The following is a 283,320-nucleotide window of genomic DNA, read 5'->3' on the forward strand; positions in this document are numbered from 1 at the left end:
CTGGAGATCTAATGCATAACATGGTGACTATAGTTAGCAATAATGTATTATATAATTGCAGGTGCTAAGAATAAATCTGAAATGGTCTCATCATATAAAAAAAGTAATTATGTGAGGTGATGTATCAGTAACCTTATTGTGGTAATTATTTCACATGTATACATGTATTAAATCAGCATGTACTACACACTAAACTTTATAGATCACTTAAACTACCCTATATAATAAAGACGGAATATGTAAATTGACCGTAACTCCATGACAAAGATGATGGTGCCCACAGCCAATAAGGAGGGAATATGCAAATTGAAGCAACAAGGCGAGAGGCAGAAGGTGGCTCTGGTCAGAGTGAAGGTGAAAAGGAGGCTCCAGGCCTGAGTGAAGGTGGTGTGAGCAGTCAGGGGAAGGAAGGCCTATTCTTGTGCGAATCTGTGTGCATTGGGCCTCTAGTTAGCTATAAATGGCTTTAAGTGGGTTATCTGTAGACAGTTAATTTTAAGCAAATTGGCCTATAATAGAATTACTTTGAATGGGTTGTATTTAATATGTAATTATATTTCATGTTTAATTACTTAAATAGTTGGTAAATTAAGAAATATTGATTTATTGACAGTTACGTAAATTGATTAAAAAAAAATCACAAACACCAAATGCTTTAAGAGTCCATTGGTAATAGCTGATAACTTCATAAGGTTGGGGGTAATGAGTGAGGATCAGGAAGCTTGTGAGGTTCAGGAGAATGCTTTTGAATTCAGTAAATAAACATTGTGGTAGACCAACAAAACAAGTCTAAGGCCAGATTGGCCTGTTGGATTCCAGTATTTGACCTTTGATTTTTGTGAATTGGCTTTATACCTGCTAATTATAACTAGTTTACTGTAAGGTGACACTTATTCTATCTCAGTATGTTTAGCCATTATGATAGCAACTTAATAAAAAATTTAAGCATATATATATATATATATATATATATATATATATATATATTTAATATATTTTATTGATTTTAGAGAGGAAGGGAGAGGGAGAAAAAGATAGAAACATCAATGATGAGAATCATTGACCAGCTGCCTCCTGCATGCCCCACACTGGGGATTTAGCCCACACTCAGGCATGTGCCCTGACTGGGAATCCAACTGTGATCTCCTATTTCAGAGGTTTAATGCTCAACCACTGATTTATGTCTGGCTGGGCTATATCCTATATAATACAGTAAAAGGCTAATATGCAAATCAACCGAATGGTCAAGGGCATGTACCTGGGTTTCAGGTCCAATCCCTGCCCCTAGTCAGGGCGACTGTGGGAGGCAACCAATCAGTGTGTCTCTACCATCTAATCAATTGATGTTTCTTTTTCTTATCTCTCTCTCCCTCTCCCCGCACCTTTCCACTGTCTCTAAAAATCAATGGAAAAAATATCCTCTTTGGTGAGGGTTAAAAAAAATAGAAAGGTCTTATTTGCAGGGGACATAAAAGTTCAGTAATTATCATAATTACCTGATTTAAGTTGGCACTCTGGAGTAATAGTCTTCTTCAAATTATATTAGTACTAGAGGCCGGGTGCATGAAATTTGTGCATTGATAAGTCCCTAGGCCTGGCCGGCGATTGAAGTGGGAGCGTCTGGCATGGAAGGCAAGTCCCAGCTGACCTCTGGGCCCTGGGCAGCACGTGGGCCCCAGACCCCCACTCATCCCCGCCACTGAGTCATGGCGCCTGAGTTCCCGTGTGGAGATGTGGTGAGCACGGCCAGGCACTGAGGGCCGGGGCTCAGCATGGGGCCTTTGGGCTGCCCAATGGGGCCCCTGTGGTTCTGATGCCCTTGACAAGAAATCAAAACCAAGACCTTCTGGTGTTCTGGCCAACACTCTAACCAATGAGCAATGCCAGCCAGCAAGCCCTTCGTATTTTTGCAGAATGTTGGCATGGAGATAATTCACACTAAGTGAAATACCTTGTTAAGACACCCTGTCCACATATTCTCAACAGTACTCTTCCTGGTCATCCTAAGGCTTTATTTACGTGGTCTACTTCCAAGCTCAGTGCTGCAGAAGCACCTTTTTCTAGTATGTAGCAGTTTGCCAGGATTATCTGAACAACAGGGAGTGCCATTGGTTGAGGCACACTAAGGGACTGGAAACATTTAAAATATTTATCATTAAATATTTTAATCACTAAACCCCTATCTCTGTTCTCTTGAACTTGACCAGCAACATGCCACAGGGTTATAAAGAAACTACAAAAAAACTGCACTTCTCAAAAGACTGGGAACCACAATCTGGGCATAGGGCACTTCCTTTCAAAGAAATCAAGTCAATTTCCAGAAGACCTATCTAATTAGCATGAAATTTATCTCTTTTTTTCCCCTCAAATATATTTTATTGATTTTTTACAGAGAGGAAGAGAGAGGGATAGAGTTAGAAACATCGATGAGAGAGAATCATTGATCAGCTGTCTCTTGCACACCTCCTACTGGGGATGTGGCTGCAACCAAGGTACATACCCTTGACCGGAATCGAACCTGGGACCCTTGAGTCCGCAGGCTGATGCTCTATACACTGAGCCAAACCGGTTTTGGCAGCATGAAATTTATCTTAAAATAATAATACTTCAATAAAAGTAGTTGAAAAATAATATTTTCAGTGAACTTTGGAATCACTCTCCACATACCAAAGAGATGTAACTTCATATTATATCAGATATGTCTTCTCTAATCCCAATCCCAGCCTCACCCCTGTGTAAAACTCGCTTTGCTCCCATGTTTCTTTTTGCTCTCTCATAATACTTATGACATTGGATGTGTTGGGGTTTTTCTCCAGACCAACCAATTCTCTGTGACACCAGTTGGGTGTCCTAAAATACAATTCAATTCTTTCCATAAGAGAAGTTAGCACAAACCCCACAGGTTAAGGGCTCAATCCTATAAGACTGCCCCCACTGAGATGCCAATTGCAAATAAGATAGGCCCCCAGGTTATCCACAACTTCTGTTCGACTCAGCTACAAATTGAATGTTTCCACACTCTTCCCACTCCCCCACCCTTCCTTTGATTATTTGCTAGAACAGCTCACAGAACTAATAGAATCACTTACTAATGTTTCCAAGTTTATTATAATGATAAAGGGCATGATAAAGGATACAGGTGAACCGCCCGATGAAGAGATTCATAGGGAGAGGCCCAGAAGGGTCCTGAGCTCAGGAGATTCCCCTGTGGAGTTGAGGTGTGTCACGTTCCTGGAGTGACCGTGTTCATTGGCCCAAAAGCTCTCTGAATACCATACTACTGGGATTTTATGGAGTCTTCATCCCACAGGTACGATCAACCATTAACTCCATTCCCAGCCCCTCTCCAGTCTCTGGAGAATGGGGGTGGTGCTGAGAATTCTAAACTTCTAGTCACAGCTTGGTCTTTCTGGTGACCAGTCCCCACCCAGAGTTGCAGTAGAACAAAAGATGCTCCTAATGCTCTTATTACTGGGGAAATCACCAGGCTTTTAAGAGCTCTATGTCAGGAAATGGGAGCAGAGACCAGTGTGTATATCTTATACCTACATAGCTACATACCTACATACCAACATACCTACATACCTACTTACCTACATATCTACATATCTATATACATACCTTTATATCTATATCTATATCTGTATCTGTATCTATATCTGTATCTATATCTATATCTATATATCTATTAAGGCCCAATGGCACAAAGATTTGTGCAAGAATGGGCCTTCCTTCTCCTGGCTGCTGGCACTGCCTTTGCTCAGCTCGGAGCCACCTTTCCACCTTCCTGGCTTCCCACACCGCCCAGAGGCCTGCAGCAGCTGGGGTGGTGAGGAAAACCTGCATTGTTGCCATGGCGATGACACAAGCATCGTGCCCCACCCTCCCCCACTGCTCGGCACCTGCATATACAAATTAATCCACCATCTTTGTTGGGTTAATTTGCATGTCCACTCCTGATTGGCTCATGGGCATTGTGAAGGTACAGTCAATTTGCATCTTTCTCTTTAGTTAGTGTAGATATACATATATATAATTTCATACTCTTCTAAGCAATACGAGCATGATATTAAAAATAACTCAGATTATTTTATTATTCTAGATTATTATTCCAACTTCTCATTTACATTGCTTTTTTCCTGGTTACTAAACTTTAATCTCACACACTAATTCAGACTAATTAGTGTGTGAGGAGAATAATTTTGAACCAGAGCAAAATTAGTATTATGCCTTTATGGTAGGTCTTGTGCTAAAAGTGGTAGATTTCTCTCTCTCTCTCTCTCTCTCTCTCTCTCTCTCTCTCTCTCTCTCTCTCTCTCCCTTTTTTTTTTTTTTAAAGAAAGGGTTGAGGAAAGAGCAAACATAGGGAATATATAAAATAATGTCAGTACATGAATTGATCTGTGAGTGTGGGTATGGCAAAATCAACAAAAACGAGTTGCCCTGACAGATAACACATTGATTGCTTGATCCTTTGGTAAATATGGCACAACCTGCATGGAGGATCTGATTTCATGAGATCCCTACTGTTGGCAGCAACACTTCAAAGTACTGTTCAAAGAAGTAACAACTTCCTGTGACCCTTCAAGTTACCTTCTCCACAAAAAGCAGAGAAGAAAAAGACCACCCAATTTGCAGAAGGTGGAGATGCCGGTCACAGGGAAGACCAGACCCACAGGCTTATTAGGAGAATGAACTAAGTTCTCTACCATGGTGACTTTTTGTAATCTGGTCAGTTAATAAACAGTGAGTGCTTTAAAAAATAGTGAGTGGGAAAAAAATCTGTTTTTAACTGAGCTCTGTTTGTTTCTTTGTTTGTTTGTTTATTTTGAGTAAAGTGAGATTGGGCACTGAACACGCCATCCTCTTTTCTCCCCACTAGTCCAGCAAACCTTTGGTGCGCTTGACCTGGGGGGTAGGGGTGACAGCGTTCATGGATGGGCTTGAAAGAGTTCACGAGCTCCAGAAAACTGAATGCAGAAGAAAACGTACCCACACATGTGCATATATATGGGATGTCCCAAAACAATGTAGAGACACTGAACAGCTGATATCTAGCTCAATGGATGTTTCTTTCTTTTCAAATTTCACCCATTGGAATTAATCATTATTCAAAGGGTGACATTTTTTGGGGACATCCTGTATTGTGGGGAGAAGGTGGGGTCCATAACTTTCATCAATTCCTTAAAGTAATAAATATAGGAAAGCAAGGACTTTTGTAAGTCATGATGGGGAGGTAGCCACAGACATTGAGGAAGCATGAGGGTCATGTCAGAAGAAACTGCTTTGAATGAGATGGGAGGCCTAGTGGCAGTACTCTTAATATCAACCCAGCATGCTCGTGGTTGTGTTAGATGGGACAAGGGTCTCCAGATCTGGACCATGCTTACTAACTGCTATTCTTACTGAAGCGGTTACAATGTAGCACAGACCAACTGTAAATAGGACAAATTTGACAGGAACCCAACCTGATAAGTGTAGTCAACTGCAGAGAAGAAATCAACAGAGCTATAGATAGAATCTCCTGTCTCCTTTACTTGTTACAAATAAATAAGACTATACCTTGTGACAACCACATCTCGTTTTTTTGACAGAGCGCCCCACGCAGCCAACTCCTTGAATTTAGTAACAATTGTGATCCATGAACCTGGTCACGCCCTGGGTCTGCATGTCTTCATCACTAAGTAGTATTTGAGATGGGTAATAGTTGGGTAACTAGGCTTAAGGTCAGAATTCAATGTAATCATCACTTTTTAGGGTGAATTAGGAGGATGCTAGTGTGATGAAAGCAGCCTTTGTTTTACATTAAACTCTTAGAATTTTATAGCAGGAAGGAATTTTAATTTTATAGTAGGAAGACCTTTAATTCAGCTTCAAGTGAAAAAAACAAACCAACCAACAGGATTAAAGGGGTGAAGTAATTTTCTCAAAGTTCATAGATCTCTTGGTTCTCAGTCTATAGCACTATTGTCTCGCTTGATATGCAGTAGATTAACTCTTGAATAAAAAAAGTAATTCTGATACAAAATCATCTGATTCTGGTAAAAAGTCAGGTAGCTCAGTCTTTCGTGAAGAATGTCTGTGTGAACTAGATTACTGATTTGTTCCAGTCTAAAAAAATCGCCTCCCACACGTGGAGGTATTCAGATGCTAGATGTTCCAGAAGTCCAGCTGTGACTAAGAGCTGAATAGAAGCTGCTTCCTCTGAAAAATGAGGTCACATCAAGCTGGGCTAGCCTACGCACTAGCGAAAGCATTGAACCTTCCTAAATGTCAAAATTGTTAAGGTATTCTTAAAATGTTAAGATGTTTATTAACAGCTGATATAGGAATGAAAGCATGGAAAAACCTGAAGAAATTTGTAGTTTAGATACATTTTTCCTGTTTGGGAAGTTTTTGTCCAATGTTGAATTGCCCTAGTTCTGCATGTGTAATGGGGTGAATTGTGCTCCCATCCCCAATTCCTATGTTGAGATCCTAACCTCCAGTTTCTTAGAATGACTATATTTAGAGATAAGGTCTTTTAAAAAGTTAAAATGAGGTCATGAGGATGGGCTATAATCCAATATAACTGGTGTTCTTGTAAGTAGAGGAAATAAGGACACAGACACACACAGAGGGAAGACCATGTGATGACAGGGAGAAGACAGCTCTCTACATGCTAAGGAAAGAGGCCTCAGAAGAAAATGACCCTACTGACACCTTGATCTTGGACTTCTAACCTCTGGAGTGTGAGGAAATAAATTCTGTTGTTTATGCCACCTGGCCTGTGGAACTTTGTTATGGAGCCCTGACTAATACAATAGGCAGAAGTCATTTTTCAGGAGAAACACTTCTTTTTATAACTCTACAGAAACATTCTTTATGGCCTCCATTTTTTGAGTACATGCGCTGACTGGGGATTGAACCCTCAACCAAGGTATATGCTCTAACCTGGAACTGAACCTGCAACCTTTTGGTGTACAGGATGATGCTCCAACCAGGCTCTGGGAGATTATACCCAGAAAGGTCTGGAAATTAATTACTCTGACATTCCAGAGTAATATTATTATAGATGCAAAAAGACAATAGACAGGCGCAGATAAGGTAAAGATTGACTTTTGTCAAGGAAGATATGGCCAAGGATATGACTAATTGCCATGACTTGCTTTTAGTCAAGAAGTTTTAATTTTAGCCTATGCTATGTGGTTGCTTTAGGTCTTGAGTTTGTAAGGCCCACCATGCAGGCCTCCCCTGAGCTTGTCAGATTGTTGTGGTCCCTTTTTCATCAGCAACTATGAGTTCTTCTTTTTTTACTTTTATTCCACATTTAGGTGAGATCATACAGTATGTGTCTTTTTTTGTCTGACTTATTTCACTTAACATAGTTTCCTCAAAGTCCATAGTTTCCTCAAAGTCCACCAATGTCACAAATAGTAGGAATTCCGTCTTTTTGTGGCTGAATAATATTCCATTGTATGCAGTATATATAGACCACATTTTCTTTATCCATTCATTCTTTGATGTACACTTAGGTTGTTTCCATTTGTTGGCTATTGCCAATAATGCTGTAATAAACATGGGAGTAGAGATATATTTTTGAGTTAGTGTTTTTGTTTCCTTCAAATAAATACCCAGAAGTGGGATTACTGAATCATATGGTAGTACTAGTTTTAATATTTTGAAGAGCCTCCATACTGTTTTACATAGTGGCTACACCAATTTATTTTTATTTTATTTATTTTTTAAAATATATTTTATTGACTTTTTTATAGAGGGGAAGAGAGAGGGATAGAGAGTTAGAAACATCGATGAGAGAGAATCATCTATCAGCTGCCTCTTGCACACTCCCTACTGGGGATGTGCCCACAACCAAGGTACATGCCCTTGACCGGAATCGAACCTGGGACCCTTCAGTCCGCAGGTTGAGGCTCTATCCACTGAGCCAAACCGGTTTCGGCAATGGCTACACCAATTTAGAATCCCACCACCAATGCACAACGATTGCCTTTCCTCCCCAACACTTATCTCTTATCTTTTTGGTGATAGCCATTCTTTTTTTTTATTTTTTATTTATTTTTTTTTTTATAATAATATTCTTAGGGTGGATTTGAGAATTACAGACTTCTTTTTTTTTTAAATATATTTTATTGATTTTTCACAGAGAGGAAGGGAGAGAGATAGAGAGCTAGAAACGTCGATGAGAGAGAAACATTGACCAGCTGCCTCTTGCACACCCCCTACTGGGGATGTGCCCGCAACCCAGGTACATGCCCTTGACCGGAATCGAACCTGGGACCCTTCAGTCCGCAGACCGACGCTCTACCACTGAGCCAAACCGGTTTCGGCGGTGATAGCCATTCTAATAGATGTGAGGTAATAAGTATCTCATTGTGGTTTGATTTTCATTTCACCGATGATTAGTGATATTGAGTACCTTTTCATGTACATGTTAGCCATTTGTATATTTTAATTATAGTGCTTGGGTTTTGGTGTTTTTTTTTTTTTTTTTTTTTTCTATTGAGTTGTATGGATTCTTTATGCATTTTCTTTTTTTAAAAGATAATTTAAAATAAAATTTTTACTGATTTCAGAGAAGAAGAGAGAGGGAGAGATAGAAACACCAATTCTAATGAGAGAATCACTGACCAGCTGCTTCCTGGACGCCCCATACTGGTGACTGAGTCCACAACCCAAGCATATGCCTTGACCGGGAATCGAACTGTGACCTCCTTGTTCATAGGTCGATGCTCAAACACTGAGCAATGCTGGCTAGGCTCTTTATGTATTTTCAATATTAACTCCTTATCAGATATATGATTTGCAAATATTTTCTCTCATTTTATAGGTTACCTTTCCATTTTATTTATGGTGTCCTTTGCCGTACAGAACCTTTTTTGTTTGACTAGTCCTACTTGTTTGTGCTTTTGTTGCCTTTGTTTTTAGTGTGTAAACACATTTTTTAAAATTGATTTTAGAGAGAAAAACATCGATGTGAGAAAGAAACATCCATCAGCTGCCTGCTACATATGCCCTGACCAAGGATTGAACCTAAAACCTAGGTATGTATCCTGCCAGAATGGAACCCATGACCTTTCTGTCTATGGGACAACACTCCAATCAATTGAGTCACATGGCCAGAGGTAAATGAACTCTTAAAATTGCTTTTGCCTTGAAGGTATTTACCGATTCAGCAGGAAACTGTTACGAAACTGAGTTGCCGTTTTGCTCATTTGTTTCCAGGCTTGAGAGAACAGAAGTGACACTAAGGGAACACCTAAGCGAGAGGTCAGAAAAAAACAATCCCCACCACCCACCACCCAAAACACACACAGAAGGTTCGGGTTGACCAGTGTAAACCTTGGTGCAAAAAAAAAGATTCCTGTGAGGTCATAAAACAAGCCCAGGCTTTCTGAGGAATGGTAGACTAAATTTGCATTTCAGAGGAGGTACAAAAAAACTCAAGCAGGGAATTTAAATGAAGTAGTTCTGGTATTGATAGTGGCCCAGACATGTGGCCCAAGCAAATGTCCCATTGGAAATGTGTGAGAGATCCAATTTCTTTGCACTCTGCCAGTGTTTTTCATTTTAGCCATTCTAAGAAATGTTTAGTGATATCTCCTCAATTTGCATTTCCCTAAAGACTAATGATGTTGAACATTTTATATCTTATATATAAAATGGCTGTTGATATATTTTACCCATATTCTAATTGTTTTTCGGGATTTTGTTTGCTTTTTACTACTGACTTTTTAAAAATATATTCTAGTTATACCTCCCACTTTAATATTTTTCAAAGTTGTTTTGGCTATTCTAGTTCATTTGCCTTTCCATCCTATAAAATAAAAGCCTAATATGCTAAGGGTCCAACCATTTGTTTGACCATTTGACCAATTGCTATGACGTGCACTGACCACCAGGGGGCAGATGCTCCAACCAGTAGGTTAGCTTGCTGCTGGGGCCGATGATTGGACTAGGCAAGATGGGCTGGACATGCCCTAGAGCCCTCCCACGGTCCTTCCCCAGCCCAGTCGTGTACTGGCGGGGTCCCTTGGCCTGGTTTGTGCCTTCTTGCAATCCGAAACCCCTTGGGGGATGTCCAAGAGCCAGTTTCAGCCCCATCCCCGCAGGCCAGGCCAAGGGACCACAATGGTGCACAAATCCATGCATCAGGCACCTAGTATATGTATATTATAGAATAAGTTTGCCAATATCAACAAAATATCTTGCTAAGATTTTGATAGAAATTACATCAAATCTATAGATTTGGGAAAAGTTGACATCTTTACTTCATTAAGTCTTTCAGTACATGAGTATGATGTATCTCTCCATTTATTTATATATTTTTTATTAGCATTTTATAGTTTTCAGTACACAAATCCTGTTGGATTTATACTTTATATCTACATATTTAATGTTTTGAATGCTTGTAAATGTTATGTTTTAAATTTCAGTTTCCAAATGTTCATTATAGCATGTTAAAATATAATTTTTATACGTTATCTTGTATCATGAGAACGTGTTGAGCTCATTTATTAGTTTTAGGTTTTTTATTTAATTGTTGATTTTTTAGAGTCTTTTTGTAGACAATCATGTCATCTGAAAATAGGAATGTTTTATTTCTTCCAATCTGTTTTCTTTCTCTTTCCTTTTCTTTCCTTGTTGCACTGGTTAGGACTTCCAGTACTATATTGAACAGAGTGGTGAGAGCAGAAATCTTTGCCTTGTGCTCACTCTGCCTTTCACCAGTAAGCAGATATTTTACTTATCTATAGTAAATAATATAGATAATTTTTTTTTATCTATAAAAAAAATAGCTGTAGATATTTTGTAGGTGCTCTTTACTGAGTTGAAGAAGATCCTATGTATGCCAAGTTTGATGAGAGTTTTTATCATGAATGTGTGTTGAATTCTGGCAAATGGTTTTCTATGTTGGATGATAAGATCATATGGATTTTCTTCTTCAGCCTGTTAATATAGTGGATTATACTGTTAGATTTTCTTAATATGAAAGGACCCTTAAAATTTTGGAATTAACCCTACTTGGTTAGAGTGCAAAATTGTTTTTATGTAGCTGGATTCAATTTGCTACTATTTTGCATCTGTGTTTATGAGGAATATTGGTCTCTAGTCTTTGTCTGATTTTGGTGTCGTGGTAATACTGGCCTCAAAATATATGGTAGGAAGTGCTCCTTCTATTTTCTGAAGATTGTGTATAATTGGTATTAATATTTCTTTAAATATGAGTAGAATTCTCTAGTGGAACTATCTTGGTCTAGAGATTTTTTTAAGAGTGTGAAGTAAGAGTGGACAAAGCAGGTCTGTTTCCCTTATTTTTCATTTATCTCTGTGTCCATGGCGATGACCCTTGGTCAAACTCTGAGAACTAAACTTTTTGGAATATTCACATAGCAACGGGTAAGATGTTATTTTCTATGCCCAAAGCAGTGGGTCAAGATAAACCAGGTTGTCAGCATGTCTAAAGTAAACAAAGATTCATGATGTGCATCTGGTGCCTGGTTTGGGGCCAGGCTTGGTCACCAGCTGGTATGTAGTCAGCTCTCTCTAAAAACTTTGGACTCCAAGACTCAAGTAGGATTTCCTGGAAAGGACATCTCACATATGTCCATGCAGTTTGCATGTGGAGAAGATGTATCTGTGCTCTCCCTGAAGAGAGATAAGAAAATGTACATTTGACCCTTCCTACCTTTGCCCATGAATATCCTTCTCCTGCTCTTCCTGCATTGAGTGCTTGATGTAATAAATCTTAAGTGTAACTTTATGTGGAGTCCTATGAGTCCTTCCAGTGAATGTGGGCCACTGAAACAAGACATTTTTATTTTTTGTTTTTTATGTATTGGTTAGAGAGAGAGAGAGAGAGAGAGAGAGAGAGAGAGAGAGAGAGAGAGAGAGAGAGGGGTATCAATTTGTTTTTCCACTTATTTGTGCTTTCATTGGTTGATTCTTGTATTTGCCCTGACCAGGGATCAAATCTACAACCTTGGCATTACAGGACAACACTCTTACCAATTGAGCTACCTGGCCAGGAAGTCGTTTTTTAAACGATAAATGTAAGCCTTGGATGGCTGGCTTAGTTGGTTGGCACATCATATAATGCACCAAAAGGTGGTAGGTTCAATTCCTGGTCAGTGTACTTACAAGAATCAACCAATGAAAAGAAATAGAAAAAAGAATCAACCAATGAAATGGACAAGAGTGTAGTGATTGCAGGGGTGGAGGGGAATGGGTGGAGGTGAAAGAGGGCATAGAGAGGATAAAAGGTGATGGAACAAATTAAATTAAAAAAAATAATCAAGCAATGAAGGCATAAATAAGTGGAACAACCTCTCTCTCTCTCTCTCTCTCTCTCTCTCTCTCTCTCTCTCTCTCTCTCTCTCTCTCGTTGTTGTCAAATCTTCTCAGGCTCCTCTTGGATGTGACAGTTTCTCAGATTGTCCTTGTTTTTGATGACCCTTGCAGTTTTAAGAAGTCAGGTATTTTGTAGCATTTCTCTCGATTGGTATTTGTCTGATGTTTTCCTCATGATTAGACTGGAGTTACAGGTTTTGGGGACAAAGACCACAGAGGTAAAGTGCCACTGTCGTCATATCATATCAAGGGTACATACTATCAACATGACTTATGGTTATTGATGTTGACCTTGATCACCGGGCTGAGGCAGTGCTTTTCAGGCTTCTCCTTTATCAAGTCCCTCTTCTCCCTCACCTCCCCCCAATTCTATACTACAGACTTTGGAAGTTACTATGCACAGTCAAATAACCCTTTTAACACATCAGATCTTGCTTTTCTTTTACAAATTTTGACATATTGGAGGCATTAATTATTACTGGGTTCATATTTTCATTTTAACAGACATTTCATTTTAAAGCTCATTATGCCAACATAAAGCATCTACACAGCAAAGAAAAGATGAACAAAAGACATGATTGAGAGACTAGTTCTCATAATACTTTCATGCACTCAAAACTAATGTCTTAATAAGATCTAAATACCAAAATAGTTATTTTTAGGAAAAACCTAGAGTCAGATACAGTAACAATATCAAGGGAAATACTCTGATTCAAGAAAATTTCTCAGAAAAAAATAGGATCATTTCAGTTTTCTTTGAAAAGCATATTTTAAAAAAGAGACTTGGTTCTTATGCATATTTCCTCATGACTCTCCTAAATTCCAAAAGGAAAGCACAACTGTTAATGTTATATTTGTCTCTTGTCATAGACTGGGCTATTTTCAGACTAGACAGAACTACAGAATGGTTTGTGCTTTGTATAGATTTAACAGTACAAGGATATCTGTAAAATACTCATCTTGAGTACACATATATCAGCGCAATAGAACTTGAAGCATAATGTTAACCTTTTATATGACTATATAAAGATCACCAGAAATTTTGTTTTTGCTCTTATGATGTGTTTATTAATTTGTTTGATGCTGAATTTATGGATAAGAGGCAAAACAAGTTTTTATAAAATAGTTCCCGAAATACATTGTAGAGAAAAGGGATGACTGTTTAAAAATGAAGATATTGTTATAATGCTATTTATGTTAAGGAACCTTTGTGGAACCCCTGACATCACAGTAAACATGATACCTTGTGATGAGGTTACATTATTCTCCTTTCATCCTTTTTCACTTTATTGAATGTGTTGATCATACACATAGCTGATCACAGTGACCTAACTCCTCTCAAAGATGGTTCAGTCTCTGAGGCATTCTCAGCAGCTCCAACTTATCCACCTTCTTCTCACCATGAGCACTCTGAAAAGGAAGAGTAACGAAAGGAGTAACCTTACCAGATATTAAAACAACTCATAAAAAAGTTAGTAATTATGTATTGGAGAAGATATAGATAAGTGGACTAGTAATTTAAAAAAAAAAAAAAAGACCCAAATTCAAATGGGAACTTAACACATGATAAAGGCAGCATTTCAAAATAGTTGGGAAAAGATAGTAACTCACTAGGTAGTGGCCAGAGATGATGGGACGGGGAGGCTAGATCTATTTACATCATATTAAGTTCCACTGGGATCCAAGATCTTAACATACAGAAATGAAACCGTGAAAATGCTGTTAGAAAGGATTCACATTTTAACAGTTCTGGGATAGAAAAAGTATAAATATGATACAAAATTAAGAAGCCATAAAATAGAAACATACTAACCTCGTTTTAAAACACACCAAAATAAATAAACCACAGAGAATTTAACAATTATCTACCAAAAACCTACAAATAAAATAAACACACACACACACACACACACACAAATTCAAGAGACAAATGACAAACTTGGAAGGCTATCTGTAACACATTGGACACACAAAGGGCAGATATCTTCAATAAACACAGAAATGCTGTTTATTCTGTATTACAGTAGTCATATTGGAGAGAACATCTTTGTTATGAATACAGGCAACTTTCCTTGGGGCTCCCATCCTAACATTCATCTTGGAGAGAATCCCCGTTTGTGGGAGGCATCCGTTAGCAACAGCACCACATGCCATCAGCTGATTCACATGTAATAGACACTCCTCAAACGCAATAAATGCAAACGCTTTCACGAAAGTAAAGCTCATTGAATGTCAGAGAATTCACACTGGAGAAAAACCATATGCCCATAATGGAAGTAAAAATACTTTTAGATAGTGCTCAGCACTAATAAGACATCTGGGATTTCATGGCAGAGAGGGACCCTGGGAGCATAATGGATAAGGAAGAGCCTTCAATCAGAGTTCCATCCTTAGACAATGTCAGCTGGTTCACTTTGGACTTAAAGCAGTTGTATGTGATGAATATGGAACACTGTCTAGGGGAGGCATGGAATGCATTGAACATCAGATCACTCGTCCTAGAGAGAAGTCTGTGAGCATAATCAATGTGGAAAATCATTTGGGGACAACATAGCCCTCTCTCATCTTTGGAGAATTCACAGGAAACACACACTCATAAAGACTGTAGGAGGGTGTTGAGTCAGTAATCAGGAGAATTCATTCTGGAGAAAAAGCTTGATTATGGAGAATGAGGAAAAGCCTTTAATTCTTTCCTTTACTGATTTTCAGAGAAACTGTAGTGATATATGGGGAAACTTGGGGGGAATTCAGGGTTTATTAAGTATCACATGAAAGCATTAATTGCAGTAAGTAGGGATTTAAACTTTTTGCTTCCTCCACCCCAACCAAAGCTTTCATTCCTTTCTCAGATGATCTCATAGGATTTGACTTTAATGTCTTATCAACTGACTGCTTTCTCTCCTCCCACCTTAATTCCTTATGTCAGACTAGGATTTTAAGGTTTCCAAAAGAGAGAGAGGGGCGGATGAGAAAAAAGGAGGAGGAGGAGGAGAGGGAGGAAGAGGAGGAGGAGGGGGAAGAGGAGGAGAAAGGGGAAGAGGAGGGGGGGGAGGAGGAGACAAAGAATAAAGAATGTGGGGGGAAAATGTGGGGAGTACCCATACATAGATGGCTACCATTCAGAGCACCTTATTCCTAAGAGGATCTAAAATGTCATTAAGGCCAAAACCACTTTGGCTCAGTGAATAGAGCGTTGGCCTGCAGACTGAAAGGCCCCAGGTTCGATTTTGGTCAAGGGCATGTACCTTGGTTGCGGGCACATCCCCAGTGGGGGTGTGTGCAGGAGGCAGCTGGTTGATGTTTCTCTCTCATTGATGTTTCTAGTTCTCGATCCCTCTCCCTTCCTCTCTGTATTAAAAAAAAAAATCAATAAAATATATTTTTTTAAAAAATGTCATTAAGGGTGGCTGGAAATAACTAAAAGGCCTAGTATTCCACCAGTTTAGTTCCAGCTGTTGTAAACTACTTGGAGCTCATAAAATCCTGCTGTGGACACTAGCCTCCTTCTCCAGAAGTTATCCAATCCACCCACCATTTGCCCACATCAGCTTACTGCCTGGATGGAGCATTGTGCTACTGCCAATTCACCTGTGCCTCCAGTCCCTTCCTCCTACAGTCACCTGTGCCTCCAGTCCCTTCCTCCTTTAACAGCCTTCCCTTCACTATCCATTTCAATCTCCTGTGCCTGTTTCCACAATTTCTTAGTCAATTTGGTCTTACCATAGTCATTAGAAGAGTGATTTGAGAGAGTGTCCTGGAGACTCCCTGCAAATGACATTCCAAGACCAGAGCACAAAACCCAGGGACCTGCTGTCCACCTGTCCATGAACGTGTAAGCCTTGGTAAGCAGATGCAGAGGCAGCTGGCAAGGACCCTCCCTTTCTTTCTCTTCTTAATTCTCAACGACGGGCTCACAGCTTCACCAGGTTCAAAGTCCAGCTGCCCAGAAGCAGCCTTGAGTCCCTAGGAGATGCAGTTTCACAGGCAGTGCTGGCACTGGGAAGCAGCTCTGATGTTCCACCAAGAACATTCTAATTTACTGGCTCTTAAAGAATGGAAGAAGAGCCCTGGCTGGGGTTTCTCAGTGGCCAATGCACTGAAGGGTCGAGGGTTCCATTCTTGGTCAAGGGCATGTACCAGGGCTGCGGGTTCACTCTCTGCCTCCAGTTGTGGCAGGTATGGGAGGCAATTAGCCATTGTTCAAGGAATCAGCACAGAAGTTTCTCAGAGATGGGGGCAAAGGGGTGTGGGGGGGGAAAGCTTGTGACAGTCTCATTTCCTATGGTGTTATCACAGTGTGAAGCCAGGATCAAGGGTGTGCTGTCAATGCAAACCTCAGCTTCCTGCCAGAGTAGGACTGTGGGGTCATCCTGGGAGGACTGCTTCTCTTCAGAGGCCAGGATCTGGGGACTTAATGCTGAGAAAGACGTCATCTTGGGAAACCAGACTTTAAGCCCAAATCTGGCTCTGCTGGCACAATGCATGTGGCCAAACATGTGGACGGAATTCTGGCAGAATATCAAAGAGCTCATAGAGCAGAGAAAATCTTTGAATATTATGAATAGAGAAAATTTCCATTCATCTCCTAATTCACACTAGAGAGACAGCCTATGAATAGCAGCAGTGCAGGAAAATCCTCGGAGGGAGGGAGGGAGGGAGCAGCTGTCGGAGAGGGTACAATCACAGGGCCGGCTGCAGCACAGATGGAGCAGGACCCACGTCAGAGTCCCATCTTTAGCGTCTCAGATAGGAGAAAACTCCTCAATGAGCGGAGTGACGCACCAAGAAAGCACAGCCGCACCCCACAGCACATTAGCCATTCTGGAGCTACGGCTTTCCGATGGAATGAATTGGGGGGTGGTGATAATCTGAGGCGAAATCAGCCCTTATTCATCACCGGAAGAGTCTGTTATGAACGATGAGGGTTATGAATGACGGAGCTCAGGAAACACGGGAGACCACGCAGGGCCCAAAGAGAAAACACGATGCAAGGGCAAATCTAGAACACGATTTTATTGGAACTTGTACTTTCAGTACCAGACATGACAGAGAGACTTTGGCCACAGGGAAAGCAGACATCCCAAGGATGACACAGCAGTGCACATGTAACTGTGGGCTCCACACGCGGGGGACTACTCTGTGCAGGAGAGAAGCTGGGCTCTGTAATTCTTAGCAGTTTCCTTTCCATGGGGCTACCATGCCTCTTTCTTCTCTTTCTTCAGCAAAGTCTTGGCCTTGGGTCTGCACATGTGCGTAATCTCTTACTGGTGGTGTCAGGTGGGCCGGAGACCACTTGCCCAGCAACAGGCTGGTGACTACCCTTACGTTCTGGCCACTGGCAAGCATGCCCCAGGGGAATGCCGCTGTGACTGGCTGGCCCATTCATTTATTCGTTCATTTTCAAGTACCTTTTAAGTACCTGCTCTGATCTCCACCTGGCACTATTATCTATGCCAAAGAACAAGGACAGGGAAGGAGGTCTCAGCAGCAAATGGCGTGGCAACTTCAGGGAAAAAAGAGGGGAATCAGGAAAATAGTAGCACCTTTGAGTGTCTGTATCCCAAGGTTTCAGGTTGGAGGGGGCTTAGGAGAGAGCACTGGGGAGGGAGGGAGAAGGCACTCTGATCTGTCTGCCACGTGTCAGGCCCAAATATGATTTCTCAGAGCAATCCTGCAAGCCTGGCACCCATAACCTCTCTTTGTAAATAAGGAAGGTAAGGCACACGCACAGCCAGAAAGTGGCAGAGCTTTCCTTGAAGCTAGATCTGTTCACTCCAAACCCCACTGTCTCCCAACCATCACCAGGGAGAGAACTGGTCCTTCAGCACCACTGTTCTCCGGGGATGTTTCCAGAGACTCCGGGGCCAATAAGAGGCCCGTGGTGAACTGGGAGGGTGAGGGGATGGAAAGAGAGAAGCAGGCTGGCTTTTTTTTTTTTAATGTCTTATTTATTTTAATCTTTGCCCGAGGATGTTTTTCCATTGATTTTTAGAGAGAGTGGAAGAGAAAGGGAAAGGCAGAGAGATCAATGTCAGAGAAACACAGTGATTGGTTGCCTCCTGCACATGCTCAACCAGGGCCCAGGCCTGGGAGGAGCCTTCAACCATGGTATGTGCCCTTGACCGGAATTGAACCCAGGACCCTTTGGTGTATAAACCGATGCTCTATCCACTGAGCCAAACTAGCTAGGGTTGGGCTGACTTTTGAAGACTTTACTTCAAGGAATTGGGAAAGGCACACTCATTCACTCCTCCATCCATTTCCTAAATCTTTGTTGAGCCCTATGGAGTGCCAGGCACTGTGCTCCGGTGCTGGCAATGTGAGTGAATAAGCCTGGCATGGTCCCTGCCCTCATGGAACTTCCGTTCTCGGAGGCAGCCGTCTAGCATGCCATGCTATGGACAGCCTCTCCTGCCCATGGCCTTGGCAGGCCCTGCCCTTCTGCCTTTCTCTCAGGTGCTCATCTTTTTCATCACAGTAACAGCCTGCTGACCTGGCCACACGGGTGGGCCTGTTAGGCACTTGGAGAGCTGTCTCTGTTCCACATGCTAAGCACAGGGGAGAATCACATACCCCAGGTCCACAGGCTGAGAGTGACTTCTGGGAGGAAGATGTCACTAAGACCTGGAAGAATAAGTTCCAGCCGGGTGTGTGCTGAGAAGCACCTTCCAGAGAGAAACACGCTAGGAGGTGTGCTAGGGACGGAGCAGAGTGAAAGGGGCTGGAGGACAGCCAGGGCCATGTTTGTAAGGAGCACAGAATTGGGGGTGGAGTGAGGAGAAGAGGGACCCAGTCAACAATGGCCCTTAGACTGGGCCCTAAGAACAATGAGGACCGTGAAAAATGTTGGGTTTGGAAGATGACCTCATCAGGTTTGTAGTTTATCTCCTCATTCAGAAGCCCAAGGCTGCAACAGTGAGGAGAGAGCTGATCAAGGATCCGTTAAATTGGTGCAGATGTGGTTATAGAGTGAGAATGTGAGTTCTGTCTTTTTTTCCTCATGAACCAAGGTTACCAAGAGATGCAGTGAACAGAATTACTATAGGTGGCCTCAATAGGAGCTGAAGGAGAGTTCATGGTTCCCCAGAAATTTTGGGATAGTTGTGCATGAGCAAACATCCCCCTCTTGTGGCCGAAAGAAGTATTGCTGTTGTGTTCACAAACAGACCTGCAGGAACCTTGGTTCTCCCTGTGAAAGCCAGGTGAGAAAGGAAGTTGGGGCTGCAAGTAGCTGTGGGACCAGGGGGTTCCCATTTTTTATTTTTTTTTTTTAGAAATGTGAATATATATATGTACATACACACACAGAATACACACACACACACACACACACACACACACACACAGAGTGGCCAGATTATTATGATCTGGCCTCTCAGCGTATGTGTATGTTGGTGTGTGTGTACACGTACATTTTTTTTTCATCCATATTTTTAAAGTTTCTGTTATACACATGGATTACCTTTGTTAAAAAAAAAAAGAGAGAGAGAGGAAAGGTATCACGTCACAAACCTGGTTGGTTACAAAGCCACAAAGAGAGGGTCTGTTTTGGGGGACCAGACTTCCTGAAGGATGCCTTACCCACTCTCTTGAGCCATGTCCTTCTTTCCCTTTCAGATCACACCCAGCCTCTCCTGCCCATGGTCTTGGCGGTCCCTTTTTCTCATGTGTTTACCTTTCACTCATGACAGTAACACCTTCCTGACCTAGTCACGGTTCTGGGAGATCTGGAAGTCTGTTCTACACTGGAGGGCTCTAGCCTGTGTGGCTCTCATGCTGAACCAGGGCCGGGCCTGCCGCATGTGCTGCATCTTTGGGGCCTTTGCCTGGACAGCTTTTCTGATTTTGAACAAGGGGCTCACCTGGCCTGCAGGTTTGGTCACTCTCGTCACCTTCACAGATTGTGTTTCTCCTGCTTGAAACTCTTCAAACTCTTCTCATGAGTGGGGAAGTGCTTGACCTGCCCTCTGGAAAGTTCCCTGATGCTGGTCTAATGTACTGGAACATTCTGAGCTGTATTCCAGCACTGGTGCCTGCAAAATTTCACTGAATCTGCAAGAGCTACTGGCGGGAACTTCTTCCAGCAAGTTCCTGGTCTGAGCTGAACTCCTTGCCCTCAGTCCTGAGGTCACCAACTGAAATGATACACAGAGCAAAGTAAAAAGCTATTGAAATAAAATCCATGCCCATCATAGGGGATCGATTACATAAATAATGGCATATGATATAGCAATAAAAATGAGGTTGTAAAATAATAAATGATCCTCCATTTTTAAAAAAGATATACATAATATGCATGTAGTAAGATTATAAATTGCTTTTATTTTCTTTTAAAAAATATATTTTTATTGATTTCAAAGAGAAAGGGAGGGGGGAGAGAGATAGAAACATCAATGATGAGAGAGAATCATTGATTGGTTGCCTCCTGCATGCCCTGTGGATCGAGTCCAAAAGCCAGGCATATGCCCTGACCAGGAATTGAACCATGACCTCCTGGTTCACTGAACCACACCGGCTGGGCTACTTTCATTTTCTATTTAGCCATATTTGTATTTCCTATAATGAGCGTGTATTACTTTTATAAGAAAATGTCTCAAATTATTATTTTACAAACTTGGAGAGTGGATGAGGAAGGAGCAGGGGACCAAAATGGTAGTGGTGTGACAGGAGGGGAAATCTGAGAAGTCTGGAAGAGTAAGTTGAGTTCTCCCGGCCACACAGGAGAGGGTGTTGCTAAGGAAGGTAGCTAAAAAGGTTGCTCCAAGGTGCCAAGACTAATGACCTCCAGAGTGAAGTCCTGGGTATCCCTTGGGGGGTGGCAGAGGATTGAGGCTTGAGGTAAACTCCAGAAGAAGTAAAAAGGAAGGGGCCCAGGCAGAGGGAAGAAAGCAGGATTGAAGGTGTGATCCTGTGTTGAATAAAGAACTCATACACATCTTAAACAATAATTTAAAAATAATTTTATACGTAAGCACTTTGTAGGTTACACTTCTCATGTGCTTTCTCCTCTATTACTTTGATGCTCGCAGATGAGGAAACGGAGGTTCGGAGAAGTTAAAGGACTTGCCCAAGGTCACACAGTACACAGTGGAGCCAGGACCTAAATCCAGTTGGTTCCAGTGTTCATTTTGCTGAGCTACGATATTCAGCTTTCCTTCATGACCATGGGCAGTGACGGTGAATAAGGGCGTGAGGCCAAGGGGGCCATTACATCGAACACTGACTGATTAGAACAGATGCTGGTCTCATGTGCAGATCCAGAGGCCTGGATCCTCCTATAGGACCCAGTGAGAAGCATTAGATGCTGGACCTCAGAGAGGTCCTGAGGGTTGGGGGAGGGGCAGGTAGTAGGAGGGGAGTAACTGGGGTGGCCAAGGTGGCTATTAGGGGACACAGCAGAAACCTGATTAACAACTAGTCCAGAAGCATTTCAGTACTTTAACAACCCATCCATCTGTTCTGGTGGGCACCAGGTAAGTGTCATCCCTGCCTCTGGCCTCCCCTGGTTTTGAGTCCCAGAGATCCAACAGAGACAGGAGACAGAGGCTCCAGAAGCTGTCAAACGTGTTGCTTATTTCAGTGGGGGGAGCTGAAATAAGGACACAGAACAGGAAGAGACTGATGTTCTCCCTGAGGTAGGAGTCCATGGGACCTACAAATTTGTGAAGTCAACTCTTTTTTTTTAAACTATTAATTTTTATTCAAATTCATCATATCATTGATTGGCTCTTTCTGAGAAAACTTTTATCCCCACAGGTTGGATCAGGGCACTTCCTCTGGGGACCTAGTCCTCTTCTCCAGGCTGGGAGCCCCAGGGCATCTGCTGCCCCTCTGGGTCTCTGGCCCAGCCCTGTGGGCACACAGTCCTCAAGGACACAGTCAAGCAGTGCTTGGGAGAAATGAGCCGTTTGGGCATTGCTCTGAGGAGGGGAAAGTGTGCACCTGCCCCATGAGTGCCTGCTGGCTGGTGGCTTTCAGCACGCCCACTCCCATAAATGCTTTGTGCTTTGCCACTGCAGGTCCCTAGCACAACCCACGGGGTCCTTAAAAGTCATCATCATCACAGATGTCAAGGTACACGTCGAAAGCCTCTCTGTTGCAGTTCCCATCAGGAGTGAAGACATATTTGTGAAAGGTCCCGTCTACACAGATGGCAATGACAGAGTTGACATTCTTAGAAGTGTTGCGACCGAAGGCGCAGATGCAGGCCGACTCAGCGGGCACTGTGAAACTCGCCAGGCTCCACTGAGAGTCCACGTACTGTCCAATCATAGGCCCGACCCTGCCCACCCGAGCGAGCGCCGAGCGGCGGTTGAGGCGGGGATCCTTGAGGGCAAAGATGTGGACCGTGCCCTTGTCACTGGAGGCACACAGGAAGGAGGAGTCATGGCTGAAGCTGATGCAGTAGAGGGTGGCAGGGTCGGTGCCTCGGCGCAGTTCCACCAGTTTCTCCTTGGATTGCGTGTCAATAAGGCGGATAAGGGTGCCCTTCTGGGAGGCCGAGGCCACCACAGTGCCCGGCTGGTTCAGGGACACACAGGCCACGTCGCTCTGATGGGCATTGATGGTAAATGGCGCGGACGAAGTGCCTGGCTTTGCGCTCGCCAGGTCCACGAGCTGCAGACTCCCGCGCTTGTGTCCTGGGAACACCAGCAGCTGTCTCTCCAGGCTGGGGCAGAGGTCGCAGAGCCCCTTCGGGTTGTCCCGGGTGTCGAACTCAAACAGCTTCCGGGGACTGCCAGGGAAGGAGTAAACGTAGATGCGGTTCCTCAGCACAACCACAATTTTGTCGTGTCGCATGCGCACAGCCAGCACTGCCTTGGGGAAGGCGAACTCCAGCACCAGCTTATCCTTGGGGTCCTTGCCCTCCCGGGCATCATCCCAGACCAGCACTGACATCTCGGAGAACTTGGGACTGCCGCCGCCGCCCACCAGGGCCAGCAGGTTGGAGCGGTTCAGCATCTCCACCAGGCCCACGCTGCCCACCTGCTCGTGGTCCAGGTGTCCCTTCTCCATCAACGGCTCCACGTTGTAGATGCGGACGCCTGTCTCCATGGCACAGCTAAAGCAGCTTTGGTCTTGGTTGAAACGCAGGCTGGTCACCCCTCGAAGCGGTGGCTGAGTCATGACTCAGGATTGCTTCCCTGACCTCCGCTCCCGCCTCCCAATCCTAGGCCCCGGTCTGGGTGCCGCTTGGCACAGCTTTCTGACCTCGTGAAGTCAACTCTTGGTTCCTTGTGCTTATGCCAAGATCCGAGGACACCACCGATCTAAAGCAGCAGCCTCCTAGTGGTGTTTCTTGGCTTTGCAATGAGCGTGCATTGTCCTGCTACAAAGGCGTGCTAAGTTCTGAGAACTTAGAGCAAACAGAACAGTGAGGCACTGACTCCTCTCACTTGTGCAGGGGAAGATTAAGTTTCAGGTAAACTTCTCATGAGCTTCTTTATGTTTAGGCACTTTCTGAAAACCATAAAATCCATTAAAAAATTAAAATCCTGATTATAGAAAATTTGAGTCCCATTAAAGAGGATACAATAATACAATGAACTGTCACATATCCATCACACAGTTTCCATAGCTCAAGGCCCCTTATTTCCTGCCATTCTTGTTTCTTCCACGCCCCATCACACTCTCTGTGTGTGTGTAGTACTTTAAAGCAAACCCCACACAGTATACAAAGTGTATCTTTTTTTTCTGACAGATAACTCAGTATGTAGCTCTAGGAGTTAAGAAAACTACACTTGAAAAAAAAATATTGTTTTGGTTCTCACCTGAGGATATTTTTCCATTGATTTTTTTAAAGAACAAGTGGAAGGGAGAGGCAGAGGCAGAGGCAGAGAGAGAGAGAGAGAAACATCTATTGATTGTCTCCTGCACGTGCCCTGAGCAAGGGCCAGGGATCAAGTCTGCAAGGGAGGTAGTGCCCTTGACCAGAACAGAACCTGGGACCCGTTAGTAAGAGGACTGAGGCTCTATCCACTGAGTCAAACTGGCCAGGGCTACACTTGAACTTTTTTTTTAAAAAAAAAATGTATGATAGTATAGTGATCTCCCCGTACCTATTTCCACCTCCAGTAATTATTGACAGCTGACTAATCTCCTTACATCTACCCCTTCCTCCCGGGTATTTTTCAAGCAAATCTCAAAACATCAAAACCATATAGTCTGCAAGTATGTGTTCCTAAAACGATTTTCCTTTTTAAAGTGCAAACCCATATCATTACCCCAACTAAAAATTTAAAACAAATCCTTAATATCATCAATGTTCACATTTTCCTCATTTTTAAAAAATTCACAATTTTATGGTTGTTAGAATCATGATTCAAATAAGGTCTACACATTGCATTTGGTTGATTAGTCTCTTAGTCTACAGGTCCACTTCTCCTTAAATTACTTTTGTCTTGAAACTTGAACTATTTCAGTTGTTTGTTCTTAGAACAAAAAGACACTTCAATGCTCGAGCGCCTGTTCTGTGATCCACACTGTGCTTTGTGCTGGAAATACAGGCGTGAGCGGACAACCAGGGTCTGACTCTCTCTGGGCAATTCCTCCCTCTCTCTGGGCCTAGTGCCGCCATGTAACAGGTGGATTGGGGCTGGATGCTCTCTACTAATGGCCCCTCTCTGACCCACCTGGGCCCCCTCTCATCACTGTGATCCACGCCGAGCATATTCCCTGGAACTCTCCCCTGGACCCATCATCCGAGCGGGCCAGCGCACGAACGACACTCCGCCTCTCCGGGAGGCCGGCCACCTGCCTAGGTGCTCGGAAGCCCAGGTAACGGCAGCGGAGCGTGCCCCAAAGGCCGGGAAATCTCACCACCCGCTGGGCGAGGAGGCTGCGGTCCGCTCCGACCGCGGAGGCGAGCGGTAACGGTAGCGGCTCGGACCTCCGGGGCGCGGGCCCGACCCCGCCCAACCGCTATCCCCGGAGTCCCCTGCGGAGGGCCGTTAGCCACGGGCTCGCGGCTCTGTGCCCTGGGCCAGCAGGTGACCGTGCGCAGGAAGCACCCCCTCTTTCTATCCCCCCTCCCCAAAAGAAACACTCAGCTGGGCGGGGGCTCCGGACTACATTTCCAGGAGACTCCGGACACAGCACACTTCCGGTCGTGCGGCAAAAATAAAAATAAAAAAGGTAACTTGGAATTGCCACAGAGACAAATCCCCGGGTATTTGGGCTTCTGAAGCCCTTGAACGGAGGGGCGAAGACAGAGAAGAGGGATGAAGTAGGGAAGGAGAATGGGAAGTTCGGCTGTAAAGCAACATTAAAGAGCACAACCCCTTCTGTTTACCTTGTTTCCACGGACGCTCTCGGTTCGCACGAACATCGCACAGGCCTCTGGGTAATGCAGGCGGCGTTGCCTTAAGGACTATGGGAAATGTAGTCACTGATTAACTGTCACATTGTACTACCATTATGGAGACTTACAGCTGAACTTTGAAATATATTGCGGAATTCTCTTTTTAAATACCACAATTTTATTTCTATTTCCCTTTAGAAAAGAAATCCTTGTGGTTTTCACAATATCCAAACTAAATCCATTGTGCTCACTTAGGCCTGAGTATTTATTTGCAGGTAACTGACACATCTGACTATGGCTTTGCACCAGGCCCGCATTCTGTCCTGAGCGGCAGCGCAAAGTCACTGCTACGATACAGGTGAAATTCTTTCACTAGCACAGTCCGTATAACGCCCAGGTCTGTATTAATCACGAGGGGTAACCTCTTTACCAGGATATTACTAGAATCTGTTGCCAAGGGAGTAACAGGAAAATGCACCTGCGATAAGCCAGGTTTGCTGAGCAAAGGGGATAAAATCCTTTCGTCTTGTCCACCCTAACAAGTTTTACCTTCCTGACATTTACGGAATCCGTGCCTTTCTCTTCATGCCAACACCCCGTGCTGTATTTCAGACACTGCATTTCCTGATCAACCTGCTCTCAGTTTTGTTCCCTTAAGTTTGTTCTCCACTCTGCCACCAAAGTAATTGTCACTGCTCTGCTTAAGGCTCTTCATTGGCTAACATAATCAAGTTCACACTCCTTGGTTGGCATGTGTATTTGACCTTAACTACTGTCTCCTGTTTGTCTTCGTATACATAAGAACCATCCTTTAGGTCAGCGTTTTTTCAACTGGTGTGCTGCAAGAATTTTTAAAACATGCATTACCTATCTAGTCAGAGGCATTGACCTCTTTTCCCTTAAATTGTAAAAAAAGAAAAATACAACAGCCAATACATCAATAGCCATCCACTGTGAATGAATTAAAACTACACTACTTTTTTTTTTTTTTTTTTTTGTCAGATCAGCAAAAAGTATACTTTGGTGTGCCACATAATTTTAGTAATTAATTTATGTGTCTCATGAGATGAAAAAGATTGAAAATGGCTGTTCTACAGCATGAATGGACCTGGAGAGCATTATGTTAAGTGAAATAAGCCAGGCATTGACAGAAAAATACCACACGATCTCACTCATTTATGGAAAATAAAGAACATTATAACCTGATGAACAAAAAGATAGATACAGAGGAAGTAAAGCACCGAAGAGACTATCAAATTACAGCAGGAAGGCTGGGGTGTGTTGGGGAGCGGGAAAAGAGATCAACCAAAGGATTTGTATGCATGCATATAAGCACAATCAATGGACACAAGACACTGAGGGGGGTGGGATGAGGGCAGGCAACAGGGGGTAGGGGAGGCTGGGGGAAGATCAATGAGGGGAAAAAGGAGATATATGTACTACTATATGTAATAATTTAAACAATTAAAAAAATCACTGCTCTAGATGGTTCTTCATCTCATGTAATTGATGCTTTAAAGCTATTGTCACTATTTTTGAAAAATTCAGGGCACAAATACCTGCCTTTAACAGATGCACCCAAAAAAGGGTAATAAATTCCAAATGTAGTTAGATTTGCAAAGTATTCTCTAAAAGTACTCGAAATAGGTTTCTATAAGTAGAGACCAAGTTCCTCATACTCTGATAAAATTAGAACTTCATTCCGCTCAACAAAATATTTTATTACATGATAAGGTTAACTCACACCTAGTATTTTCTAGGCCTTGTAAAGTCACACACAAGATTAAAAATGATAGTTATTGTATAAAGTACTTATTACAAAACTCCAGTAAGACTATAAATGTAAAATAGATGAGTGATTTTAACACAATATTTGAAATGTCTATGATCTATAATTATGATCCAAAGAGCAGTAAATGTTGAATCATACTGAGGCTTTAGAGAAGGGAGGCATTCTCCTCTTCCTCCTCATTTTATTTTTTTGCTGGCTGCTTGTTGTTTATTTTCCCTTGGTGCAGGACACATGTTTACAGGGTGTTAGGAAGGCTCACGTGTGGCTTAAATAGTAAAGAGCAGGGCTCTGTCAACTTCCTTTTTGGTGTTTTGCTATTTTGATACTAAAGAACCCAATTGCTTCTGTTTGCTGCAGCCTGCCTTGTCTGTGGGGTGGGGTTAGAATAGAGGAAGAGGGTGGTGAGAGGAGCTCAAAGGAGCCTAGAGCCTCTGGAAGTCTGGTGGCTGGTGGCAGCCACTCAGGGTGGGGGCCCAGCACTGGCTTTGTCAGACTGGCCGTCAGGCTGCTTCCTCGTGGCTTTCCCGAGCCACGCCAAAGGTGATCATGCTGCGTGAGGCCGGAGGAGATCCTGCACGTTCTGGGGACTCCAACGCTGTGGCTGTGAACGGGAGTGGGGGCGTACTTTTAAAGCTATCAAAAAGCCTAGATAGGAATGAACTGCAGAGAGCAGAAAGATAGATGAGGTGTGCACACATCAAAGCATTAAAAACTTTCCCTTTGAAGTGGGAATACTTGGAATACACACAATTTCCACTGGCTTTTAACTTAGGTAGGAAGAATGGCCGGTATCATAAATGTAGAAAATGTAAATGATAAAGCAGTTACGAAGTCATATAAGAAATATGTTATCTATTCTTAACATTCAAAAGCAGAATTTCCTCCCTCTTATTTATTTAATTTCTTTGGTTTTGGTGTTTAAAATGTGAAATCATTCATTTCTTGCTCAAGGAGAGAGTTCATTTGTTGAGAAAGCATCAGCCAAGGCCAGAATATGTAATTCTCATTAATCAAGTAAGGGAGGCTGAAGTCAAGATTGAGTAGAGCCACAGTGCAGAGTATTTTGTTTTTAAAAAAAATAATTTTTAAATTGTTCTGCTGAATATTTTATTTTTTAATTACTTATTTATTTTATTTTTATTTTGGAGAGGGAGAGATAGAATCATCAATGATGAGACTCATTGATCATCTGCCTTCTGCATGCGCGCGCCCCCCGCTCCCCACACACACACACTGAGCACTGAGCCTGCAACCTGGGCAAGCACTCTTGAATGGAGTCAAACCTGGGACCCTTCAGTCCACAGGCCAATGCTCTATCCACTGAGCCAAACCAGCTAGGGCCAGAATAATTTTCTTAAGGTACAAACGCAATCATCTTTTCAATAGGTATCAGGAATACTGTTTTTGTATTAACTCGTGTCCTCAGTTACTACAAAGCTTTACTCTTTGTTATAACAATTTAGCATACCCTACTGATGTAAGATATCCTACTGACATAACCTACCCTGCTGATATTAATGTCTTCTGGTGTTCCCCAGAAAGTATAACGATCTCTAGGAGCTTTCCTGAACAATTTTGAGATATGAGCATTCAAGTTGCAATGTAAGTGAATAAGTCATGCTTGACTTAACTACAGATAGAATTCCAGAATACTACTTGGTCATTTGATTGGTTCCAAGAAATATGTCATCCCATGCACCAAAAGGCCACTGGTTAAATTCCTGGTCAGGGCATATGCCCAGGTCATGGGTTCCATTCCCTGTTGGGTATGTGCCAGAGGCAACCGATTGATGTTGATGTTTCTCTCTTTAAAAAAATTTTTTTATTGGCTTCAGAGAGGAAGGGAGAGGGAGAGAGAGAGATAGAAACACCAATGATGAGAGAGAATCATTGATCAGCTGCCTCCTGCATACCCCACACTGGGGATTGAGCCTGCAACCTGGCATGTGCCCTGACTGGAAATGTAACCATGACCTCCTGGTTCATAGGCTGATGTTTAACCACTGAGCCACGCAGGCTGGATGTTACTCTCTTATATTGATGTTTCTCTCTCCCTTCCTTTCTAAAAATCAATAAAAACATTCTAAAAAATAATAAAATAAAATAAACTTTTTTCTCAATTCAGGGTTGTACTCTGGCCATTATCAGCAATGGAAGCTGTTGGGTTAATTTTTCTATTGAGCTCTGGAGTAATCATTAAAGATCAGATAAAAATAATTTATTTTTCTTTCTGAGTTTGTATTTACAGTAAGCTGAGCGTGGAGAATGAATTGGACAGGTTAGCAATGCCAAGAGATGAAATGCCATAGATATACAAAGGAAGCTGGGATGGATGGAGGACACAGATGGCTTTCAGAAATGTGCACGGCCAGCCCCAGTGGGAATGAGGCCAACTCAGCCTGGGGATGACTGGTTCCATGGGTCCCATGCTACAAGCCTTACCAAGTCTTACAGTTGGCTGGAGACGGCCAGTAGGGTGCCCATTGACATCTTGACAGAGATCAGGGAGGGAACCCAAGGACCTGCCCTTAGAACAGCTGCCCCACCCCAACAAGGGCACACACACTGTCCAGACACTCTAATACCACATTAGGGAGAACGTAGAGGAAGTGGATTGTAATATCTTGAATAAATTAAATATTTATTAGAGACTGAGCTAACCCGAAAACCTTTAAATCGCAAGAGATGGAGATACAGTGGATTCTTACTATATTCTATAAAGTCATCACGAACACTGGAATAGCAAATACCAAAGCATTGCTCCTGGGGGGATACTGGGTTAGGTTAAGACAGAGAACAGATGGAATGATTCAACTCCTTGGGTGCCTGGTACCTTCGGGCAGGTGAGGAATATTTCTTAGAGGGCCACAGGGAGGAAGTATCAGCGGCCAGGTAAGATTTCAGATCTGAATGGGGAAAGAAGCTGACCTCACTCGGGATGTGGAAGAGTCCAAAGGAAGGCTAGTTAGGTAATAATTGACATCTCCTCCCGGTCTCTGCTCTCAGACACTGAGTTGATTATGCTTTTTAAATACTTTATGAATTCCATCCGGATCTCTTCAGGGTCATCCTCTAGATTCGAGTGCACCAGCTTCAGCTTGTTCAAGGGTGGTGCTTAAAAAGAAAATAAGGTAAATTAGGCAGGAACTTTTACTGAGGGCCATTTCTTGTTCCAAATGACCTGAGTCTCACAGAAGCCAACTTGTTTAACTTTCTCAAGTCCAAAAATAAAGTGTATTGCTTGACATAATTTAACACAAGAAGGTTTCGCCACACTGCCACTGACAACAGGACGACAATTCTACAAGCCACTGCCAGGTCCTCTTTGTTCCTATACCAGAAAGGAAGACACTGCTGAGTACTGGCAGTCATTTTCTATGGTCACAATGTCACTTCTGTAATGGTATGTGTCACATGCAAATTGGAGTTTTTCTTGAGAAAAGGCCAGCCAGGAAAAAGTGACAGGTGAGTGGCTAAAGCCAGGTGTTTCCACGCTTGTTAACTACCTGCTTTTATTTATTTAAAAAAAAAATGTATTTTTATTGATTTCAGAGAGGAAGGGAGAGGGAGAAAGAGATTGAAAAACATCAATGATGAGATAGAATCATTGATCGGCTGCCTCCTGCACGCCCCACACTGGGGATCGAGTCTACAACCCGCAAGTGCCCTGACCGGGAATCGAAGTGTGACCTCCTGGTTCATAGGCTGATGCTCAACCACTGAGCTATGCCAGCCGGGCTCTATCTGCTTTTAAAGTGTCTATATCCTGGCCTGGATGGTATGGCAGATCTTCCAATCTGGTCATTCTTGTTTACCTGATGAGGAAAACAAACACCTAGGACAGCTGTCACTCACCATCCGGACCTCACGGACCACCAGTGTTGGCGACGCCCCAGGTGCTCACTAACACACACAGCTGCTGCTTTCAAACACACAGAGCAATATACAGACGCCCAATACACGGAAGACAAAAGCAGAAAGGAGAACTGCAGTCTTCTTACATAAAGACAGGCTTCCTTTATCACTTCCAGAACCTGGTTTGTGATGTGCAATTAACAGACACTGAGTGTCCTGTAAGAACTGCTGCTGAACAAAACAGGAATACCACATCTCGATTTCCTTCAGGTGGCTCGGGATGTCCGCGTTGAAGATGATCACCACGCCGTGAGAGTCCTTCATCAGGGCTGGCCAGCAGGACTCGAACCTGCAAGGCAGCAAAGGGTGACAGTGAATGTTAGGTAGTTCTGGTTTCTAAGAAGGGACTTTAAAAATAATATCTTACTATTGATAATTGATGGAAGACTTCCTTACTACTGACAATTAATAGATGACTTCTCATTGTATTAAAACCTAATCACTTAAATTTTAAGAGCAATGCATGTCACCAAACAACTGACCAAGCCCCTAATACATGCTAGGAAGTGTGCTAGGCCAAGGTGCCTGGCTGGCAGGTGATTTTTGAACCCTCTTAAAGGAGACGTACTTTGGATCGCCGCCACAATCCCATAGCTCAAATTCACACGCTGTGCCTTTGTTGTTGCTGGTGACGTGTGGATTCTCAAACTCCAGGATCCTAGAAGCAGAAACAGCAGCAGCATCTCTACTTAGGAAATATTATACTTTTGGAATGCCACCAGCACCCCGAGTAGAGAGTGGGTGATGGACAGGGTCTCTCTGGGACACAGATACCTCAGGGCTCACCTCACTCCTTGAGTTGGGTTGTATTCCGTGATGTCAGAAGATTCTGTCAGGAAGTTGGCCAAAACGGTTTTTCCACTCTGTGAAAATGAAGATGATAAAAAAATCTTTTCTGAAGATCAGGAAAGCAAACTATAAATGAGCCCTCCATTAGCTGGCTTGGAACCAGGTGAGATGGCGTGTAGGCCACAGCCACTCTGGGACCGCCAGGGTAGAGGGCTCTCACTAACTTGCTGTGCGTGGTGGGCACAGTGCTCTGGGACCCGGGGCTCTGCCACTGGGTGGCTTTACCCACATGGATGTCCCCAGCTGGTTCTCAGTGAACTTATTTAAACACAGAAGCAAAATCATTAATGTGAACTTCTCCTCACTTGCCCCTCCCCACATCTTCAAGAAAAACCACAGTCTGTCAGCGCTCATTATGGAGCCACAAGGGCCAAGAAAGGGGAAGAGAGTCCCTCAAGGTCACTGAGAAGTTCCAAGGCAGAGCTGGGCCTGGCTGGCCATGCCACCCTCCCAGGTAGGACTGTTTCTAGTTCTAGATAATACATTTTTATTTAAAAATATACAAATATACTTTTATGATGTTTTATATATCAGTGTAGCTATATACATATTTAAAGGTACATTAAGTTATATGTTAACTTAGAAATACTGTTTTATTCCATTCTTGCATTTCATGAGTTTATGGGGATGGGTTCTTACGGGAAAATGAAGAAATTGCCTGTTAGGCCCATAAGGTGTTTTTCAGTGTCTACCTTGTATCAGGAGCTGTTGAATAAATTAGAAAAAGATGAGCCCTGGGAAGTGTGGCTCAGTTGGTTGAAGCATCGTTCTGAACACCAGAAGATGGTAGGTTTGATTCCTGGTTAGGGCACAAACCGAGATTGTGGCTTGATCCCTGGTCAGGGTGCATCTGGGAGGCAATCAGTTGATGTTTCTCTCTCATATCGATGTTTGAAGGGAAAGAGAAATGTATATGCAGAAATATATTCAGTTGTTGAAGCTGGGTGATGGGTACTAGGAGTTCATAGTTCTTTCTCCCTTTTATAAATTTGAGAATTTCCATTAAAATATAACTGTGCTTGTTTTGCTTTTCATAAATCTCTGCATATCATTGTTACTTGTCGATTTCACTTAATAATTTATGTCCTGGAGAGTTCTCCACATCAGGACACACAGACTTGCCTTGTTTAGTTTAACTGCTGCAGACTTCCAGAGTAAGAATGTGCTTTAGTTTATTTAGACATTCTCTTACTGGTGGCGCCTAGGATGTTTCCAGCTTTTCAATACTGAACATGACCCATGGGGAACATGGACAAGTATTCAGCTACTGTAGAATCTGAGAAATGTAAATGCAGCTCTAAAAGGCACATTTTAAATTTTAATAATTTTATCATCAAAAAAGCTGTTTTATCAATTTATTGCTCCATCAACAGAATCCTAGAGCATTCATATTCCTGCAAGCATCTGAACCCTGGGTGCTATCCATCTTCTAAACTTTTCTCATCCAATCTGACTGGTAAATGAATGTCTTCTTTTTGTTTTAAATTGTGTTCCTGTGACTGTGAAGTTGGGCATCTTCTCACACTTATTAGTCAGTTGTATTTCTTGTGTACAGAGCTTTTGCTCAGATTTCTATTGAGTTTTCTTTCTCTCTCTCTCTCTCTAGTCAGTTGTATTTCTTGTGTACAGAGCTTTTGCTCAGATTTCTATTGAGTTTTCTCTCTCTCTCTCTCTCTCTCTCTCTCTCTCTCTCTTACTGTTATTTACTTTCCTTGTGAACTACCTATTAATTCTTTTTTTTTTTGGATTTATTTTGCAAATACTTAAGTACAGAATGTCTGTTGTACAGAATGTACTTAAGAAGACTTTCCCTATCTGAAGATTTAAAACGTATCTATTCATCTACAACAGTGTTTTCCAAGTGTTGTCCCTGGGCCAACAGCATCAATAAAATTCCCATTTATTTATATTCCCACATTGGTTTGTTTCCCCCCCCCCCCACGTTAAGCTTTAGTCCATTTGAATTTTACTTTTTGTGTAAAGTGTGAAGTACACACATAGATTTAATCCCCACTATCACCACCAAGCATATATTAATAGCTAATTGTTCCAAAACCATGTCATAGTCCAATCTCTCCACCTAGTTTTATCTCGTCCCACAGTCATATTCATTAGGGACAGCCTGGAATGCAAAGTGGGACCTAGGTTCTGGTCCCATAACGCCCCTCACTGAGCTTGGGCCTTCAGGCCTCAGTGACACAGGGTCAGCGTCTGGAGACGCAGAGTTTCCGGTGAGGCCAGCGGCGCACACCAGGGTGGGCGCGGTGGGACCGGGTTCCCATTCTTGGGGGCCCCCGCTCCCGGCGCCCCCCCGCCTCCGCTCGCCGCCCCCGAAGCTGCCTCCGGCCCCGGCCTCACCTCGCAGGGCCCCACGAAAAGGATCTTGGCCTTCAGCATCCCGGCCTGCCGACAGCAGGCCCACCCGAGCCCACTCCAGCGATGTCTGAGACCGCGACCGCACTGTTGTCAGAACGGAGCGGAAGTCGCCGCGCTGATTGGCTGCCTTCGTCTCCATGGAGACGGGGAGCGGCCCGCAGGGGCCGACGGGAGTGGGCGGGTTGCGGCAGCGGAGGCACCGGGAGAGGGAAAGAGGGAGACAAAAACCCGGATTCCAGACTCTCTTTTGAGCGGGGAGAACGTAGAGCTCACGAGTCTGGCCTCCGTCTTTGTAGGGAGGGTGCGTTTTGCGGAGCCTCGATCTGGTATTTCTCGCTGTGACTCTGGCCATTCCAGCGGGGCGGCGCTGGGTAGGAACCAGCCCTCTGACGCCCGGATCACTCCGGCAGGAAACTGGCTGCACTGAGAGCGGATTTATGAGACCCTGGCACAGCCTGGAAGAGGTCAAGGAAAAGAGGTTCTGGTTTCTGTAAAGGGACTCATCACTCACCCTCATTTGGGTGATCTGGATTCTGGAGGGAACCATAAGGATAACGTCCTGGCGTGTTCATTGTCAGTGCAGGTGTCTGGACGCACTGCTCCTAAATCTAGTCACTAGGTCTGTCTTAAGTGACAGACCCAGTTCAGAATTTCGGGTGAGGCCATGAAATTAAGCATCCATGTGCCAAGAGTGCCGATAGGAGATATGCTAGTCCAAAAAAGTGCTGATGTGATAAAAAGAAAAAAGAAAAAACTAAAATAAACCCAATCTTTACTTTTGGTAGGCTAGTTATATAGTCTCTGCATTACAAAGAACTGAGTGAACTGTAAGGAAAAGTCTGCTTCAGTATCAAGATGATGCAATGAGTAGATTGAGTGGTTAAATATATAACTTCTGAATGCCTTCTTTACAGCAGGCACTCTTCCAGGTACTAGGAGTGTTTCTGTACCTCTTGAACCTACCATTCCAGTAGAGTAGATGGATATTAAGTAAATCAATAACATTCTCCCAGGTAGAGACAATTTTAGGTAGTGGTAAGTGTTATGAATAAAAATAACCCACTAAAGAGTTAGAAAGCCAATTTTGGATGGAATGGTTAAGACAAGATCTTGGTGCAGAGGTGACATTAAAGCAGAAAGCTGAATTAAGGGAGGGCTCAAACAAACGATGTGGGAGGTCTGAGGAATAGCTTTCCAAGCAGAACAGCGAAAGCAAAATTCCCGAGGTGGGAATGAACATGGCATGTTGCAAGGACAGCCCAGAGGGCCCATGAGGTGGGTGCAGGGCGCATAAGGGAGAGTGCAGGAGGGGGTGCTGTTGGAGAGATCATGTAAGATGTTGGAGATTTATTCTTTTTAAAAATATATATATTGATTTTTTACAGAGAGGAAAGAAGAGGGATAGAGAGTTAGAAACATCAATGAGAGAAAATCATCAATCAGCTGCTTCTTGCACACTTCCTACTACAGATGTGCCCACAACCAGGGTACATGCCCTTGACTGAAATTGAACCTGGGACCCTTCAGTTCATAGGCTGATGCTCTATCCACTGAGCCAAACCAGTCAGGGCTGAAGTAGTTTTATAATAATGGCTAAATATGATCATGTACTTGCTTTCTTTTGGTGCAATCTTTTTCCTTTGGCTTCTTTACTTCATCCATGACCTCTTCCCTTCCCTTCCCTTCTTATAACTTGAAGTTTTTGTTCCAGGGAAGAGACAGATAATGAGTAAACCCCCAACAGGGAGTCCATGCTGACAATCTTGGATGCATCCTTCAATATTTTTCTTTTTAAAAAAATATTTATTGTTGAAAGTATTACATATGTCCCTTTTTCCCCCCCTCCCATTGACCCCTTCCAGCCTGCCCCTGCCCACCCTCCTGCTTCCCCTCCTCAGGACTTCACCACTCTGTCGTCTGTGTAATATTTTTTTTCTCCATACCTCTTATAGATCCCAATTCTACATAGCTCTATAGACAAACAGATCTGTAACAGCTGCCAAAACGTGACTCTTCTGGTTTTGGCTGAGGCTTTAAAGGCTCACAAAACATGGTAAGTGTCTTCCAGATTCTAGTCCATTTCTATAGAACTTAGCACATCACCTGGAACTTATCAAAGCATCCTGAAGTGGAAGATGGAGAGGGAGAATTTCTTTGGAGAGTATGCTGTTTGCTCACCTTGGGTCAAGTGAGAGATGAGGCTTCAGAGAACCTTTGGCCCCTGAAATTTGGGCAGCATGAGGATAAGCTTGAGAAGCTGTAGGGAGATCTGGTCTAAAGCAAGAGGGTAGGGAAAGGAAGAGGGTGCACTGGGAGTCATAAGGATACAAATGATTTTTCTAGAGACCTGAGGTGGGAAGGGGTGGGCTTTGAGCCATTTTGGATTTTGCCTGTGAGAACCCCCTGGAGGAGGTGTACTTCCCAGAGAAGGTGGATTACTGGATACCAAAGCTTAGGGAGGACATTGCGAGCCTTTATCGGGGGCAGTGCATTGTAAGGAAGCAGTAGGCAGAGCCTGTATCATGGAAGTTTCAGAAACCCTTAAAATTTCCCCAATGATATACAAATCAGCACGGGGCATCTGCTATTGACAGAGGGCACCAGTGCTGGATTATATTTGCAGCTGTTAAATAAAACCTACTCTCTCTCCTCCTACCTCACCCCAATCTCAACTGTGGAATAGCCTGAAGTAGCCTGGAATGAGACTTGGGGGAGCAAGAGTAGACAAAAGCTAGCAAAGAGGAAAGAAGATGGCCATGTGCCTTTCTCCTTCAATCATACGAGCCTGAAGTTGCCTGGAGCTGAGGGTAGAGATGGGGTAGAGGGTGGTGGTAGCTTTAACTTTAAATAAAACACAAGAGTTTTGATTACTACAGTAGAAAGGACATCCTATATAATTAAAGAGTAATATGCAAATAACCAAATGGTAGAATGACCGGTCGGTCGCTATGACATGCGCTGACCACCAGGGGGCAGACGCTCAACACAGGAGCTGCCCCTGGTGGTCGGTGTGCTCCCACAGGGGGCGTGCTGCTCAGCCACAAGCACAGTGGTGGCAGTTCCAAATGATGTGCGACTGAAGGATGAGGCCTGCTTCCCCGCAGGTGCCTTGACTGGGACCAGGGTGTGACCCAGGTACGCCCTTGACCTGAATCGAATCGAGACCTTTCAGTGAGTGGGCGAGGTTGGGAATTAATTTGACTAAACTAACAAAACCCTGTAACAGTGGCAACAAGGTCTGGAGCTTGACAGTCTAGGGCTGGTGTTGGCAGTTCAAAAATAGCCTCAGGCAGCAGGGAGCGGAAAATGGCTCTCTCCACCTTTTATTCTCTGCTCTCATTAGCTTTAATATTTGTTCTCATGCTTGTTACCTCTTAGTTGCTTTGCCTCCAGACATTATGCCTGCAATTAAGGGAAGAAAAAGGGGGAAGAACAAACACTTTGCTGATTGAGTCTGTCCTTTTTAAGAAAATTAACATTAGTAAGTTATGAATGACTAAAGAATGACTGAATTTAAACAAACATATAGCATACCTATTTTAATTGTTCTCTAAATTTTGAAAAATGTATAAACTCATATAATTACTATTTTACTCAAGATACGGAATATTTCCATGACCCAATAAGTTCTATCACGTTTCTTTATAGTCAACTCCCTCCTAACCCTGCCCCTAAGAAATGTCTTCAACATTTTGTTACTATAGGTTAGTTTTGCCTGATCTAGAATTTCATATAAGTGGAATCACACAATACAGATATATTTTTTTAATATATATATTTTATTGATTTTTTACAGAGAGGAGGAGAGTGGGATAGAGAGCTAGAAACGTCGATGAGAGAGAATCATTGACCAGCTGCCTCCTGCACACCCCCTACCTGGGATGTGCCCGCAACCAAGGTACATGCCCTTGACCGGAATTGAACCTGGGACCTTTCAGTCCGCAGACCGACGCTCTACCACTGAGCCAAACCGGTTTCGGCCAGACATTTTTTGTATCTGGCTTCTTTCACTCAGGATAATACTCTTGATGTTTATCCATGTTATGTGTATCAATAGTCCATTCCTTTTTATCGCTGAGTAGTATTCCACATATAAATATACCATCATTTGTTCATCCATTCTCTTGTTGATTGCCATTTGGGTTGGGCTAATTTCTAGTTTGGGGCTATTATAAACACACCTGCTAGAAATAAAGCTTTGTGTGGACATGCGTTTTCATTTCTGTTGGGTAAGTAGATACTTAGGAAGGACTTGTGGGGCCATATTATTTCTCTCTCTCCTGGTTCCTCGTTTCCTATTTTTATTCACTTGGTTATACAGTTGACTCTTGAGCAACATGGGTTTGAATTGGGTCCGCTTATCTGCTTCCTCCCCTACCCCCCCAATAAATACATGTGTTATTTTCAATGAGCAGTTGGGAGTTTGAGGATGTAAAGGGCTCCAAGATCAGCAGGACTGTATGCCTTGATAATACTTGAAAGCTCTGTGTAAACTGGTTTCTGCCTATCTATCCAGTCTATTTCCCATCCGTATCTACTGTGGCTTCTCCCCCATCTTCCCTCATCTCTCTAGGCTTCTATGCTGTTTCTCAGGCTGTTCTCCCATTCTTCTTGGCCCTTTGGATGTAGGGGACCATGGATATGATTTTGGCATTGGCAGGGGGTCCTAGAACCAATCCTCTGCGGATGCCAAGGGTAGATAGGTTTCGGGAAAATCAAAAGTTGTACGTAGATTTTCCACCAAGTAGGGGTGGGCACCCCTAACCCCTCCCTGCATTGTTTAAGGGTCAACTGTAATCTGTTGTTTATTTTGATGCTTAAATTCCAATCAGCGTGTACTGAGTGCTCTAAGCCCCGCCCCCTATCCTCCCCTTAAAGGTGCTTGTATCCCGGCTCCCGGCTCCCACTCTCTCTCTCTGGCTCCCACTCTCTCTCTCTGGAAGCAGCCGGCAGTGGTACTCTTCTCTTCAATAAAGCCTGTGTCCTGGCATCCCGGTCTCCGGCCCACTCTGTTTCATCTTTCAAATTTATCCTTGATTTGGCCATTGGGAGTAACTTTTAAGTTGGTTTTTGTGTCTTTTTAAAATCTCCCTGTCCTTCTGTGAGCTCTTTCTTACTTTTTTGGCACCATTAAATGTTCCCAGGTGGTTATTTTATTAATATTACTTCATAACCATCAAATATTATACACATTCCTTTGTACGTATTTAAAAAATTAAAAGTTTCAAAAGACTAAGGAACCTCAAAAAAAGCTGTTCCTTTTCACATCTGGAAAAATTTGAGGGAATCTTGCCTCCACCCTCTTTTTGACATGAAGCATCTGCTTAGATTTCTGGCTGGGCCTTTGGGAGAACCAGTGTAGGTGCTTGGGTGGGCACTGGGTTCTGAGATGGACCTGCACAGTCCCTGTCCCCAGAGAGCTCCCCCTCTCGATGGAAGACCAACGTATGTAGTGCTTTTCACCTTGTCAAGTGCCTTCCCATAAAGAATCTTATTTTAGTTTACAGTGGGCACTATTACTAAAAGGCAAGCGATGTATACAAGCTCTCAACTGATGTAGGGAGGAGGCAGGAACCAAGGACTTCACAAACAGCTTCAGCTCTTTCTTTGTGAAACGATGCCACATCTCTGTGCCCAGAAATGGCTTTGCCCCAGATGTGGGATTCAGGGCCCAGGCTGGCCCTGTGGGTACTTTATCGCAATGGGAGGTGCTACATCTTTAACAACCCGTGACTTCTTGAAGGGTCTGGTTCATGATTGTGGTCACTGGGCTTAGTTCAAAGCCTGGTGTAGGATAGGTACTCAATGAATGTCAGTTCCTTCTCCCTTTCCCCCAGCACACACACACAGATACACAGGCATGTTCATTTACTCTGTACATGTTTAAGTTAATGAATGTTCCCTTAGACTTGCCATGGGCCTTTCGTTTTTGTTTCCAGGTGAGAGAAATAAAAAAAATGTGAACTGATTTACATTTCTTGGATAAAAAAAACAAAACACCTGATATAAATTTGGGGTTATTTTTATTGTAGATTATTGAAATACTTTGCTTTATGACTTTAATTTTAATTAGAAGAGGTTGACTTCAGACAGCTTAGTACCCAGCCTTTGGTCCTGAGGCGAGCAATATGACATTGGCAGGGGCCAGGACTGGATGACCTAAGAGTAATTTTTCTCCTGATTGTGTGACTCCAGGCAATAAAGTCTCTCACTTAAAAAAACTTAAAGAAATATGTTTGACATATTTCAAACCCTTTCTATAAATTGTTGAAAAGATTTAATATAACCGCCAGTCATAAAATCTTTAATTTGAGCTGACCTTCCATGGTCTCAATTCTTACACATGCAGTTTTTATTACTAAAGAATCAATGATGGATTTCCTATTATTCAAGGGAATAAAAATGCCCTTCCATCACCTCCTCATACAACCCAAAGATTTGAACATATTTAGTTCAACTCTCAAAAAGAGGAATGATCACAAAAATGATTTGCAACCTGGAAATATTTTGTCCTCTATTAGTACATCCTTTATTTAAAGAAAGAAAGAAAGAAAAAAGCTTTAGCCAGGGATGAAGTCAGCAAGTTTGGTTTAGGGCAAAATCAATAAAGTAAAATTATTTTTCATCAATTTCCATTAGAAAGCCTGAGCTATGCTTTCAATATAACAAAATATTTCCCAGTGGATTGGAGATAAAACTTTTGGCAAAAAACAATGAAACAGGGATGTGGCTAACCAGGACCTTTTGTCTTCATTTGGCAGTGACCTGCACGCAGGCTTTGGGAGACTGTTGTGCAGCAGGAGGAGTACTGCTGATTCTGGAGTAAGGCAGAATTTAAAATTAGCTGCGTGATCTTTAAAAAGCTACTTAAACGCTTGTGCTCAGTGGAAGCCAGCTTCCAAGATGGCCCCAGTGATTTTTACCTCTTGGTATGGATGCTTTTGTGTAGTTCCCTCTCACACTGAGTAGGGCTGACCTGTGTAACCAATAGAAACTTGAGGGATGTGTGACTTGGGAGGCTGGGTCATAAAAAGACATTTAGCTTCTGCTCTCCACTCTCTTTGATCAGTTACTCCTCCGGGGCAAGCCAGCTGCCATGTCTTGAGCACTCCAGCAGCCCTATGGAGAGCTCCATGTGGTGAGAAATGAAGGCCTCCTGCGTACCAACCGGCATCAACCTGGGAGACATGTGAGTGAGCCATCCTGGGAGCCGTCCTCCAGCTCCAGTCGAGCATTCAGATGAATGCAGCCCCAGCTAACGGCTTGACTACAACTCAAGAGAGATCCTGAGCCAGAACCACCCAACTAAGCTACTCCAAATTCCTGACCCATGAAACTGTAAGAGGTAATAAATGTCTATGGTTGCTGTAAGTTGCTAAGTCTTAGGGAAATTTGGTATGTAGCAATAGATAATTAACACAAAGCCTTAGTTTCCCATCTACTGAAACGGGGCTTCTAAACAATCCCATAGGGTTGTTAGGAGGGCTGAATGAGATGAGACACACAGGCAATTTAGCCCAATTTCTGGCACATTAGGTGGTTGATATCTGGTAGCTAGCATCACTTATAACACTCTCAGGCCCTCATAATGCTAGTGTGATGCTTCTGACTTACTCTCTCTACAGCCCAATCACAAGAGTTTTCCTATCACACTGATTGTACCTTTTGTGAATTAAACTTCGTTGTCTTCCTTTGCCCCCCCCTCTCTATTTCTCTCTCTCTTTCTCCCTTCCTCCCACTTCTTTTCTTCCCTCCCTTCCTTTCTCTCTCCCTTCCCCTCCCCTTTCTTTTGAAAGAAGCATTTATATGTTTAATCTATCATAAACAAATTAATGCCTCTGATTAACACATGATGTATTTCTGCTAAAAAAAAAATCTTACATACACCTATTTTACTCTTGCTAAAGTTAGCTAATTTCCTGCTCTTTCAACTTAGTTTGCTCCAAATTCTGTGTATTTGCTTGAAATGAAGGATACTGTATATTAAACGGACAGCTGTAAGTTCCAAGTTTACTCATTAAGAAGTCTTCTTTTACCCACCTTCCACACTATGCTTATGTTCAAGAGCGAATTAAATCATGTGGGCATGTGGAACTGTAGCTGACAACACCTAGACTGACTGTGCCATACTTGTGGATTTCTTGGAACTTATGCATTGTGGAGTGTGTCTTTATACATCAGTAAAAAAGAGTTACTACTTTTCTAATGCAATTTCCAATTTGGTGCATTATCTCTTCTTGGGCCAGGTTTAATCATCTAGAATCAAGATGATTCTAGATCTCCCCCCCCCCCTTTTTTTTCTGAATAAATGCCACCTTCATATAAAGCTGTTTTAAAGTGTAGGGTTTATGGTATTTTCAGGTATGGTAAATCCAGCAGATCAAAGATGACTGTCATTGAAAAGATAGTTTGTTACTCACAGTTCCCAGGAGGAGGTGCACATCACCTGCTGAGGGGGGAGGGGTGGTGGCAGGGTGAGGGGGGACACATGGGGAAGCACCAGAGTTGGCCACAGGCAGAGGGATCAATGGAAAAATGTGGGCAAGAGATTTATTGTGGTTTCCTCAGGAAGAAATGGGAGAGAGTAAGCAAGGTTAGGATTGGCTAGTTTGAGTAATTTCAGTGGGCTCAGGTCCTGGAGTGAGTAAGACGAGGGGATAGTGGGCCAGAGTTTGAGACAGATGAAGGAGATGTTTGGGATTGGGATTGGAACTGAAGACCCATTTATTTGCATATGAATGGTGTGCACAGCAGGCTATGAGTTTATTGTCTCTTAGAACAATCCTTGGAAGGGCAGTCTCTCCACAATTAGCAGGGCCCCGGATATCAAAGCAGCAGAAACACATTTAATATAAAAGTCCATCACTTGGTATTAGTTAACATATTAGAACATGTACCTTTTGACTTTCAAGAAATGTGATTATTTTTATAGACTTTATTTTGGACTATTATTATTATTATGGATTGCAGGTTGTGTTGTTGTTTTAATGCCACGTATTTAAGCCTTTTGCTAATAAACTGTACTTGGAGGCATAATTATTGTGCAACGAAGTGCGGGAAACTCAGAAAGCCCTGCACTGCCTGGCACCCTGCGCGGGGAAGAGGAGCTATGCACAGCTGTTTCCTCGTGGTGGCGCCTCTGCTCCAGGCCAGACTCAGGAGCATAAAAATGCTGTGGCAGAATAATGCTGGGGTCACTGCCTCCCTAAGACAGGAGGAACATTTTTCCTCCTATGACACCAGATTGCACTGTGTCCAGAAATAATTATTTATTGATTGATTTATTTAAAAATATACTTTTATTGAGTTCAGAGAGAAAGGGAGAGGGAGAGACAGAAATATCATTGATGAGAGAGAATCATTGATTGGCTGCCTCCTATACGCCCTCCACTGGGGATCAAGCCAGGCACATGCCCTTGACTGGAATAGAACCTGGGACCCTTGAGTCCACAGGCCACTACTCTATCGGCTGAGCCAAACTAGGTAGGGCCTGAAATACTATTATTTAAATTAGAGACATGTGCTTGCTTGTGAATACTCAGGGAGGGAATCAGCTGCAACCCTGGCTGGTAGGGAAACTGGAGTGAGAGCCCTCTTAGCCCTCCTCAGCTTTCCCCTCAGGCTAGTCAGGGCCTCAGTAGCCTGTAGACAAAATCTAAGGCTCCGGTGACCGCAACACCCGAGAGGGGAGAAAAGGGCAAGGTCTCCTCTCCCTGTGGGGAGGGATGGAAGATTCCGTGGCAGGGGTGGATCTCTGGATCCCTGGAAGGCTGGATGATGGAGGGGAATGGAGGAGAGAAAACCTAGAAGGCCTTAGGACAAGTAAGATACTCTGATAGCTGCTCATTACCTTTATTCCATAAAACTCAAGACTAAATTTTGCTTTGTTTGCATTTGTGTTTTTATTTTATTTATTTATTTTTTAAATATATTATTATTTTTTTTTTTTATTGATTTCAGAAAGGATGGGAGAGGGGGAAAGAAACATCAATGATGAGAGAGAATCACTGATCGGCTTCCTTCTGCATGCCCCCTCTGGGGACCGAGCCGGAAACTCAGGTCATGTGCCCTTGACCAGAATCCTACCTGGGACCCTTCAGTCTACAGGTACGATGCTCTATCCACTGAGCCAATCCAGGCAGAGCTTTTTTATTTTTAAAATATATTTTTATTGGTTTCAGAGAGTAAGGAAGAGGAAGAAAGAGATAGAAACATCAATGATGAGAGAGAATCATTAATTGGCTGCCTCCTGCACGCCCCACACTGGGAATCGAGCCTGCAGCCTGGGCATGTGCCCTGACAGGGAATTGAACTGCAACCTCTTGGTTTATAGGTTGATGCTCAACCACTGAGCCACACCATATAGGCATGTTTGTGTTTTAAAACAGATAACAGATTCAAATGGTTCAAAATAAGAATATTAGAAAAAGATTAATCTGGAAGAAGTCTTTCTCCTGCTCTGTTTCCATCCACCACATTCCCTACTACCTCTCCAGATAGATTACCACTTTTATTAGTTTCTTATGTCTTGCATTGTTTCCTCATATAAGCAAATATTAATATATGATGTTATTTCTCTCGTTATTGCACTAAAGGCACTATAGTCTATATATCCTGGAGATCTTTCCATATTCATACAGGGAGAGCTTTCATCTCTTTTTTTACTGCTGCATAGTATTCCACAATGTGGATGTACCATACTTTAATAAGATCCATATTGATGTGTGCTTGGTGGTTTCCAACATGATGCTGTTGCAAACCATGATGCAATTAAGACTATATATATCTCATTTCTGGTGTGTGCTGGTGTATAGGTAACATAAATTCCCAGAAATGGGGTTAAAGGGTATATGCACTTTTGATTTGAATAAGTAGGACTAAATTGCCCTCTATCAAGGCTATGTCATTTTGTACTTCCACAAGCACTGGATGATAGTCCCTGTTTCCCTACAGTGTTATCAACAGACTGTCGTACAAAATTAACTTCCAAAGTTTCCAAATGAATGATACTTATGGCTTAGGACAGGGATATTTATGTTAAAAATACCAGCTACCCTCTATAATGCGTTTCTCCTCTTACTTACCATCTGGTAATTCATAGACAACCAGCCCAGTGAGTACAGGTATGCAGACACAGACTGGTGACCATAGCAGGGAAGTATCCTGGGAGGGGAGAAATAGACTTGATCATGGATGGGATTGGACTAAACGCCCTAGGATGTTCCTCCCACACTGATTGTCTGGTTTGATAATATGTCTCATCTATTAATCTCAGTTTCTTCTTCCCTCCTGATAAAACTTACACTTCAGAGCCATGTTCTAAAACATTTGGCAGTGGTTTTTCACTAAAGGCACACTTTGATGTCCAAATATCTGTCAACATTTCTTGGGCCAGTCTGTGACTGTGTAAGTTTCCTTTTCCTTGTGTGACAGCCAAGCTGAAGGGAGACATGCTTGGGTGTGGAGCAGAGCTGGGTGATCTTGGCAGCCCTTGCAGAGACTTGTTTTGGGAAACAATTCCTTCCTCGCACAAAGCAGCCCGGTGATCTGCGCAGACCCATTCGTGGGCTTTAATCTTGTCTGAAGTCTCCTGGGAATCCACCCCAAAACAAACACAGGGTGTTTCCTCCATCGCTTCCCTTCAAAACACGTTGCTACCATTATCTAATCAATCTTATAGCAGGCTGTGGAAAGGAAGAGGGCTTTCCTCCTGTTACGGCGTCTGCAAGTCAGGACAGCACAAGGCAATGTGACAAAGAGCAGAAGGCGGATTTCCTGTGGCTTTCCTCTTGGCTGCCTGGGCAGAGCCCTGCTCTCGTGTGGCCCCACCTTCTCTCTGGATATGATGGTGGGCATCTGTGACTGATAGTCTAGGCGCTGAAGGCCCTCGTCCATAGCCATTGGCAACTCAGGCTTTTTGAACTCTGTCTAAATACTAGCAATGTGCCTTTGGGTAAGTGTAAATCTTGTTTGAGCCTCTGTAAAACAAGAATAGTAAGTTGAATGCAACGGGATTACTGGAAAGATAAGATGAGAAAATGGACATGAAGATGCTTGACACATTATAGCCACCCATTAATTTGTTCAGGTAAAACCAACCAACCAGCCAACCAACAGACTAACCAACCAAACAGATCCACCAAACATCAATAGCATCTTCATCACCACCAATAACAACAAATCAATAAGATCAATAACAACAAAATTTCATGGCTCTGTGATTGAGTGTTGACCCATGAAATAGGAGGTCATGGTTGGATTCCATGTCAGGGCACATGCCCAAGTTGCGGGCTCGATCCCCAGTAGGGAGCATGCAGGAGGCAGCCGATCAATGATTCTTGTCATTGATGTTTCTATCTCTCCCTCTCCCTTCCTCTCTAAACTCAATAAAAACACATTTTAAAAAATGGTTTGAACCAGACAGTTCAGTGGCATCTGAAAACATCACAACAAATCAGAGTGGAGCGTTGCTGTCCGTGGCTGTTGTTGGGTGGGAGCTGTGCAAGGCAGCGATGGGAGTGCAAGGGGTTTCGGCTCTGCAGCTAGACAGTCTGAGTTCAAAGCTTGGCTCCACAACTTCCCAGATGGGCGACCTTGAGCTAGCTACTTAACTGCTTAGTGCCTCAGTTATCTTGCCTGTAAAGTGGCCATAATAATAGCACCAGCTTTGTAGCACTGTAGTAAGAATAAATGTGCTCGCTCATCCAAGGAACTCAGCTCAGTTCCTAGCACCTGGGCAGGGCTCCATCCCTGTCAGACTTTATAACTGTGCAAACCTGGCCCAATGCCAGCGTAGTTCTGTTCCACAGACCTGTCATTCTACATAGGCATGAAAAGTTGCAAAGACAGGCATTGCAGACACTACAAATTAGAAGCCGGGAAGTGGCTCGATTGTGTTGTGTAGTGCCATTGAAGGTAAAACCGCCTAGCTAAATACCTGCCCTGCTAGTGTGCTCGGATAGGGTTAGTATGTAGGAGAAGATTCCTTTATATGCCCCCACAAGCTCTGCTCTAGTGCGAAGGCTGGACAGGAAGGACACTGGGCTGCAGAATGCAGAGCCCATTATAAACCAAAGGCGTGCTTTCTTTTACTTTGATGGTGGGAGAACCTACCCAGCACCACACAATGGATAGGCGAGAGGCCCCTTGGGAGATGGGGCATCGAGGACCAACATCACATCCATTCTGTCTTCAGTCGTCAGCCAGTTATAGGAAAGGCTGGAGAGGTTTGGCAAGTTCTTTCTGAAAAGAGATCTCGTTGACCCAACTGAAGTCTCTTAAAATGGTGAAGGGAATTAGTCAAATTGCTTGTGACAAAGACCATGAAAAGAAGAGCATTTAACTTGAAAATTAGGAGCATGTGAAAACTAAAAGGCACAGTTCTGGCCAGATGACTTGAGGCGAGTCTTAGCATTCATATGGGATATGTTATGAAGTCAAGGAGAGGCTGGAAAGCTGGAGACAGGAATGTTTTGGCCACTAAGCTGCAGTGGAAGGAGAACGTGAGGCATTATAAGGGAGTGGGGAGAACCATGTGTATTCATGGTGATGAAATCAGCTAACATTTGTTGAGTCCTTACTTGGTGCTACATCCAACTTGAAGCACTTCGCACATATTAACTCATTTAAAATTCTCAGGCACTATTATCACCGTCTGTACAAAACAGAAGGTGGAACCAAGACACAGAGACTAACCTGCTTTGGCTATCCAGGATTTGAATGAAGATTGCCAGGTGTGAGACCAGGACCCAAATCCCTGGCATTGCCCTGGACTACTACTTAGTGGTGCCATCATCATTATGTCACCTGGTGGCCTGGCAGTGAGTTTTAGTCAGAGAAACAAAGCAAGCGGTGGTCATCTCAGAGGGAAGCCTCTAAACCCCTTAATGGGGAAAGGTGCACACAGACTTCCTTCTCTTCCTTCCTTTTCCTCTCCTTCTCCCTCTTCTTCCTCCTCCCCCTACTCCTCCTCTTCCTTCTCCTCCTCCTCCTCTTTAGATATGTTTTTACTAATATGAGAGAGAGAGAGAGAGAGAGAGAGAGAGAGAGAGAGAGAGAGAGAGAGAGAGAGAAATATGTGAGAGAGAAATATGTACTGGTTGCCTTCTGTACATACAACCTGAGTGTGTGCTCTGACCAGGAATCCAATCTACAATCTTTTTGGTATACAGAATGACACCTCAACCAACAAAGCCACCTGGCCAGGGTCCTTTCTTCTTCTTAATACAATTTAAAATATGTTACCATAATCTGTTTCAATAATTATCACCCATTTCAGTCTCATTTTATCACCATCATCACTTTTTTATTCTGGAGTATTTTTAAGCAAGTCCCAGACATCATGTCATTTCACCAGTACATACATATGTTTAACAGGAGCTTTTTTAAAAGCATAACCACCATGTCATTATTACACCTAATAAAATGAACAACAATTCCTTAATATCATCCAATATTCAGCCCACATTCAAATTTCCCTGATTGTCTTTAAGATGTTTTTACACTTGATTTGTTCAAACCAGGATCCAAACAAAGGCCATCCATTGTATCTGGCTGTTTTACTTTCAAAATCTCTCACTTTTTAAAATTATATTTTAATTTTGTAACAATTTTAGATTTATAGAAAAGTTACGAAGCTAGTACAGAGTTCCCATATACCTTTCTTCCAGTGTTCTCTAATGTTAACATCTTACACAACAATGGTGCATTTGTCAAAAGTAAGAATTAATATTGGTACACTACTATTAACTAAATTTCAGAGTTTATTTGTATTTCATCAGTTTTTCCACCAATGTCCTTTTTCTGTTCCAGGATCCAATCCAATGTATTTGGTAAGTCTCTTCTAATTTATAACAGTTCACCTTCTTTTTTTCCCTTTCACGCCATTGATGTTTGGAGAAACCCGGTCAACTGGCTGGAGAATGTCCTGCACTTGGACTTGGCTGATTGCTTCCTTCTGGTGATGTTGAACTTGTCTCGCTCTCCTGTATTTCCTATACACTCATGGTTAGCTGTAGAGGCTTCACTGGACTGAGGTTCCATTTCCTTTTTAGACACGAATTCTTCATGAATGGTTCCACTACATCACATGTCTGGAGGTCTCACCTGCAGTGATTTTTGGAAGATCTCTTTGACTCTGCGCTATATATTTGTTCTATCCATGATTGCTCTTTTTCAAAACCCAATTTTTTTTCTTCTCTTTAGGTTAATATTCTTTCTGCAATAGATAAATTTTTTTTTTGTTGTTAATCCTCACCCAAGGATATTTTCCCATTGATTTTTAGATAGAGTGGAAGGGAGAGGGAGAGGCAGAGAGAAACATCAATGTGAAAGAGACACCTCGATTGATTGCCTTCTCAAGTGCCTGACTGGGACAGGGGATCAAGTCTGAAACAGAGGAATGTGCCCTTGACCAGAATTGAACCTGGAACCATTCAATCTGCAGGCCAACGCTCCAACCACTGCGCAAGCTGGTGAAGGGGGACAGCTTTTATTTATTTATTTGTTTATTTGTTTATTTATTTATTTATTTATTTATTTATTTATTTATTTATTTAGATGTCTCTTGATGTTTACTAATCAACTCTCACTCATGGCAAAGTATGGATGCTAGTTATTCTATCCTTAAAATACACAGACTCAAAGGTTCTCATCAATATCAGTGATAAGAAGTTTGCAAAACAGGAACCTTGTTGGGGTACCTTGTCCTGTTCTTCAGAGAGACACTGCTGGGGGTTGAGATGTGCCTGGAATGATGGAGGTGAAATGGACTTTGCAGCTTCACTCAGCTCATCTCCTGAAAGGCGTGGCAGAGGGGAGAGCCAGCATGGGGTAATACAGCAGCCATGGGACACGGGTCTGAACTCTGCCATGAGATCCAGGAATTGGCTGATGTTGGGCAAATTCAGGGCCATTGGGATTAGCGACGCAGAACGTGTGCTGCATAAATCCAGGGTGAATTACTCCCATAGATTGCAAAGTGAAGGGCAGCCCCTGTAGTTGTCTGCCTACAGCCTACAAAGCATGTGTGGCCGCTCTGGGAAGTTACAGGGCACCCTGGGGCTCCCCAGTTTTATCTTCTATGAACTGGCTGTACCAGCCAGCGTCCTGGCAGGAAATAGAAAGGACCCCCACCTGGTTCAAATGAAGAGGCTTCTATGAAGGAGCTCTTATAGAGGGTGGGCAGGGTTAAGGGAGCAAGCAAGGGATGGAGAAACACCGGGACTAATGCTGTTGGGGCCCACTGAGAGCGGGAGCATGGGAGGAGCCTCTGGAAGCAGCTGGAGCCCTGGAAGCACATGGTTATTACCAGAGACTTGGTCCTAAACCAGGAGAGAGCAGAAAGGAATTCCTTTGGAGATGCATTGAAGGTGAGGCCTCTAGGACATCCAAGGAGATTGTGGGGGGAGATCACCAAAGGGATAAACCTGGAGCTCAGGGACAAGTCCCTGCTGGAGTTGGAGATGATAAAGTCATGGAGCAGATCCTGAGGGCCCAGCCAGACTGCTCCCCTCTCAGCCTGCCCAGCATGCCTTCCCATCTCCCTCCCTCTCTGAGGCCCCACCCTCAGCTTATACAGGGTCATCAATTTATTGATTCATTTGACAAATATATATTGAGTACCTAGAACATGCCAGGCACTTAATTGCAAGATTTATTTTTATTTTTATTTTATTGCAAGAGTAGAATCATTTGAAAGAAAAGTTCTAACAAAACCAGTAGATTAGCCCGGCCTGCATGGCTCAGTGGTTGAGCCTTGACCTGCTTCCCCATCCCCACACTCAGTTCATGGTGCTTCTATTGGGTCGGCAACTAAGTAATTGCGGATTTTTTAAAGAAAATCAAAGACAATTTTTTCATGGAACTAAATAACTTTATTCTGTAATGTATTGCCCATTTTGATCGATGACCTTTTGCCATCTTTCAGGCAGCATTATAATCCCACGTTCAAAAAACTTCTGGTTTTTATTAGCAAAAAACTGAATCAGGTACGATTTGACATCATCATCATTATTGAAATTTTTACCATTCAAGGAGTTTTGTAAAGATCGAAACAAAAAGTAATCAGATGGTGCAAGGTCAGGACTATATGGTGGATGTGGCAAAACATCCCAACCAAGCTCCATTAATTTTTGCCGAGTGACCAAAGATGTGTGTGGCCTTGCATTGTCATGATGGAATACAACACCTTTTCGATTTGTCAATTCGGGCCGCTTTTCTTCAACTGCATTGTTTAATTTCGTTAGTTGTTCAATGTAGACATCAGAATTGATCGTTCGGTTGGGTGGTAAGAGTTCAAAGTAGACAATTCCTTTGTAATCCCACCAAACTGATAACAAAACCTTCTTTTGATGAATATCAGCTTTTGATGTTGTTTGAGTTGGTTCACCTGGCCTGCTCCACGATCTTTTCCACTTGATATTGTTGTAAACAACCCATATTTCATCGCCAGTTATCAGTCGTTTTAAAAATGGATCATTTTCATTACGTTTCTTTAGCAAATCGCAGCTGCTAATGCGTTGCGTTAACTGTGATTCTTTCAGTTCGTGAGGAACCCATGTATCGAGTTTTTGAACATAGCCAAGTTGTTTTAAGTGATTTTCAATGCATGTATGTGATACATGAAGCTTCTCTGCAATCTCACGTGTTGTACTGTGACAGTCTGAATTGATTATTGCTTTGATTAGGGCGTCATCAACTTCAACTGGACGACCAGAGCGTTTTTCATCTTTGAGTGAAAAATCACCAGAACGAAATTTGGCAAACCAATTTTGACACTGCCGTTCTTTTAAGGCTTCGTCACCATAAACAGCACATAACTTTTTATGAGCTTGTGATGCGTTTTCCCTTTGCGGAAATAGAAAAGCAAAATATGACGAAAATGTTCCTTTTGATTTTCCATTTTTCAACGAACGCCAAACGAAAACTACAAAACAGATCAAAAAACTTTTTTTACTGATTAACAGCTGAATAGCCAACTATCAAATAACAAAATGTGTTTTACATTTGTACTACGTCTGCAAACCTAAAAATTCAACTGAAGCATATATGTGTGAAACCCGCAATTACTTAGCTGCCGACCCAATAGATATGGGCAGTTTTGGTGACTAAGATCCTGGACTCTGCAGTCAGAATGCCTGGATCCAAATCTCAGCTCTGCCATGACCTCTCTGTGCCTTAGTTTTCCCATCTGTAAAATGGAGATAATAGTGGCACCACCTCATCAGATAGTTGGGAAGAATAACAGAGTATATAGTTAAGGTGCTTGGGACAGTGTCTGTATCCAGTAAGCTGGGGCTGTGTGTGCCACCCATTATCACCATTACCATCACTCTGTCTCCAGGGTGGGGACCCAGATACCTACTCCCCACTTCTTGGTCCCACGAATCCAGCACTTTCAGTAGAAATGTAATGTAAGGTTTAGATGAGATTTTGAATTTTCTAATAGTCACATTAAAAACATTTAAGAGAATTAAGGAAAGTTAATGTTAATAATTTTATTTAGCCCAACATATAAAAATATAATAGTTTCAACATAGAACCAATATACACATTATTCATGAGATATTGTTTTTCTTTTAAAAATATTTTCATTGACTTCAGAGAGGAAAGGGGAGAGGAAGAGAGAGAGAGAAACATCAATGATGAGAGAGCAACATTGATCGGCTGCTTCCTGCATGACCCCCCACTGGGATCGAGCCCACAACCTGGGTATGTGCCCTGACAGGGAATCAAACTGTGACTTCTTGGTTCAGAGGTCGAGGCTCAGCCACTGAGCCACACTGACCGGGCTTAGATATATTTTTTTGAAATTTGGAACTACCTCTTCAAAACCTGGTGTGTATGCTACACCTACATAGCACATTTCACTTTGGACCAGCTGCACCTCAAGAGCTCGATGGCCCCAAGTGCTGGGGTGGCTACCGTATGGGATGGTCAGGTCTAAATGGTCAGCAGGTTTTGTGGCTTGTCTCTAACCTGCTCCCTCATCACCATGTCTACTCATCTTTAAGTTTTGCTCTTTTTTAAATATTTTTTATTTTTTTAAATTAAATTATTATCTGTATACATATTTTAACATTGCCTCCCCCCCCCCCCCAATATATACCCTCTCTCCCCAGAGTTTTGTGTCCATTGGTTGTACTTATATGCATGTATACAAGTCCTTCGGTTGATCTCTTATCTCCCCAGATCTCCCTACCCTTCACGCTGTAATTTGACAGTCTGCTTGTTGCTTTAGTGTCTTTATATCTGTCTTTTGGTTCATCAGTTTATAATATTCTTTAATATCCATAAATGAGTGAGGTCATGTGATATTTCTCTTTCATTGACTGGCTTATTTCACTCAGCATGTTAAGTTTTGCTCTTAACACTTCACCTCAAGAGCCTCTGCACTGGTTTTCTCAGTTCTGAATTGACCTTCTGCTCCTGTTTGTTTTCCTTTTGTGCCCAGAGAAATGTTCCCCAAATGCAAACCCGATCATTTCTTGCCCTGTTAAAGCCTCTTCAGGGTGCTCCTCCCCCTGTGAATGGGTCACCTTTGGCCTATTAAGCGCTAATGAGGTGTCCCTGCCAGTCCATCCATATGGCCTCGTTTCTTGTTCTCCCCCAGATCCTGTCTGCTCAGCCGCCTTCTGTGCCATTCCCTACTCTGGCTGTTCCCCCTTCTGACACTCTCCTAATTTTCTCACCGGTGAACTCCTACTCACCCCTAGGCCTTGGTTACATAGGTATCTCCTGAGACACCTGTAACTCCCAGAGGCTGAGCTGGCAGTTACTTCCCCTCCTGCCACTTCCTCAACACCTCCCACATGTTTCTGTTTCAGCAGGTGAGGCACTGCTTATTTCTGTGGGTTCGCTTGTCTGTCTTCCCAACTTAAGACAGGAACTTGCCTCTGAATCCTGGGCACTGAGCTGGGTACAATCTCTTCTCACCCCAACCCTGCAAGTCTGGCTTGCTCTGGGATTTATGTATTTGAAAGGAAGTGGTGAGAGTTTTAGAAAGGTAGTTTGGGGCCAGGTGGTGAAGGGCTTTGGCTGTCGGGCCAAGGAGAGTTTAGGCATATTCTGTAGACAGCAGGGAGCCATGTAAGTGTTTAAGCTGGGGTCCTGTTGGAGCTGGGACAAGGGGTGAGGTCCAGAGAGCATTTTGGCCTGAGTGTCAGGCTCAAAGTGAGGTTAAATCCAAACCCTTGGCACCCTCTGCCAAGGCCTAAAGGGGAATGGCAAACTCAGCATTCTAGAACCATCTTTCCTGAAAGCTACTTAGGGATGGGTTGGAGAGAGGAAGTGAGGAAGAGACCTAACACACCTTGAGCTGCTATAGACCATGCCCTTTTCTCACTTTATATGTAGGAATGGATGGAGGGAGAGAGAAGGAAACTGCAGGTTTCTTAGCTGAGATTAAGAAAATTGCCCAGAGCACCCTATAGTAAGCGTCTAAGCTGGGGTCCTGTTGGGCCTGAATGCTTGCTGCAGAGCCTGGAGGCTGCAGAGGAAAACCAGGGAGAGCCTTGGGCAGGACCATGCTGGTGCTGCACCCTGAGCAGGACATCCACACCAGAGTTGAATCGCTGGACTCTAAGGCTGCTTCCCCATGGCCAGGTCCTGCTGGGTGGCCCTGTGAGAGCATGCACACCGGCCTCAAAGTGCCTTTGAGTGACATCAGGCAGCGTCAGGGGCTTTGAAACAAAATGGGTTACTTACTTTGTCCCCCTCATCTCCATAAGATTTTAATTAAATTGACAGAGTCTTCTGGTTACAACCAATGCCTTAGCTTTAATAATACCTTGATTTAAAAATCATTGAAATAATTTTTGGCTCCTTTAGCATAAAAACGCTCCCCCCAAAGCCTTTAATTCTGCAGTCCTCTATTTTTCCATTCAAAGGAAACTCCACAGGACTTTCATGGTCTTAATTAATGACCCTCTAATCATAGTTCCACTCTATTTATCTCCCCCCTCTCTCTTTTTTTGCTGGTTTCTCAATGAAGGGCTTATCTAGAACTTGTATCAACTTCAAACAGACACATCATAATAGTAAATTGCAATATGGTCTTATCAAGTGGAACAACCTTTCATTCTCTTTCTTTTGGGCGTTAGTATCAAAGCCACCCCTCCGGGAATATGGCCTGCCTTCCTGTCTGGTTTTCAGCAAAACATGCCTCTGAGGAGCACACTGGGAAGGCAATTTAGATTATGTACAACAAAAACCTCCATGGTAAGTCCTTATAAGACAACTAGAGGCCCAATGCCCGAAATTCATGCTGGGGTGGGGGGTAGGGTCCCTCATCCCGGCCTTTGCCCTCTCAAAGTGCGAGAGCCCTCGCTCTTTACCACTTGCCTGCTCACTGCTCCTTACTACTCTGCTGGATGCTTCTTAGTGCTGCTGTGGAGGCGGGAGAGGCTCCTGCCACTACCACTGCACTTGCCAGTCATGAGTCCAGCTTCTGGCTGTGCAGCGCTCCCCCTGTGGGAGTGCACTGACCACCAGGGGCAGCTCCTGCGTTTAGCGTCTGCCCCCTTGTGGTCAGTGTGTGTCATAGCGATCGGTGGTTCCCTGTTCAGTCAATTTGCATATTAGGCTTTTATTATATAGGATAGTGGGCTGATATTTACAAGGCTATCTGGAGAGTTTTGGTTTGAAGATCACACATGACAGTTCTATCATAAGTGCTAAAGTTCAATAGTTATGGGTAGAGATGTGAGCAGGGCAGTCACCAGTCTCTAATGGAATGAATGGTAGGCTCCTTTTTGTACTGGTCATGTACAGGGCTCACCTGACATTTTCACTTGCTGTTCTCCTTTTTTCTTCATCACATACCAAGAAATAAAAACCACAATGTGTTGCTCGGGGTCCAAAACTTTAATGGATGTCTTCTAGATGCCATCCCTTGGAGGGCAGTTTGGGTCTGGCTCTCCTCTTCCCTGGAGCTTGGGAGAATGAACCGAATTATTCACTGATTTACTCAGATTTCCAGCTAGTATTTATTAAGCTTCGATTGAGGTGATCTTTATGTGGGGGAGACAGAGATAAGTAGGAGATTACCTTTGGTCTTGGTGTGTGCAATGTGTTTAGGGGGAGATGGCAAACATGTTTAGCATGGCCAGGGGAAGTGGGTCCACACAGATCACTGGGAGTACAGAGTGGGCATCCGTCCTGTAGGAGGAGCTGGTGAAGAGCTGGATCTTGTAGAAGGCTCACCAGGAGGACCCAGAACGAGGGTGGAAGAGTGTAGAGTAGGGGTGTCGAACTCAATCAGAGAAGGGGCCAAAATCTAAAATCCAGCCTAAATCGCGGGCCGAATGGTTTACTGAACAGTCATAAACTGACAATGTCATAAACTGACAGCGGAGTGCAGTGATGACAGCGCGGTGCGGGCCACATTGCAAGGCCTGGCGGGCTGGATTTGGCCCGCGGGCCTTGTGTTTGACACATGTGGTGTAGAGTGTCTTTTATTTATTTATTTATTTATTTATTTATTTATTTATTTATTTTAATATTTTTTATTGATTTCAGAGAGGAAGAGGGAGAGAGAAAATCAATGAGAATCCTTTACCGGCTGCTTCCTACACTTCCCCTACTGGGGATTGAGCCACAACCCAGGCATGTTCCCTGACCAGGAATCGAACTGTGACATCCTGGTTCATAGGTCAACACTCAAACACTGAGCCACACTGGCTGGGCAGTGGAATCTCTTTTATATAAGGGCCCTGATCCCATTATGAGGCTCCACTTTCATGACCTAAGCACCTCCTAAAGGCCATACCCCCTAATGTCATCACATTATGGATTAGGATTTCAACAGATGAATTTTGGAGTGGGAGGGAACAGAAACATACAGTCTCTAGCAAAAGCCATTCTACACAGAGGGAGTGGTCTGTGCAGTTATGAGAAAGGTCTCAGCCCATGGAGGGATTCCAAATGTTGCTCTGTGGCTAAAGCATGGGGAGAGATGTAGGGAAGGGGAGATTGGCAGAGGCATTTGTGTTTTTTTTGGGGGGGCATAGGCAGGGAAGACAGGCAGAGGACTTAAGTGCCCAGTTGAGGAGGTGAGGGTGGGGAGCCAGCAGAAGTCTGTTTCTAAGAGTGAAGGGATCACCCTGTGTTTGGGAGAAAGTTTCTGGCAGCCACACAGAAGAAAGGGCAGAGGGAGGGGACCAGGAGGCCAGGGCACCTCATGGGGAGTTAATCTAAAAGCCCATAGAGGACCTGACGAAGGCCAGGAACAGGCACCTTGGCAGCAGTGTGAGAGCTGGCAGGGGTGGAAGTGTGCAGAGGAAGGATCTAAGAGTATTCTAGGGTAGACCAGACTGGATTTCATTCTGGGTGGTGGGTGCATGGTGGAGACACCCAGGTGGGGTGGGGGTTGGCCCACAGGGCTATAGATGTCCTGCTCTTCTCTGCAGAGGGGCAAGAAGGTGCTGATATCTAGCCTGGGCTTTGTGTCCATCTCTCCACCCCCCTCAAAAAAAAAAAAAATAGGGCACCTTCCCCTAATTTGCACAAGTGTGGGCAGGCAGTGACCCTAGGATGGAATTCAGCACCTAGAGTCAGGGGTGGAGGAAGAAAGGTGCCAGGGAACAGACTGCATCACATGACAGAGCCCTCCCTCAGCAGGACAGCTCCTTTGGGAGATGGCCTCTCTCAAGCTCTCCTTTGTGCCTGCAGATACCATCCCAGCCATTCTGCTTCCCAGCCCTTTCAACACAGCACAGCATCCTGCCTTTGCCCCTTTGCCATGCTCCTACTCATTTCAGCCTCCACTTGCTCCTCTGAGATGCCCACTTTGGATCATTAGGACAATGCCTATTTATTTCTCACCTGAGGATATTTTTCCATTGATTTTTAGAAAGAGAGGAAGAGAGGGAAAGACAGACAGAAATATCGATGTGAGAGAAACACATTGATTCATTGCCTTGTGCACACACCCTGACCAGGGCCTGTCCATGCCCTTGACCAGAATCGAACCGGGGACCCTTCAGTCGCAGGCTGACAGTCTATCCACTGAGCCAAACCGGCTAGGGATGCACCCTGCCGAAGGATCCTGTCAGTCCAACTGAGAGTGAAAATGATGTCTAACCTGACTAGGTGCCCCCACGGCCTAGCATGGAGCCTCACCTGTGCAGTTGGGTTTGTCATGGATGAGGGTTGCTCAGTGAGGATGAAGCACATGGCTGAGCAAGTGACCGAGGTCATGCAAAAATGCTGATGGATAAGCATCAAAAAGTCGACCTTGCCCTCATGAAGTCATTTTCTAACAGCTTCTGCAGGACAAAGGGCCACTTCGCACCAAGCCACCGAACCACGCATATGTTCCTAGCTTCAGTGACAATTTGACATTTCAAAACAAAGGATGTCCACTGCTACTTAGAGGGCGGAGTGGGTAGGAGAGTTGTCTTCTGTACTCAAGTATCCAAGCTGACAAGGGTCCAACCTAGGCCAGGTTTGCTGTGACAGGAACAGAAAGGGGTTGGAGAACCCACACTCCCTCTTTTCTCGTTGGCTCAGAAGTGGCACAGGTTTTTTCTGCTCATAGTACATTGGCCAGAGCTAGTCCCATGGCTCTGCCCAGCAGCAAGGGAGGCTTCTGAGGGGGTGCCTCTCTGTGCCCAGAGTGGACAGAAGATTCAGATGTTGCTGAGCACTAGCAGAATCTCCAACAGTGATTCATGCCTATTGGGGGAAATTTTACGTTGCTTAGACCCCCCTCTTGCCTCTAGGATCTAGAATCGCAGTCTCAGGCCACCAGTAGTGCTTTCTGCTTACTTGCAATGTTTTTACCAGTTCTTACCCCTGTAGTGATGGGGAACTCGACCCTGGCTACCACCCACCATGCAGCTAAGTCCAACTTGACTGTTACAAAGTTATTCCTTATGTTCAGTTGACACCCTTCATCCATTGACCCCCAATTCATCCTGGGGCTTAATTCTTAATTCTTTCCTGCATGGCTTGGAAAATGTGGATAATTTCCCCCTAATCTTTTCTTCCCTAAGTTCAACATCTCTCTTGTATCCTACCTGCCCTGGCAGCTCCCCTCTTCACTCGCTGTTGGTTTATTTTACCATCACCTCCAAAGGTAGGAACTCCAAGTACTGAATTGCAGAACTGGGCAGTAGTCAGGGTGTGAAGAGCTGGGTGGGGGGGACCCTTGGCAGATCCTCCGCCGCAAACCCTCAGCTTGGGACACTTTTGGGTGGGATGTCATGATATGGATTCATTGTTTGAACTCTACTGCCTTCATGCCTATGCCAGGGGTAAAGCTTGTAAGGTCAGCCTTCCCCAGGGTGTTGCCTCTTTTTTGCTCTAAAATTTTGGTCCCCTGCAATGGACTGAATATCGGTGTATCCCCCACTCCAAATGCATAGAGATCCTAATCCCTAAAGTAATGGCATTAAGGAAGTAATTAGGTCATGAGGGTGGAGTCCTCATAAATGTGATTAGTGCCCTTATAAAGGGACTCCAGTGTGAGCTCCCTCACCCCTTCCGCCACGTGAGGACAAAATGAAAACACAGTTGCTGTCCATGAACTGGGAAGCAGGCTCTCACCTGATAATCTGCTGGCACCTTGATCTCGGACTTCCAGGCTCCAGAACTGTGAGGAATAAACTTCTGTGGTTGGTTATTCCCCAATCTATGGTATCTGTCATTGCAGCCTGAATAGATTAAGATATCCCTTTTCATCATTTGTCACCAAGTACTCTCATTAAGCTCCCAGGGAGGCATTTGTTTAGCCGTGGCTCCATTAGCCAGCAAACTTTTTATCACCACATTTTAGGTGGGCTTTCAGCATTGACAATTGGGCACACTCCATATTTTTTTTTTAGGTTTTGCTCTCAATACTTTAATACAACAACAACTTCTGTTTAAGATCATGTGCTGTTTTGTGGTAGCCATCTGGATTGCTGTCTTCTGAATGCCGATTTCACTGCCAATGTTTGGGTAAAAAAGGTAGGTTTTACACTTGTAGGGATGCTGAGCAAAGAAGCGTTCCCTTTTATAGGGCTTGGGTGGAATTTTTGGGGGTGTTCCGGTAAAGAAGAAAATTCAGGATCAGCATCTCCAAAGTATCCATGTTCTGCTCATAGATTGCACTGGCCAAGCACAGAGTTCGGAGCAAAACAAAGAAGCCCATCTGTTGTGACCATCCTGCTGCCTTGAGTCAACTCCAGCCCATTTCTGTGCAGCCCTGGGATCGGAGCAGCTGGGAACACCGGCTGCTAGAGAAATCAGTATGAAAACAGCTCCGTTCCTACTGCCTCCCTGAACTTCTGGGAGAACTTCAGCATCCACGTCCGACAGGGCAATCCGGAGAGGCAGATTTCTGTTTTAGATTAACAGGAAGATTTATCATGCCAGAAGGTCAATATTTACCTTGGCTCCAGCTTGATGAGTATTTACTTCTTTGTTCAGTGGCTCTCTCTGCTGACTTCAGCAGAAGCGAAGTTCTGCTTTTTGTCTGCTCAAGAGGATGCTGACTGATATTTTCTCATTGGAAAAGTGGAGGAGGAGCCCACTTCTCTGGTGGTGGTTGGGGGGTAGGTTTGTCTTCCTCCACTAAGAAACCGGATCCCTCTTTGTATAAACAACTCTAGTTTTAAGATGCTTTTGAACTTACAGAAGGCAGAGCACAGGATCCCAGAAAAAACAAAACAAAAAACTTTTCCTCTAAAAAATATGGATGATGAGAACACCTGCTTGAAACACACCTGACACTTACTTGTCCAGTTTTCATTTTATCCAGATTCCGGGGGTTATGTGATCACCAAAGGTCACCCAGGAATTGGAAAAGAAGGCACCAGCTCTACAACAGGGTTCCCAACTCCAAGACTTGAATTCTTTCTCGGGCTCTTGGGAACCATGGCTTCTGCCTCTACTAAGATTTTAGGGCATGCCGAAACCGGTTTGGCTCAGTGGATAGAGCATCAGCCTGCGGACTGAAGGGTCCCAGGTTTGATTCTGGTCAAGGGCATGTACCTTGGTTGCGGGCACATCTCTCATCGATGTTTCTTACTCTCTATTTCTCTCCCTTTCTCTCTGTAAAAAATCAATAAAATATCTTTAAAAAAAAGATTTTAGGGCGTGCTGGGCACAGTTTGAAATACAGAGACAAATACTTGTGTAGCGTGCCAATCAGAGACCCACCAGGGAGAGAAATATTTGAAAATGGGACAGACCTTCCCAGGGCACGCTGTGCTGGATTTTCAGGGTTGCTCAAACTTCCCCACTCCTGCCACCCACCACAAGTGTGTCTTATATTGAAAAATAAGGTAAATTGCACATCCTACTCCATTACATTTCAGTACACTATTCAGTTTAAGATAAGGTTTTGTTTTAAAAATTAAAAAAATATATATATTTTATTGATTTTTTACAGAGAGGAAGAGAGAGGGATAGAGAGTTAGAAACATTGATAAGAGAGATTCATCGATCAGCTGCCTCTTGCACCACCCCTACTGGGGATGTGCCCGCAACCAAGGTACATGCCCTTGACAGGAATCGAACTAGGGACCTTTCAGTCCGCAGGCTGACGCTCTATCCACTGAGCCAAACCGGTCTCTGCTTGTTTAAAATTTTTAACCATGGAGTAAGTAAGATGCATCAGGTTATCCCAGGGCTCCAAGTCTTCCGAGAAAGCTCTGAGCACTTCCAGGTAGGAACCTCCTGGCTGGCCCCACCTTGGGGGGTTTGAGCAGGGCGTGCTCTTTAATGTTATCCCTCACCAAATACTAATCATTAAAGTACATTCCACGTACTTTATGTGAACAACTCATTGAATTCTTTTAGCAAATCTATATGTTAGGTGCTGTTATTATTACCGTGGTTTTACAGAGGAGGATGTTCGGAGAGGTTAAATAACTTGTCCAAGGTCACACAGCTGGTACTTGTTAGAGTTGGACTCTACTAACTGGCGTTCTGGGGTCGGGGGGAGTTTACAGTGTGATGTCACAAGATCTCCATTTTTCTTGGCTCCCATGGCCCCGCTGGGGGTGCTGCAGCTGAAAATCTTGCCTACACGAGTGACCGCTTAATAAGGTTGGGTATATCCACTGTTGCCTTGGAGACAGGAGATCAGGATGAAGGGAAAAGTGAATTGCAGGAGGCCTTCACTGGAAAGGTCCTCAGAGACAAGCCAATCCATTCTTCATTGTTTACTCCAGGTCACTCAGCGAGTTAGTGGGGGAGCCAGGAGCTGACTGGGGCTCCTTGGGTGATATCACATTTCTCGATTTTATGCATCTTTATGCGTTTATCTCTCACCATCTAAACGAAACCTCCTCTTGTCTGCAGACCATTTGTCCATACTGCCTGCAGTCCTTTGGAGGAGAAAAGGCCATTTTGATGCCCTCTGAAGACTAGGACAAGCACCGTGAAGTTGAGAACCATGCTATTTGCTTCCTTAACAGCCTTCACGGCACCCAGCACGATGCTGGACACACAGGAATTTCCTGGTACATGTTCGTGGAAATGAACTTAGGGCCTTTGTATGAAGAGGAGGACCAAACGTGGACAATGACCTCAGACCTGAAGTTTCTGGGGTGTATTCCTTCTTTTCCTAGAGCTTTTTGTCCTAAAAGAATCCTGTGATATATGGAGTAGTGCTCTCCCTTCTTCTCCGTGGTCCCTCTAGCTTGGGTGCAGCCCCTGGCACTGGAAAAATGAGTTTCAGATAAAAACGAAATTCTTGTTCCCTTACTGTAATGCTCACAGCATGAAGCCAATTCACAGCAACGTGGAATTTTCTGGTCTTTAAGATCTCATTATACAAGTAAAGGAGGGGAAGGAGGGAGGCAGAATGCTTACAAATTCCTGGGGAAGGGGGATGACCTCATCATTTATTGTGTGTTGGCCAACTGCCCAAGGAACACAGTTCAGATTCCTTTTGGGGGAGGCACTGAAAATCCCCTGATAACCCAAATTCTCCAAATCTTTCAGGCCTTGAGAGAGTCATGGAGAGCAAGGAGAAGGAAATGATCCCAAGTCCAAGTTATGTTCCTCATTAGGGGGCTGTCCACTCTGCGATGGACTTCACCCATCCTGATTCCCAGGTGGAGACCTTGGACTTCAGAAGTTGGAAGTTCAATTTCAAAGGCCCCAGTAGGGTTTGAGGGGACGGAGTGGATAAGACTGGGTAGTCTGGGGGGAGAGTGAAGTGGCCTGCCTATCATATCCTGAGATATGTACTCCAGGGACGCATATGGGACATGTACATATGGATACATATTGGCACATGCAAACGAGAGAGCCAAAGCCACAGGAGTGTTGCAGTCCATTAAGCACTTCATACTTGAAGACTTTTCCCAGCCCCACAGGCATTTTACGGACCAGGTGCTCTACTGTTAGCAGGGGCAGGGCCTCTCTCAGGTCCTAAGATGCTTTTGGGAGAATTAGAAAGACTCCCAACTTGGGGAACGAGGCATAGAATGGATTTCAGGTTGCACCTGTCTCTTGGGCAAGGTCAAGTGCTATGGGGATCCTGTAGCCCAGAAAAACAAAACAACTTGGGGCTTTCTGCTCATGTATGAAGTGGGACTCAGCCTTTCCATCTGTAAACGGTGAGAGAGTACTGGTATTACACCTTCCCAGATCCTTTCCAGATCGACGCCTCATGTGTCTGTGATCCTAGAGACAAATAATCACCCAAACCGAGAGCTTCTCTTTTCCAGCTACTTCTCACCTTGCAGAGATACGTGGAGGTAAGGGCTGGAGGGGAAAGGAGGGAGGGGGGACCGGGTGTGCAATTGTTTGGTCCAAAGAGCCCTGGAGAAGGAGCGTGCATTTTTCTGGCTTAGTTTCTGAGCCTCAGTTTTCACCTCTGAAAAATGGAGAGAACCTAATAGGATAGCAATGTTGGGGGGGATTTAAATAACCTTGCCTAGTGAAATTGCCAGGCAAGGAGTGTTGCGGATCCGAAGAGGGTTTGGTTGAGAAGGTTCTAAGTGTGTGTGTGTGTGTGTGTGTGTGTGTGTGTGACTGGACCTAGGCCAAGGTCTGGTTTCCAGGACTCACGGCTTCTGGGACCCCCAACAGAGTTAGAACTTCAGTTCTGCGGCCACTGCCGCCGCCTCGGCCCCGGAACGCCGAGAGTTAACGGGAAAGCCCCACGCCCCCTTTGACGGCGCAGAGCCCACCTCGCCGAATTTGAAAAGGCGGCCCCGGAGAGGCGTGGGCGCCCCCCAGACTCTTTCAGCTCGGACCCGGGCTCGCCGGCTGGCTCGCTCGCTCTTCTCCGGGCGGGGGCAGCAGGTCTGGTCCCGCCGCCGCCGGGGCGCTCCCCTCCGTTCCCGCGCCGGAGGCTCCGGGTCCCCGCAGGCAGCCCGCAGGATGCAGCTGGCCCTCCTCCTGCCCTGGGCGTGCTGCTGCCTCTGCGGGTCGGCGCTGGCCACCGGCTTCCTCTACCCCTTCCCGGCCGCAGCCCTGCAGCAGCACGGCTACCCCGAGCCGGGCGCCGGCTCCCCGGGCAGCGGCTACGGCGGCCGCCGGTGAGTGGGAGGCCGGCGGGGCCTGGGGGCACGGGCCGCAGGAGGCTGGGGGTTCGGGGCGGTCGAGCACGGGGGGCTGGGGACTTTGGGGTGTCGGGGGGCTGGGGACAAGGACAGTAGTGGGGCCTGGGGGCGCGGGGCGTTGGTGCCGGGGGCTGAGGTCGTGGGGTGGTCAGTGTCTGGGGATGAGGACAAGGGGGTCTGGGGGCTCGGGGCCGAGGGGCTGGAGGTGCGGGACCCATCCCCTCCTTTGCTCTCCCAACCTTCTCGCCTCGGGCTGCCGGCTGCGAGCGGAGGTGGCTGACCCTGCGGCAGGGGGTTGGGTGCTCTGTCCCGGGGGCCGTCGGCTCACGTGGCGCCGCCGCTCACCTGCGCGGCCCGGCTTTGTGTTGGGCAGCAGGTTCCCGGGTGGCCGAGGCCGTGCGTCCGCGTCCCCGCCTCTCCCGCCGGCCGCCCGGGACGCCGGAGGGGGACTGGGCCCGGGGCCGTGAAGGAACCTCGGCGGCGGCTTCTCCGCCACCTAGAGACGGTAACCTGCTCGGACGGCGGGGGGTCCGGGGAGCCGGTCCCGGAGCCCGCGGCGCCCGGAGCGCGGTGGCCTCCTCCTCCGCCGGCAGGGGGCGCCCTGGCCACTCTCCTCTCCCCGCGGCTGCATTTCCCCCAGAAAACGCGGCGGCACGCTGGTGAAGCTGCCAAAACGCCTCCTCTGCGCAATTCACTCGGCATGAGCTCCCCCCCACCCCTCCCGTTTAAGAGTCATTACGGTTCACAGGGCTGTGGTTCTCCAGAACACACAACCTGCATTCGTACCACCCATCTCTTTTGAATATAAAACCACTCCAGCGTTTTAACTACTAGATTATTACCTTTCCTGTAACGGAGGAAATGGAGGCCAAGAGAGAGGTCCCAGTCCCTTGGCGAGTCAGGACCGACCTCCTGTCTGCTTTCTCCAAACCCGTGCTTTGCGGCACCGTCCTGCCTTGTTGCTATGGAGGAAGGGGAGAGACAGACCCCATGTCTTTCCTCCTTGTAGTTACCAAACCTGGGAGGGCGACCAAGTTGACTTCTGGCAATGCCTTATAGGAAGGAGACAGGGATGTTTTGTGCTGGGAGGAACACACACTTAATGGCTGGATAAGGCGAGACCCAGAAAAGCTTATAAGAGTGCTTCTGGAAAACTTTGCACGGACTTTTATTTCCTCCCCGTTCTGTTTGGAAATACTTACCCAAAGCTTCTAGTCTCCAAACACCCTCAGCAGTGTGGCCTCTGCACAATTCCATATGAGAGAATAGTCTGAAAAGTAAGCTTTTCAAGTTGCAGAATGATATGGATAGCATGATCTCATTTACGAAAAGTAACACACACAAAAACACTCTGATTTCTGTCTAGGTATATAAGTGCCTGGACAAAATAGGTTTGTAAGAAACCATTTTCCATGGTTACCTATATGGAGAGACCTGGAACTGGGGGTGGAAGGGGAATAGTAAAAGAGACCTCCCATTCTCCCCCTCTGCCTGTGTCTTGTTTGCATGTGTTGCAAGGAGCGGACATTCATGCATTGCTTTTGTAATTAAAAAATGTGGGAAGGAAAACCCCAGCCCCTGCAGCTTGGAATATGCACTCTGAAAGGAGCTGAAGTGGTGTCCATGAAGGCAGTGAATGACTAAAGATGCAATTCTGGTGTTTGGTGGGCTGGGACATGGGGACCTTTGCAGAAATGTGGGAGGGATTGCTTTGGCTTAAATAAAAAGAGACCCCCAAAGGCCCTAGCCGGTTTGGCTCAGTGGAGTGAGCATCAGCCCAAGGACTAAAGAGTTATGGGTTCGATTCCAGTCAAGGGCACATCGGTATATTTCTCTCTTTCTCTGTCTTCCCCTTCCCTTCCACACTCTCTAAAAATCAATGGAAAAATATCCTCGGGTGAGAATTTAAAAAAAAAGAAAGAAAGAATGAGAGAGAGATGCAAACAAATGTGGCTGTCTTCCAGAACTCTTTCCATCAGATTGGGAGCAGGGAGAAAGTATAATTAGGTTCAGGGAGGATCTGGATGAATTTGCATGTGTTGCAAGGAGCAGATATTCATGCATTGCTTTTGTAATTAAAAAATGTGGGAAGGAAAATGCCAGCCCCTCAGCGTGGAATATGCACTCTGAAAGGAGGTGTGAGGGAGGCTTGGGGCAGGTTCCAGGTGCTTCAGATTGATGCTCCAGGGCATAACTGAGCCCTTCCACACAGAGCCCGGTGGGCATTGCAGGCCTGAGCTATCAGCCACAGGTGGCCCATGCCCTTGAAATTCAAGAGCTCCAGAAGCAGACGGCTTGGGGACAGTGTTTGGCATGGTGCCCTTCACAGCTTTGGCTTTGTATGCATGCTATCGTGGCTTGGTCTCAGTTGACAGGCAAAGCAGCAGAGCTGTTTTTGACAGATAGCCTTCCTTTCTTTCATGATATTGTTCCTGTTGGAATCTGATTTTTGTACGTCCTTTCTTTCTCTCTGAATGTGTCTGCCCTCCTGGCCAGGAGTCTGGGTCTGAAATGTGTTTGGGGGCATCTTGTCTTTGCTCTGTTGATCTCCAGTTTAAGCTATTTTGGCAAAGGACCCCAGTTCCTCAGAGGACTGTTTCCAGTAGAATCTTGCAGAGCTGGCCCTGGCTGGTGTGGCTCTGCTGGTTGAGTATCGTCCTGTGCACCAGAAGGCTGGCAGTTTGATTCCAGGTTGGGCTCTATCTCTTGGGTGTGTGGGTGTGTGTGTGTGTGTGTGTGTGTGCAGGAGGTAGCACATCAATATTCCACTCACATCCATATTTCTCTTTCTCTCTAAAATGAAGTAGTAATAATAATAATAAAAATTTTGCAGAGCTGTTCAGATCCCAAATAAAAGCTGAAGGGAAATGCAACATGAATCTGGAGGCCTGCACTAAGGACTGAGTTCCCCTCCACCCCCCACCCCCAACTCCCTGCCCCAGTGCCCCAGTTCTTCCATTTACCCTAGAAAAGACAATACATTTGTGACACTATTTAAAGTATTCAAACCTCACTCCTCCCCTCCTCCGCTCCTACAGATGTTTATTAAGGGTCTTGTCTGTTGTCTCCTCGTCTCTACATCTAACCTGAAAGGGGCCAAACAGCAGCAGGCGATCAGGGCTCAGGACACAAGGGCTAAGACCAAAGAAGGGCCTGCACCCCCTTCGTGGTGCACATCTCCCAGCTGGCGGGGGAGAAGTTTTAATTTAGATAAAAGAGGAAGGTTTACTATTACTTCTTAGAGAGTGCTCTTCTGACTAAGAGAAATCAGAGGAGCTGTGGGACCTGCCGGATTCAGCAGAGGAGGGAACGGACACGTCCAGAGAGCAGGTTTGTGGGCCGGGGACAAAGGACAGTGCTTCCTTTTGCTTTCCAGAGCTGGGTCTGGAAGGAGGCAGGGATTGGATGATTGCTTCCTCTTGGCCCTGAAAAATGGCACTCATTCCACAAACCACTGACTGCTATACAGAGGCCCGAGGACAAATGGAAGTTACACACAGTAGGGCTAAATAGGCTATGAATCCAGCGAATGATGGTTAAATTAGTAGATTAAGTAAGTTCTGTCCTCCAGAATATACCTTCACAGTGACCTGGAAGGCAGATGCATATGAGGAATTCTTACTGCCTTGGAATTCTGCTCTGGAAGGTGTCTGCAGGCGGAGGGCTGCCCTGGCCCACCTTCAGCCCTGGGCTCCTCTCACGCCGTGAGGATTATGCACATGCGTGAGGGTTATGCACATGCGTGAGGGTGATGCACATGCATGTCCAACTTCAGTCCACACCCTTAGACTAGAAGTGGGCGCACTGTCTGTGGGGGCTGCCCTTGAAGGCTGGCCTGGGAAAAATGGCCCTGGCTCTGGGTTTGGGCCATTGGCCAGGGAACCTGAGCCCACAGGGCTAGAAGGAGGCGGGGGGTGGGTAGTTGTTTCCTCTTGGCCCCACAGACTCATCGTTTCACAGGAGGAGCACGGCGAGACGAGGCCAGAGCAGGGTCCTCCAAGTGTAGGTCTAAGGGTCACTGCTTCTCTTACCGCAGTGGGGTGGGGGCTTGCGGCTCGGCCCCTAATTAATAATGTGAATTTGCACGCGCTCCTTAACCTCCTTGAACCCTAGTCTGTCGGATGAGTACCCCATGGAGGCCAGGGTTCGGGGGATGAGGCTTGCTGGGAGGGCTTGTGCAGAAGGTGTGCAGAGCAGAAAGGGGCACACAGATGCTGGGTTTGCACAATGCAGATCTGGCCTCATTCCCTTTGGCCCTCACCCTTCATCCTTCCTTATGGTGAGCAGAAGAGTCCAAGCTCTGTGGCCACAAGTGCAAGCCCTTCTCCAGCGCACACAGCCACCCTTGGGTCCCCTTGGCTGCAGGCCACTCCTCCCCCTCCAGCCTGGCTCCCTGCTGGTCATCCAGGTATGCTTTCACTCCAAGCCACACCTTCCATGATGCTGATACTAACGGTTAGCGGCAATTTCTCTTGAACCCTCACCAGGCGAGGGTTGGTTTCACCCTGTCCTTTATCTGCATGAACCTGTCATTCTCACCACACCATGTAGGGCTGCCTACTCCTCTACCACTCCCCGTTCCACCAGTATTTTGGACACCCAGAAGTTCAGGTGTGTGGCTCACCAATACCCAGTGTCATGCTTCTAGACCTCCCTCCCCCCTTCCCTCCACCTCAGCCCCTTTCCTTGGCCTCCACTTGCTCTTGCTCCCTGGCAGGAACCTCATACCTCAATATCTTAAACTCTGAACTCACATCTTTTCGTCCTCATCTCTCCCTCCCTCACTCACATGGCTAATCCCCATCTTTGCTCATTCCTTCTTTTTTGGTCTGTCAGCCAGTCCTATCTTCATGGCCTTTCCAGTCCAGCCTGGATCTTGCTGACACCCTCAACTTCCTGTCCTCTTGGCCTTCTCTCCCAGCTGCCTAGAGAGGTGTCTCCCCCACACCCCTGCACCCGAGAGCCGTCCAGCTTTCTGCCGAGGGGCAGGAGAGCTCTTAGTCTGTTTTAGCAAAGCCATTGCTCACCAGCAGTGCCAGCTTAGCCTCTGTCTGAGGGGCCTGTTTGAGTTCTGTAAAGACCTGTCTTCCTTCTCCATGCTGCTGCCCGTTGAACGGACCTTTCTCAGTGCCACAGCGGCCTCTCCCCTGGTTAAAACCCTTTGGTGGCCCACCATCTCATAATTTACCATCTTACTCATCTTTCAAAAATCGGGACTTTTTAAAACGCCGCGGGACGCGGGACAAATTATTAAAAATCGGGACTGTCCCGCCAAAAGCGGGATGTCTGGTCACCTTATTCTTGTCCTCCCCACGCCCCTGGTTCACACACATCGTGGACACGCTAGCCCCAGTTCAGGTTCCTCCCCTAACTCTAACAGCTGTCACATGGCCGGATCTTGCACTCAGCTGTTTGGGGAGGGAATTCCAGGCCCCTGGGGACCTTCCCGTGGGCTCCATGGGGGCTGTGGGCTCTGGGGGGTTATGACCCCTTGGCCCCACAGTCTCTGTGCCGTCTGGGGAGGGGTGTGGCTGGAGGGGGGCAGAGTGGGGTCTTTGAAAGCACTGCACCGAGAGTGGGGCTCCTCTGGCCCGGTTTAAGGCAATTCTGTGTAAATGTCACCTCTAGGGAGACGTGGCTCTCAGGATGGAGTGAGGACATGTGCACCTCAAATCCTCCGAAGTCGGATGAGCTTTTCCCTGATGTCCTCAGTCATAAAGGCTTCAGTCCGCTGCGTGGCTGGCGGGAAGGGATGCACATGTGAGTGTGTGCCCACGTGCACACCTTGGAGTCGCAGGGAGGGGTGCAAGGTGCCTGTGAGGGTCTGTACTTGCCTTACTAGTGACCCTGTGCCCGAGGGGGCACACGTGAAGCAGTACACAATGACAGGTCAAGAGAGAGAGGAGTGAGAAACAAGGGAAAAAGCTATGTAGTTTAGTACTTTAAAAAAAAAAATTATTGATTTCAGAGAGGAAGGGAGAGTAGAGAGAGAGAAACATCAATGATGAAAGAGAACCATCAGTTAGCTGCCTCCTGCACCTCCCATACTGGGGCTGGAGCCCGAAACCTTGGCATCTGCCCTTGACCGGAATTGAACCCGATACCCTTCAGTCCACAGGCCAGTGCTCTATTCACTGAGCCAAATCAACCAGGGCTGGTTTAGTGCTTTTTTATTTTTTATTAATATATTTTATTGATTTTTTTACAGAGAGGAAGGAAGAGGGATAGAGAGAAACATCGATCAGTTGCCTTCTGCACACCCCCTACTGGGGGTGTGCCTGCAACCAAAGTACATGCCCTTGACTGGAATCAAACCTGGGACCCTTCAGTCCACAGGCCGACGCTCTTTCCATTGAGCCAAACCGGTCAGGGCTGGTTTAGTACTTTTAACGGCACATTTCCCCAGCTTTTCAAACGAGAGGCCTGCATTTGTGCTCCACAGGTTTCTGAGCCGGTCTTGCTCCCCTGCGGTAGGAGCAGCACCCCTAAACAGCAGAGCGCTGGCGGACTCGTCAGGGTCCCTGGGGAGATAAAGAAAGGGCTGTCCCGGCCCCTCCGTGACGCAGGAAGTGCAGGGCCCAGAGAGGTGTTTTAAGGGCCTCCTAGGTGCTGCCTGGGGCAGCCAGGTTCAGGAAGCACTGCCTGGAGGACGGAGCAGCTGGAGATTCTTTCCTCGTGACCCATCACAAGAAATACCCTTCATATGGGGACTGAGCACGCCTGCCCGCGCAGGCACACGTCCACATCTGAAACAAGTTTCACAAAGTAGTGCTTACTGTTCCCATATGCGGTACTCCCTTCTTTATTGCAGTCTATCTAGTTCATAAAAGAAGTGCTTGCCAAGACTCAGACGATTGATTCCACAGCCCTTCGGGCTTGGGACCTGCAGGGGGAGACCCCACTGCCCAGGGGAGTGCGGGGGTCTCTTCGGTTCCCTCGCTGGGCCCTCCGGACTCCGTCTGACTCTGCAGCCTTTTTGTTGTGTCCGTGGAGCTAAGCTGCCGGGTGGGTCCCTTCCTCACCCCAAACGCCTCTCCCATGCCTGGCTCCAGCCTCGCCCGTGCAGCCTTCCTTCAGGAAGTCGTGGGAGCCCTGCTCTGTCCACCTCTGTGGGCAGCTCCCTGAGGCTCTAGTGCCTGTGGGTGTTTGTGGTGCGGGCACTGAGGACTCACTTCCCGCTTCCCTCCCCCGCGGGCGGTACCATTTCTCCCACCTGTTTATGCCCAGCCTGGCCCTGCCCAGCCCACCTGGGGCATGAATGCATGAGCCTCCACTGCCCACCACCCTTGCCGGCCTCTTGGGAATGTGCGCTTATCCGGGCCAGGCATTTAACCACCCACCCACCCTTCACCGACCCACAGTAGGCAGGCCGGAGCGGGGGACTCCATCGGGAGGGCAGGGCCGCTGCCCTGTGGCCTGCTGGGTACGTGGCACTGGGGGTAGTGAGAGGACTGAGAATTCAGACCCAGCCTCTGCCCTGGATTAGCTCAGAGACTGGTTGGGGAAGGCAGACGCGTGAACAAGTGTGGAATTTGACATGACACGGATGTGTATGGAGTGGGGTGGGCAGGCAAGGAGCAGGGAGGCAATTACTTGTCCGGGACAGTTAGGGTTTGTGTGAGTTTGGATGTCTTTGTACCTCAGTTTTCTCCTCTGCAAAATGGGGATGGTCATAGTATGGACTTCATAAAATTGTCCTAGGGCAGTGGTCGGCAAACTCATTAGTCAACAGAGCTGCAAACCACAGCTCCGCAGTTTGCAGATCCCTGCCCTAGGAATTAAATAAGTTAACAGAGTGCTTAGGAAAACAGGTAGTCAACACTATTAGGACTAGTGATATGTAGAGTGCTAATGTGCCTTGCAAAGATTGGGAAGCTAGGAGGTTTCACAACATGGGAAGTCACGGGTGGTGTTCCAGACTCCATACTTTGGGAAACACTGGCCTAGTGGGTGGGGCTATATGCCAGGGACTCCCACAGGAGGCATGTTTTAAGTAGGTCTTGTAGGATAAGCAGGCTGCTCTCAACAGTGACTGGGGAGAGCATTTTGGACAGACAGCATACCAGGTAAGGGCTGGGAGGAACGATGGTGCCTGACCTGAGGTTAGTGCAGTTGAGTTCAGAATGACTGGACCATGGGCCCTGGCCAGGTAGCTCAGTAGTTAGAGCCTTGTCCTGATAACGCCATCTCTGGTCAGGGCACTATAAAAATCAACTAATGAATGCATAAATAAGTGGAACAACGGCCAAAACCTGTTTGGCTCAGTGGATAGAGCGTCGGTCTGCGGACTGAAAGGTCCCAGGTTCGATTCCAGTCAAGGGCGTGTACCTTTGTTGCGGGCACATCCCCAGTAGGGGGTGTGCAAGAGGCAGCTGATGGATGATTCTCTTTTATCGATGATTCTAACTCTCTATCCCTCTCTCTTCCTCTCTATAAAAAATCAATAAAATATATTAAAAAAATAAAAAAAAATAAGTGGAACAACAAAAGGATGTTTCTCAAAAAAGAAAAAAAGAGTGACTGGGCCGTGGGCTGCAGGCAGACAGGGTGGGGGCAGGGCAGACTAGACCTTTGGAGCCTGCAGGCAAAGCCCCTTCTGCCACCCTAAGGAGCTTGGGCTTTATATGAGCCAGGATTATAGCAGGACAGTGCCAGCTTTGCTGGGGGGTGCCGGGGGTGGGGGAGGGGGAAGGAGATGGGGCAAAGAAGAAGAGCCAGAGCGGGGTAGTGAGCTAACAGTGTGGGAGACCTGAAGTAGGCAGAGGCAGTGGGGGTGGGGCCGCGGGGAGAGGAGGCTCAGTCAGTGCAGCTGGCAGCACCTGGCCCTGTGGACTGGGATGGGCAGGGCCAGGTTGCAGACTGGAGCTTCTGTCCCTTCCCAGTGCTGGGGGGATGGGGTCCTGGGGGCCAGCTGCTTTGCTCCTTGGAACCCTGTAAGACTCTGCAGTGCTTCTCAGCTTTGAAAAGGCAGAACAGCACGGCGTCCACTCACCCCGTGTTTTTGTAAAATGCTTGTGTTTTTCCTTCCTGGGGTCTTGTAGCCTAATTTTAATATCTAGGCCCGGCTTGCACAATCAGGTATTCTGCCCCTGCGTATTGAATGAATGAATGAATGAATGAACAAATGCCTTGCTCTCTCTCCTCTGGGAAACTGAGGTCGTGGCCTCTGCCCCCATTCAGGCCTGTTGCTCTGAGGGGTCCTGGAGAGAGGTTCTTGTCTGTGCTTTGTCCCCACCAGGAAGCCACGCTAAGAGGAGCCAGGAGCCACCAGCGTTAGGGATTTCTGTGTGTGTTTTTTCCTTTGAAGTAAGACAAAGGGAAAATCACATGGACTGGCCTTTTCCTAAGGCCCCACGGTTTTCTGAATCTCCTCTCCCTTCATCTCTCTCTCTCTCCCCTCTCCCCCGCCCCAGCTTGTCTGTTATTTTAAAACCCATTCCCAGAGAAACAGTCCCTATGGCAATAAGAACACCACTCCAGGCTTCTCTTGGCCTGCACTGGTCCGACACTTCATTGCCGCTTCGAGAGTGTGTGAGCTGGACCCCGACCAGCTCCGCCCGGGGCGGGGGAACAGAGCAACAATAACTAACTGTGAGAGGATTTTCGGGGACCCTGCCGCCGAGCCTATGGAAGCAGACACGGCACCACCCTGTTCTCTCCCAGGAGCCTGGGGTCCCAGGCTCTCTTGTCTGGTCTTCCCCTTCTTGCCTCCCAGCAGCCAGGGTCTAGCTGCTTCTCTTTGGGGGCCTGTGTGAGACCACCTTGAAAGGAGCTGGACCGCATCCAGGCTAATTCTGTAACACTCAGAGAGAGAGGTGTGGGCTCCCACCGCCTGCGTCTTGCTGTCTGCCCCCCTTAACCCCCCAGCCCCCCGCTGCCTCCAGGGTGATCTGCAAAGGTCAGAGCTGGCCAGGCTGCCTGCTGACCTCTGCCAGCTCCCGCCTCCCCGGACCACGTCCGGAGCGTGTTCCGTCAGGTGTTAATGGGACTTAGGAGAAGAAGCTTGTGAACCAAGTTCAAGGGTTTCCTTCGTGAAGAGCAGCTCTGCAGCCAGGCTTCCTGGGTCCGGGGCCCTGCTCTGGTGGCCCCGGCCGAGTCACCTGACCGCTCAGGGCCTCAGTGTCCCCATCTATGAAATGGGGTGACCGATGGGGTATTTACATCATCAGGTCATTCTGGGGCTTCAGAGAGTTACTGTTAATGAAGTGCTTAGAATAGGGGTGTCGAACTCAATCAGAGAAGGGGCCAAAATCTAAAATCCAGCCTAAATCGCGGGCCGAATGGTTTACTGAACAGTCATAAACTGACAATGTCATAAACTGACAGCAGAGTGCAGTGATGACAGCGCGGTGTGGGCCACATTGCAAGGCCTGGCGGGCTGGATTTGGCCCTCGGGCCGTGTGTTTGACACATGTGGCTTAGAACAATAAATAGTAAACACTCTGCAGCCGTGTGAAATGATAAAAGCTTTCCCAGGATGGTCAGTGTGCTTGACCGGCCTTGCAAAGCTTGGGAAATGGGGCATTTCACAGCCACCGAAGGCCCCCAGTTCCTTTTCAAGGGGAGTTTCAGGAAGGTGGTGTTCTAGACCCATGGTCGGCAGACTGCGGCTCGCGAGCCACATGCGGCTCTTTGGCCACGTGAGTGTGGCTCTTCCACAAAATACCATGGCCTGGGCGAGTCTAGTTTGAAGAAGTGGTGTTAGAAGAAGTTTAAGTTTAAAACATTTGTCTCTCAAAAGAAATTTCAATCTTTGTACTGTTGATATTTGGCTCTGCTGACTAATGAGTTTGCCGACCACTGTTCTAGATGAGGCTCTGGGAAGCGTGGCCTAGTGGGTCAAGGTTAAACACCTCAGCCACCGCAGGGCCTTTGCCCTGCAGGAGCCAGTCCCGAGCTCTCGCGCTCTCCCCCAGGTCATTTCCAACCCCGCCCTGCAGTTGCCCACCAGGTGCTTTGGGGGAGCCAGAGAAATACAGAATCCGGGTTCCTGTTGACTTTTCTGAATCCCTGCTCAGGTTTTCAAGACTTTGAGTGAAGGGTGGGGGCAGTCTATCTTCCAGTGGAACCACAGCCACTGGGGGGTGAGCACCAAGGGTCGCCCCAGAATTTGACTGGGGAGCAGGTTAGAGGGTCTGGAGGCTCTGAGATGCCCACAGGGAGGCCAGGGGCCGAGGAGTTCTGAGGGGTTCCCTGTCCCAGGGGGTATGACAGCCAAGGGAACCCCAAGTACTCCTTCTGGCGGGCCTCCTGCAGCCAGCCTGTCGAGCCGGACTTCCCTCCATTGACGCGGTGCCTCACGAGTAACACGAAACTAATAGGATTGGGCTGAGATTAAATGAGGAAACGGGTTAAATATGCAGACTAATTATTACTCAGCGGTTCCTGCTCACTGGATGAGGGCCCTGCTTTATAACTCCCTCACCCCACTTTTACCTTCCTGAACAAGGTGGGGAGGGGGTGCCACACCCTTGTGGAAGGGTGTGTGTGTGTGTGTGTGTGTGTGTGTGTGAAGTTGTTTGCACCCACTGCTAGTGACTAGCTTCGGAACACAGTCCGAACATTTGATGTCTTTGTCTGTCTGGTCCCGGCCCTTCCTTGTTCTGGAAGGGCAGGGCCTGTGTGGTATTTGCTGAGAAGCCCCTGAGTTCCCAGCAGTGGGCCTTCGTTGCTCGGAGCCATGGTGAAGGCTCAGGCTTCCCTCTCCCCTAGGGGGTAGCCTCTGGAGTCTCAGGGCCTGCCGCTGCCCATTCTGCCACCCTGCCGGCCCTTGGTGGCGCCAGGGCCCGCCACACACCCAGACGCACTTGGAAAGCCTTTGAGAGAAGGTGGCAGTTTCTTTCCAATTTGGCTCCCGCTGTCTGTGCCCGGCCAGTTGGCCAGTTGCCTCTGGCATCTGACATTTTTGCCATTCCTGCTCCCCTGGAAGGCTTATCTAGGAAATCGGCACTTTCCTCTTCCTGCCTCTTTGTGATTGATTTGGCCACAAGGGCTGATTCCACTCGGATTCTCTGGCTCTCAGAGGCCTCAGCCTGCCCGGGGACCCCACCCCCTTCTCTTCCCCCCCCATTTCTGGGGTGATGAAATTCTGGGCCTCTAAAGGGTTTGCCAGGCTTTTCCTCTCTTTGGTCCCACAGCTGATGGTAATAATTAGCTCAGTCCCTGAAACCCTTCATGCAAGAGCTCTGAACATGAAGCTGAGCAGGTGAGAGAGACTCCCACATCAGGGGCCTGGAGGGAGTTCTGTCTCCTTGTCTCTCTGGGTTCTCTGCTCACCACCACAGTTGTCTTTTAACCTGCTTCCTGCCTTGACCAGTTTTGTTTTATCTCAGGCTAGCTAACTTCTGCTCAAAGCTCAGATATCAGCTTAAACATCACACCTTCCCTGCAGGGAAACTTTTGCTGGCCCCTAAGGTACAGTTAAGACTCTTTGTTAAACGCCCTCAGAGCTTGCTCTCTGACTTAGAAGCTCATGATAACTGCAAGTCAATCCTATAATTAATGGATTAACAATTAGTTATCTACCCCAAGGCTGTAAGTTCTCTGGGGGCAGGGAGCCCATTGTCTTATTTGGCACAGTATCTCGAGGCTATTGCCGAGTGCCTGGATTACAGAGAGTACCTGGGAAGGAATAACCCCTTTGTAAGCGGTATTAGTTTCATATTGCTGCTGTAACAAATGACCATACACTTTGTGACTTAAAACAACTCAAATTGATTATCTTTTAGTTTTACAGGTCACAAATCCAAAATGGGCTGAAAGGCATTCAAAGGACTGATCCTTCTGGAGGTTCCAGGGGAGAATCTGTTTCCTTGCTTTCTCCAGCTTTTAGAAGCTGCTAGCATTCCTTGACATATAGCTCCTTCCTTCACATTCAAAAGGCACCCTTCAACCTCTCTTTCCAACATTTCCTTTCTCTCTGACTCTGATCCTTCTGCCCACCATTTTATAAGGATCTTTGTGAGTAGGTTGGGCCCAGACAGATAATCCAGGATCATTTCCTCACTTCAAGATCCTTATTTATTTGAACGTTAAAAAAAATCATTATTTAATCACAGCTGCAAAATCCCTTTTCTCGTGTAAGAAAACATATTCACAGGTTCCAGGGAGTCTAGAAAGTGGATGGTGGTTTGGTCCCATTTGTATTCATCTTTTCTCCTCTTCTCTTCCTCTGTGTCCACTCTGCAAAGGGGCACACATTGTGTGGGTCCAGGACATGGTTAAAGATGATATCTTTGCCTCATTTCTTGGTTTATAGATAAGACTTTTTTTTGGCATTAAATGACTTTGAATTCACCTCTACCTCCTCTACCTCCCCCTCCCAGTTATTAAATCAAAAGCCTAACAATGGACTATGGTTTCTAGACTCTTGGTAAGGCCAGTTATTGTGATCTGAGGCTAAATTATTTTGTGCCATTATCACCCATGCGTCCCTTTCTCCTCCCACCATCAGCAGTATCTTATTTTTTCCTGAAAACAGCTCTGGACTAGACCATGAGTTGTCAGTTTCTGTTTGGTCTTTCTCTTTCTCCCCAGCATCTGTTCCAGGGGGTCTGAATGCTGAGCTAAGGGTAGGGAGTGTGTGCGCCTTCCTCTCTCACTCAGCTTGTCCTATGCTGGGAAATGCAGTTGAAATGAAAACCAAGGGCCCTCTTGACTAGCAGAGCCAAACACACGAACCCGTGTCCCTCCACACAGGTGTCTCAGATAGGTAGTGTCCCCAACCAAACCACAGATGGCCCAAAGCACTCCTGAGAGTGAGAACAGTGTTTCAGACCGGCATGCTGTGCTTCTATAGATTTTAGTCCAGGTGTTAGCTCTCTATGCAGGGCTGGCCATGTGGCTGACTCTGGTCCTTCTGTGCCTGTGGGTGTGCATGTGGAGGAGTCACAGGGACAGCTAGGATGGAGTCACAGTTGTGTTCTAGAGAATATAGAAGGACAAAATCACGAGTGCGTGGAATCTTGGGACCCACCAGCAGGGACGCTTCTGGGAGTCCTGGATTGTCCTATTTGATCATCTCTATCTGCCAATATAGAACCAGAATTAGATTCATGCTGGGTGGCCATCCGCCAGCTGTGCATAGGTGGGTGGGTAAGTTTATAAAGGCTCAGCCAAGTGAGGGTGTGGTGGGTGGGCCTGAGAGCCCAGATCTCATACGCAGGATGTTGGAATCAGGCAAATTTACGTCAGAAACTTGGCTCCCCCTCTCGCTGTGGGCAAGTTACTGTTCACATGCATCTGTTTACACATCTGTGAGATGGGACTAATCAAAGCATGTTCCTGCAGGAGCATTAGTGAGCCGTGTGAGTCAATGCTGTGTGTTGCACTTGGAATTCAGTGTGCACAGTGGCCCCTGCATTCTGAATTGTGCGGCACCTGGCCCAGTGTCCCCCCCCCCCCCGACCCCCCCGTCCTGGCTTGCTTTATTCTTGTTTCTTGCTCTTGTTCTGCAGCTGGGCTGCATGCCCCATTCTAGATGGCTTTGTCTGCCACCGCATGTATGCCAGGGCCAAACACAGAGTGTGGGCTAAAACACTCCCTGATTGTTGATTCCATTGCAGCAGGACCAGCTGGGACACCTCTGTGTTTCCTTTCCAGTCTGAGAAGTCCGACTCGATCAGGAGCTCATGAGCCTGGAGATGCGTTTGAACCTGAACAAACGAGGGAGTGAACGGGGAGGCCCGTGGCCCCCGATGTGGTGGTGTGAGGGCCCAGGCAATTGCATGAGCAAGGGGTTTGGCAGGAAAGGGGTTTTCTGCCCGGTCACTGGCAGGGAGGTGGTAATGCTGGAAGTTGTCTGCTTGTTGGCCTGGAGCAGCTGCAAGTGGGGACAGCTGTCTGAGCTTCGGACATAGGATCTGCCCTGAGATTAATAATGGCGCCCGTGGGGAGCAGAGAGGAGCTTGGGTTACTGCACCAGGAAGTTCGCCTGCCCTGCTGACAGTGGGTGGGTAGCCTGCAGGATGGATGGCTCCAGGGCCCGGGGGTGCCTGGGCAAGGCAGCTCACCACTGATGGAGCCAAATTCACCCCCTTGGGATGCAAGTCGACCCTCCCAAGAGCTGCTTTCTTTCCGTTGGACCTGAGATCAGCAGGAGCTGATCTCCAGGAGCGGGGAATGGAAACCAAATGTTGGTGTCAGGGAGAGAGAGCTGAGGGGAGCCTGTGCCCAGCAGGCCTGGGAGTGGTGGAGGCCCAGGCTTCCATGGCCAGTCCAGATGTTTAGGTCAAAGAGCCTGACACATTTTCTTAAAACAGAAAAAAGTATTTAATTATAGATCATTTGGGACATATGGAAAAGTTAAAAAGAATCATTTATAATTATATAAGTTTTAAATTTTTTATTCTTTTTATTGTGTTAAAGTACACATAATGTAAAATTTACCATCTTAACCACTTTTAAGTGTACAGAGTTCGGTGTATTAAATACATTCACATTGTTGTGCAACCATCACCACCTTCCATCTCCAGAGTCTTTTCTCTTTCAAAACAGAAAATTTTATACCCATGAGAACTAACACCCCATTCTTCTCCCCACCCCCTGGTAGCCACATTCTACTCTATGTCTCTCAAAATTTGATTACTCTAGGTATTTCATGTAAGTGGAATCATATAATATTTTTCTTCAATTGTTAAGGCTGAATAATATTCCGTTGTATGTATAGACCACATTTTGTTTATCCATTCATTCTTGTCCCTCCTGGCTATTATGAATAATGCTGGCTGTGAACATGGATGCACAGTTATCTCTTTGAGTCCCTGCTTTCAATTCATTTGGGTATATATATATATACCCAGAAATGGAATTGCTAGATCATTGAGTAATTTTATTTTCAATTTTTTGAGGAACCACCATATTGTTTTTCATAGCGGCTGCACAATTTTACATTCCCATGGACAGTACAAAAGCATTCCAGTTTCTCTACATCTTTGCCAACACTTATTTTCTGATTTTTCTTGGATAGTAGCCATCCTAATGGTTGTGAAGTGGTATCTTATTGTGGTTTTGATCTGTATTTTTCCAATGATTCTTAATGTTAATCATTTTTTCATGTGTTCATTGGCAATTTGTATATCATCTTTGGAGAAATGTCTATTCAAGTCCTTTGCCCATTTTTAAATAATTGATTTTTAGTGAGAGAGAGAGAGAGAGAGAGAGAGGGAAAGAGAGAGAGAAAGAGAGGAAGGGAAAGAGAGAGAGAAACATCCATGTGAGCAAAACATTGATCCAATACCTTCTGTACCTTCCCTCTTCCCCCACTGAGCCAGAAAGCTGGGCATGTTCCCTGACCGGGAATCGAACTGGCCACCTTTAGCCAGGGCTCCTTTGCCCATTTTAAAATCAGATTTTGTTGTTGTTATTTTTTTAAAAATATATTTTTATTTATTTCAGAGAGGAAGGGAGAGGGATAAAGAGATACAAACATCAGTGATGAGTGAGAATCATTGATTGGCTGCCTCCTGCACACTCTCCACCGGGGATTGAGCCTGGAACCCAAACACGTGCCCTTAATTGGAATCAAACCCGGGACCCTTCAGTCCTCAGGCCAACACTCTATCTACTGAGCCAAACTGGCTAGGGCTTGTTGTTATTGAGCTGTAGGTGTCTGTTATATAGTCTAGATTTTAACCCTTCATTAAATATATGATTTGCAAATATTTCCTCCCATTGTGTGTATTGTCTTTTCACTTTGTTGATTGTGTCTTTCGATGCACAAAACTTTAAGTTTTGATGCAGTCCAGTTTATATTTTCTTTGGTTGCCTGTGCTTTTGGTGTCACATCCAAGAAATCATTACTGAATCCAATATCATGAAGCTTTAAAAAAAAATGACTTTAGGAAGAGAGGGAAGGGGGGAAAGTGGAAGAGAGAGAGAGAGAGAGATATTTATTGTTCCACTTATTCATGCATTTATTGGTTGATTCTTATATATGCCCTGACTGGAGATGGAACCTACAACCTTGGTGCATTGGGACAACGCTCTACTAACTGAGCTACCTGGCCAGGGCAGGACGCATTTGCCCTATGTTTTCTTCTATGTTTTGCCCTAAGAGTTTCATTCTTTTAGAACATATGTGTAGGTCTGTGACCCATTTAGAGTTAATTTTTGTATATGGTGCAAGGTAAGGGTTCAGTTTTATTCTTTGACATGTGGATATCCAATTTTTTTCAATACCATTTGTTGAAAAGAATATTCTTTTCCTGTAATTCCATTTTTGAGAGTCATATTTCCTTTTGGTCTTGGTGCTGTGCTTATCTATCGATCTATAATTTTTCAGAGTTGAGATCACACGGGATTTATTAAGGAGAAAGGTCAGTATATTTAGTTTTTGAGTCCTGCCTTTTCTTGTAACACATTTTCCCAGAAACCCCAATGAAGTGGTCATTCATTGTATGGATATTCCAGACGCCCGCCTGGAGGACTGTCAGCTGTTGAGTGCGCAGAAGTGATTCAGAGGGGGCCACTGAACAGTTATCACAGGAGGAGCCAGCGATACCTGGTAAAGGGCTACAGAACAGAGGCAGGAGCAGTGTGGTGCCAGGACAGCTGGGGAGGCCTCGCCAAAGGGGGTCATGTTTGAGGTGGCACTTGAAGAAAAGACAGAGGAAGGGAAGGCTGACAACAGGGCGTGTGCAAAGGCGCAACAGGAAGGAGAGAGCCCTGGAGGGCTTGGACCAGGGTGCTGAACCCAGAGGTGGGCAGCAGGGATGGGGGTGTGAGCCCCTTGATAGAAGGCCTGAGCTGTCCGGTGGAGAAGCTGTGGTTCATCCTGGAGCCCACAAGGAGCCTCTGGAGGCATGGAAGGAGGGGAAGGACATGGGCCACCAGATGGGATGCACAGTCCCTGGTGCAAGCAACCGAGGACAAAAGCAAGGGACAAATAAGTCAACACAAGAGGGAGTAACACCTCAAGGGACAAATAAGTCAATGCAAGAGGGAGTGCTTGACGCACTCTTCTTCAGGAAACCGGGGCGCTCATCTCCCCCCCCCCCCCCCCCCCAGCAGGTCTGCAATGTCCAGGGGTCCTGGAGTGAGGTCCTTGTCTGTGGTTTGATCCGCCAGATCAGCCTTCCAGAAGCCACTTTAAAGAAGCCACGGAGGCCACCAGCTTCAGGGGTCTTTGCTTCTTGCTTTGAAGTGGGAGTGGGTGGAGAAAAGGACGTTTTCCATAAAATTCCTTGCGACAGCCTCAATGTAAATATCTGGTAAGGCCTAGGACTGGGAAGCCCTTCTCCGGGGCTGGGGAGCGGAGGGCGCGCTGCAGGGGGCCGTGCTGCCCGCCAGGCTGTGTGGGCTTTGCTGGTGGGCCTCCCGCAGACCCCAAGCTCCGCGTCCCTCTCTCCTCCCATGTGGCTTCAGGGCTCTGTCAGGAGCCGGCCCCCCTCCTCTGGTCTCCTCTCTGGCCTGTGCCCTTTGCCCCCACCCTGCCTCTCCGGACTGATCTATTAATGAAAGCCTTCTGTGGGGAGGTCACGCAGCCTGGCTGTGGTAACAGAGGCCTCACGGGGGACTGGGCAGAGGAAGGAAAGAGGGAAGGGGAGGAGGCTGGGAGGGGGAGGCCCCAGCCCTCAGAGCAGGAGCAGATGGCGAAGAAAAACACGGGCTTGTTTGTCTCTCCGGGGGTCCGGTTCTGGTACAGGATGGAAGTTTCTTTGGTCTCTGGAGTTTGCTCACACACAAGCACATATGGGAGTGTGTGGGGGTGCGGATAACCCCCTTTCTGCTGGAAGTGCTGAGGCCTGAATGGGGTTCTGGTTATTGTTTGCCTTCCCAAAGGCCTGACGTGGGGTGTGAATTCAATGAGGGCCCCGCTGCGACCCACCCCGTGCCCTGCTTCTGCTGGGGGTGTCAGGGCAGGGTCCCGGGCAGGGATGGGGCGCCGGAGGTGGTGGGACCCAGGAGATTTCAGGAGGAAGGAGATTCTTCATCTTCCTTGTCAGTCCTTGTCGGTCTCCATGATTCTCTGTGGGAGGAGTGCTCTCTGCATTTGGACCCAATTTTAGAGCATTTCACGCTGCAGGTTCCAGGTTGGGCCTAAACACTGACCTTTGGAGTTTTAGGCTGACCATGTGTGTGTTGGTCTGTTCCTTATTTTAGGGGCAGGTCTTAGTCCCCTCACTTCCTCCCCACAATCCACACACACACACACACACACACACACACACACACACGAAAAAGGCTGGGAGACCAAAGGGCCTTGGGGGAGGTGATGTAGCTGGGGTGTAGCTGAGCCAGGACTGGAATCTGGTTTTCTGGCTTCATATCCTGTGTCACCTGCATCCTTCAGCTGCCGGCCTGCGCTGGGATTGATGGAGTGGCAGGGTGTAATGGAATACAGTGCATTGATAGGAAATGTGAGGCACATACGCGCATTTATTACTGTCGGTTCCAGAGCCGCACAGGACCACCGGGGAGCACCGGGTTTCGTGGGGAGTGGGAGTGTGGGGGGGGTAGAGGGTGGAAAAATAGCTGTTGTTGTGGCTTTTCGAGGAAGGAACAGGTGAGGGAGGGGAGGCAGGTCTGGGGGGGCCAGGACGAACCGTTTCAGTGTGCTCTGGGGTTGGAAGGCTGTCCCCAGGTGTCTGGTGCCTGGTCCTTCCTGAGGGCAGGGGGCAGTTCTAAGTGGGAGAGCCCCATAAAGGAGGCGGTTGGGGCGTGGACTCTGGCCGGATTGATTGGTTTGCATTTGAAGAGCGTGCCCTTGGGACAGGACTAGAGAGGGGACCCGGTGAGGGAGCAGGAGGCCAAGGCAAGGTGGTGCAGGCTGTCCAGAACAAGGCGTGTCTGGCAGGTGTTAGAGCGTCAGGTCTATAGAAACTAGGAACACAGCGAAGACACAGGGTCCTGTGTGTGCCTAGCTGTGGGTGTTGCCAGCTCAGAAGCAAGCGCAGATGCAGCTGTTGGGGGTTGGAGGAGCCACTGTGAGGCAGGGGCACATGCTATCGCTATGCAGTTAATTATTTAATTATTTAATATCTGTGTTCTCTGTTGGACTGTGAGCTTTCTGAGCAGCTTTGTCATGCTCACTGCCATGCATGGAATAGGCTAGATGCCTAGCTACAATGGCAAGCACTTAAATTAGTGGTTACCATGTTACCAAGTGCCAGGCGGCGTACTATGTGTTAGGTACTCTGTTAACGCATTTATTCCTCACAAATGAACCCCTGGGTGAGGAGCTATATTATCCCAAATGTATAGAGAAGCTGAGGCACGGAGGCTAAACCGTTTGTCCCCAGTCACACAGCGAACAGGCGCGGAGCCAGGATTGGAACCCGGGCTGTCCACATCTGTGCCCTTAACCATTGTGCCACCCTACCTCTTGGTGCCTGGGAGCGGAGGTCGAGTGATAAAGGACACACAGATGGGGATGACGGGTTCGTCCAGCTGGGGGAGCGCATCCTTGTCTGCACCCTTACTGGGCTGTGGGGGTGCATTCTAGGAGTAAAGCTGAGCAGTGTGGGAGCACAGAGGCAGGTGGGGGGGACAGGAGGAGGAGACCAGGTCTGAGAGGCAGGAGGGTATAAGCCACTGGGGAAGGAAGTCATTCTAGGCCCGGAGTGAGGCAGAGCTGAGACGGAGGTGGTGGGGGCAGAGACGGAGGTGGTGGGGGCAGAGACAGGGGTGGAGGGTGGGGGGGGGGGTTGTCCAGGTTGGTGGGAATAGCAGGAGCAGAGGCGCCTTGTGGGGAGCAGTGGATCTGGCCCCTTTAAGCCACGTGCACCATTTCCTGTGTCCCACCCCTAGGTGCCTCTTTGCACAGTTCCTATTTGCATCAGTGGTTCTGAACCACATGCCTTTTGTATTAACTAGGGACCGTGTTTCCCAAAACCAGGCTTGTGGTGGCCAGGGAGCTCTGAAAGGGTGATGAAGGTTTTTGACCCAGTTCCCATTTGTCTGAACTGCGCTTCCCTGCCCAGGCCCACGGGGGCCACCTCCTGGCTGTGTGGGACCCAAAGATACCCACGTCCTACTCCCCGAGCCTGCGACTCTGCTACCTTATACCACTTTGCAGATGCTATTAAATAAAAGGTCTTTAGAAGCGGAGGCAGGAGGGTCAGAACGAATAGATGAGACGATGGAAGCAAGAGGTTGGAGTGATGTGAGGAAGGGGCCTCCGGCCAAGGAATGCAGGCAGCCCCTTCCCGAAGCTGGAAGAGACAAGGAACAGGATCTCCCCTAGAGCCTTCGGAGGAAGCCGGTCCTGCCAACACCGTGACTTTGGCCCAGCGAGACTGGGTTTGGACTTCTAACCTCCAGCTCCGTAAGGTAATAAATCCCTGTCATGTCACACCATGAAAGCTGGAGTTACAGCAGCAATCGCTGTTGCTGGAACTTTCTGCCCCAGGAAAGCAGGTTTCTGCCCGTCAGCAGATGACTGGATAAAGACAATGTGGCGTTTACATGCAGGGAATGCAATTCAAGAAATATTACTCAGCCTTGAAAAGGGACATCCTGCCATTGGCGACAACGTGGATGGACCCGGAGGACAGAACACCAGGTAACACTAGCTAGACATAGAAGGACAGACACTATCTGATTCCACGTGGAGGAGGAGTCTAAAATAGCCCAACTCCCGGAGCAGAGAGTGGCGGGGTGGCTGTCAGGGGCAGTGGGACAGGGAACTGGGAGGTGTTAGTCAGAGGGTGCAGAGTTTGAGTTAGGCAAGACGGGTCAGTCCTAGAGGTCTACTGTACAGCAGGAGCCTGCAGCTAAGACCGGATACTTAACCATTTTCTAAGAGACCTTACGTTAAGTGTTCTTATCACAAAAATGAAGAACAACAAGTAGAACAACAATAGAACTTGTTGGAAGTGGTGTGCATGTTGGCAGCCTAGGTGGTGGTGACGGTGTCACAAGCGCAGACTTAGCTCCGAGCTCACCACATCGTGTCCGTGATACACGTGCAGCTCTTTGTATGTCAGACGTCCCTCCGTGAAGTGGCTCGGGGTGCGGAAAGCAGGTCTCCAGGCCTCACCGTCGTGTGGTTCCAAGTGTCCCGCTGTGAGGTCTCCTCTGGCGGGGAGAGAACCGTATCCCAAGGAATTCTAACCAAAAGCAGCCCTCCCACCACAGGACTGATTAAAGGAAACCTTCCTAGCAGGGAAACTGCAAGCCATTACTTTTCAGCTTTTTCATGTGTGACAGTTGGGTGGCCTGGTTCAGAGCCCTCTGCAGCCTGCGATGGATTTAATTTTCTGTTTTGATCCCACGGCGAAACCATAAGCAAATAGAAGCCCATTGGCTGGGCCCCCTCCCTGGCAGCAGTGCCCCTTCGGCCCAGGCCTCTCAGGGCTCGGGAAGCCTGTCCTCTGAGATGCCCCCTGGGAATCGCCTGCAGGGGTTCCTGGGAGGATGCTCCTTCGTCAGCGGGGCCGCAGGGAAAGGCCCTACAGCAGGGTCCTCAGACTTTTTAAAGGGGCCAGATCACCGTCCCTCAGAGAGCTGCAGGGCCCGACTGTCTGAACTACTAATCCCTACTGTAACACCTCGGCTGCGCTCACTGCCCAAACAGCCTGGCGGGCCGGATCGGACTCCTCTGCGGGCCGCGCGTGGCCCGCGGGCCGTAGTTTGAAGACCCCTGCACAGAAACAGACCGAGAACTTGAAGTGGGTCTCTCCCCTGGATGCCGGGGGAGAGTTGTAATTCCTCTTCTGTGACTCTGTGCCTTCCTTGTGGCCAGACAAGAGGGGAAAGTGAGGGCTGCCCAGCCGGGGGGAGGGAGGGACGGACGCCTGCCTTCAGTCACGGCGGGATGAAGGGGGTAGGAGTTGCATTTGATCAGGGCAGCGGGGTTCTCTGGAGGCTGTAGCCTTCTGGCAGGGCCTCAGCCCGAGGTCGTGGAGAAAGGGGCTGCTGGAGAAAACCTTCTGGAACTTAGCTCTGTTCACATCCTGCCCTTGCTTAAAAACTGCTCCGACGGTTCTCCAGGTGTCAGGGTGAGGCTGGGACTGTGAGGCGTGGCATTCAAGACCTTTTGTGGCCTGGCTCTGCCCAGCACACTTTCTGTCCTCAGCCTCCCTTCCTGCCCCAAGGAGCTGCGCCCCTGGCAGGTCCAGAGCTCCCAGGCGGCTGCGAAGGCCCATTCTCCTCATGAACGTTCCTCAGCCCCGACTTGGAGTCAGGCCGATGCTGGTTGGGGGGTGCACTGAGTGGAGCAGGACCTGTCCTTCCCCTCCCTGTCCTCAGCCAGCGTGGGGGCCTGGAGGAAGCAGGTCTCCTATATGCTGAGAGGGGCCTGTGAGGCCTGGCCCAACACGGCAGGAGAGAGAGGGGTAGGCAATGGCCGGGAGGGTGCTAAGGAGATGGCGTGAGGCTGTGATGTGGACCAGGGGTCTAGTCTTGGTCACCTGCCTCGTTTTGGAGGGCTTTTGTGCCATCTGTGTCCTCCCCCCAGATGGCAGGGCTCCTTGTCAGCATTATCAGCCAGTGGCCATGTCAGCAGCTGGTGTCTAGAAAGGGCTTACAAAATGTTAATTGACCAAATGGCCTAGCATTGTCCCATCCAGGTGCGTGTGTTTTTTACCCCCCCCCCCCCAAGCATCACTTAAATACAGTAAAAGGCACGACCTTAACCAATCGCTGACGAGTTCCTCTGTATGTGAGCTTTCACGTAACCACCGTTCGATCTAGAGAGAGCCAGACAGCACACTCACAGGTGACCGCTATTCTGGTTTCTCCCTCGCAGGAAAGCTCTGCCTGCTCTTGTAAACAGACTCATTCTGTGTAGACTGCTTTGTCGTCTTTTATCAACATTGCGTTTGCGGTTCACTTATGTGGTTGCAGGGGTCAAGTCTGTTCTTTTCTGCTGTGTGAATTCAATACTTTACTGATTCATTCTCCTTTTGATGGACATTTGGGTTGTTTCTTGGCATCCAGTTTACAGTCTGTTGGTGAGTAAGAGCTGGAGAACCTCAGTCTGAACCTGCCATTTTCAAGTGAGATTGAGGTTCAGAGATTAAGGGTCACCTCAGGTTGCCTCAGAGTCACAAAAAGAGACCGTTGAGACCCCTATTTCCTGACTCAGAGGCCAGTGATTTTCTTCCCCACAAGGGCAGAAACACAGACCCCAGAGCTTCCTCAGCAACCACACCCAGCGGGTGCCTCTTACTGGGTTCAGGGCAGCCAAACCCACACACAGCCTGATGCTTGACCATTGAGGCCTGGGCAGTCTCCACGTTGTCCGAGTTCTCGCCTGCTGACCCACAGTAATCAGCTGTGGCAGCTGCCTTTCTTCCAGCAGTCACTGTGAGCCAGACCCAGTGCAGGGCTTTATCTGCATTATTCATCTTCTTGATAGATTAAATAGAGAAGGTAGACCGGAGACCGGGATGGCAGGACACACAGGCTTTATTGGAGGGAAGGGTACCCCTGCCGGCTGCTTCCACGGAGAGGAGCGGAAGAGCGCGAGCGAGGGGCTTACAAGCACCTTTAAGGATTGGGGACGGGGCTTAGGGCACTCAGCACATGCTGATTGGTGATTAGGGACCTAGGGACTTAGGAATGGGGGCTTAGGGTATTTGGCAGGTGCTGACTGGTGGTTCAGAGCTCAGGAATGTCTGGCCGCAGGTGGGGTTTATGTCTGTCCATCAGCTGAGGGAATGGAGGATCTATCACTTCTTATTCCCGTTTCCTTTCCACGGTGCCAGGGCAGTGGGTTCCCAGGTCCCTCCCTAATGGTCATCACTCCCCCAAAGCAGGGGTAGCATCCTCCGAGGGACTCTGCAGGGGGAAGGGTGTGGACGTTGCTGATGGAGGGCCTTCATCATCGGATCATCACTGGGTGATGACCTGCTGTCCGGCTGGGGCGGATGCCAGAGGAGGGCAGTTAGTCCTGGGGAAGGCGGGCAAGGGCTGCTCTTCCAGGGGTGGAGCGGGCCCCTGGGTGTGGGCAGGGCCCAGTGTGCTCAGTGGAGGTCAGAATCTTCTAGATTAGAGATGACCATGTGTGTGTGGAGCTAACAGAACACAGTGGACCTTCAGTGGAGTCATCCGCCCAATGCCTAATTACAACCCCGGGAGGGGGAGGAATGAGTGAATGAGTGCGTATAAAACTAGCTGCCATTGCCCACTGCTCTGGCACCCACAGGGTTTACTCATCTAACTTTCACAACGACCCTTTCGGTCTTGTTATCCTAATTTTGTATTTGGGGAGTGAGGCATAGAGAGGTTAAGTCACCTGTCCAAGGTGCCTCAGGTCATATCTGCTTCACAGGTGAGGCGAGTGGAGCGAGGAGGGAGAGGGCGGGACCTCTGGTCCTGGTCCCACTCTTGTTCACTGTGACCTGGCGACTGAGGGTGCCCTTGGGGTGACACATGGCCACCTACAGCCAGGAGCTGGACGGGCCCTCCCTTTGTGCCCGGCCAGCCACAGCCATGGCTCTTCCTCAAACACAGCTGTGTATTGCACTGTGCAGCATTCCTCCTCTCCAATGTTAGAAATAGTCTCTACGTGCGGGCAAGTAGTTGCATAAAGAATCCTACTGATGATAGGTCTTTCATTCTAATCTTCAAGATGCTTTCCTATGCAGAGCCACAGGTAGAGCCAGTGGTAAAATACATTAGAGTTTGAATGTAGGCATTCTAAACTTGCTTCTTCCAACACACAGCTTGTGTACATCCATCCAGTTCTCCCCTGAACTCACTCATTTGCAGACTTCGCTTATTACCCACTTGATGCCAGGCTCTGCTGCAGAGATCCAAGCCAAGTGGGTTTCTGCCCTCAAAGGCCAGGGAGATAGAGACAGTGGTATGAGCCCACAAATGCCCTGGAGTGGGGGGTACTGTGCCTATAGGTGGGTGGGCAGAGTTTCGGGAACCAAAAGGAGAGGGTCAACCTGGTCTGCAAAGGTTTGAGAGAGGAGGGGCCAGGTGGAGAGCACGGGAAGGGGCATTCCTGGAAGAGACTATTGGGCCTAGAGGCCCAGATGGTGGGGGAGGAGCACAGCTCAGCCTGGGGAGGGGGTGGCAGAGCCCATGTTCTAGGGGGAGCTTGGAGCGGGGTCACCGAAGGGCCAACAGGGCTCAATTACGGAGCCCCTTGGGATGGCAGCTGGGAGCTGACTTTGTACCTTCCAGACCTCATTCCACACCATCTCTGCACCTTCTTTCTTCATTCATTTGTTCATTCGACACATGTTCGCCCTGTGCTACATTCGGGCCAAGGCCGGGAGACAGGAACTCAGTGTGTCTGCCTGCAGCCTTGGTTCTAAGACGCACTTAGACTGGGCGGGTGGACAGCAGCGCACATCTGCATGGGACGCTCCCCGCAGGGGCGGCTCCGCTTTGTGGGAATTCTCACTGAGAGATGACCTTGCAGACCGAGCCTGGAGAGAGTGAGGGCTAAGGCTCTCTCTGACCCCTCCAGCCCTGTGGGCCGCAGGAACCTAGTCCTGACCGTGATATGAGGAGGCCATTCCCTCAGCCAGTCTGGTTCCCCAACTGCCTGACTTCCGGGCGACAGGCAGCACTGCTCTGGCCCTTCTGCTGTGTTGCTGTCCGTCCTGTGTTCCTGCTCCATCTGCTGCGGGGGAGGCGGAGGCCCAGAGAGGAGGGGCCTGGTGGGCGGTCACAGAGCCGTTCCCACCATGGGACTTCCCACCAGGCTCTGGGAGCTCTTGTTAGGAAGACCACGGGTTTATCTCAGGGAAAATGCAGGTTCCATGGTGTCTGACCCTTTTCTCCACCTGCTAGGTAGGAGCTTAATAAGCTGCCAACCATTAGTCCCGGCAGCCAGGTGCCCCTAAGCGGCAGGAAGGAAGGGGGAGGAGAGGTGGTGATCCCTAAGAAAAGGCTTTGCAAACAGCAGGATTGAATTCGGAATAAAGCGTTTATTCCCTGAATCAGAGTTGCTTCGTTGCCTGCCCTTCCGAGGGGAACGGAAGAATTCCTCAGAGAAGCAGACAGCTGTGGCTACAGGGGTGCCGCCACCATTTCTCTGGCAGTGGAAGCGGGTCCAGGAGGTGTCCTGCTCGCAGAGACCGGCCAGGATACAACTGTGCGTGATCCTCTGGCGGGTATCGGATGCCAGATTCCACAGCCAGTCCCTTTCAGCAGTCACATTCCTCAGATTCTTATCAGTTTTTCCCTCGAGTGAACACTGGGAACCAGTCATCCCGCTGATCGCAGGAGGATGGGAGAAAATTAGAAACAGAGGAGGCTTGGCTTCGCTCCCGACTCTGCCACCGGCTCGGCTCTGCCACCGGCTCGGCTCTGCCACCGGCTCGGCTCTGCCACCGGCTTGTTGTGCCACCTGGGGTCCTTCGCTTCTCGGGACCTTGTTTTCTCACCTGTAAAGAGGGGGCTGGGGCAGGATGCTCTTGGAAAGGCTCCTCGCAGCTCAAAGCTTTCGTAATTCTCCACGCAGGTCCACAGGGCGATGCTGTCTAGAAAATATACCTACCGTATTTTCCGGCGTATAAGACGACCCCCTAATTTTACAGTTAAAACATAGGTTTAGGCCTATATTCGCTGTATAAGACCACCCCCCACTTCCGAGGCAACACCAGTTCTTTTTTTAATTAAATTTTTAATGAATGACATTTTTCGAACATACCGTAATATACCGTACATTGATACGATAAATGGAAGGTCTCTTCACAGATGGCAACTTGACCGAGAAACAAGAAATCCAAAAGAGAACATTAACAATGAGGGCATCATCTGGAAAGAAAATTACATGAAGAACTTGCAGAAAACGCTTGTTTGTGACTGACTGGGATGATAAGAGGTTTTTCTAGGCAGAGGAGCATTGTGAGCTTAAAATCCTTCAAAATCCTCATCATGTTCTTCTTCTGACATCATAAGTTCATCAATGTCCTCTTGTGGTACATTTGTAAGACAGTCATCATATGGATCAAATTCCAAATCAGATGGTGTGGCTTCAGCTTCGGCTTCCCCTTCATCTTGCCACAAGAAGTCATCCTCCATACCGTCCAAAGAATTTGATATGCCACACTTCTTGAAAGACCTGATTACTGTGTCTTCAGTAATATCATTCCAGGCTTTTATGACAAAGTTACACAAAACATCCAATTGTGGCGCCCTCATGTTTCCTCCTTTTGTTTAGCTGCATATCCAGACGATTTTTGGGATCAAGTTGGAAAATTTGTTTAGCAGCATATCGAGACGTTTTTTGGGATATACTCGGCGTATAAGATGACCCCCGATTTTCGGTTGACTTTTTTTCATTTCAAAAGTCGTCTTATATGCCGGAAAATACGTACACAGAATTCTGTGTGCTTCCCAGAGGGGGCGGCTCTAACGGGTTAGGAGTGGCGGCAGCTCAGGAGTGCTGGCCTTTCCGTGTCCCTCTCCCAGGGGAAGTGTTCCACCCCCTGAAATGCTGCAGCTGAGGCTCTTAGAGCCGGGCATTCTGAGCCCCAAGGGGCTGAGCCCTCAGAGAGTCTGCGCCGCTCTGCCCAGCAGTCCCCTGTGTGGCCTTCGCTATGCCTAATTGTATAGATAACGGTGACAGTAACCACCACTGGTGTGCTTTCACCTGTGACAGACTGCTTACCCATTCGTTGTGAGGTCAGCACAGATAAACGTTGTTATTATTACCAGTTTGTATGTTATTGTTCCCATTTTATAGATGAGGCACCCGAGGCTCAGGCGTGGTAAAGCCCATTCGGCTAGGCAGAGCAAACCTGGCCTGGAGGCTGGCTCTCTTGCCCACCCACGTCCTGTGCCTCACACAGTGGCCACACAGTTCGTCCTTGCACGAGGCAGGGACTCTTGGACCGTTTGTAGAAATGATGGCTGACGCTACCTTGGCCTCCATCAGCCAGGGCCAGCACCTTGGGAATCACATGAAGTTTATGGAAGTGAAACATCTACATCCCAAGGAGCGTAAAACCCCAAACTACGAGGCTGGTCAAGCTGGGGCAGTTTGCCCCTCACTGACCCAGGTACAGGCGATGAGATGGCCCGTGGAGATGATCTAGTGGAGAAAACATCGCAGACACCTTGTGGGGAAAGAGCACCGTCTTCGTTTGCTTTAAAGAGAAGACACTGAGCTAGTTCAGGGTTGTGGTTATATTTCGGTTCATTCATAGTTTAATAGTCACCCCACTATCCGTCTAGAGCTTTGCAGCCCACAGATTACATTCGTGTAGTTGTTATTGCTCTTGAGACTCTGGCAGCCCTGGGAAGTTGGGCTGTTAGTTTGTAGATGAGGAAACGGAGGCTCTGAAGTTGAGACCTGTCCAAAGCTGCGCAGGCGCTAAGCTAAGTAGTACAAGTAGGACCCAAACTAGGCCTCCCGGCTTCACGTGCTGCACCCGGATGGCACTGTTTGCAGCAGGTTCTTTTCATTAGAACACTTTCAGGTGTGAGTTGTAAAAACCCTACTGACATGAGCTTAAGCAACAGCGGCACTTAATATTACTCATATTAAGAAACGGGTAGCTTCAGGGTTAGCTAGCCTGACAGCATCGGATGCTCGAAGACCCTGCTTCTTGCTCTGCCGTCTCCAGGCTGTCTTCTCTCACGGCTCTAACATGGCTGCTGCAGCTCCAGGCATCACACCCTCACACAGCTGTGCCCAGAAACAGGGATGAGCTGCTTTTCTTGCAAATTCCCCTCCCCCATTGGGGATAATGTTTCCTGGGAACCTCCCAGCTGACTCTCTCTTAGAACTGAGTGAACATGCCAAAAACTCGATCAATGAGAATGGTTTTGCTCACTTTTCTTGAATTTACTGATGCCCTGTGTCTGAAAACTAGGGTTCTGTAAGCCAGGAAGGAGGAAGAAGGGACACATGTGTCATATACCAGAGTTAAGTTTGCCCCTGCTTCTCTCACAGTCTGTTCTAAAGGACATAGAGTGCCTACTGCATGGGGTCCTAGGCCCTCTGTTTGGTGCCATTTGACTTCTCTCACAGCCAATTTGACTAGTTGGCTAGTTGGCGCATGTGACCCAAAGAAACGAAGCCTGCTGGGGCCTGGGGTGGATGGAGGGGCTGGGCCGATCAGTCTCTCTGTGTCTCAGGAAATGGAACTGGGAGAGAATGAGGTCACTCAAAGTGTGGTCTGCAAGGAAATAAGAAATTCTCACCAGCGTGTTAACCAACCTCATCACTAAGTTCACATTTTTCCTTTTGGGGGAAGTTACTTAGCCTGCCTGGCTTCTTCTGCAACACAGGCATGGTGATAGTTCTTACTTACAGGTTTTATAAGAATTACTGGAGGGAGTGTGTCAGAGGCTTGTTACAGTGCTTGGGGCTTGTTACAGTGCTTGGCACATCGTAAGTGTTTGCTCAATAAACATTAATTACTCTTATTTCTGCTTTAGTTTCTGACTTCCATCAGGAGGACAGGGTCACTTTCCTGCCTCAACATCACCCAGGAGCCCGTTATATGGGCATAACCCTGGGCCTGTTCCCACAGGACCCATGGCTGTGTTGGTTTTGAGAGATGGTCTATTTGAGAAGGACCGTGGAGGACACATCTGTCAGGCCCTGTCCTGATCTTGGACACTCAGAAAGCTCTGGTTTCTACTGAGGTCAGTCTCTGGCCAAAGGCATCATGGTCCATGGTGGACACTGTAGACCACATGTGTCAAACACAAGGCCCGCGGGCCAAATCCAGCCCGCCAGGCCTTGCAATGTGGCCCGCACCACGCTGTCATCACTGCACTCCGCTGTCAGTTTATGACTATTCAGTAAACCATTCGGCCCGCGATTTAGGCTGGATTTTAGATTTTGGCCCCTTCTCTGATTGAGTTCGACACCCCTACTGTAGACTGTTGTCAGGCCCAGAACAACTGTGATGCTCCTTATTAGGCAAAAGTGCTGGTTGGTTCCAGTTCTGGTACTGGGTTCTGTGGAGCCAGAGTTTCCCAGCACCTGGTCCCCCCAGTTGTGTGCGGGAACGCTGATCCTATGGAAGGCATTTGGCACCATCCTCTCACAGCTTGTCAGCTCTGGCACACCTATTAATGGAAGTGGCTGTGGATCAAAATGCTCGAAACCACACCGTCTGTTTGGCCAAATCATATACTCCCTTAGCTACCCCCATGCGAATGGGAAATTCAATCCGTAAGTGGCTGATTTCCATGCAGGATTCTTCTTTTTTTCTTTGTAATCTTCACTTGAGGATATGTTTCTCACTGATTTTGAGAGAGAGAGGAGGAGAGAGGAAAAAAGAGAGAGAGAGAAAGAGGGAGAGAGAGAAAGAGAAGGAGAGAGATAGAGGAAGAGAGAGAGAGAGAGAGAGAGAGAGAGAGAGAGAGAGAGAGAGAGAGAGAGGAAGAGACACACACAGAGAGAGAGAGAAACATTGATATGAGCCTTCCCTCAGATGGGGAGGCCTGGGGATACTCACCGCTCTGCAGGCAGCCCTTCCCCTGTCATCTGCTCACAGGACAGCGGCCACGGCCTTCTTGTTCCAGGGCACTAGATGTTAGCTTGTCTTTTTTTCTGTTGGGGCTCATGGCAGACACGAGGTTGAGTCTCCAGGAAGCAGGTTCTGAGATGGCTCCAACATGGGAGATGTGCATTTGGGATGGCTCTTAGGAGTGATGCATGTGGAAGCGTAGAAGGAGCAGTTGAGCTGTGATGCAGGCTCAGTGACAGCTACCAATGACCTCCGGGGAGCTCTGCAGCTGGAATGGTCCTTCAGAGTCGTCCTGACAAGCAGGCACTGGATGGGGTCTGCCCTGGGAAGAGCCGGTGGGTGAGGCAGCTCTGGGCAGCTGAGGCTGCACTGGCAGAGGAGGCTGCTGACAGATGCTTGCTGTCAGTGCTTTGGCAGCTGGGGCTAAAAGCTCTTCATTTAAGGGGGTCTGGGTGACACCACCCAGTGCCCAAGACACATGGCTGGCCAGTGGGGAGGAAGGGGAGCAAGGGTTTTCTCCACATTATTCTATTAAGACAGCCTGGGTTGCCTTTGTGTTTTGGGTCTTGTCCGCTGGGTTTTGGGGATGCAGTGCTGGACTCCACACTGGCTTGGTCATGTTTCATCTTGTTAGAGTTGGCGCCTTGCTCAGGGCTGGGGAGATCTAGCTTGGATCCTGACTCGCTCCCAAGGCCCAGGCCCCTGCGTCTGCAGCTCCCGGTCTTCGGCAGTTTCCTGCTGTAAGGCAGCCTCCATCACGGTCTGCTGCTGGGGCCCCACCTGGAGGCATGGCTGCGAGTGGAGACCCAAGAGCTCTGGGGCAGACTTCAAGTCAACATGGCAATGTGGCCAAGTGGCGAAGGGCTGGTGACTTCTGGGCCTGCCTTGGACATGGCACAAACTCAGTTTCCTTATCTGTAAAAAGTGGAATAATGACAATCCTTACTGTCCAGGGTTGTGTGAAGATGAATGAAGGTCTGGCTTGGAGATAAGACCCTCACTCCAAATACATTCTAAAGTACTTGGGGCCAGGGCTTTAACACATGGCGTTGGGGGTATACAGTAACAGCATGTGAAACCGCTTTGCCAACCATGAAACAGGTCTTGGGGTGCTGGATCTGACCGACTACCCGAAGGAAAGGGTCTCTGTACGAACAGGAGCCGGGCTGTGCCAAAGCTGTACTCTTTTTTTTTTTTTTTTTTTAATTAATATATTTTATTGATTTTTTACAGAGAGGAAGGGAGAGACATAGAGAGCTAGAAACGTCAATGAGAGAGAAACATCGACCAGCTGCAGCTTGCACACCCCCTACCGGGGATGTGCCCGCAACCAATGTAAATGCCCTTGAGCGGAATCGAACCTGGGACCTTTCAGTCTGCAGACTGATGCTCTACCACTGAGCCAAACCGGTTTCGGCAGAGCTGTACTCTTTCCTTGGAAGGAGCTGTTAGCTGGGTCCTCTGCCTCTGTCTCTGGGAACCAGCTAAGTACGGGATCTGCTTTCTGGATGGGAGCTCAGTCCTATGAGGCCCGAGTTATCATCCATCGGTTTAGTCATTCATTATAAACATAGGTTCTCCCAAAGAGTCTTCAGCTTAGCCAGCAGGCAAATTCCCTAGAACTGACCTCTCAGGGGTCAGCTAGGAGGTGGCTGGGTAATTAGAATGAGGGCCAGGGGGAGAGGGGCCTGAAACTGGACCCCTCCAACATTGAGGTGTGTGGCTGCAGCCATGGGTGCAGAATGTACTAGGACCCCAGGCCTGCACGGCAGAACCCAAAAGGCAGTTTTTTGGTGAGTGAGTGTGGATGGGAGAAGGTCCTTCTGGGACATAGGGCTTGAGGTCAGATCAGCACTCCTATAGGAGGTCTGCCCTGGGCCTGCTGTCCTCAGGAGCCTGTCTGTAGTCTTCCGGTGTGCTAAGGGCTAGGACAGAAGCGTGCACAAGGCCCTGTGGAGCGTGAGGTGAGAGTACTTTCCTGGTCAGGGAGGGTTTTCAGGAGGGGTTGGGACCTGAATGGAAACTGTAGGATAAGAATTGGCTGAATGAAAGAAGGTGGCATGGCACACTCGGGAGGACAGTGTGACAGTGTAGATGACAAGATGGAGTGTGGTGGGAGGTGGAACCTGGGATTGGGAGCTGAGAAAGTTTCAAGAAGGGAGGCGACAGGGCCAGAGTTGTGTTTGAGGGAGCGCCCTCTGGTGGCACGTAGAGACTATAGGGAGTCCACCAGGGGCTGAGGCTGAGACTGACTTAGGACCATGGGAAGAGGGCAGGGAAGGGTGCAGAGGGTACACTTGTCTGATAGGGGGGCTAATAAGCTGGCCATGGGGAGTGAGGGAGGAAGACAGTGGAGTTCTGGGTAAGAGGACCTGGAGCTTAATGGAGCTGGTCACCAAGATGGAGCGAAGGAGGGTTTGATAGTGATGGGTTCAGGATTGACCAGACTGAAATGGTGTAACTGGAGGTGTCCCATGGGTTATGATGAAGTGTGACCCCTGTTCAGCAAATGGAGCACATATGAGAGGAAGCATTGAGGTGACTCCCGGGGAGCGGGTAAAAGGAGTGTAGAGGGTGGGACAGGGAATGGGGCAGACTGGGTGGTCCTCATGGAGCGGGAGGGCACTGTCAAATCCTGGGGCCTGGTTTAGGCTCAGAGCGCAGGGTCCTGGAAGAGAAACGTGAGATCAGGTCTAAACCTCCCCAAAGCAAAGCTCAGCTAGGAAAACAGGGGCTCAGGGCCTGTGTGGGGAGCCAGGCCTCTGGGGAGAGGGGCTGCTGCAGGGACATCTCCCTGGGTGGCAGGCAGCATCTGAAGCAGGTCGGGGAGTTTGCTCAGAGGTGGGCACGGGCCAGGGATGTCCTCCTGAAAACCCCTCCATTCCATTGTGACATAATTTCCTGAAGCCACTTAGCACTTGTTTTCTCAAAGGACCCTAAATTAAGGATTTCACGGCTCAGCCAAGCCACGGAGCCAAACACTTAGTGAAAGCTGCTGTGGGAGCCCGTGAGCTTGGAGAGCAGGGCCAAGCCAATCGCTCCTCCCCATCTGGGAGGGGGCCTCCTCTCCCAAGGAAGGGACCCGGAGGGGAGCAGATCTATCTCCAAGGCAGGGGGTGGGCTTCCCATCCCAGACCCTCCAGGAGAGCTCCGCTGGAGAAGGCGAGGGGAGATGACCAAGAGACGTTGCTGAAATGGTGCCGAAGATGAGGCTGCTGAGAAGGGCACCTCATGGCCGAGGCAGCCAAGGACCAGCTCTGTCTCTCCCAAGTTCTGTGCTCCCGGACCATCCTTCCAGGAGGGTCCTAAGAGGGGTGGACAGCTCCTGCCATCTCTGGATGGAGTGCACTGTAGCCTGTACAACCCTGTTCACCACCACGGACCGGCGTGGGGTGGGGATGGACGGTGGCACTCTGTCACCCACCGAACAGAAGACATACACACAATGCTCAGGATACGGGGGTCCTCAGAGGCAGCCCGGTTTCCCAGAACCTCAGGTGTCTGCGGATGAACAGGGTTTTGAATTCCATCTGAAAGCCCCAGAGCCTTCGTTCCTTGTCTCTGCCTGCCTTCTTGGTTGTTTTTGGCCAGGTTTTGAGCTGGGAAGCCATTTACAGCCCATTAAAAGATCAAATGTCTGGAGATGATGAATCGTGGCATTTGAAAATGTTTTAGAATTCACAGCTCATTTCTCCATACAAAGCCCTGACCCAGTGTGATTCAGAGATGGCTGGACACTCTGTCTGTTCCAGACCGCTGGGGGCAGATCTTGGGGTGGAGTGCTGTCCTTGGATTGGACCGTGGTGCTTCCCGAAGAGACTCACACTGAGATGGGGCTGCTGTTCCCTGGAAGAAACGGAGGAAGGGCTCTGGAAGGTGATGTCTCATACATGTCCCAGACCCGGTTTCCCTGAGCCACAGGCAGAGGCAGGAGTCTAGGTTTGTAGGTGCTGGTCCCCTGGGCAGGTAGGCTGGGTCCCCTTCCCAGCCCAGGCTCCGGTTTCAGCTATGGGCAATGAGGTTTAACCTTCCAGTACTTCTTCTCCCAGCTGCAAAATAGGACAAGCCTTAGGCTCTTATAAACATGGTGGGTTCCAGGAGCCAGCTAATCAAGACCTTTCGGTTTGTAGTGAGGCCGGTTTACATACCACTAACCTGGATGTGCTTGTTGAGAACTCACGACACCTTGAAAGGTAGCATTTTTCATTGAACGGAGGCTCAGTGAGGGCATATAACTTTGCTCAAGTCACACAGAAGGTTGGTGGTGGAACCAGGTTTTGAATGAAGTCTCCTGGTGCCATTGGGGAGAGGGGTTGACTTTTGTCTACTTTCTCATTTTCTTCTCTGGTATTTTTGACTGTGCCAATATTGGTAATATACACTGAGTGGCCAGATTATTATGACCACCTGACGTTTGTAGGCAAATTAACCGCACACTGCATTGTATGGGATATGGAAGCCGAAAGCCTGTTCGAACACCTTTGCTGTATACAGTTACCAAGATAAAGAGTCTCCAATTTGCACAGGAACACAAGGATTGGACAGTTGAGCATTGGAATAACGTCATGTGGTCCAATGAATCACGTTTCCAGTTGCATCATGCAGATGGCAGAGTGAGAATTTAGGGGAAACAGCATGAAAGCATGCACCCTACATGCATGAGTACAACCTTTCAAGCTGGTGGGGGCAGTGTTATGGTTTGGGGCATGTTTTCCTGGCATGATTTGGGCCTTTTAATTCATGTGGAACAACATCTGAATAGCACAACATACCTAAGTATCGTTGCTGATCAAGTTCATCCTATCATGTTGATGGCATATCCCAATGGAGATGGCTTCTTCCAACAAGGCAATGTGAAATGCCACGGTGCTCATATTGTGCAGGAGTGGTTTCAAGAACATAAGGGAGACTTTACCTTGCTTAGGTAGCCCCCAACATCACCAGATCGTAATCCAATTGAGCACTTGTGGGACGAAGTTAAAAGAGCCATCAGGCAGCTGGTTCCACAACCATCAAATCTCACAGAACTGGACAGTGCTATTCATCAGGCATAGTGTCAGATTCCTCACATCACTTTCAACGTCTCGTGGAGTTAATGCCTAGAAGAATCGCCGCAGCATTGAAGGCAAAAGGTGGCCCAACAAAGTACTGATGGGGTGGTCATAATAATCTGGCCACTCAGTGTATATTTTCATATAAAATTGTTAAGATTTTGCTGTAAGATCATACATAATATCCTATATAATAAAAGTGTAATATGCAAATTGACCAAACGGCTGAACAGTGGAACAACCATCCAGACGACCATCAGGACAACCATCTGGGAGCATGCTATGAAACCCAATGGTGCCAGGCCAGTCAAGGAGGGTGCGATGTGATTGGTTGGGGGCCCAGCCATTTACCCATGATTGCCCTGCAGAGGGAGGCCCAGGCCACTGAAACAGCGGGCTGCTGCGGGTGGGTGGGTCCTCCCTCTGTGAGGGAATCCTGGATCTGGGTGCCAGCAGCCAGAGGAAGGAAGGCCTATTCTTGCATGAATTTTGTGCATTGGGCCTCTAGTTTACTTATAATTTCTAATATCTTTTTTTGAAATTATATTTCTTGTTTTTAATGTCTGTGCCCTTTGTTTCTCATTAAGAATTGCCTATTAGAATTTTTAAAAAACCTGTTTTTGGTTTTGTTGATTCACTTTTTAAAGTAATCTATTTAATTAATTCCTGCTTACATCTTTCTCAGTACCTTTCTTTTCCTTTATACGTACACTGCCTTCTAATTGCTTTATTTTCTGTAGCTACTATCTTGCTTTCTTAGCATTTTATTGGGTTAATAGAATTTTCTGTTTTACTTTTTTAGTGTGGTTGGTCAGTTTTGTGTCCTCTTTCTTGCCTTGCTAATATTTATCTTCAAATTCAAGAATATGTTTAATTGTATACCTTTCTACTACATTGAAAGTTGCACAGCTTCTATATCCATTCCTGAGACAAAAATCTCAGCAACTTTTGGTTCCTTCTGCCCCCTCTTTGCCATCTTCCATATCACAATCATCTTGGATTTTAGATCTAGGCTGTTTTAAGTCTTATTGTTTCTTTGTTCATAACTGCTTCTCACATTTCATATGTTCACCTTATGTTCTTTATTTGATTTTGCTGCAATACTTCCTTTAGTAATTCTTTCAGAAAAGGTGACTGATAACTTTCTAATTTCTTGTGCACCTAACAATGTCTTTATCTCACTGTTGCCTTTGCAGGAAAGTTTGCCTGGGTATAGAATTCTGCTTTTAAGGATTTCCTCTAGGAGCTTTGAAGTACTTGTGTCACTATAGTCTTGATTCTGATGTTGCTGATAAGAAATCTAATTCCAATTGGTTGTAGGCAATCTGATTTCTTTTTATAGCATTTAGTAGTTTCTCTTCATCCTGAGTGTTCTGAAATTCCACCACAACCTGTTTGTTTTTGTTCATCTTGCTTAGCATTCAGTGGGCCCTTTCAAATTAAGACCCCAGTCTCTTTATTTCTCAGAAATTTTCTTTATTATTTCTTCAGCTTTATCCTTTCCTTTGTTCCCTCTGATCTCCCCTTCTAGAACTGCCTTCTAGGCTGCTTACCTTTGCCCCCACATTTTCTATCTCTTTTTCCCCCTCTGCTGTGCATCCTTGTAAAGTTCATGGCTTAAATTTCCAGCTCATCAGCTTTACCTGTATTCATTCTGTTTCTCAGACAAATTGTTGAGCCTTTTATTTTCATAATCATACATTTCTAAGATGTCTATTTTTTAATTTCATAATATATTTTTATGAGTGAGAAATTCTCTTGTCTCTTTGAGGATGTTAATTATACTTTAAAACTTGTTACCATTTATTTGCTTTATTAATTGTTGTTTTTCCTGAGGTGTGATTTATTCTGTGTTGAGTTGGTGCCTTTTTTTTTTATGGTGTTAGCCTTTTTTTCTCAAATAATTTGAAATTCCTTGTATGTGGGGTTTTCCATTAGTTGTCTCTGTTTCTTTGTTTCTTGCTACATTAACTTTTGGAGGGTTGGTGGCATAAGTGAAGTATAGAGAGTGTGCAAGAATTCATTGATCTTGAGAGGGTCTCAGTTTCTCCAGGAGGTCATTAGCTTTTTAGGCATTCTGATTATACCTGTCTCAAACAAATCATACCTGATTCTTAAAAAAAAAAAAAAAAAAAAAAAAAAAAAAAAAAATATATATATATATATATATATATATATATATATATATATATATAATTAATTTTTTACAGAGAGAAAAGGAGAGGGATAGAGAGTTAGAAACATCAATGAGGAGAAACATTAATCAGCTGGTCCCGTCGGTTGTAATCATTTCCTCTGCTTCCCGGGAGGCAGGCAGGGTACAGCTTTTTCACTGATTCCACATGGAGCGTCTGAAGACGCTGATGATGCCAGGGTTTGGTAGCCATAAGGGGTGGTATTCTTCCTTCCGCTTAGACCCGAACAGAGTTTCTCAGTGTGCCTCTTACCCAAGAGGATGGGCCCCCGGGCTTGTGGAGGGGACTTTTGACCAGCAGTTGGCACCTCAGGAACAGTCAGCGCTGACGTGACCGTTGTTCTCCCCACAGGCACTGGTGCCATCACACGGTGACACGGACGGTGTCCTGCCAGGTGCAGAACGGCTCGGAGACAGTGGTCCAGCGCGTGTACCAGAGCTGCCGGTGGCCCGGGCCCTGTGCCAACCTTGTGAGGTAAAGGCCGCAGGGCTGGCTGGCTGGCTCTGCCCTTCTTTTCTGTTCCCTTGGATGAATCCAACCCCAGCACAGCTGTGAGGGAGGTGGTTTGACACTCAGAAACAAGAGTCAAGCATGCATTTATGCAGCACCTTCTGTGCCAGGCCAGGGGGGGGGGGCATGTGTGTGCAAAGATGGATTTGCTCCCCACCCTGGCATAACCTCACAATCCAGTGGGTGTTTGATCAGCAGAAATTCCTAATGGTCAATGAGAGGGGGAGGGGATAGGAGGGGCAGGAGAGGGCCAGGAGAGGCTGAAGACAGAACCAGTTGCTGTGGGGCTCCAGACTAGAATGTGGGTCTGTGATGCCCTTGAAAGTCCCGCCTGCCTCCAGCCTGTCTCTCTCATAGCTCTGCCTTCTCACGAGCCCCACTCTGGACTGTAGCTTTCAGTGGCTCTCAGCATTCACAGATTGCTGAGAGATTTATTTATTTTTTTTAACTATTGTATTTAAAAAATATATATATAGTCTATTGATTTCAGAGAGGAAGGGAGAGGGAGAGAGAGATAGAAATATCAATGATGAGAGAGAATCATTGATTGGCTGCCTCTTGCACATCCCCTATTGGGGATCAAGCCTGCAATCCAGGCATGTGCCTTCACTGGGAATCAAAATGGTTCATGGGCCGATACTCAACCACTGAGCCACACCAGCGGCCCTTGCTCTACTTTAACCATTACTGCAGTCTCTAGGTTAGGGGTGTCGAACTCAAACAGAGAAGGGGCCAAAATCTAAAATCCAGCCTAAATCGCGGGCTGAATGGTTTACTGAACAGTCATAAACTGACAATGTCATAAACTGACAGCGGAGTGCAGTGATGACAGCACGGTGCGGGACACATTGCAAGTCCTGGTGGGCTGGATTTGGCCCGCGGGCCTTGTGTTTGACACATGTGCTCTAGGTCATAGATATATCCTAGGTTTCTTTTCTTGCTTAAAATAGAAATATAACCGACATATAACATTGTACAAGTTTGAAGTGTACAACCAATTAGTTCAGTATATTTATATACTGTAATCTGATGGGTACAGTAGTGTTAGCTAACACCTTTGTCACTTAATTATCTGGATTTCTTGTCATGACAACATAAGAAAGAGAAAGAGGAAGGATGGCTCGTATCCATGAGGGCTGGTGCAGATTCGTCAGGGTCCATGCGATAGGTTTTAGTTTAGCTTGTGCACAAGCGTCCACCAAATGCATCATCTGAGGTGAAGATATGATTGTGTTTGGATTGGTGTTAGTCAACATCTCACTGGGAAAGGAAAAGGCAGTTCTCATCATCACATAATAAACTCTAGCTCCTCTTCACTTCTTGTATGCTCTCCTGTTCCTTTTCCTTTCTGACTACTGAGGAAGGAGTTCTCGGTTCTCTTTGCCTGCGCTGGCCTCTCCCCTGAACCCAGGGACTGTGCCTGTGGTGGGCACACCCCGTGGCCCCAAGGGGCAGGTGAGGGATGGCTATTTGCAAGAGTGGGGTGAGTGGATGGAGCTGGGACATGAGGGCTGGTGCAACAGTGTGTGTGTTGAGCTAGGCGCAGAAAGAATAGGAGTGGGGTTGGGGTCTCACTTGTTTTGATTGTAAAAATGATTATTGGACCCACCTCCTGACCTACTGGGCGCAGGGGAGGGTGGTCAATGCCTGTGCTACGGCGTTTATAGGCCAGAGTCTGGCTTGTAGTGAGCCCTGCAAGTTGGCTATGACTGTCTGAGAAGAGATTGAAATAACAAGTGAGGAGCAGTGGCTGGTGAGAGAACGCCAGAGCTATTTGCCCGCTGAGCCCTTGGGGCACTGGCCTCAGTGACCTCCTGCTGCCCGCCCCCGCTCAGCGCCAAGTGTGGGTGAGGGCAGGAAGAAGGAGTTTCTGCATTTCTGGGCAGTTAAATTTGGGGGTCAGAGTGGCCAAAATCCTTGGTGGGGCCTCCCTTGCAGAGGGCTATGAAGTCATCTCATTGCATTCTGATGACATTTTTATGACCACGTGTGCAGGTGGGCGCAGGGAGGGTGTGGTTGTGAAAACGTGAGTGGAACAGAATCTGGGCACGGCGAAACCTGTTTGGATTGCACGTGGGGGCTGGCATGTGCCCCAGACCCCTCCCTGTCTCCTCACCTGCTCCTCCTGCTTTCCTTGCTCTATTCATTTGCTCAACATCTCCACAAATATTTATTGAGAGTATACTATGCGCTGGGAGTGGGGTGAATAGGATAGAGAATTAGACCAAATCCTCTCATGGGATCTATATTCACCCAAATATGAAAACAAGAAGAAATACCCCCTCCTGACGAGTACAGGACATTGAAGCAAGGCGATGTGACTGAGCACGAACTGGAGGCGGGGGAGAGACTCTGAAGAGATGACACTGATGCTGAGCAATGAGTGATGAGAAAGAACCTCTGTGGGAAGACGGGTGAAGACAGTGCAAAGGCCCTGGGTCAGAGAGAAGCAGAAAGGGGAGGAGGAGATTCCAGGCAGAGCTTGAGTTTGAATTTTATTGAAAGCGTATTGGGAAGCCATTGAGGGTTTAAGTAGAGATGAGGAATGACCTGATTTGGGTGTTTGTTTTTAAATTAAACACTTGGGATAATGGTAAATTCACAGAGAGATCCCACGTCCTTTTTACCCTGTTGCTCTCAGCGGCCACATATTGCAAAACTATAGTTCAGCGTCATAACCAGGATCGACACTGATGCAGTCAAGAGTCAAAGCATTTCCTTCCCCACAAGGACTCCTCATGTTGCCCCTTTATAGCCTCCCCTGCATTCCTCTGACCTCCCCGCCCTTAACCTCTGACAGCCACTAATCTGCTCTCCACTTCTATAGTTTTGCCATTTCAAGAATGGAATCTGACAGTATGTAACCTTTGGAATGCACTGGTTCACTCACCATAATTTTCTGAAGACTCACCCACGGCTGATGGGTGTGTCAATAGTTATTCCTGCCCAGGCCAGGAGGGTTAGGCTCTGATTCCTGGTTATGGGCACATACCTAGGTTGTGGGTTTGATCTCTGGTCTGGGCACATGCGGGATGCAACAGATCAATGTTTCTCTCTCACATTCATGCTTCTCTCTCTTTCTCTTTCCCTTCATCTCTTTCTAAAATCAATAAACAACAACAGATTCTCAGGGGAGGGTTTAAAGAAATCTCTTTTTAAAAAAAGTCTGTTCCTGCATTTTATTTTATTATTTTATTTATTTTTTAAAATATATATTTTATTGATTTTTTACAGAGAGGAAGGCAGAGAGCTAGAGAGCTAGAAACATTGATGAGAGAGAAACATCGATCAGCTGCCTCCTGCACCCCCCCCCACTGGGGATGTGCCCGCAACCAGAGTATGTGCCCTTGACAGGAATCAAACCCGGGACCCTTGAGTCTGCAGGCGGACGCTCTATCCACTGAGCCAAACCAGTTTCAGCTGTTCCTGCATTTTAAAGAAGGTTATTCCTTTTTATTGCTGAGTAGTATTCCACAGTATGGACGTGCCACAATAAGTTTAATCATTCACCTGTTGAAAGACATCTGGGTAGTTTCCAGTTTGGGGCTCTTGTGAATGAAGCTGCTATAAACATGCAGGGCTTTGTGTAAACATGTTTTCATTTCTCTGGGTACATGCCCAGGAGTGCAATTGTTGGGTCATATGGCAGTTGCATGTTTAGTTTATTAAGAAACCACCAAACTGTTGCCGGAGTGGCTGTACCCTTTTACATTCCCACCAGCAAAATCTGAGTGATCCAGTTTCTCTGTATCCCTGCCAGCATTTGGTGTTGTCATTGTATTTTATTCTAGCCATTCTGCGCAGTCTATTTCCTTGTGGTTTTAATTTGTGTTTCCCTAATGGCTAATAATGTTGAACATCTTTTCATGTGTTTATTTGCCAATTGTACATCTTCTTCGACAAAATGTCTCTTCATGTCTTTTTCCCATTAAATGGGCCATTTATTGTGCATTTAATTGGATTATTTGTAATTTTACTGTTGAATTTTGAGATTTTTTTAAAAGTATATTTTTATTGATTTTTTTTACAGAGAGGAAGAGAGAGGGATGGAGAGTTAGAAACATTGATGAGAGAGAATCATCGATCAGCTGCCTCTTGCACACCCCCTACTGGGGATGTGCCTGCAACCAAGGTACATGCCCTTGACCGGAATCGAACCTGAGACCTTTCAGTCCACAGGCCCATACACTGAGCCAAACCGGTTTTGGCAAGATTTCTTTATATATTCTAATATTAGTTCATTGTTAATTATTGGTTAGCAAATATTTTCTCTCACTCTGTGGCTTGCCTTTTCATCCTTTTCAGAGTCTTCCGCAGAGTGAATACACACACACACACACACACACACACACACACACAAACACACACACATTCATGTGCATGTATTGTGCGTTTTATGTTTTCAGTGTTTTGGTATCATTCATGGCACAGGGGTAAGGGTGCAGGTAGGAGGCTGAGTAAAGAGTACCAGGAAGCTCTGGGGCCAGGGCCATAGTGTATCTCGTGGATTCGAAGGTGCCATTGGTAGGAAGAAGTGCATTATCTTTTAATTACTAAGAATGCTGCTAATTAAACTATAGCACATCATATCACAACTGTAATATGAACTCCAGTGTCGGAGATGTTAAATGTAACTGTCTGATGCCCTACTCTAAGAGGCGGGTTAAGGAGGAGAGTCCAGCCGAGGGGTGAGAAGGAGCAGCCAGAGATGAGGAGGTGGGTTTCCTGGGGATGGACTTTGGGAGGGAGGAAGGGGGAGGGGGAGTCTGGTGGGATGGAGGCCAAGGCGTGACCATTGAATTTGGGAATGTGAGGTCCTGGGCACCCCGGCTAGTGCAGTTTTGGGGAGTGGAGGGGATGGCGGAGGAGATGGCACGGTGGAGGAGAAAAATGAAAGTGAGGAAACAGAGCCTGGGAGACTAGAAAACTCTTTAGAGAAGTTTGCTGGGAAGGAAGCATGGTATGAAATGGGGTCAGCATGAGGTCAGTGGAGGCTGGTTTGGTTGGTTGTTTTTAAGATGGGAGATACCGGGGCATGTTTGTAAACTGCCTGGAATGATCTGGGAGAAGGCAGAGCTGGGTGGGGACTGGCGGAGAAGTGAAGTTCAGAGAGGGAGCCTGGGCTGGGGAGGGGGTGGTTGGAGTGGGAGCGAAGGGGGCCTTGTCAGAGCAGCAATGGGAAGGAAGGCCGAGATGGGCCATCCATCACCCCCATGGGTCCGTCTACGTGACACAGATGGTTTGATCTTGTTTTTTGTTAATCCTCACCCGAGGATATTTTTTCCATTGCTTTTCAGAAAGAGTGGAAGGGAGGTGGGGAGGGGGGTGGGAGGGAGGGAGAGGGAGAGAAAGGGAGAGAAAGGGAGAGGGAGAAGGAGAGAGAGAGAGAGAGAGAAACATTAATTGGTTGCCACTGGGAGGCTGGGGATCGAACTGTAACCTAGATACGTGCCCCTGACTGGGAATAGAACCTGAGACCTTTCAGAGAGAGGGCCGATGCTCTAGTCACTTAGCCACGCAGGCCAGAGTGAGATGGTTTGCTTTGGAGGCTGACTTTTTTCCACCAACCCACGAGTGCCTGGAAAGCAGGACCATGATGCTCTTATCCCTTTACTCGCAGGGCTCAACGAGGGGTCTGGCACAATAAGGTGCTCAAAGGAAGGCATCCATCTGTTTGATGAATGAAAAAAAAATTGTAATGCAACTGTATCCTGTGTGGATTTTCCCATTCTGTGATTTTTTTTTTTTTTAATATTGGATTTTTGTAGTCTGTGTGTGTGTGTGTGTGTGTGTGTGTGTGTGGAGAGAGAGAGAGAGAGAGAGAGAGAGAGAGAGAGAGAGAGAGAGAGAGAGGACGTGTCAGTCAGCAGGTGGTGGGAGAGAGGGTGAGGGGCTCTGGCCTGGCCTCAGGTTTCTCAGCTCATGAGCTCGGTCTGTTCCGTTGTTTTCTTCAGTCCTTAGTGAGCACCCAAGTGCCAAAAGCACGGGGGGGCAGAAAGAACACGCCCTCCCTCCCCGCCTGTGGAGGGAAGTGTCAGTCAGGGACTCGCAGACCCGGGGAGGGGAGAGCGCCCTGTGAGGCCAAGCCGGGCTGCCTTGGGAAACACCGGAGCAGAGATCTGGGTGGTGAGGAATGTACCAGCAGAGGAAGAGCCTGGCCTGGAGAGCTCCCTGTGCGGGGCCTCAGCCCCAGCTGGGGCCGAAGGAGGGCAGCGAGGACAAGCCTGCTCCCTCTTGGTGCCTGAGCTTCCCTTCCTGGGAAATGGGGATAAGCCCTGCCCTGCTCTGTGGCTTGCTCGCTGCAGCGGGATGTCAGGGATACTGATGTGCCCCCCTGCACCCCTGCCCCCCTGCCCTCCTGCCCCCCTGCCCTCCTGCCCCCCTGCCCCCCTGCCCTCCTGCCCCCCTGCCCCCTGCCCCCCTGCCCTCCTGCCCCCCTGCCCCCCTGCCCTCCTGCCCTCCTGCCCTCCTGCCCTCCTGCCCCCCTCCCCCCCTGTCCCCTGCCCCCCTGCCCTCCTGCCCCCCTGCCCCCCTGCCCCCCTGCCCTCCTGCCCTCCTGCCCTCCTGCCCTCCTGCCCCCCTGCCCCCCTGCCCCCCTGCCCTCCTGCCCTCCTGCCCTCCTGCTCTCCTGCCCCCCTGCCCCCCTGCCCTCCTGCCCTCCTGCCCTCTGGAGCCGGTTCTTCTGGGGGAGGGGGTGGGCCGGGTCGCAGGGCCTGCCAGGTTCGGTTGGGAAGGACCTGCCCCAGGGCCTTCGGGTTAAGTTTTCCTCACCCCCTTCTCTGCCCGTCTGTCTCCAGGCCCCTCGGAGCTCTTTGATGGCGACAGAGCCAACCTTTTCCAGATGTGCAGAGCGGAGGGTTTTGCCGGAACTCTCCGGGGCTTCATCTGCCTCCTTCCAGCCCCTCCGCCAGACGGCCCCCCCGCCAGCCAGCCTCCCTCCTCTGGTTGGGTTGCCTGCCGCCTGCAAGGCCATGTGAAGTCCTGGGCTTTGTGCTTTGCAAAAGCATGACCTTCCCCGCCTCTCCTGCCTGGGCCGGCCTGTGTGTGGGTCCAGAAGCTCCCAAGGCTACCCGCCCGCAGCGAACGCTTGCTGAGCTGGGGCCACCTCTGGGCCCTGGCCCCGCAGGTGGTCCCTGTCCCGGTCCTGAGTGTGTGTGTGTGTGTGTGTGTGTGTGTGTGTGTGTGTGTGTGTGTGTGGAAGGGGGCCGGGAGGGACCTGAGCAGAACACCCTCCAGAACACACGGGGCGGCTGTGATTCCCACCTGGCTCTAGGAATGACTAGCATGGACCCGGAGGAGGCCAGAGGCTGGAGACCCCGCTCCGCCTCCTGCTCAGAACTGCGGCGGGACAGCCCCTTCCCCTCCTGCTATTAATCAAGAGATTAATAATCTCCTGCCTCCCTCTCGGAAACCCCCACTCCCATTTCCTGTTGAGTCTCCAGCCTGTCTCGGTACCTCCCAGTCTGGTCCTCCGAGCGGTGGTCCCCGGTGAGGAAGCGGGGCCAGGGCGGGAGCGCAGGTCTGCGAGTGGCAGTGCCCAGGCCGGGAGGGGGCACCTGCACCCCCAGGGGAGGTCTCTGGGCTGGCAGAGCCTTCTCCTGCCCTGGTGCCCACTGCCCACCGAAGCTCCTCGGGCTGCTTTGGGACATTGCCTTTGGAGGCCAAAGAGCCAGGGCCTCTGCTTACAGAGGCTGGGGATGGGCATCTCCCCACCCCCCATCCTTTTCTTCAAATGTCCTCTCATGTCTCGGTGAGCCCAGGGGCGCTGTGGGGGACACACAGGAACATCTGCACCCTTTCTGGAACAGTCACTGAGCAGCTGGAGGACGTGAGCTGGGCCCCTTGTGAGACCTCATGACCTCAGCTCCCCTTTGCTCCCCAGAGGGTCTCTGGGGCCTGCAGAGGGCAAGGTCCTCCTCCGACCACTCAGGGTTGGGGAGTGTTGTCAGCTTCTGAGCATTGTTGAGCAGGTGTGAACATGCCAGCCCCATAAAGGGGCCTGGTTCCATCCAACCTCTGCCTCCTTATAACGTGGAGTCTGACCCCGAGCTCCTCCTTGGCCTCCATTTCCCCCCTCAGAGTGAGGCCATTCACCCCTGTCCTGCTCCCCTTTCTCCACCAGCAGCTGCCTGACTCACCTCCCCGGTTCCCTCTCTCCCTTCCCATCGGGCTGCGAGGTAGCCATGGGTGGGGTGTTTCTTGAAGGCAGACCTGCTCACGGCACTCCTGGGCCACGGTCTCTCCTTGGCCTCTCTGTGGCGGGAGGTGTGGGGGCCCACAAGGCTCTCTGTTGCAGGGTGGACAGTCTTCTTTATTAACCTACATCAAATAAGAGCAAGATTAAGCTGTACTGATTTTTAGTCTATCAAAGACAGTAAGCAATACGTGTACATACACATATACACACTCATATGCATGTATTGTGGGCTCAGAAACAGTTTACTGACCCGGAGCATGCTCTGAAAGCTCGGAGAGCATTGGCCCGCACGGCGTTCACAGACCTAGTCCATAGCTTTGCCTGCACTCGAGGTCTTCACGGTCTTGCCTTTGTGAGCTGCCTTGTCTATGCCCTGGCTGTCCAAGCACTCTGTCCCCAAATGCACCAAACTCCACCCCAAACAATGTCCTGGCTCTCCTGGTGCTGTCTGCCTCCTCGCCCCGAGGTCCCCTGCGTGTATCCCTGAGGTGGGAAGCTTTTCCTGGCCCCTCCTGGTAGAAGTGACCAAGCTCTACCCCAGCCCCCCATTCCTGCAGCCATTAATTTCCATGGATGCTCCCCAGCTAGACACCCTGAGCTCCTCCAGGGAGCCGGCATGTCTTGGTTAGCATTGCGGTTCCCAGCCTGGGACTCCATCTGGCACACACTATTTATTGATTTTTTTTCACTCATTCCTCCAATCTTTATTGAGTGCATATGATGTGCCCCACCCTGAGTGAGGCCTGGGGTGCAGCCAGCAGCTTAGCGGAGGAGATAGACATCAGACAAATGACTGCCCGATGAGCCTATAATTAAAAGGGTGATGAGTGTTTGGAAGAGAAGTCAGGTTTCTAGGACAGTGTAAATTGAGGGGATCCAGCCTGCAGGGGTGGGTGGGACTGAGAGAGGGCAGGTCAAGGAGGGCCTCTCTGAGAAGGTGGCCCTGGGGGCTGCATGGGAGCGGATGGGTGTCTCAGGCAGAGTGAACAGCAGATGACAAGCCCTGATACGGGAAGGAGCTCTGTTGGGGTTCTAAGTGGGGTGGGAGAGGGGTGAATGGGGAAGCAGCCAAGGTGGCCAGTGGCCAGATCTTAGGCCCACGTGGTCATGCTACAGAATTTGGTTTGTCCTACGATTGAAGATAAATGAGGCAGGGCAGTGGAGGAGATGTGTGCTTTGGAAACACCACCAAGGGCATCTCTGTGGGGTCTGGAGGTGGGAGTGGACACTGGGCACCAGTGAAGGGCCATCGCCACTGTCTAGGACGGAGGTGATGGAGGCTGGACAGGGAAGGCGGGAGGAGAGCAGTGGGCTGGCGGGAAGGACTCCCTCGAATCAGTGATGGGCGTGGCCAGATTTAAGGTTAAGGGTTAGGGTTATTATAGGGTCAAGACTTCTGTGGCTATTTGTTGAGTGAATAACACCCCTCAGGAGAATATATGCCCTTGAATTTGCCAAATGACAGTGAGGAAGCCCCAGGATCTGCCAAGCAGAGGAAGCAAATCCAGAGAAGTCACAAAAGTCCCTAGAATTGGGCTATCTTCGGGATTGGGGAAGGGGGGACAGCTGGAGAGGTGGGAGACACCGGATGGAGATTCCAAATTGTATTGGAGACGCTCAGGTTGTTGCATCTCAGCTCAGACTTCACAGGGGCTCAGAGAAGGGGACTCACTCACAGACGGGCAGAGACGCACTGGAATCAACTAGAAAGAAAGCCGAGGAAAGCCCTGTGTTTGTCCGCCAGCCTGCATTGCTCCTCTCACTCCCGAGCTGGCCTTTGTTAACCAGCTTGACTGTGGCAATCATTTCACAATATATATGATTACACACACCGGTGTCTCCCTCTCTGTGTCCCCATCTCCACTGGGCCCAAGAAACCAGAGAAGCCTCATCGGACCTCTCGGACATGTCCAGGGAGCAGCGGATGGAAAGACGGGGGCCTGGGCATGTGCCGTCGATGGTGAGGAGTGGGTCATGGTTGGCTCCTCTACTTCCTGATGGTGTGGACTGAGCTGGGGCGTGGCTGCTCACCAGCTACATAGCTTAGGTAAGGGCCCAGTGTCCTTGTCTGTACGTGGGACAGGAATACTCTCACAGTATGTATTCTGTAACTGCCTTACATTCCCCTTGCTTTTCTGAGCCGATGTTGTCATCTGTAAAGTGGGCATAGATGGCACCTTTTGTGGACCCGTGAGGGGCTGCCCCTCCTTCAGCCTGTTTCCCAGTTGCATGGCCTTGGATGCCTGTTGGCCAGACGGCTCCAGGAGAACTGCCTGTCACAGGAGTCAGAGCCTCGGTCAGTCAGTGGATACTGCGAGGCAGAGATACGGGCATCAATTAATAGTCACACATGGGAATACAGTTTGCAACCTCAACTAAATGCTAGGAAAGCAGGGCACAGGGAGCCAGATGGAAACGTTGAGCTGGTTGGAGCCATCAGGAGGGCTTCCTGGAGGAGAGGGCCTTTGAGATGAGGGTGGAGGTGACTGAGCTTTAACTGGAAGAAAGAGGAAGAGAGAAAAAGAGAGAGAGAGAGAGAGAGAGAGAGAGAGAGAGAGAGAGAGAGAGAGAGAGATATTGAGAGAGTGATTGAGAGGGGGATGCACAGCTCTATACAGATCGCTGGAGAATCTGAGCAAGGGGCATGGGGGGCACTGGGAGGTCTGGTGAGTGCCTGGCCAGAGTTCGTGGGCCACAGTGTGGCATTTCTCGCCACCCCACATGGACACACAGCACCACGAAATCAGGAGGAGCGGGATGGTGGGGCATCTCCACTTTGGGGAGAATTCAAGCCTCGGGGCAATCTTGCTCCTCTCTCCGATATCCGGAGCTCATTAAATTCTTGGTGGTCAGGGGCACCTTTGGTTCTGTGCAGCCCCCACCCAGGACCTGGTCCTTGGCCCTCAGTGTCGCTGCTAAGGAGGGAGGCTGACCCCACCACATCGCTGGTGGGATGTGCAGGGTGCGGCCTCTCTGCAGACAAGCTGGGTTCTTCTCAGTGTCCTCAGCTGAGAAGGGGCTTGAGGTCATCACGGGTTTAATGAAGTCTGTAGACCCTGATGGTCTTATTGTGGAGGTGGTCTGGGGGGCTGGTCTGACCTGAGAGGGATGCTTCCTGGGATGAGAGGAGGGAGGGGGGCAGGAGACCACTCTGCCCCTTGAATCAGCTCTGATCTGTCTCACATAGGCCTTCAAGACTGTGTGTGTGTGTGTGTGTGTGTGTGTGTTTGTACTTTTGTTTATTTTTAACAAATGAAAATTGTGCATATTTAAGGTGTACAATGTGATGTTTTTATATACAGTATACACATTGTGAAATGGTTAGCAAATCAAGCTAATTAGCATATGTATCACCTCCCACAGTTAACATTTTGTGTGTGTGGTGAGACCACTTGGCATCTGCTCTCTCAGCAAATTTCAAGTATACTAGCGGCCCATTGCACGAAATTTGTGCATTGGTTGGCGAGCTCCCTCAGCCCGGTCTGCATCCTCTCCAATTCGGGACCCCTTGGGGGATGTCCAACTGCTGGTTTAGGCCCAACCCCACAATCTGGGACTGCTGGCTCATAACCGCTCACCTGCCTGCATGCCTGATGCCCCTAACCCCTCTGCCTGCCAGTCTGATCACCCCTAACTGTTCTCCCATGGCAGCCTGATCACCCCTAATTCCCTCTGTCTGCCAGCGTGATCTCACCTATCAGCTCTCCCCTAACCGCCTCTGCCTTGGCCCCCACCACTGTGGCTTTGTCCAGAAGGACCTCCAGAAGATGTCTGGTCTATCTGGTCTAATTAGCATATCTGGTCTAATTAGCATATTTATTAGTATAGATGATACACTATTAATCACAGTGGCCATGCTGTGCATTAAGTTTTCAGAACGTACTCCTTTAACTGAAAGTTTAATCAATTCTCCCCACCCCCATTCTCTCAACTCCTAGCCTCTGGTAACCACCATGAAACTCTGTTACAATGAGCTCTGCTTTTTTGTGTGTGTTCCATATATGAGATAATGACATATTTGTCTTTCTGTGTCTGGTTTATTTCACTTTGTATACAGTCCTCCAGATTTATCCACGTTGTCACAAATGGCAGGATTTCCTTCTCTTTATGGCCGAATAATATTCCTTTGTGTATATGTGTAGATAAATCACATTTCCCCCCCATTTTAAATGAAATTTTAAAACTTAAATTTATTAGGGTCACTTTTTCTTTATCCATTCATCCGATGATGGACATTTAGGTTGTTTCTATGTCTTGACTCCTGTGAATAACATTGCAAGGAACACTGATTTGGTTTCCTTTGGAAGTATACCTAGAGTGGGATTGCTGGATCATGTAATAATTACATTTTTAACTTTTTAAGGAACCCTCCATGCTATTGTCCAAGGTGGCCGCACCAATTTACAATTTCACCAGCAGTGTTCTTTATAAAGTTCTCCAATTCAAATGCTGATCTCTTTTGGAAAGACCCTCACAGACACAACCCAAAGTGATGTCTCACCAGCTATCTTGGCAACCCTTAACTCAATCAAGTTGGCACATAAAACCATGTGACACAGCCCTGGCGGGACGGCTCAGTTGGTTGGGGTGTTGTCCTGATGGACCAGGGTTTTGGGTTTGATCCCCAGTGCGGGCTCATGCACAAGTTGACCAATGAATTCATGGATGGGTGGAACAAATCAATATTTAAAATAGTAGAAACAAAACCTAACCATCACAATAGGTAACATTTATTAGCATTTGCATCTCCTAGAAATGGTATTAATCACTTAATGTAAATATGTATTAATCTCCTTGGGCTGCTGTAACAAAATGCTGTAAACTGGGTGGCTTAAGCAACAGACACTCATTTTTCAGTTCTTGAGTCAGGGAAGTCCAAGATCAAGGTGCTGGCAGGTTCGGTTCCTGGTGAGGTCCCTCTTTCGGTCTTACAGACAGCTGCCTTCTGTGTCTGCTCATGGAGGAGAGAGAGGAGCTCTGATCTCTCTTCTTGTTATAAGAACATTAATCCCATCACAGGGGCCCCTCCCTCATGACCTCATCTAAACCTAATACCTCCCAAAGGCCCCACCTCTAAATACTAACACTTTGAGGGTTAGGGTTTCAACATATGAATTTGGGGTGATGAGGAGGGGGAGCCACAAACATTCAGCCCATAGCAATATCATCTGTTTTTTATTTAGCATTCACATTTCATTCCTTTTTGAATGATTTAAAAGGCACAAAATTCAAACCCATAAGCATTATAGGATAAGAACTGAGGCCTCCGCCCACCCTGGAGGTGCTCCCCCTTATCAGTGTCTTGAGTATTTTTCAAGAGATAAAGAATTCCAACTGTATTTCTTATAAATACAGATGTAAAAATTCAAAATGAAATATTAGAAAATAGAATTCAGTGAGATATAAAAAGCATAATCCATCATGACCAAATGGGAATTATCTCAGGAATGCTTTGTTGGTTTAACATTTGAACATTAATTAATGTGATTCATCAAAATAACAGAATAAAGTGTAAGAATGATATGACCATCTCAATAGATATAGAAAAATCATTTGATAAAATTCAACACCTATTCATGACAAAAGACATATTCTCTCAGCAAACCAGGTATAGAAGGGAATGTTCTCAAAGCTAATAAAGATTACAAAACGGCTAATGTCATACTTAATTGCTGAAATATTATACACATTCCCCTTGAGCGTGGAAACAAGCAAAGGATAACTGTTAGCACTTCTATCCAACATTGCGCTGTAGGCAGTAACACAAAGGAAGTCAAACAGATCAGAAACAAAGAGAATATAAAGAACTCTTTCTTCACGGATGACATTACTGTGTACATAGAAAATCCAAAAGAATAGGCAAATATAGTACTAGAACTAATCAATGACCCTATTAAGGTCACTGGATACAAGTGCCCCCCCCCCCCCCAAATTCATATGCTGAAATTTTAACCCAACATAATGATATTTGGAGGTGGAGCCTTTGAGAGGTGATTAGGTCATGTGGTGGAGCCCTCATGAAAGGAATTAGTGTTCTTATAAAGGGGACTCCATAGAGTTCCCTTGCCCCTCCTTACCTGTGAGGACACAGTGAGAATAGAGTTGTTATGAACCAGCGTGTGAGCCCTCACTAGACATGGAATCTGACAGCATTTTGATCTTGGGCTTCAGCTTCCAGAACTAAGAGAAATAAATTTGTATTACCTATGAGCCACCCAGGCTATAGCATTCTATTTTAGCACCTGGAATGGACTAAGGTACAAGGCTAATAGAAATAAATGAAAACTATATACTAGCAGAAGCAAGTGGAAAGTGAAATGTAAAAAACCTCATGCACAGTAAAATAAAAAAAGCATTAAATAATGTTATGGGGTGAATGTTTGTATCCTCCCAAATTCATATGTTGAAGCCCCGCAAGGTGAATGTATTTGTAAATGGGGAAACCTAAGGAAGTAATTAAGATTAAATTAGACAATTATGGGTGGGGCCCTAATCCAATACGATTAGTGCCCTTATAAGAAGAAATGTCCAAATTCTCCCCCCCTCTCCGAACACACACACACACTGAGGAAAGGCCATGTAAGCACACAGTAGGAAAGTGTCTGTCTGCTGGCCAGGAGTCCTTACTAAAAGCTGAATTAGCTGAAATCTTGATCTTGAACCTCTCAGCTTCCAAAACATTGAGAAAACAAATTTCTGTTGTTTAAACCATTAAGTTTAGATATTTTGTAATGGCAGCCTGAGCAGACTAAGACAAATACCTAGGAGTAAATTTAATGAAAGAAGTGTACCCTGCTGAGAAAAATTAAAGAAGATATAAATAAATGGAAAGTTCTGCCATAGATAGGAAGATTCAAATATTATTAACATGTCAATTCTCTAGAAATTGATCTATAGAGTCCATGTAATCTTTATCAAAATCATAGTGGTATTTTTTGGGGAAAGAAATTGATAAGCAAATTAAAATTTTTTATGGGAATGCAAAGGATTTACATATCTAAGTCAATTTTGAAAGATAACAAAATTAGAAGATTACATTACTAGAATTTGAGACTTACTATAAAGCTACATTTATTTAGACAGCATGGTTTTTGGTGCAAAGATAGAAAAACAGATCAATAGAACAGAATAGAGGGTACAGAAACAGACCCACATCCTATCTAATAAAAGAGTTATATGCAAATTGACTATCACTACAATACACAAGATGGCTGCCCCCATGTAGACATAATATGGCTGCCACAGGATGGCCAGGAGGGAGGGCAGTTGTGGGTGATCAGGCCTGCAGGGGAGGGCAGTTGGGGACAACCAGGCCTACAGGGGAGGGCACTGGGGGGGACCAGGTCAGTAGGGGAGGACAGTTAGGGGTGACCGGGTCAGCAGGGGAGGGCAGTTGGAGGGGGACCAGGCTGGCAGGGGAAAGCAGTTGGAGGCAACCAGGTTGGCAAGGGAGGGCAGTTTGGGGTTACTGGACCAGCAGGGGAGGGCATTTAGGGAAATCAGGCTGGCAGGGGCGTGGTTAGGGGGTGATTAGGCTGGCAGGCAGAAGCGGTTAGTGACAATCAGCCATGCAGGTAGGTGAGCGGTTGAAAGCCAGCTGTCCTGGATTGTGAGAGGGATCAGACCTAAATAGGCAGTTGGACATCCCTCGAGGGGTTCCAGATTGGAGAGGGTGCAGGCTGGGCTGAGGGACACCCCCTCCCCCCATGCATAAATTTAGTGCACCAGGCCTCTAGTTTAAATAATAATTTGGTTGTCAACAAAGCTAAAATAATTCAATAGGTGAAAAGAATGGTGTTAGGGCAATTGGATAGCCAAATGGAAAAAAAAGGAACCTTGACTCCTACCCAACAACTAATAAAATTTTAAAAATTGATAAAATAAAAAAGTGATTGTCCTAAATACACCTTTAAGAAAATGAAAATTGGGAGAAAACATTTGTAATACATACAATCTGACAAAGGTGGAGCAAAAGTGGGTTTACAGTTATTTATATGGAAAATAATACAATAAATAATAATAATAATAATAATAATAAAAGAATAAACTGCGTTTTGTATACTCACAACTGTAATCCTAATTTTGCCCTATTCTGTATATATCTTTTTTTTTAAAACATATTTTATTGATTTTTTGACAGAGAGGAGAGGGACAGAAAGTTAGAAACATTGATGAGAGAGGAATATCAATCAGTTGCTTCCTACACACTCCCCACTGGGGATGTGCCCACAACCAAGGTACATATCCTTGACTGGAATCAAACCCAGGACCCTTGAGGTCACAGGCTGACGCTCTGTCTATTGAGCCAAACCAGTTTCGGCTCTGTATATATCTTACAAATCAATAAGAAAAAGAAACAAAACCCAAAGTAAAAGTCTCAAACATGCACTTCACATAAGATAAGCAAATGATCAACATACTTTATTTAGTAATCAGGAATTTCAAATTAAAACCATACTGAAGGAGTAATACATACACCCTAGAATGACTAAAATGAAAATGACTGACAACATCAAATGTTAACCAAGCTATGGAGCAACTGGAACTCATACACTGCTGCTAGGTGAGTGGACTGGTTTATCCAAACAGTCATGGAAACCTGTTTGTACCATCTACTAAAGTTAACATATATCCATCCTATATTTCATTAATTCTATTCCTATGTATGTAATCTAGAGAAATAAAAACACTTGTTTGAAAAGACTATATGAGAATGCTCATAGCATCGTTGTCCATTATATAATAGCTCAAGCCTAGAAACAACCCAAATACCCATCAACAGGAGTTTGGACAAATTATGGTATATTTATATAATGTAATATTATCCTATATAATAAAGGGGTAATATGCAAATTGACCTTAATGGCAGAACTACTGGGAATGACCAGTTGCTATGATGCACACTGGCCACCAGGGGGCAGATACTCAACACAGGAGCTGCCCTCTGGTGGTCAGTGTGCTTCCACAGGGGGAGCTCAGCTCAGCCACAGCCAGGCTGACAACTGAGAGTGCAGGGGTGGTGGCGAGAGCCTGTCCCGCCTCAGCAGCCCTAAGAATGTCCAACTGAAGGCTTAGGCCCGCTCCCCAGGATCAGTAAATAAGCTGGCAGGTGTACATCTCTCAAGGGGTACTGGACTGCGAGAGGGTGCAGGCCGGGCTGAGGGACTCCCCCCGCCACCCCCCACTCCTATGCACGAATTTTCGTGCACTGGGCCTCTAGTTTAGCAATAAAAAGGAATAAAACACTGGTATACTTAACATGGATAAAACTCAAACATAATGGATGAATGAAAGAAGGCAGACACAAATGAGTGCATGGCTGTAAGGTTCCATTTATATGAGATTTTAGAACAGGCAAAACTGTTCTCTGGCGAGAGGAGTCAGAGGAGTGGTTATGTCTGGGGGCCGGGTAACCAACATGAAGGGGCATAAGGGGACTTTTGGGTTATAATATAAGTGTACCCATATGTTAAAGTTCACTCAGCTAAAGACTAGATTTATCTGTTTTACTGTGTGTAAATTATATTTTAATAACACAAGGAAAAATTCCACTATAATGTGGGGGGTAAACTCAGTGCTTTCCTTCGCAGCACTTACCATGGTGCATGGCCGTGTACTTGCGTGTGCCACAGCCCTGGCAGAGCAGAGCCCGTGCCTGCCTTCTTCCTCCGTGTATCCCCGGTGCCTGGCACACAGCAGGCTCGTGGTCTGTACCGGTGAGGGCACAGATGAGCGTTGGGTTAAAACCACACTCTGTACATGGTGTTGCAGGAGGGCTGAGGAGGGAGCCTGTCCACTTCGGCCAGAGAGGGGATGCTTCACAGAGGAGGAGGGGACATTTGAGTCACACCCCGAAAGCTCTTGGGGGTTTTTCTCAGGCAGAGAAAAGGCAGAAGAGCACTCACGTGCAGAGGCCCGCGGACAGAAAGTGCAGCTTGTCGTGGTAGGAGCCTTGGCTGCTGGTGATGGGAGGAAGGATGGTAGAAAGGTAGGCAGAATGGCAGAACCTTATTTACTGACCTAAAGAGTTCGTTCTTGCCCAAACAGGTTTGGCTCAGTGGTAGAGCGTCGGTCTGCGGACTGAAAGGTCCCTGGTTCGATTCCAGTCAAGGGCATGTACGTTGATTGCGGGCACATCCCCTACCGGGGATGTGCAAGAGGCAGCTGGTCGATGTTTCTAGCTCTCTATCCCTCTGCAAGAGGCAGCTGGTCGATGTTTCTAGCTCTCTATCCCTCTCTCTTCCTCTCTGTAAAAAATCAATAAAAATATATTAAAAAAAAAAGAAAAAAAAAAAGAGTTCGTTCTTTAGTCTATGGGAGCCATTTTAAGGGAGGGCAGTCACAAAACTTGATCTGCGTTTGTAGAAAGATCTGGGTTTGCAGACTGGACCCCAGCGGAAGGGCTGGGAGTTCCTCGAGGATGTGAAAGGATGAAGCTCCTCAGCTTCTTGTGCGGAGAAGGCCATCACTGGAGCCTTCAGGTAAGAGTGGAGGGGTCAGCCATGCCGAGCCCTGGCCCTCTGGGCTGGTGAAGCAGCGCCACCTACTGGTGAGCCCTGCGCCTGGACTTCACAGGCCATCTGGTTCCTTTTGGTCCCGTAGAGGGACAGGCCGGAGCGCGGCCTCAAAACGAGGGACAGAAAGATGAGCTCTCCCTTTGGTTCAGGGGTCCAAGATCGGTACCTTGTGCAGATGAAGGAAGGAGCAGACACAAACTAGTATTACTAGGCTTTGCCAATTCTGCCTGCCTTTGGGTCCTAGTTCCACCACCCTGGGGAAAGTTATTTAACTTCTCTGCCTCAGTTTCCTCCTCTGTAAAGTAGGAAAAGTAATAGGATCCATCTTTTAGGGTTGCTATGAACAGTACCTGGTGCGCAGTGAGCACTCAATCAAAGCTCTTGCTATACTTACAAATATTAGTATTTTTATTGTCATCATCTTTCAAGGGACGGACTGAGGAATGCCTGGTGCATTTCGGAGGGCTCACAGGCTGCAGGCGAGGGGCGGTCTGTGACACGGGGGCCGTAGGGAAGCTGTGAGCTGGAGAAGGGCCTGCAGGTCAGGCTCTCCTGACCACAGTGGGGGCTGCCGAAGGGTATGGGCTGGGAGCGAGGAGGTCAGATCTGTGTTTTGCAAACCCAGCATCTGTGTACCCCTTTCTGCTCTCAGTGCCTCACACATATGCCCTCCCAGGGACCCCTAATCCACATTCTGGTTTCCATGGGTCCTCATCGTGCAGACCAGGAAGCGGGCTCAGGGAGGCTGAGGCACGTGTGCAAGTCCACGTTGTACACAAAGGGCAGAGCCCGAAGCCCGGCACTCCCTCTGTCCCATGGTGCTGAGGGCGTGGGAGGGGTCCTCTCGTGGCACCGGACGCACGGGGCAGGACATAAGCAGTAAGCGACGTGACCCTTTCCTGCCCTCTGTCTGCCCCAAGTGGCTTCTGAAGCTTTTCTGATCCCTCTCAGCCAGAGCAATAATGTTATTCCAGGAATGAACCGAAAAGCTGGCATCTTAATTTCTGTTTGCCACGTAATTCATTTTGTACCCCTTTCCCCCCGACCGTTTTACTGAGGAATAGTTGATGTCATCACTGTATACATGTAAGGTGCACAGCCCGATAGCTCGATGAACATATATGATGAAATGCTTACCACAATAACACTGGCATCTCTTACCTAAATGAAAGCATCTCCCCTCTCCCAGCTGGGGCTGCTTCAAGCTGGGAGGTCTGCAGCAGGAAGGGGTGTGAGAGTGTGAGCCTGTGAGTGTTAGGTGTGTGAAAGCGTGTGTGTGTGTGTGTGTGTGTGTGTGTGTGTGTGTGAGAGAGTGTATGCATGTGACTGAATGTGTGAGTATGTGAGGTGTGAGTGAGCGTGTAAGTGAATAATGGGTGTATAAGTGTGGAAAGGTGTTTATTATATTCCTTGGACCCAGGCTCATTAACCCACCTATGTCCCACCAGGCCACCTGCTTTAAGAAGTAGTGACACTGGCCCTAACTGGTTTGGCTCAGTGGATAGAGCATCATCCTGCAGACTGAAGGGTCCCAGGTTCGATTCCGGTCAAGGGCATGTACCTTGGTTGCGGGCACATCCCCAGTAGGGGTGTGCAAGAGGCAGCTGATCGATATTTCTCTCTCATTGATGTTTCTAACTCTCTATGCCTCTCCCTTCCTCTCTGTAAAAGGTCAATAAAATATATATATATTTTAAGAGTGGTGACATTGTTTCTCTGCCACTTCTGTCCCCACTGGCCTATTCCAGTTGCTTCCTGGGTACGGGGGGTGAAGGGGAGCAGGGAAGGGGATCTAGAGTCCAAAGGCTGGGTTTACTCTCCAGCTCCCAGGGTGGGCACCGCTCTGTACAGACTTCTGGCTCCTCCTCTAAGGCCCCTGCCCCTGGCTGCACCTGCCACACCCTCCTTTGCTCTCCAGGGGAAAGCTGGTTTGCTGGAATGTTTACGAAACATGAGTGAAGATTTAAAAAAGAGAGAGAGAGAGAAATTAGTGTAACAGGATTTTTCGGATTTGGTGCAGTATTTCTGAAATTCAAGATGTGACTTGTATGTTTTCCCGTTATTGCATCTTGAGATGTCACGCCTGCTGCTACCAATTAATTCATAATTTCCCACTCACCGATTAAGTTGCTCGGTGTCAGCAAATTCAGATTTTGTGAAGTCAGTCATGGAGTCATGCCTTTGAGAGGGAGTTGTGCCAGCTTGATCAAGCAGCACTGTTATAATGTTGCCTGTAGAGTAAATAACAAGGCTGAATTGACCCCTGGCCCCCCCCCCTGTGAAATTTGGCCAAATATATTATATTCATTATTCTTGGAGTTTCACAAAATTCCAAAAATAAATGTGATTCAAAAGAAGTATCAAACTTACTTGTATGAAAAAAAAACACACGAAACGATAGGACTTTGTAATTTTATTATGGAGGCCACAGCAGTGTGTGGAGCATTTCATTGCTGCGGGAGTCCCACCCCTGGACTGCACATTTCATTGAAGCGCCGCTCATCCCCAGGCTGTGACTTTCTGGAAGGTGGAGACTCCATGCTATCCATCTGTGACTACGGTATAGCATGTAATTGGCACTAAAAAAGCATTCATTTGCCGAAACCGGTTTGGCTCAGTGGATAGAGCATTGGCCTGAGGACTGAAAGGTCCCGGGTTAGATTCTGGTCAAGGGCACGTACCTTGGTTGTGGGCACTTCTCCAGTGTAGGGTGTGCAAGAGGCAGCTGGTCGATGTTTCTCTCTCAACGACGTTTCTAACTCTCTATCCCTCTCAATAAAATATATTTAAAAAAAAGCATTCATTTGATGAGTCAACAAAAGGAAATAACGATTGGGGGAAAGGTTGGAGTTGAGCGACTTGCGGGTGGTTGGAAGTTGCACAGGTTCTAATGATATTTTTCTTTTCCTTTTTCATTATTTTGGTCATGTTCTTGCCTCAAACTGCCATAACAACATGTCACAGGCTGGGTGGCTTAAACAGCAGCCCTCTATTTTCTCAGGCAGCTGTCTTCTGTGTCCCCACATGGCCTTTTCTCAGTGTGTGTGTGTGTGTGTGGGGGGGCGGGTAAGGGGTTCAGCATGTGAATTCTGGGGACACAATTCAGTCCACAGCGGTCTGTGTGCAGGACAGTTTCCCACTGTCGGTGGCCGCACCTGGAGACTTTCAGGGAGGCAGAACTGAAGCACACTTGGCACAGAGAGGGATAGTCACTTCCCCACCGTCACACAGCCAGTAGCACAGAGCTGGGGCCCCGGGATCCACTGGCTGGGTGACTCCCGGAGTCCTGGGCTGGGCTGGGCTGGGCTGGCTCTGAGGAGCGGGTCAGGGGGTGGGCAGTGGGTGCCCACACTGTCCTGACGCTGCCCTGTGTTAGTTACAGGACCCTGATCAGACCCACGTACAGAGTGTCCTACCGAACAGTGACCGCGCTGGAGTGGAAGTGCTGCCCTGGCTTCACCGGGAGCAACTGTGACGAAGGTGAGTGCGCGGGGCCCGGGGCGGGGCCCGGGGCGGGGGCCGGGCTGGGCCGGGCCGGGCTTCCATGTCCTGTGTGCTTCTCCCACCGCCCTCTCCTCTGAGCACATCTCTGTTCCTTCGCATTTTCCATTCCTTTCCCCAACGCCTTAGAACCAAATGTCTGAGGCTGCCCCCCTGCCCATGTGGGTGGGGGGTGGGGAGGGTGGAAATGGAGGAGACCCAGGGGAGGGGATTCGATTCACAGCCTGTTTCTTTCGTTCTGGCTCTGACCCACCCAGAAACCAGGGCAGGCAGAGCTGGAAGTTTGGGCTCTGAGCAAATGCAGGGGAGGGCCCCCAGCCTTGAAGCCAGGGCTGCTTGAGATGACGACAGCTAGACCTGGCAGGTGGCAGCAAAAGAAGGGCCTCGCCCTCCACCCCATGCCCTTCTGCCTGGCTGGTGCCCAGAGGGAGGATGGAGGATGGGGTCCGGAGCCTGGCCCTCCTTCCCCAGGTGGGCTCAGCCTGGCTCTGGAGCCCCATGGGGCCAGACAGCACACGCAGGTAAACAAGGACACTCTGACTAAACAGGTACTTCCCAGGGCTTGGAGATAACCTTCCAAGGGCCAAGTGCAAAAACCAGACAGACCTCTTTAGGTAAGGTTGTGTCTCGGGAAAGGGTAATCCTTGCAGACGGAACGGACAAAGCACAGAGGAGCGGGGAGGAGGCTTGCCTTTTTCAGAGAGCCTCGGGATCCGGGGCCACTTTCCCAGGTGGCCTGTGTGGCTGAGGGTTCCTGGGGGGTGCGAGGGCCTGGGCTGAATTGGGGACTGGCTCCTGAAAGCCTTTGGGAAGATTTGCATCCCCCAAAATGAAACAACTGCGCCAGAAGGCGACATGGAGGTGGAGTCTGTGATTTTGAGCGCAGTCCTGAGATGGCCGGGGGCAATTATTGCCATTCGTTCCCATGGCTGCCTCTCCGGGGAGCCTGCAGCTCAGAGGTGCTCTCCTCGGTGGGCTTTGCTTTGGTTCGGATGCGGTTCCCCAGGAGAAGGTGCTTCTCTCTCGCCGTGTCTAGTCTTCCTCCCAAGCACTCAGGTCTGTCTGTGACTCTGGAGTTGTGACTGCATAGAGTTAGGCAGCTCCGGCCTCCCAGGTGGCCTCTTTCTGGGCCTGCTTCCTCCCTTCTTCGTCTCTCCAGGCCCTCCTTCCTACCAGCCTCCTCCCCTTCCGCCCTGGCTGCTCCAGGTGCGCAGCCCAAAGGCGTGGAGATACTTCCCTTCATAGATATGCTTATGTACGGTCAACCCCTATTACTTGCACATTCTGTATCGGTGAACTGGCCTACAGGCTAAAGTTTATTTGCAAGCCCCAAATCAACACTAGCAGCATTTTTGTGGTTATTTGCAGATACGCACAGAGAGGCAAACATTTTGAGTTGCTCAACTTGCATGCTCCCAGCTGAGGTTGAAGAAGGTGAAAGTCTGTCTTCTTGTTTCGTCTCTCATGCTGCACACAGGTGTCCTTTTCACGGTCTGTTTAGTGCCATGTTTTTCACATTTTCATGCCTTTTTGGGGATATCCTGTTGTTTAAAAATTTTCCAAGCATAATGCTGTCTAGTGTTCTTAAGTGCAAAAGGCTATGAGGTACCTTAGGGAGAAAATGCATGTGATAAATAAGCTTTGTTCAGGCATTGGTTATATTACTGTTGGCTGTGAGTTCAATGTTAATTAGTCAATAGTGTATATGCAATAAGGGGTGTTTAAGTAGAAGTACACATAACACAAGGTTACGTATTGATCAGCTGAGGGAAACGTGGTTCTCGTAGGAACCTAACCTTGTATTTCCTCTAGGAACAATGGTTCAGCATTTCCCAGTCAGAGTTCCTGGTGCCTTTATAGGACACTAGAGGCCTAGTGCACGAAATTTGTACATTGGAGGGGGGGTTTGCCCCTCAGCACAGCCTGCACCCTCTCTAATCTGGGACCCCTCGAGGGATGTCTGTGGTGGGATCTGGCCTAAATGGGCAATCAGATATCCCTCTCACAACCCCAGGACTGCTCGCTCCCAACCACTTACCTGCCTGCCTGATTGCCCCTAAGGGCTTCTGCCTGCCAGTCTGATCACCCCCTAGCCACTCCCCTGCCAGCCTGATCCATGCCTAACTGCTCCCCTGCCGGCCTGATTGCCCTCAGCTGCCCTTCCCTGCCGGCCTGGTCACCCCCAACTGCCCTCCTCTGCAGGCTTGGTTGTCCCCAACTTTCCTCCCTTGCAGTCGTGGTCCATCCGAATTGCCCTCTCCTGCTGACATTATTGCCCACAACTGCCCTCCCCTGGCGGCCGTCATGTGTCCACATGGGGACGGCCATCTTGTGTGTTGGAGTGATGGTCAATTTGCATATTACATCTTTATTATATAGGATACTAGAAATTACCATGAATTACAAGACCAACTGTATGTATGAATCTATAATTATATTTATCTATCTAGAAAGATTTATTCTTATTAGAAAAGCAAGTACATGTTCATGTAGAAAGAGTGAAAACACCCTTTTAAGTTAACCTCTCACTTAGGTGAATGTCTCCAGTCTATTTTTGTGCTGATAGGTCAGTTATAATCTATATGTTGTTTGATAACTTTCTTTTTCATAAAAATTGTCATGAACATCTCTCCTTGTCAATAGATAGTTTTCTATAGTATTATTTTTAGTGGCTGTGGTATTTGGGTACACTCTTTATTAAACCCTAGTACAAAGTATTTAAGTAGCTTCTAATTTTAAATTATTAATAACATTGCTGAAAAACATATTTTTAATCAAGTAAAATTTATATATACTGAAATGCATCAGTCCTGGGTGTACAGTTTGATGAGTTTTGATTAATAACTAAATATTCCATCACTTTCCAAAAAGTTTCCACCTCTAAGCAACCACTGTTCTAATTTCTATCATCAGAGATCCGGTTTACCTATTCTTAAACTTCATTTAAGTGAAATAATATGATTCCCTTTTATGCATGGTTTCTTTCACTTACCATACTTTTTGAGATGTGTTCATGTTGTTACCTGTGTATCAGGTTATTCATTTTTGTTACTGGGTATTGTTCCATTATATAAATAACCACAATTTTATTCATTCTCCTAGGGATAACCCTAACCCTAACCCTAACCCTAACCCTAAACCCTAACCCTAGTTTTTGGCTTTATGATTAAAGCTTCTGTGACTGCAAAGAGGTGTCCTTTCCACTGGGACCTATAGTTTTCTTTGTGGGAAAGTTTTTGATAACCAATTTGTTATTAAATGAATCTGATAACAGATTTCATAAATATAGGTCTATACGTGTTTTCTGTGTTTCATTTTAACAATTATTTATGCATTTTAAAGTCAACTTTATTGAGGTGAAATATACATATAACTTATTTTGTACATTGAATTTACTTACAGCAGTAGTATACAGTTCCGTAAGTTTTGGCCACATGAATATTTTTCTACATAATTCTATTCTCGCTCATATTCTGTCCACCACGTGTGCCTCAGCCTCCCTGAACTCTGCTTTCTCTTCAGCTCAGGGAGAGTGCTGTGTTCTCCTTGGCCCCCCGCTCCGTGCACTCTGGTCTGGAGGTGCCTCCAGGAATCACCTTGTTGGTTCTTCTTCTCTCAGGAATCATTGTTTCACAGTGTTCAATGTCTGTGAACATTTGTTCCATAAATTTTGTCCCATTTTTGAATTGTTTATGGTGAGAGGGCAAGCAAAGCACGAGTTAGTATGGTTGGAAACAGAAATTGAATATTTTCCTTTATTGGATTTTTAGTTATACTTTTCTGTATTACTTCTTAGTTGTTCTTTTAAGGATCATAGTCTGTTTCTTAACTTATCATAGTAAATAGAGTAACTATGGCACTATTCCATGTAAATTAGAAGAAACCATTAGTAATACAATTCCATTTATCCACCCCCATCATTCTTTGTGCTATTGTTGTCATATGTTTGAAATCTAAATGTGTTATAAAATTCAGAATTCAGTATTATAATTTGTGCATTAATCAGACAGATAATCTTTTTAAAAAGTGAAAGGAGGCCCTAACTGGTTTGGCTCTCAGTGAATAGAGCGTCGGCCTGCAGACTGAAGGGTCCCAGGTTCGATTCTGGTCAAGGGCATGCACCTTGGTTGCGGGCACATCCCCAATAAGGAGTGTGCAGGAGGCAGCTGATCAATGTTTCTTTCTCATCAATGTTTCTAACTCTCTATCTCTCTCCCTTCCTCTCTAAAGAATCAATAAAATATATTTTAAAAAAGTGAAAGGAGAAAAAATAGTTTTTTATTTATCTTATAGTCATCATTTTCAGTGATCTTTAATTTTTTTTTAAATCTCTGAGCTTCCATCTGGTATCCTTTCTCCTCAATCCCAAGAAGTTATTTCAGCATTTCTAATTAAAAAATATATATATTTTTTAACTTTTATGTATTTCAGAGAGGAAGGGACAGGGAGAGATAGCAACATGAAAGAGAATCATTGATCGGCTGCCTCCTGCACACCTCCTATTAAGAATCAAGCTGCTCTGCCCTTGACTGGAATTGAACCCGGGTCCTTTCAGTCTGCAGGCTTACACTGCATCCACTGAGCCAGGGCTCGGGCTTGAGCTAGGGCTATAGCTTTCAGTATTTTTTATAGTGCAGATCTGCACAAAGCAAATTCTCTTAACTAAAACTCTCTCTCTCTCTCTCTCTCTCTCTCTCTCTCTCTCTCTCTCTCTTTAATATTCACTTTGCCTTAATTTTAATCAGTTAATGAATTAAATTGTGGTAAAACACACAGGCATAAAATTGGCCATTTTAACCACTTTAAAGTGTATAATTCAGTGGTATTCACAATGTTGTGTAACCATCACCACTATCTAGTTCCAGAACTTATTTTTATCACTTCAAAGGGAAACTCTATACCTATTAAGCAGTCATTCCTCATTCTCCCTTCCCTTAGCCCTTGGCAACCACAAATCTGCCTTCTGTCTCTCTTGATTTGCCTATTCCAGATATTTCATATAAATAGAACCATACACTATGTGGCCTTTTGTGTCTGGCTTCTTTTACTTAGCATAATGTTTTAAAGCTTCATCCAAGTTGTGGCATATATCTGAATAATGAATAAAATTCTGTTATGTGGATATACCACACTTTGTTTTTTCATTTACCCATTGATGGACACTTGGGTTTTTTCCATATTTCAGCTATTGTGAATAGTGCTGTTATAAACATTCATATACAAGTTTTTGTTTGAACACCTGCTTTTGATTCTTTTTGATATATACTTAGGATTGGGGTTTCTGCATCATATGATAATTCTATGTTTAACTTGCTGAGGAACTGTAAAACTGTTTTCATAGTGGCTATACCATTTTACAGTGTATAAGAGTTCCCTTTTCTCCAGTCATCATCTCCAAAACGTTATTTTCCATTATGTTTTGAATAATATTTTCATTGAGTTCATAATTCTGAATTGATAATTTTTTTCTTTCAGTACTTGAAACAAATGGTTGATCCATTGTCATTTGGCATTTATTGTTTCTGGTGAAAAGTCTGCTGTACTCATATTGTTGTTTCCCCTCTATGAATGTGTTTCCTTGCCCACTCTGGTTATTTTCAAGTTGTTTTGTTTAGTTTTTTGTTTTTAAAATCATTGTCTTTCAGCAGTTTGACTGTGATGTTACCAGATGGGATTTTCATAATCTTGATTGGGATCCTTTGAGCAGTTGGGGACCCAACAGTCAATTTTTTTTTTTTTGTATTTGTTTTTACCAAATTAGAAAATTTTTGTTCATTGTTTTTTCATATAGTTTTCTGTCCTATTCTATTCTTTCTAGATCCCATTTGCCCACATGTTAGACTGCTTGATTTCGTCATTGAGGTTCTATTTTATTACACCTCTGTTGTTAAGATTAGATAATTTCTATTGATCTGTCTTCAAAGTTCATCAACTTTCTTCTGACACCTGTGATCTTCTGCCAAGCCTATCGAGTGAAATTTTCATTTCAGATATTGCACTTTTTATTTCTAAAATTTCCATTTTATTTTTTGTTTATGTTTCCATGATAAGACTTTCCCACCTATTAAATCATTATGACCATGATTTATTTAATATCCTAGAATGTATACATAATAGCAGCTTTTAAGTTCTTATTTCTATCTCCAACATTTAAGTCATCTTAGGATTTCTATGTATTGACACTTTTCTCTTCACTTGGGTTACAATTACTTATTTTCTTTCCTCCCTTCCTCCCTTCCTTCCTTCCTTCCTTCCTTCCTTTCCTTGTTAATAACTTTTGGTTATATACTGAACAATTTTGTATGTTGTAGAGGTTTTGTTTTTCTTGAAGAGCATAAATTTTTGATCTAGTAAGCAGTTAATGTACTGTAAGTTTATTAAGGCTTGTTTTTTATACTTTATTGGGGCGTGTATGTAAACCCCTTAGACCTGGGATATAGTTTTTGTTCTAAGGCATAGACTTTCTGTGGTTTCAAAGTCAGGCCTTTGGTGTTAACTACAGTTAACCTGCTAACTTGGAGAGACTCAGGCTCTAAATCATCTTCCTTCTGTTGGGCAGCAGCTTATATCTTTGCTCAGCTTTTGTATTGTTTTCTACGAGCTCTTTGGGACCTCGCTTACACATGTACATTTCGGGAGTCAGTCCATGATTTCAGGGGAGTTTGTATACAGAGTGTGGGGCTCTCTGCTCTGTGTGCTAGTCCCTTATTAGATTTCTTCTCTCCGTTTCCAGGTCCTCTGGCAGCCTTAAATCTAAACAACTGCAGCTTTTGACATGAGTTCTGACCACTCTGCACTGTCTGACCTGAAGTGTATCATCAGGGGAAAAGCCATGTAATGTAGAATTCACTCAGTGCTATTCCCTTTTTTCAACTATTGACTTCCCTTCAGTTTATGCTGGGTTTTTGTTGGTTTCTAGTGTCTTCAAATAGTTGTTTAAAATTTTAATCTAGAGTTTAGAATTTTTATCTAAAGAAGCTACTCCATCGTTACTGGAACTGGGACTTTGTGAATGGTTGTTTAAAAATTTAATCTAGAGTTTATAATTTTTATCTAAAGTAGAGTTCGTGTGATACAAGCTCCTCCATCATTATTGGAGCTGGAACGTTGTGAACATCTTTTTACCAAAGTCTCTCCCCACACCTTTAATAATTTACTTAGGACAAATCCCTGCAGAATTATTGAGTTAAGGCTTTTGAATCATATTGCCAGTGTAGTCCTTAGAAAGGTTGTGGTATGGACAGACTGAAAGGTTCTGGAGGGCAGAGAGTGTTGTCATCATCTGTTTCCCGTTGTGCCCCAAAGAGAGTTTGGCACTTAGTTAGGGTTCTGAGTTCCTAGTTACAGTTCAAGGCTGTTGACTCACTCTGCTTATGGAACATGATTTCCACCAGTGCCGATCAAAGAAATCAGCATTAAGCATGGTATACAGTACTATTACTTCACCACTAGATTTAATTTAAAAAGCAGTTCCTTAAGCCACCTTCTACCAGTAGATGTCCCTCCAGGTAGTTCAGTTGACTGCCAGCAGAGGTTACATCATCATTGTCATCAACATCATACCAGCATGCCATTATTTCTTACCTTTGAAATGGTACTTTATACTTTAGAAAGGGCTTTCAGTCACATAGTTCTACATTACCATGGTATAGATGGTGTTATAGGCTGAATGTGTGTTCCCTCCTGTCATTCATATGTTGAAACCTGTTCCCTGCAAAGCGATGATGTTTAAGAGGAGGAACCTTTGGAAGGAGTAGTTCATGAGAGTGGAGACTTTATAAATGGGATCAGTGCCTTTTAAAAAGAGAGCTCCTTTCCTTCTTCTGCCATGAGAGGACACATGAAGAAGACAGATACTTATGAACTAGAAACTTGGCCAAGGTCAACCAGCTGAGAAGTGGCCTATGCAGAATTAGAACCCAAGTCTTTGCTCCTGATTGAATGCTTTTTACTCTAAGCCACCTGACACCTTTGAGGTCTTGAGAAATCTGATCCAAGTTGTCCTAGCACAAGGGAAAGGTCAACTGGACGCTGGGCAGGCCCCTTCCTGCAGTACCTAAGATGGCCTGCTCCATAGTGTATTAGAGGCCAGACCTCATGTTGCCTTGGTGTTGTGGAGAAGATCTGCCACAGAGTTAGCAGGAGATGAAAAGTTTAGGTAGGATATTTCTTTTCTTTTCCTCCCTCCCTCCCTCCCTCCCTCCCTCCCTCCCTCCCTCCCTCCCTCCCTCCCTCCCTCCCTCCCTCCCTCTCTCTCTCTCTTTCTTTCTTTCTTTCTTTCTTTCTTTCTTTCTTTCTTTCTTTCTTTCTTTCTTTCTTTCTTTCCTTCTTTCTTTCTTTCTTTTCAATTGGAATCCTGGCCAAGACAGGAAATGAAGCCTCTGGGCCCCCATATAGGCAAGGGCAGGTCCAGGGTGAGGTGGCTTAACTGGTGCATCCAAGCCTTGAGCTGATTGATTTGAGTCCAAGATCATGCTGACATTTCACCCCTGGCTCGAGCTCTGTGTATGAGTGTGTTTGTGTTTTGAATGGCTGAGGGTTCAAAGCCAGAAGGAGTTCTCCTGGGAGGAGGCTGCAGCCTCCTGGCTAATCTGCAGAGCTCAGCATTTTAGGGAAATGATTCCCAGTGAATCTCACGATATTTCTGAGTCTTGCCTACTATGGCTATCATTAAAGCAAGCAGTGCCATTTATCCAAAGTAACTGAGTGCCTGGGAGATTCCAGTCACTGTGCTAGATGCTTGGGTCACATCGATGAAAAGGAGACCCTGGGAGCTCCCGTGTGTGTGTGTGTGTGTGTGTGTGTGTGTGTGTGTGTGTAGGGGCAGAGGAGTAAATAATCCTAATACTATGAAATAAGGGTGTTGCTAAAGGTATGTTTGAGGTGTTGTGGGACCCACAGAGGTAGGGACTTGAGGGGGGTCTTCATTCATCAATGCCTGCCCTCTGGATCCAGCTTAGCTCATTTTCTCAGGACTCCACTCCACCGGGCATCCCCTCTCTTCTATAGTTTCCATATATCTAACCCACTGGTTCCTTTCCATCAGCACATACACATCAAGCATCACTCATTTTTAAGAAGACAATGTTATTAATTTTGTGTTGCCTTTACGCCATGGCCCCATCTTGGGTTTCTTTTCTCAGACAAGTTTCTTGAAAGAACTGCCTACCATCCCCGATTCAACCTCTTTACTTCCCTGGTCTTCTCCAACCTCCGTCCCATTTACCACGCAGGGTCTTCTCACTGGCTGACCTCCATGGAGGTTATATCCTTGTCGTGTGTATTTCTGTTTCCTCAGCCACTGGCCAAGAGCTGGAATGTGGCGTGCTTCTTAAATGAATGAATGATTTTATGAGGTTCAGCTGGTGGATGCATGATAATCTTCATTTTATAGATGAGTAACTGAGGCTTAGATAAATATTAATATTACCATGTGAGGCCCTGCAGAGTCAATGGGGCAGGTGGAGGCCGAGTGACAGGATGAGAAGATGCCATTGTTGCTACTGCTGTCTGTCTGTCTGTCTGAGCTGAAGAGGACACTTCATAGGGCCTGACCACTCGGTCATTTTTAAACGTCTGCCTCCTTCCTGGCATCTCTGGTAAACTTTGGGCCCTAGACTGGTGGGGAGGATGAGCTGAGGGCCTTTCCATTTGGCATCTGCTCTTGTTCTCAGCTTCAGCAGACAGCATGGCCTTGCTGATGAGATTGTGGGCCCTTTGATACTTCATCCCAGCCTGGAGTGGTTCCAGCTGTTGGAATGGGTTTTGTTGTCAGACGAGCATCTTTCAGCACCTCCCATCACGCTGCGTGGGGCTGTAAATATCCACAGATGTCACCTGCCTTTTCTTTTTCTGGGAAGAGCTGTCATGGGGGCTGGTCCCTGTCGCAGGCACACAGCTTGGCTGCCGGGCTGTCTGCACACCCAGAGGGCTCTTGGCACTCCCCAGGGTGGCTTCTTCTCCCACAGGCATTTCACCGGGGGTGGCAGGGGCCAGAGTGATGCCGTGGGACATGATTGGTAAGCTCATGAATTTTCTGAGACTCTTCTGGGTTGAGATCACCCAGGGAAAACCTGGTCATTTCCCCGTTGGCCACAGGGACCCCGCGTCTCCATGGCAGAGGCTCCAAGGGTAAGACAAAGGCTCTCCTGTCACTCACTCCAACATGCTGAGGTCCTAGACAGTGAGGGAGATGAGATGTAGGAAAAGTCAGGCAGAGCCTGGGGAAGTCAGTCTCTCTTGTTCTAGTCAACCACTTCTTTGAGAGGTGAGTGAAAGCTAGTCTGGAGACAGGGAGTTAGACCCTGGACCTTGGAATGTTGCAATTGCTGTGTGTGTGGTGGGGAGGTAAGATGTGTGTGGGAGCGGGGTAGGGTGGGGGCTATGGATGGGAAAGGAGGAAGGGCCAGGCAAAGGGCAGCAAATGTGCATTCCACCTGTCTGAGTGGCTGGGGTCCCTCAATTTAGCGTCTGATGCTCTGGGGATAACATGTTTGTTTCTCCAAGTGGCCAGTTAAATTCCAGTAGGCTTCTCTTCAGAACACTCAGGAGGGGAGTAGGGACTTTAGAACATGGCCTGGATGTTGAGTGGAGAAGTAGGGGGTTACTTTAGGAAAATAGGAGAAAATATAAAGAAAGAGGTAGGTATACTATTCAGCAGACCAGGGAGTTGGTTTTCTTCCTCTTCCTCCTCCTTCCCATTTTGATCCTCTCTGCGGCCAAGGCCACACCCTGTGGCTCAAGGTCAACCTCTTTGGCTTTGAATGCTCAACCCATCGCACTACTGCAGGGAAGCATTTCCAGAACCCTGGCCCCTGAGGCTGGGGTCCTAGACAGTGAGCACATCTCACCTGCATTGTGGCCAGAAAAGAGGAAGGACCTTGACCAGTGTCATCAGCTTTAAAGCTCATCTGTCTATGCTGTCCCAGTGTGGACAGATCCATTGCTGGCACTCCACTGCAGCCCCATCCTTGGGGTCTATGGGGTTGAGTGTTTGGGGTCCGCCTATGCTTAGCAGAACCTTTGGCCTATTACGGTGGGTGGCAATGGGAGGGCCCCACCCAGGAAGCACATGTAACTTGACAACTCCATCTTCCAGCTATTTTTGCTTTTCCTCCTAGGGCCCCAACAGCAGCATTACCAACAGCTCCCTATACTCATGGGTTGATGCTCAACCACTAAGCCACACTGGCCGGGCTTCCTGCCTCTTTGAGTGCAAGGATAGGTAAAAATTGACAAGCAGAAGTGGGCTTATTAGGTAGTTTTTCTGTGTTAAAGACTTCTGCTATCCTGACCCCAAACTCAGTCTTTTCCAGAAAAGGGGAGGAGGTGGCTGGGAGTCCAGCCTTCCCCAAAGCTGTCTTCTTACATTTAATCCCAGTGTCAGGCAGAGAGGGCCCAGCTCTCAGGACTCGGGCTTGAGAACTTGCAGCGGAAAGCAGGCGGGAAGAGGGGTGGTGGAGCTGACATCTCCTGGAAATGCAGAACCAGCTGCCCTTGCAAAGTGCTGTGTGCCAGAGCTGGGTGAATCCGGGCTCCAGTGTAGACCGGAGCTGAGGGATGTCGGCCTGGAGTGGAGGACAATTGGCCTGGAATGGAGGGCAGTTGGCACAGTGCCTCACAGCAGGAGGTGGTGGGGATGCTGGGACCCTGCAGGGTGTCACCAAGCTCCCACTCCCGCCTCTGAAGGCTGTGTCTGTGGGCTCCGAGGAGGCACGGTGCAGCCCCGCAGGTTCTTTTTTGTGCGGGGTGGAGGAGCCGTCCTCCCTTAAGGAAGAACGGAGAGCCAACCTCTGGGCTGCCCTAGTGCCCCCTGGGAGAGCCTGACCCAATTTATCTTTATGCGATGACAGCACAGTTTGTATTCACATGTCCTCGGTGACAGGCTCTCTTCCAACCCACTTGTCTTAGCTTTGGCTGTTATAACAGAATACCAGAAACGGAGTGGCTTTAAAACCCCCCAGACACTTACGTTTTCACAGTTCTGGAAGCTGCACGTTGAAGATCAAGATAGGGGCAGGTTCAGGTTTTGGGAACGCTCTCTTCCCAGCTACCTTCTCACTGTGTCCTGGAGTGGTGGGGGTGGGTGCGGGGAGAGCACTCTCTGTGTCTCTTCTTAGAAGGACACATATTCCAGCATGGGGTCCCCCTCGTGGCCTCCTCTAAACCTCATTGCTCCTACAGACTCCATCTCCAAATACCAGGAGGTCAGGGCTTCATCATGAATTTTGGAGAAATGCACACCATTCAGTCCATAGCTCCTCTTTCCCCCTGAATCTTGAACAGCTGGGGCTGGGAGGTTGACTCTTGGCTAGCTGGCATCCCCTTTGCCCATGTGACCTGTCCTTGTTGTTCCAAGTTATACCCAGGGAACCTTCTGGTCCAGGCCAGTCACCCTCCGCTCCCGTTGGAAGCCTCTGCTCACCCAGGTTTACTGGGGGCCTGGCCTCTGGTTGCAGCCACTGCCTGCAGCCCTGAGCCCCCTGGGACTCCCGTGGTCTAAGCAGTCACTCTGGTGAGAATCTGGGTTTCAGCAGGCCCGCCCCCCCAATATGATCCTGCTTCAAACTCAGATCTACCCTTCACATAACCATCAGGGGGACATGGTAAGGGCAGATTGGACCTTGCTGCTACCCTGCGGAAAACGCCCCATCACTCCCCTTCCTCCACAGGAAGACATCCAGGCCCTTAGACACCCTGGCTTCGGCTCTGCATCTCCTCCTCTCACGCTTCTAGCTCCAGCAAAACCGAGCAGCTTCTAATAATTTAAACAAACACATCCGTCTGCCTCCTGCGTCTGTGCCTTTGCACGAGCTGTTCCCAGGTCACCAGAGCTCTTTCCCATGTTGCCTTCCTGTGGAACTTCTCTGCCGGCCCTTAACCCCTTGTGTGGCTGCCTCTTCCTTCCGTTAGCCTCCCCCATCCTGCCACTATGGGAGGGGTGGGAGCGTCCTCTGTGCTGCCTCTGCTCGCTGAGCATGCCCTCAGGGCAGGAGCACGTTGATGATGAGTCACTGAACCCCTGGTCAGGCCCCTCTCCCTCCACTAACTTGTGAGCTCCCGGATGACAGGCCACGAATCCTACTCCTCTGGGTCCTTGTGCTTTTGGTGTCATGTCCAAAAAAAATCATTGCCAGACTCAATGTCCTGAAGTTTTTCCCTGTGTTTTATTCTAAGAGTTTTCAAGTTTTAGTTCTTACGTTTAGGTCCTTAATCCATTTTGAGTTGCCTTTTGTATACGATGTTAGGTAAGAGTTCAACTTCCTTCTTTTGCATGTGGATATCTGGTTTTCACAACATCATTTGTTGAAAAAAGTTGTCCTTTCCTCTCATCAGTCTTTTTAATGAAAGATTTCAAACTACAGAGAAGTTAAAAGAACTATACAGTGAGCACCCCACCCCACAGCCACTGTCTGGATTTTACCATTTACCATTTCACTATATTTGTTTTGTGAGCTATATATCAACCTCTCAATCCCTTTCTCCATCCTATTTTTGGTGCATTTCAAAGTAAACTGCAGACATCAGCCCACCTCTTCCCAGGACTCTTTCACACACTTGTATCCAGCGGGGATTCAGCGCTGGGGGTCCTGGGCTTTCACCAACCTCAGGACCACCCTGTGAGGAAGACATAGGCCAACCTTTTCATCCCTGAGTCCTCTCCATCCAGCCAGCACTCTAACAGTGGGTGTGTGATGAATGAAGATAAAGTGACCCTGCTGGGAGGGGGTGACAGCTGTGACCTGAGCCCCACTCACTCACGGAACCCTAAATCCTGCACTCTCCACTCTACCACACTGCCCCTCTGTTTCTTCCTGCAAATAATTTACCCACTCACAACACATGTGAGTGGGAAATCCACCCTGCCATGTGGCCTCCCCGCCCCTTTGATTTGGAGATTTCCAGACACTCCCTGGAAATTAAGTCCGGAATCAGAGCTGTTGGCTTTTCTTCCCTAGAGAGGGAATTACTCATGTGCCTGGCTTGGTCTGCACCTGGGAGATTGCATACGCCCCATGACCATACTCACATTGCTGGGAGTTAAAGAGCTGAGGAGAGTGAAAGAGCTGAGCTGCCGGGCTGTGACGAGAGCCCTCGGGAGAGTCCTGCCCTCCTGGGCTCGGGCTCCTGGGTTCGCCCCAGGGAGGAAAAATGGCCTGAAGGGAGGGGAGAATCACTGCATATCCTTGAGTCAGCCTCTGGCTGTCCTTAGCTAGGGTGGCCCTTGGTAACTTAGGTCCGGCCATCAGCACATTCACTGCAATGGGGCTGGAGGTGGGGCAGGAAAGGCGCTTCCGTTGTCTCCCCAGTGAGAAAAGCACCAGCGAGAGTCAGAGGTCATTTGCACGTGATTTTTATGTTCCCGGCAGCGCCGAGGTGTGGTGGGAGGACTGGGGTTCATTTGGGTTAATAATTATAGGATCAAATTCATACTTCTTCCCTCACCCCAAAATCACAGGTAGTCCTTGACCTACCTCACCTTTTGGGATGGTTTGGAAGAGTTTTTGAAGTTCTGTATGAGGAAAAGCTCTGTAGAGTAACAGTGGATAACAGCAAATGTTACTTACTGTTACCCGTGACTCCAATTCTTAGTATAAAAGAAATAAATAGCATAGAGTCTTTTAATAGTGGAGTTTAAGTAAATGCTGTTCATCAAGTTGTAATGGGCAGTTGAAATCCATTTGTAATGTTTTTGTCATTTGAGACCGTTTGGACTTTACCAGACCCTGGTGTTCAGGTAAGGAGCTGGCAGTGGCCACCTGCAGCTTGGAGAATACTGATTTCCGTGTTCTCGCTGTGGGGCTGGAGGCTTAGCTGCTGCTGAGGAGGCGCCTCATGGTCCCCGGCTTGCAGGCCTTCCTGGGGAGCAGATTAAACCCAGAGACCGCCAGGCCCTTCACCTCTGGAATGAGAACCTCTGGGATGGGTGTAGGCATCTGTGTGTTTATCAGCCCCCACAGGTAGGGGTCTCTTGTGTGGGCGGTTTGGGTCAGTGATGTGGGACCCAGTCGTGGGTCTGAGAAACGCTCCCTTAGCCCAGCCCTGTGGGCCAGGCTGGCCTCTCTGGGGCCCCTGATACATTAGCTCTGAAAAGAAAGCCCTCAGGCATGCTGCTGTCTTAACTCAGAGAGAAAAAAAGCCGCCCCACTTTCTGCCCGTGTATTAGTCATTGTTCTCCAGAGGAGCAGAATCAATATACGTTACGTAGAGATAGAGAAAGAGATTTACTGAGTGTTGGGCTCACACAGTTTTGGAGGCTGAGAAGTGCCACCGTCTGTGTATGCAGCTGGAGGCCAGGACGCCAGTGCGGCAGCTCCACCCAAACTGGAACATCCAAGAACCAGGAGGGAACACTGGTCCCTGAGGGCAGGAGAAGATGGATTTCAGTCCCATCAGGGAGCAACCCTCCTCCACTTTCTTTTTCGTTCAGGCCCTCAAAGGTTTGGGTGATGTTCGCCGGCATTGGGAAGGTGACTCTTACTCAGGCCACCAATCCAAATCTTCCAGAAACACCCTCTCAGACACACCCGGAAGTAATGTCTTCCCAGCTCTCTGGGCATCCCTGAGCCCAGCCAAGCTGACATGTAAAATTAACCATCACAGCCTCGGAGGAAGGCCCCCACTCCTACTCACTGTGGCCCAAGAAGGCCAAGGCAGCCCATGGGACCAAAGACATGTGAATCAAGAAAGAGGGGGTGGGGGCTGTGGGTGGGCCAGAGAGCTGTCCCAGGCAGGGTTCCCAGAGACACAGACTCTGGGAAGGAGACTGGGCAGGACATTTATTGGCAGGTGCTCTGAGGATCCACACCTGCATTGGGAAGGGAAGCAGGATGGTGGAGCAGCCGCAGCCTGCCCTCGGGGAGCTCTGACTTGGAAGGGCCCTTGAGAACTGCCCTGAGCTGGGGGTCCAAGTGGTTGGGCCTTTATACTTTCACGTTGATCGGTGATTGGATGTGGACATCTGTCTTCTGGTGAGGCGACTCCTGAAGGGGCTGAGCAAATGACCTGTCAGCCTACAACCTTGACCTTCAGCTTTCACACTCTAACGCAGGCCACACCCTGCTGCTTCACCGGGTGCGGTGCAGACAGACGCAGCACCCTCCCCATTGCCCCCCAGGGTGCCAAGGGGAAGGATCGGGACATGCGAATGAGAGTTTCAGCTAAAGCACAGAGGCAGTTCATTCTTGCAATTCAAAGTGAAATAGCAAAAAAGTCAGGAAGGGCCTTTTGGAAACGTCAGAGCTGTGGGCTCTCACCCCGCCCCATGCTCCCTTCCCCATGAGTTATGAGAGACTAGACTACATGTTCCCGCCACCTCCTGTAGCACTGCCCACCTGCTGGCCTGTCTGCCTCCCACTTGGACACTCGGAAGCGGGGCTGACAGCAGCTGGGATAGGAGGTCAGGACCTATTGGCCTGCAAAGAGGCCTGCACCTGGGCTGGGAGGGCAGAGGGGCTCAGAGTCTCTTGCGGACCAGAGGTGATTGCAACTGAGCGCGCCAGAGCAGGTGCTCCCACAGCCTCCTCTCCTCTTGCCCTGGGAGCGTCTCTCGGGCAGAAGTTTCTACCCGCAGAGAGCCGAGCCTGCAGATGGCACGCAGTGCCTATTCTGAGGGGGGGCGGTGTTTCAGAGGGGGTTCAGCCTGAGGAACCTCTTGTCCATGAATTCTGCTGCTTTTCCAGCCCCAATCTCCCGGGCAGGTGGCGGAGGGATAGCTGAGTTCCTACCCCAACCTTCGACAGCCAAGGTGACGTCTCAACACTGACAGTGGGATTTAGGCAGGGGCTGGATGGCCTGGGGCTGTGGTCGGCAAACTGCGGCTCGCAGCCACGTGAGGCTCTTTGGCCCCTTGAGGGTGGCTCTTCCACAAAATACCATGGCCTGGGCGAGTCTATTTTGAAGAAGTGGTGTTAGGAGAAGTTTAAGTTTAAAAAATTTGGCTCTCAAGAGAAATTTCAAACATTGTACTGTTGATATCTGGCTCTGTGGACTAATGAGTTTGCCGACCACCAGGCTGGGGAGTCTGCTGTGGTCCCCGGGTTCTTCCCCGGAGAGAGGCTGCTTCCTTTGTGTCCCACAGCCCGGCCTCGTGTCTGCATCGGGCCCTGCTTTGTATGTGTTGTCCCCCATCACATAGTGCTCTGCCTCTCTCTTGCTGAACGGACTCAGTTTCCCCAATCCTTTCTCAGATCAGACAGACCACCACGGCCTCCATCCCGGTCGCTCTGCCCGGCTCTCCTTCCTCTGAGCTGTGTGGTTGATGAACTGTGCCTTTCCCACTCCATGTAAACGCTGTTCCAGCGTGAGGTCCATGGGAGCTCAGAACATTCTCTCTGCACCATGTTAACAGCGTCATGGCCCCTGGGCCCTGGCTGGGGGTGCGTTCCAGCTTTCTGTTGGGCCAGCATTGACCCCCGTACACCCCTGTGCAGGGCATCCGGGGGTGTATAAGGCATCGACCCTTCCTATGTAGCCAGAAGCCATGGGCAGAGCGTGGCTTTATAAACAGCACAAACATCCCGGGAGCCCACACATGACCACATGGAGCAGGAGAAGGCGCCAGGCCAGCGGGCTCCGGGCCAGAGTGCCTGCGGCGCCACGGGGAGAGCGGCTGTCCCCGAGCTCCGGGGAAAGAAAGGCGGACTCCCTCCTCATGCCCATTGCCAGGGACTGGCTGCCTGCTCTGCTCCTGGTGGCTGCGTTTCCCATGGGGACCTGCGCTTGGCTAGTATATCCCTTACACCCGTGGTCAGCAAACTCATTCGTCAACAGAACCAATTATCAACAGTACAACGATTGAAATTTCTTTTGAGAGCCACATTTTTTAAACTTAAACTTCTTCTAATGCCACTTCTTCAAAATAGACTCGCCCAGGCCGTGGTATTTTGTGGAAGAGCCAGACTCAAGGGGCCAAAGAGCCGCATGTGGATCGAGAGCCACAGTTTGCTGACCACGGCCTTACACTCCCAGCAGTCTGTTCCTGCTGAGGGATTCTGTGCCCCTCACCCACCCGGAGAGTGGAAAGAGCCTGGCTTCAACCCAGACCAAGGGCTGCAGTGCTGGCTCCACACACTCGCTCAGTGGGCTAGTGACTTCCTCTCTCGGAACCTCAGTTTCCTCATCTGTAAAGTGGGCACAGTGATGCCTGTCTTGCAGAATTGTTCATTCTATTGTATATCCAAATGAGGTGATGTGGCACCAACTGTGGCGTATAGGAGGCCCACAATACATGCTTCTTTTACTATTATTATTCTCTCAGTTTGCCCAGTGCTAGGCACATTGGTATTCGAAATACATTTTGGTATCTTCCCCTTCAGAATACAGGTGCTTAGAACTGAAATGGATCTGAACATCTTTGTTGTGTGTGTGTGTGTGTGTGTGTGTGTGAGAGAGAGAGAGAGAGAGAGAGAGAGAGAGAGAGAGAGAGAGAGAGAGAGGAAAGTTTCAGTCTTTGCTTTTTGTAACGTGACCAGGCCTGAGGACAGCATGACTTTAGGCCCACAGATTCCCTGGGCACCAGTGACACTGAGCAGTGTGACAGGCGGAGTATCAGGAGGCCCTGGTCCTGCTGCCCCTGCTGGGAGCCCTGGGCTGAGGGGCAGGTGAGCGGCCTCACTGGCAGAGGTACTGTTAGGGCCTGGGGTCCAACCAAATTGCCCTCAAAGCAGCGGATGCTGTGAAGGGAACTTGGGAGGCAGCAGGTGGTGTGGACCGAGCTTGGGGTTCGAGGCCAGACGTCATGAATGTTTCTGGCCACCTGACCTTTGCCGGCCACCTACTGCCAGTTTCTTCTCCGGAAATGAATTCCTAGAAGCCATTATGCTGGGGAGGGGGGGTCCCTTGGAGGCCTGCGAGCCTGGGCTCGACGGCTCGGTGCTCCACTCGGAGGGGCTCCCGCGGCCACAGAGCAGGGCCCTCGTAACTATGACGCTGAGCTCTGGTTATTGTAAACTTCCCGCAGAACGCAGAGGGAGGCATACCTTACCATGATGTCATGTCTAGACACCCAGGTCAGGTATAAATTACGGAGACAAAGTAACATGTTCAGCGGTTAAACTGTAAAACTTTAACGAGAGAGCGCGCTCTGTGACTCGAACATGTGCTGGGGAAGACGGTGCTGGGCGGGAGCGGAGTGGGGCTCACTTCCCTTTCCACTTCCTCTCGGGCCATCTGCAGGCGCGGCCGGCCGGGGAGGCGCGGCCCGAGGGCTCTGCAGAGACTCCGGTCCCAGGTGGTGGCTTCCTCCCCGGCAGGAAGCGCTCAGCTGTTTTCTGTCCATCCGGCTGCCGGAGGTCAGCCCTGCTGCGCTGGGTGGATGTCCGGCAAGTCACGGCCTTGCGGGGCCTCGGTTTCCTTACCTATCAGATGGGGCGGGGGGGCCAGGGAGAGACTCTCCCGGCACAAATGTTTCCATCGCCCGCGCCTCTGTGACCTGCCAGAGAGAATCAGTAGACACGCATGTTGAGCAGGAGGAATGCCTCTCTGAGTTTAAGACCCACCTCCCGGGGCTGTGGGGATGAGAAATTTGGCGAGGCAGAGGAATGACTCCATAGGCCGTGAAGTGCCGTGCAGACCTGAGGGGGCCTGTCCTGGGAATCTGGGGTCTCCTCGGAAAGGGGCCGAGAACTATGCAGGTAGCCATTGAGGGGGGATGGCTGTGGGAAAGTGGACACGGCTGGGTGGGTGTTGTTGTTGTTGTTGTTGTTTTTCCTGACACCAAATGTGCCGCTCCAACATCAGTTCTCCAATTCTTTGACACCGAGTGGGTCTTCAGCACTTCAGTTCAGTTCTGACACTAACTACCCAGCGTTAGTGCAGACCCCACAAGGGAAGGGCTCAGTCCCACAAGACTGACTCCCCTCACCCTCCCACCCCCCCCTTTAGACACCAGCTGCAAATGAGCCCTCTAGGCAGCTGCACTTCTGTCACCCCGCTGGCTACAAATTCATGGGTTCCCCTTCAAGTTTGATAGTTCTTTAGAACTTCTCTCAGAACTCAGGGGACATGTTCTGAGAAATGTGCTGTTAGACGATGTTGTCATTATGCGAACATCATGGAGAGCACTCACACCCATCTAGGTGGTATAGCCTACTACACACCTCTATGGGACAGCCTATTGCTCCTACAAGACTGTACATAATGTCACTGTGCAGACAACAAAAGGTTAAATCAAGCACGAGAGAAAATGATGCAGTCAAGAGACAGTAAACACAGATGTAAGAGGCTCTGCCTGCACAAGACATACTGCTTTACAGCAAACTTTTTTTTTTTCCCCATAGGTAGAAAGAATACACTCTAAAATAGTGATAAAAAGCATAATATGGTAAATATTAACACTAGAGGCCTGGTGCATGAATTCATGCACTGGTAGGGGTCCCTCGGCCTGGCCGGCAATCGAGGCCCCCACCTGAAGCTATCTAGGGGTCCACCTAGAGTCACCTCATTAGCATAAACTCAGGTACATTGGAAAGTGGCTTGCTATGAATAACAAAAGATGCTCTTATCGTTTAGGACAGTGGTGGGCAAACTCATTAGTCAACAGAGCCAAATATCAACAGTACAATGATTGAAATTTCTTTTGAGAGCCAAAAACCGACTTCTGCGCATGGGCCACAGTTTCAATCGCACTGTACGTGTGCCCACACTGGTATTTTGTGAAAGAGCCACACTCCAGCGGCCAAAGAGCCACATGTGGCTGGCGAGCCGCAGTTTGCCGACCACTGGTTTAGGAGATTCTGAAGGTTTTAGGACCTGAGATTCTGCTGAGTGTGCTGAAGACTCTCCCTTCTTGGGGCCTTACGTCTGAGGCCTTGGCGTCTGGCAGTGGCAGTCCATGTTGCCAGCAGCCATGGGGCATAACACAGGGGCCTGTTCCCAGACATTTTATACCTCACAGCACGAGGGCTCTGCTCCAGTCGCACACATGGCTGAGGACATCAGAACATGTCAGCGGGGTGGCCGGTGCTGCGTGATGTCCATGCCTTTGCCCTGTAGGCGGACCCTTCAGTCCTGATGGCATTGGTGCTGAGGACATCCACCTCTGTGATCCTAGTGCAGGTGGACCTGGGTCGTGGGGAGCCGAGCCCGGGAAAACGCCCCCAGGAGACTGCAGAGCAGCTGGGATGAGGACAGCCCTTCTCTCAGCCAACACATTATGAAATGCCCACATGGTCTTAGAAACCCATAAACACCGGGGTCTGTGGTGCAAACTCACTTCTTCCAGCTGAGGTGTTGCAGGGACCCAGGGCCCTCTGGGGAGGAAGTGCATTTGGCCCTGGGTCCCCAGTTCCCACAAGAACCTCCTAAATGTTCTTGTGGTCAAACATTGCTTGGAGTTTCCCTCAGGAGGGGCTGTATTTCCCAACGTGGGGTTGGAATGTTCCAGAATCCCCATGCCTCACCCTCCTTTGAACAGTTATTTATTGCCTGGGCCTCTCATTTAGGGCTTCTCTCATATGCTTGCTTTTCTTTTTCTCTCAATTGCCTATGTGTTTATCTTCCTAACTAGTCCGTTAGCTGCCAGGGGGTTGGATCTTTCTCTGAGGCTTTTTGGTCTGTGGGGGATACCCCCCCTTCTCCCGAGGAAGAAGGAAAAAAAGGGATTTGAGGCCTCAAGACTTAGAGTCAAATCTGGCCCCACCACCTCCTAGCTACGGAATTTTGGACAAGCAAAGGATTTCCCGGAGCCTCACGTTGCCCATCAGTTAAATGGGAAAATGAAGGCTTCCCCTGCAGGGCGTTAGGAATTCTACAGGCCAAGTGCCCCGCTCAGACCTGGCACCTGGCGAGCCCGAGGAATGGGCCCCGGGCTGGCACGTGGGAAGCAGGCCCCGCCTCGCAGCTGCAGAGCACCGAGTCTGCAGCATCACTTCCCTTTCCTTCCTGGTGATTTTATGGAGCAGGCAGGGCCCCCGAGTTCTCCTTTCACAGGTGGAAAGGGTGGGGTGAAGTGGTTAAGTGATTAGATGAAGGCCGCATGGAGAGTACATGACTGATCCTGGGCCGGAAGCCAGGCCTCGCCTTTGCACTGCACTCACAAAGGAGGAAGTGAATACATGATTAAACAATATGGGATTGTGCTGTTCCCGCACCGGGACTTGGGGCTGTGGGACAAGGCCTGGGCATGGTGAAGAGAAACGTGTAGTCAGCTGGTTGGTTTGGTCAGACTGAGTCTTCAGAGGCCTCATTCAGAGACCAAGGGCATGTAGGTGTCAGGGTCTCTCAGTCACAGGTGGACCTATGGAACAGGGGTGTGTTTTCATGTACTGTGTGCATTGTGAGCATTCATGTGTTTAGGATGTGTGCCTACACTTAGTGTGTGGAGTGTGAGGTGACCATGCTTATTTTATATGTATGCCTAACGTTAGTGTGAGTGCATGCATGTGTGAGGGATGGGTGTACTGCCTATGCCTGGTATGTGTGTGTGTGTGTGCATGGAGGGAGGTGTATGTTAATGTGTGGTTTGTAAGGAATTGTGTGCCAGTATGGTATATGGTATACGTGTGCTCTGTGTGTAGTGAGTGAATTATGTAATGTTTGTTCATGTATGTGCGTTTGTGAGCAGTGTGTGAAGTTTATATGTGTGTAGCATGTGCAGATGTGTAATGAGTGTGTAGTAAGCCCGCAATGATGTTCTCTTGGACTGGTTAGTCCCCTGAGAAATGGGTCTAGTTTTGTACCTGGAGGTTGCTTGGCCACCTGCATTCTTGGAGCTGAGTTGGGAGGTGGGCTGGCCGAGAGTGTCTTGGCATTCAGAACATAAGCTTGCACTTAGCCCACCGGTCTTCAGGCTGGCTCTGCCATGCTCAGTCCTTCCTGGTATCCTTCAATTGCCAGATCCTTATCTTAGCCAATATTTGGTGTTACCAGACATGATTTATTTGAACTCTGATGAATGAGAGATTATATATGATTTTAAAGATTTGCATTCTCCTAATACATCTGAGTTTCAGCTTTCAGTTTTTGTTTATCCAAAAATTATTGTAGTCAGCCATTATTCTTAAATGACACTTTAGTTAGGCATAAAATTCTCAGTAGACAATTATTTTCCTCTGAGTTTTAGAGATACACCCTTATCTTTTGTCCTCTTTTGTTGCTATTGAGATGTCTACTGAAGTTGCCTTTTGAGATAATTCGACTTTTTTCTTTGGTTGATTGTAAGATTTTATCTCTCTTTGGTGATCTGTACATTCACTGTGATTTGTCTAGCTATGAATCAGTTTACTTATTTGTTTGGGACTCATTGTAATCCTTGAATTCTTGATCTGTGAGGATCCATATATTTTTAATTCAATTTCAGAAAACTCCAATTCATCATCTATTCAAATTTTGCCTCTTTACCATTTTCTTTGCTTCTGGGACTCCTTTAGACAGCTAAAATCCTCATTCTATCCTCTATGTCTCTTAACCACTCATTCTTTCTATTTCTTTGTTTCATCTTTGCACATTGGGTAATTTCCTCCTATCTTTCATCTTATTAATCATATCATCAATCTGTTCAATATTTCTTTTTACCTATCCATGTAATTTTTATTTTTTACAAGTTATATTTAGTTGTTTTAAATTTCTGTCCTATTTTCAACTCTTTCTTTTAGCTAATATTTTTAAACATTCTTATTATATACTAGAGGCTCAGTGCATGGATTTGTGCACTGGTGGGGTCCCTTGGCCTGGTCTGTGCGCTCTCACAATCCGGGACCCCTCAGGGGATGTCAGATAGTCAGTTTCAGCCCAATCCCAGCAGACCTGATCCAGACAGGAGGGAGCCTGATCCTGTGTGCTGAGCGTCTGTCCCCTGATGGTCAGTGCATGTCACAGCGACTGATTGACCGTTTGTTCGGTCACTTAGGCTTTTATATAGAGAGTTAGTTCCTATTTTCTTTCATATTGGAATTATATTTTCTCATGTTCTTGGGATTTTTATCTTTGGATTGTCTTATTTGCTCATGATATCTCAGTTTCAGTAGCTTGTTTCTTTATTTGTTTCGGTTTTTTTTTTTTAATATTTATTTATTTATTTTTTTATGGTGTGCTCATCATTGTCACAGCTTGTTTTCCTCTGAGAATTCCTTGTAGCCTGGATTATAGAACCATTCTTCCACCACGTTTTACAAGACATTCAGGGTATTGCCAGGCAGGAATAGATTTTTATGTTAATTTCTTGGTTTGTGGGTTTCTGGATAAATTCCTGTGAATAATTCAAACCCCAGATCCACACAAGGCACAGGCCTGAGGTTTGGATGTATCCAGGGAGATTTTCTGTTTAAACTCAGGGAAAAGGGAGAAGTTTCATTACCCACTTCTTATGACTGGCAGACAGTCTCATAGCAAACCTTTCATGGAGGCTGCTGCCCTTCTTCATTTTTGGACCCTCAAAGCAAATGGGTGTAAAAATTCCCACCCCAAACCAAGGTCAACTACAGCATCTGCTCATCTAGTAGCAACTCTATTCGTAGTCTCCTCCTTATTCTGGTAAGCATCTCATTTCTTTCTTGGGAACTCAGCTATGCATTTAACCTCACTTTTATTATATTTTATCCGGCATTACTAAGTAGCAAGAGATTTTTCTGATTTTCTTATACACCTCTTTGTTAGAACCAGGCATCTGTACTTAACTTCCTTGATCAAATGAATTTCTTCATTTATAAAGTGGGGATAATGGCCCAAGCCAGTTTGGCTCGGTGGATAGAGCATCAGCCTGGGGACTGGAGGGTCCTGGGTTTGATTTCCGTCAAGGGCACATACCCGGGTTGTGGGCTAGATCCCCACTATGGGGCATGCAGGAGGCAGCCGATCAATGATTCTCTCTCATCATAGATGTTTCTATCTCTCCTTCTCCCTTCCTCTCTGAAATCAATAAAAATATATTTAAAAAAATAAAGTGGGAATAATGTTGCCTTCTATAGTGTTATCAGGATTAGTAAGGATTTATGTAAACAATCTAGCCACATGGTAGGTGCTTGATAAATGCTAACAATAATGCTTATAATCATATTGGTATCATATGTGTGTTTTTCTTTATTGATGCAGTCATGTACCACTTAATGATGGGGAGACATTCTGAAAACTATCATTAGGCAATCTGGTCCTTGTATGAACATCATAGAGTACACTTACACAAACCCAGATGGAACAGCCTACTACACATCTAGACTATATGGTATAGCCTATTGCTCCTAATACAAGCCTGTACAACATGTCACAGCATGAGATTAATTGAAGCACCAGAGAAAATGAAGCAATCGAGACCAGGTAAATGTGAGATGTATGAGTCTGCTGCTAGTGTAACATGGCATGGTATTTTACAGAAAACTTTTATTTTTGACAAGTAGAAAGAGTACACTTTTCTAAAATAATGATAAAACATATAGTATGGTAAATATATGAACCAGTAACATAGTCATTTATTATCATCATCAAGTCTTGTGTACTCTGTATAATTGTATGTGCTACACTTTTATATGACTGACAGCACAGTAGGCTTGTTTACACTAGCATCACCACAAACATGTGAGTAATGTGTTGCACTAGGATATTATGATGGCTACAGCTTCACTAGGGGACAGGAGTTTCTCAGCTCCATTAGGAGCTTGTGGGATGACCATCTCATATGCGTTGCATTGTGCTATGCAGCACGTGCCTGTATTTTTGTGAGGCCTTTGAAAGTAAAATAGTTAATTTTCTCTCGTTGCAAGTTGTGATCTCTATAACTATGCCAAATCTATCCTGAGGAGGAGGTGTGGAGAAGGCAATGAAATGAAAAGCAGTGTTCACACATTATTCTAGTTATATTAATTTTAAGATATCGTATCGTCCCTATACTAACCCCATGATGTAGGACGTTGTGGCAGTCAGGATGGACCAGGATACACGTTGGTAACAAACAGCCCACGATTTCAGGGGGCTAACCCAACAAAAGTGACAGGTCAGCGGAGGGCCCAGCGTCACAGAGCTCCTCAGGGCTCTGGGTTAGCGCAAGTGCCACCGTCTTGCAGTCGTACTCTCTGAAACAGGTGGGAGACTGGAATGTTGCACTTGGACTTGTCATGCCTCAACCTCATAACTTATCGGCCCAAACTAGTCATGTTGTCCTTGTCACCCCTAAGGGGTCAAGGAAACATAGGGAAGGACGTGGTGTTCTGAGTGACTCCATCTGCCTCTGCCAAGGGCAGAATACCACGAAGTGAACTTTTTCAACACCTCAGCGTTGAGCACTGTGCATCCTCTCTCGCCACTCAGCAGCGCTGCAAGGTTGCTTTGCATGTGAGGAGACTGAAGCTCAGAGAGCTGAAGGAGCTCATGCAAGATGACACAACTAATTAGTGACAGAGCCAGAATTTGGCTTCTACCTTCTGACTCCACGTCATGTATTTCTACCGAGGGAGAGAAAGAGCCAGAGAGGGAGAGGAACAAGCAGAAATGAAGGGAGAGGAGAGGTATCCAGAGGTCAGCTCTGGACGTGTTGGTGCCAAGAGGCGATGCTGTTTCTCCACGGAGCCCAGAAAGGGGGGGGGGGTGCCCAGTCAGCCCTCCAGCTCACCTGTGTGAGGAGTCACCCCACAGCCTTAGAGCCCGGCCACGGCAGACACATATGTAGTTGGAGACACATCCGCAGTGGGACCCATGCCATGTGATAGTGTGAGTTTGGATCCTTTGTGCCACGGGCTGTTGTGCTGCAGGGGCCACCAAGGCTCCGCTGAGCCATACCCGTGGAGAGCTCATGGTCCCCACGGTCACTTCCTTCTCTGTGTTGCTCTGTAACTTGCCCCAACCTCTGACCCCTAACCCGTGGCTGCCTTTGTTTAGACGGCTGCTTTGGGCAGAATGCTGAGGTCTTCATCTGATTCCTCTCTGTGTCTGCAGTGTCCGGACAGGGCCTGGCCCTGAAGAGGCCTCAGGAAAGGCTCTTTGGTGGGACAGAGCTGACGCCGGCATCCCTGGGAGCAGGTTGATACACACTGTAGGTGTGTGGACTGTGGACTAAGGAGGCTTGTAGTGGGTCCAGGCCTGGCTGCAGCGTCCGTGTGGCTTTGGGATGGCTGTCTCCGCTCCCTCAGCCTCCAGCTCTCCTCCTGAATGGTGGTTTTGGCATCAGCGGGTCTGAGAGTCTCTGGGATTCTGGACTCTGCCTTTACCTTTGGGCACGGCTGAATCTTGGGAAATGGATGGTCAGGGAGAAAACAGAGGAGGAATTCTTGGGGCCACGTCCCCTCCAGAGCCTAAGGCTCTCTGTGTCTGACCCCATGAGGACTCTTCAAGCTGAGTCTTGGGGTCTGCAGGCCAGGCCCAGGGGCCCACCAGCCGCTCTGCGGGGGCTGGCTAAGGATAGCCCCCACCAGCCGGCCGCTGCCCCTGCCCCTGGCAGCTGCGGGGAACAGGACCCGGCTGCATTGGTAGGATTCCTGTCTGCAAAGGCCACGCAGTTGTTTTAGATTAGCATACAAATCGACATTAGTGTAGTACATCTGTTGTTAATCCTCGGCCCGGTGGAAGGGGGATGCCAACACGTCGTTTATTAGGCACGTCGATCCCATAATGTCCTTTTTTTTGCTGCCTTTGTCTTCCATCGAATCCATAATGGGTTCCAGGATGTCTTTTATTTTGCTACAGACCACGTTTCCTCCTGCCTCGCAGATCAGAACGTAATGGGTTCCAGGATGTAATTTATGCTATTTTGGAATCAGACCCCGTGCTATTAATTCTGAAGCCTTTGGGCAATCTCCAGGGAGGCTGGAGCCCTGCGTTTGCCCTCGTGGCCATCAGACAGGCACCGGGAACCCAGGCACAGGCCGGGGCCAGCGGGGGAGGAAGGGAGCCCAAGCCACAGCTCCCAATTAGGGGAATTCCAATCAGGGGTGGGAAGGGGGTGGGGGTTTTGGAGCCTGGGGAGGGGCTACAGACAAAGGAACCTGAGAGGATGCAGGGCGCACAGGTGTTCTGACCTGGGGGGCTGGTCCCAGACACTGGACCAATAGTTTTTGAGCTCCTGGAGGAGAGAGTCTGGTTTCTGGGCATCCAGAGGGGACAGAGCCACCAGGCCTTGACCCCAGGCTCACAGCTGACCCAGGAGGGCCACTGCCCCTCACCAAGGCCGGGATTATCTCCCCAGAGCCATCACCGAGCTGAGAGAGACGGCTGGAGTGTTGTGGACATGTGCAAGTTATGGAGAAATCTTCAGATTTTGTTCCTGAGGGCAGAATGGTGTTCAGTGCACGGCCTAGCGTGCCCCTCGCCAGGGCGGGTCCCTTGCACCTGCTTGGTGGGCAGGTGAGCAGGGCCATAGCCAGCCCACAGGGTGCCACTGTGTGAATTAGAGAAAGGCACCCAGGCCTCTGGGAGCTGGGTCCCTGGGAGTCGCTTCAATAAGACCCTGAGCGGGGGCGGGGGAGACACTAGGGTCTCTTTGGTGCCCTGTGCCTTGGACCATAGACTGGCACACGCACATCAGGCTCTGAGCCCACAGGTGCATTGCCTGGACAGACCTCAGGGGGCCTCCTGCCCCCAGGGCAGTCGATACTGGGAAGACGGAAGAGGAGGCTTGAGCTTCTGGGTGGCTTCCACACTGCTTATGTCCCACCAGGCTGCGGCCACCTCCTGCCGTCCTGCTCAAAGCACCCTCCTCCCCGGTGAGGCAGCCCCTTTCTCACCAGACGGCCTGGGCTTCAGCCCGAATCCCCGGAGGGCTCCCCAGCCATCCTACGCCTTCTGCCTGCTGCCAGGCTTGGGAGCTGGGTGCTGACTTCGTCCCTGGAGGATTCCCTCAACCTTTCCCCTGATGATGTGTTCAGTGCTTTCTTCCCACCGGCCTGGGCACCTCCTCTGGAGGGAGAGCTCAGGACCAGCCACACTGGGAGTGCGGAGGTGGGGGGATGTCAGGCTGTGAGGAGGACGGAGCCCAGGCCTCCCCTCCCTCTTCCGAGATGGCATGCTCACTTCGCCACCTCTCTGTCCTCAAGGCCGCAGGTCTGCCCTTGAGCCGTAGGTTTGGCCACCCTCTGTGAGGGAATCCATCCCTGAAGCTGGGTCTGGAGGGGTCCTAGGCGGTAACGGCCACTTCCTGGGGCGTCCGAGCCCTGTAACAACACTGATCTTTGTGACCACAGAACGAACCCCCCGTGTCACTATTGCCATATCTTCCGCATTGCAGACTTTTGCAGAAATGGTGGTAACGTATATGTAAGATAAGACGCACCACTGGAACTGGTTTAAGCACGCAATGCAGTGGTATGAAGTACATCCACATTGTAGTGCAGCCATCATCACCCTCCATCTCCAGATCTTTTCTGCCATCCTGATTAAATCGCAGACTTTAAATGGGGGCGGCGGCGGAGGGTTACTGCGTGTCTTATTCACAGGGCCGCCTCCACCTTCATGGTCTCTGAGTGTTTTGCTCTACAACGCTATCGATGGGACAAAACGAGAGGTAATGCCAGTGATCCTTGCCCCCGTGGTGTAAATGGGTGGAGCCCAGGGGCATGCGGTGGGTGAGGGCCCTCGGGGGGCATGTGTGCCTTCACTGTGAGTTCCCTGCAGCATTGCTCATTGGCTGCATGTTCTTGTGGTTCGGAGTTTCCTGTTGAACTGCTTGTAGCATCTCACTGTTTTGTTCCCTCTTTAATTAGGATTTTGTTCCCTCTTTAATTAGAGTATTAAATAAAATCTTGACACATGTTTATTTGATATTTGCATGAGAGCCATAGTTTTTCTTTCAGTTAGAATTGGTCCTTTAACAACAATATTTAAGTCTGTGGAGTTGGGGGGGCCGGGGGCTGCGGTTTAACCCCTGAAAGTCCGCAGGCAAAGTCACGTTTTCACACGGGGCCAGAAACCCTCATGTTTCACCCTCATGCCTCACGGAAACCTGTGGGTGTTTATGTCTGACAGATGGCACCGAGGTCCCAGGCAGCCTGGGTTTGAACGGGGGCTGAGGTCTGAGCCTTCACCCAGCTGTGGAAGGGCAAGGCCCGGGTCTTTTCAGCCGTTGGGGCCCCGCTAGGGAAAGAGGTGCCAGTATATTCCCTCCTTTGTCACCCTGGGAGCAAATGACAGCAATTACGTGATCAGCTGGCTGGAGCTGGAAGGGCCCTGGGACTCTCACCAACTCGCTCATGTCACTGTGGAGGCCCCAGAGCCAAGTTTGGACCAACAGGCACTTCCGGTGTGCCAGTGTCTGCACCGACTCACCTTGCCAGTCCTCTCTGGTTGGCCCTTGGACATCCCTGTGAGGCGTGGGTGTGGGTGTGCGCACAACTTCCCATTCAGAGATGAGCCTTTAGGCCAAGTGGCCAGCCCAAGGTCACACTGCGGTGAGATGGGCAGCAGCAGAGGGTCCCTGACCTCCTGCTGACATGGGGTGGGGGTGGAGGCAGAGGGAACCATGTGGTCCCTAGTGGAACAAACATTCCCGGGTGCCTGGGACTACTCAGACAATGAGCTTTTGTTCGGTTCAGAAGAAAGGCAGTTGTTAAAGAAAAAAACAAAACAATAAAAAGCATTTGCCTGGGAAATGTAAATACTGCCTGCTGGGTGGCTGTGCATTTGGTTGGAAAAATGCATCTGTCACTGGGGGAACGGCAGGCTCAGTTTCCTCCCGCAGCTGTCTCTGCGCAGGCAGGTCACCTTGGACCCAAGGCTACACGGGGTGGGCCCCCTCCCGGGGTCTGTGGATGGCGGGGCTCCTCTTGTAGCTGGTTCCCAGCCATCATTGCATCCCCCACATCTCTCTGTCCGTTTGTCCGTCTGCCAGCTCCCCAGGGCCATTCTGAAAAGCGCACACTTTTATGGGAGGCCTCGTGGGAAAGCTGAGACCGTAGATTCAGAGTCTCTAGGTATATTATGGACGTAGGCCATGTGAGTCTCATTTTCCGCACTTGTAAAATGGGGACAGTCATGCACTCCCCTGCAGGGTGCAGTCCGCGCTGCACCAAAGCCGCCTTCTACTTGCTCACGAAAGAAAGCCTATTTTGTACAGATGGTGAGTTCGGTGACGTTAAGTTAGTAGCTGGATGTTGGCCACGGTGAGAATACTAGTATTGATGCCAGAGAAATCAGCAAGCACTACAAACGAGGGATGGTCCCCACGGAGAGCCGGCTGTTAACCGCCGGCCATCATACCGGTGGTGGCTGTGCAAATGGGTAGCAGGTGTTGGTGGTGTGTGGCACCAGGGATGCTTGTTCCCTCTGAGGTGTCAGGACTACGTTTTTAGTTTCAGCACAGATACTGAACTTAAGAGGGTAGTCATTGAACTCTTGTGCAAGTAACATTTCCTACTCTTTTCTCTTGCCCAGACAGTAGGATCGCCTGGGAAAAGCCTTTTTTTTTTTTTCTTCTTCTTAAAAAAAACAAACGAACAGTAGATAGAAGTACAGTTGATCCTTGAACAACATGGATTTGAACCATGGGGGTCCATGTACAGTGATGTGCCACATAACGACCTTCCAGTCATCACTGGGCCACAGAGGTGGCATGGGCCCTTATGGTTACAATGGAGCTGGAAAATTCCCTTTGCCTAATGACATCCTGGCCTCCATACAGTTGTCACTCACATGTTTGTGGAGATGCTGGTGTAAACAAACCCATTGTATAAAAATATAGCACATACTGTGCTGCCATTGTGTAGACGTGTAGCACATACAATTACATACAGTACAAAATACTTGATATATCTCATATTTACCTTGTCTCCATGGCTTCATTTTCTCTTGGGCTCCATGTAATCTCATGTTATTTTGTACAGTAACATGCTGTACAAGCTTGTAGCCTATACAACACAGCTTATAGGCTATTCCATACAGGGTAGGTGTGTAGAAGTGCACTCAATTATGTTCATGCAGCCATGAAATCGGCTAATGATTCATTTCTCGGAATGTATCCAATCACTTAATGGTGCCTGGCTGTATATGCGGATTTTTGTCAGTAAATACAGTCGGCACCTGTATTTATTGAAAATTCATGGGTTTTACATACACAGGTTTAACCAACCTCAGATTTAAAAAAAAAACCATACTCTTGCGTTCCCAACTGCGGTTTTCCAACCACAGATCAAAACGCTATTTTTGAACCATGGTTGGTTGAATTCGTGGGTTCAGAGGGCTGCATGTAGTTACGTTTTTGGAGAGTCAGATGCTGTCAGGGGTTTTTGACTGTGAGGGGGTCAGCCCTAACCCTCATGCTGCTCTAGGTCATCTCATGGTACAAATAGGATGGATGACGATGATGATGATTGGTCACCCTTTCTTGGGCAGCCTCCAGGTACCCTGTGTGGTCAGCTAACTGCTGCCTTTGTTGCATTTAATCCTCAAAGGCAGGTGTTGACGTCCCACTCTCATGGGGGAGAAGATGAGACTCGCGGATGAGTGGTTGCCTCACACAGGGGCATCCAGTGGGTAAAGGACAGAGCGGGCGTGGAACATGTGTCTGAGCCCAAAGCATGTCCTTTACTGCGCTAGAAGCCATGGCAGTCTATGCTGCCTCCAGAGCACCCCAAGGCGAAAGTCTATTCCTATTCTCCCCTCCCCCAAACTGGCCACTCTCCTTCCCATCTTCCAAGCTTAGGGCCCCCCACCCCCATTCTCCCCCTCTATTTGCCCAGCAGGCTCCTCTTGCCTACAAAGGCCCAGCTCAGTCACCTCCTCTGTGAAGGCCCCCCCCCCCCCATCCCCTTCCCCTGTCTCCTCAGTGGTGCTGTGCTCTGCAGGCCAGATTCCTCGCCCATGTGTGAAAGCTACTGTAGGAGCCCCTTTGACTATCTGTGAAAGCCTGCAGATCCTTTCTTAGCACAATGTTTCAGCACGCATGACATCAACTGTCAGGATTACAAGTGACCACAAAATGCAATTATTAAGTTAAAAAACAAACTATATATAGGATAACACATGTGTTTCTTTACTAACACAAATAGCAAGATCTAACAGGGGGCTCGATGACTCTCAGGATTTCAAGGTTGTGATGATCGTAAATGATATTTTGAGATAGAGGCAGTAACTGAACCCCGTGAATTCTACAGGGAACAAAGATACTGTTACTTTGCCGAAACCGTTTTTGGCTCAGTGGCTAGAGCGTCGGTCTGCGGACTCAAGAGTCCCAGGTTCGATTCCGATCAAGGGCATGTACATTGGTTGTGGGCACATCCCCGGTAGAGTGTGTGCAGGAGGCAGCTGATCGATGATTCCCTCTCATTGATGTTTCTAGCTCTCTGTCCCTCTCCCTTTCTCTCTGTAAAAAATCAATAAAATATATATTTTTTAAAAAGATGCTGCTACTTCTACTTCTGCATTGTTGTGGATGTTGTCGCTAGTCGTTCCCAGTGAAAAGAAACGCGAAGTGTCCGTTAGAGGATGATGAGAATAAAGACATCATTCTGCTTCCCATCACAGTTCACAAACTCCTCATTCCTATCCGTGGGCCCTGGCCAACAACCTCTGCACCAGAGTCAGGCTCCTTGCTGGCCAGCGTCGGGTCCTGCCTGCATTCCCAGTTCTTTGAAGTCATGCCTGGTGTGGGCCATGCAGACACGCTGAGTAGAGCAAGCAGCCAGTTTGTTGTGAATGAGTGAGGTAAGTGAAGGAAGGCAGGGCAGGGGGTCAGGCCTCCGCCCTCCCCAGGCACTGGTCCTCCAGCTGCTCTGCTTGAATGGTGTGAATGTGGCTTGCCGTGGGCCGGCCAGGTGAGAGAGAGCAGCTGCTGCTGGAGCACTGCAGGTTGAGACTCTCTCTGAATCAGTGCTCGTCACCTGCTGCCCATGCTGGCCGCGGTCCATCTCCTCTCCCCGGGAGAGGGTCTGTGCTCATCATGCCTAGGCTTCCCCACGGCTTCCAAACCTTCCTCCTGGCAAACGCAGCCTGAAGGAGCTGCTGCAGTTTTAGAAATTAATTGACCCGATACTATTCTGGCCTGGAGAAAAAAGATATCGAGTGTTGTCTTCAAGAGGCATTACACTATCTGCTGAGAATGTCAGGCTATCGGGGAGCCTCCCAGCCGGGAAGAGACGCGTCAGCCCAGCTGTCACCGGCACGCAGCGCTGTCACGTTATCTGCCCCAGTCTGATGTCGGTCAGAACTGGCACTGGGGGCTCTGGCCGGTTGGGGCTTGGCAAAGCAGGAGGCCCCAATTTCCCTTTCTTCCCAAGGAATGTTGTCTAGTGCGTCTGAGTTTCCAGGGGACCTCTGTCCGTGGCATTTGGTGCCACCACACCCAGGCACTGTGAGCCTTTCGGAATCCTTCTACACAGCAGAAAGGGGTTACGCTGGGTGGTCTGGCTCACAAGAGCTCCATGTTTCTGACAAACTTGACAGTGCACTTCCCAGGACCATTTGCCACTGTCTGGAATGGAGCACGCCCCCCCGGGCAAGATCTCAAGCCAGCTGACACCCGGGCCAGTGGGTAGTGACCAGGGCCATGGGGCTAATGGCAGGTCACACCCCACAGGAGTCATCAAGGCTCAGGAAACAAGAGTGGCTTGGGCCATAGGCCCCCAACATAGGTCTGGAGAAACGTGTACCTTCCTAGGGCCAGAGGCCACATGACCTTCTCAGAGCGAGACTGGGGGAAGGGCCCCTTGGTGCTCCTGCCCCAACGGGGTGGATGCTTGTGGCTCCCAGGCATGAGCACCTAGCAGGTGGGAAACCTTGCATCATTGTGAGCCTTCTATTTCTTGCTTCCTCTGCATCTAGTTTGTTACTAAACTGGGTCTGCAGCCTTTGGGAAGCCAAGCAAGGGGGTGGCCAGTGTATTGCTGGTGGTACTGGCTCTGTGCTCTCTGTATTTGGAGCCATGACTTACAGCTCGGGAAGCAGGAGGGTCTTCCTATTTTGTGTTCATCTTGTTTTGGCTTCCCTGTGCTGACCTCCTCACATGCCAAGCCCTGGGCTGAGCCCTTTACAGGCATGTAACCCTTCTTCATTGAATCCCTGCAACAGTGATGAACGACTGGGATAATTTCTTAGCTGAGGAAACTCATCTTGAGGGCCAAGAGAAGTTGACTAGTTTGCCTGAGCTCACCCAGCTTGTAAGTGCCAGTGCTGGGACTTGACCTATAACCTGTAACGGTCTGTGCCCTGAACCACCAAGCTGTGTAGCCGAAATCTCTTTGTCAGATGCTGTGCTAAATGCTGGTGATTCTAAGGGCAGAAAGACCCAGTCTTTATCTCCGAGGAACTCGGCGAGGGGACAGACACAGAGACAGATAAACTGGACATGGCCAAAATGTGTTGTAATAGAAGAGAACATGGTGTGGGGTGGAGGTGGCCAGCTCCCCTGGGGGCCTTGGAGGGCTTTTCAGAGGAGATGGGCCTGGAAAGGTGAGAGGAATTGGCCAAATAGAATGCGTTGGGAAGGTCCTCTGGGTGTGGAGAACAGTAAATGCAAAGGCATGGAGGCTGGTTCAGGAAGAAGCTCGAAGCTGTGGAGCACAGGTGCTTAGGATAGAGGGTGGCTGGGCAGGTTGAGTGCTGTTGGCAATGGGGAGCCATTCAAGGTGAGTGAGCAGGGAAGGGAGCAGAGCTCAGGCCCTTATTTCGGAAAGACACCCCCCTGGTATTCCAGGAGGAGGATTCCAGACAGGAGCAGGGATGCAGGGACAGTGGGGGTCACTGCTGTGCTGTTTCCCTCTTTCATCCCTCAGTTCATTTGAGAAGAGCCATGTGGATGATGGGAGCTTCTGGGCTTCTGGGCTGGGAATTCTCCCCCCCCCCCCCCCCCCCCCCCGCACACACACACACACACACACACACACACACACACACTCACAGTAAGGCCCTTAGTTTGTCTTTGAGGAAATCTAAACCTCCGTGCTTCTCTGGACATTGGGGCGCTGTCTGGGTTGCATCAGAGTGATGGAGAGAGGAGATCCAGGTGTGGGCACAGCAGCCTGGGGTTGTGGCATGAGCACTAGGTGAGGGGTTGGGAGCCCCGGGCTCTCCTTGGCTCCGAGCAGCTGGATGAGTCTTGCATCTCATTCTTCTAAGCCCCGTTTCCTTATCTGGAACACACGTGGCGTGCTTGCGATGCTGCACGCCAATGAGTTATTTCGTGGTGCTGGTATGAGTTCAGAGAGGGTTCTTGGAAAGAAGCGTGTACCGGTGTGTTTTCCTTGACGTGCTGGTCACCGGCATTGGTGAAATCAGGTGGACGTGTTCCCAAGACAAAGGCTATTGTCTTTTGGAGACACAGACTGGAGTCGGAGTCTTTGGAGTTTGCAAACTCGGGGTGGGAGTGGGGTGGGGGGGAGGCAGAGAGGCCAGGCTGGCTCCGTGTGCGCGGCACCCCCGAGAATCTGGTCTCCATTGAGTGCTCACAGGCGCGGGTGTAAGCCGATCCCCACACAGCAACGGCACATTAATGAAAGTTTTGACAGAGAGATTTCATTTTGGAACTCACATTCCCTGAAGGGTTTGTAATAATTGCGCTTGAAATGGAGCCATTCGGCCTCAATGCTTTCCAGATTGGGGGAGCAGAGGTATGCTCCTTCCCAGGAAGGTTGGGCTGTGGAGGGGGGCGCCGCGGGAGGTGCCTCATGGTGGGAGCCCCCCAGCTCTCTGGGTGAACCCAGGGCCACTGGTTGACTCTGGGGCCTTATGGCCACAGCTCTGATCTCTGGTCATCCCAGCCATCCCGGGAGGTGGGCATCAGGACTCTCACTTTAGAGATGAGCAATGGAGGTGCCAGGACTTGCTGGGTGGGGTCTGAGTCACAGACTGAGTGGGGGTAGGCTGAGGCTCCTGACCCCTCTCCAGGCCCCTTTTTCCTTGTTCCAGAAATGGGCTGGGGAATGAACGTCTGCCTTCTGGAGCTTCTGTGATCTGTTTTTAGGTGTGTGGGCCTTTCTCCAACTTGGCTTCTGCCCCAAATGGGTCAACATAGGGCCTGAGCACTTACTGTTTCCTTCAGCTGGACACGCTCCCATCATGCACAGGCCCCCTCCCCCGCAACCTATTCCTTTATTCTGCTTTCTTTCTCCCCATGGCACTTATCACCCCCTACATTCCAGTACTACATAGTTGACTTAATATTATGCTAATTATCTTCTCCACTGGAATGCAGATCCCTCTGGGACTTTGTCTACTATGTTTCCTGCTGTGTCCTTTGGCTGCAAAAATACTCGAGGAATGAATGAATGGATGGATGAATGAATGAGCGCAATGGGTGTCCTGAAAGGTGACCTTCTGCAACATATGGCTGAGGGGTTGGTAGAGGGGGAAGTGGAAAGGCCATTAAGGGATCCCCACCCACTTGTTTCACACGTCAGTTTGGGCCAGTTTTGTGTGAAGTTTGTTCTTCGCTGGAGAAAACACATGGGCTCTGTGTCTCTGTCATCCTGCCCCCGAGTTGCAGGGACAGAGGCCAGGCTCCACAGCTCTCCATGTGCTGGCATGTGCTCCCCTTGGCCTGCGAAGAGGCAAGGCCCAATGATGGTAAAACTGAAATTCAGAAAAGCTCTGACTCGAAAGGCATTAGCACTTTGGGGACCATAGAGATCACTGAGTCTGCCCTTCATTATAGCCCCTGACATGACCCAAGGACGGGGGGAAGGGTACCCACAGAAGCAGCTCTGGGGGGAGGGGGAAACCATGGGTTCAGGCAGAGAGATGACAATTCTCAGCAAAAATATGTGGGCAAATCACCTCACCTCTCATTTTTAAAATGGAGATAACCATGCTTTGCTCACAAGGTCATTGGAAGGATAAAGTGCCATCTGATTTATGAAACAGCTGTATATGCTGATGAACCCTATTCCAAATGGAATTTTGATGAGGGTTGTGGGCACCAGTGTGATTGTCATGATGGGGAGGTGATCATGGCTCCCACTGGCAGGGAGGGTTCTGCAGACAGTCAGGTCCCTGTAGACGGGAGGCCCCTCCTTGCTTTTCCGGGGATGGTTGGGTTCATCTGTGTGTCTCCAGCTGTATGGGACAGGAGAAGCCTAACACACTAGGGGCGTTGCATGACCAAACCACACAGGGGTGGCTTGGAGCTGGTCTCAGGATGGAAGAGAACCAGGGAGCCTCTCCTCCTCACCTCTGCCCCACCTCACGCCCTCCTCCCAGATGTCTTTCTCTGTCTCTGATCTTTGGATCTTTCCCTTCCCTCAGGAGGCATGAGCACAAGTGATGTAAACTCACAGCCTTACTGCTTGAGATTGAGAGGAAAGGGGGCTCTTTCTGATCTGGAGAAGGAAAAACTCCCAGGGAAGGATTCTGATTGGTTCATCTGGGTCTTGTGCCCACATGGCCTCTTTGCTGAGCCAGAGGGGCAAGGGTAGTTAAGAAGATGGCAACTCATACTTCCAGAGTCAGAAAGATGAAGGACTGTCCCTGACCTGAGTGGGTTGTTTCTTGAAGTTGGGGAAAGGGGGCTGGAAAGCAAGCAATGAACGTGCCCTTCCCAAGGGCAGATGCCAACTGGCATGTGAGAAGTGGGACTTGTGGGTGTAGTCAGGAAACACCTTTATTATTGTCTCCCATGCTTTCTTTAAAATTTATTCCAGAGCGGGGGATGTCTCCCACTGCTCTTGAGTAAGAACTGGGTTCCCCATGACTTTTCTGGTCCCTTAATAGGTAATAGAACATTTCACAGTCAGTGTAAGTCACAAACTCAGTCTCAATTCATTAACCAGAAATGTCTGATTTCATGTCATAATCAAAACTCTGAACTTGATTTGAAATAAAATCAGTCCCCTTCCCCAATTGGAGCTGCTGTGGTTTGGCTGCTTGGAGTGAGGTGGGCATTCTCATCTTCTTTATCTCATTGCCACTCCACCCAGCCCTCCCCACCCTATCTCTCCAGGGTGGGTGCAAGGTGAGGCCAGAGAGTAGGAGAGTTGCTACTTACCATTACTCATTAATGACTTCTCTCAGGGCTGCCATGCTTCGAGTTGTCTTTCTCTTTGGAGGGACACCTCCCCGTCCCAATCACCTGGACAACTGCTCTTCTTTCTGACAGCTAATGCCTTTCCCAATGTCCAGGAATTCCAAGGCCACCTCCAACTGCTTCTGCTGAGTCTTGTTCATTGAGATGAGGGGAGCTGATTCTTTGCCCTGGCCAGCTCACTGTGCAAGCTCACTCTGTAATTGTTGTTGGCCTAGCTACCAAAGTAGCCAGCAGCCAACCTCTTACCTTCTAGATTTCCAGGACAAGGGTCACCTGACAGATTCAGTGTCCTGTGGTTGCAGGGAACTCCTGTTAAGTTCTATGAGTGGCCTGACCAGCTACCCCATAGAAACAAGACTTAAGGTGAGAAGTAGGTACCTACCTCTGAGTTATATATCACACCCCATCCTCGCCAAACAAAGCTTCTAAAACCCACTTACCATATTTTCCGGCTTATAAGACGACCTTTGAAATGGAAAAAAAGTCAACCGAAAATAATAATAATAATAATAATAATAATAATCATCATCATCATCATCGGGGGGTCGTCTTATACGTCGAGTATATCCCGAAAAACGTCTCGATATGCCGCTAAACGAATTTTCCAACTCGATCCCGAAAATCGTCTGGATATGCCGCTAAACAAAAGGAGGAAACATGAGGGCGCCACAATTGGATGTTTTGTGTAACTTTGTCATAAAAGCCTGGAATGATATTACTGAAGAAACAGTAATCAGGTCTTTCAAGAAGTGTGGCATATCAAATTCTTTGGACGGTATGGAGGATGACTTCTTGTGGCAAGATGAAGGGGAGGCTGAAGCTGAAGCCACACCATCTGATTTGGAATTTGATCCATATGATGACTGTCTTACAAATGTACCACAAGAGGTCATTGATGAACTTAAGATGTCAGAAGAAGAACATGATGAGGATTTTGAAGGATTTTAAGCTCACAATGCTCCTCTGCCTAGAAAAACCTCTTATCATCCCAGTCAGTCACAAACAAGCGTTTTCTGCAAGTTCTTCATGTAATTTTCTTTCCAGATGATGCCATCATTGTTAATGTTCTCTTTTGGATTTCTTGTTTCTCGGTCAAGTTCATGGCATTGCCATTTGTGAAGAGACCTCCCATTTATCGTATCAATGTACGGTATATTACGGTATGTTCGAAAAATGTCATTCATTAAAAATTTAATTAAAAAAAGAACTGGTGTTGCCTCGGAAGTGGGGGGTAGTCTTATACAGCGAATATAGGCCTAAACCTATGTTTTAACTGTAAAAATTAGGGGTCGTCTTATACGCCAGAAAATACGATAATTGTTTTATATTTTGATGAGGGTGAGTTGTCTAACATGTTCTTGGTCACCTGCTTTGAACTTTCTGCATGATGATTTGTTTCTAAATTCACTTTGGCATTTGACAACTTGGAGCTTTGGTAGAGACTTCCCATTGAACATCTTATTCACAATGGAAACAAACCACAATTATTGAACACTTTCTCTCTGCCACTCACTATGCCAGGCACTCTACAAGTGTCCTCTCACAGAGTCCTCCCAATGCCTTGAATTAGACATTATTATTATTATTTGATATATTTTCATATTACTATAATATATAATGAAATATATAACATAATCATATACTAGTATACTATCCTATATAATAACAGCCTAAGTGTCAGCTCATCCAGTCATCCGTTCAACCAATCAAAGCATAATACGCTAATGATATGCTAAGCCGCTAAGGCCTCTCAACTGCTAGCTATGATGTGCACTGACCACCAGGGGGCAGATGCTCCAACCGGTAGGTTAGCTTGTTGCTGGGGTCTGGCCAATTTGGACTGAGCAAGATAGGCTGAACACGCCCTGGAGCCTTCCCACAGTCCCTCTCCAGCTGGCCAATCTCCCTGGTCCCTCCCCAGTCCCAGTCATGCACCAGTGGGGTCCCTTGGCCTGGCCTCCGCCTCTCACAATCCAGGAACCCTCGGGGGATGTTGGAGAGTCGGTTTTGGTTCGATCTCACAGACTAGGCTGAGGGACCCCACTGGTGCACGAATTTGTTACCTAATATGATTACTATTGTTGTCCCCATTTACAAAACTGGTGCTCAGAGACATTGAGTAATTTACCAAAGGCTACAGAGATAGCAAGTGGCCAGTTGTAATCAGACACTTGTTTTATGCTCCAATATTTTCTGCCGTGATCCTAGTGGGAGGGTGAGAACAAAGATATATCTCTTTCCGAAGTTCATTTTGTAGGAAGCCTCCCTGTCTATGGGCAGCCTCCAGACTCTAGGACAGCCTGAACTGCTGATGGGTGCCTTGCTAGAAGTAGTGGGATTATTCTTGCAAACCATTCCTTTCCCTCCTGAGTCCCTGTTGATCCCAGGGCTCCATAGGGTATTGGCATGATTGAGGCAGGGTGTGTGAAAATGCCCAGTTGGGGTGTCCCTTTCCACTGGTGACATGCCCAGAGCTTGGATAGCAGGGGCCCAGGAACCACACAGGCATGAAAATGGGCCTGGCGGCATCTCTTCCAGGTCCCGATGAGGCCCAAGGAGCCTGTTGCACCTGGCCTTATGCAAAAATCTGTCATCTGGGGAGGAAGGGGGTCTTTTGACAGCAAACCCCAAGATCATAGACTCCCAAGGTGTTCCTGTGGGTGTTAGTCTTTGGGTCCCTCTAAGTCACACTTGTCTTTAATATCCCTCACGTAAGCTGACCAACTACACACATTGGTCCAGGAGCATCGGCTACAGGATGGAGCCAAGCCTCTGGGGCGGGGCCAACAGCTTCATTAGAACCAGATTCTCACTGCAGGGCTCAGGAATTAAGCCTCATATCCGGAGGTGTTTTATTTTTATTCATATTAAAAAGAAAATTGCCCTGATTATCTAAACGGGGCCATTAAATATCACTTAGGTATCTGCCAACTGAAATAAGCCTGTGTGGGATTAGGGAGGAAGTGGGTTGGTGGCCATGAGAGCTATTGGCAGAAACCCGCCCACTCCCCATGCCTGCCCTGCTCCAGCTCCCACTGCCGCCCTGGGACCTGCCGGGGCTCACTGCCCCTCGGGGGGAGGTGGGGGGAGGCCAGGGGGCGCTGAGAGCTCAAAGGTGACGCCTCTTGAAGATGGCCCATCTCTTCAGGTCCAAAAATCTTCACCCTTTCTTCCAGATTCACTGGGCACCTCTTCCAGGAGGCTCCCTGGGTTTGTCTAGAAGGAAGCCAGGCTCTCTAGGAGCTGCCCTTGTCTCGCTCTGCTTGTTGTCTCTGCCCCATGCTTGGATCTCCTGCTCAGCTGCATGCACCATGTGAGCATGGTGGTCACTGGTTCATCCCACAGTGCCCAGCACAGGGCCTTGTCCACAGCTGTGCTCAGACTCTTGGTGTTGTATGTTCATGCAGTGTGTGCATGTGTGTGTCAGTGGGTGCATGGGCCAGGTGTGTACATGTGCCTTGTGTGTAAGCATGGACTGTGTACCCAGTGTGATTGGGCTTGGGGTGTGTGTATGAACTGTGCAAGGAAAAACTACATGTGCAGGCATGGGCTGTGTATGTACATAGTATGTGTGGGCTTGGTGTGTGAGAAAACGAGCTGTGGGTACAGGATGGGCTATATGTGTATACGGGCTGCGTGTACACGGTTCTGCAATCTTAGTTCATAGCAGCTCTCCAGAGAAATACACAGAGGATATATCACCTCTGCCAAAGCCCAGCCCCCTTTTTGTTCCAGTGGACAAACTGAGTTTCAGAGAGGGGACTGGGCATTCCGTACCAACTGGCCCCGACTCGAACGCCTTCAAAGCTGGAAACTGGGCCTTCTAGCAGGGGTCTTCAAACTACGGCCCGCGGGCCACATGCGGCCCGCAGAGGAGTCTGATCCGGCCTGCCAGGTTTTTTGGGCAGTGAGCGCAGCCGAGGTGTTACAGTAGGAATTAGTAGTTCATATAGTCCGGCCCTCCAGCTCTCTGAGGGACCATGATCTGGCCCCCACTTTAAAAAGTTTGAGGACCCCTGTAATCTAAAGGATGGTGGCTGCCAGGGAGAGATAGGGCTTGGGTGGAAATTGAGCTGGAGCCCCCCAATCCCCAGGGACCAAGGAATAGGACCTCACAGCTACAGCCTGGGGGGCAGCTTGATCAGGAGACCCTTCCCCTGGTCCAGTGTAGGTGGGCGGTTGGGCCCTTGGGGACCTCAGCTCATGTATTCTTGGGAGACCAGCCCTCCCCTTGGCATGCCCACCAAGATGCTGTCCATCCTCTTCTTGAGTATTTCTAGGGAGGGCACTCCCCCTCCAGGTCAGCCCAAGACCTCGCATCGCAAGGGAGCGCCTCCTCCTAGGGACTAGGCCCTTTGTGGTGAATGCACACTGTCTGGGTGTATGCTTCCCAAACTGTCTCGTGCACACGGATCACCTGGGGCCTGTGAACGTGCAGATCGGGATTGGGTAGGTGTGGGGTCAGGCCGGAAAGCCTGCATTTCTAACAAGCTTTCCGGGAATTTTGAGGCTGCTGGTCTGTGGACCCCAACTGGAGGAGCAATATTTACAGTGATTTGCTCAATATTTACAGTGGTTTCCTGGAAAAGGACTGTGTGTAAGACACCAGCTGACCCTTTATCTCTGCAGTGGGTATGGAACCCCTGTGTCTGTGTCCTGTGGACCCCAATCTCTCTGCTCCCCTGGGCTCACTGTCCCCATGTGAGCCACCACCTCCTCTGCCTCAGGCTGACCCCTCCTCACACTTGGGGTAAGTTTAGGGATCCAGACTCAGTGCACTCTCCGCTCCAAGCTATTTCTGATTCGGGGGTTTCCACGGCACTCCCCTTCACACCCAGTCCGGAGGGGCGGCGCCACTGCTGCTGTTGCTGAGAACTGGCACGCGGGCAGGGGTCTGAGTCACAGACATCTGCCCTCTGCTGCCTGGTTGGTCCTTCTCCAGAGCCCAGAGGCCAGCAGGACAGAGAGGGTTTTCATGACTTTTTTTACTTACTCATTGCTATACCCCCATGATGCCCCCGAGTTCAGAGGAGTTAAGTCACTCTTCCACAGTCCCCAGCCACCAAGCACCAGAGCCTGGGTTCTGATTGTCTAGATTCTCTGACTCCAGCGGGGACTTGGTCCACTGTCAGCCTTACCCGCAGTGTGTGTGTGTGTGTGTGTGTGTGTGTGTGTGTGTGTGTACTTGGTCTTCCCCTGCCATTCAGAAATGGCCCTGAGACTGGGATGGTTGTAGGAAACCACACATTGTAATATTTGCTTTTCATTTTATTTGTGTCTCACCCTGAAGCTTTTTTGGCATCTATATTAAGTGGAACTCCCTGGGAACCAGGCCCCAGGAAGTTCTGGCAAGCTGGGGCGAGGCATCCCACAGAACAAAAAGAAAAGGAAGGTGGACGGGAAGGAAGAGCAGTGTCTGTGATTGGAGCTCACCCCCGAGGCCTGAGGCTCTCCCACGGGCTTCGTGCAGCCAGGCTGACGGTGCAGGGTGCCGGAGTCCTGGGTGAAGGTCTTCTAGAGGCTGCATGGCTCACCTCTCTCAGAGAAGCGAATGTGACCTTCAGCACCCTCCTGAAAGAGGCCCTTTGTGTGGTGGCTGCTGGTTCCCAGCTCCCTGGGAGCGTCCAGTGGAGCCAGGTCACATGGTGCCCCAGCACCCTGACAGGTGCTGTATGTGAACTAGATCCCACCACAGCCCAAGGAAGTGGGTGCTATTAGTACCCTGATTTTTTTGCATAGGAAGAAACTGAGGTTTGGAGATGTTAACTTGCCTGAGGTCACACAGCTGAATAGAGATGAGACTGGACTTAGACTGAGGCCCTAACCACTGGGAACACTGTCTCCTGATTCTTCAGTGTTACGTGCAAGTTGTTAGCCAACTATAAACAGGGGTACCCACGAGGAGAGAAAGGCAGGGTAAATGAGAGAAGCGTGACTGGCACATCACAGGTGCTCAAGAAATGTTTTTCCTCTGCCTCTCCCCCTCTTTCAACCCCACTGGGGGATGGTGGTTTGCAGAACTGGCTCTTGTCCACACCAGCCTGCCCACGCTGGCCAGGCCTGGACTCTGGGACCTGCAGATAGAGGCTGCAGAGGGGGGATATTGGGTCAAGGACAGGGACCCAGGGAAGGTGCGTCCGTGCTCCCCAGACATCTAAAGGGCTCTGATGGGTGGGCCAGGGGTCCAGGGTCTCTCAGGGAGGCCCAGCACCTGGGACCAAGGGACCAAGAAGCTGATCCAGAGGCAGAGTCTCAGGGAGGTGGTGGCCTGCTTATTGGTGGGGGTGCTCACATTGGGGTGAACTTGTCATGTTGAAGGCACCCTCTGACTCTGTACTTGTAAGGAGCCCAGTTGGGGCTCGGGCCACTCCACTGTCCCCACACAGAGAGACCAGAGAATGTCAGAGACGGACGTCACCGTTGACATCTAGGCCAAACACCATCTCTTATAGACGGGGAGCCGAGGCCCAGTAGCCAGGGACAAACAGGTACGTGGAAGGTAACAGAATGTTGTGACGGGCTAGGCTAGACCCTCCGTCTTCTGTGGGAGAGTCCTTCCCTCCCTACTTGGTTCGAATTCTAATGACCCTGAGACTGGTCATCAAGCACTGGCTCCCCACCAGCCACAGCCTTCGAATCCTCCCGCCTGGCCCTCCCCCTTCCCTCTGCCGGGCCGGAGAAAGCCTTGGCTTTATAGAGGGCAAGAACATGGTGAAGGCAGACCCATTCAGAGTCTGTAGGACAAATATTTGAGGGTCACCAATTACCTGCTCCTCAAAGACATGCCTTTAACTTCCTTCCTGCTCGTCCTGATTGCCGAAGCCAGGCGGCCTCCTGGAATCCCGACTGTGACAGGCATATTGCAAGCACATGTTTTCTGTGCGCGGGGCTGTTCACAATAAACCAACGCTGAAAACCACATTAAAATGAGCTGGGGGAGAGGGAATCACTGTGTAACATGCTTTATTTTATTTTATTTTTGACTTGGAAAGAAGCATGTCTTGGCTGCTAATCAAAGAGCTGGTGGGGGCCTCTTAGCAGAAACCAAAACAGTCCCCGGCCAGACCTGCCTGCCTGGCCCCTCGGACAGCATCTCCTGCCCGAGGGAGCCGAGAAGCTGCCCCCCCCCCCCCCGAGCATGGGTGGGCCGAGTGGACGGTCTAGAAACTGGAGGGGATCCTCCGTGCCAGCCTGGGCCCACTGCCTCCAGCCTGAGGGACCCTGGATTTTTTTTTTCTTCCCTTTGCCCAGCTGCAGTGCTCCTGGGGCGTCAGAACCCCATGTGTTCTCAGAAACACAAACTCCTCCTCATTAGTAAATCAGAACTGCAGCCCCCATGGCGTAGGAGGGGGACAGTCACTCAGGGTCCCACTGTGGTGGGACGGAAGCCCATCCTGGCTTCACCTCCACGTGCCCTGAGGACACAGGAAGCTACTGCTCCTGCCCAGGTTTCTTACAAGGACTCTGCAAGACGGCTTGGACCACTGTGGGGTTCCCCTTAGAGCAGGGGTCTTCAAACTACGGCCCGCGGGCCACATGCAGCCCCCAGGGGAGTCTGATCCTGCCCGCCAGGTTTTTTGGGCAGTGAGCGCAGCCAAGGTGTTACAGTAGGAATTAGTAGTTCATATAGTCCGGCCCTCCAGCTCTCTGAGGGACGGTGATCTGGCCCCCACTTTAAAAAGTTTGAGGACCCCTGCCTTAGAGTGCTTAGCATTTCGAATCAATAGCTCATGAGCTGAGTGAGATTCCTTCCTTTACTTCCAGCCACCTTCTGGAAGTCCCTCTTAGATTCCCATGGTCATCTCACCCCCAACATGTCTAAAAGCCAGCTCATCACCACTCCCTGGAACCACTTCTGATTCTCCTTGCCCAGTGATGAGCATCATTCCATCTATTGGCTGTTGAGCCCAGACACCTCAAAGCCCCATCTCTTTCCTCTCCTGCTGCCCCAGTTTCAGGAACCCTCAAGTCCTAGTGGATTCTTCTATCTGTGCACCTAAGCCTTAAACCCATCCCTCTTCTCTGGCCCCTGACCACCTATTACCTGGACCTCGCCAGGCACTTCCAGTCCAGGATGGAAATGAAACATACTCCTACTCCTTCCTTGTTTGAGACCCTTCTGGATATTAAACCAAACAGCACCACCACTCAGGTGTACCGAGTCTGTGCAGATTAGGAGAAAGTGCTCCTTCCTCAAGGCGCTTGACTGCCATCTGCTGGAAAACAATAGTAATAAACATACAAATCAATGGTGCCTTTGCAGTGATGGCGCCCCCTAGGGTTGTGCATGCACAGTGTTCTGAATCCAAACATTTCTTGGCATTTGAGATCCTAAGGACCCCTATGTCACGGAGGACCCTTTTAGCAGCTCACATCTCACCCGCCAATGATATCGAGCTGTTTGATGGTGGTTAAGAGTATACACTTGGCAGACAGAATCCCACTCTACCACATACCTGCTATAAAGTTCCTGAACCTTTGAGTTCAATAAGTTTCTTCATCTGCAAAATGGGGACAATAACAAGAACTTTTTCATTGTGTTGTTGTGAGGTTTAAATGAGTTAATATTTCCAAAATGTTAAAATAAGGCTTGACCTATTGCAAATACTATATTAATGTTTTATTATTGTTGTTGTTTTCTCTCACCTCTGTCTTTCCTCATTCATTCTTTCTACTGAGAAATCTCTGCCACCCGGTCTGCCTCTTCTCTGCTTGGCCAACTTCTCATCAGACCTCAAGGCTCAGAAAGCCTTTCCTGAGCAGGGCCAGGCAGATCTGTTTCCCTCCTCCTCCAGGCTCCCCTAGTTGCTGGGCAGTCCTCAGGCTCAGGTCTAACAAGGGCTTGGACGTCCCTGTACTGAACTTCTTGCCAGCAGGAATGAGGTGCTATTTGGGTCTGAATTTTCAGGCCTCTGCCTAATGCTGGCCTCAGGGTAGGAGCTTTCAAAAAGCTTGTCATGAAAATCACATTTTGAGCATTTTGCTTTTTAATATTCATCTTAAGCAAGGTAGCCATTATATAAGGGATCTCAGTGCAAAATGGTAAAAATAAACATTTCTCAGTAAACTTAGCAGGTAAGGCCTTTTACAAAAGGGAGCTAAAGGGGAAAAGTGAATAATGACAACTAGCATTAATTGACCACTCTAGTGAGTTCCTTTATGTCTTCTTAAAAGACCAACAACAACCCTATGTAAGGTCCCATTTTACAGACTGAGGCCCTGGGGGCTAAGGAACTTGCTCATCAGCTCTAGGACCACATAGGTGGATCTGGGATTAGAGCCTGGTCTGACTTGGGGTGGAGTCTGACCCCTAAAGGGAAGGGATGGGGAACGTGCTGGTCTGAGGGCTGCTGGCTCTTGTCGTGAAGTATGAGGACTGGCGTGTGCTGGGGCTGGAGACGAGGGGTAGAGAAAGGGAAAGCGTCAGTGCAATGGGACGGTGGGACCTAGGACCCTGTCTTGGCTTCTTGGCTGTTCTCTGGGAGCAGTAAGATTGTCCCCTAGAAGGCAGGAAGTGAAGTGAGCCTTGAGCATCACAGTCATCGTGCAGTTACATCTGCCTGGGGCTTGCAGGCAGCTGGTGAGAAAGGCTGTGTAAATCGGCTCCAAAGAGAAGCAGTGTCTGTGGGGCAGGAAATCTCTACTGAGATTGGCACCTGCCCTTTTAGAAGGAGACAAAAACCTGGGACTGAGGAGTTAGTTTCAAACTGGAAATTTCAGACCCAGACCCTTTCTAATTGGGACATAGCTTTGTCTATCCTTCCTGAGGTGGGGTCCATGAGCAGAGCAAAGCCCAAGATGTCAGGGTGGACATGTCCTTATAAGGCTCAGCTCCAGGAAAGGCTGGGGTGAGCTGTCCATGGGGCAGCTGAAGAAGATTGAAATTGGTTCAGGACCCCGAGAAGGAATGGAGGGCCCATCCAGCCTCAGGAAGCCTATCCTGTGGTTTATAGTATCTTTTCTGGTTATTTATTTCTTAGATAATTTATTGCGGTAAAATTCATGCAACATAAAATTAACCGTTAAGTGAACAATTTAATGTCACCTAGTACATTCACAATGTTGAGCAACCACCACCTCTCTCTGATTCCAAACTATTCCCATCACTTTAAAGTAAACCCTCATAACCAATTGAGCAGTTTCTCCCCATTCTCTCCTCCCCTCAGCCTCTGGCAACCACCAATCTACATCTGTCTCTATGGACTCACCTATTCTGAGATGTCATATATATAGAATCACACAATATGTGACCTTTTGTGTCTGGCTTCTTCCACTCAGTGCAGTGTTTTAAAGGTCATCCATGGTGTATGTAGCATGTGTCCATACCTGGCTCCTTTTTATGGCTGAGTAATAATCCACAGTTTGTTTATCCACTCATGTGTTGATGGCCATTTGGGCTGTGGCCTTTTGGCTATTGTAAATAGTGCTGCTGTGGACCGTGAGCATGTGTGTGAATACCTGTTTTTAATTCTTGTGGATATATATCTAAATGTAGAATGACTAGGTCATATGTTAATTCTATGTTTACCTTTTTTTTAAATATATATTTTATTGATTTTACACAGAGAGGAATTGAGAGAGATAGAGAGTTAGAAACGTCGATGAGAGAGAAACATCGACCAGCTGCCTCCTGCACACTCCCCACTGGGGATGTGCCCGCAACCAAGGTACATACCCTTGACCAGAATCGAACCCGGGACCTTTCAGTCTGCAAGCTGATGCTCTATCCACTGAGCCAAACTGGTTTTGTCATCTATGTTTACCTTTTTAAATAACCATCAAATGATTTTCCTTTGCAACCGAGCCATTTTTCATTCCTACCAGCAAAATACAAAGGTCGAAAGTTCTCCACATCTCACCAAACACTTGTAATTTTCTATTAATTTTTTTTTTAATTATTAACTCTCTGAGTGGGTGTGAAGTGGTAGCTCATTGTAGGTTTTGATTTATATTTCCTTAATAACTAATGACGTTGAACATCTTTTCATGTGCTTTTTGGACATTTGTGTATCATCGTAGGAGAACTGTTTATTCAAGTCCTTTCTTCCTTTTTAAATTGGATTGTTTGTCTTTTTGTTGTTGAGTTGTTTATATATTCTGGACCTAGACTAGATGCTTTTCAAACGGGCAAAAGTAGGTTTACAATTGTGAGTACATGAAACACACATTATTATTTTATTATTATTTATTAATTATGGTATTACCGTATTTACCGGTGTATAAGACGACACTGTGTTCTAGTAAAAAGCCTGCTCAGATTGGCCAGAGTCAGAGAGGCGGTCTATTAGAAAAAGAACTGGTGTTGCCTCAGAAGTGGGGGGTAGTCTTATACAGCAAATATAGGCCTAAACCTGTGTTTTAACTGTAAAATTAGGGGGTCGTCTTATACGCCGGAAAATACGGTATTTGTATCACAACTGTAAGTCTACTTTTGCCCACCTCTGTATGATTTCTAGATAATTTCTCTCATCCATTAGACTGTCTTTTCACTTTCTTGATAATGTCCTCTGCAACACAAGAACTTTAAATTAAAAAATATATATTTTTATTGATTTCAGGGAGGAAGGGAGAGTAAGAGATAGAAACATTAATTATGAGAGAGAATCAACTGCCTCCTGCACATCCCACACTAGGGAATGAGCCTGCAACTGGGCGTGTGCCTTGACCAGGAATTGAACCATGACCTCCTGGTTCATAGGTCAATGCTCAACTGCAGAGCCACACCAGCTGGTCTAGAGTTTTAAATTTTGATGCAGTCCAATGTAGCTATTTTTCCTTTTGTTTCTTGGTGTCATATCTAAGAAATCATTGCCAAATCCAAGATCATGGAGACTTACCCTGTGTTTTCTTCTAAGAGATGTATAGTTTCAGCTCTTAGATTTAGGCTGTTGATCCATTTCAAATTAATTATTGTATATAATGTGAGGTAGGAGTCTGATGTCATTCTTTCCCAGGTGGGTATCCAGTGTTCCCCGAACCATTTGTTGAAGGGGCTTCTCTTTCTCCATGGAATGCTTGTGACACCTCTTCTGGAAATCAGCCACAGAGACATGGTTCTGGTTTATTTTTAAAGCCTGGTTCTTCCCCTGGCTCTGTCACTTCTCGGTGTGCGCTGTGGGAGCCTCTCTGAGCCTCCGTTTCCCTTTTGTGAAAGGAAGCCCTTGGTGGCAGCCTCAAAGGCTCTGTGTTCTGAGTTGGGAATGTCTTGGCCACCCAGGACTGAACCGGATGTGCGGCTGTGGCGTGGGGATTGCCCCTTCTTGCTCTCACTTCTAGCTGATCCTGCCGGCTTCTGCAGGGAGCGCAGTCCCCCTTGGTTAGCTACTGAAAACCTGCAGGGTCACTGGCAGCTCGTTCTCCCGCAGACTTCACATTGGAGTTGGGCTTTTAACCTCCTGTTCTGGGGGCCATGCTAGTCTTCCCATTCACCTCTCTGTTTATTTATTCTGCAACTCTTGACAGAATTTGCCCAAAGAAGTTGGAAATGAAACCCCTAAATCAGACCAAAGTCTCTGCTGTGTTGCCAGGATTACAGATTTGTTGGGACGTGGGGCGGGGGGTGAGGGTGGGGAGGTGCTGTGAATACTGCTGTCCAGAGGTGTCAGAGAATGTGAGCCCTAACCAAAGCCCACCCTGCGCCTCCACCATTCTCAATAGCGCCTGATAGTCGTCTGTTCTGTTTCCTTTCTTTTAAGGGAGAAAACTCACATCTGTATAGAGCACCTGCTAACTCAGGGCGGGACTCCCTGTGAGTGTGGAGCTGGGATTCCTGTCCACTCGCTCCTGTCATTCTCACCATAGCCATGTGAGGGCGATAGAATGGCCCACAGGACCCGTCAGGGTGCTGCCTTCCCCTGGGAGGCCCTGGGAAACCCTGGGGGAGTTTCCTTAAAGTGCTGACTGGGCAACTTTGGGGACATCACTACCCTCCCATTCACCCTCCTTTTGTGGGGGCCCCAGGAAGGATTTCTCAGACCTTTGCTAGAAGTGCAAGTTCAGCTTTCTCCAGCAACTGATGGTTTCTGTCCTAGACATGTGATCCTTTGCTTCACTTCCAGAACCCCAAGAGAACAAGAAGAGGCCCCGAATCCTTGCTGAGCCCCATTCACATGGGGGGCGGGGGGGGGGAGAGCCACTTTTTGAAATCTCAGGCACTGGCCTGCCCATCAGAGTGGCCCAGGCCCTTTTCAGCTGATTCTTGGGGGAAAACACACTTAATTCTGATGGAGCAGGATTTGGGACCCTCTCACCCTTCGTAAGTGAGAGGAAACCAAGTGTTCTTGGGGAGCAGAGCAGTGTTGGGCTCCAGACAGTGCCCAGCCCCCTTCCCTCTGACCGTGGACAGACCCGGCCTCTCCCGGGTTCGGCCGGGAAAGCCCTGAGGGAGCGTGCTTCGCAGGGAGCCCCGGGCTCCCTTTACGGTGAGGGGGATGAAGGCCCCGGCTGCTCTCACGCGTGGAGCCCAGGCCGGCTTTCCCTCGCTGGGACTGAGTCACAAAAATTCTTTTATGATCCATTTTCTGGCCCTCGCCCCTGTTGTTTTTGGAACTCTGAAGCAACATCCTAAATTTTCTCTGCCTAATTTTAGTCTCTGGGAACCGCAGCCAGATGATGTCAGACTGAATATGAGATGCTATTGGTCTTCCCAGGCTGGGCTCTGTCACCAGCTCCCTGCGGCTGCCCCGTCCCTCGGGGTCAGGTGTGGGCCTGGGAGATGGCACGGGCGTCCGCCAAGAGCTGAGCCGAGGCTGGGAACACCGGGACCTCTCTCCTCCGCAGGAAGTGCCCTCAGCGTCCAGGATCCACCTCAGCGCGAGGCTGGGAAAGCTTTTCTCCCTCCACCAGCAGGCTTTTCCAGAGCGCCTGGCGTGGGCCAAGAACCTACTGGCTGTCTGAAGAAATGGGCAAGGCCCTCCTCTCTGAACGAGGGCCCCGTCCCTCTCCCTCCCTCCCTCAGCCCAGCAGCACCTTCCAACCGCAATTCGTTTTAAAGACTGTTTTCTTTAGAGCAGTTGTAGGTTCTCAGTAAAACGGAGCAGAAGGATAAGGTTTCCCTGCCTCCTACCCATTACCAGATTCCCCCCCTCACACCCCAGAGTGGCAGGTTGGTTACAGCTGATGAGCCCGCATGGACACAGCGTAACCACCCCCACCCCCCCACCCCGAGCCCCCGGCGGACACAGGGCTGCTCCTTGGTGTTGTGCATCCTGTGCTTGGAGCACCTCTGACAACCAGGTCTGAGCTCCTCCCTGGGAGGCAGATCCGCATTCATGGGTGGCGGGACCGTCCCGATTTTTAACAATTTGTCCCGCGTCCCGTGGCGTTTTAAAAAAGGTACTGATTTTTCTTTCCAAAAATCGGGACGGTCCCGCCAAAAGCGGGACGTCTGGTCACCTTATTCATGGGCCCTGGCACTTGAATGATTTGAGGGTTTTCTAAGTAAAAGGAATGCACAGGAGACTCTTGTTTGCGGAGTTTTACAAAACCATGTGAGCACGTGAACACACGGCCCGAGTTTCTCGTGGGGCCTGGAAGGAGACCTTGCAAGTGAAGTTTCCAGAAGGGCGAGCTTCACGGTCCAGCCCCTTCTGCTCTTTATTCTCTATGAAGTCGTCCAGCAGCTCCTGTCTCTCTGAGGACAAACACCAGGCCCCGCTGCTGGCCCGCAGGCCGGGCACGGGGAGTGGGGCCGGGCACGGGGAGGCCGGCACTCATGTTCTGGTGAACCCAGCCCGGAACGTGCCGAGCTCAGTCTGCACTCGGGGCCTTTCCACGTGCTGCCCCTCCACCTGGCTGACTTTCCTGCCACTTCCTGCTCGCTCCCACTCTGGGCGCCTCCACCGACAAATCTTGTCTGGATTTGAGGCTCCTCTTCTTGTTCCCCAAATAGCCCATCACCACCAGCACCACCGCACCTGGGACCCTGCAGTAGCTGTCTGGGGTCCCCTGTCTCTTATAGCGGACGGGAAGCTCCCTGAGGGTACGGAAGTATGTTGGACCCACTATGTGCCATAGCCCCGACCCACAGAAGGAAATGGTAAGCATCTGCTGAATGAATGGCTGGTGGAACCAGACCATGGAAAAGGTGGGAGAAGCATCTGAGCTGCCCCTGCCCTGCCTCAAACCCTCCACTGGCCTTAACTCAGTTGCCAAACCCCACCTGAGTCAGACCTATTGGGCTTGGCATCTCTGCACCTGGGGGGTGTGGTTGGGGCTCATTTGGGGGAGTTGTCTCCTGAGCACTCCTCCATTCCTGGCCTCAGGGTGTGATGCTTCCCTCCTCGGCCCCTAATAGCTCTATGCCCCAGCACCCTGAGCCTCCAGCTAGAGGGAGAGCTGTGGCATGTGGACTAGCCATTCCCTCCTCCCCAGGAGCCCCAGATGCTCCAGGTTCATGATAATGGAGGCCACGATGCTGGCCTTGTGCACCTCCCAGGATGGACCAGGCTGACGCCCCCTCCCTGTCTAGGCCCCACGGGCTCCTGCCACTGAGCTTCTGAATCTCTTCGAGCTGCCTGGAGTCCTGGCTGGGCTCAGGCTGCTGGGCCTTCAAGAACTCATGGAACTGGCCCTAGCTGGTTTGGCTCAGTGGATAGAGCGCCAGCCTGAAGACTGAAAGGTCCCGGGATTGATTCTGATTAAGCGCACATCCTCTGGGTGCAGGATTCATCCCTGGCCCTGCTCAGAGCACATGCTCAAAGCAACCAATCTATGTGTCTCTCTCACATCGATGTTTCTCTCTCTGTCTCTCCCCTTCCCTTCAACTCTCTAAAAAATGAATGGAAAAAATATCCCCGGGTGAGGATTTTTTTTTTAAAAAAGAACAACTCCTGGAGCTGGAGGCAGTCCTTCCAGGTCAGATGCCGGAGATGAAAGCCTCTCACTTGGAGCTGCTTCCCAAACCTTCTCCCGTCATCAGGCCCTAAGGTTGGAGGTGCCATCCCCTCAGATTTGTGAGGATCTGTACCTGCACTGACGGCAGCGATACAGACGCTTCACCTGAGGACCCCAGCCCCAGCCCGGCCTGGGGAGGCAGTGTGGGTGGAGGAAGGAGCACTAGACTAGGAGTCAGGCAGACCAGGTTCAAGTGGGAGCCTACGCTAGGTAATCTTGGCTAACTCTCATCTCTCGAGTGGCTGCTTTTTGAAATCTTCAATTGAGGTAACCCCCCCCCCCCCCTTCTTTTCCACATAGAAAATGAAGGATGCGTTGGTTTCCTCCTCCAATTTGCACCTGGCTGGGGTTTTGCAGCCTTTGCTCAAGCCTACAGCCCCCTGGTCTTGTCCCAGGGGCGGCGCTACAGTGCGCTCGGGAACAAGTGATGCTGAACATGGGCCACCCAGCCCCACCTGGAGTATCAAGGCGGTGGCTCTCGAAGCCCTCCGGAGCCCCGGCCTCCTGACATGGACCCCGTCCTCTCACGTCTGTTGCTCGGCCATGAAAGAGGGGTGTGGGAGGATGGCACACAGACCTTTCCCCTCACACACTCACACACAGGTGCACACGACAACCCACACCCCTGCATACAAGACAGAGCCAGACCAAACACACTCAGGCCGTCCTGGCTCATGTGGCTCAGCCGGTTGATCATTGTCCCAGGCACGGAGAGGTCGCCGGTTTGATCCCCAGTCAGGGCGCATGCCCAGCTTGCAGGCTTGACCCCAGGTGGGGGGTGTGCAAGAGGTAGCTGATGAATGTTTCTCTCTCACATCGATGTTTCTCTCTCTTTTTCCCCTGCCTCCTCTCTCTCTAAAATCAATAGAAACATTTTTTTTTTTTGGAACAAAGAAAGTTCCCTTTGATTAAAAAAACACATGTACAGGCTCACACCAACACATATTGTGAATACGTGCACACGGGCATGTGCAGGCCAACAGGAATGTGTCACATTTACACACACATGCACAGCATACACATGCAAACAGGCTCACACATACCTTAGGCTTCTGCCTCCTCCCTGTCGAGGCCTCTGGCAGCTTGTGCTCAAGAAGGGAATGGTCCACAGAGGCCAGAGCCAGGGAATATGGGGCGGGGGAGGGGTGGAGAGGGCTGGGAGGCACAGAGGCCACAAAGAGGGCTGTGAGAGGCACACTTTACACTGCGGGTGACGGGGAGCCTGTTGTCCGGAGAATCTTTCCTTGAGAGAGCTGGTGACAGCCTGGGGAACCCAGGATGAGAACTCTCAGAGGCCTGTGGGCTCCGGGCTCTGGCTCAGCTTTGCCTCTGTGGCTGGTGGGTGTTCTGGGCAGATCCTTACCCTCTCTGGTTTGGCCATGTCCGCTACGTGGTCACCTGTGGCTACAGCCCACTGGGCCTACGGGGAATGCTGGGCCTGTCAGATGAGCTCCCGTGTGGGCGTCATTCCCCCCCCCCCTCCGAGAGATGTGGGACAGGCCTTTGCACAGGCTGCTCCGTTGGGTGTCTGAGAACCAGAGCTGGGGGCACGGAGGCTTGCCCACCTCTTGCCCACCTGGAGCCCAGGGAGTAGGAGGTGCTTATTGGGGTCTCTGGGCTCCCACCCCCTGCAGGCAGAGCAGCTTCTCTTGGACCTTCCCCTTGCCTGTAGAAGAGTGGGGACCCCAACCAAAGAGGGACCTGCCCAGGCCTCCTTCCTCTTTTCCTGGGACCCCTCCTCTGCTTCTCCATCCAGTCCTACCTCCTGGGCTTGGGTCCGTGACTGTGTCTTTAGTTCTTAAAACTCTGCTCCCATTTCTGCCGAAAGCCCCAGTGGCCAAAGAGATGCCACCGTATCTGTTCCCTCATCTGGGGACGGAAGTCCTGGGTCACAGAGTAGCCTTCTCAGCAGCCTCATCAGAACCTGCCAAACGATCTCTGTTAACACAGCCTGGGAAGAGTTCCAGCGGCTTCCGTTGTAGCCGTTCTGGTGGGTGTGTGGGAGCATCTCATTGTGATTTAAGTAGCATTTCTTTATATGACCGAGTTGAGCCCCTCTACATAGGACTATTGGCCAGTTGGATATCTTATCTTGGGATATACGTATTCCAAGAAGCCTCTTCTACTTGGTGACTGGCTCTTCGCTCTCTGAATGGTATCTTCTGATGAAAAGAAAATCTCAATTCTAATGCAGTCACTTTTTATCCCAAAGTTTTCTTTAATGTTAGTGCTTTTTGTGTCCTATTTGAGAAATCTTTATTCTGAAGTCACGAAGGTAGTCACCTGTGTTTTCTTCTAAAAGCTGTGTTGTTTTATCTTTCATATTGAGATCTATGAGCCATTTCCAATTGACTCTCATGGGTGGTGTGGGTTAGGGTCCAATTTTTTTCATTTTACTTTTCCATTTCGATATTCAGTTGACCCAGCACCATCTATTGAAGAGCCTACCCTGTCCCTACAGTACTGCGTTTGTGTACCTTATACTGTGTGGCTGTAGAAGTGTGGGTCTTTCCTTGAATCCAACAATACAGTGTCTTCATTACTACACTTCTATAATATGCCTCAGTTCTGATAATGTAAGTCTTCTATATTGTTTTCTATTTGTTCCAGATGGCCTTGGCTATTCTTAAACCTTTGCATTTTTATATACATTTTAGAATCAACTTGCCAACACACACACACACACACACACACACACACACACACACACACACACAGGCTTCTGAAATTTTAAGTGGAATTATATTCACTCTATCTATCAACTGGGGGGAAATTAGCATCTTTACAATATTGGGTCTTCCAAACCATGAACACAGTATATCTTTCCATTTATTTATGATAGATCTTCTTTAATGTCTCTCAGTGATAATTTATGGTTTTCAGTAGATTTACTTCTAGACAATGGTGCCTTTGTGAATGGTCTTTTAGATTTCATTTTCTATTTGTTTGTCACTAGTGTACAGGAATGTGGTTGGTTTTTGTGAGCTGTTTTTATATTCCAGTGATGGTGCTAACTTGATTTAATAATTCCCCTTTAGATTTTGTTGGGGGAAGCTGCTTAGGGGTGTGGTCCAGCCATGGTGCAAGACCCATTGACTTTGAACTGTGGGCCGGAGATGGAGGTAGAGAGGGAGGAAGATAGATTCAGCTAGCCAGGCCAGCAGAGCCCCTAGGGCTAAGCCGGGGTACAGAAGTCTCAGACTTTGCCAGTGTCCAGCCATGGTACAGTTGCTGCCCTGGCCAGGAGCTCAGCCTACCATGCCCTTGTGGGAGGGGGGACCTGGGTTCTGATTCCGTCCTTCAATCTGTTGTCTGTGTGAGCTTGATTGAGTACATTGCTGAACCTCCTCACCCACCAGGAAGGATGGGTAATCCTGTCTCCCATCCACTAAGTACCTGATAAACATTTGGTGAATTGATTTCGATCACTAGTGTTATCTCTTTTTTCCATGGAGTGTTTCTGAACTTTGCCAGAAAGTTCCACAGTCCGGGGGCTGCTGATGGGGGTGCCAGACATGGAGTGGAGGTAGCCAACTCCCGTTGTATTCTGAGAAGCTTCAGTGCTTCTCAGCCCGTCCTTCGGGACTTGTGTTCAGCAACATACTGAAGACACCGTGCGAGGCTGCCCCTCTCCCAGAAGGAACTCAAGTTACTCTTCAATAAAAGTCTTGGCAGAAGTTCCTGAATAATCTTGCCTTCTCTGTGATCCCTGATATAGAAAAGGACGGAATTTAATTATTCTGTCCTGTCCACCAGCCCTGCGGCTGGGCCTGGCGGGCAGCCACATCTCTATCCGACCAGCAGGCTCCCCGGTCCCTGATGGGGGTCATTGCTCTGGTATGTGCTGAGGAGCACAGGGAGGCACAGGGCAGGGCCCCTACCGTCAGCCTGACCTTGTTCTCTTTATCCTTCCCTTTGGGATGTGTGGCTGAGAGAAATCCAATCTGTTTGCGATTACCTGGATAAGCAGTTCTCTACAAGTAAACTGGACAGGTGGCTGCCCAGGCTGCCCCAACCAGGGCGCCTAGCTCAGTCCACCATGGCCTCATGGGAAAGGAGACTGGATTCTGATTCTGCCCTTTAATTGACAGTCCATGTGGCCTTGCGTATGTTGCTGAACTTCTCTGACTGTCAACCTCTTTGCTACCTTAGAGCTGCAGGCTGAACTGGAGATGCTAGACTGGAGAAATATAGAATTAATTTATCTTGTCCCTCATTGCCCCCAGGGCCTGGAGAGCGCTGAGGCCTCTGGAAATCTAGCTTGCAGCTGGCTACTCTCCCTCCCTCTTCCCCAAGGCATCTCTAAGCCTTATGGCTAATTGGATTCCACCTGTTACAGAAGCTTAAGTAGGGGGCTTAGTGAGGTCTGTTTGGGCAGGTTTCCAGTGCAAGGTCAGACAGAATCTCTTGCAGGTGCAGAGAGGTGGGCCCTGTCCTGCACAGGAGGGGCACACAGATGGGCTCTGCCCCTCAGCATGGCCACTTCCGTGTCCAGAGGCCCTTTGGGTGAGGCCACCTATCCCTGGGGCCTTGTCACAGATAAGGCATGTCTACAGATGGGACAAAGGGCTAAGTAGGGTTGCTAAAATTTTGTGTTTTTATTTCCTCATTCCGGTAGTGCTATCTGTAAGGCAGCTGGAGCTGAATCACCGAACCCTCCTGAGTTGGGTAGACACTGCCCTGGTTGGTGAGTCTAGTGAGGACCTATTTGTGGGTAGGGCCTTATATCAGTCAGTTTCCCCAGGGAAATAGAACCAAGGTGTGTGTGTGTCCATAAATGTATATCTACTTATCTATCTCTATAGCTATATGTTTGCAGGGGTCTTCAAACTACGGCCCGCGGGCCACATGCAGCCCCCAGGGGAGTCTGATCCTGCCAGCCAGGTTTTTTGGGCAGTGAGCGCAGCCAAGATGTTACAGTAGGGATTAGTAGTTCATATAGTCCGGCCCTCCAGCTCTCTGAGGGACCATGATCTGGCCCCCACTTTAAAAAGTTTGAGGACCCCTGTGTTAAGGAATTGGCTTATGCAATTATAGGAGCTGGCAAATCTAAAAGCCTTCGGGCAGTGGTCGGCAAACTCATTAGTCAACAGAGCCAAATATCAACAGTACAACGTTTGAAATTTATTTTGAGAGCCAAATTTTTAAAGCATAAACTCCTTCTTACACCACTTCTTCAAAATAGACCTGCCCAGGCCGTGGTATTTTGTGGAAGAGCCACACTCGAGGGGCCAAAGAGCCGCATGTGGCTCGAGAGCCACAGTTTCAACCAGCAGTTGGAAACTCAGGCAAGATCTGCTGATGCAACCTTGAGGCAGAATTCCTACTTCCCTGGGAAACCTCGGTTTTTGCTCTAAAAATCTTCAGCTGGCTCGATGAGGCCTACCCCACATTACTTTCCTTAAAGTCAACTGGTTGCAGATGTTAACCACATCTGCAAAATAACTTCACAGCAACACCGAGCCCGGTGTTTGACCAACAACAGTACCAGAGCCTAGCTAGGTTGACACATAAAATGAACCTTCTCAGGCCCCCAGCCTCCCTTCTGAGTCTCAAGGCTGCTAACCCTCAGGGGCCACGGATACAGTGTGGGATGGGGCAGGAGAACCGGTCCTCTCACCCCAGACCAGAAATGTGAGCTTCAGAGCCATTCTCCTCTCGCACTTTGTGGTGTGTCTTCACATTGATCTCTGCTGACACCTGTCACATTTCTCAGGAGTGGGTCAGGGAGAGAGTATCAGGCCCATTTTATTGAAAGGAGACTGAGACTTGACGTTCAATGACTTTGCAAAGGTGTTGGTTCGGCAGTGGAACCAGATCTTTAGATTCTTCTTCACCTTCAGGATACACACAAATATCTTCTTATAATGTCGGCCATCCCCGGTGATGGGCCTCACTGCCTGTGCTCACGGCTGGGCCTAGAGAGGGGGAGTGGGTGGCCCCTGCCATAAGGCCATGAACTTGGCCAACTTCCTTTCCTCTCTGGGCCGTGGTTTCCTACCTACAAATGATTGTCAAGGTCTTTTCCTGCTCTGTTCGGGAAACTAAGAACTATGAGCAAATGACCCTCAAGGGATGCTTGTTTCATTCAATCCATGAATATTTATTAAGACCCTACTGTGTGCCTGCTAACAGGTGGAACCAGAGGTGAGCGCGTGCAGAGGGGAACAGAGGCCGCAGTGTCACATGAGCCCTTTTTAGATTCCTGTGCAGTAGCCAACTCCTACCCCATGGATGAAACCCCTCTCAAGGGTCAGGTCTAGGGAATCCAGCCTCATTCAGGAGGAAGGTCCAGACTTTGGGTACAGGGCTATCGCCAGTTGAAGTGCTGGCCAAGGGCAAATGGCAGGGGCGTTGGAACTACCATCTCGCTGTAGGTGGACGGAGCCCAGCAGTGAGAGCCCAAGGGCGAGGGTACAGGTGCCCGGAGAACCGAGTCCAGGACCCGAGGCCCTTGGAGCGGATCCAATGTCAACTCCTTCACAAATGGGTACACTGAGGCGCAGAGAGGTGGAATGCAGGCCTGCAAGTCACACAGTGAGTTAGTGGTCTCTACAGAGTTCCCTTTCCTCTGACCACACCAAGGAGCTAGCCCCTCCTCCTCCTTCTCTCCCTCTCCCTCTCTCTCTCTCTCTCTCTCTCTCTCTCTCTCTCTCTCTCTCTCTGTCTCTCTCTCTCTCTCTCTCACACACACACACACACACACAGACACACACACACACACACCCGTTTGCCTGGCACATCCACACTTCAAGTATACACATATTGGCAACGATTTCCTGGTACCCATGTCCTACACTAGGGACTTGTGTGGAGGCCGGGTGCTCCTGGGCCTGCAGTGGGTGGGAACATGGGGATCACAGACTCTCAGGAAGTTAAAGTCTTCGTGTTAAGAGGGGAAACAGAGGCCCAGAACTGGGCAGGCAGGGCCTCAGCCCATCACAGAGCCAGTCACCCCATCAGCGCCGTTTCCACCTCTCCGTGAATAACCGGAGAAAGCTAAGCAAACATGATTTAATTGCCTGTCGATGACAGAATGCCAGGGGAACCATAAACCCCGCCTGGTCTCAGAGCGCCTGCCAGGGCAGGTGGCACGGGCGGCCGTGCTGGCGGACTCGCCCCTGCCCGCTGGCGGGGCCTCTGGGGCCTCTCTGCGGCGGGAGAACGGGACCCTTGTGCCCACCAACAGCCAAGCGGCTCCCACTTGCCAAACTGGGCGCCTGGTGCCAGAGCAAACTGGGCCCGCGCCCAGCTCGCTTTCCAGAAATAGGTTCCTGCGAGCGCCCGGGGCTCCCCTCCCTCTGCTGACCTTCCCCCCTGCAGCGAGTCCTATTCGTTGCCTCAGATCCTGGAAACACTTTGTTCAAGGTCCATAACCGCTGTGGAAGGTTCCATGGGTGGGGCTGGGGCTCTGATTTACCACATACCCATGTCCATCCTCCTCCTGCTGCCCCAGGCTGGGGCTCCATGCGGACAGGAAGGGAGCTGGGGCTCACACATCCTGCCCTCCGGAGTCAGCCTGTTCCCCATGAGATGTGGCTGCTCAGGACGGCTCCTGGGCCTTGGCTGCGAGAGCAGGCCCCTCCTCCTTACTGCCCTGCTGCTTACCCTGTGGTCTCAGCACAGTCAGCAAGGGCTCCTGTGGACCCCCCGTGGGTGGGTGAGGGGATGGCTGTGTGTGGTGGGTGGATGGATGGGGTGTAGTGGGGGTGGATAGATACATGGGACCCCGCTTGTTTTAATCTCCGTCTTTCCCATTCAAGCAGTGGTTCTCAGCCCTTCTAATGCCGGCCACTCTACAACTCTGATGTAAGTTGTAAATTAGAGCCCCACCCCACCCATGGAACATCGCGACCCACAGGTTGAGAACCGCTGCTGCAGAGCCTGAGACCATCGGAAAACACAGATATTTACATTACGATTCATTAACAGCAGCAAAATGACAGCTACGAAGCAGCAACGAACCTAATGTTATGGTTGGGGGTCACCACGGCATGAGGAGCTGTATTAAAGGGTCGCGGCGTTAGGAAGGTTGAGAACCAACGCATTCAAGGCTCCTTTCAAAGGCACTGAAGATCCTCAGGCTCCTTCCCTGTGGTTTGGCCTTGGGGACCCAGCTATTTCCCAGGGGGGCTACCCCAGTGTCAGTGCCCCCCTTGAGCCTTTCTCCTCACGGGGGTCCCCGTGCCCAGGGAATACTGCCTTCCCTGTTCCTTCCCCTTCCTTAACCGGCCCTTCCCCGGAGAAACTAGAGGGAATCGAGGTGTACAACCTCCTCCTCCCCCACTCAACCCCAAACCACCCCCTCTCTCGCTGGCCTTTGTGAAGTCCTGCCCGGCCCATTCTCCTAGTTGCTTTAAAGTTTCCGTGTTTATACCTCAGCCTTTAATCTGTTTTATGTATAGAGGTTACTGACAAGGTTTATTGGGGGGAGGAGGGGGAGTTCTGTTCCTAAAACAAGCCTATAAACCCCCGGCTGGGCCCGGCCCAGGGGAGCAGGAAGGGCAGGAGGGTGCACGCGCTCTGCCGCCACACAGGAGGCCTTCTAACCCGGGCGCTGGTGAGCAGAAAGCAGTGGGTGCCAGCCCCCAGGCCCCGAGGCCGGGCGCTCCTGGCCAGGACACAGCCTGGAGCTACCTGCTCCCGTAGCCCATGGCCCCTGGCCGCCCCACCCCTCCCCGCACAGAGCAATCTCCTCTTTGGAGCAGGGACATCAGCAAGGTGACCTGCACTTGGTGACAGTGATGGGGGCCTCTCCATGGACAGGCTGGGGTGGGACCCGCGGATCCTGCGGGTGCACAGGAGGCCTCACTGCAGCCAAGGCTCCTCCACACACCCATGGGGCCCGCTGAGTCACCCAGCACCTCTCATGCGTCTGTGTCTGTAACCAGAAGGGGTTCCTGTCGGGTCAGGCTTTGAACTGAGTGAGGAATTCAGGTGTCCCCTGACGCTCAGAGCAATAAACGCTCTTTGGAACCGCTTCTGACCGACAGTCTATTTCCTCGTTAAAGAGCTCGGGTTTTCTGGGCAGACAGATGTAGGAAGATAATTACGGCCCAGAGAGACGGTGCCTGAGGGTTAACCATCCCTGGTCTCCTCATTGGCCTTCCGGCTTCCAGGCCCTCCCACTCCGGCCACGGTAGGCTTCCTGCCAGAGTGAACTTGTACAAATGCAAACTGACCTTGATTTTCACCTCCACCAGTGGCTGCCCCTTGGCCTCAGGAGTTCTTCCTGCCAGAACCTCTGTGGTGAGGCCTGGCTCTGGCATTGGTGGCCCCGAGGGGTGCTGTGCTCTGGCCAGGCTGCCCACAGACCCCTCTTCTGCTCCCCGCCAGGCCTCAGCACCTGTGCTTCCCCTCCTGGACCTGGCCTCTCCCTCTTCCTCACCTGGCCAGCCATTGTACATCCCTCGGACCTCACTTTTTATACCACTGACTGCAGGATGCCCTCCCCTGCTCCCAGCCCCCACCCCAGACTGGCTTTGGTGACCCCATGATGCTCTCTTGCATGTTCTGTTTTTGTGTTTTTTTTTTTTTTTTTTTTAAATTTTGATTTTTTTTACAGAGAGGAAGAGAGAGAGAGAGAGAGAGAGAGAGAGAGAGAGAGAGAGAGTTAGAAACATCGATGAGAGAGAAACATTGATCAGCTGTCTCCTGCACAACCCCCATTGGGGAAGTGCCCGCAACCAAGGTACATGCCCTTGACCGAAATTGAACCTGGGACCTTTCAGTCCGCAGGCCAGTGCTCTATCCACTGAGCCAAACCGGTTTCGGCGCAAATTCTGTTCTGACAGCTCTAGCATAGACCTTACCAATTGTGCCTTTGACACCTTTCATTTGCTGTCCATTCATCAGCTCTCTGATACTTTTGAGCCCCTACTCTGTGCGGGGGTGCTGAGACTCATGAGCAAACAAAATAAACAAAGACCCGGCCCTCAGGAAGCTTACAGGCTGGCTCAGTGCTGGCTCAGACTCTGCACTGAGGAAACGGAGAGCACTATGTGCTGTGGGCGCCCAGGAAGGAGGTCCGAGGTCAGGGAGGCTGGGCGGAGGAGGGGACGCTCAGGATGAGGCCCTGGTGGACGGCTGGGAGTTTTCCAGACATACAACCCACGAGTTGGCTGCTTTCCCATCCGGAGGCTGTCTTGGTGGCTGGGTTGCTCTCTCCTCAGGACCTACACTCCCCCTTCACCTGGGCTCCTCTTCTCTTGCAGAATGCATGAACTGCACCCGGCTCAGCGACATGAGTGAGCGACTGATCACGCTGGAGGCCAAGGTCAGACAAACTGGGGAGCCTGGTCCTGCAGAGCTGGCTGTGGGGAGGGTGCATCAGGCACCTGCAGAGTCTGGCCGGGGAACCCCCGCCTCAGGGGACCCAGCGGCCTGAGCAGCCTGGCCCCAAGGGGTGGGTGCTACTAGGGCCGAGGCAGCTGTGGGTGGCCTTCTGTAGGCTGGGCCACCTCCCGGGGTGGGGGAAGGGAGTGGAAAGGGCAAGAAATCTGAAGGTCCCAGGCGGCAGGCTGGTCTGGGGACAGGCCTTGGAGGCTGAGGGACTGGATGCCCAGAAGTGGACCCCTCAAAGGAAGGAGTGGTTGTCCGCCAACCCAGCCCCAGGGCGGCTACCCCTAACTCTGGCCCCTCCTCCTGCTGTCTGGCTTGAGGCTGGCACAGAGGAGCTGGCTGATGGAGGAGGAGCTCCCCAGCATCGGCCAGCCCTCCGCCGTCCACATCAGGGGAAGGAGAAGGTCACCTCAGAGGCAGAAGGACTTGATGAAGGATAAGTGTTTGAGAATGGCCCCAGGTGGCGCCGGAGAAGAGAGGGAGTCAGAGGGAAGGGAAGAACGTGCGGGTGCTGGGGTACGGTGGAGCAGGTTCCCAGGAGGGCCCTGGGCGGCGGGGCAGAGCTTGCTGCAGAGCAGGCCTCTAGGGGCCAGGATGCTCCCATCCCTCCCTGGGCGAGGCATCTGCGGGGTGGTGTTCCCTGTCACCCTGGCCTGCCCCCCAGCTCACTCTGGGCAGGAGAAAGCCCTTGGCAGGAACAGGCAGGGAGAAGGCAAAGCAGTGGGGCCAGGGGCTCTGCCCGCTAGGCCGTTCTCAGCAGTGCCCAGAGGTCTGCGAGCAGGCGCTGGTGACTGACTAGCGGGGCTGGGCCTAGGGGAGGACAGGCCCGTTGGGGCAGCAGAACTGCAGGGAGGGATCGCCTGGCTTCAGGGCAGAGCCAGCACTGGGAGGCTGGCTTTGCCTGAGCCTGAGGCAGAGCTCAGAGAGAGGGCCTTACATAGGAGGGGGTGTGATGATAGCCGGCTACCAGGGAGGCCAGAGCGAGGCCAGGGCACTGAGGTGGGCAAAAACTCTGAGAGCAGTGCCAGCTGTTCCCGCCCACCTGGCCCTCACACAGAGACACATACACATGGACACATAGACATAGACACATAAAGGTACACACGAACACACGGACACACATAAACACAACATACAGATACCACATACAGGTACATAGACACACACGCACATACACACAGCCCTTGCCAACCCCACTTTGCCTTTGGCCCTGCCCCTGCCTGGAAAGCTTGACTGTGAGGCACCTGCCTCGTCCAGTGGGGGCTGCCGGTGACTGTCACATGGGGTCAGCCCTACGTGGGGCCACCCACCAGCTGGGTGACTTCAGCAAGCTCCCACCTCCTCGTCTGCAGAATGGACTCAAGTCCCAGCTCCTGGGGCTGCAGGGCTGTGGGGATCTGGTGGTGGGATCGGCTTTGGAAAGGGTTGGATGCTAGACAGGCGTGTGGGTCCGTGTTACCATTGACGCCACGCCTCTGTTCCCACGTGCAGATGAAGACACGGGTGCACAGGAGCCGTCCGTGCAGAGCACAGGACACGAAAGCCCCCGGGCGGAAGGCCTCTGTGTCCCCCACCCCTTCTGTGGGAGGGAGGCTCCTTTCCTGGCCCCAGGCCTGGGCGGGGACCGGTGCTCTCCTGGGGGTCAGCGGCTTTTGGGCGCTGGGGATGGAGGCTTCACAGAGAAGCTGCGGCCATGTGGGCCACGCTACATGGGGATGGGGAATCCTGGGGGGTCCCAGTGCTGGGAGAGAACGGGGTGCACTTCTGGCACCCAAGGTTTTAGGAGAGGCAGGGCCCTGGGGCCAGCTGCCTGATGGACATTTTCCAGGCACCTGAGGCCTCCGTGTGGTTTGGCAGAGTGTCGTCCACAGCCTGCCTGGCCCCCGCCCAGCACCTCGGGGTGTTAAAAGTCACAGCTCCGGGGGAGGACTGGCACCGAGCCCGCTGTCCCCACCCAGCTGGCCCTCACCCATGCCCTCCTGCCATGAGCAATTCCTTCCCAGGTCCGCCCAGTCCCGACACCTCCCTCCATCTCCGCCCCAGCAGCAGAGCCTCGGCGGCGGGCTGGGGGCCAGGCTTGCTCTCTGGCCTGAGCATCGTGACCCCTCAGCAGACTTTGTGGGGGCAGGGGGGTGCGGGGAAACAGCAGGATGTGTTGGAGGAGCCAGGACTCAGGTTCCTGTCCTAGCAATAGCCCTGCCGTGGCACATCCCTTCTTGACTCCACTCGCTCTGCTGTCCAGTGAAATAGAAGCTGAAGGAGTCACTTCCCTGCTCCTCACGGGGACATTCTGGGCAGGGGTATGGTGGGGACTCAGGTGGTTCTTGGGTGGGGGGTAGTGAGGGGAGGAAGCTTGGGTCTGGAATGTGCAAACAGGTGGCTGCACCCATTTCCTTATGGGGAGCGCAGCTCAGCAGCCCCCTCCTTCTGAAGTCCCAGGGAGGGGCTGGAAGACTCCTGTTCCAGCTCACCTTCTAGCTCCCGCCTGCCTGCTCCAGGCTCAAGCATCGCCTAGAGCAGTGGTCGGCAAACTCATCAGTCAGCAGAGCCAAATAGCAGCAGTACAACGATTGACATTTCTTTGGAGAGCCAAATTTTTAAAACTTAAACGTCTTCTAACGCCACTTCTTCAAAATAGAATTGCCCAGGCCATGGTATTTTGTGTAGGAGTCACACCTAAGGGGCCAAAGAGCCACATGTGGCTCGCAAGCCGCAGTTTGCTGACCACGGTCCTAAAAGGATAGGGCCACTAGGAGTTCGTTGAGAGATAGTGGCCTGGAGGAGAAGGGGGTCACAATTGAGGCAAGTTTTCAGGACAGCCCAGCAGCCCCGGGGAATGCACCAACAACAGATGAGCCTGCCCGGGTCAGAGGGCACGGAGCTGGGGCAGCCAGGCCAGAGGCTGGGTCTGGTGGCCAGTGACAGCGGAAAGAGCCAGGCAGCCAGACCCCAGGTGGGACTCAGATCAAGCAGCTGACAAGAGAGCAGCAGCCCAGAGGCCTGAGAGCTGAGGCTCTGCTCCCTCCGAAGAAGCCTGTGTGGGTGTGTCAGGGGAGAGGCATTTAGGTACAGATATCTAAGGCAGCTGTCCCTTGAGGACGTGTACTGTTTGTTTAACAGAAAGTCCTGAGATGGTTTCGGTGGCTCAGGGACCCAGGCTCTTCCCTGTGGAGAGCAGCTACACAGAGTTTGCACAGGTTCAAACCTCAGACTAACGGGAGGGCACTCCTTCCACGGCCACGTGCAAGTCCCAGGTTGGAGGGCAGAGCCGTCCCAGCACAATGATGGCCGACAGCTGTGGTTGATGGCCGACAGCTGTAGTCGTAAGCTAGAACCTATGGCCCGAACACGTGGCCCCACGTGCCTAAGTGATATAGGCTGCAAGGAAACAAAGCTCGATCAGGTGCATGTAGTTGAGTAGGCACCAGCATGCTGTAAACATCTTGGCCACGCCCTTACTTTGCCTCGTGGCATCTGCAATGACATAAAGACACGGCTTGTAGTCCGTATCGCTGTCTCTCCATCAGAAAAGCAGCGTCCTACCCAGATCCAGCCTTCATTCTCTTGTTTGTCTTTTCTACATCCTTCGCTGCCCCCTCTGAGGGCCACTGAGCCTGGCTGAGCTGGTGCGGTTCATGAGGCGTCCCGGGGCTGCGTGTGCCACGGCTGGGCCGGCCCGCCCCACTTCACAGCCTCCCCCTTCGCCCCTTCAGTGAATTATCTTTTGTCCTCACGGTCCAGGCCTCCTGGTGACCATGTGGCTACTGCAGCTCAAGGCACCGCATTCTCACACCGAGGTCAGAAGCAGGCAGTGGCCCCCAACAAACTCACTAGGTCTCAGTGGCCAGCCCTGGGCTAGAGGCCCGCCTCCTAGTTGCCAGGAAGCTGGGAAAATGAGTACCTGGCCAATCACGAGTCTTTCTCTGGGGCCCCACAGGGCAAGGGAAGAAGGGGCAGTGGGGCCCGGACACCCACCAGGGGCAGCTCCATCGTCCCTCCCTGTCAGCGCTGGGGCTGCCCGAGGGCCCAGTCCTACAGTCCCCTTTTCCTGGGACAGCTGGGTGGCTGTGGGGGCACAGAAGCCAGAAGGCCAGCAGGAAAAAAGCATTCGGCCTTCTTCCCTCTCCTCCCGCTCCGTTTACACGCTGACCTCATGGACACAAGGAGTGGGCGGGGGCCCGGGGGGACCTCCCTGCGTGGGGGTGGCAGGAGCCTCGGCGCTCAGCCGGCGTCTGGTGCCCGGTGGCCAGACCACAATGACGTCATCGGGGCCGCTGCCCTGGGCGGCCGTGGTCCGGTGTTCACGGCCCGTCCCCACGCCCACGGCCGCTGCCCCGGTGAGCTCATGCCCCCGGCAGGGCCGGGCCAGCTTCTCCGGGAGGTTGGCCACGGCCGGGCCAGGAGGGCTCAGGCGCGGGCCAGGCGGACGCTAACTCGGCCGTGTCCATGCTCCTCTGCCGGGCGTGGGCTCTGTGGGCCTGGGTCTGTGTGCGAGGGGCTCCAGGAAAGAGGGAGCCGGGCCTCTGGTGTGGGGACAAGGCTGTGTGTGGCAGGTCCCTCTGGGGAGCCCAGGGCCTGGCCATTACAGGAGAACACCAGGGCCTGCCCCCCTTAATCCCGCCAGGCTGCCCTGGCCCTGCTGCTCCTGCCTGCTCCCTGTTCAATAGTCCATAGGTCCTGAGACCCAGCCCCTGGACTGCACACTGACCACCTTCACCCCAGGCTTGCCCTCTCCCATGCCCTTGTTTGCCAGGTGGTAATTCCACTGTCCCCAGAGCCAGACCACTAATGGGAGAGCCACTCCCACCTTCATCCATGCCTGCCCCCAAGACCCAGGTCCTGCCAGTCCTCCTCAGCCCCATCCTCACTCCTACTGTCCAGGGCCCGCTGCCTCCTGCCTCCGGCAGCCGGCTCTCCCCACTCCCCAGCCCCTCGGCTGCCCCAGCGTCCCTGACTGTGACCCATCGTCCAGCCAGCTCCCCAGGGAAAACTCAGCCGTTGAGGCAGAAATCGTAACCCCCTCTTCCCCCTGGGGTCACAGGGGTCAGGAGACTGGGTTCCTCTCCGAAGCTGCTGTGTGGCCTGAAGCTGGCCGGTCCCCTTTTCCTGGCTTTTGTGAGGCTCCACTGAGGCCAAGGCTGTGGAGAGGCGGACGGGGCACCCCGGGGGGCCCTGCCCTGCTGTCTGCTTGCTGAGCGACCCTGGGCAAGACGCCTGTGGTCTCTGAGCCTCTCTCACCTCCTTGCCTGTGATGTGGCCACTGACCCCTCCCGCCTCATGGGCTCTTGGGAGGATCAGGTAGGGGAGGGGCTCAAAGCAGCCAACAGAGCCCCACAGGGAGGACCCAGCCACCCAGGACAGGTGGAACTGAGACACTAAGGATCCTTGGAGACTGTCACCCAGGCCCAGAAACACTGCAGAACTGTTGGGGGCAGGGGGCGCTCAGAGGGGTCTTTGCCTCATATCTGGGAAACCTCAGCCCAGCCCGGGTCCAAGTTCTGTGAAGGCAGCTTGTAGTCATCCCCATTTTGCTGAGGGGGAAACAGGCTCACAGAGGTCATGATGCTTGCACAAGGTGACAGCGGCCGCATGGGAAAGCCAGGATCCAAGCCAGCCTGTGTGGCCGCGGGACCTGAGCCTCCCCGGTTAGACAGCACTGACCCGGGGCCGGCCCTGGGGACCGACAGCAGGAGGGCGCCTGCTCCACGTGGTCCCGTCTCCCACTCTGGCTGGCCGTTGGCTTAGGGATGGGACGGAGGCCCCTTCTGCCCAGAGGGTGAGACGGCTGTAGGAGGAGGGCAGCTCCCTGGATCTCAGGATCTTCCTCAGGGGGAAGGGCAGGGCTGGCAGAGGGCCCTGCAGGAGCCAGGGCTGCAGGAGGGGGTCTCAGGCCATGAGGGGTCCAGGGTGACTCAGGGTATGTGGGCCAGAGCCACAGGTGGGCCCAGGAGGGGCAGGGCAGGTGAAACGGGCACCTGTGTGGGACAGTGGGGGTTTGGAGGGGGCCTGGGTAGGGCTCGTTTGGCATGAGGTCTTCATCCCGCTGCTGTGTGGGAGGAAGTGGGGGGCTCCAGGAGGTGAAGGGGGCAGATGGAGGTAGGAAGGCAAGAAGCTGCTGTGGAGCCTGGGCCACGGGCCAGGGGAGACCAATGACTGCAGGCCGAGGGGCACTGGGGTGGGGCCAGGGAAAGGCCGAATGCACAGGCCCTGACACCACCCCCCTCCCTGAACAGCGGGGGAAGTCCCAGGGAGGCCCCAGGACTCTGATGTGGGAGAGGGTTCAGGGTGGGACAGAGTGGGGGTTCTGGGCCTGGGATTTGGATGCCTTTGGGCGTCAGTGATCATCACATCAGGCCCCCCAGCCAGACCCCCTCACCACCCTCTGCCCCATCCTCAGACCCCTTAATCCCGGGGAAATGGAGGGAGGGGGCAGCTAGTAATCTACAAGATTCAGGGGTCTGGCTTCCAAGAGCTGGACTGACCCTGAGACACCAGACTCTTCCTCCCCATCGGCCAGATGGGCACCAAGGGCAGGGCACACCTCGGGGGCAGGAGGCCAGGCTCCACTTCATACCGCTGAGGGGCCCCAGTGCCCTCCCTCCCACTGCCGCCTAGGGCCTGCCCAGGTTCTCTGCACCGGCCACGGCCCCGCACTGATCCTGGGCTCACAGTGCCCTCTGCTGGCCTCTTCAGAGGCCACAGGACTTCACTGCAGCCGCTGCGGCCTGGCTCCCGGTTGGAGAGAATTAGGGAGAGCATGTCTTTGCCCAGGCCCTGGGTCTTGCAGTCTTTGACCCCTGAGTCCCTCAAGGTGGGAGGGCAGGCTGCTTGCCAGGCTGCCCTGAGTGGTCACAGCCTCCTTTTGTTTTCCTGGAGCTCCTACTAAAATTCATGTACCAAACCGGTCCCATTCCCCCCTACTCCCTACCCCTCATATCTCTCCTTATTTTCCTCCCTCCTTCCCACCTTCCATCTATGCCAGTGTTTTTCAACCTTTTTTGGGCAAAGGCACACTTGTTTCATGAAAAAAATCACGAGGCACACCACCATTAGAAAATGTTAAAAAAATTAACTCTGTGCCTACATTGACTATATATAAAGTAATTCTCTTGAATAGGAATCAAATAAACACAAAGAAAGTATTTTATAATTACTTTATTATGAAATATTAAGTAAACAAAATAGTGAAAAATTATAAAATTCTTGTCTTGTCTGCACCTACGGCACACCAGGAACAGCGGTTGAAAAACGCTGATCTATGCATTCGTCCGTCCGTCCATCCATCCATCCATCCATCATCCATCCACAAACATTCCCTGACCATGCTATCTGTGCCCTGAGCCGGGCAGTGTCGGGGACAAGCACACCCAGTGCCCCCTGGTGGGGAGACAGGGAGGTGGAGGTGGCCACGGTCATGACTCAGATCTCTAATCCCAGCGGCGGGACTCTGAAAGGGGACGGACCTGCTGGAGCCTGAGGGAAGGAGAGGAGGGCAGGGGTGGGAGAGCATGTCGGCCAGGGGAGTGGGGGTCCCACTGAGGAGGGTGACCCCAACCCAGCAGGGGCGGGCAGCTGCAGGTCTCGCGGGGCACTCTCCCTGTCCACGTGTCCCAGGCCCAGCCCGGGCCTGACCCTCTGCCCTTCTCCGGCCCAGGTTCTCCTGCTGGAAGCAGCAGAGCGTCCCTCAAGCCCAGACAACGACCTGCCGGTCCCCCCGAGCACCCCGCCGCCCTGGAATGAGGACGTCCTCCCTGACGCCATCCCTCTCGCCCACCCAGGGCCGCGGAGGAGGCCCACGGGCCCGGCTGGTGAGTGCGGCCGCAGGGGACAGCTCGGCCAGCCAGAGGGTCCACAGGCAGGGCCCACACTGGCCTTAGGCCACACAGGGCCACGTGGCATTTTAAACACTTGAGCTGCCATTTAAACCAGTGCTTCCCAACCTTCTCTCATGATGAGAATCACCTGGAGGAGTTGTTAAAACACAGATTCCTGAATCCCAACTAAGAAGTGCTAAACTAGAATTTTTGAGAACATATAGGTAAAATTGTATACTTAACTAGTGCTCTGTATATAAAATCTGTGTTAGTTAAGTATACAATTTTACCTATATGTTCCCAAAAATTCTAGTTTAGCACTTCTTAGTTGGGATTCAGGAATCTGTGTTTTAACAACTCCACCAGGTGATTCTCATCATGAGAGAAGTTTGGGAAACACTGATTTAAACAATGAGGCATTTCACGTAAAAGTGAGGATTTCTGGCTTCTTTTAGAAAAAACGGAGACTCTGGCCATTGGGACTGGCAGTCCATCATGGAGACAACTGGCTGCAGATCTTATCTCAGCTCTGCAGTTTGCCCCAGTCCCCACCGTTCCTTACTGTCTGCAGCCCAGCTGCTGTCCTCACCAGCTGCCCTGATGCTAGCTTAGCATCTTCACGCAGGCCCTCGGCCCAGCCTGCTGCTTGGCTGGCACCATGTATAGCAGCCCCTGTCTGCATACCCCCAGGACGGGGAGCTCACTGCCGCCCACCAGCTTCTGGGGACACCCCGCCAAGCTCTGAGAGACTTGGAGGGCACCTGCTGCCCTGCTATCTTCTCCCTTCTCTGCACAGTTCCAAGTCAGGGATAAAAAGTTCTTTCTGTAGCTTCCATCCGCTGGTCAGGATTCTGTCCTCTGAGCCCGTGAGTAGTAATAACGATTGTAATAGTAGCCCGAATTGTGGAACGCCTGCCTTGTGCCAGGCGCTATGCTGGCCTTCACCTGAGTGGGTGTCCAGCTGACACCTGTCAGTGTGGCTGAGCTCGGGGGTTTGAGGCTGGTGCCCCCCCCCGACTGGTCAGTGCCCATGCTGTGCCAGTTATTAAATATTTGTACATCACGCTAGGCTGGACAGATGTCCTTTCTGGTGAGCTCATAAAGCTCATAAAGCTTGGGGTGACAGAGAAAATTGAGGCTCAGAGAAGTGACCCCTGGGGTTACCCAGCGACCCGAGGGTTCTGTCTCCATGATTCTTGTCCCCACAGGAGCCCTTTGAATGTGATGCTCTCCTTCCCTCTCCTCTCTGCCGGCTGAGCCCCCAGACTCAGCTCTGAGCACCTGCCTGAGCCCCTCCCTTGCCACCTCTGCCCTGCTTCCTGAGGAGCAGGAGCCGGGAGGGTGACCCTTGGAGCGGGAGAGTTGGCATCCAGCAGCCAGTCCTGGGGCTGGGGGAGGAGCAGATATTCTGGGTTCCTCCAAGGCGCTGAGGCTGTGGGTGAGGGGGAGCCTCTCCCTCTGGGTCCCCTGGCCCACTTCTCTGGCCACTGTCCCCAAGGCCTCACCCCAGAGGACTGGACCACACCATGTTCTTTAAATCCTCCTTCTGTGACTGGAAAAGGAGGACCCAGGCCTTAACCCCCTGGGGGTGGGAGGGGAAGGCTGGCAGCCGCTCTGGGTCTTCCTGGCCAGACATGACTCCTTCCCAGGGAAAGTGCAGTTCCAGGACATGGCCACCAGGTGGCGAACAAACCCTACAAATGGTGACACCTGGATTTCCCAGAGAGCAGGTGGAGTCTCCCCAAAGCAGGAGCCCCTCAAGCCCTTCCTCCTGGACCACGGTCACGTGGAGTTGAGATGGAAGGGCCTTAAGACCCAGCACAGGCCCCTCCATCAGTCCAGCAGCCGTTTCTGGGCGCCCTCTCCAGGCACTCCAGAGGGAGAAGGGCTGTCCCCAGGCCACACGGTGGGCCTCTAACCTCTGTCTTCTCACTCACCCGCGGGGCCTGAGACCCCAGAGGTGGGCAGGCATGTCCTGTGGTGCTTCCTGGAGTCTCCGAAGAGGCCTCTTTGCCACAAGCTCGTGTCCCAACTCTGAGCAGGGAGCCAGAAGGCTGTGGAGAGAGGGACCCGGACTCACCCACAGCCCGGCTCTGGGCTCTTGAGCGAGGGGCCACGCCTGGACCCTCAGTCCCCCCGTCAGGTGGAAACAAGAGCAGCTCTTGAGATCCTAGAGGTCATTCGGTGCAGAAATGGTGTGTCCCCGAACTGCCCGACGGGGCTGACGCCCCTTTGCCCATCCGTTCGGGGAAGCCTCAGGTGGACGGACGGCTCCGGGGTGCAGGGCTGTCCCCACAGCCCAGTGCTCCCAGGCCTCATCCCATTCTCTCCCCAGGGCCCCCGGGGCAGACGGGACCACCGGGGCCTGCAGGCCCCCCCGGCTCCAAAGGCGACCGGGGCCAGGCAGGAGAGAAAGGCCCGGCAGGGCCTCCTGGTAAGGACACTGGCTCGGCCATTTGTCTCCTGGGGAACGGGGCCTGGGCTTCTCCCCTAAGCAGGCGAGTCACCTCGTACACCCAGCAGCACCCTAATTGCTGTGCATCCCCCCTGCTTTAGGGCCTGGTCTCACCCTGGGCTGCAGGAGGGAAGAAGAGAGGCTGTGGGGGCTGTGGGGCCAGCGTGGGGGTGGGGGCTGCTGGGCTGGGGGTTGTCCTCAGTTTTTTAAACTCCCCTGGGTCCTGCGGGAAGTTGCCACCCTGCGTGCTTCTGGCCAGAGCGAGGTCCCTGGAGGAGGCAGAGGGCACCAGGCCAGAGCCGCCCCTGCCCCCAGCTGCCCGGGGCTCCCTGTGCACGGGGCAGGGAAGGGGAAGCCATTCCACTTACATCCCAAGACAGCCCTCTAGGGAGACTGGTCTGGAGGCCACCGCTGACCCTGTCCCCCTTGGGGCCTGTTTCCTGTCAGCAATGCTGGCTGCCAGGCCCAGCCCTCACCTGACTCCTCTTCTCCCCGTTACAGGCCTCTTGGGGCCGCCAGGGCCCCGTGGGCTGCCTGGAGAGATGGGGCGCCCCGGCCCCCCTGGCCCCCCCGGCCCAGCAGGCAGCCCGGGCCTCCCTCCAAACGGCCCCCAAGGCGTCCTCTACTCCCTGCAGCCACCGACGGACAAGGACAGTGAGTGCTGGCCTTGGGGGGGGGCCTGGGCACCCTGTCAGCGAGGGGCCCTATATCGTGAGGGGGGCACTGGCTTGGGAGAGGGCTTGGACAGGTGGGGGCCCCGGAGACCAATCCTGACCCCTCAACCCCGCTTGGGCCCGGCATGGCCTGTCCCTGCCTTGGTGCTCAGCTGGGGTCCCGACTCTGCAAAGATCACTCCGCTCTTTGGCCTGGCCTGTCTCTCTGCCGGGATGGCCCCACCACGGAGCTCATCTGCTGTCCCACCTCCTCGTGCACGTCCCCGCCCTGCAGGTCACCTGGCAGGTGTTGCGTGGTCACTGGGGCAGTGTGAGAAGAACACGCCTCCCTCAGGGGCCACGGCCAGTGCCAGAGGCAGCGCCGGCCCGGCTGAGGGGCTGAGGCCCGCGGGAGCCTGGGAGGTTCTGTAAGAAGCAGAGTGACAGGACTGGCTTACAGAGTTGAGGAGAGGAGATGGGTGGGTACATGGAGGGCACCGAGGTGGAGGGGGTCCTTTAGTCAGCTGCTAGGGACCCCCCCCCTCGCCCTCGTCCTGCTGGTGCTTCTGTCCCTCAGGCAGCACAGCCCTCGCCCTAGTGTTAACACCTGATCCCTTTCTGAGCCTCAGTTTCTCCATCTGATACTATTTCTTGATGGAATTGCTCTGGGCTTATAAAACAGCCCCCAGCCTCAGCCTGAACCACATGGATTGGGTCCTGGGCTGTCCTCCGTGAGTGAGGGGCCTGGCCAGCAGGCAGGGCCTGGGAGGGGCCGGCTCTCCCATGGGGGATGTAGAGCGAATGTCAACTCACTGCGCGCTCGGCTTCCTCACCCGCGTGTGGCTCAGAGCTGCCCCTGCGCAGGGAGAGAATGGATAGTGTTTGTGATGCACTTGGGGGTCTCGGGGCTCAGCACCCCCCCCCCCCCCACACACACACCCCTGAGCCACGAGGAGCCACCAAGGGCTGCAGGCTGCCCTGGCCTGGGCATGGCGCCCTGGGCCAGACCTGACGCTGCCCACTTACCACCTCCGGTGCCCAGAGCCCCCTTAGACAGCACCCTCCTTCCCCAGCCCTGGGCCCCCGAGGGAGGGTGGCCTGTGGGGTGTGAGCATTGGGAAAGGTGGGGACTGAGCACCCCCGGGTGCCCACTTGCGTGAGGCCTTGGAAGGACAGGCCTGACTTCCATGTTTGGAGGGAGGGGCAGCGGCAGCCCCGCATTTCCTGGGCCTGGCTGCTCTGTCTCTGCTCTGGGGATGCCCCGGGTAGTCGCATGGGGCTCCCCCTAGAGGAGCCCAGGCCTTGGAGACAGGTCATTAGACAGGCCCCACCTTGCCCCAGGGCCCTGCTGGCGGCAGCTAGAGGGGTGAGCAGGGAGGGCTTCTTAGGGGGCCTGAGTGAGGGGGCCAGCGGGGCAGTCAGGCAGGCACGTGGGATGGAGCCTGGAGGACAGGGCCAGCCTGGGGCTCTGGGAGGGGAGTGAGGCTGGCCAGAGTTGAAGGGTCTGGATGGTTTAGGAAAGCGTTTGTCTTTATAAGAGGCTCACTGGGCTGCCACTGCCCTGTGACCTGGCCTCCGTGAGCTCTCCTGAGCAGTGGGAGCAATCGCATCTGTTTGCCTGGGCTGCTTTGAGGCCCCAGTGGGGTCCGGGCATCCACCCCAGCTCTGGGGGACCTCAGGCCCAGCCTCCCGGCTCTGCCGACCCCGCCCTGCCAGGTCACAGGCCGTCTGCTCTTCCCGCAGATGGAGACTCGCAGCTGGCTTCTGCCGCCGTGGACACGGTGCTGGCCGGGGTGCCAGGACCCCGGGGTCCCCCCGGCCCTCCAGGTAAGTGCAGAGGGCAGCAGCACCGATGGCCTGGACTGGGTACCCATCCCGGGCTTGGCCTGCGCCAAGGGGGCGTGAAGGAGCCATTCGGGGGCCCGTGGCCTTGGCAGGGTGCTGGAGACTGGGTCTGCCCCCACCTACCGTTTGGCAGCTCACTTGTGGGGCTGGACAAAGGGACCCAGATTCCTGATGCCCACATAGAGCCGCTCAGAGCTGCCCTCACGTGGGCCTGGGTGGTGGATGGGATGCCCTGGATACACAGAGGCCCAGGCCCAGGGGAAGCCTGGGGGCAGCACAGGGCAGCTCAGTGGGACCGGTACTATGAGAGGCACAGGGTCCCGGGCCTTTAGGCAGAAACCAGTGGCCCTGCGGGGGTGATGGCCCCGGGCTCCATGGGCTGAGCCTGCATCTGGCTTGACCCCCACCCTCCATGGACCCTCCCTGCACAGGGGCCGTGGGGCCAGGGCCACGGACGCTCGGCCCACCCAGCTGTGTGGATGTCTCCAGGCCCAGAACACTCACTCCCTGTCCCTCGTTTACTCTCTTACCCGCTGAACTAACACCCACTGAGCCAATCCCACCTGCCGGGCCCTGTCCTAAAACAAAGGCCCATAAACAGAGGCTCCGGTCCGGGTGGCACGCACACCCTCGTGGGCGAAGCAAGCCTTGCTCAGAGTGAGTGAGTCCACAGGCCTGAGTGGGGAGGGAAAGCAGGGCTGGGGCGGGCCCGGCGGGCAGGCGTCTTTCTAAGGGGGATCTGAGTCCAGCTCAGACCAGGTGAGGGGGTGAGCCTGGGGGACACCTGGGGCCTCAGGGGATGTGCTCTGATGCAGAGAAGGGCTTCGTGCTCTGAGTCCAGATGTGCCCCCCCCCCCCCCCCCCCGCCCCAGTGCACTGTCCCGCAGGCCCTCCTCAAGCTTGGGGGCACATCGGAACAGCCCATGGGGCTCCCTGCAGCCCGGGGGCACAGGCCTCCTCGCACACGCGTGCTGGAAGTTCACCCTGAGCGCCGCTTCCTGTGCTGGGCACACGCAGCCCAGCCTGACCCTCCGGGCTTTCTCCGTCCCAGAGGCCGTCAGACGTGGGGACGAACAGCAGGCAGGGCGGCCGCTGGGGCCTGCCAGAAGTCCCTGTGGGAGAGAGGCGGGGCGGGTGCTGGGAGGCCTCCTGGAGGAGAGGCTCAGCCGGGGAGTGGGGAAGGCAGGAAAGATGTGAGGGAATGGAGACACTCAGAGGAAGGAGTGGCATTGGCAGAGGCACAGGAGCAGAGACCTGCCTGGGAGGGCATCTGGGGAATGTGAGGGGCTGGGCTGGGCGGGAGCTCACTGAACAGCTGCTTTTTGGGTGTCCCCATGGAGGGTGGGTGATCAAGAAGCAGTTGTAGTAACCCAGGCAAGAAGAGGGACCTGGGGGGGGGGGTCGGGCCCCAAGTCCCAAGAAGGGGCCGACCTAGGAGAGATTTGCTGGGGGCTGGCTGCTGAGGGCCCCGTGGGGGAGGCCCTGGGAGGAGAGCAGGTTGGGGTGTGGGCTGCATGGAGGGGGCTCTCTGCTCTATGGGCAGGAGAGGCCAGGGGAGTGTGTTCCCCCGCCATTCAGTCACCAGATCTCTGTTTGCTGCCCCTGTGGCAGGCCCAGGGCAGGGGCTGGGGTGGAGGGTGGGAATGTCTCTCTCCGGAGCTGATGGGGGGCAGAAGGCCTCTCTGGCCCCCAGTAACTTGTCTGTAACCCCGCCAACAGGTCCCCCAGGCCCCCCCGGTGCACCTGGATCCCAGGTAAGGCCGCGCCCGTTTCTGTGTGAGGGTCAGGGCTCCCTAGGAGGGCGGGCCAGGCTGTGTGCTGCAGGCATTGCTCAGGAAGGAAGCAGTCCACCTGGCGGGTCCCCGCTGGGCCCAGGTGGGAGCCGGGGGCCAGTGGGCACGAGGTTCTGGTTTTATTAGCAGCAGTGGTCTTTGCCAGAGCAGTGTTAGCAAACTTCCCATTGTGCTGATGAGCTGAGTCCCAGAGAGGCCACAGCACGGAACGCCCACCTAGCCTGTCATCCTGCTCCCAAGGATCCCCAAAGCTCCGCCCAGCTTCCCCTCCTTTCAGATGTGTGACCTGGGCTAAAAGGCAGCCTCCCTGGGCTCTGGCTTCCTCAGCTGCGAAGCCCGGGAGGAGGTGTTACTGGGAGCAAAAGGGAACTGAAGTGCCAGGTGGAGGCGCCTGGTATTACAGGAGCCCAACAGCGGTCGGCAAACTCATTAGTCAACGGAGCCAAATATCAACAGGACAACGATTGACATTTCTTTGGAGAGCCACATTTTTTAAACAACTTCTTCTAAGGCCACTTCTTCAAAATAGACTCGCCCAGGCCGTGGTATTTTGTGGAAGAGCCACATTCAAGGGGCCAAAGAGCCGCATGTGGCTCGTGAGCCGCGGTTTGCCGACCACGGATCTAGGAGGAAATCTCTGGAGGAGGAGGAAGGGCCCAGGACGCCTGCGGGTGTGGGATGTCCTCCCGGCTGTGCTCGCGGCTCTGGAGCTCGGGCTGGGTGGGGAGGGGGGAGGCTGAGAGGAGGCTCCCACGCTGCGAGGGATGAGGAGCCGGGCCTTGGCCCTGTGGGCGCTGGGACTGGGGAGTTCATCCATCCCTTTGGTTAAGTGACAAATATTCCCCCATCGATGGCACCGCCAGGCCCGGGGCCACAGTCCAGGCCCCTAACGCTTACGTCCTTGACGTCAGAGAACCAGCGTCCCAGGCTCTGATCTGCTCCCTGTGGTCCCCACAGTGTGTTTCCGCACCAGGCGGACTCAGCGTGGAGGAGGAGGGCTGGCTGGTGCACAGACCCTGAAACAGGCCACCCACAGCATAGGGCAGAGCAAGCGTAGATGTGGACAGGCCAGGCTGGCCAGCAGGGCCTGGGGTGGGACGAGGGCTGCAGAGGGGCTGGGAGGCCCGCAGGCCCGATCTGCTCCTGCATCAGGAGGGGTGGGCCAGGTAAGCTGAGAGTTTAGGTCCCCAGAGCGAGGCACCCCAGGGGTTCCCTCCCGGTCCCTCAGGCCCCATCCACAGGCCCTGGAGAGCGGGGTTGGGAGCAGGTGCGAGAATGACAGTGACCGAGAAGACTGGTGAGGGACAGAGGTCCAGGGAAGCACTGGAGGCGGCTGGGGAGAGAAGTCTGGATGACCTCCCGGCGCCTCGGAGCCCTGCCCAGTGTGCCCCTCCAGCTCACATTCCCAGGGAGGTGGCTCTCAGGGTCGTCCCTTTTCAATTTGGGCATCTGGCCACGGCCCACGGCCACAGGTCTGGTCAGGGATGACTGCGCCCAATCCCCCCTTTATTCCCCCCTCCTCCCCTGTCTGCTCATGCTAACGGCTTTCAGGGGCCCCATCGTTTAATCCCTGGTCACTCGCTGGAGTCACACAGCAGGTGGCAGAGCTGGGTCCGGGTTAGGCCGGGCTCCTTTCCGGCTCTCCAGCCGCCTCCAGCCTCCAGCCCTCGCCAGGAACGCAGTGGGTGTTTCGGGGTAGCCTTATCCTGCCAGGTGGTCTGTTTTCACGGTTTTCCAGGCCCTTGTGAACGGGACTGCTCCAGTGGCTCTGCAGAGCCTGTCCTGAGGGGACCCAGGTCTCCCAAGATTCCGAGGAGGTTCCCGGGGACCGAGTCTGAGCTGCTTGTCCAACTCCCCGTGAGAGGGCGTGGTTGGGCATCCGCCTGAGCGGTCTTCATGTCACTGGCATCTTGACCCCTTACCTCCTTCCTGTGGCCCCTCCCTAAGGCTGGGCCCATGGCTGGGGCCTGGATGCCAGAGGGCTCTCCAGGGCCCCAGTGGACAAGGCCCCTCTACCCCCCCCCCCCCAGGACTCACTGCCAGGGTCGTCCAGGCCCCAGCAGGGCCGAGGTCAGCCCGGATATCGACAATGCCTGGATGGCCACAGCCTCCTCTGCGCACCACGAGGGGCCAGACAGTGGCTTCACCGTGGGTGGTGGGTCTCTGGGGGCCTTTCTCCATGGGAGGGGGTGGGAGGGGGCGTGCTTTGCCCCATTCTGCAGATGAGAAGACCGAGGGCTCTGCTGAGGTTCATTTAGGAGCCAGAGGAGGATGGCTCCACAACCTGGGAGGCCCCCAGGGGTGGCCTTGCCATTTCCTCCATGTCATCAGTTGTCCTCCCATCTTACTTTCCGGATCCAGAGCCCAGTGTAGGGGCGGGAGGACAGAAGGGTTGGCCAGGGAAGGCAGGCGGGGACTCATCTGCCTTATTTGATTTTCTGCAGGGCCTGGCTGGAGAGCGGGGCTTGACGGGGCCATCTGTAAGTGCGGGCTGTTTAGATAGGCCATTCCGGGGCGGTGAGCGCTGGTGCAGGCCCGGGGTACTGGGAGGGGGGGAGGGGGGATTCTCTCCCAGGTGGCTTTACCTGAGCTCCGCCCCGCAGCCTCCCCAAACATGACCTTATCCAGGGTAGGGCAGAGGACGGAAAGGGGCAACCTGAGTGCAGTCCCAGACGCCCACACTGAGACGGGATGACCATGGGAACCACCTCACTGGGAATGTGAGCAAAGACTGAATCGCCTGCTAAAGGGGTTGATGAGAGTCCTCAGGTCTCCTCAGGGAGCCCACACCCCTGAGTTGACCTAGAGCCGTGGTTGGCAAACTGTGGCTCACGAGCCTGGATGGAGAAGACAGACAAGAGAATACAGCTGGGTCTAGGTGGGACGCTGCTCTCTGATCGAGAGACAGCACCACAGCCTGCAAGCATAGCCAGATTCCAGGAGGCAAAGTAAGGGCAGGGTCAAGATGTTTACAATGTTCTCGAGAGTTTCAAATCTACTCAATTACATGCATCTGGTCAAGTTTTGTTTACTTGCTGCCCCTCCCGCAGCCTGTATCATTTAGCCACGTGGGACCACAGGTTCGGACCATAAGGGTCAAGCTTACAACTATGGCTCTTTGGCCCCTTGAGTCTGGCTCTTCCACAAAATACCATGGCCAGGGCGAGTCTAGTTTGAACAAATGGCGTTAGAAGAAGTTTAAGTTTAAAACATTTGGCTCTCAGAAGAAATGTCAATCGTCCTGTTGATATTTGGCTCTGCTGACTAACGGGTTTGCCGACCGCTGACTTAGAGCATCCCTTTCTGTCTCTGAATCCAAGAATTTAAGAGGCTTAGGAAGCTGGCTTCTCATTTTCATTCTTGGAAAAAAGAATTTATGAGCTTCAACTCTTGCCCCTAGCCTAGGGGTGTCGAACTCAATCAGAGAAGGGGCCAAAATCTAAAATCCAGCCTAAATCGCGGGCCGAATGGTTTACTGAACAGTCATAAACTGACAATGTCATAAACTGACAGCGGAGTGCAGTGATGACAGCGCGGTGCGGGCCACATTGCAAGGCCTGGCGGGCTGGATTTGGCCCGCGGGCCTTGTGTTTGACACATGTGCCCTAGAGGGAGAGCCTCCTTTGTGCCCAAGGCCTTATTGGGGGGGGGGGGGGGGAGGTAAAGGAGGAGGAGGGGAGGCAGTGGGGCCCGGGAGGAAGGATGGATCTTTTCTGAGCATCTACTATGTGCTGGCCACTGTGGAGGCTCTCTTCATCCATAGTGTAGTTAAGCTTCGCAGCAACCCAGCAATACTGTGCTTTTTTATCCCCATTTGCCAGAACTGGCAGCTCAGAGAGGTTAAGTAACTTTTCCAAGGTCACACAGCAAAGCAACCATAGGTGCTTTAGCCTCCAAAGCCATGCCTCCTCCCAGACTTCTGTCTGGTAATGTATGACAACATTTTCACAGCACCTCTATGTGCTAGGCTCCAGTCTATGCTCGTTATCCATCTAATCCTTTTAATAGTCCTATGAGGTAGAATGGTAGATACTCTTATTACCCCATTGTACAGATGAGAATTCTGAGGCACAGAGAGGCCCAAGTACCTTACCCAAGGTCACACAGAAGTAGTAAGTACCAGCTAGGTCTTATGATACTGGCCCCATGTTAGAGACAGGAAAACAGAGTCCTAAGAGGCAGGAGACTTGATCCCTGGGAGAGCCAAGACATGAGCTCATGAGGTTCCAAACCTGACCCCCTACCCCCAGCCCCAGAAGCAGAATTAAACCCCTAAACCCGAGTTCCGACACCTCCCAAGTGAGGCTGTGCAGGGTGACCAGGGCCTTGGCCCTCCGCTGCTCTGCTCGCCCCAGGCCCCCTCCTCGAACCCACACCACCACTGACTGCATGGCTCTCTTCCTAGGGCGAGCCTGGCCGGAGGGGGGAAGAGGAGGAGAAAGCTGCCGCAGAGGTAACTGTGCTGCTGGCCCCGGCGAGGTGGGCATTGGAGGCAGGCAGCTGTGGGAAGTGGCCTGGACTGTGGCACCTTCCAGAGGTCCTTGTGGGACTGGAAAAGGTTAAGGTGCTGGAACCAGAGCAGCTGTGGTGGGCCCGGGAGGCAGTGGGAGGAGGCACAAGCAGATTCACAGGTCACTTGGGATGCCAGACTGAGAGGGTGTGCCACGCCAGCACGGCCATGGGTGACGGGTGGAGGGGGGGGGGGGTGAAGGATGGAGAAGACAAGAGAATACAGCTGGGTCTAGGTGGGACACTGCTCTCTGGTCAAGAGACAGCACCACAGCCTGCAAGCCACGTCTTTATTTCATAGCCAGATTCCAGGAGGCAAAGTAAGGGCCTGGTCAAGATGTTTAGTGTTCTCGAGGGTTTAGAATCTAATCAATTACATACACCTGATCAAGTTTTGTTTACCTGCTGCACCTCCTGCAGCCCGTATCACTTAGCCACGTGGGACCACAGGTTCGGACCATAAGGTCAAGCTTACAGTGATAGCCGTTGGCTACAATTGTGCTGGGACTTGCACGTGGCTTTGCCACCAGGCTTGAACCTGTCCAAACTCTGTAGCCGCTCTCCACAGAGGGCACCTATGACTCCCCTCCCCACTTCATACAAGTACAACCTGCGGCCCAGGGACATGGGCTGAGCCAGGTCCCTGACAGGGGGGCCTGGACACCCCCATCCCAGATACGGTCCAGATACAGCTTCTGGTGGGCTTTGGGTCGCTGGGGGGAAGACCTCTCTCCTGGAACCCAATGAGATGCTCTTTGGTTTCCTGTTGTTGTGTTTTAAGCTAAATTCATCTGAAAGGCATGCCAGCTGTCACGCTCTCCCAGCAATGGTGTCCGTTTTGCTGCTGACTCCAGCCAGGCACTTGTCTCTTCATCATCACTTTTCAAAGTGGCCTTGACGTCCGTACAGCAGCTCATTCATTCACATGTCTGGCCACACGAAAGACTACAGCTGGGCCCACGTGTGAGCCAGGTCTCAGAGACACAGGCTCTCCTCATCCTGCCCTCCTGCCGGGACCCCAGAAGCAGAGGCTTTCCTTCCCCTTTGCTTTCGGGGATGGGCTCCCAGGTGGGCAGTGCCAGGAAGAAATCAGCCAAGCTCCCCTCCCGTGGGCCTGCCCCAGGTGCTCTGAGGGTGTGTTCTGGAAAGCAGGGCACACGGGGGAAGCAGGCGGGCAGCTTGGGGCAGCCAGAGCCCAGACATGAGGGAACACACCTGGGCATGGAAGCCGGTAGGCTTCTTCCAGGCTGTGTGTCCCGGGGACTCTGGTTACCCTCTCTGTGGGCCGGTGCCAACGCTGTCCCCGCACAGAGCGGGCAGTGGCTGTTGTTTGATGGTGACAGGCAGGAAGGGGAGGCCTGGGACAGCATGTACCTGAAGCAGAATGGCCTTGACCCTGGCTGCTTCTCCCCACAGGGGGAGGGTGTGCAGCAGCTGCGGGAGGCCTTGAAGATCCTGGCGGAGAGAGTCCTCATCCTGGAGCACATGATCGGGATCCATGGTGAGTGGGGAGCAGGACGCAGGAATGGGTGAGCCCCCGGCTGCTGGGCACCTCCCTCTGCTCCTGCCTCCCCCTCCCAGTGACAGAGCCACCACCCGTCACTCAGGCCCTCCTGAGCCTTTGCTCAGGGTGCTCCCTCCGCCTGCTCAGCACCGACTCCCACGTCAGCACCTGCTCCACGTTCACGTCTGGGAAGCCGACCTCAACTCTCCTCACAGGGCTCTGCAGAGCCCTGGTTCCCTCTCGGGGTGGGGTTTCCATGTCTGCCCTGGTGGCAGGGTGGTGACAGGCACCTCTTCAGGGTCTGGAGCCCAGCCCTGATCAGCATTTGTTGAAGGACGAATGAATGAATGAATGAGTGAGTGAATGAGTGGACGAGTGGGTAGAAAGCCCTATCCTCACTGGGCAGTGTGGCGCGAAGGTGCCTCTGAATGCCCCCGAGGCCCACCCTCCTGCTCTCCTTGCAGATCCCCTGGCCTCCCCTGAGGGGGGCTCCGGCCAGGACGCCGCCCTGAGAGCCAACCTCAAAATGAAGCGAGGTGGCGCGCCCCCGGACGGCTCCCTCGCGGCCCTGCTCGGCCCCGGCCCCGTGCAGAAGAGCGCAGGCCGGGCCGGACGCGGGAAGTAGGGCAGCCCTCCAGGACAAGCCTGGCCCCACCAGAGACCCGGCCCTCACGCCTGTGCCGCCACTGGATCCTGAAGGCACCCCTCGTGGGGCTGGACCTCAGGCACGGACAGTCAGGAGGGACGTTGGCCCCCAGGGCTTGGGGGCCTTGGGGACAGCTGGGACCTCCAGGGGTAGGATCCAGAGGGGCCCAGCACCCTTGGCAGAGCCCTGCTCTGGTTCCAGCCATCCTGCACCTCCCACCCTCTGCAGGAGACAGAGTCTGGGTTTGAGAGTAATCATAATCCTTAGCATTTACCGAGTTCCCTCGACGTTTGGGCCGTCCGAGGAGCTCTCCCTACGTCGTCTCATTTAACCCTTAGGAGGTAGGCTTGTTACCCCCATGTTATTGGGGAAAGAGGCTTGGAGGGGACAAATAACCTGCAAAGCCACCGGCCACGGAGGGCTGGGGCAGGATTTGAACCCCGGTCTTTCCGTTCCTCTTCCCCTCTTCAGAGAAAGCTCAGACAGGGTGAGCACAGGTCTGTGGGAAGGCTGGATGGACAATGGGAAGAAGGACAGAGCCCTGGGTCTCATTCCTCAACTCCAATCCTCTGGCTTGGGGCCAGGGAGACCCTGAAGGAACCCATGATTGTCACAGGGGACATGGGGATTGAGAAAGGAGCATAGGGTGCAAGGGTCCTCAAACCTAATTGGCATCACCCACGGCTGCCTCCCAGTCTCTCTCAGCCCCTCCACCCCCACCCACCAGGACCTCGAACTCCTGAGTGGAGGAGAGAGGATTTCATGGGAACACGCCCCCTCCAGGGGCATCCCCTTGCAGCCCTGCCCTCCCCCGCATTACACGACCAGTAATCCTCCTGGTGAAGTAGAGGGAAGAAGGCTGTCCGAGTCCCGGGCCTGCAGGGGAGAGGCCCCCGGCAGCTCCACATACACCCTGGGCCCCTGCTGCTCCAGACAGAGCAGCTCAGCCCTCAGCCCTCAAAGCCATTCGAGGCCTCGCAGGCCCCGGGCCCCTGTGAGCGGGCCTCCCCGGTGCTCCTCTCGGTGCTCCTCCTCGCTGGGCCGGGGCCCACACTCACACAGGGGCCCCAGACTCAGACCCACTGGTGCTGGCGCCACCCCGAGCACGTCTCCCCGGTGGCAGGAGCCATCCCTGCCCAGCGCTCCAGGTCCCGGAGGCTGCGGCCGCTCCTCACCTGGTAACCTCCTCCTCCCCCAGGCTCTGGCTGCCCCTCCGAGGCAGAGCTGCTCCCGGAGCAATGTGTAGCCTCCCACAGGCCTGTCTTTATGGAGGAGGGGTCAGAGGTGGGCGGGAAGTCTGTGACGCTCTGACAATAAAGGTGCTCTTCCCACTGGGGGTCTTGTGTTGTGTGGCTGCGGCTACGGGGGGGCCTGGCTTGCCTGGCCACAGGGACCCCCAGGTACTGCAGAAAGCCATCCCAGAAGGCCGCGTCCAGGGATGTGAGAGTGGGTGTGAGCACAGGGAGTCCTGGCCAGTGTGACACTGGGCGGGCAGTGACCGAGGGGTCACATCCATACAGCAGAGGAGGCGGCTGGTCTTCAGGGAGCAGGAGGAGGGACCCTGGAGGAAAAGGGGGTCTTCAGGGATCAGCAGGAGTCAGCTGAACAGGAGCGAGCTCTGCAGCGCGGCCGGCAGCCTGGGGAAAGGCTTGGAGGAGGGAGAGGGTGGCTTATGGGTGACCCCTTGGGCAAGGTGTACCCCGAGCATGCGTGCAGGGGTGCAGGGGGGAAAGGAAGGGCTGGGCAGTGCTTCTCCCAGGCGGCTGGGCCCCTTTCTCTTTCTCCAGGCCACCCTCTCAGCTCCCTGGAGCCCCCCGTCCTGCCCCAAGCATCTCCAGGGCTCCCGCAAGACCTAATGCCATCTAGCAAGCTACATCCTCCAGCTCTTAGTGAAGCAGGTCAGGAGGGTCTTCAACCCCCAGGCCCCCTGGCAGAATGGGGCCCTAAGAGAGACTGCTCTGCTTGCCCAGGACACTGAATGCGCGGCCTTGGGGTGGAGGACCTCCCAGTGGGCCAGGAGCCCCGACAGTCCAGGTGGGGTTCCTCTTGGGCATTCCAAATAGGACCCCACATTTCCGGGACTGGAACTCAAGAAAACACGGTGTGACTTGCTTCTGGGGACCAGCAAGGAGTTGAGATGTGGCTGGAAGTTAATCAGACACTCACCTAATACCCTCGGCTCCACAGCCACCTCCCTTCCCAGAATGCCCTGGGTGAGGCTGGCCCTCTCCGGGATGAGCAGAAAGGGCACTTTAGGGGCTCATTCCTCTCACCCTGAGTTGGTGTGTCCCAAAGGGACAGGAACTGCCTAACTCTGGCTGGAGGCATTCCAGGTGCCACGGGGGTATGCCAGCCTCCCAGCCCAGTCTCCCCACTAGGCTGTGATCTATGGGCAGGGTCACATCGGCCTCCCCAGCACCAGCTCTGATCACTGCAGTGCGTCCCAGTAGGACAGTCCCAGGAGGAGAGACTCCTTCCCGGACTCTCAGAGGCAGTGACGGAGGGGTGGGCAGGGGCAGGCGGGCATCCAAGAATGGCCTGAATCAGAACAGAAGCCCCTCCCCACCCTGACTTCCCACACCTATGATCCCAGCCGCCCCCGAGGTTTCTGGAACACCTCTCTTTCAGACCTGCTTTATGGATTATAAAAAAGAGAATTTCAATTACTTGAATTCCAGGGAGATTTACTTCCAATGTTATTAATAAATTCTAACGTCACCTATAACTTTCAATTGCCCATTAATAAACTTGCAATTGATGCGTTGTAAAAGGCAGATTAAACACTGTCCAGGCCGAGGCTGGTAAATCTAATGAGGGGTGTGGGTGGAGGTGACAGCCAGGCTCACAATTCCCAGTCAACCTGCCCCCACTCTGATGGGTGTGTGACATGGGCGAGTGACCACAGGGCACCAAGTGTCCTTGTCTGTAAAAAGGGATCACAGAACCCACTTCCAGAAACTTCCTGGCACCTGGGTTGAAGCTGTTCTTTATTCACAGATAAATGCAATGAAGGGCCCGAGTGGCCATTGGAGCCAGGAGTCCCGGCTCTGGCCCTGCGGGCTGATGGCTGTACAAGTCTCCTAAAGCTGCTGTAACAACTGCCAGAAAGGTGTCCCCTCACAGGGTTGGAGGCTGGAGTCTGGATTCAAGGTGTTGTCGGGGGCAGGCTCCCTCTGAAGGTTCCAGGGAGAAGCGTTCCCTGCCTTTTCCAGTTTCTAGTGGCTCCAGGTGTCCCTTTGGCTGTGGCTGCCTCCCTCCAACCTCGGCCTCTGTCTTCGCATGGCCTTCCCCCCGTGTCTGCCCTGTCCTCTGTGTCATTGGGTTTCAGGCCATCATGTAATCCAAAATGATCTTTTCATCTTGAGATCCTTAATCACATCCACAATGACCCTCTTTCCAAATAAGGTCACAGGCAGAGGGTCCAGGGATTACAACTTGGACATATATTTGGGGGCAAAGGGGGTATCCCTCAGCCTACAGAGGGCAAGTCACTTAACTTCTCGGGCTGTCATTTTCCACCTTGCCCAGCAAAAGTTTGCTTCCCTGAACTAGGAAGAGCCGCTGCCTACTGTATGTCAGGCACCGTCCTGAGCCGTTACGTGCATTGACTCTAATCCCCACGCTAACCTGATGAAACAGGTGCTGTAATTGTCTTCATTTTGCAGGGGAGCAAATGAGGGAACTCATGCACAAGGAAGTTAAGGGACTTGCCCAAGGTTGTCCATGTAGTAAGTGGTCAGGATTTGAACCCAAGCTATGTAAGCCCGCAGCCTAACATCCTATTTTTATTTTTTTGTAATCGAGCTCTTTGTATTGAGCTATAATTCACATCCTGTTATACTCACCCATTTCGATGGCACGATTCAGCAGATTTTATTATACTCAGAGTTGTGCAATTATCGCCACAATCCATTTTAGAACATTATCATCACCCCCCAAAGAAACCCTGTATCGTTTATTCATACCCCCACTCCTCCCACTTCCTCCATCCCTAGGCAACCAGTAATCTGCTTTCTGTTTCTGCGGACCTTACCTATTCTGGACATTTCACACAAATGGATTCATGCAATATGTGGCCTTTTGCATCTAGCTCCCTTTACGTAGCATAATGATTTCAAGACTCGCCCATGTTGTAACATATACAATACCAGTGCTTCGTTACTCCTATGGCCCAGCAGGAGCCTGCACCCGTAACCGCGGCTATGGTGACTTGTAAGGTCCCCGGCAGATCTGCTGGATCAGCATATCCCAGAAATCTCAGCCAAATCCCGAGGCTTGCTCTGTGAGGATCCTGTTAGATGCTGAGACAGAACCTCTTACCCTGCTCCCCACAGCACTATCCTCTCTACAAGATTCCTGGTGCGAGAACCCCAGCAACGCTGGTACCCAGGGGTGACCTAGAATGCCAGCCATAAGGCTTGGTCCCTCCTGAAGTCAGATTGTTCTGCCCCCAACTGGGGGAGCTTCCTGACCTTCCTCACATCACAGAGAACAGAACAGGGTATTTGCACAGCACTTAGGACAAATAGCCAGCTTGCACTCAGCAGCCATGCCCAGCCTGGGAGCCTACGGGGCCCAACACTGAGCCCACCTGGAGTCTGTCCACAGCACTGGACTGGGGAGCACTGATCTCAGAGTCTTCACCTAAAGGATGCTCTTGTTGTATGTGTGGGGGAGGAGGTGTGCCGGTTCTTCACTGACCAGGCCCCCAAACTACTCTCTCTCGGTAGAGCAGAGGGAGGCAGGGCGTGGAGACAGAATCGCTGAGAAAAGGCTCGGGACAGTGCTCAGGCAGGCCTTTGCACCTGGGCGCAGGGAGAAGCAGGGAGGGGTGAGTGGTTAAGACCGAAGACCCTGGGCCAGAAGCACTGCCTGCAGACATGCCAAGTGGAAGGCCAAGGGCACCACCCCCAGCCCCTCCAAGAGCCTCAAGAGATAGGGGCTTAGGACAAGGCTCTAGGGATGTCAGGGGACCCCAAGGACAGGCTGGGAGCAGGGCCAAGCCCCAGGGGGAGAGTGCCAGTTCTGATTCACCCCTGGGCCTCAGCAGCCAGAGCAGGTCGCTGATTAAGCACAGCTCTGGCTGAGTCCATTCTCCCTCTCACCGTTGTTCTGTCCTGGCCTCAGTTGCTGCCTGCTTGTGTCTTCTCATCTACTTGTGGCGGGCTCCCTCCCTCGTGGGAGATGGCTTTGCGTCACCAGTGCTCAGAGTGGCAGTTAAACATCTTCACTGTCTCCTCTCCAGTGCTCAGGCTCCTGGGACTTTCCCAAAGTAAGAAGGTCTCCTCCTTCTTGGCAGAGGAGCACAGGCATAGGTCTTGATCCCTGCCCCCGCTCCCTACTTCCTCCAAGGCTAAACACAGATACCCTTTAAGAGAAGGGACCTAAGGCCCAAAACTCCAAAGAGCAGGAAGTGGACTTCACTGCCATTCCGGAAGGGGAAGGGATGCTTTGAGCCTCAAGCTGGGCTCTTGCTGGACCAACTGAGGAGTCTCTGCTCTGCTTCGCATGAGAGCTGCGTTCTCCAACATGATCACCCTCCCTCCCACCCTCCACCCTCCAGCTGTTAAAGGACCTTGATGACGTCCCTCCAGGTTCTCAGGATGTAACAGGAGCAGAGCAAATCACCGTCCTCTCTCTCAACTTGGTCCCCATCTCCCCCCAGGCTCCAACTGTCCTGGCAGGCCTAACTCAGCAGACTGAGCATGCAAGGCGAGGGCCTTAGCCTTAATTTTCATGCTGCATCGTGGCTATAAAGGGGGGATATTTTTTAAAGACAAACCCAAAAGGTGTATCTTAATTAGGGACGATGTGAAGTGAGGCCAGACTCAGCCCTGCTGGGCACTAGCCCTCCACTTTGTGAGAACAAATGCTTTTAACGCAGACCCGTTACCATGGTGATTGCCAAGTCCCTGCTTACTGAAGTGGCATTGCAAGTCTGTGGGGGGAAAGAACAGATTATTCAATAAATGATGCTGGGACATTTGCTTAGGTGTTTGAAAGACATAAAATTCTATTTTCCCTTCACACTATACCCCAATATAACTTTCAGAGGATTTAAAGTTTCCTATATAACAAAGCGCTAATATGCTAATAGACCAGAGGGTGGACACAACCTGCTGGAAAGACCAGTGGGCGGGGCCACAAAGCAGCCGGGTTACAAGGGCCAAGGCAGCTGGGGCTGTGAGAGCCGAGCCCTTACATGAATTTTGTGCATTGGGCCTCTAGTTAAAAGTAAAAAGGGAAGTCATAAAAATACTAGAAGAAACTGTACACAAATATTTGATCTTGGGATGAGTAAAGACTTTCTAAACATAAAAGCTGTGGAGCTCTAGCTGATTTGGCTCAGTGAATAGAGTGCTGGCCTGGGAACTGAAAGGTTCTGGTTTTGCTTCTCATTAAAGGCACATGGACAGGTTGTGGGCTCGAGATCCCCAGTTGGGGGCATGCAGGAGGCAGCCGATCAATGATTGTCATCATTGATGTTTCTATCTTTCTTCCTTTCTGAAATAAAAAAAAAAAATGTATTTTTAAAAAAGCAGTGGAAAAAATAAGAGATAATTTAACATAAAAATTTAATTCATGTTTTAAAGAACCATTTAAATAAATGTATTGGGGAACCACAAACAAGGCCCAAAGTATGACAAAAGGTTAACACCTATAATATATAAAAAGCAATTACAGATCAATGAAAATGAACATTCCAATAGAAAAATTATCAGAAGGAAATGTACAAAAGAAGAAATAAAAATATGCAATTAACATTTTAAAATATTCAGCTTCACTGGTAATCAAAGAAATGCCCATTAAAACACCAATGAGATTCCCCCTATCAGATTATCAAAAATTGTTTAAAATTATCTTACCCAAATTTTGTTGAGTGGAGTTAAATTGAACAGTCTCACTTGTGAGAGTACAAATATGAGGATAAATTTTTGTATAAAAATTCTGTGGGGAAATTGACTTTATGCCACAAGAACTTTCAAAATGTTCATACTATTAACTTTAAGACATCCTAAAAAGATGGCCAGAATTGAAGCTAAATAATGTGAATACAATAATATTCATTGTTAGTACTTAAGAGAAATATATAGTTTACTCAAACACTAGGTCATGGGTAAAAAAATTTTGGTACATAAATATGATGAAATAGTGCACAGTCATTAAAATAATACTTTGGATAATAGTTAACGGCATGGTACTATGCCTGTGACGTAATGTTAAGTGGAAAATATTGTATCCATTAGGGTTCTTAGCTGCGGGCAATCAAAACCCACTCCGCTTGTCTGGGCAAAGCAGTTAAAAAAATTCAACGGGGGACTATTGGAGGACTCCGAATCAGCAGGAACATGGGAGAATCAGACTGACCAAAGAGTCCACAAGGCAATCACCAGTACAGCCCAAGTCAGGGGCCTTCTGGTGAGGACACTGCTCAGAGTGCTGAGAAATGCTGCTCCTGAGGCCGCCACGGCTGACCCTGCACATGTGATTGGTCAGGTGGAGGCGAGGCACTGATTCCCTCAGAATCCGAGGGGCGTTCAGCACAGTCCAGGGGAGCAGATAGAGCTCGGAGAAGGCTCAGATAAAGACAGTCCTGAGAACAGAGCTTTCAGGGAGCTGCTAGACAGGCCAGACAATGACCATTTTCTGGGGATGGGGCTTTGGGGGAAGCACTAACCCTGTCCTTCCCTATCTATTGGCTTCCTGGATATATCTTTATTGATTTCAGAGAGGCAGGGAGAGTGGGGGGGGGAGGGGGAGAGAAATATCAATGATGAGAGAGAATCATTGATAGATTGCCTCCTGCAGGTCCTCTGCTGGGAATCAAACCTGCAACCCGGGCATGTGCCCTTAGCTGGAATTGAACCTGGTACCCTACAGTCTACAGGCCAACACTCTATCCACTGAGCCAAACCAGCTAGGGCTAATATCTTAGTCTTTAATGGCTGTCTCCCAAAGTGGGGGGGGGGGGGGGACTGAAAAAGGAAGGGAGTGGATGAAGGTGTCAGCTCTTTAAGTTCCCTACAAGTCACTGCAGCTAAAGGGGGAGAGGCTTGCAAGAATGTGGGGTATGTGCAAAGACAATGGCGGCCTGCCCCTTTGTCTGAAACTCTGTGATCAAAAGCCATAATTAAGGATCAGGGCGCACAGACAGACCCTCATTCGGGCGGCCCTGGTGGAGGGTGTCCAGGGCAGCAGGAGAAGCACTTCAGGGTTTGGGGTGGTTGCTATTTCCAGGCACATATGGAAGAGACAGTCCTATTGGTGTGTATCAGCAGAATATCAGCTCTTATTTCTAATTGGGACAAAGTGCGGAGCTCAGTAAGACATGGGTCTGAGACTTGGGCAGGTCACGTCATTCATAGCCAGTTCTTTCATGCACTCATAAAGTTCCGATATAAAAACCCCTTCCCGGTGGCTGTCTGACTGTCTGGGTCTCCCTCTCTGGCATCCAGCATGTGCAAACCGGGAAAGCAATCATTCTTCGGCGAAATGGGGCTTCAGCCAGAAATTTGTCTCTTTTTTGTTTGGTTTGAGGGTCAGGTTTTGCCAAACATTACATTATGATGCTTAGAGTAATAACTGTGATAATAACATAAAAATAACATTTATGGGCACTTACCGAATGCTAGGCACTGGGGTAAGCACGTTACATGCAGCATCTTGTGTGTCTGCTAATTATCCTCTGGGGAAACCATCGTTGTTACTTCCAGCTTCTTGATGAGGAAACTGAGGTTCAGAGAGGTTAAGTAGCTTCTTGGGGTCACTCGGCAGTTCAGCGACAGAAATAGTATTCTTTTGGGCTGCCTTGTAAGTGTCCCTGTGAGATCCAGCACCTAGCTCAGTGCCTGGCACAGGGGGTGTAGGCAGGGCCTATGAGATGGGTTCATCCTTGTATGCTGGCTCAAGGGCAGGGCCCAGCTCAGTGCCCATTGGCCTGCGTCTGCCTCGCGAACCCTTTGCCCACAAACAGGAGACCAGCTGCTGCTGCCCCTCGCTGACTAGGGGAGGCCTTGAACTCCATCCTGGGTCAGCCCTTCTCCATGCTGACGAGCTGCTATTGATGTTCTTTGGACATAATTTTCAATGAGACAGGATCATTTGGAAAGCCATAAATATACATTCAGATGCATGTGATGGATAATAAACTCGGCTCCAACGAGTCACTTGAGCCCTCATAAATCCTGGCGGCATTTTCTTGGCTGGCGCTTGTAAATCAAGCCCCATCTCCTCCTCCTTTTCCCTTGTCCTGACGGCCCCTACCTGCCATCCATCGTGCTGCCGGTGGAGTGTCTGACAGCCGGCCCCTCACGCGGCCCTTGGGCCCCATGCACATCCTGCCCCAGTCCTGAGGGACCCAGGTGTCTGCATCTGCCCCGTATGAGGTCTCCGTTGTGCTTTTCTGAATAGCAGCAGCCCCACAGACCATGGTTTCCACGAGCCCGATGGGGTTTTAACAGCATGCAACTTTTTAAAAGGAAGTTTTAGCTGCTCCTCGCCCCTCCCCTCTCCCGGCCTGTGTCCCTGTAGCTGTTTTCAACATGCGGATAATGCGAGGGGCAGGGAATACTTCCCCCGGCCCGGTGTCAGTCCCAGTGGCCTGGGTGGTTCTGGAACTGGAGATGGCCACCAAGCCCCTATTCTTGGCCTCGGTGTGCCCATCTGCAGGATAGAGACCCGGATCCCTGTTTCTCAGGATAATAACGCTAGTCAACATTAAGGAAGCTTCGACCTCAGTTGTTTAACCCACACAAAGGTTTACATCTTATCTTTCTCCAACTTTTAGCTTATTATCTGGGATGAGTGTCCCTCTAAAATTGCTGCAGCAGGAAGAGAGAGACAAAAAGAGCACACTGGCTCCTAACTGCCTCAGCCCAGAAGTGACCCAGGTCACCCCCACTTATATTCTATTCACAAGGCCCAGGCTAACCGCAAAGGATGCAGGGAAAGAGACAAGTGCCTGGGTAGTTAGTGAGCATTCACGTTCCTGCCAGGGTGGTTGTGAGTGTTTAGTTAAGTACAATGCACAGGGGAGGGCAGGAATGGGCCCTCGCAGAGCCATGAGATGTCAGAGAAGAATCTGGATGGGATTGGTGGAGGGAAGACTTACACCCAGCCCTCTTTCAAACGGCATGCGGTGGTCCCTGCTCATGGGCGGAGTGTCCACCATCATGCCTCTCTTGGGATCCGGTTATAAAGGGCTCAGGTTTCTAATCAGTGCTCAGGAAGTAGGGTTCATCTAAGGCACATGTGTCAAACACAAGGCCCGCGGGCCAAATCCAGCCCGCCAGGCCTTGCAATGTGGCCCGCACCGCGCTGTCATCACTGCACTCCGCTGTCAGTTTATGACATTGTCAGTTTATGACTGTTCAGTAAACCATTCGGCCCGCGATTTAGGCTGGATTTTAGATTTTGGCCCCTTCTCTGATTGAGTTCGACACCCCTAATAAGGCCTCAATGCCTTCTGTTAGAGAACGCATGCTCCCTGAGGGTCAAACTGTCTCCCGTTTTCACTCCCACCACCAGCCTTCCCTTGGGCCGGCACCAGCAGCTCCCATGGCCTTTCCCAGACCCTAGCTCCTCCCAGCCTCGTGGTGGTTCCAGGCTCCCGTTACTCAAGAAGACGAGGGAAAAGCTCCTACCCACACCTGGGCCCTACCTGCCCGGAGCCCTCTGCTTTCCTCCGCTCTTGTGAGTCTGGAGAGAGGGCCAGGTGCTTGCAGTCCTGAGTCTAGACTGTGGCTGGAGAGGGAGGAGGCAATCTGGCACAGGAAGGTCTTCCTTGTCTCTGGGCCCACCTGCCCACTGAGCAGCCTCCCACAGCGGGGCCGTGGTGTCATGGCTGGAACTTTCCACGCATGGGCTGACCCTCTTCTGCAAGCGTAGAAGCAGCAGGTTGTGGTAACCAGGGGAAGCAGGAAGCAGGGCCTGGTGTGCCTGGAGGAGCCTGACTGACTTGGTGCCTTCTGCTCTCAGGGCAGGAGGTTGGGACTCGCCAATGGCTGAGAACAGCTGGGCTAGAACGAACCAGCCACAACTGTGGGGCAGATGCTCCAAGCCCTGGTCCTTGTCCAGCTGCTAATTTAACACGTAGCCTCAAGCCAACCCTGTATGCCTGGGCCTCAGCTTGCTCATCTGTAAAGTGAGGGCTGTCTTTATCCTACTCACCCTATAAGATTAGCTATGAGCACTTGAGAAGAAGTTCAGACTGGGGCTGGGCATGGGGGTGAAGGGTGGGTGAGCCAGAGGGACCCTCTGTTGGGATCTAAAATCCTGCCTGTGTCCCTGGCTGGTTTGGCTCAGTGGATAGAGCATTGATCTGCAGACTGAAGGGTCCCAGGTTTGATTTTGGTCAGGGGCACATGGCCGAGTTGCTGGCTCGATCCCCAGTAGGGGGCATGTAGGAGGCAGCCAATCGAGTTTCTCTCACCATTGATGTTTCTATCTCTCTCTCCCTCTCCCTTCCTCTCTGAAATCAATACAAATATATTTAATTAATTAATTAATTAATTATTAATAAAACCCTGCCTGTGACCAACTCTGGGCCGGGGCAGCAACTCTGGCTCCTCTGGAATTAGGTGGTGCCCAGAGGTGGGCACTGGCCCAGAAGGGCCGTTCCTCCTCTCTCCCTCCTACTCCAAGGGTGCAGTCTGCTGCTTGTCCCTGGTGGACCTCTCTTTTTCCACCTCCCATCCTCAAAAGCACCCCATAAAATGCCAAAAATAAACTGTGCGTGGCTTGCATTTGGGGAGGGTTTGTCTTTTATGACTTCTTACCATGACATACCAGCCTTTCATCTCCGTGTGCCTGGCGCGGTGGCCCTGGGAGGCAGGCCAAAAGCAGTGTGTCCAGGCCTCTTTGGTCAAATGAGGACTCACTTCTTGAAAAGCTGGGGTCAGGTCAGAGAGCTGCCTGGGTGAGTCAGCAAATGCTGAACAGATGGGGCGACCCTGGGCCTGGGCTTTGAAGCATGAGTAGAAGTCTGTCGCGGGGGGAGAGCATTCTCAGCAGAGGAAACAGGATGTGCAAAGGGACAGGGAGGGGGACAGCTGGTGTGCTCTGGGAGCGAGTGGGGGTTCAGCGAGGCCGGGTACCATCGTGCCTGAAGGAGGAGGTGGGGTCCAGAGGGCGAGAGGGTGCACTGTGGAGGCCTTGAATGCCAGGCCAAGCAGCCCGTCTTTACCCCGAGGGCTGTGGAGAGCCACGGAGGAATGTAAGGGGGGGGGGGCATCCCGGGACACCTGCCCCCGGGGCCAGCCTCTGTGCCAGTGCCACTTCTCGCGTTGAAGGGAGGCTGTGGGTGGCAAGCTGGCCCTTCTCCTCCCCAAACTCAACTTCCTGGGCAAAGGACGCCTTGAAAGAATCCAAAAGGCGACTCCACATAAAATGACTCCTTTAAAAAGTCAACATTTCCGTGATTTTGTAGAAAGTAATCAGGAACATATGCGTTCTATTTTTCATAAATTGCCAGGGATCAAAAGGGAAGGAAAAAGCTCTTAGGGTAAAGACGATGTGAGTTCCATCGCCAGCAGAAACCACCCACACCTCGGGGAGCACGGGGCCCCCTTCCGCCTGCAACCTGTGCGTCCCGGGGGGTGTGGGCCGGGCCAGGGGGGAGGTGGCGGAGTGGCAGTTGGTGTGGCCAGTGAGAGGAGGGCTTGAGGAGTCCAGGAAAGGCCTCTAGCCCAGCAGCTGAGAGAACAGGACGGGGGACAATTGGAGGAAAGACCAGAGAGAGCAGGGGACAGAACAGAACTGTTGTAAACACACACACACCCTGCCCCAAAGAACTGGGATTCCCTCCTGCACTTCCCTCAGCTATCTGAGGGCCAGGGCCTGGGCACAGAAGCTCCAGTCAGCCCAACTCCCTCCTCCACTGGGACCTACCCTCAACCTCAAACCTCAATGCCCTCACCTGTAAAATGGGGACAATAAAGAGGCAGACTTCCTCCAGGGGAGCTGTGAGGAAGGGCAGGGGCGGCCTCCTGGGCCTCTGTCACCCTGGCCCAAACCTGCTGCCCTCGCTGGCTCTGCCCATGGGGGCAGCACGCAGGGGCGGGCCAGGTAGGAAAGCAGTCAGTGCCCTTGGCCTCATGGGTGCATCACAGGTCAGAAGACCCAGTGGCTCCGGGACAGAGGGGGGCCCAGGCCTCCAAGGTCCCGGGGCTCCTGCATCCACCCCAGGTGGTTAGGAGTCCTGTTAGGCTTCAGCCTCTGCACACCAGATCGGGGCTCTCTCCTCCCTCCCCCTCGCCATCTCTCCCCTAACCCCCCCCCCCCCCGCCTGAGCACCCCCAGGCTGAACGGAGCAGCACCCAGCCGCCTGGCCCGCCCCCAGGTGGGCACCGTGCCAGGCCTGCGGGCGGCGGTGAGATAATCCGGCTAGACGGCCTGCCATCTTGGCACAGCCCGAGGCGCCCCAGGCTGCGGGGAGCTTCAAAAGGAAAATTAATGTCTCTTACTAGCAATTAGAGGAAATTATTTAGATAGAAATCTTGTTTTATATCTCCTCATCCTTGTTTTTCAATCCCCAGCCTTTGATTCCTTTCTTCTTGGGGGATTCTCAGAAAGACGCTGGAAGCCCGGCCTCACACCGGGGCCTAATGAGTGCCTGGCGCACCTGGCAGCTTTGCAGGCGCGGAGCCTCCCAGACCCAGCCCTGGGGTCTCCGGGGCGGCGTGCAGGTCCTCCCTTGGCGGAGAGGACCATGCTCTGGGGGTGGGCAGTCGTGGGTGGGCCTCTGCCTGGCTGGCTTTTTCACTGCCCCAGGCGGTGGCACTGACGCCCAGGCCTGGCTGAGGTCAGTGCGTCTGAGGGTGGCACAGAGCCGAGCGGGCAGGGGTGGGGGTGGCGAGAGACAGCCTTGGTGAAGGCCAACCCTCTTCCTCTCTCAGCAAGGGGATCCTCTGATCCGCCATGGCCTCAGATGAGGGCCTGACTCCATAGCCGGGAGTTCCAGGTTCTGCAGATCCATCCTCACCGTCCTTCCTGATCTTGCCCCGCTCCCTCCACCTCTCACCCCGTGCTTCAGCTGCCCAGGACCTCTGCTTTGCCCCAGAGGGGAGCTGAGCTGCTGTGACCTGGCGTCTTACACAGACTTGGCCGGAAATCAATGGCCTTGTCTTTTTGCCTGGTCACCTCCTGCGTCTCCAGGTCCAGCCCTGCCTCACCTCCTCAGAAATGCTGACCGAGGATGTCCTTCCTAGATGTGTGAGGTCCCCAGCACTTAGCCCAGGCCTCTGCCCCCATCCCGTCCAACTTCTCATGGACTTGCTCCTCTAGAAGCTCCTTGAAGCCAGGGAGCAGCCCTGCCTCTCACACCTCAATCACGTTCTCCCTGTGTGATGGAGCAAATAGCTTCACCCATTTTTTACTCGGTGTTCAACTCTGTAGATGGGATGAATAGTTCTAGCCCTGTCTTCAAAACAGAGTTGTGAGGATAAAACAAAATAAAAGAGTTTTGCAATTATATTAAAGGGCCATGTACTACCCCTTCCTCCCTTTCTTTTTCTATCTACTGTCTACTTAACCATCCATTCACTCATCTAATTATCCACCCATCTATTTATTCCTCCACCCATCCACTCATCCCATCATCCATTCATCAACCAACTCACCCATTTGCTCATCCAATCATCCATCCATCCCAACATCTATAGTCCATCCACCCATCCCCTCCATTTGTTTAAAAAAGCACTCACTGAGGCCTTTTATGGCCAGGCCCATGTTGAGATCTGGAGGAAAGAGGGATCAGAAGCAGGACCTGGCTCCAGGACCGCCCCCCCCCCACCCCGCCCTGGGAGAGGTCATCAGTAGCAGCAGAGAAGCATAGGAGCCAGAGGGGAGCTGAGCCCCAAACACTGCTGCTTCTTACCACCACTCAAGCACCCGCTCCTCTTAAGCTCAGCTTGCTTTGGGACCGGAGGAGACCAGGAACATTTCTACCAGGAGTCCGGTCAGGAGGGAACCTGGAGAGCAGAGAGGTGGAGGTAGCGGTGAAGAGACAGAGAAATCCAGGCACAGAGAGGTTAAGAAATTTGACTACATGACTAGGAAGCTTCTGAAATGGACAATGGCTCAGAGCCATATTCTCAACCTCTTAACCTGTCCATTTACAGATGAGACTATTTCTCATCTGTAAATGCCGGGTCAACAGCCTGCATTATGGGCCCTGAAAGCGCCCAGAAAGTGCCCAGACAGCCTCCATCCGTGGCTGTCTAGCATCTGCTTCCACACGTTCTCTGACAAGGAGCTCACTGCCCCCCTGGGCAGCAAAGCCCCTCTATGAGCAGCACTGGCTGTGAACTGCTGCTTCTCAGATGAAAGTCCATGTTGACCTGGTTCTGCTGCTGGAACCTGTGTATTCCTGCTGCCCAGCATGTCTCTGCAGAAACTTGAAGAAAGCAGTGGTGTCCTTAGCCTTCTCTTCCCAGGCCTGGGTTCCCCCAGACCCTCTCACCTTTCAGCTGTCAGTCTGGCATGGAGAGCCAAGAGCATCATTGAGACCACAAAGGAAGGGAAGGGGAGGGAAGGGAAGGGGAGGAGAGGGAAGGGAAGGGGAGGGGAGGAGAGGGAAGGGAAGGGGAGGGGAGGAGAAGAAAGGGAAGGAAAGGGGAGGGGAGGGGAGGGGAGGGGAGGGAGGGGAGGGGAGGGAAGAGAAGCAGCCCAGGAGATCAGAAGAAAGTAACTACTAGTGGCATTAATGTGGGGTTTTAACCTCACTGTCCTGACCTTGTTCTATTACTTCAAGATGCTAATATTTATCAGACTCCAAATTCTTCTTTATTCACCCCATCTTATTGCATTGTCTTCATTGCTATAAAATGCCTTGAATCTATCTGTGGGAGGGAGAATGTAGAGATGAATAAATAAAGCAGCTAGCCAACCGCCCTGAGGTTCAGGCGATGGCCACATGTGGGTCCTTTCTCCATGATCACTAGCCCACTTCTCCCATCATACACACCATGGTCACCCACCCCGCTCTACCCTGCCCCATGCATGGTAGGATGCGGGTGAAAACTCACTCCATGGGCTGGAACCTGCTGATGCCAGACCTGAGAACCTGTTGTTAATATTGTAGTAAATTTTAAGGAAATTGTAGAGCTCTCTCCCCCGAGACCAGGGAGTGATGCAGAGTGAGCCTCTCTGGAGTGGGGCCTCTAGTCGGGAGCACTGAGTTCTTGTCTCAGCTAGACTCATGACCCTGAGGTGACCGTGGACAAGTCACTTCTCACCATTTAAGCCATTCTGCTCCCCCTCCCCCATATCCCTTTTAGCCCCAGACACCAGCACTCCCTGACATCTGGGCTTCATCATGGGGTGTCCCATAGACATTGCAACTTACATTTCCCAGGTGGAACTCTCTAAGACTATTTCTCATCTGTAAACCTGAAACAACAATTTCTACTTCACAAGATATTTTGAGAAACGACATTATCATACTTTCAATGAGCCCATTGTGGGTGCTCAATCAAGGTTAGCTGCTAACTGGCTAGTAATATGTCCTCACTATCTGGTTGGCTGTGCTACTCACACCAGAAATCCACACCAGTTCATCAATCTACCTGTTGACCTTGCCAGGTGGTGTTGTGAATTAAAGATGGCCACAGACTACTTGTCATTCCTTCAAGGGATCTATTTTCTCTCCCCCTCAAGTCTAGGCTAGCCTTGTGACTGCTTAATCCATAGGATGCCATGGAAGGGACACAGTGCTGGTTTTAGTCCTACCCTTTAAGAACACCAGCAGGTAGCTTCTGCACTCTCTCTCTTTCTCGGGATCCAGCCATCGTGCACCAAAACATGTGGAGAAGCCACATTTAGGCCCTCAGGTTCAGAGCCCCAGCTAAGGACTCAGCCAACACCCAACACCAGAGCTATCTGGGATGCTCCAGCCCAGTTGAGGCCCCAGATGGCGGCAGCCCTGATGAACATCACATGAAGCAGAAGAGCCTCACAGCTGAGCACAGTCAACTCATACGATCACGAGATTTAGAAAGGCGGTAATTGCTTTCAGCTACTACGTTTGGGGGCAGTATGTTGCAGCAATGGGTAACTACAGCAAATGGTGTACCCTTTTACTAGAGGCATATAACTTTCGAAATATTTATTTACTCCTTTTTAAACGACTGACCATACTGCATTATAGAACAATCATTAGGAAATCGCAGGGAACAGTCAGCTGCCTGTTTTCATGCAGCGTGCAAAGTAAGATTGATTTTTTACGTTTTTAAATGGATGAGAAAAATTAGAGGGACATTATTTGGTGGCTGATGCATGAAAGTTATATGCAATTCAAATTTTGGTCTCCATAAATAAAGTGGGGTTGGAGCACAGGCAGGCGCATTCATCCGCGCGAGGCCCAGGGCTGCTCCGGCACAAGCACAGGCTTGTGTGGTCGTGGCAGAGACTGTGTGGCTGCAGAGCTAAAAGGCTTACTGTCTGGCCCTTCACAGGAGCCCTGCTGTAGAACAATAAGCATGTATCATTTGGAACTTAAAACACTGCGTAAGAGATTTTGCATGCGTTTCTGAGCATTTATTTCCCTAGTCCACTAAGTTGAAAACACACACGCACACCAACACTGTGGTTTTGCTGGCTTATTTATTTGTTTGCTTGGTATTTAAACGTTTGAAAGTTTTAAGAAGTGTAAAAATGTCAAGCAGTGTGCAAATATTTGACAAATTCTGGGAAGGATGTTAAGAAAGCGACGGAAGAGAGATCAGAATGACGCTTTCTGAACATGGGGAGGGACTGGGGATTTTGAAGAAAGAGAATAAGGACCGGGAAGTGGGCCCAGCTGGACAGGAGGGGTCCACGCAGCATCCCTACAGCCTGCCTCCTTCTGTGCCCCGCTCCCCGCTGCCCCCACTGTGCTGCCCCGGCCAGTGCTCCAGGCCTCCTGCCTCTTGTTGGAGGTTACAACCGCTGTCCCCCCTCTAGTCCCCCGCCTGCGTCTCTGTCCTCCACCAGTGCCTGTGAGTGGGCCTGTGAGTGGCCAGCCCCGCTCTATACAGATGTCTGCACATGCCATGCTCTCACTCTGCCCTGTGCCTCCTTTTCCTGCCTGGAAGTCTAGGCAGAGCTGGCAGTCCCCGCCCACCCCTGGGCCAGCATTCAGTCCTTTCTCCGTGCTCATCCCTCTCAGATCTTACTTGTCATGCCACATGGTTCAGACTCAATGACCTGTCACTCTGCTCCCTGGCTGGAAGCACCTCCGGAGCAGAGACTGGGCTCCGGGGGAGGCGGCAGAGCCCCGCTGCTGGAAGGAGGAGCCCTGAAGCCCTAAAGCCCTCACTGAGTGTTTGGGGATCAGAAACCGCAAGGATGCTGAGTGGGCCAGACACGCAGGCCTCTGTGGTGCCATCCCCGTCCGCACAGCACACCTGTTAGGACCAGGAGTGCGGAGCGGCCAGGCCCCCTGGCTGGTGGTCATTGTAGGGCCAAGCCTGAGCTGCCCCGATTCTTGCTGCCCTCGCCTGGCCTCTGGCAGAGCCTCTTGCCTGGCAGGAGCAGCCGGCAGGGCACCCTCCGCTAAGCGGGGCCGTGACAGCCAGGTTCCGGAGAAGAAGACGCCCATTCAGGGCGCAGGGCTGGGGAGGCCCTGCTTTCAGGTGCATGATCTCACCTCGTGGAAACCCAGCGGGCCTGCCAACGGGCCTCATAAAGCCTTCGATGGCCCAGAGGGGAAGACACAAATCACAGGCTCCGGCTCCCAGGCCCAGCCAGCACCCCGCTTCCTGGACAAACATTCGGATCTGGAAAGGGGTGCGGATGGGGGGACCGCAGAGCATACAGGCAGCCAGCAGGGTGTCCACCCTCGACAGTAAGCCCAGGCCCCACTGGGCCAGACCCACTAAATGCCCTGTGTAGCCGGTGGGGCAAGGGCAGCCCAGCCCACTCAGGTCCTGCTCTTTGGGACACAGCAGCCACTTTGCTCCGGTCACTTGGCTTTGGAAAAGCTGACTAGTGACATCAGGCAGACACACACCACCCAGACTAGTGGCCCCAACACTCTGGGTCCAGCGGGGGGCTGGAGCTAAGGGACTTTGGGTCTGGGTTTTGTACCCGATGGCTGACTAGCTGCCTGTGGGGAAACTACCAGCCAGGGGGAGCAGTGGTCCCATCTTGGATGCCATCTGCCAGAAACCCTGGGGCTGTAGCTAATGGGAGGCCCTATTTCTCTGTGAGCTCACAGGGCATGGACGATGGAACGTAGGTGGTCAGAGGGCACCACCCTCCTGGTTTACCTTCTCAGCTCCACCGTGAAGACAGGGCAGCAGCCTCTGGCCTCTCCAAGGATTCACAGGACATGAGCCCCCAACAGGGCACACACACAGCTCTCACTGTGCCCACCTTGTGTCCAGCAGGGGCCTCTGGCATCACTCTTTGGATGACAGCCTGGCCTTTCCATCCATTCCCCTTAGGGAAGGCCATGCCACAGCGCCCACAGTGCCCAAACCTGGAAGGCAGCTTCCAGTGCCCTCAGTGCCACCACCTAGACCTGCCTCCCGACCACCCGCAGACTTGGCTGGCTGCAGCCTCCTGAAGCTCCTCCTGCTCTGGCAAGCCCAGCTCATGGGTGCCCAGTCTTCTCCCTCCCGCCCTGGTAGCACAGGCCCCACAGGCCCCTCAGGACTCGGTAGCCCTTGGGCTGTTTCTGCATGCACTCATTGCTCTCTGAACACAGCTATTCAGAAATGGAGCTTGAGGGTGAGTCAGCCCTGATTTCCAGTGCCCAGCACAGGGCTGGCCAAGGGAGGTGCCCACTGGTGGTTAGCAAAGTTACTGAGGCATCCAGGGAGTCTCTGGTCAGTGGGAGCCAGTCTGACCACAGCCTTGGAGCAGAAGGATGGCAGACTTTGAGGGCAGCTAGCCCTGGGCATCCTTGACTACTGGACAAGTATCTTTGTTTCTCTGAGCGTTAGTTTCTTCATCTGCAGAAGGAGGATATTAGCACCATCTTTTCCATTTTAGCCATTTTGGTGGGTGTGTGTGTTACTGAAGTTTTCATTTGCTTATGAGGAATGAGGTTGAGTATCTTTTCAGGTCTTTACTGGCCATTTGGATAATCTACCTGTTGTTGTTTTTTTTTTTGTGTGTTTTTTTTTGGTTTTTTTTTTTTTTGTGTGTGTGTGTGTGTGTATGTGTGTGTGTGTGTTGTTGCTATCTTTCCATTATTGGAATGTAGGGTATGCTGCCAGTCTCAGATCTTCAGAAAGGTTTCAGATCAACCACATGAAGCCCAAGGCACAGGGCCCAACATGCAGCTACTCAAAAAGTACCAGTTCCCTCTCTAGCTCCAGGCATCTTCTGTAGCTTGCCTCTCCATCCCTACTCCATCTAAATGCTCCTTCCTGTCCCGTGTCTCCCTCAGGGCCCAGGACCAACCCCCTCCCAAGCTCCAGCAGCCCCAACCTTGAGCACTCATTGGGGACCCATGTGTCCAGCCCCCAGGGAGTAGACTAGAGCGGGGGCTGGAGCCCCGGGGTAGCCAATGGGGAGCACACTGGGCCCGGAGCTCTCAGCCTTGGCTTCTGGGGTTCACTTTGCCACTTCCTGCCTACGTGTCCTTGCTGGGCCTCAGCTTTCCCTCTCTGGCCTTAGCTTCCTCATCTGTAAAATAGACTCGCCTGCCCACCTGGCCCGCCTCCCAGGAGGTGGCAGGGCTGCGCCTCAGAGTGGAGGCCCAAGTGCTATGGAGACTGGCAAGGACTACATACCAGGTGGCCCGGTCCCCTCCCCCAGCACTCAGAACCCCCTCCCTGGTAGGTCCAGGAGTGCCTCCCCGGATGGTGCCCAGTGAAGGTCCTTAGCCCCCAAAAGCTCCTCGGGGCCCGCCGGGATCTGTGGGCCCTTTCGAAACTCTCCCAGTCTGGACGGGGGGTTTCTGGGGTGCCCACTTTCCACTCCCTTTTACTTGGATGTACTCAAGCTGGCTCAGGCCTCCAGCTTTTACAGCCGACTCCTGTCTGCTGGCAAAGGCTTGATGAAGCTTGGGGGTGGGGCAGGGAGGAGGAGAAGATCAGTAATTACAGAGCTGAAGTGGGCATTTCTGGGAGGGGCGTTGCCCTGAAAGGGAGGCCCGCACGGAGAGGGCAGGCTGGATGGGGATGGCTGTCCTGGTTCCTGAGCCTTGTGGCCCCATCCATGGCCCTTCCACCCCCACATGGCCATTGGGAAGCTTGCTGCTCCCCCTGGGGCGGTGGGGGTCGAATGTCACAGACAGGTGCTCCCAACAGAGGTGTGTGGAGCCCTAGAATCCTTGTCCTTGGCTGATCCAACATCTGATGGGCATGCTGAGGGGCGGGGGGTGGAGGGAAGGAAAATGTTGGGGAGTTTTCGAGCTGGAAGTGGCTGCAGATACCAGTATAAGGTAATCCTTTGCAGACCAGGAAACAAGTGGTCTTAGGCGAGCACTCGACAGAGGGTGGCAGGCTTTTCCTCCACCCACATCATTGTCCTGGGAGGTCCCCCGGGTTCCCAACTCGGTGGCTGGAGGTTCACAAGGAGAGGGACTCCTCCCAACACATTGAGAGGAAGGTGTGAACCAGGCTCGGGCTGCGGCCCCACAGCTGCCTCTCCATGCCCTCTTTCCCCTGAACAGTCAGCTCCCATCCCCAATTGCCAGCCTTCTGGTGCCTGGAGGACGCAGGGCTGTGGCAGTGTGAGGGTGGCTTCAGGTATCATCCCGGGAACGTGGACCAGCAGGACCCACCTGCTCAGAGCAGGAACAGTGCTGGTACGTAAGGACAACGAGGAGCTCACTGTTGCCAGGTGCTGTGTTTTCCTCTGTGCTTCGTCTCTGATGCTTGCACCAAGCCCTTGATGAGAACAGAGCACTGAGGCACCAAGCAGTGCATGGCTTGCCCAGGTCCCGCAGCTAGCGAGTAACGGAGGCAGGACTTGAGCCCAGAACAACTGCAACTCCTGCACTGGAGTCACCATACCATACCACCTGGGCCAAGGGTTTCAGCTGAGGTGCCTGCAGTCCTGACAGACAGCTCTACCAGCTGGGTCTGAGCCTAGTGGTATCAAGTAGGGAGGAGCCATGCTGCTTGAGTCCAGATCTCAGTTGTGACACTTACTGGCTGTGCAGCCTCGGGCCAGTGTCTTAACCTCTCTGGCCTCAGTTCCCCCATCTATTAAATGGGGAACCATGGGCTCTACTCCCGCGGTTGCTGGGAGACATGTGTGAATGGATGTAAGCACAGTGGGTACTCTGCTGTTACCTTTTTCAGGAAACGGAAACGAAGGAGCTTGCTTTGTCATTCAGCCACAGCTTGAGGGAGCCTGGACTCACATTAGACTTGTCTGGCCCCAAATTGTGCTTCTAACCTGTGCCCTTGGCTGCTCAGAAAATGCCCAGTCCGGGAGGCCATAGGGAAGCCAGAACTGAGCACAGCTATTCAGCTGTCAGTAGGTGGCGCCGTGGGGCCACAAAGGCCATCGTTGCAACAAGTTTGTGCTCAGACACCCCCATACTCAATTCCCTCACCTGGGCCAGGCCCTACATCACTGCTGCCCTGGGAGGGAGGTACCACTCACCCTGTTTCTGAGGAGGAATACAAGGGTCCAGAGAGGTTAAGCCACAGGCCCAAAGTCACACAGCTGTAAGGGGTTGGGACTCCACACCATATGCCCCCACTGAGATCCCCAGACCTGCCCTCATGCCACCCATCTTATCCTCACAGCCCCAAGAGGCCACAGTTACTCTCTGGAACTTGATGGGAACCAGGAACCCTCCCTCTTTCTGCCCCCACAATGACTGGACATTCCAAGGAAGCCACCAGCTTTGAAGTCAGGGCTAAGCCCCAGATTAGGGCGGCTCCAGGCTGTCCTGTCCTTCCCAGGCCCTTCATCAGGCGCACAGCTAGGGCCCCAGCCCCAGCCCCAGCCCCAGCCCAGTGTCCTGGTGGCACTCTCCCTGCTAACTGAGGAGCCCCAAGCCCCTCACAGACCTGAAATCCACCTCACAGCCTCCAACCCCCAAGAGGCAGAATGTTAATGTGCCCCCTCACTCTGCCCAGTCCCACCCTCCTGCCTGCCCTAGCATCCATGACCCTGTAACAGGCCTTGGGCAGGAATGTGATCCTGAGTACATGCAGGAACGAACGTGGGTTGAACGGAAAGAGGGAGGGAACCAGGGAGCAGCTGGGAAGGAGATCTCCCTATGGGCTTCGGCTTCCTCTTCTGTTCAGGGAGCACTTTGCACCTCAGATACACTTGGGGCCTTTCCTGCTCAGCCTGCTGTGGGCTCTGATTCTGGTTGGACCACATTGAAGCTGCACCATCTTGCTGCGGTGAGGAGTGACCCTGGTTCTAAAAGCCAGCCTGTCCCATCTCTGTCACATGGTCGCCAGCCCTAGCTTGCATTCCTCCCGTCATGGGCAGTCCACTCCCTACTGAGGTGCCTTTTTGCACACTGGCTCAGGCCGGCAGCAGGTTCGTCCTCAGAGCAGCCCAAAGGCTGGGCCCCTGTCACTCCCACATACCTGCCTGGCTCTGCCTTCTGGGCCACCCAGGAGCCAGTCCCACCTTCTGCCTCCAGACAGGGATTTGACCATAGGGGACCCCCACCTGTTTGCCCAGGCCCACAGGATACTGTCCCCAGCCTCCCCATTCTGGCCCCTCCCCCTTGGGCTTGCACCTATCTGTCTATGTTCCCCACAAGTGAGGGGCCAGTCCTCCTGGGGTGAGCAGGACCATCCCTCCTTGCCTTACTGAGGCTTCTCCAAGATTCGCTTGCTCAGTGACCTCAGCTTCTGCTTAGTGGGGCCTGCTGACCCCAAGCGGAGGCTGGGGTCACAGCACTGATGGCTTCTGCCTGTGCCAAGCAAATTTGGCTGCATGGTTCCAACTGAACCAAGAAGGAAACTTTGAAATCTTGTCTGCTCCACCCTCATCACATAGGCACCATACAAGCCTGAGAACACCATGCCATGCCAGCTGGGAGAGGCTGGGGCAGAGGGGCAAGCAGTGTGGGGGCGGAGGGCGCCGCCAGGAGAGTGCCAGGTGCCACTGCCACGGGACGGAGCTGGCTCCTGGACCACCCACGCAGTTTAGCTTCAAGATAATCAACCACAAGCTTCTGTGTGTGCCCAGAAACCAACACTCAGGAGCCTGGGAGCCTGTCTCTCTCCCTCTCTAACGAGCAGCCACACTCCCTTGGCTCCAGGATGGAGCCTCTTCATTCAAAGAGATTTGAACTCAAGACTGAAAGCTAATACTTTCAGCATAGGGGTTCTAGAACCATATTCCAGATAATTCTGGAACATTTGCTTTCAGAGTAGTCTCTCACAGCCTCTTCTCTACAATTCAGCTCTTCCCAAACCTCAGTAATTCCCACCCCACATTCATGATTTTTGACCCTAAATGTTGTTTACATTAATCATTTTCCTTAAATCAACTCATGCACATCTGTTTAATTTAGAGGAAACTTTTCTAAAAACCTCACTACCCAGAATGAAAAGCTAATCTCCCTGCCATCAACAGAGGGTAACCATAAACATAGAGAGAATGGCTGAAACCGGTTTGGCTCAGTGGATAGAGCGTCGGCATGTAGACTGAAGGGTCCTGGGTTCGATTCCGGTCAAGGACATGTACATTGGTTGCGGGCACATCCCCAGTGGGGGGTGTGCGAGAGGCGGCTGATTTATGATTCTCTCTCATCTATGTTTCTAACTCTCTATCCCTCTCTCTTCCTCTGTAAAAAGTCAATAAAATAAATTTAAAAAAAAAAACAACAAAAATCATAGAATGAAACAAAGCTGTCAGTTCTAGCTGGCTGCTATGGCCGAGGGGCTGCTATGGCCGAGGGGCAGCTCCTGGCCCGGGGCCTGCTCCCTGCTTGTTAAGAAGGGCAATGGTTGGGCCAGACTCCCCAGCACCAAACAGAGCCTCTCTCCTTGATGTGATCCAGGATAGACTTTCCTGGAAGAAAACTCCCTTCCTCCTTCTCTTACCTGGAGGCCTGTCCTCATCCCAGCCATTCTTCAAGTGATCACCTCCTCCAGGAAGCCTTCCAAGCTGGATTGGGCATCTCCTCTGAGCTGCCTTAGTTCCACAGGCCTTTCCGGATTTTGTACTTATCACCTTGGTTATTTTAAAAAATATATATATATTTTATTGATTTTTTTTTTTACAGAGAGTAAGGGAGAGGGATAGAGAATTAGAAATGTTGATCAGCTACCTCCTGCACACTTCCTACTTGGGTATGTGCCCACAACCAAGGTACATGTCCTGGACCAGAATCGAACCTGGGACCTTTGAGTCTGCAGGCCGACACTCTATCCACTGAGCCAAACCAGCTAGGGCTCACCTCAGTTATTAAATTGCATCTGGGATCATATCACTCTTAACACAATTGAAGTTCCTTATTCTTAGGGAAAAACTTTACCATGGCTCACTCCCTCCTCCCCTGCACCTGGCCCATCGTCCACCTCTCCACCGTCTTGAGTCCTTCTAGCATCATGATGTTATCACTGGTCATGGTATCAGCCTTCCCTGGATGTAGGCTCAGTGGGGGTCCGGATGATGGATGATATCTGTCCGTCCACCATTGGATCCCTTAGCCTGGCTTGCATGAAGGAAGGAGTCAAGCTGAGAGGATAGTCTATCATTTTCCAAATAGGGAAACTGAGTCACAGCAAGGTTAGCGACTTGCTTAAGGTCACCCACGTAGAAGTGGTGAAGCCAGTTGCAAACTCAGTCCCCCGGTTCCGGAGCCAGCACAGGTCCTCACCCTTCTCACTGCCTCCCCTGCAGAATTTCTCTTCCTTTGTCAAGTGAGACTTGAGGGCTTTGCATGTAAGACAGGCAGGAAGAGATGAACAGACACACAGACACTTGGGGGTCCCTGGAGGCCCAGACTAGCCCTCAGCCACATTGAAATCTTGGCCCAGCCCAAGGCTAAGCTTGCAGCAGGAATGATATAGAATTTCCCACCAGACAGAGACTATGGGGATCCTTTCAGAAACTCGTGGCATGCGTTCACCACCCCTGAGGCCTGATATTCCACCAGGATGTTTCATGTCCCTGGCTGAGGACCCCATCAACAAACCCCCACTGTCGGCCACTTCCTGGCTGTGAAAAAAAAAAGGGCGCACGCGCGCGCGCTCACGCGTGTGCGCGCGCACACACACACACACACACACACACACACACACACACCGCCCCCGGTTGCCACAGAGACTAGAGCGATGAGGAAGCCATGCCAGGCAGGGTCTCCCAGCAGCCACGAGGTCCTGGAGGGGCCCTGCCCTCCTCAGTCAGCGGAGGCTCCCCAGGAGATTCCCGCCCAGCCGGCTCCGAGCCCCTGGGGTCTGTCCTGGAAAGACCTTCAAAGGACTTGGCCGCTGAGCAAGCGCCAGGAGGGAATCTGCTCTCAGAGCCGATGCAGCCAGCCACACGGGTGGAAGGAATTTGCTGTTTCTCTAACAGCTACCCCCTCATGATTTACACGGGGACCACGATCCGGAGGCCCCGGCTGACGGGACGGATCACAGTGGAAAATGAAATGCCAAGACCCGGGCGTCTCACTGGACTAATTACCCTCAATGAGACCCAGCTGGCTGAGGGAGCCAGCGGGGCCAGGGGAGGCCCGGTCCCTGGGGATGCCAAGGCCTGCCGCGGCCGTGCCTGGGGGTGCTGGCCTGTCACCTACCAGACCCCGGGCGGGGCATCGAGAACCCCAGGGGAGCCAGTCTGGCAGCTCCTGAGACAGATCACCTTCAGTGCAGTTCAGCCGGGCGGGCCCAGGGATGGCAGGTCCCTCCCTTCTGCTCGTGGGGAGACGAAGGCCCAGGCAGACAGGACAGGCCCCATGGAGCCCGGGGGCGGCTTTGCACTGGTAGAAGGCCATAGCCTCACCCTCCGGATCATCGTGTCTCATTAGAGGCTGAGAGCGTACAGTGGCCTCCAGAGGCCTCCGCAATTCAGGGCCAGCTCTCGGGCCGCCTGGAGTTAAATGTTTCCCAAGAGTCTGCTAGCTGCAGGCCTGTGTAGGTGCTGGGGGTACACCGCTGGACAAAATCCAGCCCGGTCCCAGGCTTACAGCTGGGAAGACAAACACTGCCACATCTCCCCGGCTACAAGTCTGTGGTGCCGTGAGAGTGCACCGAGGGGGAGCTGACCTATTCCAGGCATCGGGGCCCAAGGCTATGATGCACAGCTGAGAGCAGAAAGCTGAGTAGGGAGTAAACAGGCAAAGAAGGGAGTGGTGTCAGGTGGGATTGTGTTCCAAGCAGTAGGAATAGTATATGCAAAGGCCCTGTGGCAGAAGGAAATGTAAGAAACTCAAGGAACTAAATGAAGCTATGCAGCTGGAGCCCAGAGCTAAGAGGACAGTGGTACAAGGGTGGCGGGGGGTAGGGTGGGGGGTATATAGGAGGCCATGGGAGTTCTTGTCCCTTTAAAAAGGTGATTCCAGGTACGACTCAGGAGGGATGAGGTGTCCATCAACATGTGTGCTCCTCCCAATTTCTCTCTGGCTTTCGGGAGCCTCGGCCCCGAACCACCCCCAGCGGCTTGAACCAGAGGAAGACTCAGGGGAACCCCGTCTGGGGATCTTATGGAGCCAACCCAGGAATCCCTCAAGAACAAGATAGAGAATCCTGGAGACTGAAGGCAGATGGTGGTGGGTACAGGTCAGGGCAGCCAGGCCATCCATGACCCATGGTGGGGGAGAGGGGTCATGAGTCACCAGCGGCCTCTCGACTGGCCGACCACTCCCCGCCCACCTTCTTTCCCCTAGGGCCTAGGCCACGGGCCCGATCAGCGGCTCCCCCACAGAGGCGGGCCTCAAACAGGGCGTATAAGTAGACGGATGTAAAGGATGGAGGAATGATGTAAAGCATGGCCCCCAGTTTTATCTCCTGAACTGCACAGATTTCTCCCCCTCCCCCGTTGTCCTGTTTCCTCGTGGAGCAAGGCCACTGCAGGGCAGGCAGGCCGAGGCGTCACCAAGCCGGGCAGCAGGAAGCCGCCAGGCAGGCGAGCCGGTGCCCATGGCACTCACTCCTTCCAGCTTGGCTCTGGCCTCGTTCCTTGGGACACAAACAGGTCTGATGAGTTCCTGGGCAGCTGAGTCCTTGATTTCCAGGAAAGCCATGCTCTTAGAGAGCACAGGGAGCGAGGCCAGGGAGAAGGAGGCCTCTTTCAGAACTTGTGCCTTCCCAGTCTCAGGCCTCCCATCTGTGCCTGCAGAGCAAGCTCTTCCCTTGTGTCCTGAGCAGGGAAGTTCCAGGCTGAGGGGGACCCCTCTTGTCCCACCTTCCCTAGAGGGATCAAGGAGCTTAGGGTGAGGGACAAGGAACAGGACCTCCTTGTTGTGACCCCAAATTCAGTCCCTGCCCCCACACCCCTCTGCTTTGGGTGGCAGTGTCAGGGAGCACTTACACATGCCGGCTCAGAGCCAGGTTACCTGGTTCCACACCCAGCTCTGCCATTGAACTTGGGTGAACTCTGGGCCTCAGTTTCCCTTTCTGGACTCACAGGGATAAGATGAATCTTAGCAGACACTGACCTTAGCCTGGGGCCTGGCACATCAGATACCATCTTGTTGACATTTCTCCACTTGGTCTTCGACCTTATCAAATCCTCCAGCCCTCAGTCCCCACCTCTCAGCCGGCTGACTTCCATCTCTGCCTGGTTCTCCTCTTGGTCTAATGCTCAGGGTTGGTTCATGGGTTCTGCTTGTCCCACTGCCTGCTCGCTCTGCACTGGCTCATACAGGTCCTGGCTCTCCATCCCACACCAGCCACTGCTTCCTTAGCACCACCTGATTCCCAGACCTCACCACCTCACACTCGACAAGCCCCAAACCGAACTCAGCCCCCTCCCCAGAGCCACTTCCCTGGTGTTCTCCACCCCAAAGCATCGTGCCATCAGTCACCAAACCTGAGTCCCCACCACACCAATCATGTCCACCCTACTTTCTGACCATGTCATCTTTTTTCCTTCCTCCCTCCCTTCCTTTCTTCCTTCCTTCTTTCCTTACTTCCTTTCTTCCCTCCTCTCTACCTTCTTCTCTCTCTCTCTCTCCTTCTCTCTCTCTCTCTCTCTCTCTCTCTCTCTCTCTCTCTCCCTTCCTTTCTATTGGGATATATAATAAATATATTAAAGGATATTAATGTATTAAATGCATGAATTTTAATGGTACAGAGTGATCATTTTTCATATATGTTTACATCTGAGTATCCATCACTCAGATCAACACATAGAGCATTCCTGGCTCCTATAAAGTTCTCTCGTGGTCCTTCCCTTCCCCCACCCCACCTCAGAAGTAACCACCTTTCAGCCTTCTAACTTCATAAATTAGTTTTGCCTTGGTTTTGAATTCCACATAAAAGGAATCAGGAAGTATGTGCTTTTAGACATGGAGATCAGTGAACTAGAAATGAGAGTCCAGAAATCAACCCATACATCTCCAAGCAATTGATTTTTGTCAAGGATGCTAAGACCATTCAATGGAGGAAAATAGTCTTACCATAAATGGTGCTGGAAGAACTGAATAAAAAATTACAATAAGTTGGACCCCTACCTCCTACCATAAATAAAAAAATAACTCAAGATGGCTCAAAGTCCTAAATTTGAAAACTATAAAACTCTTAGAAGAAAGAACATGTGAAAAAGAAAACTATCAAAAGAATGAAAAGGCAGCTAGGTCAGTGTTCCTCAGTGGTTGAGCATTGACCTATGAACCAGGAGGTCACAGTTCAATTCCTGGTCAGGGCACAGGCCTGGGTTCAATCCCTGGTTGGGCACATGCAGATCAATGGTTCTTGCTCATCGTTGGTGTTTCCATCTCTCTCTCCCTCTCCTTTCCTTTCTGAAATAAATAAAAATATTTTTTAAGTGAAAAGGCAACCCACAGAATGGGAGAAAATGTTTGCAAGTCACATATCTAAAAAGTCTAGTCTCCAGAAAATATATAGACCTCTTACAACTCAACAACAAAAGAACACAATTTAAAAATGGGCATAATTAATTTCCTTTCAATGTGCACAAATCCATGCTCTGGGCCCCTAGTATACTAAAAAATGGTGAATTTTATGGTATGCTTATTAAAACATTTTATTTTTAAAAGTTTTATTAAAGTATACTCTTATAAAACTTAAACTAAGTTAGTTCTATTTTGTGGGTCTTTTTCTATGTGATGTAATATGAGAGCATGTTGTGGTGAGGATCAGTACTTTACACTTATTGCTATGTAGTATCAATGCTCGAACATATTATCGTTTATTTATCAATTTTCCTCTTGGTGGACATTTGTCTTGTTTCCAGTTTGGGACTCATAAACCTGTAAACTCTCATGCATGTCTTTTGAAGGATGTATGATGGATATTTCTCGTGGTATGTACCTAGGTTTGGAACTACTGGCTCAGGACATGCACGCGTTTTAACTTCAGCAGATCCTGCCAACGCGTGTTCCAAATCGGTTGGCCCATTTTACACTCCTGCTGCCAAAATTGGAGAGTTCTGTTTGTTCCACATCCTCATCAACACGTGGCCCTGGCAGTCGTTTTACTTTTAGCCATGGTGGGTGTGCACCCAATGGAAGTGTTTATCTGCATTTTGTTTTTTTTTTCGAGAAATGAGGCTAAACGTATTTTCAGGCCACTTGGATACCCTTTCTGTCATTGTGAGGGCCTTGACCAGAGTATGCCGGAGGCTAAAGGCCCATTCGCCATAAGCACGCGTGAAGGCAATGACACAGCAGTATTACTTCGTTCAAGGCCCCTTTGCCCTATGCGCGCATGAGAGCAATGACTCAGCAGCAGCCCGGTACGTACTGCGCAAGCGCACCCTTACGTAACCGGCTTTTGTTAATTAGCGCAGGCCCCACTGATTGGCACGAGGCTGCGTCTATTGGAGCGTCTATATAAGCTGCCACTGACCAGCCAGTTGTATAATAGGATGCTTTGTTCGTGATAAAGCTCTTTCCGCCTATCTACCATTACTCGGGTGTTCTTCCAATTTCCTGCACTCAGAGCGGTCAAGTCCCTGGCTGAGGAACTTGCATCCAAGTCATCTCCCTGTTCTTTGTTTGTTCGTTTGTTTTGGTTGTTACCTTTCCAATATTAATGTGTAAGATTTTTTAAAGTACGTTCTGGCTTTCAAATGTCTGTCAAAATCTATTGCTGCCAATATCTTCTCCAGCCCGGGGCCTTGCCTTGTCATGTTCTTCGTGTTGTCTTTTGTGAACAGAAGTTCTAAATTTTTTATGAAGTCCAACTTATGCACCTTTATTTTGTGGTTGGTGCTACGTGCGTCCCGTTTAAGAACTCTTGGCCTACGTCCTTGAATCGACCCCTCCTTTCCACCTGCCTTGCCTCTCTGAAATAAGCTCAGTTTCTAACTTCCACGTCTCCGCTGGACTGGCTTCCCTCTATGTCCCCACCCCAATGGCTGTCCTCGCTGCATGATCCTCCTGCCCAGGGACAGGACTGGATCATCGCTGTGTCCCTGGGGCTGGCAGTGGGGCTGGCACGCACTAGATGCTCAATAAAAGCTTCATAAACGAAGGCAGTGTCCTGTGGCCCAGCTGGGGATCGTTAAAACTGTCAATTAGTTCTAAACACTAGCTCATCAGGAACATCTGAGCAAAGCCCGGGAAGTAAAAAGTTTTGGAAAAACCAACAGCATAGGAATGTTTAGCTTTCTCCCCAGCAGGAGCATTAATCACAAAAATGCAGACCTTGTTAGCATTATTTATTCTTGCCTTGCACCCCACCCACGGCAGGGAGAGCCTTTCCTCCCGCAGGCTGGGCACAGGAGCTCCCCACCGGCTGCCCGGAACCCGTGTTTGCTCCCTCTCCCTACTGCTGGGGGAGGCCCACGATCTCCTCCTAGTCTTTCTCTTCGCCATGCGTGATGACATAGCATAGGTTCCTGTAGTCCAGGTTGCCACACACATCTGGCGGGAAAGCTGCAAACATCTGCTTGACCTGGGGAAGGAGCAGGGAGTCAGCCTGGGCCCGGGGCCAACTAAGGGCCAGAGCAAGGGGTCCCCCAAGCGTGTCAGAGTGCAGATGAAAGCGTGGCAGGGGAGGGCGCGGACGGAGGCCAGGATCCCACAGCCGTCCCTCACCCCCATCCTTCTTGTTCTCGTCAAGGGAGTCAAGGGAGACATCTCTAAGAGGGATCTGAGTGGGGTGGGGTGGAGTGGGGGTGACTGCTGAGAAGGGCTGGGCTGTGCTTTCCAGGAAGACTCTTCGCAGGGCTCCACAGCACCCTTAAAAAAGCCAGAGCTCACCTCCTCCTCACTGAACCGGTCTGCCTGGGTCATGAGCTTCTCTTTGATGCTGCTCAAGGAAGAGAAAGGGTCATGTTCAGGGGAAGGGCCACCCTGTCAGTAGACATGCAGCTCGCAGGGTTGGTGAGGGCAGGTGGGCTTGGGGGAAGAGTCCTGGCCCGGGGGTACACCAATGAAGGCAGGGAAGGGGATAGGGCTGGTGCTACACCCCCCAGATAGCCACGAGGGCTCAGACGCCACTCCAGCTGAGCCTCATTTTCTTCCTTGGTAACGCGGACTCTCCTCCCAGCATCAAGTAGGAACCAAACGAAATGACCTTGGAACTCCGACATGACCTTGGGGGGCCACTCAGATGTTCCATCGAGTCATCAACCTCGAGGTTCCTGAGGGTGGCCTCTTTGCCTGGGTTCGGGGTGTCCTGCTTCCCCGGTGTGTGATGGTTGCTGCCGTGTGTGCAATGCTCTACCGGTACCAGGTGCTCACACTCAGCCCAGGACAGGGAGGCCTATCCAGGTGCATGCCCTCATGGGCCTGCCCGGGGTTCATCTGCTCCTCGTGGCCTTGGGAAGTGAGTGTCATTAACTCCGTTTACAGAGAGGGAAACTGAGGTTTGGAAAGTGTAGTGGCAGGGTGGGGCCTGTCCCCCTGGGTGGTCCAGAGCAGCTGCCCGCAGGAGCCAGAACTGCCTGGGCCAGAGGAGTAGCCGAGGATGAGACATAGAAGGTGTTTGAGGCTGCGCAGGAGGGACTGATGCCCTAGGAGCTGAGGGGAGGGCGCCAGAGGGCCCTCAGGGAGAGCAGGGAGCAGGGATGGCCCTGCAGAGCTGAGCTGGGCCCTGGGCACCAGTGGCCTGTGTCGCCAGCAATGGCAGGCCCCGCTGAGGACCACGCACATTTTCCGTTATTTGTGTTACTGCGGGACAGTCACAGTTTCCAGCTCTCCAGGCTGCGGACTGTTCACAGACTCTGTTTCAGCCAGAACCTCCTTGTGGCCTGGCTGGTGGGCAGCCTCATCTTCCAGGTCCCCTATCCCCGGGCGTTGCCTTTGGTTCCCAAATTGGGTGCCCAGAGGGTTCCTCCCAGCCCTGGCCTTGCCCTGGTGGAGACAAAGGTGAATGGCAGAAGTGCCCCAGAGACTCCCCCAGCTCCATGGACCCTCAGGGAGGGGTGAAGGAGAGGGCTGCAGCCTGGGGAGATCCTAATCACCCCTCCCCTCCCCCTGGGGAGTGAGTGACTCACAACGTTGGGAATGTGGGATGGTGAGAATGTGTGAGAGACAAATGAGACTGTCCCCACTTCCCCTCTGCCCCCTGCCCTCTCCCACCCCATCTCCATGAAGAGATGATTCTAACAGGCAGCAAAACTAGTCTCAAAGCCAGTGCCTGAAGCATCATAGGAATCGGTCAGAAAGCCTGTGCCTGGGGGAAAATCTTGCCTGTCCAGGATCACCCAGAGACCCAGCACGGCCTTGCAGGCTCAGAACGGATGGCCCAATTCAGTGTCCCAGTCCTTGGACAGGTGGCGACTGCCCCACCTGCCACTCTTGGCCCTCTGCCCTGACTTCCACTGGGCTGAGGCTCCCAGGCATAGCAGATGTCAGTGCCCACACCTCTGTGATGCCAGCCCAGAGGCCCCCTGGAGAGCTGCCCATAGCCACTGTTCTCTCTGTATGCCCAGCTGAGCTGGTCCCTTTCCATGGGCCACCTCCATCCTGACCCACTCAGGCCCTGGATCCCATTGGTTTGACCTCTGGTGTTTTACTTACCCATCCCCTCCTCCCTGTCTCAACGGCCAAGGCCTTCTCCTCTCCTCCTCCAGGCTGGCCTCCATGCTGCTCCTGCCTGACTCTTCCTCAAGCTCTCCTATGCTCCCGGGGCAGACCCAGGGTCCAGGGCCTGACGATGGAACTACCCCATACAGGCCCTGCCCCCACTCTGTGCTCAGCCTCCCCCACCCCACACCACTCACACATCTTCAGCCACACCCTCTCCTTCTCACTAACCTCGCACACACCAAGCCCCGGCACTGCCCTCCCTGTGTTCCTGCATCTAGAACACTCCCTGCCTCGGCTCAAGCACCATGAGTCATCCTTTGAGAACTGCCTCTCCCTCCACCTCGCCCTGCCACTGGGAAGCCCTCCCTGGTGACTGCAGACTCCCTGCACACTTCCACACAGAAATGGGGGCACTGCAGCCCAGAGGGGGGAGGGACATCCGTAGCTGAGCTGGGCTGCCACCCGCCCAGACGCCACACGGTTCCTTCATAGCTGAAGTGTCAGAGAGGGAAAGCCCCACGTGGAGGGCGGGAGGGACTTACAAATCCGCCTTGACGAAGCCTTTCCCCTCAGCGTCGAACACCTTGAAGGCGTGTAGAATGGTCTCCTCTGGGTCCGTGCCTAGAAGCAGCACACACAGGCAAGGAGAGTGCCACATGAATAAGGTGACCAGACGACCCGCTTTTGGTGGGACAGTCCCAATTTTTAACAATTTGCCCTGCGTCCTGCGGCGTTTTATAATACAAAAGTCCCGATTTGCCAAAATCGGTTTGGCTTGGTGGATAGAGCGTCGGCCTTCGGACTGAAAGGTCCCGGGTTCGATTCCGGTCAAAGGCATGTACCTTGGTTGCGGGCACATTCCCAGTAGTGGGTGTGCAAGAGGCAGCTGATCTATGATTCTCTCTCATCAATGTTTCTAACTCTCTATCACTCTCTCTTCCTCTCTGTAAAAAAATCAATAAAATATATTAAAAAAAAATTTTTTTTTTTAAAGTCCCAATTTTTAGAAAGAGTGCACGACAAGCTAGGAAACTGTTCCATATAGACCAAATTTTTAATCAAGAACCCCCCCCCCCCCCCTGTCAGTGGTGTCTCGCTTTACCAATGTTAAAATCTGGTCACCTTACACATGAAGAGGGCAGGCAGGGTTTGGATGGGGGCCGGGGGCGGGCAGACCCCCATGGCCCCTCCCGAGGGCAAGGGCCTGGGCGCTCCCTCTCCAGCTTCCACCCCACAGCGGGAGCAGGGAAAGGGAGATTCCGGGGAAACCAGGAAGAGTGGTGAGAGCCAAGGCCTCTGTGTGGAGCGATCACCACTGGCACAGCGGTGCGCGACCCTGACTGAGTCCTCACTCCGTGCGGAGCCTGCTGACGGGCTGAGGCTAACGGACTTGGCCAGGTCCTCACAGCTGATGCTGCCCTGTGACCAGTGAGTGGGGAGGGCAGTGCTGGCGCTTTCTCTTTATCCGGGAGGTGTGCATGACAGGCTGTGGCAGAGGAGAAAAAGCCTGCACTTGGGGGCCAGAGGCGGGACTCGGGCAGTGGTGTCCGAGGAGCCTGTGAGCTTGTCCCGGGCAGAGACCGGAAGCTGGGCCGGCAGGCTGTGGGGCGGGGCAGCAGGGATGCGCATTCCTGGTTTTATCACTTTCCTAGCTCGGGCTTTGGGAAAAGAGATCATTTGAAGAAGAATTAGCTCTGCTCCCACAACGGGATTGAATATATAGCCCCCTAGTCTACGGCCATACCACCCTGAACACGCCCAATCTCGTCTGAATATCTAGCCCCCTGGTTGTACAGATGGGGAAACTGAGGCCCAGGAAAGGAGAGTCTCACCCAAGGCCTCACAGGCTGTGTGACTGACAGCAGGTGACCTGGTAACCCATGTGTGGTGCTCCTTCTCCTCTGTCACCTGCCCTCCCCCTCACTGTGGCCGGGGGATGTCCCCTTCCTTCCCTAAGGCTTAGCTGTGTCGTTGGTGAAATGGAGAAAAAGGTGCTGCCTGGGTCAGTCATGATAACGTCAAGTAAAGATCTGGACCAGCATTACTCCTGTGTGTCCGCAAACACATCTGAGCACTCTGCGCTAGGCTCCACCTTGCAGCGCCACTGTTTGCTCCCATGGGACCCCGGAACGCCCCACAGGGTGGGTACTGACATCCTCAGTTTGTCAAAAAGGAAACTGAGGATCGCAGAGTCCCCGTTACTTTCCTGAGATCCCCACTAATAAGGGGAGGAAGGATTGGAAGCCAACTCTTTGGGCCCCCAGAGCCCCCTGCTCGTTCCATCCCTCTGTGCTCCTGCCCATCAGACGGGGTCAGGGTCAGCAGGGTCTCCCTCACCAGCCTGGGAGCTCAGGACGGGATGTGTCTGGGCCATTAGGCATCTCAGACTGGCCCAGAGTGACCAAGCCGGGCACAGTGCTGGCCACGCAGCCGCTCTGGTCTGCAGACTTTGAACCTCATCGAAAGGGTGCAGAGTGGCTACACCTTCCCCTCGCTGTTAGGAATCTCACGACAACGTGTCCTTGTCCTAATTAGAGGGACTGCCTTAGCCTGGCTCCTGTGTCCACTGCTGGCTGAGCATGCAGGCACAGCCAGTTTGCATGACATGGTCAGCTGAAGCCCAGTCCCGGCTCCCCGAGAAAATGAGAAAAAGCTGCGAGGCCGTGACCCTGCCTGGTCTGAGGCGGAGTCTCAGCTCAGTCATAGACCAGCACACCCCCCGGTTAAGTCACTGGCTGGAATCCCACATGCCTTTCTCTGGGCCCTGGGCTTCTGAGCTCTCCCAGAAGGTGGTCATGGTCCCAGAAATAACCCTCCTGGCTGCCTGGAGGTGGCCAGATGGCACTTTTGAGTGAGCTGGACAGCGCCAGGCCCACAGCCTCCTCTCTCCCACCTTTGGAGTCCTGTCTCTAACCCAGGAGGGCGAGGCTGTCAGGTCATAGCTGCCTCCTTCTAGTCCAGAATCAGCCAGGACATTGTGTGTGGGGCTATTGTACTTGCCAGCAGGTCAAAACCCATAACAGTATTATGATTTCTTTTTTCTTTACCAAATAAAAGCTGTTCGTTAGATAGGATCCTCTCTGTAGTGGGTTGAATCATGGCCCCCCAAGATATACCCATGTCCTTATCCCCAGGACTGGGAAGTGTCACCTCAGTTGGAAGAGGGGCTTTTGCAGATGTCAAGAAAGGATCTTGAGGTGGGAGATGATCCTGGATTACCCAGGTGGGCCCAAATCTTATGGCAAGTGTCCTCTTAAGAGTGAGGCCGGGGAGCCATACAGAAAAGGAGGCGGGGGACCATGGAGGTAGAGAGGGGAGCGATGCAGCCACAGAAACCGGGAAAGGCAGCTAACAAGTTACCCCCCCGGAGCCTCTGAGGGAGCAGAACCTGCAGATAGCATATCCCAGGCTTCAGAGCAGAGAGAATACATTGCCGTTTTTCAGCTGTCACATTTGTGGTCATTTGTTACAGCAGCCCCAGGAAATCACCACAGTGCTCATCTTACAGACAAAATCCTGAGGTGCAAGAGTAGACAAGCCTTGGTCATCCTGGGGGCTTGTGGGGGCTAGGCATTGAATCCAGATTTACCCGAGACAGGATGGGCATCAGGCAGGGGCACCCTCAGGGCTGGGTGGCTACAAGGCCCGCCTCCCAGGGCACGCAGCTCAGGCTGGTCCTTCCCTCTGACCGTGGACCCTCAAGCCCAGGGGTTGGCGCTAGGGGCAGGGGGCAGAGAGGCTGGGCTCCCACCCCGCCATGCACCCCGTGCCTGACGTTGCAATGGTTAGAGCCAGGAACGGGGTCAGGGTTCATCCCGACCACTTGGATGCTGGGACACCCGGGGCAGTTGTAATGACCTCTCTGAGCCCAAGTCTTCTCACTTATGAATGAGGCCCTCCACCCTTTCCCCGGGGAAGGAACTGTGGTCAGCTGCTAACACTTCCAGCCCCACCTCCACTGTCCAGCGGGCAGTGAGGCAGAGAGAGCAAGATGAGCCCAGGGGGAGGGAGGTGGCAGAGGCATCCTGACTGTGGGCAACGGGCTTTTACACAACTTGTCCCCCGGGCCCCTCGTGGCTCTGCAAGGAGGTGTTACCACAGTTACTACCGCTCGGTGGTGTCGAGGTGGAAACCGAGGCTGGGCAGGGAAGCTATGTGTTCCCGGGGGTGACACCATGCTCCCAGCTGCGGTGAGCATCAACAGGGTGCACATCTGTACACAGGGCCCAGCCTGCCCGCACCCCCTCACCCCTCCCTGCCCAGGGCCACCGGGGCCTCACTCACCCTTCAGCTTCTCCCCAAACATGGTCAGAAAGACAGTGAAGTTGATGGGTCCAGGGGCCTCCTTCACCATTGCGTCCAGCTCCTCATTCTTCACGTTGATGCGGCCTGGGGAGGAGGAGAGGGAGACGCCCAGGAACACAGTGAGGCTGGGGGCGGATCCTGCCTGCAGGTGGCCCAGGAGAACAGAGTCCTGCAGGCTCTCAGCTCTACTATCCACCCGCCCTGACTCCCTGAGGCCCCGCCCACCGGCTGGGAGGCTTGGGGGGCGGGGGGGGGGGGGGGGACCACACACACACACCACGTGCAGCCAGTCCGCACTGGTCAGCCCCCAGCCTCAATGCACTCAGCCACCACCGCTGCCTCCTTGGGAAGTGGAGCACTTGCCATTCCCATTTTACAGATGAGGAAACCGAGGCTCAAAGAATCTGAAGCTAAGTTGCATATGGGGCTGGAAGACCTGGGCCTCAGGCTCATTTGTCCCTGGAGCGGGCAACTGGTTGCTAGGAAGTTGGGATCCTGGGATTCCTCTTGGTTCCAGGAGACAACCAGATCTCCAGGAGCTCAAAGCTCAGTCCAGACCTGACTTGGTTCTGCCCCCTTCCCCAACCTCAGCCCGCACCCCACCAGTCGCTGAGGCCCTCTTCAGGTCCCTCCCTGGGCCTTGGAGGGGGCAAAAGCCTCCCTGGGAGCCAGAGCCAGTGATACCTGCACACACCTCCAGCCTCTCCCCCACCCAAGGCATCTCTTGACCCCTCACCTCACCCCAGCCTCCCACCCCCCTGACCTTTGCACCTGAAATGCCTCCCCCTTCTCTGGCAAGTCCTCCTCTAACAACCAGGAATCCTTCCTGACCTTCCCTGTACCCCCAGTGACACATGAGCCCCGCACACCCCCTGCCCCCGCCGCTCACTCTCTCCGGAAGGCCTGCTCTGCCCAGCCCCAGCCTCCACACTGCCGTCACCCACCCAGGGCAGCAAAGGTGTCCCTCAGGTCCTCCTTGTCAATGAAGCCATCGCGGTTCTGGTCCATGATGGTGAAGGCCTGGCAGAGACACGGGCACTGAAAAGTCCCCCTCCCTCTCCCCCAAGCCCAGCTTCCCTCCCCAGACAGAGAACACCTCCCCCAAGGGGCTGCCCCAGCAACCTCTGTGCAGGCCCCTCTGGCCACCCGGTTACCCAGCTCAGCATAGCACCAGAATGTCAGCAATGGCTAACCCACACGGAGCTCCTACTGTGTGCCAGCCTGCTGCTGGGGCTTCATGTCCATTCCTCAGTCCATGTTCACAGCAACCCCCTTTTACAGAGAGGCAAGCTGAGGCTCAGAGAGCGGAAGGACCTGCTGAGGTCATACAGCGAGCAAAGGCTCAGACAGAGAGGGTCATGGACCATGGACCGCGGTCACATCTGCGGGCTGTGAGGCACACCGTGGGGGACACGGAGAACAGGGACACCACCGCTCCACAGGGACGAGGGCCAAGCCCACACCTTCCTGGCTCCCCACGTGCTGTCTATGGATTACACTTGGTGCTTCCCATCCTCCCAATGGCCCCAGGGGACACCCACCAACCTCTTTAAACTCCTGGATCTGGGACTGGTCAAACATGGAGAAGACATTGGAGCTGGCTCCGCCTTCTGCTCTCTTCCGTGCTCTCCTCGGTGACTGCGAGGGGCGGCGAAGGCCTTGCAGGAGCCCCTTCCGTGGGAGGCCAGCCATTCCCCACCTCCCAACCCTCCTCATCTCCCACAGCCCCGCCCAAAGCAGGCAGGCAAAGCTCCTGACGAAGCCTTGCAGGTGAGCAGGGTGGCTTCCCAACCCACGGCCAGAAGCCCCCAGGAGTGCCCCCCCCCCCCACTCCCGGGCCAGACAGCTGCCTCCTGACCTGGGCCCCGGGGCTCCGGAAGGCGGGTGGTCTGCGCCCAGCCTGTGAAGCAGAGAAGGGCATCTTTTCTAGCACCAAACCCAGATCCTCTCCTGCCACCTCCCAGCCTTCTCAGGACAACACGTGGACTCCTCATCTGTCCTTTGTCCCTCTCCAAGAGCTCCCACCTCCACTCACCCAGGTCCCCAACTCTGTCCCAAACCCGCTCAGAGCTTTCTTGTCGCCCAGCATTTCCTCCTGCCATTCCCCCTGCCTGGAGTCCCTTCCCTGCCTTCCATCCGGCAGAATCCCCTTCCTCCAGACTCAACGCCTCTGCCGCCTCCTCGGAGAAGCCCTCCTGATTTTTAGGCCAATTTAGAGCTCCCCGATTCTTCCCTTCCTGCCAGCCTGGGGCAGCCACAGCCCATAGCACATACCACACTGTCCTGCCATGTCCCTGGGTCTGCTCATCTCTGAGGTCCCCTGTCCCACCCAGGCTCAGAGTGGGGATCAGTTTGGAAATAGCTCCCCGAAGCTCAGGGGTGAGCTCCCCAGCAGGCAGAGCAGGCAACCACCCACATGGAATAACGCCAGGGCTTCCTTCAGGATGCCACGGGGCCTGGAGTCCACTATTGAGCATGCCCTGAACGCTCTGAGTCCCCAAGAACCCCTGAGGAGGAGACCTTGCCCTCAGCAGCCATCACGGGGCCCCCGTGTTCAAGGAATCCCCGAACTGGCTCAGAGAGGTGGGACAGACACACGCTTCCTGCTCCCACCCCACCACCCCCACTCTCCTGCCGTCTCAGCCTGCACCACCCATCCCAGAGCATGGGCTTCCCGTCCCTCCACCCCCACCCCCATCCCCACCCCCAGTGCCTGTGTGGTCTCCCCTCCTCCAGCTCCCTCCTGTCCCACCACCCAGCTTCCCCACCCCTGCACTCGCCCCACTTCCCTCCGGCGCCTGGGCTCAATTCAGGAGCAGCGGCTCGGCTGACTTATAATTAGCTTTTACTGGGTGCTTTGTCTCCACTAATCCTTTGAAAGGGGGGCTGGCAGGGCAGCCAGGACGTTATGATGCCGTAAAACCTCTGTAATATTTATAAATCCCTTCAGACATCATAAAGAAAAGAACCTCCCTGCAGAGTTCATCTCACATAATTACATATGCATTTCCCTCTGATTAATAAAAAGGATCGCTTCCGTCTGTGGGATACTCTGCCCTTTCTCTCCTCAGACCTGCTCTTGGCCTGGGCGTCACCCATCCCTGCCTCACCCAGCCTTCCATGGCCATCCTGTGGAACATGGCTGGAGCCCCCGAAAGGAGGACTGCCTAGGGGGAATCGGAGTCTCAGGGCCTTCTGATTTCCCAGCCTGGACCTTTGCAACCTGCCTGACTTGGGAATTCCCTTTTATAACGTGCCCCTAAAAAATAAAAATCCCCTGAGAAGAACACCTCAGAGCAGAAGGGGGTAGCCCAGGTCTGAGTTCTAATCCTGCCTGTGGTATGCACAGCCTCTGTGGTGTTAAGAAAAGCGGTTAAAACTCTAAGCCTCAGTTTCCCCATATGTGCCCAGCTCCAGGCATCAGGGCATTTACTAGGTCCCTGCTGGTCTCCAGCCAGGCCCTGTGCCCTGACTCAGGGACCCAGAACTGAATCAGGCCCCATGCTTGTCCCCAAGGGGCCCAGAGACCAGGTACTGAGAACTCAGGGCCACCGGGGCCCTCGGGGCAAACCTCCCAGAGGAGGTGGCTTCTGAGCTGGAGCTTGAGAGCCGAGTCAGCGTTCTCAGGCCTAAAGGGACTGATGGGGTGGGTGAGACAAAAACAAGGGTTGAAAGCACAATGCCCTTGGGAGCCCCCAGGGAGGCCCAAGAGCTGGAGCACAGGGGCAGGAAGGACAGCGGGGCAGGCCCCACGTGGGCCGAACGACCAGCAGGCTCCAAGGACCCAGGCTGTCCTGCAATCCCCACCGACCCCCACAGCAGGAGCAGAGCTGTGAAAAGTCTTAGCCTGGCCCACCCTGTCTCATTCCACCTCCTCTTCCTCGTCCTCCTCTTCACCTCAGCAGCCCCTACCCAATCCAGGGAAGCACACCCACGTCAGGACCCTCATGGATGGACTGGCCACCCATAAAGGGCAGCCCAGGGTGGGCGAGACGCAGGCATGACATCCAGGGTGAAGGAAAGGTCAGGGCCGGGGACATCAGCTCCAGTGCAAGGGCATCCATGAGGGGAGTAAGGTCAGGGTCAGGGTGAGTTCAGGCAGTGAGATAAAGGTCAGAATCACAAATGAAGTCAAGGTCACAGGATGGGGCCAGGGTCAGGAAGCAGGGCAGCCCTAGCCTACCATGGTCTGGAGCTCTCCCTCGTGCCGCAGCAGTCCTGGGGCAGCTCGGGGAGGGCCCTTTAAATAGTGTCCCCGGTCCGGACAACAGTTTGGAAGGTGACAAAAGACAGGACGGAGGCCTCCCTGCCAGACACCTGTCTGGGACATTTAGAGTGGGTGGGACTGTGGGAGCCAGAGACCGTCCGAGCCTCCAAGCTCTCCACCCGCACTGGGCCAACAGGATCTCTGTAGCTAAGGGCCCAGGGCCCGGGAAGGGGCTCTGGGCTAAAGACACAGTACGTTGAGGCCTGGAACCAGCTGGGAAGGTGTGGCTTTGGGCCATGGACGGTCAGGAGAGCTCTCAAGGCCCGGCCGGCCGCACCAGCTGGGGACATTCCTAGCCGCGTGGCCCCACCGCTTCGGCTGTGCCCCTCTGGGCAGGACACCATCCTCCAGAAGGCTCAGGCACCGGGTCCGTTCTCAGAGAGGGTTTCTGCATCCGCCTGGCCCTGTGTTTAAGTGCCGCCACCCACCACCACAGAAAAGAGACAAAAGAAAGATGGAGGTGACTCTGACAAGGGAGCATTGGAAAATCAGATCTCCATCCCACTCTGGCCACGAACCCATATCCGGACATGGTCCCTCTCCCGAGGCTTGGCCCAGCCCGAGAGCTCTCGGGCACATGTGCCAAGCGGAGCCCGCACCTGCCTCTGGCAACACCCCCCCCCCCCCCCCGGTGTCCAGTGCAGCCCCATCTGTCCAGCCAAATTGGCCCCCGATCTGTCTGATCGGTTGCCAGGGCCGGCAGTGCTGGGCTCAGGCAGTGAGCCCACCCGTCCCCAGGCTCAGGACAGCTTAACTGTCCCCGGAGCTGGCCTCAGGCCCCCGCACCTGGCCAGGCTGATCTCCTTCGGGCAGGGAATGTGATGGCGATCAGAAGAGTAGCTAATGTTTGTTAAATACGGAACGCAAGGCTGTGTTCTAAAACGCGTTTTCACATTCAGTCCTTACCTCGTTTTCCAGGTGGGGAAACCGAGGCACGCACAGGTGAGCCACTGGCCCAAGGCCCCTCTTTCTAGTGGTTCCAGAAAGAAGCTTCGGAAGGTTCTGCCCATCCCAGTGCTCCCCTCCCAGCGCCATCCCGGACTGGCTGACTGGGGCCAACCCCTCTGACCTCCCTGAGACTGGAGACGGGACCCTCCGCCCTGAGCTGGGGCCAGGCTTTGCCATGGGCCAACCACAGGCTCCACAGCAGGCCGGGGCGAAGGGGACTGACTCTGGGGGCAGGAGCCTGGATTCCAGCCCCGGCCCCTCTTCGGGGATGGGCTGTGTGAGCAGGGCGGGTGCCTGCCTTTCTGGGCCAACGCGGAGGGGCAGGTGGCCGCCCGGGGGGCAGAGATTTTCTGCCCCGTCCAGGAGCTTGGCCCAGGTTCTCCTGGGTCCGGGCTTGCTGAGCAGGAGAGATGGTGCCATCCGGGGCTATACCTCCTGCTTCCTGCTGGCACCAGACCTCCTCACACAGGGACTGGATGCCCCTGAGCTCCTGCCCCCGGGGATCGCGGCCCAGGACCATGGAGGGGCTCTGAGGGCTGGCCAGTGTGCAGGAAGGGGGAGGGGTGACATGCAGAGGGAATCTCAGGGAGGTGGGGCTAAGTCTCAGCGTTCACAAGCTCTTGGCAAATTAGTCTTGACAGTCCCCTGCCCTGGCCTCCTTCTCCTTCGTGTTACGTGTTACGAAAGCAGGAAGAGCTGGGCAGAAGTCTGGGGGAAGTTGTAGAACCCTCTCTCCGGGGTCGGGGAACATTTGTCCCTGTGGCACAGGGGAGGGGTGGGGAGGCGGGGACAACAACCCTGAGGAGGGGAAGCTCTGAGTTCTGCCCTCACTTCGCTCAGCAACACCAACACACGGACCCTCGGTTTCTGCATCTGATAGATGGTGCCAGCAGCCAGCAACCTGCCCCCCCGCCCCCCGTGCTGTGGGAAGGAGGGGGCACTGCAGGCACGGGTAGGGATGTGGAGGGCAGACCCCCCACGTGGTGGGAGCCCTTGATGAGACCTCACCGCCACGGTCCCTCGTCAGTGGGCGGCTGCGGGGAGCCTGCTGCCATCCCCCGGTCACAGTGTTTGGCTCAGCCGTCTGCTGTGCCGAACTGACTGCTGGAACCGCCGGTTTTGGGGGTCAGAGGGACCCCCGAGGGGTCTGTGCTCCCGGCCAGGCGCTGCTGGGAGCAGGTAGCTGGGGAACTGGAATTCTAGGTTGGCACCAGTGAGTCAGAGGAGCTCTTCGTCCCCTGTGAATTGCACCCCACCTTCCAGACAGAGGGCAGCTCGAGAAGCCATAGCTGACCAAGCCAGGAGGGAACTGAAAGAGACCAACTGCCTTAAGAGGCAGCCCCCTCCCTGCCGGGGGACTGCGATCACTCAGAGCACCGGAGAACAGCTGCGGCAGGCAGGGGGCCTTACCTGCCAGTCCCGGCTCCTGATCTCTTGCCACCTGCTCCTCCCGGTCGGCAGTCCGCCCCCTGCCCTCTCAGGCCCACAGCCCTCGGTCGCTGCCCCAGCCAGCAACCACCTTGCCCTGCGCTGTTTACAAATGCTTCCCTCAGTCTCCTTCCTCAGAGCCTAGGCCCACATCGCATGCTCCCTTCTCTCCCCTCTCCCACGGAATCCTTGTCTCCCTCTGATCTCCACAGCAGAGTGAGGACTGCCGGCCCCTCTGCTGACCGGGGGCCTCCCCACCATTGCCTTACCCGGAGGCCTCCAACCACGTGGCCTCTGAGTCCATCGGTCCACTGAGTCCAGCCTGCTACATCCCAGGGGTCCTTTGCAGCCTCCCTAACGATGGGCCCTTGCTTGCATACCACCTTTGATGGAGAGCTCACTATTTTCCGAGCAAAATGCTCATTGATTGTCTACTGCGGCCCTAGACTAGGTGTTCTGGGGGACTAAGCACTCATCCTTGACAATGCCTGAGTGTGGGCCACGTTCGAAACCCAGTCAGAAAACGTGCGCTTTTATGCATCCATTCACCAAATACTGATTAGGTGCTTATGGAGTGCTGGGCGCTGCAGGCCCGGTGGTGAACAAAACGGTGTGGTTCTGAGCGAGGGGACCCACAGGAAAGTGCCCTCATCATGGGCTGGGGTTCAACAAGCTCGGCCTCGGAGGCTGAGGCGCACACAACAGGAGCTGCCATTGCTCTGGGGGAAGAGCCGGTGAGTGTGTGAAATACCCCAGGACACCCACAGAGCCGCTCAGATATGCAGGCACGAGGGGTGAATGTCCGGGCCACATGGGAGAGAGGTGCAGAGGGATCAGGGCTGCTGAGAAGTGGCATCAATGGCCCAAGTGGGGCCCCACAGAGAGATCTCACCTGGCTGAGAGGCCCCTCTTTTCCTGAGAGACTGCCTGCTGGGCAGATGCGTCTGGTCCTTCTGCCTCCTCCAGCCATCAGGCCCGCGGCTGTGTTTACCTCGGAGGCGGTGGCCACAGGCCCCTTGCACAGGGCGCCTCTCCCTGCCTCTGCAGCAGGAGGGGCCGCCTCTGAGGGAGCGCTCCGCCAGCCCTCTGGCCGCAGCCATAAAACAGGCAGGATGCATTCCGGGAGACATTCCTCTAGCTTTAAAGCCTTCTGCGTCTTTTCTAAATGGCTCCAAATTAGAGGAAGGCTCCAGACAGGGGCGGCCGGGGAGGGAGTTTGGGAAAAGACAGACCTCCCCTAATTGTCCTCAGAATCTCAGTCGTCCCATCTGGTAATTAGAGAGCTGACAGAAGGGAAAGGCAATTTCCTTTGGGGTAACAAGGAGAAGAAGGCTAATTGGCTCCAAGGCTGGGTGCTGCCTGAGATATTAACTGCGGGGTGTGGGCTGCTCTGGTCCCGGTCACTTGGGAGTGGGGGATGCCTCCACCACGGACAGGGGGCGCTGTGCCAATAGGGCACGCTGGATGTCTCTGGGCTCAATGCCAAAGCTATTGGTCTGGATTCTGAGTGGGGAAGATCGGCCTCAGGGAGCATGCATCTCTCTGGTACTAGGGCTCTGCCTCCCAGGGCTTATTTGGGGAGTCACCGGGGGAGGGGGGGCAGGGAGAGGCCCTTCCCCTTAGCCTCCTGGTTGGCAAACTGCGGCTCGCAAGCCCCTTGAGTGTGGCTCTTCCACGAAATACCACGGCCAGGGCGAGTCTATTTTGAAGAAATGGCATTAGAAGAAGTTTACGTTTAAAAAATTTGGCTCTCAAAAGAAATTTCAATCGTTGTACTGTTGATATTTGGCTCTGTGGACTAATGAGTTTGCCAACCACTGCCTTAGCCCAATCTCTGATCTCGTTAACGAGGAAGTGACAGGTAGGTGGGAGATGGTAAGAAACAGGTATCAGAACCCAGACCTCCTGAGCCCAGGCTTCACTCCCCACTCATGACCACTAAGGAAGGTCTTTCCCACATAATCACATTGCCTTCCTCAGACCGGAGAGGATGCAGAGGTGGATAGGGTGGTCTGATGACCAGGCACAGCCAGGAGTCCAGGGGCGGAGGTGGGGGGCTCACGGTGCAGCATCGCTCCCTGGAGAGTGATGGTGTCTAGTCTTCCCAGTCACAGTAGCCACAGGTCAGGGCGGCCCTACTACCAATTTGTGCTGAGGAGTGGCAAGGACTCATAGCAGCACAGGAGCCACCTAGGGATTGTAGTTCACAGTCAGCTCAACTCAGACATACGTTGGAAAAGTGAATGTGTTTTTGGATTGCATTAATAGAGATCTAAGTCCTCAATCCAGGGAGGTGATAGTGCTACCTTCCACTGACCTGCATGAATAACCGAAATCTTATGCTTGGTTTAGGACTGTGCGTTAGGGGGAGGACCTTTTGGAGGACAGCAACATTGAGTCACATGAATGATGGCTGAGGGGCTGAGGGCTCTTATCTGGAGAGGAGCAACCTTGGTGAGGGGGCATAACTGCGGCAGCTGTGTCCCACCCAACTGGGAGCAGCTCTCAGCTCTGCAGCTTCCATCTTCTTTCTCCTGGTGTTTGCAGCCAGGCTCACAGCCCTCTCCAAGCTCAGCCCCTTGAGGAGAACGTTCTCTTTGTTACCCCATTTAAATGCCGCTGTTTGGGGGTGTTAGCGGTGGCCACATAAAGAACCACAAAGCGCAGTGCTGTTCTCACAGATTCTGTGGGTCAGACGTCCTGTGGGTCAGGCAGGGCATAGCTAGAACAGCTTGTCTCTACTTCACAGAGACCTCTGAGACCTCAGCGAGAAGACTCTAACGCAGGGGTGCTGGATGGCAAATGCTAGAATCAGCTGAAGGCTTGACCTGCCTGTATTAGGTGTCTGGGCTGGAAAGACTCAAAGTCAAGGACTGCTGACCAGAGTGCTTACAGTAGCCTCTCTCTGGGACTTGGGCTTCCTCATGGCATGGCAGTGAGACTTCTGATGTGGTGGCTTAAAGCCCTATCACAAATGTCCCAGCAAATAAGGTGGAAGCTTCATGATTTCTTGTGACCTAAGCTCAGAAGTCATGTAGTGACACTTCTACTCTTCCCCGTTGTCAAAGCAGTCCCCAACGCCTGCCTGCCAAGAGGCAGGGAGCAGCTGAGTACCTGAGCCCAGGCAGCCACGGCACTCACCTGGGATGAGACCATCTGGCTGGGGTCACACTCTCCAGGGAGGCGAAGGCCTGCGTTGGAAAGGGCCAGAGCAGGGACGGAGTCAGGCCTCTCTTTCCTGCTGAGAACAACCCCAAGGGTAGGCTCCGCCTTCGTCCTATGCCAGCCCTGGGCATTGCCCTCCTGCATCTCAGCATCCACATCTGTCCTCCGGAAGCCCCTGAATGTTGCCTCCTATCATCTCACTCTCCTTGACATCTGGGGAAACTGAGGCTCAGAATGGTTAAGGGGTGTTGGGCCAGCAGTTTCGCCACCTTCCAGCTGGCTCCAGCCCCTTACTCTTTCTGTCACACATGACCCCTGCCTCCATGAGTGGGGTGACGAGAGCGGCATGAAGGGCTCAGGTCCATGCATCCGCCCAAGCCCCATGGGCATTTCTGTGGGGACTCAGAGCAGAAGAGAGCCCTGGGGCGGGAAGAATCTGAGGTCAGCCTGGAGGAGGGGAGAGAGGACAAGTGGAGCTATGGTGGACAGAGGGGCCAGTCCCCCCTGGTTCACAAAGTATGTCCTTTTCTTTCTCCCAAGAGAGAGGCAGGCCTTATCCCATTGGACAGCTGAGGAAACGGAGGCCTGGAGTGCGGGCGGCTGGTTCAAAGGGCCACCGTAAGACTTACATCTGGCCCTCGAAAGGAAACCTGAACCAAACGCGGGGGGGTGAGGGGGGCGAGGTCCAGATGGGCCCTCCCCCGATGGGCATCCCGCAGCAGACAGAGGGTCAGGCTGGGGCTGGGGCCTCCCAGGGCCTGGCGGCTGCCAAGCGAGCCAATTTGCTGTGCTAATGCGCGCCTTCGGCTGCTCGGAGCCTCCTCACACCCTCCTCTGTGAGCAAGGCCAACGGCAACAGAAGAGACTATAATTATGTCAAGCCACGCCCTGCTGTCTTAGCTTAGCAATTAGCCAGGTTGCCCAGCATCCAGAAGCTTCCACCCAGGCTGGGCTCAGGGTGGGGTCAATGGGAGCTAGGACCGGGGATGGATCACTTTTTGAATTCCCCATATATCTCCTCCCTCTTTACCCTCAGAAATGAACCTGTAGACAGGGGCCCCTTCCCTAGCTGATCCCCCATCACCCCAGCAGAACCTCAGCTACCCTCCAGGAGAAATCACTGAGCCCGGACCCCATGCACCCCTCAGGGAAAGGGCACCCACAGAGAAGGAAAGACAGGGACCTCATTCCTCCCAGTGCTCAGGGTGTGGAGTGATCAGTAGGGGGACCGGCAGTGCACCCACAGCCTGCTTCCCAGGGCTCTGGAGACTGTGGAAAGACTAGAGAATGAATTTGGAACCAGATAGACCTTCGAGACCTGATGGGCTTGCCTGCAGGTGCACATTACTTAGTTTCCCCACGGTCATATATTCTTCCCAAGCTTGTCATGAAGATTAGAGCATTGTGCCTGGAATGTGCTTGTGCTTTGTGGCTACAAACTCTAGGTTGTGGTCATTGGTAGAGGACATGGCTGTCAGTGACAAGGTCCCCCGTCCCCAATTTCAAGACCACATAGCCCAGCCCTCCTGGGGCCCAGCCTGTGTGCGGGCCGTAGGATCACTGAACTCCCAGAAGGTGAATTCCCAGGGAACGCTTCACTCCAGAACGGGCTGCTTCATCCCAGCCCCAAGCATCTCAGACACGCCATTGTTCATGTCTGTGGGCTGTGTTTTCACTTGATTCCTCCCACAAACGGTGGCTCACCCACTCAGGCCAGGGCTGCATCTGCCTCTATTAAAGAATCAGATGAGCGCCGAAACTGGTTTGGCTCAGTGGATAGTGTCGGCCCGTGGACTGAAGGGTCCCAGGTTCGATTCCGGTCAAGGGCATGTATCTTGGTTGCTGGCACATCCACAGTAGGGCATGTGCAAGAGGCAGCTAATCAGTGATTCTTTCTCATCGATGTTTCTAACTCTCTATCCCTCTCTCTTCCTCTCTGTAAAAAAAAAATCAATAAAATATATTTTTTTAAAAGAATCAGATGAGCTTTGGACTTATTCAGTTGTGGGAAAACTGTTCACTGATACCTCTGGTAAAATCAAGGGCGTGGCAGCCTCATGTTGGGGAGGTTGTTGTTAAAAAAAAAAAAAAAAAAAAAGAATCTGATGAGCTTTGGACTTGTTCAGTTGTGTGGCCACTGAGAAGCCACCCGGTAGCAATGCACATATGTTACTTAGTGCTATGAACAGACAGCTGAAATAATCAGCTAGAACTGAGGCAGGGGAGAGAAATGGGGGCGGGAGGAGGGACCAGCCTTGTGTAACTGCGTAATGATGCAACTCTTACTATAGACTCCGACGGAGGTACATGTTTACATTTGATTCATTAAAAGAAGAAATAGGTACTATTGAGTCGACCTCCATCTCCGTTTTCTTGGGGGTCCCTGAGAGGAACGGTGGGGGAGCAGGCTGCCTGTGGCCTGGTGCAGCCTAGGTGTGGGGAAGGGCAGCAGGCCTGCCTCAGAGGGCTCTGTCCACTCACGTGCCTGAGCGTCAAAGGTTGGAGCCTGGCCCTCCTGGACCAAAGGGGATGGTCTGCGGGGTGGGGACCATTCCCGGGACTTCCAAACCCTCCAAACCATGAGCCCCAAGGAGGAAACCCTGCCTCATTCCTCACTCACACACCAGCTCCTGGGTGGATGGAGCCCTCACAGCGGGGAAGCCCCTGAATAAATCCCCCCAGAAAGGCCTGCACTCACCTCCCCTCCCCCCACTACTCAGCCCGCCTGGGGTGAAGCCTCAGGGCATTGGGGCCTCCTAGTTCCCTGCAGTGGGGGCCCCAGTTCAGCAAGAAGCCAGCTTCTTTATGCTTTATTCTCTCCCCATCTCCCCCCCGCCCCCCCCATGTTCAAGGGCTGTGAGGTATTTTGTCTGTAAAGAGCACCAACTGTGGGGAGAAATGGCTGGGGAGGAGGCCGAGGGGTTTGTCAGAACCCTTTTCCACCGGGCTACGGGCCCTTCATCTCTTGCCTGTCTCCTGACTTTGCTTGAACCCTGGACTTCCCACTTGGCCTTTGCCTGGACAGTTGCTCTGGATCTAGAACCCCATGTGTCCCATCATTCTGGATGTTGCCTCTGCGGCAGGAGACCAGGGCTCCTTGGACATGGCCCATGGCGACCCTGTGCTTCAGTCTTTAATCCCACTGGAGCTGGTCACCGAGGCACAGCTCCAGGGGGCGCCACGTGCACACAGGGCAATGACCTAGAGCCTATCCTACAATGGAAATGGTTGCCACTGCAGCAGAGCAGGGCACAGAGCCTGAATGGCTGAACGTGGCAACTTTTCTCCAAGGCACAGATTCTCTTCCCTCAACCAAACAAAATGCATGTGCTGGGGGCACGGACCAGCCACCCAGCTGACTTCTCCCATGGGACTGTAATCCCAGAAGGATGGCCTTCTCCTTTCTTCTCCCCTCTCTCCTCAGTGGGTGAAATCTCAGAGTTTTGAGTATAATTCTGGGCCGGCTATGGCAGAAAAACAGACACACTGAAGGGGAGACTTCAGGAACTTGGGAGATAGTGAGGACGCAGGCCCACACTCTCCAGGTCTGGCTGGGGCCTTTACGGGATGGCCCAGCAGGAAGTTTACAGAATCAGATTAATGATGAACTTTAGCTAATGGGACACCCTCATCATTGCCATGCTTGGCCTTTTCATTTTCTGTATTTAATGGATTGATTGACTGATACAGTGAACACCGATGAACCCACCATCCAACCCAATAACTAGAACATTATCAATAACTTACTCTCCCTCCACAACCATCCTGAATTGTGTGTTCAGCATCCTCTTGCTTATTTAGTTTGTAACATATTCATGTATTCTTGAATATTGTTTAGCTTTGCCTATGTTTAAACTTTAACATAAAGAGGCAGTCCTCTGGAACTTGCTTTCTTTACTCAACGTTATATTATGAAGTATGGGAAATTGAATGACTAGCTCCAACCTTTCACACCCCCCAAATCAGCACCCTCGCCATGGCCTTCTCATGGGTAGACTAGTTCCCTGTCCCAAGACTTTGAGCTTGGCCATGTAGTGTTATAAGTCCTAAAAATGCAAGCACTGACTTGACATCTTTGAGCAGAGCAGTGCTGGACAATCCATAGACCTTCAGCTGAGGCAAGGCCACCAGCCAAACTCAGTCTAGATCAGCCAATATCAACCAAGCCCCAGCCAGGATGAAGATCCTTGAGAATGAATGATTGTTCCTTTTACCATTGGAAACTTGGGGTGATTTTTTATGCAGCATTATTGTGGCTAATCATTACAGCATTTGTGTTGTTACTAGAGGCCCAGTGCACAACATTTGTGCACTGGGGGAGGGACGGAGACCCTTCAGGCTGGCCTGCGACCTCTCACAGTATGGAACCCTTGCTGTCTGTGAATCTGGCTTCTGGCTGAGCAGCACTCCCACAGGAGGAGTATACTGACCACCAGGAGGTAGCTCCTGTGTTGAGCATCTGCCCCCTGGTGCCTAGTTTGCATCAAAGCTACCAGTCGTTCAACCATTTGGTCTATTTGCATATTAGCCTTTTATTATATAGGATATGAAGCTCTATGCAGTCTGTTCTCAATCATGTGACTATAGCATGGTTAATGTGTCCAGTTCTTGTAAATATCTGCTGGTACATGTGGGGAAGAGTTTCTCTTGGGAATATAGCTAAATGTAGAAATCACATAACCAACTTTACATGTCAAAAAGTATTTCAAATTGGCTTTGTCAATTTTCACTTTCACCAGCTGTGTACAAGAACCCTGTTGAAACCATCCTCTTCAACGTCTGCCACCAGACTTATAAATTCTCGCCAATTCAAGGGTTCTAATCGGTATCTTATCGTGTATGGGTGAAATTGTGTTCGTCCCCCAGAAAAGGAATGTTGGAGTCCTAACCCATAGGATCTCAGATTGTGAACTTACATGCAGATAGGATCTTTACAGAGATAAATTCAAATTAAAATGAAGCCATTAGGATGGTTTCTAATATGATATGACTGGCATCCTTATAAAATGGGAAATTTGGCACAGAACCATGTATAAAGAGAAGACAGTGTGAAGACACAGGGGGTCAAATATCTGGTGACAGAAGGAGATTTGTTTGGGTGGCAAACACACAATGCAATTTATAGATGATGTATCATAGAACTATACACTTGAAACATATATAAATACTAGGGCCCAGTGCACGAATTCGTGCATCTGTAAGGAACTGTGAGCTGTGAGGCTGCAGTGGGCACAGGGTGGGTCTCGGTCCATCCTCCACACTCCTGCCCGGCCCCTCCTGCAGCAGCCCCTGGTCCCCTGTGTGCAGGCAGAAGTGCTCCCGCCACTGCCTCTCCCGTGCTGACAGCACTGGCCCTGCTCACACCCGCAGACAGTAGACAGTGTGGAGGGACTGGGGCCAACGCCAGCAGCGGGAGCAAGTGCCAGGTGGGACAGCAGTGCAAGGGAGCAAAGAATTTTCAGTTAACCACCAGAGGCTCACCCCGATGACAGTGACTGGTGCCCCACCTTGGTCTGGTACCCGCCCCCCCCCCCCTCCCCCGCTCACCTGTTCCACCATCCTGCCACAGCCGATGCTCGCCATGTTCTGAGCTCTGCCACCTGCTTCGGACACCCACCATGTTCTGTGCACACCTCCTGGTGGTCAGGACATCATAGCAACCACTTGTTTGATTGTTCTGCTGTTTGGTCTATTTGCATATTAGGGTTTTACATATGTAGATATTAACCAATGTCACCCTAATACATTTAACAACAACAACAACAAAAAAGACATGGAGAATGCAATCTATAAGCCAAGGGACATCTAAGGCTACCAGGAGCTAGGAGGTAAGCCTGCAATGGATTCTCCTCCACAGCCCTTAGAAGGAACCAGCCCTGCCCACTTGGCCTTGGACTTGTAGTCTGCAGAACAAACTGTGAGACAGTGCATGTCTGTTGTTGAAGCCTCCCCATTTTTGTACTTTTTTACAGAAGCCCCTGGAAACTAATGCACAGTCATCTTGACTGATTGCTGGGTGAGGTTAAACATGTCCTCTTCTGTTTATTGCTCATATTTTTTCTCCTTGTCTGAAATGCCCGTCTGGTCTTTTGACTATTTTTCTATTGGATTTTTTTTCTTATTGATTTACAGGACTTTCTTCTTTATTCCTGGTACCAAGCCTTTGTTGGCATTTCCTCAAAGGTTATAGTTTATCTTTTTACTTTTTTAGTCTGCCTTTTGATGAGCAGAACTTCTATGTTTTAATGTAACCAAATCTCTTCATCTTTTCTTTGAGGTTTGGTGTTTCCTGTGCCTTTTTTTTTTTCTTCCCTGGTGACTTCTTTATTAATGGCAAATGTCGGGGAGAAAGAAATTTTCCTCTAAGAATTTTTATAAGCATTTATTTGAGCCAAACTGACAACATATGCCAGGGAGCAAGATCTCTGGAGAATAACAGTTTTTTAAGTTTCTTTTATGCATTTGAAATTAAGGAGGGAAGTAAGGAAAATAACATGAAGATGGAAGAAAGCAAAGACAAGACTGGATTACAGGTTAGGATTATAAACTCTCATCTCTAAATATAAAAGCCTAAGCTACTGTTACAACAGAACAACAGGAATGACTGGTCGCTATGACACGCACTGACCAACAGGGGGCAAATGCCAATGGGGCCTGCTGGCCAGCCTCCTGATCATTTCCCTAGGCAGCAGGCCCTGATCACCTCATTGGGGCCAGGCCCAGGCTGGGACAGGGAATTGGGAATGGGTGGCAGCAGACGTAGGCAGCGAAAGAAGGAGGAGGGAGGAGTCAGGGAACCTGATGGGCCCTGTTCACCAACCAGACCTAGGGACCCCACCCATGCATGAATTTAGTCCACCAGGCCTCTAGGTTCTTCTGGTTGGTTTAAGAATAAAATTGACATGTCATGGATTAGCTGGAGAAAGTCCAATTTAATTTCATATGTATGGGAGTTCCACAAAAATATGGGAGGGGGGCGCGCCAAGGATAAATTGGTAATTGGGGTTTAAATGCCATCTTGAGCTCAGGAGAAGTGGGTAGTGGTTTGTGACTTCAAAGAGGAGAAAGGCAATTTACATGGAAATTGAAAACCAGATGTTTGGTAAACATATGTTTGCTGGGTCATGCAGAGACAGTAGGATACAATGCACTCTGGTCTCTAGTCCTGCTCAGTCTCCCCTACTACACCTGTTTCTAATTTTTCATAGATATCTCTGGTGATAGCTCTATTCTAGGAACAGGCCCTTTATCTAATTAAAAAAAAAAAGAAAAAAAGAAAAACTAAGGGGAAAGTAATAAGGAAAACTTTTGGAGTCTTCTGTTTCTTAAAAACAATCAGCCTAAATTTGTCCTCTTGCCAAAGAGACACATTTCAGGGTGGCAAGTTTTGCTCCTCCACACAAACCACACTGACAACAACCGGGCACTGAATGTTCTGTTACAGGGACACGTCAAATTACATCAGGGTCGCACCGTGGAATACTATACTGCAGTTAAAAATCATACTTCAGGTAAATATGCAGAATAAGTTACAATAGCAAGTGAGAAAATCTTACACACAACTCCATTTTTGTATGTATGTGTCAGATGACCTAAAACCTCCTCCCATTTCATTATACCCAGACTTGGAATAAAAAAAAATCAAATAATTCAAGCTGGGCCCATCCCTGCAGGGAAGAGAACCCATTACTGCTAAAAGAACCCATTGTGATCAAGCGAGGCTCCCACCGGCATGTCTACTGCTATGACAGGAGCAAGGCCAAGGCCATACTGCCCAGGGAAGTATACTCACCTGGACTGGAAATTGGCCGGTGTCCTTCTGAGAAAGAAATCAGGGAACAGTGCTCACTCTGGTGAGATGTGTGTCGCTCTTATCCTTGTGAGGATGGTCCCATAGCTCTCTCTGGGAGGGTCTTGACCTGGGTCTGGTCTCCAGGTGGGGTAGTGGGAAAGCTGGGGAGAGTGGGGATTTCTCTACCAGAGAAGTTTGGGAGCAACCATCTATGGGAAGGAAGGACTTTGTGATCCACATTGAAGTGACATTTGCATAACAAATGCCCTGATTCTTGTCCATTGCAGGTGACTGGGGGTGGAGGAGGCACCAAATATTGTCAGATCAATGGGGGAGCTGAGGCCCCTGTAAGCCATCCCTGGGCCATGTCTGGTCTAGAGCCCAAGGGATGAAGGGACTGGATTTCTTTATCCGGACGGGAAGGGAGGAGTATCCAAGACTGGGAAGCAGGCCCAGGGTGCCTCAGACAGAGGGACTTAAGTGGGGTTACAAGAGAGAGGAGGGGAGCAAAGCCCTTCCCCATGGAGGACAATTCTGTTCTAGTGAGGAACTGATGGGGTTTCTTCTTTCTGTCCTCCACACTGTTCTGCCTACAGCGTCGAGACCTTGGAGGGGAAGTCTCTGACCTGCATGTCCGCACCTCCCCTTCTACCCCCCTGGGGGACAATGAGAGTTACTGTTTGTGTTTACTTGGCTAGGCCACGGTGCCTAGATATTTGATGAAACAATTATTCCGAATGCTTCTGTGAATGTGTTTTGGGTGAGATTAACATTTAAATTCAATCTACTTTGAGTAAAGCAAATAGCCCTCCATATGTGGGTGGGACTCAGCCAATCAGCCTCGGGCCTTAATAAAACCCACACTGCCCTCCTGAGCAAGAAAGGCATTCCGCCAGCAGTGGCCTTCAAGCCAGACGGCAACTGGGTCTCCCGCTGCTGGCCAGTGGATTTTGACCGTGCACCTCCACAAACACATGAGCCAATTCATTGAAATAAATATCTCCTCCTCTCTCCCTCTCTCTTTCCCTTTCTTCCCCTCCCCCTCCCCCTCTCCATCCCTCTTACCTGCTCCTCTCACCCTGTCCAATACAGGGACTGAAAAATGAGCTAGGCTTGTCTTGTAGGAGTAACAGTCTCAGGAACCAGACGAGAGCCTGGGCTGGCTTGGAGCCGAGGGGCAAGTCAGACTCCACTCCAGCTAGGAGGGAACTCCCCATTGCTTCCACAGCAGTCAGGGGAATAAATGTTGAACCCAGCACCTAGTCATTGCTCAGTACATATGGTCGGGAGAGTGGCGAGTGAATGAAGGTTGGGAAGGGGTTCCCAGCCCTCAGGGGAAAACAAGGACTTACCTCTCCAAAGGTAGAGATAACAGAAGGTCCTTCTCCCTTTCCCTGCCTACTTCAGAGCCCCGCACAGAGCTGGGCACATGGGGGTTCTCAGTGAAGCCTCCCCAGGTCAATCTCCCCTCCCGTCCGGCCCCGGGGCACCGAGGTGCAGCAGACGCCCTGCGCTGACCTCAGCGTACTCACACTGTGGGGAGCCTGCAAGCCACCCCAATGAGCAGGGCCATGTTTGAAGTCCCGGCGCCTTCTAAGGATTCAGTTTAACAAGCTGGGTGCCGCAGGCACCTTGGTGAAAGACGCTAAATAAAGACATGAGGTAATTACCAATTAAAGCCATTTTCTTAGAAATAGGAAGGTCCCATTTGCCAAGAGTAAAGAGTGGGGGCAGGCCCTGCTTGGGTGCAGGACCCAACGGCTGGGAAAGTCATTCTGGGTGGGCCCAGAAGCCAGAGTGAGTCAGAGCATGGGGTCAAAGGGGGCCAGAGCTCCCCACACCCCAATCTCGCGGGTGAGAAGTCAGCAGAGATTCAGCCACAGGGCCCTGGGTGGCAAGGAGGGGCCCTATCCCCGCTGCCCTGCACCCTGCCCGCAGTAATGGAGGGACCCCTGGACAAGCACAGATGGTGGGGCCACTGGAACTCAGGGACTCTCTGGCTCCCTCTGCAGGATGTAATCCTGATGAAGAGACATACAAGAGGAAGCTGGCCCCATGGCTCCCTTTTCATTAATTTTACAAATATCTTTCTAGCATCTCCTGTGTGACCCTGGATGCTTGGGGTGCAGCAGTGGACAAGAGACAAGCATGCCTGCCCTCCCTGAGCTAACCTTCCAGCAGCCACGCCTCCTGGTGCTTACGATGGACCAGACACTGTGTCCAGTGCTTTACCAGGCCCAACCCATTTCACTCTCACCCCACGCCTAGAAATTGGCCCTTTAGAGTCCCTATTTATAGAAGAAGTTAAGTGACTTACAGAGATCACCCAACTAGTGAGAAACTTCAGGCTCTGAACTAGTAACCACTGCACCTGCCCTGCCTGGCCCAAGCTCTGTGGGTGGCATCTGCCCAGCCTGCAGCTTGGAGGTTGGCCATGGAGGCTCTCAGAGGCCTCTCCATTGCCCACCCCTCAATGGGCAGCCTCACCTTGCAGACTTCCAGCCTCTAGATGGGCCCCGAGCCCATGCCTCTCTCCTGGCACCCTCCTCACAGCGCCCCCTCAAAGCCAAATTGGAGAGTTAGGCTGTCCCTCCACATGACCATGCTGACCACTTCCCCATCACTGAGAACCATTCATCCAACCTTCCGAGCCAATGAGCTGGGACCAGCTCTGCTCCTGCTCCCCGCTCTCCACATCCCACCAGCACAGACGGTAGAGGCTCCACATCTCCGGTGGCCCCATTGGGACCTGGAGCCCAGAGCAATCCAAGAAGAGACTCATCCTTTTCCCACCCACCCTGGTTACCTGGTTATCACTAGTCCATGGCTAATTCCTGCTCCCCTGCCCAGTAGGATAGTTCCTTATAAACTATAAAGTCCCCTAATATGGGAAGCAAGTCTTATAACACTCAGGTCAAGTGTGTAGGCATGGCCCAGTTTCCCAAAGTCACATGGCACTTGGATGATTGTTTTCAACATTTCATAAAGGAAGTGATCTACTATGTCCTGGCCCCTGCTGCCAGGCTGAGAGGTTTGCAGATGTAACTAATCCAGCATGGCTCCCATGGCCCACTCCTTACCGATGAGGAACTTGACTCTTAAGGAATGTAAATACTGCCCGAAGTGAGTTCTTTCCCAGTGCCTCCTGAATTAGTTTTCTATTGCTGCATAAAACAGAACCATAGATTTAATGATTTAAAACAATACACACATTTATTATCTGAACATTTCCTTGGGACAGGAGTCTGGACACAGCAGGCTGAGTGCCCTGCTCAGAATCTCATGGTAAAGTTGTTGTCTGGGCTGTGTTCTCATGTGGATGTTCAGTTGGGGAAGAACCTGCTCCCAAGCTTATTCAGGAAGCTGGCTAATCCATTTCATTACTTTTTTTTTTTTTAATTGAATGATTTTAGAAAAGAAGGGAGGTAGGGAGAAGGAGAAAGAAAGAGAGAGAGACAGACAGTGTGAGAGAGAAATGTCTATTTGTTGTTCCATTATTTATGCATTCATTGGCTGATTCTTATATGTGCCCTGACCGGGATCTAACTGGCAACCTTGGTGTATCGAGATGACTCTCTAACTGAACTAACAAGCCAGAGCAACCCATTCCATTTTGTTGTGACTACATGACCAAGAGTTTTTTACTATCTGACCCCTGGAGGCTACCTCAGTTCCCTCTGCAGTTGCTTGCCAAGTGGTCTTTTCCAATATAGCTATTTACTTTAAGTCAGCAATGAGGGTCTTTCTTTTGTCTTCATAATGTCGTATAATCATGGGAGTGACATTTCATCCCTTTGCCATATTTTTGGGTCAGACACAAGTGACAGGTCCTGCCCACACTCAAAGAGAAGGGACTACACAAAAGCATGAACAACAGGAGGCAGGAGTCATGGGGTCTGAGCCAAGTGGGTGTGTTACAGGTGAGGCTGCCAGAGCGCATGCACACATCTAAGGCCCAATGACAAACTCTCACTTTCTTGGAATCTCATCTCAGGAGCTTCCTCTGAGTATAGGGGCCAAGCTTCAAGATGGATTCTGCTGCCCAGTGAGAACTGGAAAGGCCTCTATGACCCTCTGGTTCCATCCCCTTCCCCCTAACCTCCCCTCCACCCGGGTCCTATGATTGAAAACTAAGGCCTGAAGGGGGAAGGGCTTCCTGTGAGACCATGAGACTGAGTAGATGACTCATCCAGCTGCGCCCTATGGAAATGGATTCCTGTCCCATGGAAACTGTCAGATAGTAATATGTGCATTGTCTTAAGTCACTAAGTCTATGATTCTGCGTTATGCAGCGATAGAAAACTAATTCAGGAGGCATCAAGGAAAGAACTGATCCCAATATAGCTGGGATCATGAGGATGGGCTGGAGCAGACCTCGGCCACACTTGACTCTCCAGCTCCTACCTCTCCCCGCTTCTCCCCTGGCCACCTCAATGGTCTCTTCAATGCCTCCGGCTCCAACACAACCAGAAGCAACCTTCTCTCCCTTCCAGCCCTCCCCACCCAGGGACCTCATCAGGGCCTCTTAAGACCAGCCATTCACCAGAATGAGCAGCCATGTCCTGACACAGAAAGGATGCCGAGTGAAAACTAAGGAGATCTGAATAAAGTATGGACTTACTTACTGGCCATGTACCAATATTGGTTCATTAATTGTAACAAATCTACCACGCTAATGTGAGATGATAGTGACAGGGGAATCGGGGTGTGAAGTATATGGAAACTCGGTACTATCTTTGCAACTGCTCTGTAAATCTAAAACTATTCTAAACTTACAAAGTTTATTTTTAAAAGGAGAAAAAGGAGTACATATTGTATAATCCCACTTATATATATAAAGTTCTAGACACTGAAAACACTTCAGAGGTTGCCTGGGACTTGGGTGAAGGGGCAGGGCAGGAGGAAGGGATCCCGAAAAGGCAGAGGAAGATTTGGGGGCGATGGATGTGTTCATTACCTAGGATCTAGAATCTAAATGTTCATGAACACATCTGTCAACTTATCAAATTGCGTGCTTTACATGTGTGCCCTTTATTATATATCCAGTATATCTCAATAAAACTGGTGTGTTTTTTTTAAATATGTTTTTATTTATTTCAGAGAGGAATAGAGGAGGAGGAGGAGGAGGAGGAGGAGGAGGAGGAGGGGAGAGAGAGAGAGAGAGAGAGAGAGAGAGAAACATCAGTGATGAAAGAGAAATCAAATCATTGATCGGCTGCCTCCTGCACACCCCAAACTGGGGATCAAGCCTGTAACCATGCATGTGCCCTGACCTCCTGGTTCATGGGTTGACTGAACCACGCCGGCCATGCTCTAAAATGGTATTTTTGTTTTGTTTTTGTTTTGTTTTGTTTTTTTTAGCATCCTAGAGGGAAAGCGTGGTCTCCCCTGGGGTCAGGGCCCCCTAAGGGCTGGGCTAGGGAGTCTTCTTCAAATATTTGGCTTTCCTCTTTAATATCCCCCTTCTGGCTTTTCTGCTTTAGGCAAACTGTGTGCAGCTTCCGAGACCTGCAGGGAAAACAGCAGGAGGAAGTGGGTAGCAGGGGACCAGCCCTCCTAGGTCCCTCAGCCCAGGAGCTCTCCCAGGAGGGAGACCTGACACGTGGTCCCCCGCCCTGGCTGGGGGCTGCGCCACCTGCCCCAGCCTGCAGACAGCTTCCCAGCCTCAGCCGCCTCCAGCCGCCGCCCTCTCCGCCCCGAGGAGCTGGGGCGCCGCTTCCCAGTGCTTCCGCAGCCTTGTTTACAGTTGTTGAACTATTTTCGTCAAATTAATTAAATACATGCTAAATTCCCTCCAATTTGTGGCGCGATAAATTAAAGATGCTAAGATTGTGAAATGCACAACAAAACCTGTCTATTCTGATAAAAGCCCGCCCGGCAGCCCTGAGCCAGGCGTCAGGCAGTCCGGATCTGCCTCCACCCCAGGCTTCCTCACAGCGGGCTTCTGTCACCATGGCCCTCAGTGGCAGGGGCCCCAGGGAGCCCTCACCACCCCCAGTACGGTGACTCGAGGCTCAGAGGGAGGAGACAGGCCTGGTGTCACAGAGAGGAGCGTGCATGGAGCCCAGGGCTGCAGAGAGCTGCCTGCTCACTCCCCGGCAGAGGGACACGGAAAGCAGAAAGGCCACCGCCCTCGGTGGGACCGGGCTGGGACACGGGGGAAAGGCCCAGGAGCCAGAAGGAGGTGATTTGTTCTAAATGAGGTCCCTGGGAGGGTGCGGCCAAGGGAACCAGTGAGCGGAGTGGACACTGAAGCTGAAGTGAGGGCGGAGGGTGGGGGACAGAGAAGGAGATTCGAGGTGGCCTGTCTAGGGCACTGCTTTCCCTCCCATTTCCCCCAGGACCATCTCATGAGATGCTGGTCCAGCGGAGGGGGCATTTGGTGTGGCTGACACAGGGCCTGGGACAAGGAAATGAAGGGGCTTTGTCTGTGAAGGTGGCGAGTGTCTGGCCCTGCGGGGGGGCCTGAGCCTAGTGAGAGCCCCTGTGAGGGAGGGCTGGGCAGAGAAATATGAAGCAATCACCAGCCACAGACACAGAGCGGGACCAGAGCCAGAAAACCAGAGATGACTCTGATGCAATAGTGTGGGCAAGAGGGGATAGAGGCCTGGATGGGGAGCCCTGGGGGGAGGGCGTCCATTCGACCAAAGGGGTAGAGACAAGAGTGGGGAGCAGTGACCTCTGAGCTGAGGAGGGAGGGCGGGATCCAGATGGCCGCTCTCCTGCTCTGATGTGGGTAACGGGGTGGGTATCATCCCGGCTCAGCCAGGGAGACAGAACCACGATGAGTGTCACAGCATGGGGAGGGGATGGGAAGTAAAAGTCCAAAGAGCACCTGTCAGGGACCAGGGAAAAGTCTCAGCCAGCCCCCAACCCCCACCCCCCTCACCCCAAAGCAGGGGAGCAAGTGGACATCCCAGAGCAACCTGGAAGCCAGGGGCTCCGGCTGCTGGAGGGGGGCAGGCTGGTGACGGAAGCCCAGGGGAGGCTGTAGTGTCTTCCCAGCCTCCCCGCTGGGAAATCAGAGCCACATGCTCGGGGGAGGCCTGGGGCACACTGAGGGTCACAGGGCCAGCAGTCCGGAGGGAGAGCTCGCCGAGGACGGGGAAGGAGACAAGCAGAGGAAAGGGCGAGGACAGACCGGAAGCGGCCGGTACCTCGGCATCTGTCTCTCCCACATGTAGCCCTGATGGCCCTCAGAGCACGAGTCTCTCCCTGGGCTGCTCCCACTCAGCCCCACGGCGGAAGGCGATTCTGGGAAACAACCTGGCCAGCACAGAGCAGCACTGGGGAGAGAGGGACACTTCCTGAGAGGGCACCTGGGGCGGGAGCCTGGGACGGTCCTCACTGCTCACTGCTCAGGGCACCCCGCTAAGGCTTCCATGGGTTCTGACACCCTGGCCCTGGCATGAGGCTGCGTCCGCCTGGGGGAGGGGTTCTAATAGCTGTAAGAACCCTCTGAGCTGGGCAGAGAGGGGGAAGAGGGTGTGCCCCACTGGGATGGCAGGTGTGGGTATCTGTGGGGTTGAGGTGCTCCTACATAAGTTCTTTGTTGATGGTTGACTCATCAGTCACAGGCACAGGCCTATGGTGACAGTCCTCATGTCCCCAGAGAGCAGAGCTAGGCCCAGGGGGGTAGAGGAGGAGGGCACAGGGGGCAGAGGCTGGCTTACCCCTAAGGGGATTTTTGCTTTTGGCAAAGCTGTTTCAGGCAGAACAAGCTGCCTTGGCGGTGGGGAGCTCCCCGCCACCATCACCGGGAAGGCGGGTTTATGCCGGGCGAGGTCATAAAGCTTCAGGCATGGATTGGGCTCCTGCCCCTGCTGGGCTGAGTCAACAGGGAGAAAGCCCTCTGAGGATGGGGTGAGGAGGACTCCCGCCCTCCTGCCCTCCCGCCCTCTCCTGCCCCTTTCCTTGCTCAGTTCTTCCCGAAGCCAGCTTGGGTATCTAGAAGATTAATTTCATGTTTGTGCAAAGCAGGGGATTAGGAGGGAGGAGACTGGAGTTCTCTGTTAGGTTATTAAGAAAACATCATCTTAAAAAAAGACTCTGGCAAAATCGCTCTTGGTACAAGTTACAGCTGAATGCGCCGCTTACCAGGGACAACCCAGGGCTTTTCGTTGGTAATTTGCTTTGAGTCTCTGCCATCTCTGAGCCCAAATCCTTGGACTCTGGGACGCTGAAAGAGAAGACAGAGTAGGCGGTGCTGCCTCCACCTCTCAGGGCAGGGCGGGTGGATTGTCCAAACCACCCCTGTCCTGCAGGGCCCAGGCCACAGACCTCGAACGGAATTCTGCCCTGGGGATGGCTGGCTCCTCTGTTGCTTCCTGCATGACTCTCAGCACTCCTAGGAGAGCCAGGGGAGAGAACAGGCCCAGAGAGGGTGCAGGCTCACTCTGGCACACACAGCAAGCTGCTGGCTTCCACTTGGGGGCTCCTCCTCAGAGCCTGCACTTGGAGATCAAGGCAGAGGGAGCCGCTCGGCCCTGCAGGACTTTCCAGATGCCTCAGGAAGCACACACCATTCAGAGTCCGCCCCATTTTTTGTTTTGTTGTGGTAAAAGCTTCATTGAGATGTAACTCACATGCCACCCAAGCCACCCACTTAAAGCGCACAATTCAAGGGCTGGTGTGTTCACACAGTTGCGCAGCCATCTCCACAGACGGTTTTAGAACATTTCCATCACCCCCCAAAGAATCCAATAACTAAACAGAAAAGAACTCCAGGAAATTAAAAATATCTTTGCTAGAATTTAAAAAATGTAATAAAACATTTATTGACTCAAGCTGAGGACTCTCCTAGAAAGTAGGAAAAAAGAGAGAAGAGAGAGAGAGGTGGAAGATAAAAGAGCAGATGAAGCAGGTCAATCAGGAAATCCAATGCCTAACCTTGGGAGTCCCAGAGAGAGAGAACAGAGAACACGGAAGGGAATGAATTATCCAAGACACACTGAAGACACGTTTCCAGAACACAAAGGCCCAGAGGCTTTTGATTGGAGCTGGCTGAGCACCTAAGCAACGGAACAAAAGTAAAGAAACATCCCAGGGAAACTCCGAAGGCAGGCCAGGGGTAAACATGCAGTCCAAAACATTTCTGGTGGGCAGAGTGGAAGTAAGTTACCTGCAAAGGAGCTAGGAACCAACTAGCCACGGAACTCTCGTCCCCAGCACCACCTACCAGAGCAATGGAGCAGTGCCTGCCACCATCTGAAGGGAAGTTATATTAACCTTGAATCCTAGACCAAATCAAGCAAGCAATCCAAGCAGAGGGCCAGGTGATTTCTTAGATATTTAAACCCTGAGCAAGTTTATCACCTATCCACTCTACACCCTACCCCCCGCCTGCGGGAAAGAGAGAGGAAGGAATGGACTTCAGGCACAAGTGGCTCCAGCCCCGGGGAATAATGAGTACTGGGATAATAAAGTACTGGGATCCTGTCTTTATCAGAGAAGAGGATGGGCAAGTGGCAACACCCGTTAGAAAGGGCCCAAGGGAAATGGGGACGCCATAGGTTTGATGTTCCATGACCTACAACAACTTAAGATGCAGCAAACCTAAGGAAAAGAACAGCACTGACAGACTTCCAGAAAAAGAAAAGCTGCCTCCAAAGACACGGAGGGAACACCTCTGACTGTTTACACAATCACAACAACGGAGGCATCGGGTTTATTTTCAACTTTCAGGGTCAGGACTACAGATAAAGCGGAGAAGACTTCCCCAAAGTTTAAACATGCAAGTATTTTCAGCCACCACAACGCAAACGACAGGTGTAGGCAGGGGAGAGCGAGGAAGAGAGTTGGCGTAAGTGGGAGGGGCATCAGTAGCCTTATCTTGTGTGGCAGGTTGTCAATGGTTGATGAAACAAAGTTTTGAAGATCAAGAAAAGAGCAATAAGCCGAGACCGGTTTGGCTCATTGGATAGAGTGTCGGCTTGGGGACTGAAGGGACCCGGGTTCGATTCCGGTCAAGGGCATGTACCTTGGTTGCGGGCATATCCCCAGTAGGGGGTGTGCAGGAGGCAGCTGATCGATGACTCTCTCTCATCGATGTTTCTAGCTTTCTATCTCTCTCCCTTCCTCTCTGTACAAAATCAATAAAATATATTTTTTTAAAAAAGTTTTAAAAAAAAGAAAGAAAGAAAAGAGCAATAAAAATGAGGATAATTAAATCTTCAGGTCTCAGAGCAAGAAGTCTTCAGATTTCTAAAATTGACAAACCAAGAAATACCAAGGTGGTGGACATATGTCACTCAACATCTGAGCTCCTCTCCATTCTTTGGGGACACACACACAAACACACACACACACACACACACTCTGCCATAGAAGGAGAAAATGCCAATACTCTTTCCCAGCCTCCTGTGCAGCCAGGGCCAGGTTCATGGCCCAGCTCAGTCAATCAGATGCGCTTACTCAGCTGGTGCTACAAAAGCCAGGAGATGGCCGAAACTGGTTTGGCTCAGTGGATAGTGCGTCGGCCTGCGGACTGAAGGGTCCCGGGTTTGATTCCTGTCAAGGGCACGTAGTGAGTCCAGTGATCTTAAAAGTGATCTTGAAACCATTTCTCTGACATCCCCAGTGGAGGGTGTGCAGGAGGCAGCTGATCAATGTTTTTCTCTCATCGATGTTTCTAGCTCTATCTCTCTCCCTTCCTCCCTGTGAAAAATCAATAAAATATATTAAAAAAAAAAAAAAAAAAAAGCCAGGAGATGAAGGAGTAGACACTGCGCAGATTCCATTCTGATGAGACTGGGGGGTGCTTGGGGCAGCCGCCCTGAGCTTCTAGAAGTGGCAGGGGCCTCAGAGCAGTGCCCAGCATCGGGGTGCTGGAACCGCAGGCTACAGTGTCTGGGCCCGACAGGGGTCTTCACCAAGTCAAAGCCAGGTGAGAACTGGGGTATCCTTAAGGGTGTACCCCTACCTCCTGGGTATCCAGCCTCCCATTGATTTTGTGACTCTCGGGATATGAATGCCCTTCCCACTGAAAGTACGCAGAGTTGGCTTCTGTTGCTTACAATTCAAAGTGCTGACAGATACAAGTGCTCTGACTACATTCTTAGAGATAGGAATGTAATCTCCAGGAAGAAGGGAGAACAAAATAGTTACAAGGGTTGTTGTTGAAGAAGGGGACATGGGCAGGAAGGAGTGAGCAAGACTCTTCTGCTTTTCCTTGTATAAGCCCTTCTGTGTGATCTTTAAAAAAAAAAAATTCATGTGTCTTTTTAAAAAATTAATTTAAAAATATTTTTGATTGATTTCAGAGAGGAAGGGAGAGGGAGAGAGAGATAGAAACATCAATGATGAGAGAGAATCATTGATCGGCTGCCTCCCTGGTTAGGGATCAAGCCTGCAACCCAGGCATGTGCCCTAACCAGGAATCAAACTGTGACCTCCTGGTTCATAGGTCAAAGCTCAATCACTGAGCCACACTGGCCAGGCTAGATTCACATGCCTTTATTACTTGGATTAAAATTTATTGTTGTTTTTTTTTTTGTTCATTTCAGGGGTCAAGTTCAAGTTAATGACATGGCTGAGGTGTGACAGTTTGGGGAAGTGGCTGAGTGGTGTGGAGAGGAATTCACTGGCCAGGCATGGGTGACCCAGAAGGCATGGAGGCCACCACAGTGGCAGCATGTGAATGGGGGGCTAACAGCTTCACAAATGAGGGCTGGCAGGGGTAGACGAATTGAGCTTCCGAGGATCTTCAGAGAGTGTTCGCTGCCAAGCTGCGCTGGCACCTTGCAGCACTGGGAGGCCAGGGTCTGTACTTGGGTTATTGCCCCACACTCCCTGCAGGCCGCCAGGCTCACCACCCTGCCCGCCCACTGGTCCCTCTGCCTCATACCCAGGCCCACTCACATTCTGACCAAAGCCTGTAAGAAACATTCCCAGGGCCTCATAAAGTCCCACACAGGATGGAGTGGATTTAGTTTTCAGACAAGTTGGCAAGGATGTGGGGAAAGAACAGGAATGAAAGAAATTTTCTCAGGAAGAGGAGACTTTGGGGTGGGGGAAGGGCAGCCATCTACAGACTATCCGAGGAAGAGAAGGTAAACTATGACCTGGGACCCCAGCTTGTTGAACCATTAGCAATGGGTAGGTGCTCTAGGCTCTTAGAGTTGGGTTCAAATCAGGAAGCACCCTTGAAGGAGTGAGTTCCCTGACAGGGGAGGCATGTAAACAGAAGCAGCACCTCTGCCCTCCTGGGGTGGGTTTGGCAGAATCTGTGCACGGGATGCTACTCTCCTCCAGCTCAGAAACTCTGAGAAAAGGAGATTAAGCAAAGCAGGAGAAGGGAGGGGGGAACAAAACAGGGCCCAAGGCAAGAAAGGAGCCGCCGCAATAGCAGCTGCAGAAACAGCAGCTCGAGATGGAAACATGTCCTTATTTGTGGGGAACTTGTTTCAGCAAATGAGAGACAGTGGTGATGCTCAGGCTGTCTCCTGAAATGAATACCATCTGGGAAAAATACCCAATTTAACGGGACCAGTTCTTCCCCCCACTCAATGAACTAAGCCAAACTGTGCGCCCGCCCTGATTTATCTGTTTAGAAAGAAGCTCTTTAGTCCCATGAGTCGGGCCGCCTCGCTGTCCCGATGAGGGCTCAAAACCACAGAGAAGTCACACATCTGAGGCTTTTTGACAAAACGATGTTTATTATGGCATATATTAGCTATACCCAGAATGGATTAAATGTATCGATACATTTTATATGATAAACATGAACTCAACACCCTAATATTCACCTTAAGAACTAGAACCTTAGGATCCTCCTGTCTGTCCCTGGGGTTAACCACTGTTCCAAGTTTCAGGTTAATTTTCCCCTTGCTTTTCCTTTAAACCATCCACATAGGTACCCCTAAGTCATATATTGTTTCATTTTCATTGTCTGTGACTTTCAAGATCACTGGACTCATAGTGCATACATCTTTCTGTGACTTTTTTCTTTCACCAAATGTTTGTTGGGGATTCGTTTACATTGATGTGTGTAGCTATATTTAATTTGTTTTTGTTCTCTATATTATCCCACCTAATGACTATATTTTTTCATTGACTTGTGGATTAAGAAATTTTTTTGTCTTGATTTCCAAATGTAGACTGCTTTTCTAGTTATCTCTTTATCATTGATTTCTAAATGTGGTTTTTATCATACATTATGATTATTTTATCTAATAAAAGAGTAATATGCAGATTGACCATCACTCCAACACACAAGATAGCTGCCCCCATGTGGTCAAAAATGACTGCCCCATGTGGACACAAGATGGCCACTACAAGATGACTGGCAGGGGAGGGCAGTTGCTGGGGACCAGGTCTTCAGGGGAGGGAAGTTAGGGGGGACCCGGCCTGCAGGAGAGGGCAGTTGGGGAGGACCAGGCTGGAAGGGGAGGGCAGTTGGGGCAACTGGGCAGGCAGGGGAGCAGTTAAGTGTTGATCAGACTGGTAGGGGAGTGTTTGGGGGGTGATCTGGCAGGCAGGCAGAAGTGGTTAGAGACAATCAGTCAGGCAGGCAGTTGAGCAGTTTAGAGCCAGCAGTCCTGGATTGTGAGGGGGCTGTCCACTGCCCATTTAGGTCTGATCCCACCTGTATCAGGCCTAAATGGGCAGTCGAACATCCCTCAAGAGGTCTCAGATTGGAGCCAGTGCAGGCTGCGCTGAGGGACACCCTCGTCCCCACCCCCATGCACCAATTTTGTGCACTTGGCCTCTAGTTTTATCATAAGGTTAGGATATAGTCTTATGATACATATCCTTCAAAATTTGTTGAGCTAACTTTATGAACTAACAACTTACATAAGTGTTCACATGCCCTTGGAAAAAATAAACATTCTCCTATTTTTGGATCCAATGTTCTCTGTATATCCACTTGATCAAGTTTGTTATACTTACTATTAAATCCTTTAAGTGCTTTCTTCTTCTTTTTTTTATCTACTTGATTTATGTTATTACTAGTGACCTGGTGCACGGATTTGTGCACATTGAAAGGAAATTAATTAGAAGGTGGCCAGCAGGGTGGGACTGGGAAAGACAGGCCAAACACAACCTGGATCCAACCTCTCATAATCCTTCCCCAGCCAGCCACATCTGGGGCGGTGCAGTGGCTGGAAGGGTGTCTGTGGAGTGAGTAGGGTCCCTCTGGCAGGTGGGTTCCCTCAGCTTAGTCTGCAGGGATCAGGCTGAAACCATTTCTCTGACATCCCCCAACGGATTCTGGATTGTGAGAGGGCGGTTCTTAGGTGATGCACCCCAGAATTGGGCTCCCTCCTCTCTGGTTCTGGGGTGCATCACCCAAGAACCACTGCTGCCATGTTGAGCATCTGCCCCCTTGTGGTCATTGCACATCATGACTACAGGTTAGACAGTCAGTTGATTGGACTTTTATATATATAGACATTGGGGCAATTGGTTGCTTAGTCATATATATATATATATATATATATATATATATATGAGCAATAATGATAACTGTCCTGAAATTTTGCTGCTTATGATTTCTTCTATGACTTTATCTTTACTTTTAAAGAGTTTAGTCCATTTACATTTTAGTGATCAATTTAGATTTATTAACATCTTATAATGTTTTTATATTTGACCTTTTCTGCTTTTTTCTCCCCTGCTTTTCTTGTCTTCTTTTGATCTGTACATTAATTAAATATTACTGCAATAATCTTAC

General features: G+C 50.6%; 4 protein-coding genes across 6 annotated transcripts; 1 reads left to right on the forward strand and 3 right to left on the reverse strand.

Moving 5' to 3' along the window:
* Nucleotides 1–21,293: 21,293 nt before the first annotated feature.
* LOC311621560 (WD repeat domain phosphoinositide-interacting protein 4-like) lies at nt 21,294–25,728 on the reverse strand. 2 transcript variants are annotated; one of them, XM_084881722.1, is made up of 2 exons: nt 25,640–25,728; nt 21,294–23,808 (listed from the first exon to the last, which is right to left on the reverse strand). In XM_084881722.1, exon 2 carries the CDS (start codon nt 23,473–23,475, stop codon nt 22,393–22,395), a length of 1,083 nt encoding a protein of 360 aa, XP_084737848.1. In that variant the 5' UTR covers nt 23,476–23,808; nt 25,640–25,728; the 3' UTR covers nt 21,294–22,392. The 2 variants fall into 2 exon arrangements, with proteins under 2 accessions (XP_084737848.1, XP_084737849.1); XM_084881723.1 differs by lacking the exon at nt 25,640–25,728 and adding an exon at nt 24,981–25,637.
* A 4,326-nt stretch (nt 25,729–30,054) lies between these two features.
* On the reverse strand, nt 30,055–34,691 carry IFT22 (intraflagellar transport 22). The gene is made up of 5 exons (XM_084881724.1): nt 34,563–34,691; nt 32,142–32,218; nt 31,924–32,013; nt 31,442–31,644; nt 30,055–30,554 (listed from the first exon to the last, which is right to left on the reverse strand). The coding sequence occupies exons 1-5, from the start codon at nt 34,599–34,601 to the stop codon at nt 30,406–30,408; spliced, it is 558 nt and encodes a 185-aa protein (XP_084737850.1). The 5' UTR covers nt 34,602–34,691; the 3' UTR covers nt 30,055–30,405.
* Nucleotides 34,692–64,808: 30,117 nt separating this feature from the next.
* On the forward strand, nt 64,809–213,973 carry COL26A1 (collagen type XXVI alpha 1 chain). Its single transcript, XM_084881604.1, has 13 exons — nt 64,809–65,062; nt 104,021–104,143; nt 126,276–126,373; nt 191,369–191,430; nt 199,150–199,303; nt 201,645–201,743; nt 202,266–202,418; nt 204,161–204,248; nt 205,956–206,016; nt 208,500–208,535; nt 210,461–210,508; nt 211,981–212,065; nt 212,533–213,973. Exons 1-13 carry the CDS (start codon nt 64,905–64,907, stop codon nt 212,691–212,693), a joined length of 1,326 nt encoding a protein of 441 aa, XP_084737730.1. The 5' UTR covers nt 64,809–64,904; the 3' UTR covers nt 212,694–213,973.
* Nucleotides 213,974–244,408: 30,435 nt separating this feature from the next.
* MYL10 (myosin light chain 10) lies at nt 244,409–255,260 on the reverse strand. Of its 2 annotated transcripts, none has more exons than XM_084881592.1 (8): nt 255,230–255,260; nt 252,905–252,946; nt 252,592–252,684; nt 251,991–252,066; nt 251,026–251,130; nt 247,284–247,362; nt 244,969–245,017; nt 244,409–244,660 (listed from the first exon to the last, which is right to left on the reverse strand). In XM_084881592.1, exons 1-8 carry the CDS (start codon nt 255,230–255,232, stop codon nt 244,562–244,564), a joined length of 546 nt encoding a protein of 181 aa, XP_084737718.1. In that variant the 5' UTR covers nt 255,233–255,260; the 3' UTR covers nt 244,409–244,561. The 2 variants fall into 2 exon arrangements, with proteins under 2 accessions (XP_084737718.1, XP_084737717.1); XM_084881591.1 differs by lacking the exon at nt 255,230–255,260 and adding an exon at nt 253,567–253,646 and having other exon boundaries at nt 244,467–244,660.
* Between the last annotated feature and the right edge of the window lie 28,060 nt (nt 255,261–283,320).

The sequence above is a fragment of the Pipistrellus hanaki genome, assembly GCF_964339955.1.
Source record: "Pipistrellus hanaki genome assembly, chromosome: 4".
Classification (NCBI taxonomy): Eukaryota; Metazoa; Chordata; class Mammalia; order Chiroptera; family Vespertilionidae; genus Pipistrellus; species Pipistrellus hanaki.

Bases quoted from the DNA above. Each gene is read 5' to 3' on its own strand.
- MYL10 (XM_084881591.1), bottom strand. The intron at 247,363-251,025 runs GTGAGTGAGGCC...TGCTGCTTCTAG, and splicing joins GTTTGGGGAGAAGCTGAAGG to GCACGGACCCAGAGGAGACC. The intron at 245,018-247,283 runs GTAAGTCCCTCC...TTCCTTGAGCAG, and splicing joins GGCTTCGTCAAGGCGGATTT to CATCAAAGAGAAGCTCATGA.
- COL26A1 (XM_084881604.1), top strand. From the start codon at position 64,905: ATGCAGCTGGCCCTCCTCCTGCCCTGGGCGTGCTGCTGCCTCTGCGGG. The intron at 199,304-201,644 runs GTGAGTGCGGCC...TTCTCTCCCCAG, and splicing joins GAGGCCCACGGGCCCGGCTG to GGCCCCCGGGGCAGACGGGA. The intron at 206,017-208,499 runs GTAAGGCCGCGC...GATTTTCTGCAG, and splicing joins CCGGTGCACCTGGATCCCAG to GGCCTGGCTGGAGAGCGGGG.
- LOC311621560 (XM_084881722.1), bottom strand. From the start codon at position 23,475: ATGACTCAGCCACCGCTTCGAGGGGTGACCAGCCTGCGTTTCAACCAA.
- IFT22 (XM_084881724.1), bottom strand. From the start codon at position 34,601: ATGCTGAAGGCCAAGATCCTTTTCGTGGGGCCCTGCGAG. The intron at 32,014-32,141 runs GTGAGCCCTGAG...TTCTGCTTCTAG, and splicing joins AACCCAACTCAAGGAGTGAG to GATCCTGGAGTTTGAGAATC. The intron at 31,645-31,923 runs GTACGTCTCCTT...GCTGCCTTGCAG, and splicing joins GATTGTGGCGGCGATCCAAA to GTTCGAGTCCTGCTGGCCAG.